General features: G+C 31.6%; 23 protein-coding genes, 1 long non-coding RNA gene and 1 other non-coding gene across 39 annotated transcripts; 5 read left to right on the forward strand and 20 right to left on the reverse strand.

Annotated features, from left to right (window-relative positions):
* Nucleotides 1-9186: 9186 nt before the first annotated feature.
* On the forward strand, nt 9187-14726 carry LOC109797787 (uncharacterized). 2 transcript variants are annotated; one of them, XR_002239737.3, is made up of 3 exons: nt 9187-11005; nt 11091-11189; nt 12483-14726. It is a non-coding gene; the product is annotated as an uncharacterized LOC109797787 (long non-coding RNA). The 2 variants fall into 2 exon arrangements; XR_002239736.3 differs by having other exon boundaries at nt 9194-10958.
* A 6872-nt stretch (nt 14727-21598) lies between these two features.
* LOC109795806 (large ribosomal subunit protein eL22z) lies at nt 21599-23197 on the reverse strand. 2 transcript variants are annotated; one of them, XM_083059111.1, is made up of 3 exons: nt 23038-23197; nt 22609-22862; nt 21599-21975 (listed from the first exon to the last, which is right to left on the reverse strand). In XM_083059111.1, exons 2-3 carry the CDS (start codon nt 22836-22838, stop codon nt 21831-21833), a joined length of 375 nt encoding a protein of 124 aa, XP_082915237.1. In that variant the 5' UTR covers nt 22839-22862; nt 23038-23197; the 3' UTR covers nt 21599-21830. The 2 variants fall into 2 exon arrangements, with proteins under 2 accessions (XP_082915237.1, XP_082915238.1); XM_083059112.1 differs by having other exon boundaries at nt 22609-22881; nt 23038-23157.
* A 1396-nt stretch (nt 23198-24593) lies between these two features.
* On the reverse strand, nt 24594-30829 carry LOC109796597 (E3 ubiquitin-protein ligase RFI2). The gene is made up of 6 exons (XM_020356292.3): nt 30448-30829; nt 28557-28726; nt 27296-27354; nt 26125-26150; nt 25651-26035; nt 24594-25416 (listed from the first exon to the last, which is right to left on the reverse strand). Exons 1-6 carry the CDS (start codon nt 30587-30589, stop codon nt 24945-24947), a joined length of 1254 nt encoding a protein of 417 aa, XP_020211881.1. The 5' UTR covers nt 30590-30829; the 3' UTR covers nt 24594-24944.
* A 3561-nt stretch (nt 30830-34390) lies between these two features.
* On the reverse strand, nt 34391-39316 carry LOC109797830 (26S proteasome regulatory subunit 6A homolog). The gene is made up of 10 exons (XM_020357976.3): nt 39104-39316; nt 38905-39021; nt 37246-37353; nt 36832-37023; nt 36534-36725; nt 35972-36090; nt 35733-35820; nt 35091-35210; nt 34866-35006; nt 34391-34578 (listed from the first exon to the last, which is right to left on the reverse strand). Exons 1-10 carry the CDS (start codon nt 39221-39223, stop codon nt 34501-34503), a joined length of 1275 nt encoding a protein of 424 aa, XP_020213565.1. The 5' UTR covers nt 39224-39316; the 3' UTR covers nt 34391-34500.
* An 815-nt stretch (nt 39317-40131) lies between these two features.
* LOC109796590 (heparan-alpha-glucosaminide N-acetyltransferase-like protein (DUF1624)) lies at nt 40132-45783 on the reverse strand. Of its 3 annotated transcripts, none has more exons than XM_020356268.3 (13): nt 45535-45775; nt 43892-44029; nt 43688-43769; nt 43246-43322; nt 43031-43146; nt 42836-42953; nt 42032-42148; nt 41836-41927; nt 41445-41511; nt 41280-41361; nt 41081-41172; nt 40849-40992; nt 40132-40523 (listed from the first exon to the last, which is right to left on the reverse strand). In XM_020356268.3, exons 1-13 carry the CDS (start codon nt 45652-45654, stop codon nt 40377-40379), a joined length of 1392 nt encoding a protein of 463 aa, XP_020211857.1. In that variant the 5' UTR covers nt 45655-45775; the 3' UTR covers nt 40132-40376. The 3 variants fall into 3 exon arrangements, 2 of the variants coding, with proteins under 2 accessions (XP_020211857.1, XP_020211859.1); XM_020356270.3 differs by lacking the exon at nt 45535-45775 and adding an exon at nt 44180-44352; XR_003804022.2 differs by having other exon boundaries at nt 40352-40523; nt 41067-41172; nt 45535-45783.
* A 1167-nt stretch (nt 45784-46950) lies between these two features.
* On the reverse strand, nt 46951-52997 carry LOC109797302 (uncharacterized). 4 transcript variants are annotated; one of them, XM_083059114.1, is made up of 7 exons: nt 52829-52992; nt 48410-48553; nt 48140-48265; nt 47888-48026; nt 47696-47809; nt 47507-47600; nt 46951-47352 (listed from the first exon to the last, which is right to left on the reverse strand). In XM_083059114.1, exons 3-7 carry the CDS (start codon nt 48202-48204, stop codon nt 47186-47188), a joined length of 579 nt encoding a protein of 192 aa, XP_082915240.1. In that variant the 5' UTR covers nt 48205-48265; nt 48410-48553; nt 52829-52992; the 3' UTR covers nt 46951-47185. The 4 variants fall into 4 exon arrangements, with proteins under 4 accessions (XP_082915240.1, XP_082915241.1, XP_082915239.1 ...); XM_083059115.1 differs by lacking the exon at nt 48410-48553 and having other exon boundaries at nt 47507-47588; nt 52829-52997; XM_083059113.1 differs by lacking the exon at nt 48410-48553 and having other exon boundaries at nt 52829-52991.
* LOC114915895 (small nucleolar RNA snoR127) lies at nt 51397-51582 on the reverse strand. The gene has a single exon (XR_003804084.1). It is a non-coding gene; the product is annotated as a small nucleolar RNA snoR127 (small nucleolar RNA).
* Nucleotides 52998-53976: 979 nt separating the features above from the next.
* Nucleotides 53977-57431, reverse strand: CPA (Subunits of heterodimeric actin filament capping protein Capz superfamily). Its single transcript, XM_020358395.3, has 10 exons — nt 57179-57431; nt 56984-57099; nt 56787-56876; nt 56337-56401; nt 55710-55871; nt 55499-55577; nt 55332-55409; nt 54986-55060; nt 54860-54895; nt 53977-54392 (listed from the first exon to the last, which is right to left on the reverse strand). Exons 1-10 carry the CDS (start codon nt 57285-57287, stop codon nt 54285-54287), a joined length of 918 nt encoding a protein of 305 aa, XP_020213984.1. The 5' UTR covers nt 57288-57431; the 3' UTR covers nt 53977-54284.
* Nucleotides 57432-58341: 910 nt separating this feature from the next.
* LOC109797775 (Phospholipid/glycerol acyltransferase family protein) lies at nt 58342-62668 on the reverse strand. The gene is made up of 7 exons (XM_020357905.3): nt 62285-62668; nt 62043-62161; nt 61884-61949; nt 61592-61789; nt 61053-61171; nt 59562-59667; nt 58342-59234 (listed from the first exon to the last, which is right to left on the reverse strand). Exons 1-7 carry the CDS (start codon nt 62523-62525, stop codon nt 58680-58682), a joined length of 1404 nt encoding a protein of 467 aa, XP_020213494.1. The 5' UTR covers nt 62526-62668; the 3' UTR covers nt 58342-58679.
* A 2632-nt stretch (nt 62669-65300) lies between these two features.
* LOC109796950 (T-box protein) lies at nt 65301-81078 on the reverse strand. 3 transcript variants are annotated; one of them, XM_020356814.3, is made up of 7 exons: nt 80491-81078; nt 80326-80403; nt 80101-80243; nt 68703-68773; nt 68284-68379; nt 65823-65915; nt 65301-65723 (listed from the first exon to the last, which is right to left on the reverse strand). In XM_020356814.3, exons 1-7 carry the CDS (start codon nt 80896-80898, stop codon nt 65641-65643), a joined length of 972 nt encoding a protein of 323 aa, XP_020212403.1. In that variant the 5' UTR covers nt 80899-81078; the 3' UTR covers nt 65301-65640. The 3 variants fall into 3 exon arrangements, with proteins under 3 accessions (XP_020212403.1, XP_020212404.1, XP_082915243.1); XM_020356815.3 differs by lacking the exon at nt 80101-80243 and having other exon boundaries at nt 80326-80408; XM_083059117.1 differs by lacking the exons at nt 65301-65723; nt 65823-65915; nt 80101-80243; nt 80326-80403; nt 80491-81078 and adding an exon at nt 68945-72611 and having other exon boundaries at nt 68296-68379.
* Nucleotides 81079-81649: 571 nt separating this feature from the next.
* LOC109798132 (ATP-dependent caseinolytic (Clp) protease/crotonase family protein) lies at nt 81650-85669 on the reverse strand. 3 transcript variants are annotated; one of them, XR_014427560.1, is made up of 11 exons: nt 85300-85669; nt 85104-85205; nt 84562-84684; nt 84396-84455; nt 83961-84057; nt 83797-83870; nt 83118-83171; nt 82931-83014; nt 82709-82835; nt 82582-82602; nt 81650-81969 (listed from the first exon to the last, which is right to left on the reverse strand). XR_014427560.1 is itself a non-coding variant. In XM_020358361.3 (10 exons), exons 1-9 carry the CDS (start codon nt 85597-85599, stop codon nt 82740-82742), a joined length of 990 nt encoding a protein of 329 aa, XP_020213950.1. In that variant the 5' UTR covers nt 85600-85669; the 3' UTR covers nt 81650-81969; nt 82709-82739. The 3 variants fall into 3 exon arrangements, 2 of the variants coding, with proteins under 2 accessions (XP_020213950.1, XP_020213952.1); XM_020358361.3 differs by lacking the exon at nt 82582-82602; XM_020358363.3 differs by lacking the exon at nt 82582-82602 and having other exon boundaries at nt 81650-82010.
* Nucleotides 85670-91109: 5440 nt separating this feature from the next.
* LOC109797622 (rapid alkalinization factor) lies at nt 91110-91436 on the reverse strand. The gene has a single exon (XM_020357723.3). It carries the CDS (start codon nt 91434-91436, stop codon nt 91110-91112), a length of 327 nt encoding a protein of 108 aa, XP_020213312.1.
* An 8191-nt stretch (nt 91437-99627) lies between these two features.
* RAD9 (cell cycle checkpoint control protein family) lies at nt 99628-103814 on the reverse strand. Its single transcript, XM_020357977.3, has 10 exons — nt 103655-103814; nt 103357-103476; nt 103171-103279; nt 101865-102116; nt 101683-101795; nt 101420-101484; nt 100825-101075; nt 100600-100756; nt 100276-100316; nt 99628-100190 (listed from the first exon to the last, which is right to left on the reverse strand). Exons 1-10 carry the CDS (start codon nt 103757-103759, stop codon nt 100051-100053), a joined length of 1353 nt encoding a protein of 450 aa, XP_020213566.1. The 5' UTR covers nt 103760-103814; the 3' UTR covers nt 99628-100050.
* A 1928-nt stretch (nt 103815-105742) lies between these two features.
* LOC109797730 (heavy metal-associated isoprenylated plant protein 35) lies at nt 105743-107338 on the reverse strand. Its single transcript, XM_020357853.3, has 3 exons — nt 107042-107338; nt 106879-106954; nt 105743-106773 (listed from the first exon to the last, which is right to left on the reverse strand). The coding sequence occupies exons 1-3, from the start codon at nt 107111-107113 to the stop codon at nt 105899-105901; spliced, it is 1023 nt and encodes a 340-aa protein (XP_020213442.1). The 5' UTR covers nt 107114-107338; the 3' UTR covers nt 105743-105898.
* A 1320-nt stretch (nt 107339-108658) lies between these two features.
* On the reverse strand, nt 108659-114965 carry LOC109796787 (respiratory burst oxidase homolog protein B). Its single transcript, XM_020356580.3, has 12 exons — nt 114393-114965; nt 113640-113799; nt 112365-112413; nt 111838-111951; nt 111218-111646; nt 110639-111025; nt 110438-110533; nt 110221-110336; nt 110015-110117; nt 109829-109902; nt 109085-109596; nt 108659-108989 (listed from the first exon to the last, which is right to left on the reverse strand). The coding sequence occupies exons 1-12, from the start codon at nt 114895-114897 to the stop codon at nt 108880-108882; spliced, it is 2655 nt and encodes an 884-aa protein (XP_020212169.1). The 5' UTR covers nt 114898-114965; the 3' UTR covers nt 108659-108879.
* Nucleotides 114966-128688: 13723 nt separating this feature from the next.
* Nucleotides 128689-133439, forward strand: LOC109795940 (formin-like protein 11). The gene is made up of 4 exons (XM_020355505.3): nt 128689-130840; nt 130913-131103; nt 131341-131570; nt 132134-133439. Exons 1-4 carry the CDS (start codon nt 129660-129662, stop codon nt 132842-132844), a joined length of 2313 nt encoding a protein of 770 aa, XP_020211094.2. The 5' UTR covers nt 128689-129659; the 3' UTR covers nt 132845-133439.
* A 3415-nt stretch (nt 133440-136854) lies between these two features.
* Nucleotides 136855-137698, forward strand: HTA7 (histone H2A 7). Its single transcript, XM_020357252.3, has 2 exons — nt 136855-137182; nt 137271-137698. The coding sequence occupies exons 1-2, from the start codon at nt 136988-136990 to the stop codon at nt 137496-137498; spliced, it is 423 nt and encodes a 140-aa protein (XP_020212841.1). The 5' UTR covers nt 136855-136987; the 3' UTR covers nt 137499-137698.
* Nucleotides 137699-137910: 212 nt separating this feature from the next.
* DEG14 (Trypsin family protein with PDZ domain-containing protein) lies at nt 137911-143095 on the forward strand. Of its 2 annotated transcripts, none has more exons than XR_014427561.1 (12): nt 137911-138068; nt 138155-138236; nt 138871-138981; nt 139075-139254; nt 139340-139467; nt 140032-140243; nt 140471-140552; nt 140688-140830; nt 141116-141236; nt 142056-142138; nt 142403-142522; nt 142796-143095. XR_014427561.1 is itself a non-coding variant. In XM_083059118.1 (12 exons), exons 1-11 carry the CDS (start codon nt 138054-138056, stop codon nt 142517-142519), a joined length of 1284 nt encoding a protein of 427 aa, XP_082915244.1. In that variant the 5' UTR covers nt 137912-138053; the 3' UTR covers nt 142520-142522; nt 142796-143095. The 2 variants fall into 2 exon arrangements, 1 of the variants encoding a protein (XP_082915244.1); XM_083059118.1 differs by having other exon boundaries at nt 137912-138068; nt 142046-142138.
* A 1597-nt stretch (nt 143096-144692) lies between these two features.
* Nucleotides 144693-151701, reverse strand: LOC109796175 (PWWP domain-containing protein 1). The gene is made up of 2 exons (XM_020355840.3): nt 150677-151701; nt 144693-147162 (listed from the first exon to the last, which is right to left on the reverse strand). The coding sequence occupies exons 1-2, from the start codon at nt 151593-151595 to the stop codon at nt 144872-144874; spliced, it is 3210 nt and encodes a 1069-aa protein (XP_020211429.1). The 5' UTR covers nt 151596-151701; the 3' UTR covers nt 144693-144871.
* A 1756-nt stretch (nt 151702-153457) lies between these two features.
* Nucleotides 153458-163553, reverse strand: ACBP4 (acyl-CoA binding protein 4). Its single transcript, XM_083059119.1, has 18 exons — nt 163204-163553; nt 162578-162648; nt 162283-162346; nt 162118-162189; nt 160893-161087; nt 160692-160769; nt 160391-160486; nt 160202-160268; nt 159527-159588; nt 159136-159275; nt 158670-158796; nt 158479-158593; nt 156593-156681; nt 156374-156457; nt 156111-156293; nt 155016-155156; nt 154257-154316; nt 153458-153909 (listed from the first exon to the last, which is right to left on the reverse strand). The coding sequence occupies exons 1-18, from the start codon at nt 163360-163362 to the stop codon at nt 153733-153735; spliced, it is 1980 nt and encodes a 659-aa protein (XP_082915245.1). The 5' UTR covers nt 163363-163553; the 3' UTR covers nt 153458-153732.
* A 4966-nt stretch (nt 163554-168519) lies between these two features.
* On the reverse strand, nt 168520-172592 carry LOC109797944 (zinc finger protein GAI-ASSOCIATED FACTOR 1). Its single transcript, XM_020358119.3, has 3 exons — nt 172186-172592; nt 170679-171075; nt 168520-169690 (listed from the first exon to the last, which is right to left on the reverse strand). Exons 1-3 carry the CDS (start codon nt 172403-172405, stop codon nt 168820-168822), a joined length of 1488 nt encoding a protein of 495 aa, XP_020213708.1. The 5' UTR covers nt 172406-172592; the 3' UTR covers nt 168520-168819.
* Nucleotides 172593-190178: 17586 nt separating this feature from the next.
* On the reverse strand, nt 190179-200372 carry LOC109796111 (PWWP domain-containing protein 1). Its single transcript, XM_020355749.3, has 2 exons — nt 199191-200372; nt 190179-192943 (listed from the first exon to the last, which is right to left on the reverse strand). Exons 1-2 carry the CDS (start codon nt 200131-200133, stop codon nt 190596-190598), a joined length of 3291 nt encoding a protein of 1096 aa, XP_020211338.1. The 5' UTR covers nt 200134-200372; the 3' UTR covers nt 190179-190595.
* On the forward strand, nt 193681-196505 carry LOC109810257 (uncharacterized). The gene is made up of 4 exons (XM_020373680.3): nt 193681-195451; nt 195535-195722; nt 195818-196204; nt 196296-196505. The coding sequence occupies exons 1-4, from the start codon at nt 194049-194051 to the stop codon at nt 196445-196447; spliced, it is 2130 nt and encodes a 709-aa protein (XP_020229269.2). The 5' UTR covers nt 193681-194048; the 3' UTR covers nt 196448-196505.
* Nucleotides 200373-207704: 7332 nt separating the features above from the next.
* Nucleotides 207705-211608, reverse strand: LOC109797478 (DEAD-box ATP-dependent RNA helicase 35). Of its 3 annotated transcripts, XR_003804024.2 has the most exons (4): nt 211429-211608; nt 209334-211179; nt 209009-209064; nt 207705-208223 (listed from the first exon to the last, which is right to left on the reverse strand). XR_003804024.2 is itself a non-coding variant. In XM_020357528.3 (3 exons), the coding sequence occupies exon 2, from the start codon at nt 211136-211138 to the stop codon at nt 209375-209377; it is 1764 nt and encodes a 587-aa protein (XP_020213117.1). In that variant the 5' UTR covers nt 211139-211179; nt 211429-211608; the 3' UTR covers nt 208845-209064; nt 209334-209374. The 3 variants fall into 3 exon arrangements, 2 of the variants coding, with proteins under 2 accessions (XP_020213117.1, XP_020213118.1); XM_020357528.3 differs by lacking the exon at nt 207705-208223 and having other exon boundaries at nt 208845-209064; XM_020357529.3 differs by lacking the exons at nt 207705-208223; nt 209009-209064 and having other exon boundaries at nt 209232-211142.
* Nucleotides 211609-222640: 11032 nt separating this feature from the next.
* Nucleotides 222641-228901, reverse strand: LOC109796434 (uncharacterized). Its single transcript, XM_020356110.3, has 3 exons — nt 227996-228901; nt 225891-226592; nt 222641-225284 (listed from the first exon to the last, which is right to left on the reverse strand). The coding sequence occupies exons 2-3, from the start codon at nt 226590-226592 to the stop codon at nt 223584-223586; spliced, it is 2403 nt and encodes an 800-aa protein (XP_020211699.1). The 5' UTR covers nt 227996-228901; the 3' UTR covers nt 222641-223583.
* Between the last annotated feature and the right edge of the window lie 15367 nt (nt 228902-244268).

Consider the following 244268-nt stretch of genomic DNA (forward strand, 5'->3'; position numbering starts at 1 on the left):
AAATTGTAAACTTGCCAAAAATCCTATGACAACTACTACAGATGCATAAGTGGGACAAGGAGTGAAAGATGTGAGTCCAAAACTCTTTATTGCTCGAAATTTGAATAAATTTCATTACGAGTGATTCATAATTTGTCATCTTTGTAATCAGGAAGATTTTCTATTCTACTTTCTACAGACCATAGGCAAAGGAAACATCACAAATGGCTGGCTACCTTATGGTCTACACCAGTACAGGGTTAAATCAAATGAAAATTGGAGTATGCAGTTAAATTGCTTTAAGGGTCTATTTTATTTATTTGTTTGAATTTCTTATTTATTTCAGTGTGTGAAATGTATATTAACATATGATTCATGAAATTGCAGATAAGTCACATGGTTGCTATTGCAAAAACCATGAAAGCCAGGTATATATTTTCATCTGCTTTAGTTTCATCACATGTACCTCTCTAATTTTGTATGCTTTAATTTTATTATCTCATATATTTTAACCATCAATCAAATGACATTGACATTCTCAACAAAAATTAAAAATATCGAAAGAACTTTGCTGAAAATTTAATCAGATAATATAAGCATATATTTTATTTTCACCCATACTATAATCTCATGATATCATTTTTAAAATTATCTAGGTAGATTCACCATCTATTTTACGAAGATATTAAATTATCCCTATATTGAATGTAATAATAATATATAATATGATAAAGGCACTTGTTCTTATGAGTTCAGTCATTCACTCCTTTGTGGGGGACCAGGGCTCAAATTGTGAAGGGGCCTATATAAGTTGTGGCTGATTTCTTTTTAGTTTTTTGTTGTTGGAAAGTTGTGGTTGATTTTAAACTATAAATTAAATATCATAAAAACTTTATTTCCCTGTCATCTTTTTAATTGTGTTTCCTAAGTAACATCTTTTTTACAGTTTCAAATTTATATTAGTTGTCATTTAGCGATTCACTTTTCTTAACAAAATTTTTATAAAAATTAATATACAATTAACTAAATTAATAACAATATACTAGGTTATTAATATATATCCTAATAGTTAGATGGAAAGGGATTGAAATAATTAAAAATATGAAAACTTAGGTTCAATTATCATTACAACTATCTTTATAATTTTTTTTTAAAAAAAAAATAATAAATTAAGGGCTACAATAATATTTTACATTCATTCTAATTTTGATTAGTAAGGATGAAAGGTCATGATGGATTATTTCTTTAAACCATTTTTTTGGTTCGTTCCTGAAGTATCCACCGCCGCCGGCAGTGACTAATCTCCTCGCTACGTTGGAGGCACCTCAAAGGGACCCCTGACCTTGCTTAAGCGTAAATCAACCGCTGAACCACACGCTTGGAGTTATTTCTTTAAACCATTTAATAACTACTATAATATTATTTATAAAAAGTTGTGAAAAAGTTGTGAAATAATTTTAAAAAATAAGGTTAATGCATTGAATAAAGACAAAATAATCTGATATAATGAATTTTAAAATTAAACGAACTAGATTGTAACGTATGTTAACCTTTCATCTTATGAGAATGGTGTGTAATTTTAAAAATTCTTTAAAAAAAAACTAGTTTTAAATATATTTTTAGTTCTTGTAATATATATATATATATATATATATATATATATATATATATATTGTTCTTTAAAATTATTTTTTAAAATAATCCTTGTAAAATTTATTTTTTACATTTTGATATTTTATTGTTTTATTTTGGTACTTATAATATTTTTTGTCTTGTAATTTGTAAAAAATTTATTTTTAAAAGGACTAACCCAAAATAAAATAAAATATTATAGGCCTAAGATAAAAAAAATGATATATTATAAGGATTAAAATAAAATAAAATACCAGGAAAAATATTAAAATATATATATACAGACCATTTGAAAAAATAATTTTACAAGAACTAAATAAAAAATAATATATTATAAAGGTTAAAAATATAAAATTTAAAAATCTGATAAAATGAGTGTAATTTACTCTACCTTTTACCTACTACTATTATTGTATTTAGTATAAATCTAATTGAATGCCTTTATTGAATTTATAAAGCAATCCCAAAAATATCGATTTTGTTACATAGAGTAATATACTCGTCAAGTTGAATGTCTTAAATTTCAAATGCTGATTCTGTTGAAGAACAGCTTGCAAGTTACTATTAGCCTTAGCTGTAGATAAAACATCACGGTCGATATTTTCTAAAGCCAGTTAAAAATAAAATCATTACACTTATCATTTTATTCATTTAAATAATACTAATATATTTATGATATAATTAAAATTTTATAATAAATTATACATAGAAGTTGATTTAAATACCCAAGTTAATGCATGTTTGAATTATAATTAGAAAATAAAATTGAATTGAACTTAATTTTTTAAAAAAATATTTTTTAAAAGTTCTGATTCAACTAAAAATTACTTATATGCAGAATAAAAAAAATACTAAATATTTAGATAGTGTTTTCAAAATCAACTAATTAAGATGACTAGTTTAAAATGTATAACGAAACAAAGATGGCCTTGTTTCAGGGAAGAGCAGGGACCCTTTATTAAGCCGAATGACAATAATTATCGGAGGCAGTCGTTTTCATCAGAAACTCCATATTTTGTTGAGCTAAGCCTAATGGTGTGTAATACAGCAGTCTAAGTCTAGTTTACGTCAAATTTGGGCAACTGCTTAAGTCCTTTTCTTTATTTATAAAATATATTTTCTTCTTTATCGCTTCTCTTAGAAATTCACATCAGACAGAGACATTTACCAGTAGAGAAAGAGCCCACTCCCAATTTCCCTTTACTTTTGGATGCACCACTTTCAACTTATAATTACCAACTCTAAATGATTATCTTTTTTATTATTATTTATTCTGTTCCTCAACATTTAATGTAACACTTGTAGCTAATGCCTAATGCCTAATGCCTAATGGTCGGGTAATTTTCAACAGAAATTTCTGGTCACTAAACTTTTATCATCTCTCTCTTTTCTTTACGGAAATATCTACCTCCTGCGATAATATATAATGAGCCACGAAATAAGTCCACAAGCAAGAGACTCCTAAAAAAAGTAAAAATAAAAATGACCAAGGAATATTGAGGTCGTGCATTCTTTTACACGTTTTACAATTTATCAACTATTGACTACTTTCAATTTTCAAAGCCTTGTTGCTCTCTTTTTTCTTTATATTTTGGAGGGGTCAAAAGTATCTTAAAGATAGAAGTTCGAAAATGGAAGGTTACGGGTAATGAACGCCAATCACCACATCCATTTCTAAATGACTATTTTACCTACCGCAGATGACAAGTCCAAATCCACCATTCTATAAGGAGCTAAAAGCAGCCCAGTACTACACTCCCAACTTACACTATCTTTTACCATGTACTTTCTGCTTCTTAAAAGGTAACAAAAATTCATACATTTAATGTCTTTAAATTTTAGATTAAATAGTTAAATTCACTTATATGTTAGCTGGGGATTTTAAAATATTTTGTATTTTAATTTTTTATTTAATAAAAAAAATAACTTTTTTCGATCTTTATAAGAATAAAGTGATATCTCTACCTGTAAATTATGAGTTGAATCTTAATCTTTAATTAAAGAATAAGAATTTATTTTCAATCATCTTATGTTAACGACTTAGAGTGTGTTTAAGAAAAAGTTATGTTCAATGTAACTTGGGAGACAAAAGAGTTACTTTTCCGTTTAGTGTATTGGAATGTGGAAAAGTCATAGATTTCAAACCATAAATCAAACACACACTTTTTTTTCCCATATTTTATTCTTTTATACTTCCGACATATGTATCAACAAATCACATTTTATGTTATAATTGTGAATAAACTGTTAGACACCAATTTCTGCTAGGGAATCATTCGATGACAGCATTAACCTTGCTGGTCCAGTTGCTGAAGAGACAAGTTTTTCAATGAATTACAAGAATTTGGAGAAAGTAACTAAGAAGTAGCAATGGCCATTGGGAGAACATACATCACCTTATTGTTTCATGGATCAAACACAGATAAGTTGTACAATCATTTGACATAAGGAGAGTTTAAGGTTAGACCTTATACCACAAAATATCCACCGACAACTTTCTGACGTTTTCAAATTTTACTTTTCTCCATCCATCCATGAATAGAAAGATTAAAAAAAAAATTAAAAAGAAGGAAAAACATTACATTTTTAAATTAAAAATTGAAAATTTTATATGTCTTCTAACTTTTCCTCCAATTAATCAAATTAAGCCACTTATTTAGATAAATAAAAAATAAAAATAAAAATACGACGATTTGAAGAACTAAATCAATGTAAAAGGAGTGAATTGAACAGGATACAAATATAGGTACCGAGAAAAACAAAATGTAATAGTTGGTAAGGTTGAGAACGAACCCAGAATCAAAAAGAGAGTATGACCGAGGGAGTAGGCGTTACTGAAGAGAAAGCAACTAAGCCTAAATCCTAATCTTGACACTTAACAGGCCTGGGCCTAAGCTTGATTTTGCCAAGCCCGTTCCTCCAGCAGATCACCGAATGATTTTATTTCGGCTTTTCAGCTTCAAAACCAATATAAAAAAAAAATGTTTTGGGTTAGATTTTGAACGATGGGAAAAATTAAATTTTTTAAAATTCAAAATATATAATGTTTATAAAATAAACATAAGAATGGGATAATAAATTTATGTTAATATATTGTTTTATTTCTTTCATTCTAAAAAAATAAACTAGAAAGTGTACATTTAAAAAAAAAAAAACTCCTAAAAAAATAAGTTTTATAAAAATTTAATTATTTTATAATAAAAATACTACTTTATTCTCAAAATTACCGAATAGTGGTTATTTGAATATTTGATGTTATAAATGATGATCGTTTTAATCTTAAATATATAAAAATAAAAACTAAAATGATCATTGTCTAATGATGGTTTCAAACACTTATTTGTATTACTTTAAAGAAAATGACTGCCAAATTTTATGTTACAGCACAGCACAGGTTTGCCCACGCTTAGTGTTGACGTGAACAAACCACAGGATGCATTATTCATAACAATGTGACAATGCACATAATCGTTGACATGATAAGTAACGTGACAAAATAATTAAATTACATTTTTGTCTCTACTTTTAAAATTTAGCATAATTTAACAGTTAACTTTTTTCTTTTTCGCACACTTTCCTCCCTTTCATTTTATTTTAACTTTTTTTCTTCTAATTTCGACCCCTACATCATAATTAATCATTTTATATTCAACATAAAATAATAAATACTGAAATACAAAATACATAAAGTAACAACAATATCAAAATAAATATTTGATAAAAAGAATATATAAAAGAAAAGAAAATGATTTTACTTAAGGAAATATTTTAATTTTAAGTGATCCCGTATCTTCCATGGTTGTATTGTTGAAGCAAATTTTTTTCACATAACCCAAAAAGAAAATAAAACTCTACCCAAAAAAAACCACAAATAAAAAGGAATGGATGGATCAGCATATAGAAAGAAAAAAAAATAAAATAAATGAATTAGGAGGTTGTTCTAATTACCTTTGCTCATAATATAATATAACACTCGTGGTTAATACTCTAGAGCTATATTGGTTTGCCAGTTGCCACACATGCATAGGGTGTTGGTGCTAACACACTCACGTCATTTTACTTTTTGTCCTTATATGCACACATTACACATATGTATGCATATACAAAACAGAGAAAGATATATATACATAATAGACATTGATAAAATACGAAGATACATAATCATATGGAAAGAAACAAATGTGTACACCACGCAGAATAAACAAAGTTGCAATATGAATCATAGCTAGGTTCGTATCAAGATGTGTTTCTGTTGAATGTAACTTAAACTCGTGGTATTTTAATTCCTTCAATATTGTTGTTTACCCCTTTTGTGTTTTGAAAAGTGTACATGGACGTTTGTTATCTCTAAAACGACAATTTAAACACTCACTTAGAAGCAGAAACAGAAATAATAATTTAAGATGTTATTTATCAACTACAAAACATCCTCAAGACAATAGGGTACTTCAAAATTAAAAGAGACTAAAAGATAACAAGCAATCAAGCATAAAAAAGTAAATTACAAATTAAGAAATCAAGTGTAAAAAAATGAGTTGAAACACATAAAATTCATGCGCTACTCTCCTAATATACAGATAAATAGTATATTTGTTTTTTAATAGTGCCAAAACTAAGTAGTTTTTTTTTTCTCATTAAGGTGTTCTGTATATAAAGGAACATATGATGTATCAGAAAATAAAGTTTCACTTAACAAATTTTTGACCCAATCAAAAATCTAATTCATGTTTACAAAAGTACACACTCCCATGTTTGTCAACAACAAAAGATCGTAATTCCTAAAATATAGGTTATAAACTACTTAAAACTAAAAGAAAAAATAAATAAATTGAAGATGTGATATGTGAAAACAAGAGAAGAAATTATTAAAATGTTTAAAGATAATATTAAATCTCTTAGTCTTTTTTATTATTATTATAACATTGTGAGTTTTATATGTTCTAATTTTAAATATGTGATTAAATGTTACTTTGTTGTTAATGTTGTGGTTTAAGAACTATGAAGTCAAGGGACTATAAGAGAGTTAAGTTGGTCTCTGATGTAGTTGGGTTGAGTTAAGTTATCTCTGTGTTAGTTTTAATTAGAGTTTGATGGTTCAACTTCAGGAAGGGTATATAAGTTTTTTTTAAGACATAAATTTATGTTTTATAAATTCCTAAAAAAAGCTAAAGAGAGGTTCTCTAAAATTTGAGTGAATCTTCTCCACTTTCCTTTACTACAATCCAAATTTTTTTCTCACTCGTTGTAGCCGATAAATTTTACTGAGCTAGAGGTATTCACCTCAAGTTTTAGGTCGTGCCAGATTCACCTATTCCCTTCTCTTCGATTCAGATCATCAAGAAGGAAAGGAAGTTTGTGAATTGGATGTTATTTAATGAATGAGTGTTGTTTTATTGTTTAGATTCATAAGTTGCATGTTGATTTGGTGAAAATCTTGGATTTGAGATGCTTTTAAGAGGGGATCTTCAATGGTATTCTTAAGTGGTTTGGATGATTCTTGCTTTTGATGGTTGTATGTGTTGGTTTGAGTTGGATTGTTGCCTATGATGCCAAGGTGTAAAATTATATGTTGCATGTTGGTGTGTGTTGAGTTTCAAGTGATTTTGGAGCAAGTCAAGTTTCTACCAAGAACATAATTTGATATTACGTTGAGCACACTTTCAAGGCATTGGATGTGGTTTCAACTCGGGGGTTTCTATCTTGCTCACGTTGGGTGTAGGATTGGTATCACCGAGTGTGAGGAGAGATAATTCTATTGAGTTATAATCAATATTGGGTGTGGTTTGAATGAAACAAAACACGAGGAGAGAAAATCATCTTTACCTAGATCCACGTCGTCGCCGGGCACTAGTGAACTGACGTTGGGCGTGAGTCAGGAAGTGGTCTTTTCCTTGATTGGGGGTCAAGCGTGGGTTTTTGCCACATTAGGCATAACAGAGTAGGAGGTTCTCTATCTTAGTCATGTCGAGCACAAGTAGTTTGACACCAAACATGGGCTAGACAATAAATCCCCTACCTACACATTGTCAAGAGTCTAATGGATGGTGTCGGACGCCGAGTGCATGTTGATAAGTTAATGTTTTTAGTTGTTTATGATGGGAATATAATGATTAAGTTGTATGATGAAGATTTTATTAGGATTATTTATTATGATGAAATTTGACGTGTTGTATGATGATATTTATGTTGTAGAGTTGTTAATTGTTAAATGATGAAGTTGTATAAGTTGTATGATGTTATAGTTGATTTAAGTTGTTAAGTCGATGAGAATGTGATGTTGATACATGTCTTTGTTATGATACATACAAACTAGATGAAAGTAAAAAGATATTTTAAAAATTAAAATATCTTATTATGTTGATATGTTGCGGTGCTCTAAGAGTCTAGATTGACACCCTTCATTAAGTATGTTGCCTTTTGAAGGATAGTTATTTTAAGTTATATCCTCTAGATTTATGTGATATCCATATGAGAATAAAGTTGAAACATACATGTATAAAGTGAATAGTTGAGTAAAATACAAAGTTAAGGACTTAGTCTCAAACTAAGTATTGGAAAGGCATAATAGTATTTGAAAGGTAATAGGTAGACTAATTTTATAATTGACTTAATGTTACAAGCTAATGTTATGGTATGTTCATACCTAAGTTGTCTTACCATGATAATAATATTAAATTTTATAATTTAAGTGACAAAATCCAAAAATAAAAATTAAGTACTTAAATATGTTCTTTATGAGACTTGAAGTTGTTTATACTTGATCTGATTGTGATAGGTTTAACGTTTTGGTTCAGTAGGTCTAACTACTTAAATTGCTCAACCATGTTATAAAAAATCTCCCTAGTTGATAATGTGTGAGAACACATTAGTTGTTTAATATTGCTTATATATAATATGTTGCTATGTTGAGCTTGATAACTTGTAATATGTTGTAAGTCATTTGTGTTGTGCTTGATGATAAGTTGGAGTTGCAAGATGAAGTGATTGAAAGTTATTCCTTGGTTGATTTAAGTTGCCTTATAATATTATTGTTGTATGTTGATTTTTTTTCATAAATTTATTCCTTTTTTTTTTCTCGTGGTTGAAATTGCAATAATCATACTTGATTAAAAAAAAATAAACAATTAAAACTATGAAAACCAAAATTACTCACACAGTGAACTAAGAAATTAAAAGTACAATTAAGTCTAAAATTTTAAAGTCTTGTTAATATATGTCCTAATATTAACAATTAAAGAAATAATTAAAAAAATCATTAAAAACAATATCAGAAGTATCTCGATAACATTTTTTTTATTAACACTTTACATTATTGTCGAAATACATTATCAAAAAATCTAATTAAAAGTTCACATTTGCACTCCTTAATTAATACTGCATATATACTTGCTAACACTTTTCAAAATTTTATTTGTCAAAATAGCTTATTAAACATTTTAATTATACATTTAACAATTATTATACATTTTACACGCATAATATAATTCTTTAAGTATATTTGTTTTTAATTTGTATACCATGTTTTAAAATGAATAAATGAAGAGAGATCGCAGTTATAGTAGTTATTATTACTTATATGACTTATCATATTTGAAATTTAATTCTCACCCGTGGAGAAAGTTACCCAAATCGACAAAGAAGTGTGTTGAGGAGGCAACATCCCCTCAAGCCTTTAACCTTGCGAGTTACGAAAAGTGTGAATGAGTCAACCTTGTCCCCAAAATTGCGAGCAATTACGCATTCCCCAAAACTTGTACTTTCCGCCCCTTTTCAAAGGTTAGCTAATTCCTCAAAATATTACTAATGTATTTTATTCTAAATCTTAATGCGTTTATAAGTATTCTTTTTTATTAATTTGAATGAATAATGGATAAAAAAAGAATAAATTATGGTAATTATATTTATGTTCGAAATATTTGATCTTTTGAATTATTTTTTAAATTTATTGTATATTTTAAAATTTATTTATTACTAGTTTTCAAAAAAAAAAAAAATGAAAGAAGGCAATTGCTTTTAAACTATTTGTAATTAGAATAAAAGTTGAATTCGTCTTGAAAATTGATTTAATGAACACCAATAATAAACCCATCTTTAATTAAGGTTGAAATATAACATTCATGAATAAGGGGAGCATAACCACGTGCATTATATGGAATCCAACGTAGCAACAATGTAAAACAGACGTGCTACGTGTAGGATAATTATGTGTGTGAGTGAGTAGATATAAATTTAGTTAAGAGTTAATTGAATTGAAAATTAAAGATTCATAAATTATTGTCTTAACTAAGTGTAAATAATAATAATAATAATAATAGAAGAAAAAAGGGTTGATGTAGACTGTGTTGGGGTGGAAAGCAAACTTGTGGAGGTGTGTCTTTGTTTGGAAAAAGAAAATGGAGCGGCAAACACGCAATCTGAAACGGCAATTGATTCGTGTTTGTGCCATTTGAGTCTCTCTGCCTTGGGCGCTACCACTCTGCACTTCACCTTTTTACCACCACACCTACCATTCATTGTCTTTTTTCACCAACTTAATCTCCACGTTTTGTTTAACTTCTGACATGCCATGTAAAATTAACTGCTCTTCCATTTGCACACAATCGCAATGTTTCGCTAATACTATTAAATACGGTTGTTATTTCTAAACCAACACAACCTTTTGTACTTGACATTGCATTTTTCTTGTTAGACAAGCAGAAAACCACACAAGTTAATCCATTCTCTCCCATTTACTATTTACTTTTGGAAAGTGCCCCCACAAATACTGACACTTACATAAGCAAAGCAAGAATGATGTGAAGATAAAGATTGAGTGGGGCCGTGGTCAAATCTATAATAGCATGACTGTTGTCATCTCATCACTTGCAAATTGCAATGCAACCTCAAGTGTATACATTTATTAAAAATGATCTAATGAGAAGGGAGGGGCATAACATAACATAACTTAACTATAAGCATAGCATAGGGCATTCGAATTTCCACACTTGCCTGCCCCCACCCTATTTGTTATTGGAAGGTATACGCAAAGTACGTGAGGGGAAGTTCATATTGCTTCTTTAGCTCATAAGGGTCTTTAAAGAATGCCCACTTGGGTACTCAATGTCTTAATTTCTTTTCCTCTCTCACACATCTACTAATTACTCCTTTCTTCTTCACCATCGCTATATATAAAAACATCATTGCATAACCTTCTCAACCATTGCAAGCTGAGCTTCTCATCAATCATCATTGGTGGCTAGGTCTTGCTGGAGAAGCAGGGCACGTGCAACATCCCAAGCTCATTTTGCACGTGCTCTCCTTTTCCAGCTTGATTTTCCTACCATTTTTTTCACTTCAATTCAATTTTGGTAACATGATCAACCATCCAACGTTCTCCTTTCTCTCATATGTCAATGTATAGCAAAGGGGTGGGGTGTGGCATTTTTTATTCAAGATGACAATTGCTTGCATGTGAGTTTGTTGTGATTCGTGTTTTGCAGGGTCAATTGGAATGTACAGAAAACTTGTTAGAGAGCAATCTCCATCGCAGACTCTGCACTCAGAGTGCCCAACCTTCTTCACTGCAGATACTGATATTGGTATATTTCCATTTCTTAAACTGCACATTGTTCTCTACACCTCCCTTACAAATATATATACGTCAAAAACCTTTTTTGCTCAATCCATCTCTGTCACATGCTCAACTATCTATTTTAAACATGAATTTTAAGGTAAATAAACGATTTTTAGTTAGGAGTTTGGTATGTTTAAATTAAATTCTTAAATTTACATAATTCTATAACCCTGCTCCTTATGACATTAAGTGAAATATATAAAATTGATTACCTTATTTATAATTTTAGAGCCAATTCCTAGCTCTCTGTTCGTGATCAATTTTAAGAACAACTAAACTTTAAGGAAAAATAATTTTTTGAATTAGCAATTGCTAATTCATTTACACATTTGTTTTACTACTACAAAACCATTTCAACATTTATTGATTAAGTTTATTTTTTAAATGGTAACAAATTCCTTATAAGATACAAGTATATTTTTTTCCACTCCATCCTCCTCTCATATTCTTACTGATTTTGTATGGAGTTCGTATTTGCATACAAAATAGAAAAGAAACCCCATATAATAAGAAAAAAGGAAGTATATAGCACTAGATAATAAAATTTAAGATAATTAATAATATTTATAAATATTTTGTCCGAAATAAATGCACTATTATGACTCGTAGTGGTTCATAATTATTTGAAGTGTCTGTGAAATACAGTGCGGTGCAAGAATTGTCTAATTTTGTTAAGGGTAGGTATGGTTCTTATAGGCAACGACGAATGGTAATAATCAAATTAATTTAAAGCGATTGCTTTCTTGGCCAAATGAACAACCGGGCTTCAGTTAATTCATTCGGTAAATGTCAATAATGCATGGGGACTGTTTGAGCGAATCCTAATCTTACCATACTCCTCATTTATTAGATTCATGCCAGTTCATTTATTAACAAAATAAATTTCATACTGTCATTCAATTACAAATAAATATTTTTACATATAATTATTAAGTGCATTTATCAAGAGGTGTGTCAATGTAATGCTGAATTCTAATTTTAAGTAACAATTCTATTCGGTAGTTATGAAGGTTAAATAACTTTGTGTATGTAGTGATTTTCTTTAATAGATATATGTAATGCATGTAATATCTTAAAGTTAAGAAATAAAAATTAATACGTGTTTACGTAATTTTAAGAAAGGGTTTACAGTTTTCGGTGAGTAGGTATAAATGTATAATTGTATAGATCCAACATGCAATTTAAAATTAATAAAGTTGTAATTTATTTGAAGAATTGAATGCAAATAGTGGAAATGAAAAATGAGTAATTAATGCAGGAGACTAGGAGCCCCTTTGATTATTGAGTAAGCAATTGACCAAATGTGACGACTAAGATGAGGCAATGAAGTGGTACTTGGCATTTCCCTTTTTAAATTTCTCTACCTGCAACTGCAGAGTTACGGAGCAATTCTTTTGCAGAGAGACAGTGTTGAGTAAATAATAGATGGCGTGAGGATAATGGGTGTTATCAGACACCAAAACAAAATACTCTCTGTTGTGTTGGGTTCTGTAAGCACAAAACAAGAACCACTATAAGTGGAAATTTTCCTTACCATGTTGGGGGTCACTGGCTGTTGCTGGCTCATTTTAGTTCTGCATGTTTGTGTTGGAAATTGAACCGTAACATAAGAGGGAGACAAAGGATGACACTAACGTGGAACAACAATCTTAAAATGCAAGCAATGTAACACAACACATATTTTGATTTCATGCACACAAAATCTTACTACGTCACCATTATTCAATTTGGAGTATATTTTCGTTGATTAAAATGAACGAACAAAAATATGTAAGTCTTGTATTTTATTTAATGAATCGGGATGACTTTATAATTTTCAATAAATTTGGAATTAATGTTTTAAAGAGTACACTACTCCTACTACTAAGTACTAACACTTATCGGTTTTAATGCGATGTGTGATTTGAAGTCTTGAACACGCAATGCACAAATATCTAAGTTGTGAGTGAGAAAGAGAGGAGGACAAATGTGGGTGTGTCTTTATGGCTATCAGGTTTAACATTTTGTAGTTAGATTAGCTTTAGGTTTAGGGCACGCAACCAAGTGAGTGACCAAAGGATGAGATCCCTCCTACCCAACAAATTATGGGTTATTATATGATATGTATTTTAAAATTTTAATTTGTAAAAACTTTTAATTGTATATCATATAAAAAATAATAAAAAATTATGTGATTCAAAATTATTTAATAATTTCTTTAATTACTGCGTAAAAAAATCATTTATCAATATTTAGATCATTTGAACTAGTTGTTCATAGAGATCTCTTTAAAGACAAAACTTGTTAAAAATCGAGTATTTGAGAACAAATTCATTTTAGTAATAATAAAAAAAGTAAAATAAAGAGATGTTGAAAAAAATTAAACAAAAATTAATATTGATTAAATGTAAAAAATAAAAAAGTTATTTGTGGGTCATGTTTAGTTAAGTTTTAAAAGTTGGTAGGTAAGTCGGAGATTTGAATTTTTTTAAGTGATTGATGTAAAAAGGCCAAACCTTTTTAATGTATGAAAAAGTAACAAAAGTAGAGAGTGGAGACAACTTTTTAAGAGTTAATCGACATTTAGAAAGATAAAGAAAAAAAAATAATTATATTGAGTTAATGAAATGTTTAATATATATAAACACATAGTGTGTATTTAGGTCAATGGTTCACACACCTCAACTCTATGGCCGTGACTATAAATTTCGAGGGTTAAAACAAACTATATGTTTTGAATATTTCTCTAATATATCTAATGAAATTATATTTCATTTTTTAAATTAAAATTTATAATTAAGTAAGTTCAACATTTCACTATCTGATTATTTATTCAATCTCTATTTTGCAATATAGTTGAATATATACAATGTATGTATATTTTTAAACTATATAATCTTACTAATAAATTAAATATAAATAATATAATAAAATTATCTCTAAATAATTGAAATTAAAAATATTTTTAAAAGTATATTTAAACAATTAAAACATGGAAGATGCATGAGGCTGCTGCCTTTTTGGGCTTGCAACGAGCATGACCATGCTCAACTTGAGTTTAAAATAAATTAAACATCATTTTTTTTCGTTACCCATGATATTTGGTATTGTGTTGGAAACATAATTTCAAGTTTTAGAATCAAGTCTCCTTAAAGTTATTCGAAATAGTTTTTACATAAACACTAACTTGAGTCATGATATTCGTTTCAAGTGTACCTTTATTTATATTATTCGTGACACACTATGTTCCTAATTAGGCTCAAGTCATTTGGGTAATTATAAATTCAAAATCAATTTTAGTTGCAATTTTTTAAACAACATTGTATGTCAATAAAATATGAAAAATTATTTAAAATTTTAGTTATTTATAAAAAATATATAAATTACTATTATATGAAAACGTGGTGGTCCATTAAATTTCATGCAATTAATACAATTAAGTGAAATTAATCATTTTAATTAATCATAATTATTATTTAATTGCTAATTGAATGATCATTAAATCATTAATTAATCAATATTAATTATATATATATAATTAATCATTTTGGGTGCCAAAACGAATAAATGATATTTAATAAGTATAATAGTACAAAAGTTATATACTTATAAATATTTGCACATATCAATTTCATCACAAATATTTAGACTATAAGGATCTGTTTGTTTTTAAAAAAAATTCCTTAAACTTATTTTTAATAAAAAACACCTTTTATTGAAATCTGAAGCAGGGGAATTGAAATCTTAATAACAATTATTTGCCTTTGAATTTTGAGGTTTATATTATTTTATAAGCAACTTATAATCTTATTAATATTTCTAAATTTCCTTCAATGTAATATATATATAGTAAATTTAAGAATAAAAAAATTCATACAACAATTGAATATTAAACATTAGTATTAAAGTTATGTTGATAATTTTTAATAGTAATTATACCTGAATTCAAAAAGTTTAGCTTAAATTCTTATAATTTAAAATAGATATCTGACATAGTATTAATTTTTTCTCTCTCGCTCTCTCTCTCTTTTCCGTTACAAAGTTAAATAATTAATTTTGTCTATGTGACAATGCAACTTAAAATTAAATAGACTTTACTTAATATAAAATATAAATTTGTCATATGATTTAAATTTAAAAATATAAACTTCATTATGTTGAGAGTAATTATACAAAGTTTCATGTTTAAATTTTATTTTTACTATATATATATATATATATATATATATATATTATTGTGTACGTATGCATAATGCTGTAATATTCACATTTATAATATGTTGAATTTTTAGTTCAATAAGTGGCCCATTGTTTCACGGATTAAAACTCCTAACTTTTTTAACCTTTCGAAAGTCGTTCTTTATATTTTACTTCTTTCGATTTATTTATTTATTTATTATATGAACCGTATTAGAGGTTTTATTTGATCAATTTTATAAAAATTAATTTCAAATCTCTTCTACATTAACTTTTGTTAAACCAAAATATCTTTAATTATGAGTTATTTTCTGAATTCAATAAATAGCAAGTGAAATAGATTAATATTTCTTATTCTTAAAAGTTAACTTTATTCTGTATACAGAGCAGTTTGAGAATTTTAGTTTTACCTCTTTATATGGATAGTCACTAAAAATTAAAACAATACTTAAATTATTAATGAGAAAAATTAAAAATTAAAACCAACAAATAATGTGGTAATATCCAATAAAAAATAAAATAAAACTTCATTCAGTGCATGGAGAGAGAGAAAAAAAATGCGAAAAATAAAAATAAAAAAGTTATTTTATTTCACTTTTGCATTAGCTCGTGTTTTTCAGTGGGGGTGAAAGTTGTCATTTACTTTTGCTTTGTTATAATTTTATGTGCTTTAAATTCAAATAAAACCTATAATTCATGCTTACATACGGGTATAGTATAGCCAAGGCTTAGATCTACATATTGTCCTGTAAAAGCTCGCAAAATTGCACATCTGAATCATAAATTATTCATTTAATTGTGAGCTTCTATAATTTTTTTTATCCAAATAAATTAGAGGATTTACATAACCCTTTGAATTATGTTTTTAAAATAATAATACAAGGACAAAAATGTTTACAGCATCATTATTTTTATTTACATCATTACTAAATATAATAAAAGTATAAAATAATATTAAACAAGTTTTTATACAACTCATTACTCATGTACTTATCAAATTAAAAAATTATTAGGATATAGGGATGGATGTACATCCTATTGTGGGGGACAAATGTCCTCATATAATTTTTTCATATACATATTTTAATAAAGTATCTTAACTTATCATTTTAAAAAAAGTTAAGTGTCCCATTATTCTTCATATTTTTATTATGTAAAAAAAATTAAATTTAATATATTAGTATTTTAAAATATTTTCATAATAGTTATACTACTAATAAAGGAGATATCTCTTCTTAGTGTATATAAATTTTGAATTAATTTATTTTTATAATAATTTTTAAATAACATTTATTTCATCTTTTATTTATTTATTCTCTATTTTTTTCTACTTTAATAACATTTAATTTCTAAATCTCTTATCTTTTAAATAATTACCATTATTTTTTATTTTTAAATAAAAACACTATGTACCTCTTTTCCCCTTAATATAAGTAATATTAGTTAAATTATTAAGTTAATAAAGGAGTGATGGTTGGTCCAACCAAACTTATATATTATATTATTAATAAATAGTTAACTGATTATTTAATTATTTATATATATTTTTAAAATTTTAAAAATGAAAAAATTATTCAATATTTTTAAAATATAAAATTTCGTAAAGAGTAATTATATTGTATATTATATTTAAAAAAATAAAAATAAAAAATGTTAAATTATATATTAAATATTACAAGTTTATATATAAATATTATTTTTACTATTTAAAATTTTTGGATCCGTGAATGCTATAATACACAAAAATAAAGTTGTTCTAGAATAATTATATTTTTCTTATACCATTTATTATATATATATATATATATATATATATGTATTATTTGAAATAATTGTTATACATATATTATCAAATGTATGTTCGGAAACTAGTGAAATAGTTCATTTACACATACAATAATTTACAAGATATTATTATTTTTATTTGGATATGTTATGACATCATTTGTTATATTTTAAAATTATTTCTCCTTTCATTTTCTCTATCTTTGTTCTACATACGGTTGTTAACTTGTTATATGTCATTTCTCTTTACCGGTAGGCTTACATAAGATGACATGGGTGCGTGTCGGAGCAATCCATAATCATTTGTCAGTTCTTTTTTTCGTTGGCTTATATTAATTAATTTATTATCTATAGAGTTATGGGCTCATGAATGCATAATTATAGACTATCCGACAAATGTAGGGGACCAGGAATTTCATGACATTGCCTGATACCGAGGAGTGAGGACTAGCCATCTTCAATAACATTTCAATTCGCTCACACTAATATCATTTTGTGATAAAAAAAAAAAAATTGACTAGTAAAAGTAGGGGTGGGCAAAAAAAAACTGAACTGAACTGAACTGAACTGAACTGGTAGTGAATTGTACCATAAAAAACTGAACTGTTTGTAAAAAAACTGAACTGAATTGTTTAAAAAAAAACTGAACTGAACTGTTTAAAAAAAAACTGAACTGAACTGAACTGTTGTAAAGTTGAACTGTACTGAACTATAAAAACTGAACTGAATTATAAAAATTGAACTATTTTTATAAAAGAATAAAAATTAAATGTGTTTAACATGTTATGTCTTAATGGATTAGCTCGATAGTCTAATAACCAAAACTTTAAAAAAAAAGTGATCTGAAAAAAATTTGTACCAATTTTGTCGAACTTAACGGATTAATTGAGTTATGTTGAACTACTTATTTTTAGACTTAAAATTCATTGAGTTTGTTTGACTTAATTTTATATTTTTTTCCTTTGAAAAATTTAAATAAAATGGAAAATAAAGTAAAGTTGGCAAATGTGTCCTATTTTGATAGATCAATGAGTCAAAATTGTTCAATTCAAAATATCATAACAGTTTAGTGCAGTTTAAATTGTAATTCAGTTCAAGTTTTTATAGTATAGTTCAGTTCAGTTCAATGACACAAAAGAATAGTTCAGTTCAGTTCGTCTGAACTAATATTTATTTTAGTTCAGTTCATATGAACTACTTTTAAGTTCAGTATAGTTTTTATAAGTTCAGTTCAGTTCGTTTTGCCCACCCCTAAGTAAAAGTATAACTTGTGAGTTGTGACTCATGACAAAATTAACATGTATTCATTTCATTTACTTTACATTTAATTATATTTTACTTACTTTGCACGGCTCCTTGAGTTTTGATAGAGATTAATTGTCGCCAGTGACGGTAAATATTTCTTACTAATACTGTAATTAAAAAAAAAATACAATTTAAACATTTTATTTTTCTTCGGACAGATATATCACTTTTTTGCTTTTGATTTATATGATTATTATTATTTTTTAATTATGATCCCTATAATGTTCGACCTTTTTGTTTATACCACCATTCCATTACAAAAACGTTTGCATCATTCCATCAAACATTGTCACAAGATAACACTGTCACAAAAAATACTTATGTGACAATACTAGATTAAATCATATTATATAACAGAAATAGAAAAGAAAAAAATCATTAATTATTGGGAAATTATGTTTTTTACAATAATATAATTATAAAAATAATTTTTATAATTATAACTATGGTGCAATTATCCAAGAAAAGGACAACTAACGAAAATACTTATAGTGATGTTAGATCAAGAATGGTGCAATCGTGGTTACTTTTAGAAACTTCACATGTTATGTTCATATGTAATTGTAACATGTATTCATGTGCACCATGACTATAATGCGTACATACACCTGATTTATATGTTAGTTGTAACATGTATTCATGTGCACCATGACTATAATGCATACATACACCCAATCTATAGGTTAGAAAATGTCTCCGATGTATACGATGCACTCTTTAGATTGCTACAAAATAAAACATGTTATCCCAAGTATAATGGACCATGATTATATTACAATCCAAACATGAGAAGAGATTCAAAAGGTTGTTCATGCTTCACATAGATACATACCGAAATAGATCTTAGGGAAAAAAATCATCCTTAAAGATGTTTATCCTGTCACATTCTAAGGCATACAAAAAGTAAATCTCCCAACCAAAGATCATTAATAAAATAGTTATAATTTATATTTGAATTGTATGTTTTTCATTTAATCTAATATATTTCAATTAATGTCATCAATAATTTTTTTTTTCTCTTTTTCTTAAATATAATAATTAAATTCCATAAAAATTTTTTTTTATAACAAAATAACAATTTTAATCACTAATTATTATAGACTAAATTAATTTTTGTCAAAAACTTATTTTTAAATTTACAAATCAGATTATATATCTAAAATATATTACTTTATTTCTACAAAATAAAAAAAATTAATCATAAATTAATATTTTTATTCACCAATTATTTTACAAATAAAATTAATTAAATTAATTTTTAAAATTTAAATTTAAAACTGAAATTAAATAAATAAATAAAAAGTTGTTGTGAGAAATTCACCATCCGCACAAATTCTCTTTACAGAATCGGGATTGGGAAAGGATGTTCTTCTATTAGATTAGTAAATATTGTACAAATTGTACATATTTATTTATTTTAATAAAAAAAATAAAAGGTCGTAAATGAGATCGTATTGGCCACCCATAAAAGAAATTATACTAAGTCAGCTATTTCAATGACCTCGCTAGTCGCTAGTCAGTGTCAAAACTCGCAAGGGCAGAAGTCGTTCACATCAACTTACATACTACTCATTTATCTCACCCTCAAATTAAGGATGTGTTTGAAACAATGAATGTGCATTGAAAAGTGTGAGGCGGATAATACACCCTGAATTATCTCATAAATACATGTACAAGTTTCTTAACATACTAAGAATTAAATTTTCCCATAAATACAAGTCTTAACGTAGTCCTTCCATACCTCCATATTGACACGAGAAAGTGTGAAACTTTGCATGCAAGATTTCCTATTTCAAGCAAGGCAATTGCTACGATGCCAATTTGTTTGAGAGGATTTGGGTGTCCCTTTTGTCATTAGCAAATCAAATGTTAACACGTGTGTTAAACAAGCTAAGTCATGATTAACTCTCACATAATCGATCAATGAGCAATTTTGAAATTTCACTTGGGCAGTAACATTTCTTATTTCATTACTGCAACACTCCGCCAATGCTCCAAACCCTAACAATTTCTTCTTCTGACAGCCATCACCGTCGATGACAGTGTAAAATCCTCCACGAGTGATATGATATTATGACACATACCTTGCCTTCGGTGATCATGAGACAATGAAGCGAGGGAACTTGCTGCATTTTGATGCCCAAGGAGTTCCATGAATCGACTTGGAGCGTCAAGAGTGCGTTGTGGGAGACCTTCCACACGGAGACGAAGTTGTCGACAACGAGAAGGGCATGGTAGGCGACAGTGGTGGCACTAACGACTTGGTTGATTGCAAGTTTAGGAGCAATGTTTGATAGAGAATAATAGGGCACGGGTTGGTAGTATGCATTGTTGGGATTGGGATGCGACAGCGACAACAACTGTTGGAAGAAGAAGTTGTTAGGGTTTGGAGCATTGGCTAAGTCCTACCGCAATGAAATAAAAAATGTTATTGCCCCAAGTAAAATTTCAAAATTGTCCCTTCATCGGTTACGTGAGAGCTAACCATGACTCAACTTATTCATCATGCGTGTCAACATCTGATTTGCTAATGACAAAAGGGGCAACCAAACCCTCTCAAACAAACCGGCATTGTAGCAATTACCTTCAAGAAATTTTGGGACGAGAAAGCTAGTTTCTAAAGAGAGAGTAAAACTTGACAACATATTGACACATCACATATAATATTCTCACTCCCTAGTACCTTTTTCTAATCCAAGTAACTAGCCTGCACACTGCAAACTCCTTACTTTTTGCTGCCATGAAGGCATGAAGCAATTACAATCCCCCTTATTTTAGATTTTAATAGAAGTGATTTTGAAATATTCTTTTGTTTAGGTATGATAATTTATAAGAAAGCTACAAAAGTTTGTTCCCACATCACCAATCAATTCCATGCAACAGAAAAGGTTCAATTTCATTTTTTACAAAATTAATTATATCCACTGAATAATTACCCAAGCAACAAGCATGGGTACTATGCAAAATTAATTCCCCCACCAGGATGGCCATCGACCAAACAAAAGCAACAAGTGATAAACCTACTTCAAGTGCACCCAGTCTGGGAACAAAAAATAGGGCACAGAAGGAGGAATTTATGCTGATTTAGGCAAAGATAAAATTATGAGATTGTGGAAAGAAAGATAATGCAATTTAACCATATTAAATACTGAAACAACGCAGAATAATATGTAAACTCTGTTCCCAATTCAACATCAAAACTCTTAAATTATCAAAACCAATTAAATTGCAACAGATCAAAAAAAGCAGTGTTATCTCAACCAATACTTGCCAAAAAAGGAAGCTAGCTACAGGAAAAAGGGTAAAATTAAACCCTTATGCGAATTAGGTTATCAGATAACTAATCTTCTTCCTCACCCTCATTCTCAGCTATGTTGAAGTACCTCAGTTCATAAACACTTCTATCCTTGTTTGAAGCAATCACTCTGAGCCAGTCACGCACATTGTGTTTCTTCAAGTACTTCTTAGTCAAGTACTTCAAATACCTGGTATCATATGAGCAGTTACACACTTGCACCTTATCCCACAGAAATCAAAATAAATGGAAACAAGTCTGAAAACACAATATAACACTAAGCACTAATAAAATAAGAAAGTAAAAATATATCACGTTTCCCACAAGCTAAAATCAATTTATATATCTTGACTTTCGAAAAAGGTTAAATAAGAACTTAAACATGGCTCTATATCGCGGTTGTTGTCTCAATCCTTGGCATTGCGGAAAAATTTGACTGATGCGGCCGTAATTCCAATAATGATGGATCCAAAAACTTTAATGTTGAGGCCGCAATTGCAGTTGTGGACAGCAATTTAAAACCATGAACTTAAGTAAAGTACATGTTGATTCAAACTCATGGGAGAAACTAAATTCATCTAAGCCTCTCATTTTCTTCTCGTATAAGTTTTCTACGGTGGAGTTAATCTAAACAAGCTTAAATCCACGTCCTAAACAATGATAGGCCATTTTGAATTTAAAAAACTCGAATTATGATCACATCAGCCGCATTTATCCACAATTTTCAAGGAACGTCAACTTGCTATGGTATATAGTTTGCATATATAAGCAATCTACTGCCACACATTTTTCATACTACAGTAATATGCAAAAAGAAAAATACCGTTTGGAGAAGTTACTGTCGGAGGTGACGGTGATCTTGGTCTTCTCACGGGTAACGTTAACAGTGTCACCGAGAGCACCAGCTTTACCAGCAACCTTGATCCTCTCTTGAAGAAACTTCTCGAGAGAGGCAATGTCCATGATCTTGTCTTCCACTGGCTTTGCACAGTCAATGGTGAATGTTGCTCCCTTCTTCTTCCCCTTCGCTCCTGCTGCGCCTCCTCGACTCATTTTTCCTCTTCAATATATGGACCTCTGCAACCACGCCAAGATACTTTTACGTGATTCAACATGATGTTAATTGAAATTCAATGCAATCGAATAAAAAGTACCGAAAACTTCAATTGGAAAGCGAATAGAATACGGTGATTTGTTGCTAGGGAAATAGAAGAAGAAGAAGAAGAGTCGTAGAGGAGGGAAAGAGAAATACCGTTAGAGAGACGTGAAGAATAGCAGCGGAAGAGAGATGAGAACGGCGAGGGATATTTTAGGGTTTGGATTTGAGGGTTTTATACGGTGGAGGTGGGATTCCCGGTCTCGGGTTTTCTTCTAAACGCTCCGTTTTATTTTCGGACTTAATTGGATTGCCCGACCCGGCAAATATGGAGCACAATTCTTTGTTTACTTTTTTTTGGCCGCAACAAATCTTCCTACGATGTATGCTTTTGATTTTTCCTTCTCGGCTCTGGGTGAATATTTATAAACTAGTTATTATGCCTGTAATTTGAATGGGTTAATTATAAATAAAAATTAAAATATAATCTACAATATTTAATTATATTAATGGTCTTATAAAGAGGATTAGAATGAAAGAGAAAAAAAAACATGTTTTTCGAAAAAATAAAGCTCTATTGAAGAATCATTAGAGAATAAAGTTTAGGGATGATGTTGGGTTCAATGAAAATAGATATGGATTAAATATTAATTATCACTATTTAAATTTATAAATAAAATAAAATCTAATGAAATATAGGAGTATTTTATTTCATTTCATTCAATATGTTTATTTTTCTTTAACCAAATTCAAAAGGCATGATGTGAAAATAACTTATTTTTTTGATTAACTAATCATTTTATCCACTTTCTATAATAGTGTAAAACCTTAAATTCTTCATAAAATATCTAAATAGTCTGAAAATTTAATTTCATTTTATACCATTTCATTTTACCCGTTATTAAACAAATGCAACTTAATGATCAAATTTTAACAAATTTATTTACATTTATTTAAGAAAAATTTAGAATTTTCTCATTTTAGTTTATTCCAAAGTGATAAAAATAACAAATAGTTAATAGTTTTATCACTTTATGTTCAATCAAATCATCAAAATAATGATCACCATCATTTTATATATTGGTTAAGAAGTTATTACATTTGTTTTTGGTAAATGGCTATGTCACTATATTTCATCATAAAATATATTAATCACATTTTTTATTTATTGAAATTATAATAAAAAGACCTTACGTATATTAGCCACTTTTAAAGACAAATGGTTAATTCGTTAAACAAGCCATTTCTTTTTTCTTTTTTCTTTTTTCTTTTTGCCAATGCACCAGCCTTAAAAATAACCTAATTCACTATTTCCCAAGCAAATTCCAAATCCCTAGGCCAGCACTTGCACAATAGTTTATAATCACATTTGGCACTTAGATTATGCTTTAAAAAACTGTAAAAATTAGATTGTTTCAATAATTATTTATATATAAAATTAATTATAATCAGAATAAATCTTTATTTAGATAATTTTGTTAAAAAATAATTTTGAAATATTTAATTTCATTTAGATAAACAAAATAAATTTTATGTAAAATAAATTAACTTCAGAAGTAAAAAGTTAGTAAAATATTAATAAGCATAAATTTTAAACTTTCTGATTCAAAAAGTTTATTTTTTAGAAAAAAAAATTTATAGCTTATTTCACAAACAACTTTTTTTTAAAGCAACGGAAATAAACTTTTCCAAACACTATTGTAGCAATAAGATTAAGCGCATTCTCAATAGACAGCATTTGCCTGTAAAATAAATCCAACCACAAATGCTCTCATCCACTAATTTATCACTTGAGATGACAATGCCCCGGTATTTTTTACAAAACCTGATTATCCCAACTAGACAAGATCTTATTTTATGACCTCCAAGGCAAAGAAACTAGAGGAGACCAATGTCCATCACACTGCCACATGGCTGCCAGAAAGATGAATTCCAAGGCCAGCCAGAGTATAAAGTCTGTTATAACACGCCAGCCAGGCTAAAAGCATTATGCAACGTTTCTCAAGCATACATAAATTTTTGATTTTCCACAATTAACTGTAGTTTGACATAAAACAAGTATATCATCGATTTTGTGAAGGCATTCTTTCGGATTCGTGCCTTACTCGAAAGCTGCTGGATCTGACACTTGGGTCCGACACACTGGCAGTCTGGTGGTATGTTCTCCAACTTGATTCTCTACCAACATGGTTTAATGCCAAGGAAGGCAAGTGGTCTCTTTCCCAAGCATGGAAGCGACTTGGCAGATGTGTTTCTTCTTGAAAATTGCGTCCTGAAGAACCTGAAGGGATATAAACGAAGCCACCACTTTGGTCTGGTGACGAGGCCACTGGTGCTAATTGAACTGACCCACTATGACTACTGGCCCTTCGAGTGCTAGAAGCAACAGGTATCCGTATGGTGGTAGAATTATGAGGTTGCTGGGGTTGGTAGTATGCTTGAAGAGCCTGGACTCTATCGCGGGCACGAGCATTGCTACCTGGATAAGGAGGGATCATCGAAGATGCAACAGAGTTCCCAGCCCTAGCAGCAGAACTGCAGAAATACACACATCAGATGTTAACTTAATGACCTTACCAAATTTCCAACAGCCAGTAAAAGATGCCCAGTTCCACCGTTTTATAATCTATCAAGAATCGATTGAACTAAACCCGATTCCTTTATGTATTTGACAGCATACAAGCCTATTAATTTGAGGCTTGACCAAGATACTAACTTACGCAAATACTAAAACATCCTAGTAAAGTACACGAACTCTAAAAGAGGTACCTGTGACCAACGAGGAAGGGATGCATAAAAGATCCGGATCTAGGGACCTCTGAACCACCCCTGGTTGGCCTTTGACTACCAGGTGATACTGAGGTCTGATCTGCAGTGCCTAGACGGCTGCTGGCAGAAGAAAAGTGAGAGGAATTGTGTTCCCAACTGTGATAATGAAGATCCACTGCAGGAAATGTATAGGAGGTTGGCATGTCACCAGGTACAGGCGGACCATTCCAGTGGTTGAAATTAGAAGCTTCAGAAACAGATGCACCGGAGTTGGAGGTGGAGGGATGTATTGGTCCAAAGTAGGCAATATATGGGCAAGGATGACTGCCAGATGATACAGCCGTGTGTTCAGCAAATATAGCATGTTGTCCCACTATATCATGATCTGCATCTCAAAATTCAAGTCGAGATAACAAATTAGTCAAATGCAAGTTTGATGACAAGGAGGCTAGTGTGCATGAAAAAGGATCTTACATGCAGTGGATGAAAAATCCCCTTCCCTGGAAAAATAAAAGCAGAATATGAGCTACCGTTGCATTAAAAAATGTTTTCTTTTGGGGTGGGGGGGGGGGGGGGGGGGGTAAATGTATAACCAAAACAAGCATAACGCTGGCAAACACCATTATTACCAAAAAACTGCTTCCCCCAATTTTCCATAATAGTAACATACAAATACAACCACAACCAATCTTCCATTTCAATATGTCTGACAGAGACCATGATTTTGCTTCACAACAGTTACAGAACTGGAATCAGCTTTGAAAGCCCAAAGGAACATTCTAAACAAATCATTTGTTGGAAATGACAAGCAACGGTAAAAATACAAGGAAATATAACGAAAACGAGCATTATGTAGATAGACCATTTTTTTTCCTACTGAATAAAGATATATCTTCACAAGGAAAGAAAAATTAAATGCAAGGGCATGAGATATATCCTGAATCCTTTTTTAGGGTAGATGAGTATGCTTGAATACTAGAATTCCACTTGAAATATTTTTATCAAGAATTCCTATTTCTAATTTGTCCAAAAAGAATTATTATCTTTAACATATTAGAAGTATGACGTAACAATCTGTATTGATGAGATTAAATTCAATTACAAGAATCAATTGGAAATTTTGGCAGTTCAAAACAAAACTAGACTGGTCTATTCCCAAGTTGATATATGGCTTTATACAAGATAATATGGGAAGTTCTGTCCTGAATCAATTGGAAATTAAAGTCTTATTAAATACAAAGACTTTATGGAGCAACTTAGAAACTACTCAAATTCTACTGATGCTACTGCCTTCAAATTCTTAATAACCATTTGCGCTTCCCACATTTTGCTCTCTGGTTTTATTCTAAAATATAATCTGAATTCAAGATTTCAGGTGGTATTAATACTTCAACCACGCTTGATTTTATAAACCTAATCTAGCTCCAAGCTAAAAACACTAAATCATAAAATGTTGGTGACCTAAAAACAATTTCAGATGGTATCAATCACACTGAAAGCATCAATTGTATCTTAAAAACAGCCTTCACAAAATTCCATATGCATGTTTTCTCGGGCCAGGTACTTTAAAGAACAAAAGAATATCACAAATAGGAATTTGAACTGAGATTGACTAGCATGCATATTCATATTACTATAAGCTTACTCAAAAGATGAAGGAAGCCGGGTCAAGTTACCAAAAGGGCACCAGTGAACTCCAAAGGACTGCAGAAAGCATTTAGAAATCAGAGTTTAGTTAACAAGGCAAGTGGAATTTATCTATCCACATACAAATGGAAAAGAATGAGATAACTACAACTATTTATATTATATATAAAAAAAGGGACATCCACTAGAATTATGTGCTATAAATAATAATAGAGAAAAAGAATGCACCAATAGGGATTTTAGTAGTACATTTGGAAGATTGGAAAAGGTATAGGAATGAAGAAGGCAAATGAAAGACGGAGTTAAACTTCAAAGGAGGTCAAAGATATTGAGATATTATTGACTGGCTAAATGCATACAACATCCAGTTTTTCTTCAATCAAGAAAGTAGTTTTTCCTTCCCTCCTGATGTGTACTACTCTTACCATATGATATAAATAATACCGCTGGAGAAGGCATATAACATGCAGTTCTTTTTCAATCTAGAATTCCCCCCTGATGTGTCCTACTCTTACAATATGATATAAACAATACTGCTGGAGAGGGCATATAGCTAAACACTGTCCTAAACAACTTCAGGGTAAAACCTTTTTGAAAAAAATCAGTAGTTTTAAAATCAGTAGAAGATCAAATGTAGCCTGTACCGGATAGTATGATTTAAAATTAATGTCTCTCTAGGGGCATATATTTTGTCTGGACAACAGTATTTAATTGCATTAATTAATGGTTTAATGCTAACAACATTTAAGTCCGATACTTGTTATGTGCAGGTCAAGTTCAAACAGCTTTCTCCTCAGGGGTAAGAGGGCATGGGCAATACCAAATTTTGTAAGTTATATAAATGACCATATAAATTTCTTTTATGGCTCCTTATTTTATCATAAAGAATATGAAAAAAATCCATCTAATCTATTTCTTTTCTTATGTTATTTATATGCTATCTCTTATATTCAATATAATTATATATTTCTTTTACTTAATGATTAGTTATATTAATTTTTTTGCATATGCAATGTATGTGAAAATTCTAATTTTCATTAATAGGTCAATTTTTTTGGCTTGGCCCCCTTAATTCAGAATTCTAGCTCAGCCCCTGTCTCTCCTGATACTTGTTATGTGCATAAGTTCAGAAATAACAACCCACCTTTTTCCGCATTGTTAAACTTAAGGCTGATTGAAAAATAAGCCAAGGCAAACACATGCTATAATAGAGAAACAAAATGACAAACAATTATAAGGACACGTGCAGCATCTATTACCATTTCAGAGTAGCTAACATCGTATAGATCCTCATCATGTGTCCATTCATCCATGCTAAATTCTGGATATGATCGGCAACCATTAGAATAAAGCCACTGACCTTTTTCAATCTTCCGACAATTTGGGCACTGCATTGCCCCTTTTATATTGAAGGCCGAGCCAATGCAATCTGAATAGTATAAAGGAGGTAATAAGAAGCAAAACAATATGATGTCATGCCATACAGATGAAGCCAACACTTTGTTATAAATTGATTCTAGTAAAAAATGAAACCAAACAATATTGTGTTAAAACAACTAATTAAATACATGTGTTCACAGGACACGTGTTGTGAATTAATGTACTGGTATAAGATTGTGATTTTTCATTTACTTTTCTGCATGTCACTACTATATAGAACTGGTTGGGAGGTGGTATGCGAAAAGGCTATAGGCTCAAGTTACAGAAGACACTATGATGTACCAAAAGATTTTTCCCAGCTCATCAAAACCTAATCAATATTTTTGGCAGAGAATCAGCAGTGTTTTATGCAATAGATAACGGTATAAGCCAAGCACACGTGTATGATGTGATGCCATGCAGATGCAGCCAACAGCTTGTTATAAATTGATTCCAGTAAAAAATTAAACATGAAAACAAACAATATTGCATTAAAACAAAACTAAACAAGTATATGTGTTCATAAAGAAAAGTGTTATGAAACAAAGCACTGGTATAAGCCAGTAAATTTTCATTTTAAGTTTTTCCACATGTCACCACTACATATAACATGTTGGGAGGTGGTTTGCAAAACAGCTAAAGGCTCAAGTTGCAGAGAAGACATTATGATGTAACTAAAAGATTTTCCCAGATCACCATAACCACTCAATATTTTTGGCCGAGAATCAGAAGTGTTTTATATGATAGATATTAATAATAGTATCCGTATAAGCCAATGACATGTGTATGACGTGATGCCGAGCAGATGCAGCCAACAGCTTGTTATAAATTGATTCCAGTAAAACATGAAACCGAACAATATTGCATTAAAACAACTAAATAAGTACATGTGTTCACAAGACAAGTGTTGTTAATCAAAGTAATGGTACAAGCCAGTAATTTTTCAGTTTCAGTTTTCAACAAGTCACCACTACATAGAACATGTTGGGAGGTTGTTTGCAAAATGGCTATAGGCTCAAGTCACAGAGAAGATACTATGATGTAATTAAAAGATTTTCCAGCTCATCCAAACCAATCTATCAATATTTCCAGCCGAGAATCCGCAATGTTTTTAATAATGCTAGCGGATGACATGTAATTTTATTAGCCAATTTATACATGTCTTTGATCAAGTTGAGAAGTATTAAATGTCTTCCAGAAGAGTTAGCATCAATCAGTTTAACAAGAATAATGAAATTCGATGACTTACTATCCATAGAAATTCATAAAATCACTATTCGCTGCCATAATTCAATCAGAGGAACACGGTATTGAATGAAAAAAGTACGAGGAAAGATCTACCTAAGCTCTCCCTTTGTCCATTTCAAAATAATAATAATAATAAAACTCATAGCACTCTTCTTCCTCTCCCAACCTCTAATTCAACACAGTCAACAAGGAACATGTGTTCAAATATTGAATTCACCGTCAAGCAATTCCAAAACAAGCTCACCGAAAAATCCACCACTCCAGCAAAAACCACAACATCTTGTAAATCAAACATACAAAAGCAGTTTCATCCAGCAACATCGTTTTAACACAATCCTATCATGGCAAAACAACCGTTCCTCAATTGTGACGCTCGCCACAGAAACTCAGATCTCGAATGTTGAAAGTACAATCCAACAATTACAACAGCGTCAAATTGAAACGAAAAAAACAATAAACGGAGCAGAAGAATCTAATACACACCGAGATGAAATTGATGTCCGCATTGAAGCTTGGCCCAGGATCTATCACCGTTGTCGGTAACAGGCTCGAGGCAAATCGAGCACGGCACTGAAGAGAAGGAGTTGCGCGCGTCTCCGTCATCGTCATCGTTTCCAAGACCCATCGCAATTCAAAACCCTAAGATGATGGCATCACTATGAAGAGGATTAGGACAGAGAAGAGAATGTTACGATGCGATGAAGTAAAATAGGTGAGATCTAAATTCTAAACTCTCTCTTTTCTGTTTTTTTTTTTTTGTTTTTTTTTTTTCCTTTTGTTCAGTAGAGAGAGAGAGAGAGAAAAGGGAAGGGAAGAGAAGAAGAAGGTTTGGAGTTAGAGAAATGGGATTGGGATGGCAGCAAAATCTCTATCTCTTGCTTTTCTTTTTTGTCTTAATTTTGGACCGTTAGATATTCTGGTTGGACTCGTAAAAACTGTTGTCCAAACAAAACTACGTTTACGGATTTTTTTACCATTTAATTTTGGTTGAACCCGTCTTTCCTTTTCCTTTCTACGTGACTCACGCGTTTAATCACCCATTGCACCATTCTTACTATTTATTATTTTTCTAAAATATAATTTTAATTTCTCAAATTAAGATTAATTTATTTTTTAATTTTTAAATATAAAATTAATCTTTTTTAATGCTTGTAATTTTTAAAATTTTATTTTAATTATTATACACTAAAAAATTTATCAAATATTATTACATAAAATTTACTTATTAATATTTCGGTTAATAAAAATATTAAATTAAATCTAATTAATACTAAATTATTATTTTATCCTGTCACTTTTAATATATTATTGATAATTTAAAGGATTAAAATAAAATTTTTAAAAATTATATAGACTAAATAAATAATTTTAAATTTTAAAAAAATATATCTTAAATTTAAAGAATAAAAATATATTTAAACCTATTTTTTTAATGAATTTTATATATTATTTATTATATAATATATACCACATATGTAAATAGTGCATTTATAGAAAACTTAATAATATAGCTCTTTATTCATATTTATAGGTTTCAATGTATCATGATTATTTTAAAGAAAAATAAATATCGGTACAAGTTGATAGTTTGATTCTTTAGATATGTTCGTAATCATATATATTTTAATGAGAAGAGTAACGCCGACTTGGGTATGATATTTAATTATTTACACAACTAATATCAATAGTGACACTCTTTTCTTTAATTTCTCTTATTATTTCAAATCATTAAAATACTTTTTTTTTCCTCTTTCTTTCTATCTCTTTCAATAGGGGTGTGCAAAAAATCCAAATTGATCCGAACCGATCCATAACCGATCCGATCCATATTGAAAAATCCGATCCATTTTGAAAAAAATCCGAACCGAACCACTTTATAAAACCGGTTTATTTATCCGATCCATTTTTACAAAGTGGATCGGTTCGGTTCGGTTTGGTTTTATCCATATATGAGTAAAAAAATGGATAACTGCACCGCACCGAACCATCCAATTTCAAAAAAACCGATTCATATTTTAAAAAAACCAAACCGATCCACTTTATAAAAAATGGATCGGTTAACCGATCTATTTTTATAAAACGGTTCGGTTCGGTTTGGATCGGTTTTTTGAAAAAACCGATCCATGAACACCCCTATCTTTCAAGGTATCTATACCTATAGAAGGTTTAAATTCTTTTTCCTACCAAGTTTAGTCATTTTTGGCTGAGACATATCTTTATGACAAATTTAAAAGAAACTATTGTGAAAAACATGCAGGGAATATAGAGAAATAATTAAGTAATCTCGTTAGAATTGGTCCAGCGAAAAAAAAAAAAAAAAAAGGACAGTTCATTTGAAATGTTATGTTTAAATTTCATGGTCGTTATTGTTAAAAAAAATTAAATAGATTTTTTTGTAATCATAAAAATATAAATATCATGATTTTAATAATTTATTTAATAAAAATAACTTTATTTTATTAACTAATTCGAGTCTTCAATTAATTATAATTAAATAAAATATTTAATAAAAATTCCTACAAGTATTTGTAAAAAAATATAATTCATTATTGATAATAAAATAAGGAAATAATAACAATAACAATAATAATAATAATAATCCACAATCACATGTTTTATATTCATCAAAATTTAATAATAGAAAAAAAGTTTAAATATATTTTTAGTCCCTAAAATTTAAGACAAAATTTATTTTTGGTCCCTCAAATTTAAAATTGTTATTTTTAGTCCTTGTAATTTTCAAAAATCTTGTTTTAGTCCTTTAGGTCATCAATAACATATTTGAAAGTGACTAATTAAGACAGTTATGCAATATCAGGATTTAATGTGATATTTTTACTAATAGAGACACCAATAATAGATTTTATGCAATAATGTTTGATAAATTTTTTAACAAAATTTGAATACAAGGACTAAAATAAGATTTTTTGAAATTACATGAACTAAAAATAACAATTTTAAATTTAGAGAACCAAAAACATATTTATCCTAAATTTAAGGGGTTAAAAACATATTTAAACCAATAAAAAATTATCCAAAATTGCTCATACTAGTGATTTCATATATGTATTTTTTTAATTTATCAAATATTAGAGTTTTATTTTGCTTTAGACATGAAATCAAAATTGATGTATCACTTTACTTTTAAAATAGACCAACTTAGTAGCCAAGAGTTATACCGAAAGAATAATAATGAAAATAATTAATTTAATTTTTGAATGAAAAATACAAATTGTTAAAGCTGCATATAGTAGTAATAAAATGCATGTATAAAAGATAAATAAAGTGTTTAGTTTTACGTTTGGGATGAGATTTTCAAAAGCAGCTAGTAGTTATAACTTCTATACGTGTACCCAAAAAAAAAGTTACGACTTCTATATCTTATACGTGATTTCTTCATTTTCAGTTCACAATTAATTTCCAAACACTATGATTCGAGTTCTATATTAGTATTTCTTTAATATTGTTTTCATTCTTTATTTAGTTTAATTTATAATTTTAATATATTTGTATTTCGTTTGAGATGTATTTTCCATAAACCAACTTTTACAACAGTTTATACATCTAATGTCCGTATCATTCTTCTTCACATCATTTAATAGTTATTATATCATTTTTTTTCCTATGTCTTACTTTTAGTTGGGAAAAATTGTTGTACAATTTGTCACACAAATAACAATTTTTTTTTACTTTTATTTGCATTGGTGTGAATTCAGTGCATAATCCAAGTTAAATAAGTTAAAATCTAATTCTTAATACATAAAATTAATGTAATTTTTGCATACCATTCTAATACATCCCTTTAAATAAGTTTTTATAGGAATTTTAAATAATAACGTGACATAATTAAGAATAACTTTATAGCTAGTATATCTAATACACACTTTTTTTGCTCGTGTAGTCTTAGACAATTAAAATGGGAGGCCAATTGCTAGGGAGGCAAATAGAGAGTGGGTACCAACATAGTGTTACATAGTTGGTAAGATAATCTAACCTGATGGGAATTCAATCTTTAGACTATATGACAAATAAGAAGTTAATCCTTAAATACATCCAAGTACTTTTAACCGGAAATCACCCTTGGTTTAACAAAGAGAAAAGAAGGTAAAGGCTCATAAATGGTCATAAAATTAGTCCTCTCCAGCAACTCTCTTTTCATCTTCTCTCCTTGGAATATCCTAACCATACATTCATATTTAATGATCTAAATAAAATGAAGCTAGTAGATGATAAATGGTGAATCCAATTGTATTGGCTATTGAGCTGTATAATTTTGAGATTAGTCGATTTTTCAAATTGGTTTATAACGTTGGGATTAGTTAACCTGCTTGAAATAGTCAATTCTCGCAGCCAGACCTACACGATGAATTTAAAAACAGGAAGTATATAAAACATGTAAAGCTACTTCTAAGAATTTGAGACCAAATTACTGTTTTAAAAGATGATAGCAAGTTCTACGTTATATATGATTCAAGTGAGATCATAATAGCAAACAAAAGTCAAACATCAATGCTCATTTTTCATTGAGATGAGTGCCTATGCATAATAATTCAAGCTTGATTTCTTTTTTGCTTGGACTTGGATGATGCCTTCATTAAAGTCCTCATGGTTCACCTGCAATTGAACAAAAATCATATTTAATAATTTTTTCACACAGGCAGACAAATCCGTGTTACAAACTATAAAGGGTCCAAAGCTTCAGCATTGAACTGCAGCAGAAAATTACAGAAGCAATTTTGACAACATTTTTCTGATAAAAGTAGCATATTAGCAGAAAAAAGAAAGAAAGAAAAGAAAAAGAAAGATCCAAACACGAATGGCAATCCAGTAACTTCAAGATATAGATAAATCATATTTTTTTTCTAATTATTACGTTGTTGCATATCTAGAAGAAACCAAACCTCAGTTGCATCACGGCGAAGGGCCAACATGCCAGCCTCAACACAGACAGCTTTAAGTTGTGCTCCGTTGAAATCATCTGTGGACCGAGCTAGTTCTTCAAAGTTGACATCTGGGTGAACATTCATTTTCCGAGAATGGATCTATAATATTAACGTGACGGCATAAGCACATGTTTATCAGGGAAAAAAAAAAAAGTCAGCAGGAAAAAATTGAAGATACAAAACCTGCAGTATTCGGGCTCTTGCTTCTTCAGTTGGGTGTGGGAACTCAATTTTTCGATCCAATCGACCAGAACGCATAAGGGCAGGATCAAGAATGTCAGCACGGTTTGTTGCTGCAATCACCTGCAATTTACAAGTAAAAATGGCATCTCAATCACCTAAATCCTATCTGAATAAAAAAACCTAACACATTTTGTGCCAACATCAGGTGTGTTTGTTTTGAGCAATACTGCAGTGGATAAGCGTGTTCAACAAAAAACAAATTTCACTGTGAACAGAATTGTCTCAGGATGACAATTGTACTGATTGCAGTAGCAAAACCTTAAAAACAAACAAACTGCTTTAATTATAAATCTAATTACGTAAATAATCACTATTTGAGTTGTTATACATCAAATTACAAACCAGTTACGTGACTAACCCCAAAGATGGGTTTCAAGAAGATAGATATATTCTAACACGCTTCACCCAAAGACAGTAAACTTCTTTATAAGCTCATTATTCATCACACCATCAAAAACAACACAGCTTTATCCCACTACGTGAAGTTGGCTAGATGAATCATATAACACCGTTCGGCTGTTAACCAAATTACTGTTTATCACATCAATCATAAAAAGAGACAGACAACTATAAAAGGCAAACCTTAATCCGGTCATCACTACTAAAACCATCAAGCTGGTTGAGCAATTCAAGCATCGTTCGCTGTACCTCCCTGTCTCCACTTACTTCACTGCAATCAACAACCCAATAACATCACAAGGTTGCAAAATTGCTATCATTGAAACTAGAACCAGCCCTCACCTTATAAAATGAAAAGAAAAAAAAAAAAGAAAAAAAAGAAGGGCATGAATATGTAGATCTAAAATCCTGCCTGCTCATACCTATCAAATCGCTTTGTTCCAATTGCATCAATTTCATCTATAAATATAATGCATGGAGACTTCTCTTTTGCCAGCTGAAAGGCATCTCGGACAAGTTTTGCTCCATCTCCTATAAACATCTGTAAATTTCCAGGTTAGATCGTTCCTCCATTCCAAACACAGATGCAGTGCATAGATATGTATACAAACATCTAAAGCAAGTAGAACAATAGTTCAAATGTAATAGAGTAAACGAATGTGACTATTTAGATGGTTTGAAGCGATAGGGAATCATCAGATGCTAGAACCAAAGCATATTTATATCCTTAATATGAAAACATAATATAAGAATAACTAATCTCCATACAGTCAACAAGTTTCATCAACAAAAATCATAATAAAATTATTAGCTGAAAAAGATTGAATGAATAAAATATCAGCCCATTAAAAATCAGTAAAATTGAAAATACTAACGATTCAATTACTTAAGCAAAAGGCAAAAAAGGTAATAAATAAGACACAATCAAGTTATTGGTCATAAATAATAAGAAAGTTAAAAGGGTAAAAAAAGTAAGAGTCATACCTGGACCAGCTGGGGACCTGCCAACTTCAGAAAAGTGGCATTTGTTTGCGCTGCACAAGCACGGGCCATTAATGTTTTTCCAGTCCCTGGAGGTCCATATAAGAGCACTCCCTTTGGTGGACGAACTCCTAATTTCTGGAACCTCTCCTTGTGGGTCATTGGCAAAACAATGGCTTCAACTAATTCTTGGATCTGTTGGCAAAGACCAAGTTATTGATTACATCATCAGAGACCCTGCTACCTAAATGTAAATAAGAAAAAAGAGTGCATTGATAAATTGCAAGTAATTATAGTGTACCTGCTTCTCTAACCCACCAATGTCATTGTAGTCCTCCGTTGGCTTTTCATCAACTTCCATGGCCTTAACTCGTGAATCATACTCAGAAGGCAGTGTATCCAAGATTAAGTAACTGTCTTTGTTAACACCAACAAGATCACCAGGTTTTAACGTGTCAGGATCAACAAGCCCAACAACAGGAAGAAAAATTGTCTGCAGTCAAAAGAAAACATAACTTATTATTGCAGTAAGTTATATTTAGAGCTTTTCTTTGCCAATTTCCAAATCCATTATCTTTTTTCTGAGGATCCAAAAAGAAATGCAAAGATACTATTAAAGGTAAGAAACAATCTTAATGAAACAGTGACATTGGAAGTTGAAATAGGGAGACATGAAATTTCTGTCCGAAAGTTATGAAATTATCAGCTTTGTCACCTGTCGAGTAGATGTCTTTAGCACAACACATTTTCCTTTCCTTTGGGAGTCAAGATCAATGTTGGCCCCATCTTCTTCAGCTTCATCTTCTGGGTTCATTTCCAATATCTGCATACAAAAGTATATTGTCAGAATTTGGAACATTAGGTAATAAAAATCAAGTGAATCGCTGAGATGCTCCATGAAATTGCAGGAGGGGTTGGTCAATGTGATCCCTGACATTAACAAAATGGCAAAAATGGTACCTGAAATTGTAAATCATCAATAAATATAGTCTCACCATTAGCCGGTGTTATAAAAAGCCGAGTTGACACATTAAGTGCTTGTGTGGCATCAACTAGGCACATATGCCTGCCATGTAAGGGAGGCCAAATTGACAAAAAATTTGGATGGGCAATTTTAATAAACACTTCTACAGCCGTATGCAATGAAACAAGAAAGCTACAGCAGCCTGACTTGAAGTAAAACAAGAAAGCAATCACTTTCATATTAACCAAATCTGAAGCTCCAAGTGAATCTTCCGGGTTCACTCCTGAGAACAAATACCCTAATCCAGAATGGTATAGAATTCTTTGCTCAAGATTTTATTCTGCATCCTACCTTTTGGGGTTTCCCTTAATATTTCAATCCATTTCAGATTAGGGTTTATGTTCTATGGTGGTGTGAACCCAAAATATTTCATTTGAGCTTCGAGTTTGATTTATGCAATAATGATTTCTCACTCATTGATCCGCTTCTTCTTGCTCATAGGTCAGGCCGCTGTAATCCTTGCACTCCACTCCATCCCGCTGTATGTATTTTTTTTTTTTAAATTCCATAATAGATGCCTTCAGAAATGAAAACTTTGAAGAAACATTTTTTCTAAGCTCTCGTGTAGAGGAAGACAGGAATGGTGTGAATTGCAGACACAAACTTGAAAAATGGTTTTTAAATAGATGAAGCAAAGAGAAGGGGTCAGTTTCGTCAAAATGGTTCATCCAATTTTAAACCAATTTGGTCCCTTTAATGTGGCAGGCACGTGTGTGCCTAGTTGGATGCTACACTGGAGCCAACTCAGTCTTTCTAACGGTGTTAGATGATGGTATAACACCAACTAACAGGACCAAATTGATTAACCGTTACTAGTTTAGGAACCATTTTGCTATTTCGTTAATGTCAAGGATAAATTGGCCAACCGCTACAATTTAAGGGACCAAATTGATGATTTACTCTAGAAAAAACAAAGATAAACCACCAACAAGAAAAATCCCCCAATTCTGCTGATCATCCTCGCCTCAGAATTCAGTCATTCATTATTCTTTGCACATTAATAGGGTGATATAGAGGCAAATCAACTCAAATACAAGCTCAGTCCCGCAGTCAATTGCAGCAAATACTTCAAAATGAATCATCACACACCTCAAATTTCAAAAGGAAAAAACACCAAAGTTAACCATTTTTTGGCCGTTTGTAAAAGCGATATCAATGTTTATACATACAGTTTTACAAAGGTCCTGGAACTAAAAAAGGAAAATGGGAGGTTCAAATTTATAATCTGAAAAACTCCCATGGAATTCACTCTTAAAGTTTAAACAAATTTGATAATGGAATTGTTCTCCACGGCAGTAACTAAACAAAAAAAAAACACATACGGCAGAGGAAAAAGGAGCAGTGAATAACCTCAACAATGTTGCCAACGAGGTAGGGCAACTGCTTATTAAGTTTAATCTTCTCCTGATTCTCTTTTATCTTATCCTTGTACGATTCCAATTCCAGGTTGGTTCTCTGCAACTCTTCCTTCAAGCACAAAAACAACTCATCAAATAAAGAGCTATAATAAACGAATTAAAGGATGGCAAATAGAATTGAAGAGACTTACCTTGAGAATGCGAATCTCGTTTTCGAGGAGACGAGAAGCTCTGACGACGTCGTCGGTGCTCATAGACGCCAACTGATCATCTTCAAAGCTCGCAGTATCCTCTACCATGGCGCTCGCCATTGATTCAATTACCGAATCAGAGGGATTCAACTTTTTATGCGCACACACACAAAACTTGTAGGAGTGGCAATCTCACACCATTTTTTTTTCATTATTCCTCTGCTGTATAATATAACCAGTATTATGAAACAGAACTCCTGGGCCGGTCAAAGATGAAGTGACCTTTGACCCCAGCCCATTAAGAGAAATGGGCTATGGGCTATGGGCTATGAGCTATAGATATCAATATCAGATGGAGAGTGTTCAATGAGTTCATTCCCCACTTTTAACCAAAAACACATAAAATTACTTAATTATCACACATTTATATAGTAATTAATAATTAGTTTTACTATTGTTCAAACAAAGGGTAAATCGTATTATAATTATTGAAATTAATATTAAAAATAACAATTTTTATCCTAATTAATTTGATTACTAATATAAAGGGTATCTTGTGTTGTAATTATTTAGAATAATATTAAAAACATTTTTTTTTTAGTTTCACGATTCAATGGTAACATGTTTCTAACGAAAATAAGTTTTCATCGTATATCCAAAACCAGACACAAAAAATTATTTCCATTGTATATTGTATTTCTTCACCCCTTATAAATGGAAACATGTTTTCGTTTTGTGTTTTACATAACAGACATGTTTCCGTGAAATATTATTTTGGAAAAAAAAATTACAAACAAACAAGAATGAAGTGAATTCTTTCTTTCCTTCACACCCCTAAACCTTTCAATCTCACTAATTTTTAATAGATTTCATTTGTTAATAGTGTTAAAAGAAAATGTTTTAGAAAAATGGTTATGAAATATGACGGATTTAGTTTAATTTTCAAATATGACTGTGGAAGAAAGGACTAAAGTGTAATATTGTTTTTCATTCGAACAAAATTAGAAATAATAAAGCTTAGCCCTTACTGAAACAGAACTTCAAATTTAATAGAAAAAAAAAATATAAAAGGATCCTGATTCCTGAGAAACTGCACTTAACTTTGCAGTTTATCCTTTACATTATTTAGTGGTGTGAAACCGATAATAACCATTAACAACTAACTATTTTTGTTAGCGACATGGCTGTACAACCATTCACATTCGGCAACAGCATGGATACGCAGATAAAATAATAATAACAACAAAAAAATAAAAAGTGGTCTTTTGAAAATTCAAAGCTTCCAATATATGCCCAATCGGTGTAAAATGCCTGCAACGACAGCCCAGAATAGGATCTCCGCAAAGATCACATACAGTAGGATGCCAACTCTCCTTGAATGCCAAACTTTAATGAACACATGCTTTTGTATCCAATAGACCTGTTGACAAAATTACATCTTTTTTAAATTCAAACATAAAAAGGAAAAGGACAAGAAATATAATCCAAATAAATGGAAGTGAGTAGAGTATGCAACTTAGAAGTAGATACAAAGTTAGAGATTATGGTGCCCAATCTTAAGGATATTGAACCAAAATAGTTTCACCTCACTAATATATATAATTTTATATTAATGAGGTCTATATTAAATGTAAATATATATTATTAAGATAGAACTCTAATTTTGATCAAAGAACAGTACTAGGAGTATGTATGTTACTGTAACTAAGTTTTATTTGAAAGAAAGTTGGATGAGATGAATGTACCAGTGTATTATGAGGGTCATCATAATACCACCCATTTATAAATCCTGCAAAGATTCCCTCAGCTGCCATGACATAAACAAGCATGGCATTCATGCCAATCCATTTCAAAGGCAAGAACGGGATTGTCAAACTCCAAATATCAACCTGCGATGACAATTCTAAATCAATCCAGATGAGAGAAAACATGATCGATAGTAAGGAACAACTTCCACTGTTACCGAAAAAAAAAAACCATAATATAGAAGGCTGAAAAAAGTAATGCTGCTGCTCCAGATGTTACACAAACATAGCTCAGTGTGTACAATTGTTTGTTCAAAGGAATGGCTGCAAAAAACAGAAGAAAGGAAAGGGGAGGGGATACCATCAGAATAAATGAGGATAGACTATGGTTATAAAGCAAGTTCCAACCAACATGAGTTAAGAGTTCACACCATGAGTGAAGTGAAGAACAAGTCCTGAAGTAAGGAGAGCTATGCCCAGGAGAAGCCAATGCTTCAACCTAGAAGGGTGATCCTAAAATCTCAAAAGTGAACAAGTAAGCACAGGTTAGAGGGTTGTCAAGCACTGATTACTTTGATGTGAAGACTTTACTTCACCTGTAAATGTATGAGTACATGTCCAAAATGCAATCCAATGATTGTGGAGAGGATGGCAGATATTGAGCTGCCACAAGACATTGCTCTTAGGATCAGTGGAACAAGTCAAACATCTGGCTTGCCCAACAAAGGGGTGTATTCATAATCATAGCACACTCCGCAAAAGGTGTAAGCATTTCAAAATTGTGGCAAGCTCTAACCAAGCTTTTTTACAAAAGAATAATGAATATGGGAGGCCTCAACTCTTTTTAAATAATATATTCAATTATTTGATCACATATAATGATAGCATATATATAGTTGAAAGCAAACAAAGTCAGTGTAGTTAAGAACTGATTGAAATCTGTTAACTGCATGTTTGGGATTTTCAGCTGAACCAAGCATATATAACCTTAATATTCCTTCGGGCTCGAAAGGAGCATAACACCATGAAGGAGCATTTCTTTTAAAAGGCCCCTCATATGGGGATTTCTCGGTGCAAGCCTGCAGCACTAAAGGAAATAAGTGTTTGAAACTTTCAATAGCATTAGAGTAAGTGTTTCAAATTCGCAGTAGAAAATAATGTCAGGGAGAAAATAGCAACACACTTCAGATCTCCTCCATGCTGGACGTTTATACATGTGATTAATTCCAAGCACCTCTCGGTCAATATATCCCACAGCATTACAAGGGGGATCAAGTTTTCCTCTGACACCACAGGTCACCTGAATTTGACATAGAAAACACATTAGATATATTAGAAAAAGATAAAAGATCAGAGATGTGTTCATAGGTCGATTTATTCATAATTTCTAGCATAGAAATTCCTAAAGCAAAGAAAGAAATATTTAAAATATCAGGTTATGGATAACTGACACCAACGAAAAAAGAAAGAAAATTAGTTTAATTATCTTTTTAGTCACTATAGTTTCATAAATTTTACCTTTTAATTTATATATATATTTTTTATTTTAGTCCATAAACTTTTTTAATTCCTAAATAGTTGCATAAATTTTCCTTTTAGTTCCTACAAAATAAACGTTAGGACTAAAAGAGAACACAAATGGTATGTAGAAACGTTTTTAACTACAAGGACTAACAGAAAAAAAATATACAACTTTAGGAATAAAACCGTTATTAAACCAAGAAAATTTTAACTGTTGAAAACTGACACCACTGAAAAAAGAAAAAAAGAAATTTCATATAAAGCAAAAACTATATTATAGTCAATCAAAATATTTAAAATATGAACATAAGCGATATCACCAGGATTGGAAACCAAAGTCTACTCTATTCAAGTAGAGAAAAGTGTTAGGTGACATGTTCCCCACAAATCAAACACTATTGATATTTCAATTTCGTGTGTTCGTGTGAGTAGAGAGAGTATCAGAGGCAGACAACTGGAAGCTTACAATAAAAGTTGTGCCATTGTATATGCTGTCTGGGTTATGGACAGTGAATTGCCAGTCTGGAACATGAATTCCATAAAGTAAAGCTAAGTAAACAACAAGTATACAAGCCCCCAACAGCCTGAAATTTGCATGGATAAAATGTTTAAAAACATATCATACTGGAGATCAACCAGAATCATACTTTCAGAGACTAACCAATGCCAGTAGTACAACTTGAATATTGAGAGATGGGTGGGTTCCTGATCTCTAGATTGTGAACTTCTTGAAAATATCTCCACCAGTGCTACAACCAGGTATGCTAGAGCAATTCTCTAGAAGGGGTACAAACACAAGTATTATTGTTTTTATAGTCAGAATTATTAGATAAAATCTTCTCTATCAAAATGAGCAGGAAAAATGATAAAAATCACCTGGAGAATGCCACACCACCTTATGTGTTTCATGTCAACTCCATATGTTAAATTATCCGGAGCATGAGAGAAACCACCTTCATCATTGAGGTCATCCGTCATATTAAAATAAGCCATAATGTTTTGTCTTTCACCCCACAAATTTGTTTTAGACTCTTGGCATATGAAGAATTGCTAATACAAAATTTAGATTCAATTATTGTACCACATTTCACCAACATAACTTTTTCAAGGTTCAATATTCATGATCACTTCAGCTAAGTGTCCTGCTTAGCAATGGCTGCATAACATTGAATTAGTAGTTCATGTTTCCTCATTCCTCTTAAATAGGAGAACTCTAGGGTATTGGGAAATTAAGTCCTCTTCTACGGATAACATAAAATGCTTATTTATCACATTTTTGAAAAAGGAGTGCAAGAGGTAATGCATGGGAAAAACTAACCTTGCAAGAGCAAACCCCAGAAGAGGAGTTTGAGTGTTCTAACTATCACCTTTTTTACAGCTACAAGTTTATTTGGTATTCTCTGCACATCAAATAGAAGCATCAAGAAATAAAGGACTGGTTTGAACTAAAAAAGAAGAAAAACAAATAAAGGAACAGAGCAACCAATACATAAGCATTCTTAGACACTCATTTGCAGCTAACCTTGAGAGCAAGTGGAATGGCCATCCCCACAATGAACAGGAAGAAAGGCATAACAAAATCAGCAAGGTTGCAGCCATTCCATGGCGCATGACCAATCATTGGCCATTGCCCTCCAGCATCATCAACCAAGATCATTAACTGCGTGCATTGATCATCATTAAAGCATGTTAAAGCCAAATCATAATGATATTTACAATTCAAAAATAATAATGACTATATTTTTTCATTGGTGGTTTGAAAATGAGATTTTTGTAACAGAGAACTAAGGGTAAACAATGGTATACATACCTAATGAGACATAGTGCTGATGTAGCAGCTCATGAACACAATCAAATCGCAATACATAGTCCATAGATTCATACTTGTGGCACAAGAATGAATATTATAAAACCTTTCTAAGCTTTCTTCTTGGTAGACTGTTATTTGTGAGGTGGAGATGTGGTTTGGTCTTGAGCTTTTAATTTCTTTTGCTAGCTTTCACTATGCTTTATAGAACATATATTCTTTCAGAGTTTCAGAGGATTACTGAAGAGTTTTGAAACAGCACTAAACCGCAAAAAAAAATACGTTTGCTTTTAAGTAATAGGAGAGTAAACTGCAGAATCTGAGATTCACTTGTAGTTGCACATAGAGGCTCAAGAAAGTTGGTTACTTACTGATGAGAGGCTGAGGGTTTTTATTTATCTATTTTACCAAATAAAAGATAAGAGAGTAAAAAGATTATCATTTTCTTTTCTATATTTAAGTTTTGGCTGATAATTTCTGGCCAAATTATATATAAGGATTTAATTTTTTTTAAAATAAAAAAAAAGTACTTTTTTAATGTGTTTGTTTAAATTTTTTCTTTTGAATTTTTTTTTTAAAGAAGTATCTCTTATTTTTCTTAAAGAATTATTTTTTTAAAACACTTCTATGAAAAAAAAAAAAAGTTTAAAACTTAATCAAACGTACCTATAATATACTCATATTTACTTACAACATGACGAGTAAACAACACAAACGGTATAATAGTAAACAAGGACGAAATTGTCCCTCAAAAAAAAAAAAAAAGCAAGAAATTGAATGATTATTAAATAACCATAGACAGCCACGATCATACACCTTAATTGGGATTCCATAGATATATTTATCTCGCAAAAGTTAAAAAGTAAAATACTCTTTACAATCTTTATTGCTATTATTGACCGAAAATCTTTAAATTTTGTATTGTAGTCTTGTTGTAAAACCTACTTAAACATTTTCATGAGAAAACCGTTGGCAAAAAATAAATATACACCCGACATATTAGTCCATAGATTCATTTTATAACATAAATAGAATACCATCAGGCAATCCATATAAAGTTATGCTAAATATTGAAGCAATAAAATCAGAAGAAAATAATATATGCATTGATCGACAGTATAAAAGGGTTTTACACAAATTGCCATCGACATATTTTTTCCTCTAAAGAATAAATCCCTCAGATTCTTAACTTTTATAGCATTGTTGGTATAAACCCAAGCTTTCAATTATTACTATTTTTTGTTTGCAACATCAAAGATAAAGATAGAACTTAAAACTTAAGAGCTAATAGATTAATTGATTTTAATCATAATCTCCAAATGGTACTAAAAAAATGAAGTAGAAAAGTAGAGAGGTACCGCAACAGTGAGACCACGAAAGATGTCAAGCGACTCAACGCGCTTTGTTTTAGGGAGCTTTTTGTCTGAAACATTGAGGCTCTCTTCGTCCCTTTTCATTTCATTTATCTCTTTTCTCATTCTTTTGCTTTCACTGGAAAACCCCTCTCTCTGCTCTCAACTCAATACTCATCATTCAAATCATTTGACACAAAAGACAAATAGATTGATTCATATTCTTTGGATTATTTTGTCTATTATTTAATGACCAGTTTTATTTTATTTTATTCCTTCATTAGTGATGACTCTTCAACCTACAAATGTGTGAAATCAAAACACGGGCCACGGGAATCTTATCCAAATGCTTACAAATAATAACACGGTACTAAGTAAAATAGGATGGTTACGAAACATAAGAGTGAAATATATTATAAGTTGTCTCTAATAATGTCCAATATTTAACCAATACTTTTTATAACACTACCATCATGTATTGTGATTACTATTATTATTACCACCATTACCACTATTAATTGATATCATTACAATCATTTCACCCTTACTATTACGCGTAACACTATCATGATTATCACAATTGTTAAAATCACCTCAATTTCTCTGCCATTATCCCCTATCATCATTAAGTAAAAATCTTCTCCATTTCTTCTATTACTAAAACTTTGAAAGCATAAATGTCACTCTTAAATTGTGTATTATGTTCGTTTTATTTATTTTTTCAAAAGTTTAGAATATGAAAAAAAATGGACATAAAAGAAAATGGAAAACCCTTTATACACATCCGTCAATGTTATTAAAACCAAATCAATATTAATTATTAGATCGCTGGCTGGTTGAACTTATCAATTAATAATTGAAACTCATGAACAAATTTATATATTAAATATATGAAATTTTTATGTAACGTATTGCATATAAGTTAAATTCGTTGCGTATATATTAATAATATGCATTAGTTCAATTGTTTATAATGTTTGGCAACTGAGGGTATGGATTTAGTGGATAGGCCATGTCACCGGTTCTCACCAATTTAAGCCACAGAGTAATTGCATGTCCAATCTGAAAACATGATTTGACTGGGTCACGTGTCTGATTTTCAATTAAACCAATTCAACCTACGGGTCCGAGTTTTAAAAAATTGAAAACATAAAAATTAAAAGAAAAAAATCACAAAATTAAAAACCTAAAATAGATAATCATCCGAAGCAAGACATTAATTTATTAAATTTAAAGTGTCGGATAAAATGTTACTGGCTAGTGGCTATTCAATGTAAATTGATATTGAAGACATCACATGTTGAACTAATGTCCCAAAAGACCACTTAAGTTCATTGTCGGGAAGGACAAAAAGTTAATTATGTAGCAGGTTTCTAAGATAACAGTATAAATGAAGTTAAGAGCTTCATCACAAGTAAAATATGACGGAGACAACAAATCCTGAAGTTCTCTTGCATTTTAGACACATCAAATATGATGACTTGTGGAACATGGTTCATGGAAGTTTAAAAATTAGTAGCCACAAGGTGACATCCAAACAATCCTACAATGGAAGAAAAATTAGTAGCCACAAGCCATGTGCAGACGTGCCTCAGAGTCACAGCATTTGAGACAATCAATCAATTCCTACAATCACTCTCTCTTCCTTGAAGACTCATCAAGAAGTTTTCGAAACATGATCATTTGTCCTTGGGACTTGGTTCTTTGGTAACAAATATAATGGAAGAAAAGAAGGAACGATGAATGCAATTCCAAGACCGAGTAAAGCCAGTGCCACTACCCACCAAGCTTTGTGGGGTATGCCTAATAATAGTTCATCACATACTGCCGTATCAACAGAAGATTAAAAAAAATTAGCAAATAAAGGAATTGTAACACTGGAGTCTGTTCCAATAATCCAAAAAAATAGCAGAAAGTAAAAAGGGTATAAAACTAGTAATAATATCAAAATTATCAACAGACTGTGCACAAAAATTACCTATATTAAAGATGATAAATTGCCTCTCTGCTACATGCAGTTTTGCTGGAAACCCCTCTGGCTCGACGGTTACTAATATTAACTGGAATTCATCCTGAATTAAGTGATTGTTGTAAGATAAAACATAACAAAAGCACATATAGACTTTTCAGATGCTTTTAAGTACAGAGCTTCATACTAATATTGGACCTGATTGCTACTGGTCTTAAAAATTAGCTTTTCAGTGTTGAGCAATCTCCTGTTATTGTTCAGCACCCCATCCGACTTGTTTCTCTTCAGTTGTATGGAAAAGCTTGCAGGTATCTGATATTTTTTATTTAGTGTATGTCAGTTTCCAGAGGAAAGATCCCCTGCAAATGAAGGAAGACATAATATACATACAGAAGCTGGATATGATATCTTCACTTCATACCACGTATGGGGTTTCAGACCTTGTAATTGATAAAAGCGAGAGCCACCTTGTAATGGCATAGTTTCTCTCCACAGCTCTTCTCCAACTTTTAAAAATTTGTCCTCAACCCTACCACAGCAAACATTTGAGCACTATAACCAAGTTATTAATAAGGAGACTTCTGATATGCGGAGTCCGAACAATTAAGATAAATATAAAATTGAAGATTTCTGTACACTCACTTATTCCCAAAGCAAAGAGTTGGGCCATTCACGAGGACGTGGAGAATGCAAAGCAGGATAAGCATATTGCATATGCAAATGTGATAGATTGTTAATGAAGAACACACCCAAATCTTCAACACAAACCTGCAGAAGATCAGTATTTTAGTACACATTGAACCATTTCAATTGGGTAGAATTTAATATTGCAACCGACTCTTTATGAACTGCACTACTCGTTACCAGTTAAAAGGAGCATTTCAAAAGATAAAAAGACATAATTGAAAGTACTTGAAAACAGTTTGTTAATGGTGCATGGCAGTTCAAGGCGGGAAGCTGGAAAAACACCACACTGGTGGATGGTGTTGTGGGTTATGGCAGAAGCATGGTGGCTCCCTATACACACAGTCACACACAAGCACAGAGAGACGAGAACTAAAAGCCAAAAAAAACACAGTATCATAAAAAATGGAGGGGATAATGCAAAATAAAGGCAGTGTGCCAGAAAAAAACAGAGTAACAGAAAAAGAAAAAAAAAATGGAGCAGAACCAATAGAAAAAATAAAATAAGAGATGGAAGAGTAAAAGAAAAGAGAAGACAAAAAAAAAAGAGATAGTAGTCAAAAAACGAAGAAGAGAAAATGGAGAGAAAGATACTGAGGAAAGGGAAAAGGTGGGGAGCATCTCTAGAATACACAAGTCATCATCAGAGGTGAAGTCTTCACTGGCTGAGATGGAGAGAAAAGAAGAAAACAAAGATGGGGTTGCGCTGAAAATTGAAAGAGATGGATGGTGGTCTCCTCAAGATAGACTTTTTGTGTATTACAGTTTCACTAAAGGTAATGAGTCAAGGGTAAACCATGATGAAAATGGATAAAAAACGGGTCTGTCCAAAGTGACCCATCTCTTTAGATTTTTGTTTTGGCATTTTCTTCCATAGTTTTGGGATTTGTGGTGCCATGAGCATGATGGCAGTCATCACACCACAACCATACCACCATGACTGCTATTTGACAACACTGCTTGAAAAAGCTAAGGGATATAGTCATAAAACATCAAAATCAATTCCAAAAGAATATTCAAACACTGCTCAAGTGGAGAGCACAAAATGCAATGACAAACAGGATGAAAAATGTAGATTTATAATTTATACAGTTGGTGGGAAGAGTTGGCTTGTAAGCCAAGACAAGATCCTAAACGCATAAACAACACCAATGATAATGATAAGGAATGGCAGATTTTTTAGCTCTAGTGTCCAGAGGAACTCAGCTCCTTAACCAGACATAATAGCAGTGCATAAAGTCTATACAAATGATTTGATAAATCTACATTAAAACTCATGGTTATGAAAAATAAATAAAGGTTTAATCAGTAATAATGTAATATTGAATAAGTAAAAGATAATAACAAAAGAATTAGAATAGAATCTAAGAATCCGAAATGATAGCTTATAATATATTGAAAGCACAGCAGAAGCAATTGTATTGAACCAGAAATAGGATAGGATGAACAGATGGATTTTATTGCAGAAACTTCCTTGATCAATATCAATGCGACACACAACCAGAGGTCAAAATGATACAATGGAATGGAACACCCCATCTAGCTCTCTAATTCCTAGCTATTTGAGAGATCCAGTTCTTTCCCTCTCCAAATTCCTATTCGAAGTCTAAAACCTCCCTTATATTATTCCCCTCATTCTTTATATACACTATCCACTGTTCTAACATACCGTTGATGTATTTGAGTTTGCTCAAACTAACAAACTATCTGCTGACATTCATGCCAAGTATCTGTGAGAACACTGACAATCTATAGTAAACAGAAGCTAAAAATGGTAACATTAAGACAGTCTTTTTGGGTATATTAGTTTGGGAGATATATGATGAGTAGGACCTTCCCTTCCAAAACCAATATCTCCCTAAACATCTTATTCTCTGATGAAAAAATATTTTATTCTAGATCCCAAAGGCACCAAAAAAATATTTTATTCTAAACCCTAAACCACAATAATAGCCTAACACATTATGATAACATATAATGATGGCTATGGTTAGGCTTAAGAATTGATAACTCTGATTGGCATTGAATTGAAATGATCACAAGAACCAACAGAAGAAAATTTAACAAATGTAAACCCATTTTCTCAAATATCTTATATCAAACATCCATTCTCTTCAGTCTTCACTTTTTCTTTTCTTTCTTTTTTTTGCAATGATTACAAACAGCACAACACTGGCCACACCAACCAAAACCAATATTTAACTCTTATTTCAATCCTAAGCACTTCTCAATTATCAAGCCTAACACTAAAAGTTCATTTGTGCTTTTCATTCCCACTTCCAACACATTTCATTTAGTTTAGATAGCTTTGTTGTATGACATGAAAGTAGTGTGCATGTGTGAAAACCATACATCAACCATAAGTTGTCATTGAAGCATACCTTCAATGTAAAACTTAGTCCAATAGCATAAACAAATCATATTATAAAATTTTCTTGAATGTCTTCCATCCCATTTTGAACTTTAGTAATTACCAAATGATTGCTATTGAATTTATTCTTTTAAAAGTTCACATCATAAACAATAAAATTAACCAGGTGAGATCAATAAAGAAAGGCACCAGAATACAAGTTAGCAACCCTAGGTCAAAAATTCAAAGCAATCACTTGATGTCATAATGAAATCCATTAAAAAACTTGAAATTATATGGAGCTTTAACCATGGCCTAAGAAGGATGGACACAAAGACAATAAATTTTAAGTGCCCATTCAAGATTATATAGCATTGTTTAGGGTATGGACAGAATGAAATATCATCTTCTGTTTCCTTTTCCTTGGTTAGAATAAAATTCATGTTACATTCCATCCCATTATAACATGTCTACCAAACACTACCTAAAGTCAATGTTCGGTCCACTACGTTATACATTTCTAACACAGGCATAGCTCCACCTCCTTTTAATGAGTTGCATTATGCATATACAAAATGTAAAAAACAAGAAACTGTTACAGGAGGCAGTTCAATACAATCTAATTACCCTACAGGATCCGAAATACTCTTCCCAATATGAAATGCCCTCTTCATAACCCAGGGTATTATCAAAGGACACATAAGCATATACACTTGGATTCCCTTTTTTCCCATTTATTGTGTTTGCATGTGTAACAAAGATGCTACCCAACACAAAACAAAGACATAAGACTAAGAGAAACTTATATGGTAATCCAAATTGACCACTGCTTTTCCCTGCTCTGGAGAAACAAAATTATTGTGGTTCTGGTCAGGAAACAACCAATCCCCTTGTTTATCATCAAGGAAATGCGCTTCAACATGTGGGACAAAACATCAACCAAAGCTTGTCGGCATGCTTTATTTTTACAACGGGAGCAAGCTTTAAAAGTGATGTTTGTTGCCACATGGAGCACATGAATATCTGATTTGGCTAAGTAACATCATTCCAGAGCCAGAGAGGAAAGGCAGCACATAGATTTAATTACAATGGTCACAGATGGTTAGAGATATGAAATAAACCATCATTCACTGTTCATTTTGATTTTCAACCTTTGCAGAATCAACTACATCTCTGGCAGGCAAGCTGGCTCAAAAGAAAAAGATAAAAAGAGAGATGAAACACCAAACAATGAAATAGCCCTGTAATCTCAAAATATAATAGCTCTAGTTCGAGTTTTAATGAAAGATACCTTTTACTTTGTGGAAACAGATTCAAAGCTTCATCTAAAGAAAAACCCAGAAAAGTCGCTTGAGATACCAAGATGCATTAAATTCTTTATATATGAAAATGGCCTAGATTCAATAATCGATTGTTTTATGTCTATTATCTAGTATCTACACGTCACAACAGTATAAATTGAGTTACTTAATTGTCAAAATCATCACACACCCATTTTCGGTCATGGAAGAAAATAGATATCCGTTTTGAAATTTAGTAAATGAGGCAGGCCCACATTTCTGCTATATTTTACAATATCAGTGGACAGACATATATATTACTTATTAATCGATTGGGGATTGCTATATCTCTTTATATAAATCTTGAATAGTTTCTGTTTATTTTTGTTTCTTTATATTTCCCTTTCTTGACAAGATTGCATATCAGAATATCTAGTTTCAAATCCTTGATATTATTATTTTTTATTAGGATAATTATTAGTTATGATTATATTATTTTATTAGGAATTTTCTGAACAAGAGATTCATTACTAATATGATTGATTTGGATTTGTAACTCAGGAAGCCGAAGGTGTTCAGGAATAACAGCTTTCCTATGGACTATATAATGGTTTCAAAGCATGAAGCATCCTATTGGGTAACCCTAACTATGAAGGATGGTATAATCTAATCAGCTATTGAAGGAAAAGAATCAAGGATAAATGTTGAAAAAGTGATCATTTGTTGGCACTGTAACAATTCATATCTTAATTATTTGGCAAAGGAAGTAATATTCCTCCTCCCCGCTACTTTTTCCTCGAAACGAGCATGTTGCTGTGAACTTGCATTGCTACAAAATTTTATATACGTGATACACCATAATGCCAGGAAAGATGAACAAATTTATAGAATAACAACAAAGCTAGATCTAGTTGAGGTTTAAGGATGTTATAAAACGGTTGAATAGCAAGTAATTTATGAAAAGCAAAACAGTTAGCGAAATAACAAAAATGGAATGGGAGAGAGAAAGGGACTGACCTCAATGGCTACTTGATTTGGCGGCGACCTATGAGGCTGCTGCTCGTTTCGCACCAATTGCAAGAACGACAAAGGAAGAATAGCGATTTGCCTTTCGTGTAATACTAATGTCAAGTCTCAGAGTTCATGTTTTAAAACAAAATGTCTGCCCTGTATATTAAACACAACAACATTGGGAGTTTTTAAGGATTTTGGGGTTTTTTACCCCCTCATGTTTTTTAGTTCACTCATATTTTTTTGTGGTAATAGAAAAATGATTTAAATTAATATATCACTGGTCCTCAACTTATTTTTAGAATGTTTAATTTGGTTGTAAATTTATAGATTTTTTTATTTTTCAATTAGTCCCAAGAGTTAATTTACGACAATTTAAAACTATCACACAAATATTAGTTAAACATTAAACCTAGAAAAATGTATATCTTTTCTTTTAAATATCTCTAATATTGTATAAAAAAAAACTATTAAAAGTAATGAGATAAACCTCTGATAGTGATAAAAAAAAAAGTTAATCACTTATACACGGCCAGTATAAATTTTTTTTACATTGACAACTAATTATATCTTTTAATTGTGTCATGTCATTATTAAAAATAAATGTGTTTATAATAACATGACACAATTAAAAAATATAATTAGTTGCCAGTGTAAAAAAATTTTATACTGACAGTGTATAGGTGATTAACTCTAAAAAAAAATATTTTTTTAATAGTCTTTAGTTTTGTAATTGTTTTTGGCCCTTATTTTTTTAAGACTATTTTACCCCTATGTATAAAAAATTAATAGTTTTCACTTTGTTATTTTTTTTTCTTCTCTTTTAGGAACTTTTATCGAGTTATTTCTACCTGAAACTATTATGCCTCAATTATAAACCACCTATTATTACTTAATCTCAATTATTTTATTTTATTTTTTAAATATAATATATTAGGACAAAAATTACTTGTTTTACATTAGTATTATAATATATCAATTTAACAAGTGTCAGTATTTTTAAAAGTCGGAAGAATGTTCGGTCTTCAACTAGACAACTTTTTGCAATATTTCTAATTGCAGTCACGAAATTTTTTTTATAATAAAATCAATAACAAAACTCTCAAATAGACAAGACTATCTCTAAATAATAATAACAACACGCACAATCATAATGCGAGTAAGAAACCAGCTTCTGGCAATATTTCTAATTGCAGTCACGAAACTTCGAAGGTATAATGGCTAGAAACAACAGGAACTCTTTTCTGCTATACAAATAATGTCAAAAAAGAATTACAGTACACTAAAGTACATCAGCGGAGGATACTCAGACAAAGGAGGTTGCTTCATGAAGCAAATCAGTGAATATAAAGAACGTCAACCCTAAGAATGATTGACTTGATCAAATAACATATATGAGAACTTGTCGCCACCCAGCTCGAGTAAACACAAACTTTTATTTGTTCTATGTGAATGTGTGTATTTACTTTCCAATGCCAAGTTCTTTTGAGATGTCTCTTGTCAAGCTGAATTGCAACGTATTGTGCCATGGAAATAAGGTGCGGGTGACAGGAAGCTTTCTCCGAAGATCCTGCAAATAATAATTGTAATAAATTGGCTTCAAATTCAACATATTATGCTATAGATATACCTAAGAAAAGCATGAGAATAGCTAGCCCCTTTTATTACCTACCCGTGTACAGTCAGGCTTCATTCAGATTAAACTCAAATTATACAAATTAGACATCACTTCAATAATATAAATTGAACATTTTGGACATAACTTCAATAATCACATTGTTGCAAGCGCTATCAATTCATACTCGATCATAGATGTCACATAACAGAGCAATAAAATGAATTGATCCAGTCAGTAGAAGGATCAAAGAAAAACATCCTACAGGTGTTTGATCTAAGCCATGACAAGGATGCTTAACGAGAGAAGATTAGGTACATGAGATTGCTTTAATGGGACTCATCAATAACCATAGATCACGCAGAAATGCCACTTCTAAATCTTAGGGGTGGGGGATTCCTGGATAATATAACAATGGTTACCTTGAAAGTAGAATCAGGAAGTTTTAGATATGATGCCTGTCAAGTTATGGTCATCAGTAAATCATGTGCACATTATTAAAATAGAAAGAAAGAAAGACCCTAGCTAAAAGAAAACAAGTTCTGAACCTCAAGAGAAGCAAGGTACTCTGTTTCATGGTGGCGAATAATGCTTGTTATGGCAACTGCACAATCTTCGGGGGCCTGAAATAAAATCAAATGATAACATATGAATAGAGAAGCTTTGACGGAAACATAAGTATTGTCTTTCTATAAATGTTCCATTTATATCCCCACCTTATCATTTTTATATCACAGACATTTACTAAAATATTCTCGGGCTTGCAAGATACAACAAGTACATTAAATTGCAAAAAATATATGGAAGGAAGGACATTACATATAACTTAAGCGATACATTCCCACCAAATAAAAGTAAAAGTAAAATTGCAACGTAATGGTGATTTATGGTAACCTGAAAAAGAGTTGCATCTTTGCATTCATGTTTCGCATCTAACTGCACATTTCCTTCCTCAAAGTAATGGGCCCCCACCTGAAGATGTGTTAAAAGTAATTGTTTAACATTTAAGAGCCTTGCATTGTATCATTCAAATCAATGCATCAAAACCTACACAATATTACCTGCAATTTACCCTTTACTTCCACAGTTTGTTGATCATCTCTGAACTCAATATTCCATATTGAACACCAACTCCCATTGCTATAAACAAAAGCCAAAGAAAAATAATATATTGACATTATTAATACATCAATGTTTTATTGTGTAGCTAGAGAAGTAGAAAGTCACCATCAAAAAGAATAGTTGAAATTTCAATCAACTAATTTCACAAACCAGAAATTCTGCGGGCTATGCCTAGCAGCAGAAATCACCACAGCAAGCTCAAAATCAGAACCTGGGCCCTCTACATCCTTCCCACTTGTGCAGTAGACAGAGCAGACACCTTTTGGATAAGCTTCTTCAACATATTTAAGTATTTCAGCATCCAGATTGCATCTGCAGTAAACAAGTCCTATTATGCAAGCTACATATTACGAGAAAGATATAGAAGTTTGGTATTCAGGTTACTTTATTTAAGGGGTGAAACTTTAATTCAGGTCCTCAAATGTCGACCAAGATATTAACTAACACCCGTATGAGTCCACTTCCTAACTAAAATACAGAACATATTCACAATAAAACACTTACATGGAACCACAAATCTAGTACAGTAGAACAATTAAAAGGATTATGAATTAAAATTGAAGACATTTCCGCAGTCAATCTACTGTAAACAATTAACACTCACAGAGTTCAGACAGACAGTTAAAAATTGAGGAATAATAAATTCCTGAAGCAACATGGATAAATTTATTTGAAGCAATATGTTCTGCCTCTGAATAGATTGTGAAGCTCACCTTAGCAAAGGAACATCAGATTATCAGACATAAAATAATTCAAACAGAAAATTCAGAGAATTACCGAAATTCTTCAGTATATGGAGACGGAAGTTCTTCGTCTGTGGCAGGTCTCACCTCTGTACAAGCCTGAGACATTGAGCACATCATCATACGACAATAAGCGATACAAATTAGAACTACAAAAGTCATGGTTGCAATAACAAAACTCTCATGATTTGCTTAATCCCCTTAATGTCAACGAAGTTTTCTTGTAATTTCGATGTATTCGCCGGAAATTCATGTTCCAAATCACTACTAATGTTGAGATGAATGCATGAAGATCCAGATTACAATCATCATTACCTTTAATTTGTTCCACCTTCATTACAACTAAGACTAAGAGTGTATAATAAATGTCTAATTTGCTTATCCCCTTCCTTAGAAAGAAACGAAAAGTTAAGCAGAAATATGGATATTCAAAGGAAAAAATTAGCTTCTGATACAATATTTAAGAAATTGAGAGAGGAGTTACTTGTTTAACATGGTCAACAATTGCTACTTGCGCAGTCCTAGGTTCAAGAAATGCATTACCCTCAAGCTCACCAAACGAATTAACCAGTACCTGTTAAGTAGCATAAGAAATTGCTAAAGATCCAACGATTTCGAAAATAAAAAAAGAATTGGCTCGTAAACCCTAGGAAAATAAGTTGTCGAGTGAGAGAGAGTTACGTCTCCGCTTCGGTTGGACATTGGAAGGGAAATCAAGTGGAATTTGTTGTAAACGGGAAAAGCCTCGGAAGCGGCCTCATTGTACAAATCGTCGTTGTTCAGAATGGATTTCACATCTGCGGAAACGATTCGAGAATTGATTGAATTACAGAGTAATAGATGGCGAATAAGAAAATGCGAGAAAGGAAGAGGAACCTTTGGCAACGTATTGGATTTCTCCGGGAGGAGAGTTGAGGAGGAACCATTTGGCGATTTCTACTTTCTGCTTATCGCTGAGCTCTGATTCTTCTTCTTCTTCGGCCATGTCAGAGTACAGAGGAGAAGACGCGATTTTAAAATGTAATGAAGAAAAGGAGAGTGAAGATCTCACATTGTCTCGTCTGAACTCTGAATGATAGAGAAGAGAACGCTTCCTCGCCAATCAGGCCCGTGGGCTCCATAATGAAAAACATTATGGGCCCAACTGCGTCTAATAATCATACTTAATACTTCGTTCTGTAGTGTGTGGCGTTAGTGTGTGATCTGTAAAGTACTACTACAGGCCATGGCGCAAGGTTTCAGCTCGACAATCACGCTCAACATTATAGATTACATTGCCGCTTCAATTAATTGCCAAAAAAGGTCCAATGCACAACAACACTCCTGCTCCCAATTTTCCAACTCTACCATGAGAGAATACATTTTGAATAATGTTGGTAACTTTTAAAAAGCTTTCGTTGTGTAGTGCATCAATTTTTTTTAATTAATGTTATTTACTGATCACTAATCTTCATCAAAAACCTGATTTCTACATTTAATGAAATCTTTCTTCCTAATAACAGTACATTTTTTCCATTTAATGCATCAATTATAAAATATCAAACACTAGATATACTAATTTTACACATTATAATAGCAACTCCTTCAAGATACTAAATATTTTGTTCTTGGTAAAAGATAACATTTCTCTTTCATAAAATTAAACAACCTAAATATAAATACAAAATTGCATGTATGGTAGTTAATTCCTTTCATAGAGCTGAGAGATCTAAAACAAAATCTGTTTAGATACAGATAATACAAATTACAAATTAAAAGTACTCTTAAAAATTTCTCTACTAAAAAAAATCAGTAAAAAAACTCAAGAATTTGTAATTTTGTATTCAAACAAGTTTAATATATATCAAGAGATTGATGGATAACAAATGTAACTAAAACAATCTAAAGCCCGTATATATGATTATATAATCAAAATTAATTAACTCCACCTCTGACTAAATTTGCACCTAATATGTCTGTCGACGGTAAAGGAGAAACCGAGAGAGACATTTGCTATCATATACTCATTTTTTTTTTAACTCGAGTATATTTTTAAAAAATCAAAAGTAAAAACTTACTAAAATATCTTTTCTTAAAAATTAGAGTATACATTAGTAAATATCTATGCATATATTACATGAATTTTATTTGCCCTCCTAGGTGCCTTCATAGTTTCTGCAGAGAAAAAATGGAAGGGCTTTTACAGTTCTACCCTTATAGGACCGTATGCCACAATATAATTTCACCCTGAAACAACTAAACGAATAAGTTAGCTATTTGATTTGCCAACGCTCAGCAGCAATTCTACTGCGTTTAACTGCTGGTCTAACAAAATCTCAAAATTATTTTAATCGAAAGCCGAAGATTAAAATTTACACCCTCTATAACTATGTTTTCATTAATTGACGTAATTCCACTGCCGTAATAGATTAGCTTCCACAAACTGTTTCCATGCCTTTAAGGGGCCTATCTCTCTACTACAGCCAGCAGAGTTCTTCGTTTCATTATTCATAAAAATGCCTCTAGCAGCAAAAGACACAAGCTCCATCTGATCTATATAACCACGCATCCTGTATGAGAACCCAGCTCTCCAACTCTGATCACTATGAGACTGCTGAGGCTGAGAAACACTTATATTTGGGAGGGCAACTGTTTCTTGTCTCCGCCTGGAATCATCTTCTGCAGGCATGAAGCTATCCATTCCAAATAATTCCCAATCCACCTGCTGCAATATTTCAGATGTTCGTTCAATGCTGCGCAAGGAGTGATCTTGTAGTTGCATTTCTTGTTCAATTGCTACAGTGTCAACCTGGACCTTCAACTCATGCAGCCGATCACCAATTCTAGATGCTACTGCATCATATAGTCGCCTCCTTGGCACATCCGAGCCTTTCTCCATCTCAAGTTCAAGTATATCATCAAAATTGATTGGATCACCTATAAGCACAGTAACCTAGAGAATCCATGCATGTCATATTAATCAGAATAAGAGGTTTAAACTGAAAAATACAAGCAACTAAAAGAAATCACATCACTAAAAATATGTGATGCCATGCCATGCAGAATCTAAATTCTGTAATTGAACATCTTGATCTGAGGGAGTGAGAAACAGATCCAAAGTTAAGGAGCAATGAGTGCAGCATTTTCCCTAAAGCCAAGCAGTCTAACACCATGCAGCAATTAAAACTTTGGAAGTTTCATAGATTGACTAAAGCTGGATTAATTTCATTAGTTCCTCATGCTGGTGAAATATCCTCAGAAATGAATAAAGAATACGTACCATCTTGCCTATTCTGGGAAAGTTAGCACCTATAGGCATAATCTCCTGCATCCCTGTATGTACAAATGGGATAACAAGGGGCATGCTATCTCCATCCAGGACCAACCTGATAGGGAAAATTTAAATCAGGAAACACGATTTACTCTATACTAAATCAAATACAGTATTGACCCCATCCTCATGAACAAAGTTACTAAAAGTAAAAGATATGATAGAGTGCGAATCTGAAACATACGTCCCAGATGTAACAAGATATTTTAGAAATTAATCATTCTTAAGTTATTGTGTGCCATGGAAAAAAATTATCAGCGGTAAATTACCATCACCTTATGACTAAAGCACACATACATAAATAAATAATATATTTACCCAATTTGAAATCAACACATGCTATAAAACCAGTGACAAATATTCCTGAACTGAAGGGAAGGAAATAAGAATAGAGTAAGGCCTTCTCTGAAGTATTATATACGCACACACATCCACATACACATACACATGAGCACCTACACACACATGTGCACCCAGGCATGTGGGCACAATAAAATGGTACAAGCACGCATATATGTGTAGATGGGTGCACAGAAATGGTAGTGATTGTAACAAGGCCTGACAACAGCTGCAAGGTTGATCCTCAAGCAGAGTTGAAGCAAAGAGATTCAAAGACAAATAAAATCATACATACATAACCTTAAAATTTATATTATATATGAATAATATCAACACATCCAAATTTAAATGATCATGCTTTTGAAAATAAATATATAAATCACAAGTCTGAATAGCGACATTAAAATTTTAAGAGAGAAAACTAACAAACTGTACATATCCTTATCAGTTTCAATTCAACTTCATTATGTCCAATGTGATTTGAGCAAATAACTATTTTTTGCGAGTAATGGTAAATGGTAATAGTTGTCTACTTCATTTTCAGAACTTATCAGCATAGTAACCATAGAAGTTATGTTCCTAACTCCCCATTTAAATACACAGTAAAAAAATTTAGAGAGATTGTATTTTTTTTTTTTGGTCCATGGACATAATCTATGCAATGTCTCAAAACTGACAACCAAAGAATAATAAATTTTGAGAATAATTACAGAAATTCTATTATCTGAATTTTAATCTTATTAAAAAAAAAGGGATGACATTATTTTTACCAAAGGGTTAATTGACTAATATCAAAGTTTAAGGAAAAAACTAAACAACAGGAACAAATATTGTAATTTTGATAAAAGCCCAGCCAGAACCACACGTGCAAGCTTCCCTACATGTGGCTCGTCCGTAACAACTTATTCAGATTTGTGTGAACTAGCGGACCGATCACTAAGTGGGGATGCTCCCTCCAGCATGAGGGAACCACTCTAAACAGTCAGAAAATAATCTTGCAATGAAACATGTAAAACTTTAAGTGAGAACTGGCTTGCACAACAAGAAACAAGCAAAATTTTCAGCTAGCATTTAACCCAGACTACTATGGAAGATTGTTACCTCCCAACACCTCTCTTGGAAGAGCCCATGGTTTTTCCACCATCCCTGGAGCGACTACCTTCTGGAAATATGTGGACCCAACCACCATGATTCAATTTTGAAAGGGCCATGTCCATTCCCTACAGAAGAGGAAGTAGATGGAATTACAGTCATCCCTAACCAGAGAAATTCCGGTGGAAAGCAAGACACAAATGGAACAATAAGAAAAGATCAATACGATACAAAATGACTGAGTCAGAGATACTTAATTGATATAACTACAAAAACAAACACCCCCTAAATAGGAATGAGACAACATAAATTGCCAACAAGACAGAAAACAATAACATAAATTGAATCATTCAAGACACAGCAGAGTAAAAAAAAGTAAAAGACAAAGAACAATGAGATATTCACCAAGAGTCATAAGTTTCACCAGAGTTTAGCTATTATGACAAACTCCAAAACCTCAAATTACATGACAAAAGTTAATGAGAACCATTCACCATATATTACAAACATTGTTAAAGACTCTTAGCTACTGTCTGTTGGAATCATACCTCCTGATAAATCCCATCACCCCGAGAAACTGGTAAAACTTTGACAGAGCGAAAGAATGCAGAAGTGACGGGGTTTTTAAAGCACCTATCAGTTGCACAAAGCGTCCATCTGAGATTCCTAGCATCCATAAGAACACTCGGAGGAAGCAACGAAGCAATAACAAGCGGATCATCCATGGAAGCAACATGATTGCTAACCTAAAAAAAATTCAAAAAAATCCCCCGTCAATGAATTAAATCCACACACAGAGATTCGTTCCTTTTGCATTGCATAGCTAGAAAGAACACGTACCGTAAGAAGAGGTTTACCCTTAGGTCTTTGCAGCAACGCGGAGTGCAGTTTCTCTAAACCATACACCTGTTCTTCCATACATACACGGAGTGTGTAACATGAAATATAAGAATGCAGGACATGATAAACCGAACCAGATATTTGGCATATATATCATACCTGCACACGGTTTAATCCGTTCATGAACACGTGACAGACGTTTCCGAGAACAGGAACGGCAACAGCTTGCATCATACGAACAAGAGCTGAATCTTCTTCGGAACTGAAATCCCTAGTCACTGTAGATTTATATATATAGGTCAAGCGAAAATTAAAAAACCTAGCCAATAATGCCTATTGCGTATTTCATTCGTTGGAGAAAATATACGTGGATTTGCGGAATAGAGAATTAATCGAGTTACCTCGTTTGCGGTAGAAAGAGGTGGAAGAAGGCAAGGAGTCTCGGCGGAAATCGCGAAATCGTGCGAGCCAGCGCTGGATGGTGGAGGAGAAGTAGCCTTCGGCGGCGGGAATGAGGGCTTGATGGTGGTGGTGGCGGCGGCGCCAGTGGCGGTGGACGGCGACTCTGAAACGGTCCCTGAGCTGGAGCTGGAGGGATCGAGCCTTGCTCTTCCAAACATCGGCGCCATCGAGTCGTGGCATCGGTGAACAAAACGGAAAGAGAAGAACGGAGTTTGCGACGAAAGTGGCACAGCACAAGTGGCGAAGCGAAGCGCGAGTGTAGAACCAGACAATAAAAACAACGGTTTGGGAATGGGATAGACTTAATTCTGACCCGATTATTCACTATTCACTAAGTACGCTTAACCCAACATTGAACCAAGTGCAATTTTTATTTTTATTTTTATATTAATTCATTAATTTAGAGAGGGATGACGCCAACTACCGCTTCGTTTGGTATGTAAGAAACAATAATGTGAGAGAAAGAAGAAATAAGTCAAAATTTAAAATTAAAAAAAAAAAAAAGTGTTTGGTACAGAAAAAATAAGGAAAGGAAGAAACAAAAATAATAAAAGCTGCGGATAATAATTTTTGGTGAAAAAAAATGTGAGAGAAGCTGAGAAAAATATGAAACTAAAATTGTATGTTTAATAGAGAAAAAATAAAGATCAAGAGAAATAGAAGGGGAGACTCACAAATTATAATTTTCAAAATGTGATAAAATGATCGAAAGTTGCCAATTTTAATTCAATAAATAATGTATGAAATAATTAAATACACCTTTTATTACATCTTATATTTAATTGATTAAATAAAAAACGATAGAATGTTTTTAATTTAATTTAATTGATTAAATAAAAATATATTTAAATAATAATAATTTTTTTTCATAAAGTAAGCATGTTTAATTTTATCTTATTTATTAATTATTTTGTTATTTTATTTTTCTTTCCACTATTTTATGTAATTTATTTTTCACTATCTGATGGATAAAAAAACACACTGTACATAACATGTCGCAGTCACACTTGGATGGGATGGGACCACCACCGAGAGATATTTATTGCAACTTATTCCTATCCATTCCAGATTCAAGAATGCAACTTTTTGAAGAATCTCTTATTACTATTTCAGTATTTCACATATTAATATAAATATAAATTATAATCTTCTGCTTGGGCCTGGACTAATTTTGGGCTTGAAACTAAGTGTGCACGTTTTAAATTGTGAAGTTGTGTGGGCTCGAAGAAAGACATTCATTTCCTTCTTATGTTTGGAGTATGCATGTTCTTATTATTATATCCTTCCATAATTAATTATTATCATGTGGTCATTAGTTCATTTTGTATAATATTGTTGTCATTTGGTTTCTTTTTTTTTTTAAAGAGTTTCTTTTACAATATACAAGATTTTATATTGTTATTTAATTAAAAAAATTATTATATATATATATATATATATATATATATATATATCAATTACTTTTAAAATAGTTATATTGTGTGAGAATGTTTTTAGAAACTATTTTTAAACAAAATATTTGTAAGAGTTTTTCTCAAATTAAAGTTTTTAGAAGTTATTGGTACTTTTATATATTTTGTTTTATTAACTACTTAAACCATTTAACTTGTCCTTTTTTATATTTATTCCTAAATCAAATTTTAATATTTTTATAAGAAAATATAAAATAATTAAAATTTGTTTTTTTTGTCACACTATAAATTATTTATTATAAATTTAAAATATAATTTAAATAATTAAAATATTTATTTATTATAAAAATTAATTATAACATAATTATATATTTAATAACATTTATTTATTATAAATTTTAGTTATATAAAAATAAATATTTATCATATGCATTATATAAACTAGACAACTAATTAATCAGTCTCTTGATATAATGGTTGTAAGACCTACTCTAAGACATAAAATTGACTTGATATTTTCACGATTGATTCCTATAGTGTTAAAATAATGTATCTTGTAATGCAAACTAATTATTGATTAGCTTTGCCATTTCCATGAAAAAAAAAGACTCAACAATTAATTTTTTTTTACCCCTCTATAATATTAAATTCGTAATTTTGGTCTTTCAATTTTTAATTTCACAATTTTAGTCCTTTAATTTTTAAAAATTTATAATTTGTGTCCCCTTATATCATATTTATCCCTTATTAGTTAAAATTATAACATTTATCATGATCTAACATTAAATAGAATAGATGACACAAAAACTAATATTTGATAATATTCAAGCTAAATTATACTTTTGTTTCTTACTTTCATCTTATTTTACTGTTTCTAAGAGATAAAAATGAGAATTAAAAAGTAAATTTTAACCCAAATATTATTAATTATTAATTAGTATGTCATTTATTTAATGTTAAATCATGACTAACATTACAATTTTAATAATCAATGGATTAACATTCAACAAAAGGACCAAAATAATGGATTTGATACTCCAAGAAGATTAAAAATACAATTTAACCTATTATAAAAGTCAACAAATTTACTATATAACACAAAATTTATATTTTATAATTGAATGTCAGAAAAAACCCATTATATTATCATTGCATATATTATGTACTCTTTTCAAGAACGGCTAGATAGTGAGAAAAGAAATATTGAATGAGGTAGAAAAATCCCATGGAAGAAATCACCCCTACTCCTTACCAAACCACCTCCAACAGTAGTATAAGGTTGAGTACAAAGGAGTGTTTAGACTTCAGACTTTAGAATGAACTCTATATTTTTTCTCCATCACTATATAACTCGTATAGAGTGGCAGAACACTTAAATTGTCAAATGTCATTTTGAACCGTTAAATATATCCAACGATTAAATTTATGGGGCATTCATGCGCCCAATTTCAAATGGAGCATTGTAGAATCAGGCTCCAAAAAAATAATATAATATATATTATTTTATTTTTTTACTCTGTTTTTGTCACTTTCCTAAAAGAACTTTTGAAAAATAAATAATTATTGCTTTAAATTTAAGCGTTATTATACATATACTTCTGCTGACTAAAAATACACAAAATAAGTTCACATTCGTGACACCGGTGGATGTTAGGAAGGCATAGAATTGCATAAAGTTAAACAGCCAATAAAAAATTTCAGGAGCATATACAGCACCTGACATGGTTTATCAAGTGACCTATTATATTAGAAGATATGCTATGCAATCTTCAATAAATTGAAATTGACATATACATTCTCCGTTTAACCTTCGGCAATCCTCATTTAAATAAGCTGGTGTTGTTGGGAAGTGAAAGTACGTCATAGTTATATCAAATACAGCATCAGCATATGAATAGTTGATAATTTCTGGTTTTGGATCCAACATTCAAGTAGTTCACATCAACAGCAACATCCCCAAAATCATCTAACAGGGGTGAAAACACAATATATTCAACCTTTCAGAAATGAAATTTAAGGTTAAAAAATGTCACAGCAGTATTCAAAAGGATACAGAAACCCGAACCTTCATATATAGTCCTTGCAAAATTTACATAATCAGGTATTAGATCTCTGTATATAATTCCATCAGGACGAGCATCCAGCACTACCAGAACACCTGTGCAATTAATATTATTAAGCCATAGATTAATTACCAAAGCGTAGAACAGTTGGTCAACGGTAGAAATGGATCAGAATTTGAGTGAAGAGAATGTATTATTAATGAAGATTCCTAATCTTGATCTTGCCCCAATATGGTGCAACACCATGAATCGAAAGAATATACAGAAATCAATCTTTTACCTTAAAAAATGGATCGGTAAACAAATTGTTGATGTGATGTCAATGTAGTGTATGGAAACAAAATGAGAGACATGTTAAACATCCAATTTATGCAGAAGTGTAGACGTCCACCTTCGTGTGATGTATGAAGGACACAAACAAGAAGGAAAAAGAATAGAAGGTGATTGTTTGAATTCAAAACCATTTGTGCATGACACATGCTAAAGGGAAAAAAAATAATTAAAAAAAGAACTACTACAGAAATGAATACAGAACACGTCCACCATCAGACGAATCCAGAGCTCTTAAAGAGTCATTCCACAAATCCAAAGCAAGAAGTATGACATTGGGTCCATATTTTGCAAGAAAGCAGCACAATGGTTTTGCTTCATCTAATATATAGACAACCGTGACAAATCATCTCCAGAGAAGAGTGCGACTGAAATGTATCACAGGTGCATGCCATTAAAAGGCAATGCACGCATTTTCTATTATATGCACGGCTTTGAGTCTGAGTGTCAGACATATTTGATTACGAGAGCACACAAAACATGCTCCCAAGCAACCAAAATAAGATCCTTCTTGATAGCTATATCCCTGCTTGAATTTGGAAGCATGATCAATGAACCAGGAAAAACCTACCATCTAAATGCAGCTGCCAAAACATGCCCTTGCCCTTGGTGTGCTATGTACAAAATGAGCTACATCACATGGACAAGGGAAGAACCTGCTGAGAACACGCAAAAGGTAGTGCCAAGGTTGTCAAACTCGAGAGTTTACACAAACTCGTGGAGCTCTCGTAGACTCGACTCGTAGACTCGTAAGAGTCTACCTAATATTAAAATATATTAATAAACATAAACACACACAATATGATATCACTATTTCAACATTCTAAGTCTGAAATAAGTCAAATAACAACAATAAAATGTCATAATACAAATCTTAACCATACATAAACAACCAAAAGTCGAAAACACATAAGTCCACAAATCAAAAACATAAAACAAGATCTAAATTAATCAATCAAAGTCCAATCCTCCAACAAATGCATGTGCATCATCATCATCTTCATTTTCTTCAAGCTCATCCTCTTCATTAACACTAAGAGACCAAAAAATAAAAAAATGTTAGAGTGACTCACGAAGACAGACGCGGTCGTATGCGGCAGAGATGCGGCGGAGGGAGAGAAAACAGACTCGCGTCCTTCCCAGAAAGAGGACGCGATTTCGTATGCAGGGGCGTTTGATAGCGACGGCATTCGTATGCAAGGGGCGTTTGATAGCGGCGGCGTTCGTATGCAGGGGGCGTTTGATTGCAGCGGCGTTCGTATGCAGGGGCGTTTGATTGCGGCGGCGTTCGTAGCGGCGGAGATGCGCGTTCGTAGCGGCGGAGATGCGCGTTCGTAGCGGCGGAGATGAGCGTTCGTAGCGGCGGAGATCAGAGTTCGAACATTGCGGAGGGAGAAAAACCAGATCAGAAACGTGAGAATGGTGGAGGCATGTCGCGCGAAGGGAAAAATGCTTTCTCACTTACTAACCCTAGGCAAAACGACGTCGTTTTGGGCTATTTAGGGGTGAAAAAAAAAAAAAACTAACCAGACTCGTGGACTCGGTCTCAGACTCGCGATTCTGACCGAGTCAGACCGAGTCTACCCGAGTCTACCAAAAAACGAGTCTATGAGCGAGTTAACCCGTTTTACTACCCTAGACTCGTAGACTCGTACGAGTTTACGAGTTGACTCGCGAGTTTGACAACCATGGGTAGTGCTGTACCCAAAAACACAATGTTTTATTTACTCTTGCATCTATGTACCAGACTCAGGTAGTTATTGTCTCACTGAAAGCTTGAATTTTATTTGCTACAGGTTTAAAGATCAATTAGTCTAAATTTTGTGCTATTTTCCCTCAAAATACATCTTAGAACCTGTTACTAATGGAATAAAGTTATTCATGAGCTTTCACCTAACAATTTAAGCTTTTGGGATAGTTAATTATTGACCTAGCATCAGAGACTCCTCCACTGAGTGATCGTGAGTTTGATCCATATCAAACTCATTCTTCAAAACAACATTTGAATTTCAGCATAAGGTTGATGAATGTGTGCATCGTTCATGCTTTAAGCCCAATGTCCCAAATCACAACAATCAATATGAAAAAAAAAAATCAAACTTAATACAGATATGGTAATTTTAGTGAAGATACCCGGTGCCACCCAAGATTCATCAGAATCACCAGGCATTGGAGCCAACCAGAGAATATTTCTCAGATTCATTGAATCGTCATATGTCACATTGGACCCTGAAAGAAGATCAAAAAATTGAAAAATGTCTTTTTAGAAGTTGACTATCAAAAGAAAAGACAACCCAAATATTTATATACATGCCATTCACAAGGAGATCTTAAACTTCGCAGTTAGCAGCATTATTAAGTCATCAAGGTTCTCCCTCTCTTGCCATCTCATTACTTCTCACTCACGCACAAGCATGCACAAATAAAAAATTATGAACTCACACAAGATTTCTTCCTTCTTTCTAGTAACATACAACAAACTGGAAGATTAACAGATAGGAAGGTAAGTTGAAATATACATAACATTTAAGGATGTAGTGGTAGTAGTGTACCTCTCTGACAAAAACCCATATTGTATGGGAACACTTGTTTATCATATGCTGGGTACTCCTTCGCATGGAATCTGCCAAATGTGAAATTGTTGCATTCTTAACAGTAACAAACTTAAAAAGTCCTAAAAAGTGAATTATATATAATCAATCTAACACAATACATGGATTCGGAACAAGTAACAAAGAACTAATATAAAATTAGAAAACCACCGAAAGGTGGTGGCAGCTGTACGCAGCTGTACCTAACATTTCTCCCACTTGAAGATTATGATTAAGTTAATCATATCTTCACACCATTTCTTCTTTATTGATACTTCATGTTGCTTATGTTTCCAATAGGCTAAATAAGGATCGACACCATGTAAACTTGTCAGTGTTGACAGGCTTTGTCATTACGTCTGCTATGTTGTCTTTTGTATGGATCTTCTGCATATCCACTTTTCCTTCTTCTACTACTTCACGAACAAAGTGATATTGAATTCCTATGTGCTTTGTCCTGGAATGAAAGGCTGGATTCCTTGCAATGTGCAAGGCACTCTGCTTGTGCCCGAGTTCTTCCAGTAACCTTTGAATCCAAATTGCTTCCTTGCATGCTTGCGTAGCTGCCATGTATTCAGCTTCTGTAGTAGATAGAGCTACAACAGTCTGTAACTTAGACAACCAGCTCACTGCTCCTCCAGCAAGTGTAAACACATAACCAGTAGTAGAGATCTCCTGCAAAGTCTGAATCAACATAGCCTCTGACAACAAACTCCGATCCTTCAAAACATAATGCAACATCTGAGGTTCCTTTGATATATCTAAGGATCCTCTTTACAATACTCCAATGCTCTCTACCAGGATCTGCCATAAACCTACTGACCGCTCCCACTGCTTGTGCAATATCTGGTCTCGTACAAATCATGGCATACATAAGGCTTCCCACCGCTGATGCATATGGCACTCGAGACATTTCCATCCTCTCTGCTTCATTGCTAGGACTCATACTTGAGGATAATTTGTAATTGACAGGAAGTGGGGTAGAAATTGGCTTACAGTCTTGCATGTTGAAGCGCCGCAAGACTTTCAGTAAATAATTCCTCTGAGAAAGCCAAATCTTCCTATCCTTTTTATCTCGGTGAATTTGCATCCCTAAAATCTTGTTTGCCGGTCCCAAGTCCTTCATATCAAACTCCCTAGCCAATTGTGCCTTCAATTCTTGGATCTGATCTTTGTTGGGGCCTACCACCAACATGTCATCCACATACAACAGCAAAATGATGAAATCATTGTCATCAAACCTATTGTAGTACGTACAATGGTCTGAACTCAGTCTGTTGTAACCAAGGCTAATTATGAAGGAATCAAATCTCTTGTACCAGCATCTTGGCGCCTGTTTTAGACCATACAGAGATTTGGTCAACCTACAAACCAAGTTTTCTTTTCTTTTTTCTTTAAAGCCTTCTGGTTGGAGCATATATATTTCTTCTTGGAGTTTCCCATAAAGAAAAGCAGTCTTTACATCAAGTTGCTCAAGATGTAAATTAAATGCAGCACACATAGCTAGAACAACTCTGATTGTGGTTAATCGAACAACTGGCGAGAATATCTCGTTAAAATCAATGCCCTCTTTCTGAGCATATCCCTTAACCACCAATCTTGCACGATATCTCTCCACTTGATCATTGCCATCACGTTTGATCTTATAGACCCATTTGCAACCAATGGTTTTTCGACCTTTTGGAAGATCAACAAGTTCCCATGTTTTATTTCTATGTAAGGCCTCCATTTCTTCATGCATTGCTGCCATCCACTGAGAAACATCAGAACTCCTCAACGCCTCTTGAAAGGTTGATGGTTCTCCTTCTTCAGTTAAGAGACAGTACGCATCATGACTTGCCATAACATAGTCTGAATGCCAAGATGGTTTCTTCGTCTGACGTGTTGTTCGTCGAACATCTCCATCATTGTCCTCATTTGGTTCTTGTTCATCGTGCTCTTGTTCTGCTTCAGAGGTGTCATCTTCTTTAGATTTTCCTCCTATCTCCACTATACTGGTGTCTTTGATAGTGCTGTCATTTTCCTGCTCCTTTTGCAGTTCAGTTTCTGCAAACACTACATCCCTGCTAACAACAACCTTGCGGGCAGTGGGATCCCACAAGCGATACCCCTTAACATTGTCAGCATAACCCAAGAATATACATTTCCTGGATTTTGGGTCCAGCTTTGTTCTTTCTTGGGAGTTGTACATCACGTACACAGGACATCCAAACACATGTAATGAAGAATAATTAGATGGTTTTCCACTCCACATCTCCATTGGTGCCTTTAAACCAATTGCTGTTGATGGTGAGCGATTGATCAAATAACAAGCAGTTTTGACTGCTTCTGCCCAGAAAGACTTGGCTAATCCTGCAGTTCTCAACATAGCTCTTGTCCTTTCTAGAAGAGTTCGATTCATCCGCTCTGCTACCCCATTCTGCTGAGGTGTATGAGCAACTGTAAATTGCCTTTTAATACCCTCTTGCTTGCAGAATGCCAGAAAATCACCATCTGTATATTCTCCTCCATTGTCTGTCCTTAAGCACTTAATCCTTTTTCCAGTATCAAGTTCTACTTGTGCTTTAAATTCCTTGAATACTGGGAACACATCTGACTTCTTTTTGATTGGGTACACCCACAATCTCCGGGAATAATCATCAATGAATGATACAAAATATTTTGCTCCTCCCATGGAAATTTCTGGTGATTCCCAGACATCAGAATGAATCAAGTCTAGAATGTGTTTGCTCCTTGTAGTTACTTTGGCAAATTGTAATCTATGTTGCTTGCTTGTCACACAGTGCTCACAAAATGGTAAGGTTACCATTTTAAGCCCTGACAAGAGATTACGTTCCGCAAGAATTTTCAGGCCTCGCTCTGACATATGTCCTAGTCTACGATGCCACATCATCGTTGCCTCTTCTTGACTTATTGCTGCAACTGATGCATCTGCTTCTTGCAACGTTTCTCCCAAAAGCAAGTATAGATTTGATGTGATCTTCTCAGCTTTCATCACCACCAAATTGCCTTTAACTACCTTCAAGATTCCACCTTCAACGTGGATCTTGCACTTGAGATCATCTAGTTGCCCAATGGACAATAGATTCTTTTTCAAGCCCTTCACATGTCGTACCCCTTGAATTGTACGAACAGTACCATCATACATTTTTAATTTGATAGTACCAACTCCAGCAATTTCCAAAGCATGATCATTTCCCATAAATACGGATCCTCCTGAGATTGATTCATAAGTGCAAAACCAATCTCTATTTGGAGTCATGTGCCAGGTTGCACCTGAATCCAATATCCAACATTCATGGAGTTGTTTTTCGCCTCTGGAACTTATTGCTTCACTGTACAAGATTTCTCCATCTTCTTGGGTACTAGCAACACAACCTTGAGAGGTTGACGCTTCAGAATTCTTTCCTCCTCCACTCTTCTTGTGCCAACAATCTTTCTTCATGTGCCCTCTCATGCCACAATTATAGCATTTGAGGTTTTTCCTTCCTCGAGATTTTGATCTACCATGATTTTGACTCCCACTGGAGCCACGTTCCATTGATCTTCCTCTCATCATCGTCAATGCTTCTGCTTGTTTAGAAGTCTCTAGTCTATCTTCCTTATTCTTTCGCCTGGACTCTTCTTCAAGAATAGCTCCGGCAACATCCTCAAAGGATAGACGACCAACAACATTATTGTTTGTTATGTTGATGATGAGTTGATCATATGAATCTGGTAAACTCTGAAGTAGAAGCTCCGCACGTTCATTTTCCACTATGTTGAAATCAGCTGTTGTAAGCTGAGCAAATAGCGTATTCAGATTGTTGATGTGGTCTGTCACTGCTGTGGACTCACTCATCCGAAGAGTGTAGAGTTTCCTCATTAAGAATATTCTGGTGTGAAGTGACTTGACCTCGTATAATTTTACGAGAGTGTCCCAAATCTCCTTTGCAGTTGTCTTCTCTGCAATACTAGACAAAACTGCTGTGAACGGTGAATAGTGACCAGGCCAGAAAAAAAAAAAATAAAAAAAAAAAAAAAAAAAAAAACAGAATTTCTATTTTGCTTGTATTTTCTATTTCTTAGCCTCTTTTTAACAAATTTTATTCCTATAGCCTAATTTTCTCAATTATCATGTCAAATTTGGATATCATTCACCCTATTCCTATTATACTTGATGGCACCAATTATAATCATTGGGTTGAAGCTATGCGTGGTTTTCTTAAGGGACGTCGACTTTGGCGTTATGTGACTGGTGATATTACTTGTCCTACCTCTGCATCAGTTGATCAATTGGATGCTGATGCTCGTGCCAAATATATTGATCAGTTGGAAGAATGGGATAGTAAAAATCATCAGATTATTACTTGGTTTCGCAATACCTCTATTGCTGGGATTCACTTACAATTTGGGAAATTTGACACTGCCAAAGAAGTATGGGATCACTTGGCACATCGTTATACTAGTCGTGGTCTTGCTCGCAGGTATCAACTTGAGAAGGATCTTCATGTTCTTAAGCAAGCTCCGGGTCAAGGTGTCTTTGATTTTTTGGCTAAAATGGAAGCTATATGGGATCAATTAGCGGTATGCGAACCCAAGTTACATAACAAGGATGACATTAAGAGCTATGCTGAATATCGAGATGGTACTAAACTCATTCAGTTCCTTATGGCCTTGACTAATGATTATGAGCCTGTTCGTGCTTCACTGTTACATCAGGAACCTCTCCCTACTCTTGAAGATGCTCTTCCTCGCCTTCAGTCCGAAGAAACTCGTCTAGGCGTTCTTTGTGCCAAACCTGATCTGGCCTTTGCTGTTTCTACTTCTAAGGGCAACTACTGTGGCAATTGTCGACAATCTGGTCATGTCTACATTGAGTGTCCCATTATTGAGTGTCATCATTGCAGAAAGAAGGGTCACATTGCTCCTAATTGTCCTACTCGCGATCCTAATCGCAGCTCTACTCTCTTCTGTCGATACTGTAAACTTTCTGGACACATAATTGATCATTGTCCTACTCGCCCGCCTCACACTCGATCCCAACGTCGTTCTGCTGGCTCTTCTTCTTCTAGGCCTGTTCTTGCCACTCCTCCAACCAATGAAGGGCAATCTTCTGATGCACAAGCACTTGTTTCTGTTGGTGATCTCGAGTCTATTCTCAAGCAAGTTCTCTCCATTTCCTCCGGTAACCCTCCTACTGCTTTAGCCACCACACCAGGTAACACACGTTGGTATTTTGATTCTGCCTGTTGCAACCATATGACTTCCTCATCAAATGTTTTCTCTGACTTGTCCTCTAGAGATCGTATTAGTCATATTCACACTGCAGATGGCTCTCTAATGGAAGTGAGCCATAAGGGACCTATTTCTACACCTTCTCTTAGTATGCCTGATGCGTATCTAATTCCCAAATTGAACTTTAACCTTGTTTCCGTTGGTCAACTTTGTGATCTTGGTTATATTCTCACATTTTCTTCCACTGGTTGTTCTGTACAGGATCCGCGGACGGGGAAGATCATTGGGAATGGGCGTAAGATCGGAAGGATGTTTGAACTTACCACACTTCATGTTCCCTCATCTAATAATCTATGTGCTGCTTTGACGCCATCTTCCATCCATCTTTGGCACCAACGTCTTGGTCACACCTCTCTTAGTAAATTGCGTCCTCTTATTTCCATGGGTAGTTTAGGCTCCATTAAAGCAGATAAACTTGATTGTACTGCTTGTCAAATTGCTAAACAAGCTGCTTTACCTTTTAATGACAGTATTTCTTCTTCTGTTTCTCCTTTTGATCTTGTGCATTCTGATGTTTGGGGACCGGCTCCAACCCCCACAATGGGTGGTTGTCGATACTTTGTTATTCTCATTGATGATTTTTCTCGTTTTACATGGATATATTTGATGAAATCTAGATCAGAAATTCCTCAAATTTATATTAACTTTGCCACTATGATTAGAACTCAATTTTCAAAGTGTATCAAAACCTTTCGTCGCGACAATGCCTCTGAATATCGTGATTCTAAGCTTTTGCATTTTCTTGCTGAACAGGGCACTACATCTGAGTTTTCTTGTCCAGGTACATCTCAACAGAATGGGCGTGCTGAACGAAAGCATCGTCACATTCTTGATTCCATCCGTGCCATGCTTATTTCCTCCTCTTGTCCAGAACGCACTTGGGGTGAAGCTGCCCTTACTGCTGTTTATGTCATTAATCGTCTTCCCTCCTCTGTTTTGGGTAATAAGACTCCTTTCGAGTGTCTTTTTGGGACTCCTCCAAGTTATGAGTCTCTTAGAGTCTTTGGTTGTGCATGTTTTGTTCTTCTTCAGCCTCATGAATATACCAAACTTCAGCCTCGCGCTCGTCTTTGTTGTTTTCTTGGCTATGGCACCGAACACAAAGGTTATCGTGTTTGGGATCCCATATCTCAACGTATTCGTATCTCACGTCATGTTGTTTTTTGGGAACACAAAATGTTCTCCTCTCTCTCCACGTTCAAGTCTATTCCATCCACCTCTACTCCATTGTTCACTAATCCTTCTATAGATCTTTTTCCTCATGACTTTGGTACAGGTTCTTCTGATGAACTTCCAGGGGCTTCCGATCTTCCCATAATTCCGAATGAGCTCGCCCCTGCCGTTGATCCTGTGGTTCAAGATCCAGGGAGATGAAAATATGTGTATTGTTATTGTGTGTGTTACAAAGAAGGGGAGAAGGGGTATATATATACATATTGTAACATCCCCCCTCAAACTCAAGTAGGTAAGGAAGATACCAACTTGAGTTTGGAAACTAATGTGCGAAAACGACCAGGATGATGTGCTTTAGTAAGCAAGTCAGCTGGTTGATCAACAGTGCTAATCGGAATGAGATTAAGAGTACCACGAACAACGTGTTGTCTAGTAATATGACAATCAATCTCAATGTGCTTGGTGCGCTCATGAAAAACATCATTGTGAGCAATCTGAAGAGCACTACGATTGTCGCAAAAAAGATCAGTAGGAGAAGATTGGGGAAACCCAAGATCACCTAAAAGCCAACGAATCCAGACAATCTCAGAAGTGGTATCAGCCATAGCACGATATTCGGCCTCAGTGCTAGAACGTGCAACAAGTTGTTGCTTCTTGCTACGCCAAGAAATAAGGGAGTCACCAAGAAAAATGCAAAAACCAGTAACAGAACGGCGGTCAGTGGGATCACCACCCCAATCAGCATCGGAGTAAGCACGAAGGATCAATGGGGAATCAACTGAGTAATGGAGACCGTGAAAGATAGTGCCCTTGACATATCTGATGATACGAAGAACAGCAGCAAAGTGTGTGGATCGTGGGGCACACATGAACTGACTAACCAAATGAACAGCATATGCAATATCTGGTCTAGTGACTGTGAGATAAATCAAGCTCCCAACCAACTGTCGATAAAGTGTCGGGTCTTCAAGCGGAGTACCATCAAGGGGAGTGAAGTGAGCACGAGTTTCGAGAGGAGTAGACTCAGAGGAATAAACCATCATCACAAGAGAGAATCTGGATGCCCAAGAAGTAGCTGAGTGAACCAAGATCCTTCATCTCAAAGTGCAGATTTAAGAATTGCTTAAGCTCAGAGATACCATTAGAGTCATCACCCGTGATAATCATATCATCAACATACAAAAGAAGTATAACAGTACCATGATCATTGCGACGGATAAAAAGTGCATTGTCATAAGTGCTAGAAGTGAACCCAAGTTGAGCAATGGTGTCATGAAATTTAGCAAACCAGGAACGAGGAGCCTGTTTAAGACCATAGAGAGCCTTACGAAGGAGGCATACCTTATGCGGAGGACAAGAGTAACCTGGTGGAGGACAAAAGTCTCTTCATAATCAATGCCATATTCTTGAGTAAAACCCCTTGCAACCAAACGCGCCTTATAGCGCTCAATGGAACCATCAGAATAAGTCTTTACCTTGAAAACCCATTTGCAGCTCATAAGATTCTTGTCAGGAGGATGATCGACAAGATCCCATGTGTTGGTATTTTCTAAAGCCTGTAGTTCAGCTTGCATGGCCTCTCGCCACTTAGGATCTGCAGAAGCCTCTCGATATGTCTGGGGTTCATAGTGAGACATTATGGTAGAAAAACAATGGTAATCACGAAGATAAGAAGGGGGTTTTCTTACCCTAGGAGGAAGATCAGAAGGCGGTGGAAGAACTGGATCTTGAACCACAGGATCAACGGCAGGGGCGAGCTCATTCGGAATTATGGGAAGATCGGAAGCCCCTGGAAGTTCATCAGAAGAACCTGTACCAAAGTCATGAGGAAAAAGATCTATAGAAGGATTAGTGAACAATGGAGTAGAGGTGGATGGAATAGACTTGAACGTGGAGAGAGAGGAGAACATTTTGTGTTCCCAAAAAACAACATGACGTGAGATACGAATACGTTGAGATATGGGATCCCAAACACGATAACCTTTGTGTTCGGTGCCATAGCCAAGAAAACAACAAAGACGAGCGCGAGGCTGAAGTTTGGTATATTCATGAGGCTGAAGAAGAACAAAACATGCACAACCAAAGACTCTAAGAGACTCATAACTTGGAGGAGTCCCAAAAAGACACTCGAAAGGAGTCTTATTACCCAAAACAGAGGAGGGAAGACGATTAATGACATAAACAGCAGTAAGGGCAGCTTCACCCCAAGTGCGTTCTGGACAAGAGGAGGAAATAAGCATGGCACGGATGGAATCAAGAATGTGACGATGCTTTCGTTCAGCACGCCCATTCTGTTGAGATGTACCTGGACAAGAAAACTCAGATGTAGTGCCCTGTTCAGCAAGAAAATGCAAAAGCTTAGAATCACGATATTCAGAGGCATTGTCGCGACGAAAGGTTTTGATACACTTTGAAAATTGAGTTCTAATCATAGTGGCAAAGTTAATATAAATTTGAGGAATTTCTGATCTAGATTTCATCAAATATATCCATGTAAAACGAGAAAAATCATCAATGAGAATAACAAAGTATCGACAACCACCCATTGTGGGGGTTGGAGCCGGTCCCCAAACATCAGAATGCACAAGATCAAAAGGAGAAACAGAAGAAGAAATACTGTCATTAAAAGGTAAAGCAGCTTGTTTAGCAATTTGACAAGCAGTACAATCAAGTTTATCTGCTTTAATGGAGCCTAAACTACCCATGGAAATAAGAGGACGCAATTTACTAAGAGAGGTGTGACCAAGACGTTGGTGCCAAAGATGGATGGAAGATGGCGTCAAAGCAGCACATAGATTATTAGATGAGGGAACATGAAGTGTGGTAAGTTCAAACATCCTTCCGATCTTACGCCCATTCCCAATGATCTTCCCCGTCCGCGGATCCTGTACAGAACAACCAGTGGAAGAAAATGTGAGAATATAACCAAGATCACAAAGTTGACCAACGGAAACAAGGTTAAAGTTCAATTTGGGAATTAGATACGCATCAGGCATACTAAGAGAAGGTGTAGAAATAGGTCCCTTATGGCTCACTTCCATTAGAGAGCCATCTGCAGTGTGAATATGACTAATACGATCTCTAGAGGACAAGTCAGAGAAAACATTTGATGAGGAAGTCATATGGTTGCAACAGGCAGAATCAAAATACCAACGTGTGTTACCTGGTGTGGTGGCTAAAGCAGTAGGAGGGTTACCGGAGGAAATGGAGAGAACTTGCTTGAGAATAGACTCGAGATCACCAACAGAAACAAGTGCTTGTGCATCAGAAGATTGCCCTTCATTGGTTGGAGGAGTGGCAAGAACAGGCCTAGAAGAAGAAGAGCCAGCAGAACGACGTTGGGATCGAGTGTGAGGCGGGCGAGTAGGACAATGATCAATTATGTGTCCAGAAAGTTTACAGTATCGACAGAAGAGAGTAGAGCTGCGATTAGGATCGCGAGTAGGACAATTAGGAGCAATGTGACCCTTCTTTCTGCAATGATGACACTCAATAATGGGACACTCAATGTAGACATGACCAGATTGTCGACAATTGCCACAGTAGTTGCCCTTAGAAGTAGAAACAGCAAAGGCCAGATCAGGTTTGGCACAAAGAACGCCTAGACGAGTTTCTTCGGACTGAAGGCGAGGAAGAGCATCTTCAAGAGTAGGGAGAGGTTCCTGATGTAACAGTGAAGCACGAACAGGCTCATAATCATCAGTCAAGGCCATAAGGAACTGAATGAGTTTAGTACCATCTCGATATTCAGCATAGCTCTTAATGTCATCCTTGTTATGTAACTTGGGTTCGCATACCGCTAATTGATCCCATATAGCTTCCATTTTAGCCAAAAAATCAAAGACACCTTGACCCGGAGCTTGCTTAAGAACATGAAGATCCTTCTCAAGTTGATACCTGCGAGCAAGACCACGACTAGTATAACGATGTGCCAAGTGATCCCATACTTCTTTGGCAGTGTCAAATTTCCCAAATTGTAAGTGAATCCCAGCAATAGAGGTATTGCGAAACCAAGTAATAATCTGATGATTTTTACTATCTCATTCTTCCAACTGATCAATATATTTGGCACGAGCATCAGCATCCAATTGATCAACTGATGCAGAGGTAGGACAAGTAATATCACCAGTCACATAACGCCAAAGTCGACGTCCCTTAAGAAAACCACGCATAGCTTCAACCCAATGATTATAATTGGTGCCATCAAGTATAATAGGAATAGGGTGAATGATATCCAAATTTGACATGATAATTGAGAAAATTAGGCTATAGGAATAAAATTTGTTAAAAAGAGGCTAAGAAATAGAAAATACAAGCAAAATAGAAATTCTGTTTTTTTTTTTTTTTTTTTTTTTTTGGCCTGATCACTATTCACCGTTCACCCGCGCCTGGAGGCGCGTGGAGGCCGCGGATGAGGACTGGACTTCATGATTCACTAGTTCACCGGCGCGTGGCGGCGCGTGGAGGCGCGTCCGGCGGCGAATGGAGACGGGACTTCAGGGTCGGGCCGATCTGGGGAAGGCGAGACCAGTGATGGTGTCCGTTTGAGCTGGTGGTGGCTGTAAAGCTGCAGATCGAAGAAAAGGAATCCAAGAATAAAATGGAAAAATAAAGGAGAACCGGTTGCGTTGGGAAGGAGAACCAGCTGCGTTGGGAACGAATCGTGGCGGCTCGCCGGAAGGCTGGGGGACGAACCGTCAGCGGCTCGCCGGAAGGCAGCGGCAGTGAAAGTGGTGGTGGAGGATTAAGCTCTTGATACCATGTGAAGAAGAGAGAAAGAGGGAGATGAAAATATGTGTATTGTTATTGTGTGTGTTACAAAGAAGGGGAGAAGGGGTATATATATACATATTGTAACAGAACGCAAAAGAGATAAGAAGGTATTTATACTATTAACAATCAAACATACAAGATACCAAGTCTTCCAGAGTCTACCGCTAAGAAAAGGTGACCATGGAACAGATCAAAGCGGTTCAACTTAACATCCAACCCAACAGATGGACCTCGATCAACAATGAGTTGAAACAAAAATTGCAGATAGAGGTTGAGTTCCTGCAATTTGAGATTGAGAGAGAAATGCAAGATAAGTACTCTATCAATCTATATATCTCTTTCTCTCTATTGTTGAGCGAACCTCACAAATGAAGCGTCTGCCATAGGGAGTTCTGGTGAGCTCACAGCGTTCTTCTGTTGATCCTTCAACATCAGGTACCTATGCTATCACAATTCACAACATCACGGTGAACGCATTGGTAAGTGTGAGTAACAGTAACTGAAGAGAAAGGGGTAAGAAACTGACCGGGATAATGGTGGGATCAAGAAGGCGATGAATAGCGGCGGGGTCGCCGCCGGAATCGACGGAGAGACGCGCCAGCTCCAAGACGGGCTCCGGCGGCCACCAAATGAGGTCGTTGTCCTTGCTCCGACTAGGGCCCAGGCCCAGGCCCAGGCCCAACTTCCGGTGATGAGGGTCCGTTGGAGAGAAAGGAACGAGGAATTTGAAGCATGATTTGAGGTGGCGTGCTACGACGGGATTGACGGCTAAGGACTGAGTTTTGGAACCCAACAAAGACAACAAGTCGGAGGGAGTGGCTTTAGGGGTAGACGAAGATGACGGAGTGTAACGCTTCGAAAAGACCGGTAATGACGCCGTTAGAGAAAATGAGAGGAATAGTGCGAAGCGGAATGAGATTGAAGGATAACTCATTGTAATTCCAGTTAACCCCAATAACACTGCACAAATAATACCGTTTTGGCCTTACAATTTCCGTACCTACTCCACAGTGCTGCATGGGTTTTGCATTATTCAAAATTTTCGCCTATTCATGGAGGATTCTGGTGTTCCACGGAGGATTCCTTCTCGAAGAAAAAAAATACATTGTATTTGCAGTTACAAAAATTAACCTAAAACTGTTTAGAACTCTCCCACTTCAAAATAAATTAATATATTTCAAGTGTAATAATTACGACACAAATCATTAAATGTTAGGGTAACAATTTTTAGACAAAATGAACTATAAAATATTTAAATACTTAAATTGTGTAATTTAAATGAATTTGAAACACGCAAGTTTTTGTAAATTAAATATCTTTCAAGGTTAATGATTTCAACTACAGTAAAGAGTTAATTAAAAGTAAATAAATTATTTTTTTCAAGGTTAATAATTTCAAATACAGTAAAGAATAAAAAAAAATTAACTCAGTTAATTAAAAGCAATATTTAAGTGTTAAAGAATCAAGAGGATGTAACTCAGTTAATTAAAAATAGATAAATGTTATAAATTCCTTAGTACCATATTCAATTCCTATGAATAAAATAAAACACGGTAAAGAAATGTCACACTATATTTTTATTATTTTCAATGTCGACGCAAACTAAATTTAAAGGTTAAGACTCGTGATTTGCAAAGATGTTTCTTTTGGTTCATCTATGATCGAATGATATAGAAACAAAAATATTTCAAAATTGCATGTACTCTATTCGATTGTGTAAATAGTAAATGTCAATCCCAGTACCATGTGAAATGTGGTAGGAAATCATTTCAATGACTAATAACTTATGATCAGAACCAATCACTGTATATGGCCACATGGATGAAAGACTTTTTCTTTTCTTTTCTTTTTTCGGTCATTACAAGTAAAATGTCTATCAATTCCTCTGTCTTCTGGACACATCGGCTCACAATAACCACAGGTCAGTTTGCTGTGAATAGCTGTGGAATTTCTAGGATCCGTAGATAGACAATGGAAACAAGTCCTGCCCGTATAACAGGGTAACCTGCAAGGAAGTAGCATCATAAAACTTCAAATCACAGCATCCTACATCACAAAAACAAGTAACAAGTTGCTCTTAACATTTTTGAAGAAACAAACATGCCACAGCAAACTAAATTAGAGAACCATTTATCATGTAGACAGGAATATCACGTTGTGGCTTTGAATCTTTGATGTTCCAGGAAAAAGTGTATGTTAGTAAATGCGCATCACATTGTGGTCAAACTGTTCCGTCTAGAGGTGTTAAAAAGGGTTTATCTTAAACTAGTCAACGCATTTAAAACAGAAGAGTTCTAGAAAAATTCAATAGAGTTGCCTGTGAACTAACTAGTTTCCTATTTGAAGCAAAGCTGTTTAATTTTTTTCCAATCCCTCTTTTTCACTTCATTTACACTTTTAAAGAAAGATTCACGAAGATAAACTAAACATAATTAGTTAAAATGCTTCAAAAACAAACTTTAGGCAAAATAAATGTTTAGAAACTAGTCCAAATTCATATTGATTTCTTAATTTAAACAACTCAGAGTTGGTTTTCTATTTTTCCCAACTCCACCATATATGCTGCAATGTCACAGAGGAGCTTCAGCCAGGAACACATCATCAACTTAGTTCTTACCCCCGAATCTCAAGCAGACTCCTTTATATTCCACCGCACAACAGAGGAAGCATCACCACAAAAAACAATTAATAGATTCCACATTTTACAAAAGCAAAATGAGTGAGAAAAAATATGGTTGACTTACGTTGACAAGATATGTATCCACAAAAGAGGAACTAGAATCCATCTACAACTTTAATACCAGCACCCTTGTCCCAGTCTTCTGGAGCAGCAACATCTGCCATAACTTTTTCCTGGCCACGCCATAGAATCTAGGAACAGTGTTCAAGCATTGGTTTGGTCAGCAATACATGTTCAAGAGCATAGACTGAAGACAACACATGACACCATGTAAATAAGCACTTACTTTGTCAATGACCCCAAATTCCTTAGCTTTTGTTGAATCCATATAATAAGGTCTCTTCATCACACTAGCAACTGTTTCCTCTGACTAGTAATTTAAATTTAGAAAAGAAACAAATAACAGAAATATGAGATTTCACCTCACTTTTCCCGAATAAATATGACATCAGATACCTGTATATGATACTCACATTTCCCGTGTGTTTGGCTAGTAGTTTAACCAGAATGTCCCTGTTAATTATCACCTGAGAAAAAAATGCAAGGAAACAGATTTTAATGACATAATTGGATATTGTTTAGGGTTAAAATAAAAAACAAAAAGAGGAGATAAGAGGGACAGGGAAAAAAAAAAAAAGATATTCAAGTTCGCATTTAATCTAACAATAAAGTAGGCCACAAAAGTTAGAATGAATGATTGCTCCCAAGGGTATGGATGAATCTGTGACTGGGAATTCCATTGAGAGTTTGCATTTAAAATTTGTGACTGAAGATAAAATACTAGATCTTAAACTAGAAAAGGCACTCAAAATCACGTTTAGAAGCTAATTATGGAACCAGTTTAGAAAGAAAGAAAATTTGCTAAAATGCTTGGGGGAATATCTGCAACCAAGGAATTCCATCAAGACATTACATTTAAAGTATGAAAGTCAAAAGGATATATGAGACTCTTGAACTCTAATTGGAAGTTATTATAAAAGCTTCAGCATTAATAAAATGTTATTGTGAAACTTTGATCGACAAGAAATATAGTTAGGCAGCAGTATTACATGCCAATTGCCAGACAACCATAACATTTGAGGGAAGGGGGACCAAAATTGTGCTGTTCCTAATGATGAAAAAAGTAATGCAGCAAAAACAAAGTAGACTAACCTCCTTTGCGCGTATAAGAACATCACTTGCAGGCATCAACCCAGAGGATGGGACACGAGGCTGCTGAATCATGGCTGAAACAAAAATCAATGGCAAGCTATTAGTCTATTACAATATATACAGAATTATAGGAACTAAGCCACAAAGTTAAATCCAAACTGTACCTTTAGCATGTGGCATCATAAAGCGTCTACCCGGAGTCCCTGCTGAAAGTAGCAAACAGGCTTGACCTATAGCAGCTCCAACAGCCACTGTGTGTATCTGCTCAGGACACCAAAGTCAAATACATGACAAGAGATATATTCAAGTGTAAGTGAAGAGCTAAACACAACTCAGAAACAACAATCATGCATAATTCTTAAAAGATAGAAAATTAGCCTGCTGCCCATCAGAAATGTTTTTATATAAGTTTTTCAGATTAAGCCTTAACATAAATGCCAGATCATATGCAAATAAAGCTTAAACTGTGGTACAGCAAGTAAACTCAACTTATACAAACAATTACAAACAGAAAGAATGACAACCATCATCAACAGTGGTCAACAATGGATACAAATAAATAATCATTCGAAGTGTATCCTTCATGAAAAGAAACAAACCTCATTTTTTAACTGCATCATTGCATCATAAATAGCAAAACCTTCTGTCTCCATGCCAACCTGAACGCAAGAATTCAAAATGCATGAAGGTAACCAGGGAGGGAGGCACAGAGGCAACTCTACAGACATTTCATTCAAACAGCACACCACGCCGAAAGTAAATTACCGTTTCACCATCATCTCGCGTAGTCCCAGTGGAATTAATATAAATATAGATTGGTTCTTTAGGATCCATATACTGCAAGTACATCAATTCCGCAACCACAAGCTCCGTGACAGCTGGCACCAACTGAGACATAAAAACACAGTCACACCAGGTTATACAAATTACAAGAGCAAAGTATTAACTAAGGGCAACAATAGGAAGCGCCATTGCTCTAGTGCACCGCAGCATAAGCCATTAAAGGCTTATTTGGTTAAACTTGTTGAAAAATTCTTCTGGAGAGAAAAATAGAAAAATAAAATAAGTTTCTCCATAAGCCGCTTAAGCTAATTTGCCAAAATCCTATCCTATTGGTTTGTCCAAAATCTTGTTTTTAAGTTGTGCATAAACTAGTTTTAGCCTACCCGAAAGCTTATTTCTATTTTTCTTCCTTCCAGAAATGCTTGTAGAGAAATTTATCCAATTGGGCACCGCGGTAAAAGGCAGAAGAATGACACCAAATACAAGAAAACAGAAAGCAAAGCATAATTGAAGAAAACAGTTACAGGCATGCCAATGTAAATAATTCTCCCATGGAGAAGCAGCGAAGGCAGGTCAGGTGGTGGTCTTCTGGGGCGGTGTTCATTGTAAGAAACAGACCTTTCAACCTAATTCAACAAGAACAACAATTGATTGAATAGATAAGCATATAAGTGAAGGAAATAAAAATTGCAAAGAGTATATAAAAAGTGAAAGATATACTTGAGCGGGGGTAGCCATGAGGTTGGGGGAGTCGAAAATGTCGAGATAAGGAGGCATGTCTTTGTTGGAGGAAGGGTTAAGCAGCGTTTGGGGGGAAGAAGCAGCGACGGAAGCGAGTTTGGAGAGAAAAGGGTCATTAGGGTTGAGAGGGGGCATGGGAATTTTGGGTTTGTAGGTGGCGGCATTAAAGGAGCATGAAGTTCTGAGATTTCTGCATCCCCTTCTGGTTGATGAAGGGGATGGTGAAGAAAGGAGCATGGGTACACGCACATTCGCAGCCATCATGGTTCCAACTATCATCTTTCAACAGCAAAATGAATGAGCTTGCGTGAGTGTCCTGCTATGCTCTGGTTTGGTTGTTTTGTTCTATTGTATTAGTCTTCTATTGGTATTTATATTTATCTTCTTTGATATATTATTTTCATTTATTATTTTTTATACCAAAGATGTCATTTTTCATTTCTTATTTATAATTTCATTTTTATATTTTTCATAAACTATTAATAGTTAAAAATAACTTTGTGTCACAACGTAACTTATTTATCATAATTTTTTATAAATTATATATGATAAAGAAATATTTATATTAAAAAAATTTAATAAATATAATGCATATTAAAATTATTTTATTTGTTATAAATTTTAGTTATATAAAACTAAGTGGAAACGAGACATCTCTTCGTCTACATATTTATTTTTTAAAAAGTAGCATATAAAAAAATAATAAAAAATGAGTTACTTTATTTAATGGAAAGTTTAGAAATAACAAAAAGATAAAACTAAAAAATAGTTGAAACAAATATAAATAATTTAGTTAAAGAATACACATTCTTAAGAAAAGTGAAAAATTAAAAAATAGTATTATCTTTAATTATAAACATGTTTATTATGTCCATTACATAAATTAAAATATTAGTAAATAAATATCTTTAAATATATAAATTATAATTTTATTTTTTAATGAATAATCTAAATTTTGTTGTAAGGCTATGAGTATCAATTTATGTTAAAAAATAAATTTAATTTAAAGATATATAAATAAGAAATAATGATCAAGAGGCATTAACGATTAAAATTGTATAAAGATAAAAATAAAAATAAAAATAAAAACTAATTTAAGCTGATGGAGAGAAATAAATTGATTGTTTAGGATAAAAACATTGTGTGATTATCCCAATATTTTTATCTAATTGGTTTGATTATATTCTAAATTTTGAATTATTTCAAAATATTCAATCTAATTAAGTTTAGAAACGCATGGTGACATAAGTGTAGTGAGTGTGGAATAAGTGATTTTGCTTTGAGAAAATTTATGAATATGATATTTACATGGTGGTTGAAGGTCGAGAATGGTGTGGCACGTTGTTCATTGGAAGGAAAATAGTAACTTTGAAAAATGCAAGAGGAGAAAATTTGAATGGAGGAAAATAGAGTATGAGTGAGTTTTTTTATATTTTTAAAAAAATGATAAATTATTGTAATATCCCTTCCTAAGTTTATTGAAGTAAAAAAGGTTGATTAGGTTTTAAGCTTATAAATTTTGGTATAGATTAGTAATGTGTTGTAATTAAAATTAAGATAAGACTATGTAAAAAAATTTATAAAGAGGAAATTACTCAAAAAGTAAGATTTAAGTTTACAACTTTTTTATAAAAAAAATATATTCCATTTTGTTAATTTAAATTAATATAAAATATTTTTATTATTATTCGTCAATTTAACTCAATGAAATGAAATATTAAATAATTATTAATTTTTAAAAAGTTTTACAAACTTAATACATTCATCAAAAATATTTTATTTAATGTTTTGATGGTTAAAATTTAATTTGAACATTAATTATTAAATAGAATAAAATATAGATAGACTTATTATTAAAGTAAGTGAATCCCTTTTTTCATATATAAGATGATCAAATTACTTGAAGAGTAACTATTGATAACTTTATTTTTCTAATAACAAGTATGTTAACTTTAAAAAATAGATTTTGACAATTCTTTATCTTATTTCAAATTTCCTATGTTAGCACTCATTCCATCAACATGAAAACGTTGACATAAAAAAAAAAAAAAAAAAAAAAAAAAAAAAAAAAAAAAACATTTTCTTAGCAACGGTTAATGTCATTAGCATAAAAGAATAGTTTTCGTTAGCAATAACAAATGTTTTAACTTAAGAAAACACTTTTTTTTATTATAATTATTAATATCGTTTGCATAATAGAATACTTTTCTTAATAACAATAAATGCATTAACATTAAAAAAAAAATCCTAACAATTATCAATATTGTTGCTAAAGTTATTTTTTTGCTAACAATTGATTTATTGTTGTGAAAAAGTTGATGCAAATAATCTATTATCTTACAATCTCAATTTAATGACATCTCAAAATGAAAAAGAAATTGCAAAGTTGAGTATCGCATTGAAACTAACCTCATTTTTAGTTTTTTTCACACTTTAACTGACTAAATCAATTTGTGTTAATTCAGATTTATGGTTACATTTCTACTTTTTTCACTCTCCTTGTATTCTCATCGACTTGAACGCCAAACTTCTTACGAGTAGCTACCACCAAACTTCTCTATTCGTCGTAATAGTTTGATTTCTACCAACTAAAATCACCCTCAACTTTTCTTGTATTCTCATGCGATTCTCTGAACGATCAATAACATGTCTAGATATTATTAATAAATATATGTGCACCAATAGTTAAAATAATTATATGGACACTAATAAGACAAGTTTTTATTTATAATAAAACAGTTTTATACTTTTCTATTCAATATATTATTCATAATATTTTTTATTATAACACTGTACAATATATAATTATATATGTCACGCCATATTCTTACGGAATAACTATTTTACACGTCTTTGTAAAGGTGACCGATGACTTTCTTCGATATGGTGAGTGGTTATTTTTATATCAACAACCTTTGTATATAAACTTCGCATCTATCTTTTGTTTTAAAAGTTTGAAGAATATCATTAAAAAGAAAAACTCCAAGCGTAGATTTAGACTATCTAGACATTGAGTTATGATCAATGAAGTTTAAGTCAGTTATTTGAATAAAATCCGTAAATATAATCAACTCTTTTAATTTTGATTTCCATGAATAATAAAAATAGATGTCTGGTTAGGAATATTTATTAACCATTATTGTGAAGTTAAACTTAGAATTGTGGTGCGTAATTTAAAGAAAGTTGCATCCATTATGCATAAAACATAAAATGGAGAAGAGTGCCTTAGAATGGCACGATTCTGGTTGGAGAAGTTCCTGGACTGCTTTTTGTTAGTTCTCGCATTTACGAAATTGCAATATAATTAAGACAACCCGCAGAAGTACTTCCCATCAAAAGTGGTCTCTTTAATTAATTATTATTGATGAAAATGAAGAAAGAATTAAATAATTTCAACTTTTGAATATAATCAATCAATTTACCTTTTATTTTAACATTCAGAATTGAAAGGACCACTAACAAGGCAATTTATAAGTATATGACAGCTTATTTTAGGTAGAATGATCCAACATATCCTAACCGCTCCTTTAATAAGAACAATAATCTTAACTACTGAATAAAGAAAATATTAGATATTTTATATATGTTTTAAAAATGACTAAAGAAAAAAGAGACATTTTGTTTCTCTCTATTTTTTTTTAAAATAAATTAAAATAAAAAGGATAGTTACTTATATGAAGTATGTGATATAAGATGAAAATTACCTTAAAAGATAAATAGTAAAAAGGATACTTTTTTTATATAATGGTATAAAATATAAAATACATTTATATTTGAGTTTCTTTTATTAAAGAAACAAAGAAGTTGAAGTTGTGACCTAGTTCCTAGAAGTCTACATTTAAGCTTTCAGCTTTCCAACGCGTGAGTACCAGAAAATGACTACCATGTGTCGGTTGAGAGAATATGACGAACAAAGGCAAATTACATTGTCTTAAAGCTAATTAAAATTATTTATGATAGAGTATTTTTAACCATTACATACAAAGACAATGCTGTACTAAGTTTTGTGAAAAATCTATATATATTATAAAAAAAAATATCAAGATATATAATTATTCTTTATTTCTATTTTTAATAGACTATTATACATTCTAAATATTTAAAAAAAAAAAAAGATAAATTCTCATATATTTTTAATAATTATTTACAACCATCTAATATTTTATCTATATAACTGTTAAAAGTAAGAAATGTCTTAACCTCTCTAATATATAATAAAACTAATATATCACACATTATATATTAAAACTTGTGATGTTACCAAAAGTAGATTATCTATAATTTATAAACAATAATAAAGAAAATAATAATTTTTTGATGAACACAATTTTTGTCCAATCTTATCTTTATAATTACTTTTAATAGATTACAAATTTTATATTTTATAAAATTTACCCTATAATCATCTGTATTTTAAATAATTGTCCATTTTTATACCTAATTAATAAATCAGACGAGACTTTAGTAGGGTCAGTGTCCCCGGCCGGTCATCGAGTTCGGATACGTATCCTGTGGTTCAAGATTCAAGAAAAAGAAAGGTAGCAGAAAACATTTTAAAATTTAAATTAAAGAGGAGGTGGAAGAATTTTAAATTTCTACTTTTAGATGTCAATTTTTTTTTTCTTTTTTACTTTCTTCAGAAAAAAAAACAATTTTTAAACAAAAAACAAGAGTAATATTATTAATATATAAAACATAAATCAATATATTTTAATTTTTTTTTTTTTTAAATAGTGGACAATTTGAAATACAGAGCAGAAGAAATGTTCACTCTCCTCATGTTATTTGTAGCGGTCATGATCACGTATTCACTACGGAGCACATGTTAGGTTGGTTTGGTTAGTTTCTGGGAAATTTATGCGAACAATGAATAACGAAAAACACCAAATTATTGACCTTCCACATTAACAATGTCAGAACTTCACTAATAACCGTGGTCCCCTAATCTCCATGGAGATGGAATCTCACGGCTCAATGATTCATAAAAGCAACTAACTACATGGAAAGACAATAAAAAAATCTAACTGCATACTTGGTTTTTTTTTATTTTTTTTGGTAAAAAATAATTTGTGGGTCCTAGGTGTATAAACCTATGGGTTTTGGCAAAGGGACCACTCTTACCTTCAATTTAGACAGTGTTAGAACATAGAATGTGATGGTACCCATGTTAACAACCCAACCATAAAAAAAATATGTAAATGGTGAGAAATTATATATACATTATACAAAAACAGAAAAACTCTTCTGCCGGCAACTTGGCCTTTTGCCATGAATCTATAGATTATACAAAAAATTGTATCTTTGGTGTTTGTTTTGGCATCACTCTTAAGAAAGACCTGACGTGTGTGGTGTGTAATAAAATAAAAAAGCACCAAATAACGATAAGCAATAATTCCATCAGAGATGATGAGGACTAGAACTTCATCGCAATAAATTGAATTGTAATGAAATTTGCAAGCATAGAGATTTCATGAAACACATGTCCTGGTAAAATTAAATTTGGAACGTCAATTTACAACAACTCTACATAGGCAAGCGTGGAAAGTAATTAAAGCATCATGCTTAGAGTAGCGCCAATAGCCATTAAATAAAAAAGCAAAGCAGAAAAGGAAGATGAATGAGTGACATTGAATAATTATTTATGGGCAACAGGGCAATAATACGTAAAAACATTCAATCATGATGATGTATACAATGAAACACAAATATGAAAAGAAAATAGAAAAAAGAAAAGAAAAAGGATACTACTAATAATAATATAATAATATAATAATAATAATAATAATAATTTAGCTTCTGCACCTGGTAATGGCAGTGCAGCCACGAGAGTAAGGGTTGGCCTGAGCGCCAGGTTGGCAATTGTAGTAGGAGGCACCGCGGCGAGAACATGGGACAGTGTTCCTCTGCAGCGCACCGTAGCTTATGTACTTTGTGGTGGCTAAGATGCGGCGGTTGATCTCGCTGTCCAACTGGAACTCATCTTCCATGGAGGGCATCCATGTCATTTCCATCCCCACTGCTCCTGCGTCCGCTGTCGCCGACCAAGACACAAGCAACAGCGTCGCACAAATCGCCAGGAACAGCCACCCACACGAGTTTCTCTTTGTCTTTGCCATTGATGTTTCTTTGAGGTTGTTTTTCTTTTCTTCTCTTCTCTTCTCTTTCTTTCTTCAACGTGGAACCTCTCGCAATCGCAATGCCTTTCTCGCTTTCGTTTTGCAGAGTAACGGCACCGTTATCAGCGACCAGTTTAAAACACCCTCGCTTTCCACAATGACACCCCTTTCCCCTTTATTTACATTCATGCCACTCCTATAACAAAATCATTTTTTAAATCTTAAATATTCTACAAATTTAAATTAATTCACCATTAAATATTTTAGATTTTTAATAAATAATATATATTATAACAAAATATATTTTTTTTTATTTTAAATTTTAATATCAGGGTTAAAGCATAACTTTTCCTAAAAAAGTATTGGGGTATTTATATAACCATTAGCGGAATATTTGTTGTTTCGTAATTGCTAATCATTACATTTTGTAATCCATCATGAACTTCTTGGGATTTTTTATTTGATTAAAAACATTTCATTAACAACTTAGTAACAAAAAACAGTAACTATAAATGATAATTTTTTCTCCATTGAAACTATTTACAGAATACTAGTAGAAGACAGAAAATATGATCCAATTTCACAAATTTATTCTTAATGGATGCATGATACCTTTCATAAAATGTTTGATGAAAGACATGGCCGGAGTGGGAGGAAGGTAAAGAATATACGTGTGGTGCATTAATAATATTTTTTTTTTCAAATGACAGTATAAATCACAAACAGACAACATAAATAATAATTATTCATTGTACAATACATTTGTTGGTTTTATAGCAATTATTTTAAAATTTATATAAATAATAACTTTTAATTAGCTAATAGTGTTTTACATTAACAATGTACACGTATATATTAAACTCTAGTTTTATCAAATCATGATTATCTTTATCTAAAAGTAAATCCAACAAATATATTTGTAAAAACATATGATAAAAAGAAAAGTTCCACTTACATGTAGTAGTTAAGCATCATATGCACATATAAAACAGGTATTTCTAACCGCAACCATGTTGTGTATATGATGTATGTATTAGTTTTATATTCACCTGCTACTCCTACTTTCAAATCAATGTTATGAATTATTCTCCTTTACATCCGATTTTTAAGAATGTCTATTTTTATTTTTCTTTAATGAATTACACGTAAGATTTTTCCTTGATAGAGATCAAGTATTGAAAACTTGTTCCCCATAGTTCAATGATGGATAACAGCTAAGTTTCTAACGTAAGGATTTAGATATATAAAAGACGGAAAGCGAAGAGAATAACTAATTAATAATTGAATAATACAAGTGTAGCGATGAGGAGAGGGTGGGAACAGAGTCAAGTCAAAAAATTGTTTCCATTTGAGATGTGCAATAAAGATAGTTCAATTTATTGGTTAACCTGTGGATACTAATTCATCATAAAAAAATATTGTATTAACTCTGGCAATAAAAAATTCTCAAAACATTCTGAAAAATAAATGATAACACAATTCATACAATCATTACTATATTTCTTAAAAATATGTTTTTATTGTTTGTAGACAAAATGTAACTCATGTTTAACAAATCGACTTTAGCAAGGAAAGGGGGATTTCAAGTCCACTCTCAAGTTTGGTCCAATGTTCCAATAATCAAAGCACGCAATCTTTTCATACATTCACGCATCTATAAATTAGAATTCTTAGAATAATATTGGACTATTTACATTTCAAAAACATATTTTAAGTTAGATTTATTGAGATAAAAACATGAATTGGCATGTCTGGTTTCGTCTCTTGCAATTCTCATAATGTTTATGCTATTTATCTTTTATGCTCTATGTCCCTGTACCTCATTTTCTGTATACAGTGTCATTAAAGATGAATAATGCATTCATTACATGTATAACAAAATTTAGAAAAAAGAAACTCATTCAAACAGACTTCTAATTAATTATAATTATATTAACATTAATTGATAGAAGTGATAATGGTTAGCATAGAATGTCTTAGACTTTTAATTATCTTAGGCTGTCTTTTGCTTTTGATAAAGTTACAAATATTATATAGTTAGCATAGAATGGAAAAATATGTAATGGATTTCAATATCTTTTCCCTTTTCGGTGCCAACTTGGTAAGTATTTAATTAAGATTTGGTTCATATCAAACCTTTTACTTTTGTTATTATTTTTTTTATTATACTTGTCCTTGTCTTTTGCTTGTTTGGGGAATTTCCAGGCAGAGGAAAATGGTTCCTGATGGAGGAAAATAGGCTTGGAAGTTTTATCTATCTATTTTATATAACAAATAACCTCATATTTAAATGTAAGTTGTAAGCATAACGTTTGGTTGAAAGCGTTTATGTGGTTGAAGTGGAGATGAAGAGAGAAGTTAAGCATGAAAGAAGAAAGTTGTATAGGTATAATGTGGATTGATTGCAAGTGGCACCAAAAACCAGGCCATTGTTGTCCTATGGTGGCTCCACAGTGGTGCACTTATGAATCAGAAAGTTTACCAGAAAAAACGACCACATACCACTCTGACCTACTTTTCCCTCTCTAGTAGTACGGTGGTATCTGAAATTCAGTCACAGGTATAATAACATCACTCAGAAATGTAAAGCATACCATAATTGTGCACAGTACAAAAATTGAGTAATTGACTAGTTTGTTGAGTTTCTCAGCGGCAAAAAGTGTTGAAAATCAATATAAATAGAGAACAATATCTATTTTACAAGCTAATTTTACTAAAATAATAACTTTTTTTTTAAGATATGTGGTTTCATATAACTTCCTAATGCATTTGAGTAGAAGAATTTGGCATCAGTACAACCCACGCTGTAGATCCACTATAAAATAGCTTTATCCTTTGGTGATCCATGCCAAGGATTGGAAGCTTCATGCTAAATTCCATTGATTTGTATTTCTCTAATATTTCGGTGACACACAAGAATGTCTGTAATTTAGACATTTGTTAATATATGAGCGGAAAGAATTTGAATTCTTGGAAAGATATTATTTGTCACAGCATGGATAATTCATTGGTGATATAGAAAATGAAGTATGGTAATTACGTATAGATTTATCTGTCAATACTTACTCACAGATATTATCGTTAGAAAATATATAGTGTGTTTTATTGAAAGATTAATTCGTTAGTAATATTAATTTTTGACAGATTATCTATCAGATGTTTTCTATCTTATTCATCTTAATCGTTTTTTTTTTGTTATTCTTTCTAATTGAATTGAATTTTTTTGGTGATTCAACTCATTACAGAAATGAACCCAATTTTTATTTATTTAATATTTAAATTAGGTTGGGGTAAGTCGAATTCAAAACTTTAAAAATAATTCCTATATGTCAATTGTGTCACCCAAGGCCAAGTGTTTACCCCACATGCATTTTGAAAATAAAGACCGTTTAATTGAATAATGTCTTTGGTCTAGTCAACTATACATAAGGAGATATACATAAAACTTGTTTCGTTTTATTTAGAAACAATATTACAAAAAAAAAAGTAAATATCACCACCTTGTATATGAGCAATATCTTATATATGTATTGATTTTTGAAATATCCTTAAAAATTACCTAATCCCATCTTTCATTCTTGCTGTTATTATTGACTAATATGAAGCTCTCTAACCCCAAAACCATTGCCTTGTGATTGTATGAATTGAGAGAAAAATAAAATACAAGTTAGAAAGAGATAAAATATTTTGTCTTTACTATTTTTTAACTAAATAAAATATTATTAATATTTATTTTCCTCCTTAATTAAACACAATGCATGTAATAAAAATAGTAGGAATGGTTTTGAAGAAAAAAAGAAAAAGAAAAATGAGAGGTGCAACAAGACAAAGAGGAGGGTCGTTGGGACCGCGATACCCTCTCTCGGCTGACGGTGTTTACGCGTTCCAGAGCTTCCAGGCTCCAGCTGCCATATCATGAAATCAATAAAATAAGTAATGTTTTTTTTGTTTGGTCAATAATCAATGGTTTTTATATTTCAGTGAAACATCCAACCAACTAAGAAAGGACGCAAATCTCTTCATCTTTATGTTTTTTAATCACTACGCTTTCATTCGTTCACTGAACATGGACGCCACTTTCAGACGCTCTCCTATGTCACCATCAATCTTATATTTTTGTTCCTTTTCGATTACATTCAAACTATGGTTGTTATCATACAAATGCTAACTGATCATTTTATTCAAGTGATTTAATCCAACAAATTACCATTTTATTTCTTGAGATTGTAAGCATTATTAATCTAATCTTTCAATTTATTAAATTATAGAAAAATTTCCAAAACTATAAGGACTGACATTTAAGTTGCTCCATATATGTGTTAATAAAACGCTATGTTTTTGTTGATGACATTAATTTATACTACCATTGTTATATAATAAATGCCGTCTTAATTTTTTTTATACATATAAAATTAATAATAAATAAATAAATATTTTATAAATTAATCTTATTATTGATTTTATTTGTTGGAAACAACACAACTTTTAATAAATACTATTAATTAGAGTATATATAAGCGAGAGATATAATTAATATTATATTAAAAATTAAAATACTATTTATTAATAGCTTTTTATTTTATACATCACTTGTTATAAAATACAAGGAGTAAATAACGAATCAATCACAAAACCTCAACGGGTCACTTGCAACTTAAGAAGGAAAACAAAACATGTTATTTATTGAATGATAGGTAAGATTTCCTATGATGTAAATGTAATGTATTTTGATAGGCAAATAATTAAAAGGTTTTAATCAACATTTGAAATTAAGCAAATTTGCTAATATTCCCTCAAGTTTTTTTTATAACAATTTTATAGCAACCCTACTTATAGGACTACATGATATAAATGTATAATGTATTTCTAAAATAATAGCGAGCGTCAATGTAATGTATAAAAAATATTAATGTAATGTACCTCAGACAATTAAAAATTAATTGTTAGTGTAGAAGTAAAAAAGAAAGCAACATAAAAAAAAAATTGACAATTTTTTTGAGATATTTTTTGACAAAAAAATTAAGAAGCTTTAATTTAATTTACTTTTTGAAATATAGCAATTATATCTTTACTCAATGGTGATATATCAGAATTAATTTGCTAAATGTGAGTTTAGAGAAAGAAAAATCAGATAACTTATAAGATATTTTAAATTCAAATGTATTATATCAAAAATTAAGAAGATCTAGTTCAATATTGAATGAACACTTTATAAGTGAATTACTATAAATCTTATAGTATATTAATAAAAAAATCAAATTTATTATACAAAGCAAAAAAAATAAGTGATTAACAAAAAAATTATGCATATACGTAACTGGAAATTAAATCTTGATCACATGTTTATTTATCAATTATGTCATATCATATTATATAGTAATTCAATTTCTTCAATTCTTGCAAGTCTTTCAGTTTTTCAGAAACAAGAAAAAAAAACTAAAGTTTAATAGTGATACACTTTCAATCAATCAAAAATCACTGTTGATATAATTTTTAAGATATTCATTATAAAAGTCAACAAACCTATATAAATAATAATTTATAATTAGATGATAGTAAAATTGTTTTACATTATCATTAAACCCAAAAAGTAATATGTAGTAGTAAAGGTAATAAAAACATCAAATATTCATCTTTTTCAAACCATGTTCGAGTTTTTCTTCTAGTTACCAAAAAGTATTCAACAAAGATACTTCAAACACTATCGAACAGAAACCTAACCATAATGACACATTAAAACTATCAAGTACCAATAGATACAAATTAAAAAAAAATACTACAAAGAAGTAATCTGAACAATTTTACAGCTACCCTTTTAGACATCACGAGATTTCCATGAAAATATTTCCCTATGAAACAAAATTTTAGTGACTTCAAGAATAACTATTAAGTCAACATAAGATTATAATGATGAGAATTCATTCCAAATCCTTGACTACTTTTTATCAACCGGCCTTGGCTATTGTTTCTTATTACTAACTAAAATAAGCTAATTAATAATTGTTAACAAGTCAATATAAGATTAAAAATAAAGAAAGAAAAAGTTGTAATTTTTCTTTTTAATTAACTGTGTTTTATTCAATATGATTATATGAGACATAAAAAGTCAAAGGAATATTTGAATCCAAAAGACGAAATCAAATCAGCGATTTGCAGGAATTTGGTATAAACCGTTGAACGAGTCCGATTAGTCGAAAATTCCCCAACTAAACTTGCAGGAAATCTCTTAATATTCAAATATAATATAACATACCAACTGCTACTACCTTCTGGATAAGTTTAAAGGTTCTGTTGAGTGGTCTAAACCCTCTCGCCTTCAAATAGTCAACCAAACTAGCTGGGAAAGATGAGACATGACAATTGAAAAAATATTTTTCGAATTATAGAATGCCAGTATTATATTCCAGTTCCGTTCTTTTCGTTTATCCGTTTTTTTTTTCTCCCCTCTGAAAGCTAAACTCAACGCATGAATTTCTCGTGGGCCGTGTTGCATAAAATTTAGTTCCTTTTATTCAGCCGTGTTACCACGTATGCTTCTTTGATTGAAGACTAAATCATTAGTACTGTTATCCCGCCTGTATACACTTCCAAATCTAATAGGGCATAATATATGATTAGAGCCGGCATATTATTATCTAATTGCTATTTGTATTAAAATTACTAGTAGTGGGCCACAAAGCGTTACTTTGACATTATTGCCAGTATTTTTATCTTTCTCAGTCCGTTCTATTTCTCGGACTTAAAGGAAGCTCTACATGTACCCCATTTTTGCCAAAAATCAAACAAATTTTTATTTGTTTTTTGTTTAACGAAATCAGAATTAAGAGAGAAGTTAAAAAATTAGTTTTTCCGGCTGCAGCTACATACAAACGAATCATAACAGATCAGGTTATTAGTCTAACCCCGTGTTTAGTAGACGTGCTTTGCATTTTGAGGGCTAAGGCTGTGTATTTCACTCTGACCACTGCGGTTAACAGGTTAAATAAATTTTCTTGACCCGAACATAAGCCCAAATCAGACTCCACTCTTAGCAACTAGATCAATTGGCCATAGATTAACTTCAAACTGGTTTATAGAGGAACAATGCTTCGGAGCTCCTTTTAATTCAATGAGGCACCCACTACCCGGCACCAGCAATCATGATGGTTATAAAAATTATAAAGGTTTATCTAGTATCTACACATCCGATTAAGACTTTAATAATCAACATACACATACCAGATCACGTACGCAGCATGTACCATATACATAAAGCATCATGGGGGGAGGTGGTCGAGAAAAACAATGCCGAAATATACGCATAAATACTTTTCAGTTGGACTAATAATCCCAATCTTGCAACCAAATAAGTGTTGTTGAAATATGCTATACATCTTCAAAAAATATATACAAATAAGGACGTCAAGTCACATAGTTGAAATGAATTTCTAAATCCAAGGACTAGAACAGTACGTGGATATCTAAATTCAAGTAAAATTTAAAAATATAAGTAAAAAGGAATATAAAAATATCATTGTTAAACAATGATGAAATTCAATGAATATAGATCTCATTTTACTAGATAAAAATAAATTAAACAGAAAACACTTTAAATCGAGGAAGAAATCATTGACATAAATTATTTGAACCAAGACACATCATTTCTATGCCATTGATTTGATATGATGTATTGAAATTCAAAATCTAAAATTTAAATTCAAAGATTGACTAATTTTAAGCAATAATATTTTTATTGCTAAAAAAAATGTAGAGCAATAACATTTGATACAAATAAAATTTGAGATAAATGATATAAGAGAAGATACTACTATTGAGAAGAAAGTAGATCCTAAATTTCAACGGTGAGTACTTTGATGTTCTAGATGTTAAGCACCTGGTATGAATAGTAGATTTATACAGTTAATCAGTCTGTCCATGATGAAAGGAACTCATACCATTGGTTTTGTCCATTTAATAGCAAGTTAAAATTAGACATCAGATTCATCTAATTTCCCGACAGTGTCGTCATTGTCGGATCACAATATTTACCTTTTCTGAATCATATCATGTTTCTTTAAATTGCTTTATACATCATCAGGTGTTATACAACGGTCAATGACTTGGATCAATGAGCCCTTTACCATGCAATCATCATCGTCCATAGATTAGTGCAAGAGTTCCGGGGTACATAGGGGACTCAAGAACAAACAAATAGGAGAACAGATGCATCATCATGCATGTAACTGATGTAAGAACATACTCTGTATCCCTATGTCCTAAGGGGAGCTAACAAGGTAGACTAATTATAAGTTACAAATTATACCTTTCGAGTACAAATCAAGTGATTGTACTTTGTCATCAATGGTGATTAAATACGGGAAGGTGTATATGATACAAGGACACCAAATTTTGTATTTATATGCATAAAGAAATGGCTGCAGAAGATAAGAATCGGTGTTTCTAACTGGCAGATTTAATAATATAATACGTACAAGAAAAACAGCAATATTGGGATATTCAATCATTTTAAATGATGGGTTACTGGATCAATTAGAAAAAACTTTAAGAGACAAAGCAACTTCAGAGAATCGCCATACCAAGATAAAGGAGAACCATTTCAGTAAATTTCTCTGAACTAATGTTCTTCATAGTATGGTGGTGTTGACTGAATGCACTGTTCATTTTCATCTTGTTCGTCTTCATCATCCTCTTCAGCATCTACCCAATTACTGCGGTGATGTTGTGAAATTGCTTGATCATTATCTCGTAGCACATCTGGATAAATGTACTAATGATATTAGTTGCTGACAAAACTACAACTGAATTTGGTAAGCTCGTTAACAAAACCAAATTAACCAACCTTGAGGCTCTTGTTGAAGACCCTTTTCAGTTGGTTGGAAGCTTAAATACCAGTCAAGGTAGAAACTAACAGTTTAGTGAGAAGAATGCAGATAATACTTGCTTTAAATGAAAGGGATTCAAACATGCAAATAAGTCTAAAATCCAAATAAAAGGCTTCATTCCTAGAGCCTGGTTTGAGCATCCCATACTTTGTAACTGCTCTCTGAGAATTCAACCAGGTAACAGTAAACAATTATAATATTTACAGCCACAGCATCGTTGGGGACAGTAAATCGTGATAGAAATGCTAACACATTGGGGCAAACAATAGCACCAAGGATACAAATTGGAATCAATGGGATTATTTCCTGCAACCGGTGTTACTCTTGAAATTTGCATTGTGCTAATCCTTTGAATTTCTCTTTGCCCATTATCATTCAAAATTGTTTCTCCTTGTGCCTGGCGTTCTTCCAAAGCACTAGCACTTTTAAATGCACTTGCTGCAAAACGGAAAAGCTAGTGAGAATTTTGATGAATACAAAATTATCCAACTCAATATTAAAATTACCCGAGAGGTCTGACCAAATACGGGTGTGGTCAGATGGAAGCTCTGACACATTTGTTCTGCAGTTATCTTGCTGCACGTGAGATGCATTTCTTTCTTCATTATGAGTGTGTGTGTTGGTGGCCCCCACTGGAGGTTCTGAGGGAGCACCTTCATGAAGCTGAGATATTAACATTGTTGCCAGTACAAGAGTGGCGTCAAAATTTGAGTGAGATCCATCTTCCAAACCAAATTTGGGTGCCATAAGAATAGGTCTGCTTGCCAAACACAGTATCATACAACAATTAAGGTAAATAACAAATAATAACCATGAAATGCTAACATAAAATCCAGAATGCAAGAAAAATAGGTCTTTTATTTCGGTGTGAGTGTGTATGTGCATAGCATGTTTCTCCACAGTAAAATCCAAGGCAAGTGTGTCTTTGCAACTTTTCACATTTGCTCAGTTCTATTTGGAGTTTAATAGACTGTGACATGTACACTGAGTCACTGACCTATAAGAAATATGCATATCCTAAAATAGAAGGCATGAAGTCATATTCATAGAACAATCTATGCCATTGAGGATAATTTGTATCAGATACTAAATGCATCTTACTCGCCAGCTTTCTCAAAATGAAAATGAATATCAACTTCACAGCCCTCACAAAATGAAAGAAATGCCTGCAATTTGATGAGAAAAATACCAAAGTGCATTTCAACAAGTTAATTAGCCTTAGAATGGAAGAAAGAATAACAAAAATTCTGAATGATAATAATTATTAAAAAAAACCTGATATTAGGTGACTGCAATCTCTAAAAACAGTTGCTGAACTTACCTGTCAACCAAAAAGTCAAAAACAAAAGGCTTGGTTACTATACCTTCAGTTCTTTTACACTGAACGTCACATCTATTGGATCTCCAGTGTGAACATACTGCAAAAATTCTTCTTTAGGATCTATCCAGAGTTGGGTGTGCAGCAACGTATCATTGTCTGCCATGAAATCTTAATGCATAAATATACACTTTGCAATAAAGCTACCTACAAAAGCATCCTCTTTACCTTTGGTTGGGTCCATATAACTCCGAAGTTCAACTGCTTTTCCACCAACTTCATTTGCAGCATCAGGAGGTAGAGAAGAAGGTTCTGTTGCAATGATAGTGATCTCCTGAAGAGATGACTGAAAATTAGCAAGTAACCTGTTCAGATCTCGAGGCCTCACAACAAAGTTGCTGGGAAATTTTTGCCTATCAAGGGACAAGTGTTGTATGTCAGGTTCTACATTGCAAGTAATCCAATAAGCTTTTCTCATGCCTGCAGTTAATGAATAACATATCCCTTTTAATCCACAATAAATAGCATGTACGTGCACACACACACACATTGTTAAATGGTGAGAAAATAGCAGCATAAATGAGATGCCAAACACCATGTACATAGTACATCCAATTATTGATAGATATTCAAGTCCAGAGAAGGATTAGAGTTACAAAAATGCACTTGAGTTCATTTCAGAAAAGTTTGCTACTATAGAATTTTAGAACTTTCCTCTACAACAAACTTCAAAATCTCCAGAAGGAGTTACATCCAAGCCCTATTTGGATAAACTTCTACAAGAAAGTAAAATGAAATAAATTTCTCTCATACACTAAAATTAACTTATACATAAGGTTAAATAAGCTTTTCTTATAAACTAAAATTAGCTAATTAGTGAAGCTTCTTTTATTTTTCCATATTATTTTCTTTTTCCATAAGTGTTTATGAAGAAGCTTATCTAAATACGATCTTAGTCATGGGCTGTAACAAACTCCTAAGTGCTTATGACAAGGCTTAGCTAACATTAAATGTTACTCTGAGCCCACTTAAAAAAGAGGGGATATCATCAGTATAGCATGCCTAATGACATGGTAACAACTACGGTACCAAGTATAAAATGTAGCTAACTTTTAGGAGACATCACCCCCATAACTCGGGTTTACCCTCGCAGAAGGAAAACCTATAAAATAGGGATATGTTAATTATCATTTAATTTATTCTAGTTTTTCCGAGAATAATTGGGAAAGGAAGTCTCCATTGTGTCTGCATAGGAACACCATTGAAAGTCTTCGCTTTGTAAATTTTATCCATTCATTTCAGAGAATAAATAAAGGTTCCCTGTTCTTACTAAGCGTTAATTGATAGACACTGAATGTCCATCACTAACTTTAATTCAGAAGCCAACTACATCATCAAGCTTGTTACAAAGACAACTAAATGATCAGTCCCCAATGTTAACCAAAATTAAATCCAATAGAAATCTCTGGTACTATAACTTTCCCCTTGTTGACCAACCACCAGATATTGAGTATATATTAAATAAGAAATTTACCATTATAGCAATCCAAAATCCACTGCACTTTGGGAGCATCTGGATCAGGCAGTCTCACAGTCAAGTGATCGATATTTGCAATAGGTGTCCTGAGAACAGCACAAACAGCCTAACCAAAGTACGCGAGTGAGAATTCTTCATTTGCAAACCTCGTTCAAATTAAAGCGAGAAAAGACCATTCCGCACCTTCAGAAGCACACTACATTGCACGAGATTACCAGAAACCGTGTACGCATCAAAGAAGCCAGGCTTGAAAGCGATGCATTGATACGCAGAACGCGACGAATTAATCGTATGGAAAAGAAGCTGTAACGAATCAATGAACCAAAAAAATAGTCATTACAACTAAACAGTAAACAATCAATAATCAACATTCCCTATTTCGCCTGAGAGTACTAATTATGTCTGCAAAACCCTAACTAAAATGTTTGGATAGAGATATTGTGAAACGAGAGAGTTGCAGAGGCGCGTTATGGTTTGCTACCTGAGAGGAAGAGGCTTGAATTGCGAGCTCGTTTCCGATGCGTGCGAGACAAGTGATGCATCGAGCAAAGGTTTTGAGAGCGTTGTCGCTCAACGTCAACTCCATATTTTGACACTAATGCACCAATGCTCGTCAAAGTATTTCAACCGTCAGATTTAATCAGTACAAAAATAACTAAATTGTAGATAACTTTAATTAATGTCTTGGACTCTTGGTACGTGTAATTAGAACCTAGGATACGACTAAGCTAATTACATCCTAAATTTATGATATTCTAACGAAATTGGAGTAAATAACTATTTAAATTATGAATATTTCTATAATTATTTTGATTTATGTGCTTAAAATTATACAAATCTAGCAACTATATTACGTTTTAAAAAATGTTTGAAAGAACTCAAATTCTGAGTTTTGTGTTTGAGTGGCTCAAAGTGATAAAAGAAAGTATTTCAATAAAGAAAAATAAAAGATAGCTATAACAAAATCAAGAGGTCTCCTTAAGAATTGTTGAGTTATTTATTTATTTATTTTCATTCCACCCCGCCTATTTCTTTATCAGTAAGAAGGTCATCTTATGTTTATTTGTTGAACATCTATTTTAATCGATTGAATTTCGTAAATAATGGAATAAACAACATGAGGCTGTGCTCATGTTCCTTGGTCTATCATTTTATTTGATTGAAATCCATAATTAATCAATTGAAACATAGACTTGTGTATTCGTGTTCCATAATTTGTCATTCTAAACAATTGAAACTCCTAAATAATTCATGAATCATTTTGACGCATGTGTTTATGCTCTCAAACTTTATCAGTTTAATTGATTGAACCAAATTGGAGTTTTCTTGTATCACATTTTTAATTTATTGCCTTAAAAGTTAAATGTAATATCTCTATTCGTAATTAATTTATTTTGTCTCATTTCATTAAAACCAAATAATTTCACAATATTATCTTTCTTTCTTTTTTATTTTTCCAAAATCAAACAACTTAAAATTCTGTTATTTTTTTTCTCCATATTCTTGTCTTCACTATTTCTCTCTTACTTTTATTTCACGGCAATCAAACAAAGTGTTAGTGTAAAATCAATTCTATAAAAAAAATAAATAAATAATAGTGTACAATCTTTAATCCGCGAGAAAGCTAGTTCGATAGTGATGCTTAAGTTAAAGTAGGTGAGCTTGGATGTTACGATTCTTGGTGAATCTTTTCATCTATAAGACTGTCTAGACTATTCCATCTGCTTCTCTCTTTTCTAATCGGATTGACAAAAGATAGGAATCGGATAGATCAAAAGGCAGAAAGAGGTTAAAGCTAAAACCAATGACATCAACCTTGCTTTTGTCTCTATAATCAAACATACGATAGTGCCTCATATGGGAATGGGACCCCTTCTTTTCTTCCCTTTAGTTAATTTCACAATCCCTTCCCCCTAAATGATTCTGATGTTAATCAAGTTTATCTTGAGAAATTAGCAAATAATCAAACTACTCAAGTTAATTTCGTTAAACATGTATATATGTGATCTCATATATAGCAGCAAGTTAATTCGCAAAAAAAAAAACAAACCGTATAACGTAAGCGAATTATCACAAAACTTAAAATTTCCACCATGACTGCATTATGAAAGAATAAGAATAAATTCGCGCAAATTCTCTTTGGCTAAAAGATAATACGTGAATGTCCCAAAAGCATCAAGTTGACATGGGAATCAAAGCTAAAAAGAGTTTTTCTCAGATTTAAAGAAGGCATTCGTGTGGTTTGAATAATTTCAATCCATTTCTGATTTTTTTATAGCTGAATCTTATTCCGATTTAAAAAATTCCCCAAAAAGTTTGATCCACCCACTGTTTTCGTCCCCAACAAGCAATCGAGGGACGTGGCTGAATATAACAGTATAAATGCATAACATAATCACTCCTCGAATATACATATATTCCCGCCATAATAATAAGCAAATGGGAACGTTGACTCGTTGAGTAGCCAATCAAATTATAAAATTAAAATCAGCATTTTTTTTTTTATCCCCTCTTGCCCCTAATAATTTGTATTTTCATAAAGTTCTAAACGAGATTCGACACTTGGGGAGAGAAAAAAGAAAAAGAAATTCTTCAGTAAGAATATTTGAAACGGACAAAGCCAGTGTTCATGCTTGAAGCTAATGCAATAAATAATAATAATAGTAATCAACTAACCAGAAAAAGAAAGTTAGTTAGGGTGGTTGAAATTCCGTGACAATCCCTCTCACATGACAAAGCATGCATTAGGATTTTCATCGCTGAATAATTCGAACGAATACGAGGGTGGTGAAGGCGTTGTGTGAGTTTCCGAGTCAGACTCGGAGCCAACGCATCGATACACGTGCGCATACGAATACGGTTGAGGGGAGGTATAATACGCTGCACCGTAGCGGGTGACAGTGGGATACGGTGCGTGGTAGACCGGAGATGCCGGTGCATGGTAGTGCGGTGGGTACTGATGGCGTGGGGAACTCTCATTAGGTGGGCCCACAATCGTAACCGAAGCTGGACCCGGCCCATTACCGGGCATCTGGTTCTGGTTCCAATCACCACCACCAGAGTGTTCCGCAACAGTGACACCCTCGTTGCCGTTGATCATCACATTCCCTTTTTGCCCCTTGCTTTTGGACTTTTTCCCACCGTCGATTGCTCCTCCGTTCTCATCCATGCCTGGGAGGGCTATAGTAACCCTTTTCTCGCCCATGGATGAGGGGTAACCGGGTGGTAACGTCACGGTTTGCCTCACCTCCATCCTGGGGTCTTGGAATTGAACACCGGCTAAGCCGGTTGCGCTTCCTTCGGCGTTTTTGGGCGTGTCTTGAACGACAACCTTAATAGCTTCCTTTTCGTTGTTGTCGTCGCCACCGCTTTGGTTGCTTTCTTCACTGCTATCTTGGTCGCTTTGTTTCTCTTTGTTTTCTGGTTTCTTCTTCTTCTTCTTTTTCTTTTTCTTCTTCTTCTTCTTCAGTTCGGGTTGGTCTGGCCACAACTCAGCGCGCTTCCCTGTCTCTGATAATTTCTTAATCAAAGTGTCGCTGTCCACGTTTCCCTTTACCACGACCTTTTGTTGCCTCAAATCAATTGACGTGCAATAAACACCTGGTTTAACGAGGAAAATGCATAATATGAGAATAGTTAAGAAAGTTTTAATATGGAGTTGTGAAATGAAAGATGTTAGCTTTTGGACATGGTTACTATACATACCGTCTATGCTTTGTAGGACTTTTTTGACTTTTTTTGTGCAGCCTTGGCAATGAATGGAGACTTTCAACACGCAGCTCTGATGAACAGAGGCGTATTAGGATTAGTAATTAGAATATGGTGGAGCGAATACATAAATGAGAGAATAATTGATGGCTTACTTTACCTTGCACATGAGAGGTTCTAAGAGTTCTTGATCTGGTTCTTTAGCTTCGACTTTTACTTCGGTTGCGGCCATTAGGAAGAAGGAAACCAAGGATGGTTGAGTTGTGTAGCAGAGTGGTTTGAAGCGGGTGGGAATGCTTAAAAAGCTAAGGAACGAATGATGCTCTAAGATTTTGACATTAAAGTAAGAATGAGGATTTTACCAAAGAAAGAACCACACGAAAGATGAAGGAAATATCGCGGGGACAGAAGGGTTATTGACAAATTCTTGGATATCAAGAGGGTAGGGAAATTTATTCACTAAACTATTCTACTCTATTTTAAAAAGTTTTTATTTTATACCCATATCTTAAAACTTCGTTTTAAATTAATCTAATACTAAGTAAAGTAAAATTTCTTTAAAAATTGCTTCAATATTTAAAATCATAACAAGTTAAAGTAATATATATAAATACTCCTTCAAGCATTAAAAATCACAATAAGTATTCTTTCGTGTCCATCAAATTGATCCCTTAATGAAATATATTACTACGTAACTCACAAGATTAAGAGATAATCATTAAATACTTGAGAGATTACTCTTTTAATTTGAATATTTGTAGGAACTAAATAGAAGAGAGTGATACTTGACTTGAGAGACTAAGGTAATGGTTTAATAAATTCAAAAGCAAAATTGATCCCATTTTGGTAAAGAAAATAAAGGCATTAAATGACGATCATAGTTACTACTGTACTGCTACATTTTTATTAAATTCTTAATTACATATATCTGTCACGTTTATGAAAGTTCATACCCATATAGGTATTGTTTAATAATATAAACATGACGTAACAGAAGGGTCTTCTAAGTTCTATCAAACACAATTTCTTCTCGGTTCAGTGTCATTCAAAATTTAATATGAATTCTGGGTACTTATCGATAAAGCATTTGATGCCTTTTCACCTTCTCTCTCTTTCTTATCTTTTTGAGGTGAAATAATATATAAAAATCCAGCTTTAGAATTGTAGATTGGGCTTGCCTTTATTCCCAAAGGCCACCTGGTGAATTATAGAGCTTCTGCCCATTGTGATTAACTAGAATTGGTCCATTAATATTATGTAGAATGTATTTAAAGAATTAAAATGACAATTTCATAAAAATTAATATGCATACTTTTATAATGAGCTTTCCAAAAATTCTGTATTGGGTTTTCAATTTTCCAAGTATTCTAGTTCTAGATGATAATGTAAATGCCTAATTAATTAAATTTCATCTTTCACTTGTTGATAATATATAATGTGCTCACTGTTCACCTTTCTTTTTGGTGAAGTATGTTGTGAAGTTTCTCTTTGGATATTTTTTTTTCTTAATAAATACTTATAAGAGAAGAAATAATATGCTAAATGAATTGTACCGTTCTCATAACTAAAATTTTAAATACTTAATTCTTATATCTGTCATCTAACTTTTTTAAAAGTTGAAATATTTAAGTTGATTTTTTTAGCTTCTTATTTCTTTTCTTACACGTACTTGTATTTTTTTTTTTTATATATTCAAAACAGAATTTAGCTTGTCTAATAAAACTGTTTGTTATGTGTTACAATAAATATTTTACTGATTTCTTTGATGGTATGAATGTTATCGAAGTTATCATTTATATTTCAAATTGAATACAATTTTTTTATACATGTATACAACTCCAATATATCGAATGCAGCTATCTGCTTAATTATCTACCTAGGTCTAATACAAAAAGAACCCAACAAACTATAACCAACAAATTTCCCTTAACTACATACGTTACAGGTTAAAAAAAAAATTAAAAAAAGAAGAAAAAAAAGGAACTATGATCAAAGAATTTAAAAATTCTCTTTATGGAAATCAAACTTAGTGTTGGTCTTTCTAGAAAAGTCGAGAGAAAGCCTTTTAAGTTCTCCAACCAGTGCGTGCGCCCCACAGTAGAAAACACCTGGAAATGATTGAAGCATTGTGAGCTTAAGCAAGACATGATGACATGAATTCAACAATTAAATTAACTAAGAGAAAATCAGTACTAGTTCTTACCAACTCTTTTGCCAGGGTGTTTAAGTGCAGTATGTTTAAAAACACTGCGCCAATTTGGTCTAGCAAAATGTGTCTTCACCCTTGTCCCCGAAACTATATCCACACCACTTTTTGCATGGTGCAGCGATTGAAGCATTGTGATCAAAGCCGATCGAGCATCTCCTTCCTCATACACACTTGTGCAATAATTATGAAGCTCGATTATTCCATCCTTGTCATACTCCGCAACATCATCCATCACACCCTTGAACCATTCAAAGGAACCTTGCTCACGAGTCACCCAATAGAAATAGGCCCGGTTGGTGGCAAAGGGTTTCCTCTTGTTCTTAACTCCACTCTCTACCATCCCTTCTTCTATGTCCTTCTGTTGCTTCATGTTGTTTAGCACATCTTTCAGTATACTAATCAAAGGGGTGGCACCAATTCCTAGACCCACCAGAAGGATTACTTCATAGTTTTTGTAGTCTTGTGCTGGGGCTCCATAAGGACCATCAATCAAAATGTTTGGCATCCTACAATTAATTTAAATTTCACTAGAATTAGTAAAGAATCAATTTGGTGTTTTAAGTACTAAAACCATAGATGAAACTTTGATTCAGTATCATAAGTATTGTTGGTATCGTTTTTCAATCAGAATTACACACATTATTGAGATCAAATTTCAACTTTAATCTCTGATTGAAAAACATCACCAATGACACCTAAATTTTGTCCAAAAATCGTTGTCTCTAGTTCATAACTTACCTTGGAATGTTGTTGCCTTGTAACATATCAGCCCTTAGAAGACCACTCTGGTCACCACTTGCTGGTTGACATGCCTGTATCAATAAACATGGCAAATTTTTTAGGCCATGAACATATTTGAGGAGAAGGTTCAACTAACACTACATATTATAACATCATTAGCATAATGAAGAAAAGTGTTTGTACCCTGGCGAAAACAGCCTTCAGTTGTGATGTCCAATCACCCAAAGTCCGTATGTGAACGCTTACATAGTCATCTCCCGGGGCTGAAGTAATAGAGAAAGGATGCCTACAGATACCACAACAAAATTGTGAGCATTGTTAACTTCACTCTCCTCATTTTAATATTAATGTGTGTAATAAAAACAATAAGAAAAGGAATGTTCACTTACCATTGAAATGGGGAGACATCTGAACAGTTAACGAAAATATACTGTCCACTAGAGTACTTAAACCCTTGTGGTTTAGACATGTGCAAGGCCAAGACATTTCCTGGGTACACTGCAACCTGAATTTAAAAAAAAGCATAAAAAAAAATTAGTATTCTCATATCTTCATTAGTAGCAAAATGCAAAATTGAAATTAATTAAATCTTTTCAATTAGTGTACCTTCAAAATCTTGACACTTTTGTAGCCAGACCTAAAAGCACGAAGTAATCGTTCGCATGCGTATAGTATCATGGGAATTGCAAGATACATCCAAGTCTGTGGCAATAAAATGTGTGACCAAATTCAGAACATAAGAACAAAATTTCATGTGAAGAAAAATAAAAGGAAAACGAGGATATAATATAGTGAGAGCATGCATACCGTTTTCTTGTACCATTTCTTGGAAAGGTACAAGTAGTATCCGTGAACGATGAAAAGTCCATAGACGATGACAAAAAGGTGGTGAGAGTACCAAAACGCGTTGAACCCGGTTAGCTTTTTGAGAGGTTTAGGGAGGTTGAGCCTGCCTCGTCTGAACCATGGCTGAGCCAAAGTGTAGGCTATAGCCATAAGCACCACTATGGTTATCCCGGTCCATCCCTCTGTCCCTTTCACGAACCACCAATAATTATTGGGCCTCTCTTCTCCAAAAAATGGCTTCATGGGCTCATATTCCTCGTCCGTTGCGTGCAACAATCTTGGGAAGTCACACGTTAAATGGGCAATAGCATGTATCCCAACCCCAATTGCAATGCCAAAAGCTATCACCTAAACCAAAGTGACACCATCAATGTCATTAATTATTAGCTAACTAGGAGTAATTAAAAAAATTTATTAAATATAAATACTAATTATATACTTTGATAAAACTCTGATTTTAAACAAGGAACAATACTTATGAAGAACATCAGCAACGATATTTACAGAACTATATGTAAGTTTTATTATAAGTAAGTGTACCTTGTGAAAGTTAATGTTGTCATCAAAGGGAACGGCCATGCCTAACTTGGTCTTACTTCTGAGCCAAGTGATGGTGTTTCTGCATACAGGTAAAAGGATTAAGGCCATGTTGAACTTGAGGGTCTCAGCAGCACCTTTGGCTGATGTGACACAATAGCCCATGACATGGAACACGGCACGGTGCTTGTATTCGATGAACTTCCAAGTGAAAAGGGCAGCACAAATTGCAAGCCAGAGGGCAATGATCCAAATCCGTTTCCAATTGTCCTCCACGAAGTATGCCAGTGCCCTTAAGCCACGCTTGATGGGGTTGTGCTCTTTGGTTGGGACTAGTTTTTGGCTCAGCATTTGACTCATAATACGGCTATCCGTGGTTATGTGGGTTGATTGTGCTGGGGCTTGCAAAAGTAGCATTTCCAAGTTGTATATCTGCATGCAAAAATAGAATATAAGTGACATGTTTGAAGGGAAAATTAAATTAAATTAAATTAAATAATATTCCCCCCCTTAAAGGCCAGTTTTAAAGCAAGCCTTGGGCTCATTTCATTGGACTTTTTTTATTAGACTATTGTTATGATTGTTGTACAATGAAAACAGGCTCAATTGGATAGAATATAAACCTCAATGTATCCAAGGTTATCTGGATCCAACTCCTCCATGATAAGGGCTGCATATTCCTCCGCTCTTTCTTGTATTTTTGATAGCTTATTAGCGGAAGCACTTAAGGCGATAATCTGTAAAATGAATCACACAATAATGTTCACATCTCCACAAGCTTCTTGTAAAATGATAAATAATGTATTGTTGTGGTAAAAAAAGTTTTACACTAATATCGAATGACATGTTACATGTTACCACCTCAATTAATAAATTTAATATCTTATAAAATTACTTCTGTAATTAAAATCATTAAATAAAGTATTGAAACAATAATATATATACGACTTCTAGATTAAGGAATATATAGCTTATTTTTTACTCTCTAATGTATAAGAGAGATAAGAAAAATAAAGATAAAAACAAATACAATATTTTTTTTTGTGCAGGATTTTTCAATACAAATTTTTCATTTTTCCCTCTCTCAAGTACGAGAATAAAAAATAAAGAGAGAATATTTTTTTATCTTCTTATCACAGTAAACCCTCACCTCTTTAACTTCTTCTTCGGCGATTCTTCCGTCGGCATTCTTGTCCACCCTGACATGAATTAAAATTATTTAGGGACAAGTCATAGCAAATGGGTGAAGATCCAATCAAAATTCAATAATGTTGACATTTAACTCATTATTGTTTTTCTTTTTTGACTTAGATATACGTACATGTAATGTTTCTCAATTAGCTGCTAGCTTATTTCACATGCATTTTTCAAAGGTCAACCCAACCATCCGTTGATTCGTTCTTTTTCTTAAATGGCCAAAGCTTTGATTCTTTCCTTCTTTTTTCCTCCCTTAAAGGGGCCAACCGTTGATTCATTCATTTTTTTTTCTTTATGTATTCAATTTGTTGTTTAATATTCATGATGATTTCTTCGTACTCTCTAGCTACACCCCCGATTATTCCACACCTAATCTTAAAATATGTTAAGGATTGACCGATTAATGAATAAAATAACTCACATCCTTAAAGAATAAGCAAAACAATTTGTAGAAGTGTTTTAAATAAATACATAGACCAACTCATTATTTTAACCTGGAGGTGTAGCTCATTTAGCGAATTGACATTGACGTAGAATCTAGTTATAATATAGGGTTCCAAAATTCAACATAAATACAATGTGTTTAGACTAATTAATTAAGTTTACCCCAGAGTGAAAATTATAATCTCATACTAAAGAAAACGTAGAAACACCTAGCCCTGAAAGAGTTTTATTTTAGATCATTTTTCAATTAAACATATAATTCAAATAAGTATTTAATTATAATTGAAAATTCGTATCTATATTAATCTTCTTTACATATACTACTTTTATATTTTGAAACAAAAGAAGTCGATAATTAAGGCATCAGGCATAACATTAACCTTAAAATGACTGATAGTGAAACTCTTATGACATAAATAAAATACTGTTAACAAGAACTACACTCAAAACCTCTTCATTTGAAGATGTTACAAAAAAAACGCGTCACTTAAGTACCTTAAAAAAAAGTCTCACGCTGCTTCCGGTGCCTTTCGTTGTATTTAATGATCATAGATTTATAATATTAGAAAGTCAATAATTGTATTATGACGCATGCATGTTTCACATGCAAATGCACGAAATGCGGCGTTGTTTTTTTCTCTGTTTGACAGCGAAAAATAATCGCTAAGCAATGTCCCACTATCTCTGATGATATTCTATATATATAAGGGTCATTTTTAATTAAGGAATTTTTTTTATAAAAAAAAAAAAAAAAAGGAAATGAAATTGAAGTATAAAAGCTTACATATCAAAGAAGGTCTGAAGCCTTGAATCAAAACTCTGATCCGTAATTTGTTCCCAGAATTCGCGCAACTCATCCTTGGTTATGGAACCTGATGTTATGCCCCGACGACGAGATAATGCATCAAATAATTCGCCAGCAAACTCCTTCGACTCGTGCATGCCTATACATCATTCCGTCCAAAATTCACCGATATTTGTTAGACATTTGTAATTAATTTACAGAGCTTCAAAAATTATTAAATTGGTTAATAATATTAAATTTATAAAAATATCCAGTTTTTAAAATTACTTTTATTTAAAAGAATAAAATATGATACTATATTGACCAATCCCAGTGAAGAAACTGTAGGAGTAGTAGTGCATTCTTTTATTTAACATATTTTAAACACATTCTTAATTATTTAATCTCACTAAAGGACAATAACTCTCACACTTTTTATTATTATTATTATAATGTATTCTAGTCTGCCTACACCAAGCTTAATAGGTAAATAATAAGATAGATTAAAATAATTAATATTTTAATGACACACTTGATGCAAAAAAGTAAATAAATAAATAAAGACAGATTCAAAGTAAATTAAGTATAAGAAAATAAATATTAAAAAAAAATACTGTCCCATCCTCAAATAGGTTAAGTACGTATATATATGTTTCATTTGATAATAATACGTATAACAAAAGCATAAAATGAGTAAGTTTGACACGTGCATGGTTTGAAAAAGCAGAATAAAGTATTATACATTATACATACCAATGCACAGACTGAAGCGCGTTTTGGGCAATTTGGATTCAACGGCCAACTCATCGAAACGCTTCTCCACCTGTGACCAGCCTTCAGTTCCGACGTTTTTGGTGATGAACTTGAGGCCTCGGAGGGCGCGAGCAGCGCCAGATTTGGTCCTGTCGACCCTGTCGAACTTCTTGGATGACGTCATGCGCTTGAGCTCCTGCGAGACCTGGCGGAGGCGCAGGGAGAGCGAGGAGGGGCGCTTCTCGAGGCGGGTGGCGAGGAGCGCGGTCTCGGGGTCGCCGCCCTTGATGTTCTGGAGGGAGACGCCGTCATCGCGCACGTCCAGCGTGATCTCGACGAAGTCCTGGTCGTCCTTGAACCTGGCGCTCTTCTTGGTGCTCTTCTTGTTGGACACCACCAGTGGGCCGCTCATGGGCCCACTGAAGCCCACTCGCGTGCTCCTGCTCCCCGTGCTCTCCGTCTCCGACCACGCGTACTCCTGCTCATGGCTCTCTTCAATCTCCATACTGATTAATTACGCTTGTGTTTTTGGAGGGAAGGGAATTGCGTTGAGAAAGAAAATTAGTGGAGTTTGGAAATATATAGGGAGTGGTGAGTGGTGAAATAAAAAAAATATATATATAACGCGTGAGAAGTCAAAAAAGGGAGGGGGAGGAGGGGAGTATTACTAATGACTATGCTCAAAAATCAAAAGGAGCATCATGTGGACAAATTCGGGGTTGGGCGCGTTGGTTGACGAAGAACCAGAGTTGTTGGGATTCATAGCCTCCTCGTTGCTTCTTCAGACGGAACCACTACACCCTCTCTTTTTTTTTTTTTTATTCTTTCTTAATCGACCAACCAACAGGTTCTTTTGACCCTCATAATTCACAACACACAAACACCTATTTTTTATTTCTAAAACACTCTTGCCGACGTACTACACCCATAACGACTTAATAAGTTGAAAGTTCTCATTCAAAGTTTAAATTAAATTACACTACATAATGAATAGATATATTTTTCACTAAAAAAGAATGGTAAAAATTCACTTTTCCTTCTTTATATTATTTATTAGTGTCAATTTAGTCTTACTTTAATTAATTGAATCAATTTAGTCTCACATTTTTAAAATGTATCTCAATGTTTGATTTTTTATTTCTTTCGTTTAAATACTTAACAGATCTGACACAACACGTGGCATGATGACATGACTAGGGATGGCAACGAGGCGGGTTGGGTACAGGTTTTATGATACCTGTCCCCGTCCCCGCAACACAAACTCATCCACGTACCTGTACCTGCCGAGTATGTGATTTTCATCCTCATCCACGTCCCCGTCGGATATCGGGTATACCCTTACTCGTACCCGTACTCGTAAAATTATTATTTTTTTTTGCAAAAAAATATATAATATTTTTTAAATATTTTTTTATTATATTATAATTATAATTAGATTATTTCTTTATCTCATACTTTAATCAAGAGATTTCTTAATAATTATACAACTATAAATATTTAACATTATAATAAATAATTACACATAATCAAATATTAAAAAAATTTAATAAATTAAATCGGGTACAGGTACATGTACGGGTACGAGGCGGGTATGTATATACCCATACCCGTACCCATACCCGGTTTAATTTATCAGGTTTTACCTGTACCCGGTCAAATTGGGTATTCCTCGTCAAAGTCGGGACGGGTTCAAAGTCGGGACGGGTTCAGGTATTACCCACGAGTACGGGTTTATTTGTCATCCCTAGACATGACACATGTCATGCTCTCATGCAATGTGTCATGTCATTATGCCACGTGGCATGATAACATGACACGTGTCACATCTGTTAAGTATTTAAATGGAGAAAACGGAAGATCAAACATTGTTGAGATACATTTTAAAGATGTGCAGACTAAATTAATTTAATTAATTAAAGTGGGACTAAATTGACACTAATAAATAATATATGGGACGAAAAATATATTTTTGCCAAAAAAAATTTAATTTTAATTTTTTAACTAATGCACTAATAAGAATGCTATATAACAATTTTTTATTATAAATATCAAAAGCATTAGTATAGATAAGAATAAGTTTTTCCTAACAAAAATTTATGACTTGATTGATTTAAAGTCTGATATAACCTATTTAATAAAAAGAAGAATAAATTTAATTTTTTTTAAATATATTTAAAAAAAATTAAATTTATAAAAAAAACATGTTAGATTTAATAAATTAATCTATATATCAATGATATAATAAAATGAATAAATAATATACATATAACATTATTAACAATATAATTAAATAAATAAATTTGTAATAAATAAAGTCAAATTATTAATATTATTTTTAAATATTATATATTTTGTGATTTAAAAAATATATCAACTTCAATTATAAAAGAAAAATTGACTTTTAAGTATTTAATTTTGTTTGGATATAAAAAAAATAACTTTTATATAGTAAATTAGTTGTAAAAGAAAAATGTTATTGAAAAATAATTAAAAAAAATTAGTTTTTTCAATTAAAAAATTGATTATAAATTTAAATTGTTATTGTAAACAAATTTTTTTTCCTTTTCAAACAATGATTTTCATTCAAAACAACTGAAATGATTGAAAAAAATATTTCCTACAAACATGCTATTAGTATTAAATATCATGATAAAGACCCACTAGTAATCTATTTATAGAACATGAGGATTATTAACTTCATGTCATCCACCTCATGGCGATATGCTATTTAGAGAGCTTTCAAAGTCTCAATCCACAACTATATAGAATTTAGCCCATTTGCATTTAGATTGATGCTGATCGATCACTCATGGCCAATTGACCTATTATCAGGAGGAGAAGCCACTGTACCTTCTACATCTGATTCTGATTTTGAATAAATTGATTATTTAGCACATCTTTATCCTAACATTTAAAAATATGATTGGTCATTAACAATTTATGGTTGATGGAAGAAACAGGAACCAATACATTAAGCCTTTGTCAAAGTTCACAGAAGAACAAAAAAGAAAAAGGAAAAGAGACAAATATTAAAAGCAAACCAACACTAAATCACTTTACATTATAAAACAACCTTATAAATCGGTTGTAGAGTAACCAAAGTGTGTAGAGTATAAATCAACCTTATATAAAGATTGAGATACTTTTAAGAGTTATATTTGTGCAAATCATAAATGACCATAGATTAACTAAACACACAATCCACTAAGGGAAAAAAAAAAAACACAAACTCGTGACCCATGAACTCCGTGACAAAGGTTCTAGATCCTTCCAACTAGCTGGTGTAGGGCACAATAAACACCACCCTATTAATTTATATATTTAAGTGCGTCATATATGTCACCCTTTAAAGGCGATAACAATTAAAAAGTCACTAGGAAACGTATTGCATGAATAGGTGTATTATTACATCTAACCATGTGTAATAGAGTTTATTTTGATTTCGTAATTCTCTTGATAAGATTTCTTGGAATGTGCTCTTTAACATGCACAATATTTATATTTCAAATTTTAAAATTAGAAATCTATATTTTAAATGTACTAAATTATAGAGAGTAGTTGTAGATATCGAACCTATAAAACAGTTAAGTAATTAGTTTGACGGTATAGTCTGCAAATTTGACCATAAGTACGTAACATTATTAGTAGTTATATAACAAGTGGCCAGTGGGTGTGATTTACCAACGTGTGTGAATGATACATGGAATTTAGTTATTGTTTTATCATTTGAACTTATAATCTCAATCTCAACTGAATTGATGATTAGACTAAATTTAACAACATTGATTTGTGATTATTTAAAAATACTAGAGGATATGTGTATTGTCTCTGGTCCAACTGTTCAAGCATCGGATTAGGGAATAATAAAATACGTCATTTTCATTTTTCTACCACGTGCTTTTATTTGTGAAATATAGGATGCGTTTGAGAGAGAATTTTTTATAAAATAATAATGAACATATTTCTTATTTTCAAATTAAAAAATATATAGTATTTATATAAATATACAAAAAAAATCAATTTATATTAATTTAATTTCCATTTTAAAAATTATTAATTAAAAAAAGTAGTATTTGTTTAAAATGTGTTTTTCTTTTCAAATTCAACTCTTTTACGTATTCTAGATGAGTTAATAAATAATGATCCATTCAGCTGCTATGACCCAAATTCATAATATATGTTTATCCTTTAACGGCCACATGACAAATACCGATCCATATTTATCCCAAATAATGTAAGACATGCAACTACTAGTCTATATCAAAATGTATAAATATATAAAACTATTATACGCTCATCATGTAGCTAAACGAATTGCAGAGTGTTATCGTACGTAGTGATCATCTACTATACAAATTACAAACACGATAGTATACAATGCATGATGCTGCTCAGTTAGTAATCTTCCTCTTTTTTTTTTTATAAGTGCAAATTACATCCATTTTTTTATATAAAGTAATTTAATTTGTTTAAGATTACTGCACTCAAATTCGAAACTATTGATTAATTTAAACAATTTATATCGTTTTTTTTTTCATGCTCAATGGTGCTCAATTAATAACTTGAAACTTATTGATATGTGTCTCAACAATTATAATTAAAAATCTTAACTAAACTTAATTTATTTAAAGTTTTTAATTACTTAAAATATATATTAATTTGTTTATATTTGATTTGTTATTAATAATTTATTTTTTTTAATTTCTCAAATAACATCCTGAAGACATTAATGCCATAACTACGTACGATTAATGTCACGTGATTCACGTGTACAAGTTTTATTTCTACATACTATCACACAATATTTATTTATGACTAACAGGGTGATGGTATTATTTAAATAATTAATCTTATATTAAAAAATGACAATTTGGGGGTGTTATGACTCGTGTTCGGGATCAGGATAAAGTTGTTCTTGACAGACAAATGGATTTTTTTTCCCAGTGCTTGGCAAATGGATATTTTACAATTAGCAATATGCGATGACACAGTTGAAGAAAGTAATTATCAAAATTACAAATAGACTAAATTAATTTAGGTCTGGTGAAATTAACTATATCTATTTGAAACTGTCAAATTAGGTTGGCCATTTTGCTGAATTTTCTATTTTTGTAAAAAATATTTTAAATGTGAATGCTATAAACATCATACGTCCCTTAAAAATAAATTAAAACATGGTGCGTAAATAAAATTTTGGTTTCTATGCATTCTCCATATAAAAGACTTTTTATATTCTCAAACAACAAAAAAAAGCTTGGTATATATAACTTTTAAACTAATTTGTGTAAAAGTTTAAAAAAAAATCATATATAACATTTTGTGGTCATGATGTACAATATAAAAACAAAACAGAGACTATTTCTCAAATAAATATGAAGGAGTTTAATATATCCATTTATATAAACCTAAACGAGCTAATTTTTGGTTATATAGTGCAACCTGAATGAGTTTTTTTTTTCTATAAAAATAAAGACAAAATATGTGTGTTTGGTCCTTATCCTTTAGGTCAAATTTGATTTTTGTTCCAATATTCTTAAATTGATGAACTTGCTCAGACACCATCATATAATTTAAGCACAACATTGAATTAGGTATCCACACAAACTTGGACACCATCTTGAATAGGGCATCACATATGTAAGACACCAAACCCACTTAGACATCTCATTATATAGGGCATCCCAAACCACTAGTTTAGGCATGACACTAAGGTGTCATCATCATGTGTGCGAGAGTAAAGGGAACTACAAAATATTATAAAATTTAACTAAGGTTTAGTATGAAAAAAACTGGAAAATATTATAACTGTCATAATTAAAATTGGCGAGGCAAGCTAACTGGGAGATGGGTGTTGTACTAAGAAGAAAAAGAAATGGTTCAATTGAAAAATTAATTTAGCTTTTTATAAGTAAACAAATTTCTATAATCTTCTAGCTATTTTATGTATATGAATTTTAATACCCATTATATCAGTATATATAATAATATAAATATTTATTAACTAATAAAAAAAAAACGTAAGCACCACAACATCGATAATCAAAATTACTTAGAGCGTCACATTTAACAGGGCATTCACATAAGACACGTACACCAAATCACTAATTTCCTAGCATGACGTGATGTGAATGTTGGAACCCGAAACTCCAACATAGATCCATTGAAGTAAAATTATGACATCAAACAAAAACATTTCACAAAGTTGAATCAGGATCGAGAAAATATTCAAATTGAAAAGAAATAGATTTTTTCATTCAGAAGAATACTTTTGAAAACATTCTTATCCAAGATGGTGATTTATTTTAGAATACAAGAGTAAATTTAAATCAATTTTATTTTATATTTATTTTATCAATATGAGTTCTTTTCATGTTAATGATATTGTTTGAGTAATAATTTAAACTTATGTTCATGATATTGTAATTTTTTTATTGTAAGGAAAAATATTTTTAATTTGATGCGATATATTAAATAAACAAAATAAATTAAATTAAACGTTTAATACTTTTAAATAAACAAAATATTAAATAAATTAAATTAGACGTTTAATACTTTGGATAAAATAAATAATAATAATAATAATGAAAAGTGAAATAACTCTTAAAAACGTTCATGTTCAGTTCAATGATAATTTTTAAAAATACTTTCATCCAATATGATGATTAAGATTTACAATATAAGAATAAATATAATTAAAATTTATTATTTATAACTATTTTTTAATACACAAACTATATTATACTTAATTTCATAATAAATAAAATATATTTTAAATATACAAATATTCACAGTTTATTTTTATTCACATCCACATTAATTTTTAAAAAAAATATATTTTTTAATAATTTTAAAATATATGTGTCATATTAAATTAAAATATACGTAAATATTATTTATAAAATTATATACTTATTAAACAAAATTAATCCATCAAACTCCTAAAATTTTATTCATACTATTAAACTCTCTGGTAATAAATCCATCATCCTAATGATTCTATACTTCTATATTTTAATAAATATGATACTTATAGAATTTTTTAGTATAATATATAAGTTTAAATTAAGGTAAAACACAATAAAGTGAAAGTCAACTTTTAAAAAAAAATTTATAAAATTACGAATCATCTATTTTATCTTCGTCGTAGATCTACGTAAAAAGATATATAATATAAAAAAATTAGATTTAATTTTAAACCTTAACTAACAAGAAAAAAAAAAACTTAATCAATTATGTGATCATCGCGAGATATTTAATATTTATAGATAATATTACATAATGTAACTATTAAATTTATGAAATTTACACTCTTTAAAACATTATTAATTAATAATTAAAATAAGGATCCAAGATTTAATCCTCGTATAGATATATGTACGTCCGCGTACATGTAAGTTCCATTATGTGATGGAAATAAATGTAGCATCATGTAAGGTTCCAACTTTCACATTGTTATAAAATTAATCTATTAATATAGCTAGCTAGGTACTTTTGTGGTCCATGGATATACATATATTGGTTTGAGTCAAGGTTTCAACCGTGACAATTTCTATGCTTACTTTTATAAAAGTGAAAAAAAAATGCTTAGACAGTTGATCGTCAACACGTCCAACAATGAACTATACTACGTATTAAACTGAGATAGATAAACCTATCTAAAATATTTAAGTAAAAAACAAAAACTTATACATCCCAAGTTAAACAACTCCATATAAAAATAATTTGTATAATTTATTAACATGATAGTGAGTAAATTCCATCGAGATTGTTAGATTTCATTTTTATTTAAGTTAGATAACTCCAAATTAAACTAGATACATCTTAGTTACTCGTGAACAAAAAGGAGATTTAGATATATATAATTTTTTTTTATCTATCAAAATTAAATAATAATAATTTAAAACTATGTATTTATTACTCGTATCTGCGGGCTAACTGCTATCGAGAAAAGTCAGCTATTGCTTTGACTTTTCTGTGTGTGTGCTTGGGAATTAATTTCAATTCTGAAAAATTCTTGATGGCCTAGTTTGCAAAAGTACGTATTACCAAAAACTCTACAGCAGGAACATACGTATACCTCGAATATGAACTTTAGGTCTCAGTTTTAGTTTCAATAAATAATTCATAAAGTTGATATTTTATGCATGCATTTTTTTGTTTGTTTGTATGTGTAACAAATTTTATATCATTAAATTCGTTTATTAATTATCTGAGGAAGAGGCTCAATTTACGTAGAACTATCATAAATTTAACCCTTTAAAAGAGTATCCTCTCCCAATACAAGAGTTTAAAACTGAAAGGAAGATGTCAAAGTGGATGAAAGATGAGAGTCACGTAACCAACTCAAATTATATAAAAATAAAATAAAATATGTTATTGTACTTGACAGGTATTGTCTAAATGCAATGGAAGGAAGACGATGGAAAATAAATAGAGAAGGAACAGGTGTTGGGTACAAAAGAGAAACACAAATTGTAAATGTGTTTATCCACAACCACAACTAATTAATTAATTAATTAACATGTCTCATTGGGAAAGAGACAAAAACTAGGTTTCCACAAATCACTGACTCATAAGCAAAGTTTTAAATTCACTAAACAAAATTGGAAAATTGTGATGCAACGGAAAATAACATTCACATTTAGAAACCTTGGCTAGTGATGAATCTGATGATTTAAGTTTTTAACGCTGAGCCGCACTATTGGTGTCTAAATGAGTCTCATATTAATTAAAATTAAATTTATTATATAGTATATAAATAAAAGAGGTTTATTTATCTAATATTTTAAAATTTTAAATTATATTTAAATATCAAATTTATTTTTATGATTTACTTACTACTCATAAAAATACTTTCGATGTTTAACTCTTGGATGCAACAGCTGCATCAATGCAACACAAGTTGTGTTGCGACGTTACATCAATATACGAGTTTGGTATGCTAGCACTAACTAATATCTATGCAAGAAAATTTCATGTTAAACTTTTCTTGTGCATCATGAGGACATGAGTTGTACGCGTTACATGAAATATAAATGCGTTTGACGAGAGTAATCATATGTTTCTAGAAAAAATGTTAGTACTGTTATAGCCAACAATATTATGAATTGGGTCAAAGTTGACCTAAATAACTTACAACGACAAATAATGATTAAATCCACATCCGAACAAAAAATACAATAATAATTATACGGTAAAAAGGTATAGATCTTCCTAATAATATTCATAAAATGTTCTTATTTATATTCCAGATTTTTCCTACTGTTTAATTAATATCTGGCTCATAATTAATTCGAAGCACAGTATTTTTTTTCCTAGTATAAAAAAAAAAAACCTAAATAGTCATGTCTACATTCCATAATCTACCATTTAATTTGGCACAAAAGTCGAATTATCGGAGCGCATGATGTTTTCTTGGTTTATAAAAAAATAAAACCTAACACCTTATTGAATAATAATATAATACACGTTTTTGTGACGAAAGGCATACATCCCTACCCCGCCACATTTATGACATACAACTATTCGTAATAATTCTAAATCAAAATAATCAATAATTATAAGCATAATTTAAATTAGTCATATTATATATGTCGACAAATGGCATTATGTGTGTGTAGATTATTATGATAAAAGACAGAATTCTTCATAATGAATTTGATGATATATAGTTAGAATGCAGTTAAAGAAAAACTTCTAATGGAATAAAGTTAAAATATTATTTAAAAATTTGAGTTGGAATCATAATTTTAATCACCCCTCAAGGAGAGGTAAGTATAATGGTTAAAGAAATTTATAATTTAGAGGTTTTACGTGCAGCGTTCAAATATTTTGTCTCTAACTCATCACTTATATACGAACTCTATAAATATAACATGGGAAGCAATGAGTTTTGAAACAAAACATTAAAAGTTTGTCTAAATAGATCAAATATGAATAAGAAATTCATTAAATTATATAATGTGTGTTAAGGTGCAAGTAATTCACGATATTCTTTATTGCTGTCCTTCAATGATATGTTATTGGAATGTTCACTACATTATAGGTCCAGAAACACTTTTTAATCCTTGAGGTCCCTCTCTGCCACAATAAGTATGAGCGTGCAAGCAAGGCTTGTAAAATTTGCATGAAAGGAAACTTGGGTTCAATTAAATCCAAAAGTTTTGAAAGACTATCCATATTAAATTATAAGAGTTAATTACCTATATATTATTAGTATAAAGTTTTTTTATATTGATAATTAATTAAAATTTTTAATTATGTCATCTCACTATAAATATATTTATTTTTAACAATAACATGACATAATTAAAATATTTAATTAATTGTTAGTGTAAAAAAAATATACACTAGATTAACTCAAATTATAATAGCAATCGTTTTGGATAAATTATAATTCAAGGAATTTATGAAATCAGATCTTTCAGAAACCTTGTTCCCACATCTACTCCCAATAAAGTATAGAATTCAATCTTCTCCCTCACTTTTCTCAATTGACAGCATTTTCCCTCTTATTTATTTGTTGTTTTTCTTAGACCTCCTCCCAATATTGACAACACTAGTTCTCTTATTTATTAGTTGCTTTGATGATTTTTTTAGCAGGTATTTAATTAGAGAAAGGAGGAGAAGGAAGGGAAAGAAGATTTGAATTCAATCTGAAGTTTTATTTATTTATTTATTTTTCTTTACAAAATTGATTAGTTAATGTTACAAAGATTAATAAGATTTAAATTTAATTTATACTAACATGATTTTTCTTTTTACGTTATCTCAAAGCCGAATCAAAAATAACATTATAACATTATAATTTTTCTGGTTAAATATAATTTTTGTTCTTGTAATTTATTATTTTTTAATTTTTAGCCTTTATAATTTTTTTTCTTATTTCATTCCTAAAATTTTATAACATTCAAAAATAGTTTTTATTGTTAATTCTCATTAAAAAAATGATACATACTAGACAAAATATATATTATATTTATTGTATTTGATTTTATTATTATTACGTAGTTAAATTGATTTTAAATTTTTTAGATAAAATTTTAAAATATACTTCACCGCATCAAACTCTCCACCCTCACCCTTGTGATTGCACTTTCCCTCTATGATCCAAATTCAACACTAACTCTAAAACTCTTAATCCAAACCTCAATCATTTGACTAGGAGCAACTTCTTACAATTTGTAATTTCGACAATAACATTGAGTTTGTCCTCAACAACCCCCACTTTTGTAAGGTTGCTATTAACTATCACCTCACTATGAAGGAGTTCAACCTCGTGCTTAGCTACTTTCCCATCATGGGAAAGTTCATGTACCATAAAAGCATCCACCACTTTATTGGTGTCATCACCAATGTCACCTCCTCTACGATTAGGGATGTCAACGGGGCGGGTACTAACCTTTCCCCATCCTCCTCATTGGATAAATACTCGTCTCATACCCATCCTCATGTTCGTGCATCTATCTATTAAGTAGATTCCCACATTTTTTTACAATATTTTTGGGTACCTGTGAGTATTTACTAAAAAATATATATCTTTAAAATATTTTAAGAAATATTTTAATCATACACTCTAGTTATTTGTAATAGTTTTTTTTTTCTTTTAAAAGTTATAAAAATTTGCATAAAAAAGTTTAAAAATTATAAGTAAAATTCAAATAAAATCTTCATAAAATAAGTTTGAAGATTATAAAATTCAAATTCAAATGTTCTTCACAAGTATACTAATAACAATAAGTGGATTTTAGAACCTAAATTTTAAATGTTCAATCACATAAATTTAAAGTTCAAACATAATTGTTAAAACAAAAATATTTCGATTTCACATAAATCAAAGTAGAAGATAATAAAATGTAATACTTAACTATTACATGGCTAAACAAAGTCCAAATAAAGTCAAATTCATATAAGTTTAAATAAAATTACCAAAAAAATAAACACATTCAACAAAATCTTGAACGCATTTTAAGAATTAAAATATTAACATGTTCAATACAATAAAGTCAATATATATAATGGTATTTATGTAAATTAAATATTAGCGGATACACAAATTTGTAGGTATAGATACTATGATTCTTGTATACATCTCGTTAGCATGCAAGTATGAAAAATACTCGGATCTATTACTTGCAAGCAGTGTTTAAAAAACCGGACCGAACCGGCCGGTCGGACCGGTTGGACCGGGAACCGGTGGTCCAGCCGGTCCGAACCTTAAGTTGGATCGGTTATGCAGTCGACCCGTTTCAAACCGGATTGAACCGGTCAATTTTCCGGTTCAACCGGTGGGTCAAACCGGTTCAACCACTTTTTTTTTTTACTTTTTTTATTAAGAGACCATAAACCACAAAAATAATAATGAAAATTGAATCTTTTAATAGAAGAACAAAGATTCTTATATAACAATAACTACTTGTTCTAATGTATTTGTTTATATAATATACAACTTAAATAACTTTTATAGTATATTATTAATTTTATATTATATATTTAATAATATAATATATATGTAAATATTACATATATTATTTTGTGATATCAATTGCAAGCATATTATATATGTACATATTATTTATATTTGTAATTTGTATTAATATACAGTTTAATATGTAATTTTTTATATATTTTTTACAAAATAAAAATAAAAATAATTTTAAATAAGATAGAAAAATTGAAATTTAAAATAAGATAAATTTATTAAAATTTATAAGTATAAAATATATTTAATATGAATATTTTTTTAATAAAAATAAATAAAAATCGAGTCATGCGGTTCAACTAGTGACCCACCGGTTCAACCTTTGACTCACTGACCCAGTACCTTAACCGGTTCGATGACCGGTCCGGTTTTTAAAACTATGCTTGCAAGTACCATTTACAATATCCATTTTTTTACCAATTGTGAATTTTATCCGCGGATACCTGTATGTACGGGTTTTTTGACATCCCTATCAATGACCAAGAAGAATTGTGTCAGTTGACTCAAGACCATAAAGACTGTTGCCACTTAGAATGACCGCTACAATAATGACGAGTGAGGCACCTTATCGGAGAAAGGAAGCCAATGATCTAACTTCATCATTGACGACAATCAAGACATGACATTCCACATTCCAAAGAGAATGTACGTGAAGAATATGATGAAGTGATGACAATAATGAAGTGCATTTTAAAATTGTCTAAAAAATTTAAAATAAATTTACCTATGTAAAAATTGAGAAGTGAAATATAACGAATATAATATATATTTTATTTGTTATATAATATTTTTTAATAAAAATTGACGATAAATAACATTTTTAAAACATTAATTATAAAAAGTTAAGGATGAACAATAATACATTTTTTTTATTGAGACTAAAAGTGAAAAATAATAAAATACAGAGACAAAATTATATTTAAGATTTTTTTATTTATTGAGAGAAGTTTTAGTTGTTTTAAAGAAATAAAATTAAATGTAAAGCAAGTTTATTTACACGTAAATCCTTATATGTTAGTAATATAAAGGTCTACAGTAATGTCATAAACAATGCATCATAATTACACAATTGGAGGTGCTTTTATTAATGAATTAAAGTTACTGTATTAGGTCTTTACCACCTTGGGTCGAAACATCTATAATTGAATTAGACCCCAAATGTTGGCCCAGAAGAATTAAATTATTGTAACACGTTAATTTTTGGGAGATCTATTCTTACTTTTATTTTCTTTAACTATCATTAATGAGTAATAACTACGAGAGACATTTTAAAATCGCAACAAAACTACTATCACTAACGTTATGTCAAGAGTAATGAGCTGATAGGTTTAGCACATACTATTAACAAGAAAAAAAAATAACTTGGGCTTCAGTGTGACACAATTGAATTGCCTTTCCTCTTGAATGCAATTGTAACACAGATGGGGAATGCGACATACATAAGGTTTAGGTAGCAGGCAAGCAGCTTTCAGAATCAGATCATTATCAATAGGTGGTGTGCATGCTATTGTTAACCTGACACTTTCAATCACTTTGCCTGTCCTTTCTAGATCTTAATGGTTGTGATCACCCTGAATTGATTAGTAAGGACAACAGAGTCTAATGCCATTCCTCTAATGGTCAAAAAAATCGACATCCTTCTTAACAAATCGTAGATAGCATACTTGGAACCAAGAAAACAACAAGAAATTAACGTCTGATAGTGAAATCATAAATAAAATATTGGGAAGAAATCTTTAATAACTATAGGCGTTTGATATATGCAATAGTATATGTCCAAAATAACGGTGAGATGTTATTTCAATTTAATTAATGATCTCAATTTCGATCTTAAATATGTAATTATATGAAATATTAAAAAAAAAACTTTATTGTCTCTAATAATTTTATTCAATTCAAATACGATTGATTCTAATAAAAAATATTTGTGGTCTAAACCAAACAAGTTTCTCTGGAAAACACTGTCACGTTCGCATGATAAGTTTAGGATAATTGGTCCCCACGTAGCCTATCTCTTTTCTTTAATTGGGTTGGATGGAGAAATGTTGTAGAATCACCCGTAAAGAGTTAGCCAAGCCCAACAAACGGGACCCACTGCAACGATCGTAGCTACTAAAAATCTTTATCCAACTGCAACGATCGTGACTGAGATTATCAGATACTGTACTTTTTGATCCTCAATTTAACACTAAAAGAGGAGGGTAGTAGGCTAGGTGTTTGATCATGACGAGCCAGAGAATTAGTGAATAACTTCCATTTACTTTGTGATAAAATAGCTTTAGAAAACACAAGACAAGAGCATTAAGTCAAGGTAAAGGGAATGATTTTCCTATTGTCATGCATTAACAGTGTCATAATGGATAGAATCTTATCTTATGTTTAGCATGTGGTTAGAGTCTAAGAGATTCGCTTTTAAGTTGATGTATATGAAAAAATATTTATTAGAAGAGGTCGATCCCTTAGAAAAATCTTAGTATTTGAAGAGATTAGTTCTTAGTTTTGCTTAAAATCAATTATGATGAGAACTAAGAAAAGTTTGAGTCCCCTAAGAAGGAAGTAAAGAAGGAGCAAATGACCAATATAATGCAACAACTGCTGCCATGCTCAGGGATTCCTTGGAGTAGCATGAAAGACATTGTTGTTCTGGATCTTCTTCACTCATTACGCAAATAACAAGTCTCTCTTTTTCCTCCTTAAAAAGTAAATGGAACAAAAAGAGAAGCAGATTTTAAAGAGGGAAAAGGTGCATTGATGTTTTGAGAACTTTGTGTTGGCAGAATAAAAAAATGGGTCTTGGTTCTGAGGCTCACAGCATGATTTTCATCATTACCATAATGATGTTCCCATCATTGCAAAGAGCCAACATTTTGACCGTGGATGCTACGTTGAATGCAGCAGGAAATGAAAACCATGTCAAGAAAATCTCAGGAATGGAAGAGAATGAAAACAAGCATACTCCTATAGTGGAAAACTTTAAAGCTTTGTTTGGACTCGACAGGTTCAACACAAGAAGACCATACTCTAGCGTCTCTGACTCTGACTTTGTGTCCCTCTCACATTCTGAGTCTCCCAACACCAAAACTGAGGCTCCAAGTCCAAGATATCACTCACATAGGAACATGCCACTTAACAATATTCAACAACAAGATAGAGGCGTGGCAAAAAGAACAACACTAGTGGCTGTTTTAGTACCTGGTGGAGTTGCTGCATTGATTTGTGCACTTGCGTGTGTATGCGTTTGCAGGAAATTCAGAACTCAGAAGAAGAAACCCAATAGGACAATACCACTCTCTAGCAACAACGGGAGAACAAAAGGTACTTGCCAAAATTCATCAAGCAATGTGAGTTTCAACCCTGACCCTGATCTGTTTTACCTCACTTGTTTGAAACAAACTTGTGACACACAAAATAGCACTTCAAGCCATGGTTCCCTAAATCGTACAATTTATGAGAAGCAAGTGGCACGTCAATGTGACTATGCTAGCTCTACCAGTTCTTCCACTAATGAAATTCTCTCTGTTCATGAGGATTTGGAATATGATGGTGGCTGCAAAGCTTCCTATGTAGAAAAAACTGTCACCGGAGAATACCGTTCATCAGATAACGAAAGTTTTCATTCATGTGTTGACTCACATTCATCAATAAGTGAAACAGAAACTCTCTCTCTTTCTCCCAGAAACTTAATTTCTTCAACAAATCAATTTCCTTGCTCCCCTCAGAATTCAACTTCAAAGTTAAAATCTAACCAATCACCTTGCGGTCCAAAACATGAAGAGCAAAAGAAGACTGAAATTTCTCATCCTAGCAATAGCATTCCTCCACCTCCATGCCCACCTTCATTTTTAAAAGGAAACATTAACAGTGTCAAATCTCCTCTGCCAAAACTCAAACCACTTCATTGGGACAAAGTAAGAGCCACGCCAGATCGAACAATGGTTTGGGATAAGCTACGAACAAGCTCGTTCAAGTAAGTTTTTTCTCCAAATTAGCAACTATCTGCTTTTAATTTCGGTTTAAGCATGTGATGAATTTTAATTAGGTTGGATGAGGAAATGATTGAATCACTTTTCGCCTACAATTTACAAAGTTCAATGAAGAACGATGAAACGAAAAGCAAAAGCCCGTCTCATGGCATGCACGTACTTGAGCCAAAACGGTTGCAAAACATAGCAATATTGTCAAAAGCTCTAAATACCACAGCTGAACAAGCATGCGATACCCTGGCACTAGGTAATGGTCCTATATTATAGACATTTGCCTACGTTAAAAAATAAAACTTCAGGAAAAAAAATCTTGTGTTAGAAATGATAAGAATAAAGTATACAATTATAATTTATGCTTTGACCACTAAGGTTTCGGCCAACAAATCATGCATGAGCGTATACACCATATGCTAAATATAAAATCAATGATTGAATTAACGTAGCTACGTTGAATATCTTATTAAATAGTTTTAAGAAAATTCAGGGAAGGGCTTGTCTTTGCAACAACTGGAGGCACTGGTGAAAATGGCACCCACGAAGGAAGAAGAAGCTAAGCTCTTAACTTATAAAGTTAACGAACTGGGGTCGGCGGAAAAGTTTGTGAGAACAATGCTTAGCATACCATTTGCCTTTCAACGAGTGGAAGCCATGCTTTACAGAGAGACTTTCGAAGATGAAGTAGTTCACCTCTGTAACTCTTTTTCAACGCTAGAGGTAGCCAAGTAACAATTTAATGCAGCTTGTTGCATTTGTTGTTTGAAATAAACCACCATATATCTAACACACTTTATCATATTCACTAAAATTTATTAGAAATCTAGGGAAGAAATTGTAGTAGGATCATGTATTCCTAGCCAATCACGTTATGAATATTTTTCTAATAAAATTGAAAACTATGGTTAATACTCAAGTGGAGATTAGTTCAAATTACTGATCATTCCCATCTTGTATTGTTAGTAAGAATAGAAATAAGTCTGATTCACGCTTAGTAATTTTGTTGTAACCTGGTCAGATCAATTTCTACCTTTAGCTGCTAGATCAGACTCAAACTTAGTTTAAACTTAGTAATTTTGTTGTAGGTGTCCCTCAAAACCTGATTTGATCTGACTAGACCAGACCAATTTCTTCGCCTGGTGGTTAGACCACACTCAGACTTAATAATTTTGTTGTATGTGCCTCTCAAAGCCTGGTTTGACACGGCTAGACCAATTTCCACCCCTAGTTGCTAGTACTTTTGTTCTTATAAAATTGTGGTTTACTGGTTATTTTGACACCAGGAAGCATGCAAGGAACTAAGGTCAAGCAAGTTCTTCTTGAAATTATTAGAAGCAGTGCTGAAAACAGGGAACCGCATGAACGTTGGAACAATCAGGGGAGGTGCCAGAGCCTTCAAACTCGATGCACTTCTCAAGCTTGCTGATGTTAAAGGAACTGATGGTAAAACCACTTTGCTTCATTTCTTTGTTCAAGAGATTGTTCGCTCAGAAGGAATGAAAGCTTCAGAGAGCATCATGGGGCAGAAAAGTGAAAACAGAACTGAGGAAGAGAAGGAAGAAGTTTACAGAAGAATGGGAATAAAATTTGTTTCTGGTCTGAGTGCCGAGTTATGCAATGTTAAGAAGGCAGCCACAATTGACGTGGATGTTCTTGCATGTTCTATATCGAACCTATCAAGTGGAATGGCTAACATGCAGAAAATGGTAAAGGCTTTGTTGTGTGAGGATGAAAAGAGTGAGAGGTTTGTCGTTTCTATGAAATGTTTTCTGAGTTATGCAGAAAGGAAGGTGCAGGATTTGCAAGGAGATGAAGGTAGAGTCATGGGTCGAGTCAGGGAAATAACTGAGTATTTTCATGGGGATGTGAGTAAAGATGAGCCGAATCCACTTCGAATCTTTGTGATCGTGAGGGACTTCTTGGAGATGGTAGATAATGTGTGTAATGAACTTAGAAGGTCTATCAAATCCCCTCGCACCATTTGGATACAGTAGAGAGCCTCGACTGTTTATGTGTTTTGGAATCATGGTTAAGTTTGATTATTTGAACGTAAACATCATGTGTGGGATTGTATATATGTTTTGGAAAAGGAAAAAATATAATATTTCTACAGCCCGGATATTATGTAACACACTAAGATAAAGATAAACCATAGAAAAATAAAGTAAGATAGATAAAATGATATGATATATATTATTGTGCATAGGTACCTCGTATATATACATGTTTTCATATTGATAACAGTTTAAGAGAATCTACAATGAACTCTCAACTACTTTAAATGGGTCTCATTATGCTACGTCACTCATAAGTAACTCATACTATATTTTTACAATTTTTGCTCCAATAAAAATGTTTATAAGCATTTATACTTTTTTACAACTCATACTACATTTTTTGACACCTCACACTATATTTTATGATAAATTTTATAAAATTAATTATTATGAATAATATATAAATATGAATAACTAACAAAATAAATTACATAATTAAAAATTACAATAATAAAAAGAAATTACATAATAATAAAAAATACTAAAAATTATAATAATAAAAAAAATTACATAATAAAAATAAATACAAAAAATTATAATAAAAAAATTACATAATAAAAATAAATACCAAAAATTACAAAAATAAAAAAATTACAAGTCTCACGTCTCTTTCTCTTTTGCTTTTCTCTCACATCTCTAGCTTCTCATTCTCTTTCTCTTTCTCTTCGCTCTCTCTTTCTCTCAAAGCAATGTCTCTCTTTCTCCTCTCAAAGCAACATCTCTCTTGGGAGTTGCTACGGTACCCTCAAATATTAGAGGGTTTTAATACATTCTTTTATTTATAATATAGAAAAGCAAAAATTTAAGACAAAAAGACAAAAATATACTTAAAAAATAATTCAAATTAAAATAGAGAAATTCAAATATGTTAAGTGAAAAGACAAAAATATACTTAAAAAATTATTAAAAATAAACTATTTAAATATATAATAATATTATTACAAATAAAATTAGAATATATAAAATAAAAATAAAATGACTAAATAATTTAAAAATTAAAAGAATAAAATATTATAAATATTATTTAAATTAATTATTAAAAATATAAAATATAAAATAAAATTATAATTACAACTGTACTGGTACTCTCTTAAACAATGTGGGTATCATAGAATTTCTCTTTTTTATTTTCAAAACCTCTGTACATATTCCACGTGGATCCAATTCAACCAATCATACTTTTCTTTTTCAAATTTCTCTCATACTTCTCTTTTTCAAATTTCTCAGCGTTAAGCACTGTTGCTCCTACAAGCAACAGAGAAAAAAATTTAAGCAACTGGGTTGCCGTGTATGATCACTCCAATGAGAGTTTTTAGTAAGTACCATTGCTTATTCTTAAGGATCACGATTTAATCCGTGTTGTGGAAACTATTGACTCATAGAAGCCAATTATCATACTTGTCAAATTGGTTACATGATCAACGATTTTGATATCACTTGTTGTCTCTCTATCAATTAAGACAATTGTGTGTATATAAATCATTGTCCATATTCTTATTTGAATGATGTGTGACTTTACTTGTATCCCAATAATTAATAATTTTGCTCAAATATTATTTACTCACCTTATATCTTAATAAAAGCCTAAGATTCACTTGTCATAAAAATTTATGATGATTCTGCCAATTTCAATTAAGCTTGAGTAGCTTAAGTAGCTACCATTCACATATAAAAAGATTTGATCCTTATGGTAAGGTGTTTAGAATATTGAAATATTTAAGAATGATTTTTTGGTGCATTGACATAATAGAAAAAATTATAGGTACGATAATTGATATAATGTGATAGATATAGAAAGGAATGGATAGATAAAAATATTAAATATTAATACAATGTTAATTAATATATAAAAGTACAAACATTAGTTGACATAAATGTAATAATTTGTGTCTCTTAATTAAGATGTTTAGGGTTCAAATATTGAATTTGGATAGGAATAGACTATGTCGGGAGGGAAATTCACCTTGTACGCGCTTATGATCTTTGGTGAATATTACTCATTGTGTTTAATGACAGATACTTTATATCAATACTATGGTTAAAAAAATTAATATATAAATGTGTACATGTTTTACTATTCATAATTTTTTGACTATCAATAGATACTTAAACACTAAATGACAAAAAAATATAAAAATATGGATAACACACACATCAAATTCTTTTAGTTCAATAAGTTAATTTTATCATATAATTTATTAATTAATCTTATCAATCTCTTTTAGTTCAATAAGTTTGTTTATAAACTTATATACTTTCAACTAACTTATAACTTAATTCCATGAAACAACTTCTAAAAAATTCCATAACAAAATCATTAAAAAAATATTTATAAAAATGCTTTTACTTCAAGATAGTGATTTTTATTTATGTATAGATAGAATTAGTCATGTCGTTTTCTATTTATTAAAATTTAGTAGTTGATTATACAAATACTCAAATAATTAAATTATTAAATTTATTGATTTTGAGCAGGAATATACAAAGGAATTTGTATAAGAATTTTCTACTTAGATTTTTATTATTATTATAATTTATATATAAAAAGAAAATTGTTCGTATATTCTAAATTCTAAATTTATTACAATTTGACGGTTGACCATAGAAATACTTTTGTTTGCCTAAATATTTGGATTATTAAATTATCTTTATTTCGAGTAAGAATGTAAGAATTGAATTGTATAAAAGTTTTTTACCTATATTTTTTTATGAAAAATATAAATTAAAATAAAAACTAACAGCAATATTTTGGTAAACAAAAATTAATGTGATGTTATGAGGTACCTATATGTCAAAATTTGATTTTATAATATAATATTATTAATTTTGCTTAAATTAAATATTTATTATATGTAACTAAAATCTATATAAATTATATAAACGAATATTATGTTTAAATATTTAAAATTTATATTAATAAATATTTTTAAATATATAAATTATATTTTAAATTTATGATAAATAATTTATATTGTAGCATAATATTTTTTTTAATTTTTAAAATATTAAAATTCAATTAATAAATAATTATGATAAAAATTTAAATTAAATAAAAAATAAACAAATTATAAAACTTTTTTTATAAAAAAAATAAAAATGCTTCGTGGATGGTAAACGTTTATGTTTAATATATAGAACATAAACATAGGAATTGATAGAAAAAGTAATCATATATATATATATATAAATGTGAATAATTATCGTGTATGTAAAAATAATATTATATTATAATATAAATTATTTATTATAAATCTAAAATATAATTTATATATTTTAATTTTTATATATATAAATTTTAAATATAATATAATTTATATTTAAATACCATTTTAAATATGATATTTATTTATATTTATTCTTTATTGTAATTTAGTTATTATATATATATATATATTTGTAAAATACTAATAAAAATAAATTGTTACATGACTCATTCATGGATAGTCTTTTAAAGTAATTTTCATTGACAATGATAGAACTATTTTAACAAGTTAAAAATAATTAAATAAACATTTTAAGTTTTTTTTTTATAACAATTTTCTCTTAAATCAAAATATTTAACCTTTAAATATTATTAGTTTATATTTTTAAAATTATCCAAGGCCCAAACACACCTACAACCTGAACATAGAGCAGTTCGCAACTTAGCATTATCCAAAATATGCATCAATCTTAATATTTATTTATTAACCATCCTATATACACTCCATGCACGCAACGCAATCCCGTGATTAGGCACTAACGAGGAAGCAAGATCGTAACCGCACGGATCGCCAGCGTGTCAAAAAATCCAGCCGTCAGATGACGCACCCCACAATACCACAACGAAATCAGCCTCGAAGGGCACGGATCGCCAGCGTGGCAAGATCGAGACCGTACAATGCGCCCCTAGAGACAAACGGGATCTCCAGCATTTGTCATTTACGCGCAGTATTAATACCTCGTTTCTCTCACTACTCACAAACACCACCATTCCAAATTCAAAGAAAAAACGTAACTCCTCCGTCGTTCCCACTCCCTCCAAACGAACCGTTTCGCACCTTTCTCGGATCGCATCGCATCGCATCGCATCGCGCATCAATGGAAGCTCCCAAAGGCGCTGGTGGAAGACGCGGCGGTGATAGGAAGAAAGCCGTTTCCAAATCCATCAAAGCCGGTCTCCAATTCCCCGTCGGCCGCGTCGCACGCTACTTGAAGAAAGGCCGCTACGCCCTCCGCGTCGGCACCGGTGCTCCCATCTACCTCGCCGCCGTCCTCGAGTATCTCGCCGCTGAGGTATTCCTCCAACTAAACACACACAACACCGTCATTGTTCATTGTTTTTACTGAGTTAATGTCATTCTTACGGATTATCACAATGCAGGTGCTGGAGTTGGCCGGTAACGCCGCACGTGACAACAAGAAGAACAGGATCAACCCTAGGCACGTGTTGCTCGCGGTAAGAAATGACGACGAATTGGGGAAACTGCTTCAAGGTGTGACTATCGCTAGTGGCGGAGTGTTGCCGAATATTAACCCCGTTTTGTTGCCGAAGAAGGCCGCCAGCGCCGCTGCTGAAAAATCCTCCACCCCTAAGTCTCCTAAGAAATAGATGTTGCATGCATTTTGTAAAACCTTGCTGTTAGTTTTTTTTTTCGAATTTGTTTTTTTTTTCTTCGAAAGGTTACATATATAGTTTTTAGGTTAGTTGGAGTATGATGCTGTAACCTAGCTCCTGGTCTTTCATGTATGCACAAATGTAATAGGTTGCGAATTCATATATGGAAGAAGCCTTTTTTATTTTTTATTTAATTACTTGACCCTTTCTATAACTTGTTGCGTTTTCAACCGCTAATTAACGCATCGGAGTTCTCGGCTATAGTTTACGTGTTCAACTTAAGATATCGAAATAAGAAAACGATGGAAGAATTATACGATAGACTGTTTCTGTTGTTGGGCCGTTGGCCTTTTGGGCCTAATAATTGTTCGGTATTTCGTTTAGTACTGTACTACAGTTTTTTTTATTATTTTTATTTTTATTTTTACGTTAACCTTCTCTCTCTCTCTCTCTCTCTCTCTCTCTCCGTTCCCTTTTTAATTAAGTATTAAGCCGATACTTGTGGTTTCATTTTAGGCTAATGGTATAATATAGACGCTGTCGCCTGTCATGAACTTTTTACCGGTATGTTTACTACACTTAATGCATTCTTTTGTTTATCCAAATGAAACTTGTTTGGAATCTCAAAATGGAGATGGTATGTTTGGCAGAGACGATTTGGGCGTTTCGGAGGTGCGGCATTCGCGGCTTTTGGTTCTGCTGTCTTTTGCTCGAGTTATAATGATCGATTTAGTGAGCGCATAAACTTTTATTATTTAGACGATATATTTCTAATGTGTGCATCAGTGTAATTTTTAGAGTTTGATTATTTACTTTTATCATTAGTTGTTTGTAAATCAACGTATTTAATGTGTCTTCTCTCCTGTTTTACACATTTCATTAATGATATTACTTCATTATAATTCATTTATTTAAATGTAGGTTTTAGGATTTTAAAGTGAATATGATTTTGTTGTTTTTTTAATCTAATCTACACGTAGTTTTATTTTTATTTGTTTCAGTTTATGATTAGGTTTTTTCCACTTCCTACTATTTTCCACTCTTGGAGCATGATAGATGTCAATGGCTAACTAGTAATGGAAGGATAGAAGATATAGGGGATTTGAGATAATGTGTTAAACTAGTTGAGTTTTACATGATTAAGTTCCTTATATTAAGAATGTATGATTGGGCTTTATGCTATGAACATAATCTTTCATGGAGTGCGATTTATTGGGCTTCACGATAATGCTGTCTCCCTGAACCATAAAACAAGCATCCACATTTGCTTTTGTGGGTTGCTTATTTCAAAATTGAAAAATTACCATTACATTTAATTAGATTGTGACGTAATATTGATTTTCTGCTAATGTGGCTGCACATTTAGGAGCTTCAGTTGCAGTGCGGATCCGGGAGCCATTACAGGATTCCCAGTGGCTGACATGTCCAGTGCTGCATGATTTGTGTCCTCAACATTTCCCTCTTTCAGACCAATCTGGTCTGTCTTTACTTTGTTTTGAACTTGGCTTATATACTTATATTATCTATGTCTATGTGTATATCTGTTACTTATAGATCTGAAAATGTGTAGGAATGCTTGCGCTGTATTCTTATAAAGTTAGTGCTGCTCCTTCTTCGTCTGACATATATAAGGAAGCTTCTGGGGCTGTTTCTGATGGGTCTAAGCCTCATGATTGTTTTGGCAAAGATACTATTGCAAATGCAGCTGCCAAAGTTGGGCCTGCTGTTGTTAACATTGCAGTTCCAGAAGGTATCTGCTTCGGTATCTGTTAACCCTGAAACTTATTTTCATGTCCCTTTGAGTTGATTCTGAGGATTAATCATCCACCACGCAGATTTATTTGGTATTACTAGGGGAAAGAGTATAGGTTCGGGAACAATCATCAACAACGATGGAACAATCTTGACAGCTGCGCATGTTGTAGTTCATTTTCATGGCAGCAGAGGTTCGTCCAAAGGGAAGGTTTGTCTACATGCCAAGGCAGATCTCTCAAATATATAGTTGTAGCAATCTGTTGGTAGATTTTTGTTACACGTTTCTATGAATGCAAATGTGAGATCATTCTCAAACATATCCCAAGTGTATTGACTTGAAACCGTCTTTCAAGCTAGAATAGTAGGAATGTGGAATTTAAGGTTGAATTATGTTGAAGGTGTTACACGTGTTGCTTGGTCTATTGTTTTTGGATGACACAGCTGTAGTTCACTTAGTTTTGATTGCCTACACAACTGAATGGCAATGATTCCTATTTGCAATACCAAATCATTGCACAATAGGTCATTACATGCATATATATGATGATTTATTACTTAAATATTAAATATAATGCATTTAGTTGTATGCGTCTTGCTGTAGTCTCTTGGCTGACTGACTGGTTCTTGATATTCTTAATATGAATGTGTATATCTCTTGTTTTTGGCTCCATGAGCACATCAGACATGTATCTAATTATGGCTCTGGAGTCTGGACACTCATTTCTGGGTCTAACAACTAATGGTTGATCTTTACATATCAACTACACTACAGATTGAAGTCACTTTGCAAGATGGAAGAACATTTGAGGGGAAAGTGGTAAATGCTGACCAGCATTCAGATATTGCTATTGTGAAAATCAATTCTGAAACCCCACTACCAGAAGCTAAACTTGGTTCGTCAAGTAAGCTACGTCCTGGGGATTGGGTAATAGCCATGGGTTGTCCGCTTTCTCTTCAGAATACTGTCACTGCAGGAATTGTAAGGTGTGATGAAAAAATTCAGGCGACAACAGTTTGTCCCTATCTAAGTGATTAAGCTATTATTTTTGTTTCAAGTTATGTTATTGTACATGATAGATTCTGGAAGCTAAAGCTATGGTTGTTTAGGGCAGTATTCATTTATTTGACTAAGCTTGTGGTGTTTTAAAGTAAGAGATTCTTGATTGTCTTTTGAACTAATGAAATTCATTTCTTATATATTTTTTGCCTAGTTGTGTTGACCGCAAAAGTAGTGACTTGGGATTTAGTGGTTTGCCGAGAGAATACTTACAAACTGATTGTGCAATTAATATGGTATGTCTTCCTCTTTTTTTCTCCCCTTGATTTACCCACCTACCCAGCTAGATTTGCATGTGGAGTAATGACTAAATTTTAGCAAGAATATCTGTTCAGTTTACTTGTATAATTTTTTATGCTTCTGTGGTGTAGGGAAATTCTGGAGGGCCTCTTGTCAACATGGATGGAGAAGTTATTGGGGTGAACATCATGAAAGTGGCTGCTGCTGATGGGTTGAGTTTTTCTGTGCCAATTGATTCTGTGTGTAAAATTTTAAAGCAGTTCAAGAAAAGTGGGTATGTAATTGGTTTTATCTGTACTATTTTATTGTATATGCATTGGAAAGAAGGATGTTATTTGTTGGTAAATATTGATAGCTTTCCATTTGTTTTATGTGACATTCAGAAAGAATGTTTTACTATCTGAAAAGTTTAAATTACTTAGAAATCATTAACTTTTTAAATATTAATATTCCATAAGCAATTATGGATTTATTTATATTTTTGTTAAATTCATACTTGTGTAGTTGGGCTCTGCCATATTATTTATTAAATCGATAAGCATTATTTAATGTTGTTCAGGAGAGTAATACGGCCTTGGCTTGGTCTAAAGATGCTTGATCTTAACGAGATGATTATTGCACAGCTTAAAAAAAGAGATGCTTCATTCCCTAATGTTAGTAACGGCATTCTTGTACCAATGGTATGTCGCTAATTGATCCTTTCCATATATCCTACTTTTGTGGTCCTTCGGATTCTTGTGTAATTTTTCAAAGGGGTGGATGCCGTAAGGTTAAGGGGAATCATAATGCTTTGTTTTGAGACAAATTGTTTGCAGAGCTCTTGGGCACTTGGCAGAGTTGGTTAGTGATAAACAATAAAAGGATTTTAGTTTGAAATCTCCTCTGCTCTCTTGGAGGCTATTGTTTTGGTGTATGACTAGTATCTCTTGTTGGGATGACAGCTTTACTAAGAGACTCATAATGTTATCATAGTTCACACTGCAAGAAGCTTGTTATTTGTATCAGGATGCATGTTTGAGCGATGACTCATATGTATTTTAGGCTTCGAACTAGGGATGATGTTGATAGAATGGTTGGATGAAATTTGTTTATTTTGAATGCGATGAAATAGTAAAATATGAAACTAGAAAATTGTAAACTAGAAAAGTGAGAGAATAAAACCACAGGACCGTCAGGATCTTTCAATGTTTTATTACTGATTAATGATGGAGAAAGTTTACACAGGTTTGGGGATGAGATTTTTGTTAATACAGTAGTAAATGAATGGAGAAACTACAACAAAATTTATCTTGCACTTTCTGATGAGGCAATAATATGTGACAAATATACAATTCCTCATGTGAATTAATTTTCTCTAAATTTGTATTATCTGTTGTATTTTTTTTGTAGTATGTAATCGTTTCTCTTATAGGATTATATGCTTTGCATTCATAATTAGATTATTTGAAATTACCTAATTGTCACAAGGAACTTCAATGTTTTTGGTTAGGTAACTCCAGGATCCCCTGGAGAGCGTGCTGGTTTCTGTCCTGGGGATGTTGTCATTAAATTTGATGGAAAGCCTGTCGAAAGATTGGAAGAGGTAGTGTCATAGTGATGTATTTTATATATTGTTATTTTACTTTTTATTCTGATTTTGTTATCGAGGTAAAGATGATTTTGGTGACCTAAACTTTGTTCTTAAAATTAAAAGTCATGATTTAAATGAATATGTGGGAGAAACTTGAGTTGTTTATAATGAAAAAGTCTATATGCACTTGGGTTTACTGTGATCTCCACTGCCTGTTGAATTTATTCTTCATTATGGTTTATTATCTGTTCTGACAAAAATATAAAATGATGGCAGGTTATAGAAATATTGGGGGACAAAGTTGGGGTGCCCATTAAGGTGCTAGTTAAAAGAGCCGGTGATAAATTGGTGACTTTAACTGTCATCCCGGAGGAAGCCAATCTTGATGTGTGAGAGGTAATCTGGTGATGTGATTGTTTCTGGCTTTCTGATTTGATTAATTTCATATTATTTTTGCTATTTTATTTTAGGTTCAATTCGGAATATTGGATTTTTTTTCTTCTTTAAAGCAATTTTAATTGTCATTAATTGACCATGCATTTCCCATATCTAGTTAAAAACATCGATATGGATTTCTCATTTCTCTTTAAAGTTTTTTCTCAGATTTGGCTTGGTAGTGGCGATGTGGCAATTTACTTGAGACTAATTTTAATTTTATATGCCAATTAGATTGGAGGTGAAGAGCATGTTCGATGGTAAGGATTTAGAGAACGTTATTTAAAGCAAAATCAGTTGGTGTTCTGGAAGAAAGCAATGTATCTAATGGCTGGGGATGTCCCAAGTAGTGAAAGTTAAAGTCATACAACTAATAGGGGGAAGGCACGAACACTAAATCTAAGTAGAGTTCAAAGTAAGATTTTTTACTCTTTTTTTTATATATTGGTGGAACTTTTGGATATCCGAAGTGGCTATTCATTAAACTTGATAACATGAGGAAATATGATATTTGCAAACCATTCCTTACACCAACTTATGAATTGTGGCTGATTAAATGGTTTTACATAATTGACTTCTATCATGACATCAATTTGTCTCAAAAAATGAAAAGAAAAAAAAAAGACAACTCGAGGAAAGAAGATAATTCAAAATCATCGCAAACAAATTTCAATACGCGTACATTGTCTCGATACTTCGTCTCCAACAATTATACTATTTCGGTTACAGCAATCAATTTGTCCAGAATATTATGAGACTCGGTTATAAAATCATCTACTATTGCCGTTGCCTATGGTCAATATAGCCAATGACAACTTTGAAATAGAAATGTGTTTATCGTAGTCTGTACAATAAAATAACACTTCTTATTTTTATAGCAAAATTCAAGTGTACCAAAAAAAAAGTAATTTGCTGAGTGATTTCATTCATGTAGTTTAGTAAGTTGCTTTTAATGGAATTCAGTTTGTATAATTGAATGCGATTGATTTCCTTACTTCTAAACAAAAAAGGTTATCAGGCTAGCCATATTTTGCGGGATTATTCTCACTATTTAGAGCAACATGGGAGGATAAAGAATTTTAACAATTAAAAGAGGAGAATGCTGGCAGTATAATATACAACATATCATTATTGGTTGAGATTTATTTGCATCTGTTAAATACGAGACTCGATAAAGAGAATAAATTTACATGATTATATAGGAAGAATGTATTATTAGACTCTCTTTTTCACACATTGGTATAAATCATGTTCTTATGCATCACCAACGAATGGTCCATGAATACATCGACGGTGAACAATGACCTAAACATTCCTATAAAATATAAATAGAATGGCCATGCAACGCAATGATTGACATTTAAGAAGTTATGTACATCGTGAATTTTGCTTCATATCATTCAAAAGACTAAGAAAACATCTATTGGGTCGACAATCCAATAGAATAAAACTAATGATTATTTTACTGTATCCCGTATTTATTTTTAAAACAATTATAACGATAACACAAATCTCCAATAAGATTAATGAAAACGCTTAATTTGATTTACGAATAAGATGTAATCACTGGCAAGCTTGGCACAAACATCTCTATCATTTACGTAGAGAAAAAAAAAAAAAAAAAACGGGTATCGCATAGCAAAGTCACGTTTAAATCAAATTTTGTATTTTTTTTGAAGTTACGTGATGCAAGTTGCTAAAGAAATGTGCTTATAATTATAGATCTTCAAACCATTCAATTCTATTTGAGATTACAATGTCAGTTGACTAGGGAATATATTTTTTCATAAATATTGTTTATACAAAATCCAAAAAAATGACACTTAGACTAACAAGCCTTACAACTATTAGACTGAGAGATACTGAGTTGACTTGAAAATAGTTTAATAAACTCTATGCTCACCCTATCAGTCTACCACATAAATATCGTTCTCATTCTTAATTCTTACAACAAAACATATTAGCGGTTACTAGGTCCAATAATAATACTGCAAAGCCTCATGTACAGGGTCAGATAGTCCAGAAGTACAAGTAAACATCCATGTGCCATTATCGTTGATACATCAAACGAGTAACTCCTATCCCACCCCTGAAAGTGATGTATATTAATAGAAGTGAAAAAGCTATAAGGTGCCACTGACAATACGATTGCATTTATATTATGTAACCAAAAAATCACATACAACCACTCGCATACATGACCCCGCCCCTTTCACAATCGTATTTTTTGCATTTCTGGGGGCAAGCCCATCCACAATATCCAACTAAATGATTTTTCTTATATATATGATTTAATGTCGAATATTTTTGTCATAGTGGATGGTAAGGCACATATCCTAATAAACCCGTCAGGTTAGTTACAACATCGCTGCACCTCGTCAAAAGGTGTATCATCTGCTGTGATATATCAACTGTGGGCGGAGTAGCTGATGCATTGGTGTTAATAAAATTGGGACTGTTTCGGGGTGCCATTGCCAATTCAGAATTACGCAAATTATGTTGTGGGATTTTTGTAAACTGAGTAGCAAGGGGAGGAATAGGCAACGAAGGTTGTAAAGTGACCTTTTGAACACTCTTACTATTAAAATCCGTTGCAACAGGAGGTGCACCAGCATCAGCAAAACTATCATTGTTGTAGTTGTTTCTACTACCCACCATTAATTGGTCTCCCCTACTACTTTCTTCCCCACCTAACAAGAATTTTACACGAGGGTTTCCTTTACTACTACTTCCATTACCCGTGACCTGACCTGACTCATCACCAGTAGATTTCTTCAGGCAGGACTTGAGCTGGATGGGCTGTGGAAGAGGTTGATGTAATGATACTGATGTCTGGCGATGAACCACGGCAGGATCTTTGACCCGAGGCATTTCATTGGCACCATCATCTGCCTTAGCCTTGGCAACTTCAGAGACTTCAGGTGCAGAATCCCCAAATTCCCGAAGGGAACACCTCACACCCACACTGCCAAATAAGGATTGATTTGCAAGAGAATATTTATATGCAGCCTGTGCATCAGCCTTATGCAAGAAAACAACCCGACAAGTTGACGAGTTCCAAAATACACGGAAACCTGATTGATCCATAGGCCCAAAGCGAGCAAACCTTGCCTTCAGCTCTGCAATAGATGGAAGAGATGTTTCGGGAGGAAATTTGATCATCAATATAGTGGGCTCAACTGCCTTAGTCGCAGAATCTACTTTCTTGGTTGTGTCTAGTTTCATCAACTTGGATGGAGCCTGGGGAACGGATTCCTTTCCATCTTCTCGTCGGGCTTCAGAAATTTTCTGACTGGTCGCTGCTTTTTCTGAAGCAAGTGCCTTTAAATCCTTGATTTTCTTCAACCTCTTTGCAGCAATTTCCTCTTGCCGATCAGAGGGGGCCCTTTTACGCCCAGCTTTTGTAGGATCGTCAGTCCGAACAATATGTTTCACAGATTTTACAACTGGGGATGATCTGACATACTCATCAGGATTGTCGGATATCCTGACACTAGGAGATTTAGTGACACGAACTTCAGGAGCTTCATTATCAGTTGGAGGAGATACAACCAAGCTTTTTTGGTAAACAAGTGACCTGAATCGCAAAAAGAACTGCTGAACAGCTACAGGGATCTTTCTTTCAATGCCATGATACGGATTCAGAGCCAGGGCTTGCAAATCACCCAAAAGTTGTGGTAATTCAAAATTGGCATTTTCTATGGTGTCCGTAGCCAGCAAATTATGGGCATTAGCATCCGCTTCCACTTGTCCTACAGGAGCCAACCCACTTGAGAGAACTTTTCCTGTTGATTTTCCAAAAGTAGAATGCTTCTCAAGTGAGCCTAAAGTAGGTTGTGAATTTAAATCCCTTTTCTTTTTCTTCTTTCCCTGCCCAACAGCAGAAGTCTTTGAGTTCAACGCATCTGCAGGTCTCTTGTGACTTTTTATCTTCTTCATTGCACTAATTTTGTGATGCTTTGCTTCAACTGGAAAACCATATATATTGTTTTCGTTCTTAACTTGATGCATGTCATTTGCTCCATCAGCAATAACCAGAGGTCCCTGTTCCATCTGCTTAGAATCTTCACATGGTCCTGAGACTTTTGCATTCTCATCATGTTTAGCATCAAAAGAAACTTGGTTCTCCAGATGTGATGGTTGAGACATCTCATTAACCATGCTTTTACTTGAAGCATCATCCCGTTCAAATCTATGGGTCACTTCTTCTGAAGATTCCTTTCCCTTGTCAAGACAAGGCTTCGCATCTGAGATGGCATGAGATGTAAGACCACAGTCATCTGCTTGAACCTGACCTATTGAAGCTTCTTTAGCATCTGAAATTGAAGCTGCACCTTCATGAATAGTAAATCCTGTGTCTGCTTCCTTTTCTAAATTATGAAGGGTCAAAGGCACAGTTGGAGCCCTCTTCTGAAATACATAATGAGCTGCTGCATCAGATTTGTCCTCCTTGTATGCTAATTGGACGGAGTTATTTGGATAATCTCTCCGCTTGAGAAGGTACCTATCCTTTTTCAAAGCCTCCTTGACTTTAACAGATTTAGTAGTGCTCTTCCCACCACCCGAAGTGTCTGCAATCACCAGTGGCCCACTCAAAGGAGCTGAAAACAAAAAAATAAAGTTAAAAACAAAAATAAAGAAGGTAGCATTAACATTAGAAGTGGCTCTGAATAGCTTGAGAAACCAATAAACTAGATATTCATTCCACATAAATTATTGTCCTTATATTGAGGGGATAAATTACAAGGGCTCACAATGACTTAAATTAATGATCAAATTAAAAGGCTTGTAAAATGCATACACAGAAAATTTAATCATAATAACAAGGTTCTTTGAATTCAACGTTTGTATTAAGTTAATTAAGAATAATTACAATAATAACAACCAAGGTAACCCCACACCGTGAGTTGGTTACAAGGTTCAAAAGATGCCATTGGATCATAAAGCAATATTTTACCAAAACCTTTTGGGGAGTTCATTAGAGTTTTTATTTTTTTTTTATTTTTTTAAGTTCCCCAATAATCTTAAGTTAGAAATGTTAGATTCTCATGTTAGGTATTATTTTGAAAAATAAAACTTTTGCAATATTTTATTTTAACTATGATATGTTTCCCAACAAAACATTCAAAAGGGGACGGGTTGAAATCCAAGATTCCCACAAAGGCAGTTTAGTTTTAAGACAGTGGCCAAGGTGGGGGATCTTTACATGTCTGCCAAAGTGGGAAACATGTAGGAATTGTAAGATTTATTTATTTTCTAATAAATGGTTCGGATTTTTTTGTTTATTTTATTTTATTTATTTTTTTCTTACTTTCCTAATTTACCCTTTTCATTTCTCTGTTACTAAACCCTTAGCGCCACATGCCAGAGACCCATCTTCTCCCTTCCTTCTGCGTTTGCCATCTTCTTGCAGCAACCCATCTCAAATCCTTACTATATCCCATACCTGATAATGAGCATTAAGAGGTTCAAAGCTGAGATCGAAACATCAATATTCGTTCTTCTACTTCTTGAGGAAGGGAGACTCGTCCTCCCGTATTTCTTTGAGGAATCGTGGTTCCAGAATCAAAAGATTTCGAGGAAGGTGGTGATGGTTGCAATGTGTTTCGTGTTGTGGTGGATTTTGTTGCAATGGGTGCTGATCCCAATTTTGTTGGTGGGTGGGAGGGCTTCTTGTGGTTCACGAGAGTTTCCTGTTTGTCATGCAGTTTGGATGCTCTGGTGTATTCGTGGTGGTTCCCGGTAGGTGTTAGTTGTGATTTTGATTTGCGGTGGGAATGGGATTCCTTTTGGCTAATGTTGGTTTGGCAGTGACTGGTTTTCCTTTGATTGGCAAATATTTGGGATGCTCCAATGTATACACGGTGGTTGGTGGTGGGTTTTGTTTTTGCTTTTGGTGGTTTTGCTGTGAAAATCATAGTATGTTGGAGGCGGCAAAGAGAGAGAGACATTCAGAGGAAGACAGTGAGAGAGGAGACAACGGGGGCAAATCATTTAAGAAACACCAAAAAATAAGAGAAAATTCTTGGCCTTTGAATTAATAATTATTATATCCAGTGGTTCCGATATATTTCCCACGATGGGAGACACGTGAAGGCCTCCCACCCTAGCCAATGTCTTAGTTTTAGGTATATTCATGAAACATTGTCTGAGATTCCTAGGAATCTTTTAAGCATCACACCAAATGCATTAACAACATTCCCAAAAGCCATGATTCCGAGGAAACATAATTCTTGGGGATGAAAAAGATACCTCAGTACAGCAAGGTATTGTATAGAGGTTTCTCCAAAACATTCCTTTGGTCTTCCTCTACCACTTTTAAGCTAATTATCTTCCATTTGATCCATTTATCCGATAGGAATGGACCCATAAATAGAGAAAAGAGTACCGACATTGTAAGAACATTTGTTTAAAATACTGCAGAGTTCATACACAAGGAAAATGATGCACTACTCCTTACAGTAGAATCCCTGAAAACAGAAAATAGAAAGCTAACTCTAGAGAGGAGGACCAACTCTTACTCTTGTAACCACCCCAAAACCAATATGGCCAAAAAACTCCATTTCCTACCACCCCTCTCTCCTATAATACTCAGTCTCATGATTGCCACATATTCCTCACATTCTCTGCTTCTCACTCACCCTTCTTCATGTATCCCACTTTGCTATACTCTCTCTCTCCCTTCCCACTCTTTTTTGTCTTTAATCATTCATCCCTCTCATCAACCCCAAGGCCCTGATTTGGAGGCCCATTCTCCATTTCTTTGCCTTCCTCTCCCTACTCCCTCCTTTCTATTCCTTCTATATTTATTTACAATGGGCCTATTATTCTCCCATCCCATTAGAACCTAAAGTAGTCTACTCGTGCTCTGTCACCAAATCCACCTCTATCCTTAGGCATGTTTCTGCCATAACCTTGTCAAGAGGAGCTAATCTAACTGTGTCCCAAGACAATTCTTATTAAACATGCTTTCTACATACATGCCCACACATGCACCTTACTTTTCTTCCTAACCTAAACTAATCATACTTTTTACGATGATACCTATCAAGAACCATTAAACAGACATTTTTAGTTTGTAAGCTATCTAAATGATTCTCAAAGACTCAAAAACACAAACATCATAAAGATTCTAACCTCTATCTTATTATAATGTTGACCAACAATCTCCCGAACATCAACCAGAAAATTCTTTACCAAAACACAGTACATGGAACAAAGATCAGAAAACTCATATTTTCACTTCGGAGTCTAGTGCTTAAACATCTTAGAGTAGGTATTAAGTTCCAAGACCTGTATATTCTTAACCACAAAAATCTACAAAGATCTAGTCATCAATTTCATTAGGGGTGTAAGCGGGTACAGGTAACCCACGAACCCAAACTGACCCAAACCAACCCAATGAGTTTGGATCAAATTTTTTCGGTGTTTGAGTTAAACCCAACCTAACCTGATCAAAACCCAGTACTGTACGGGTCAGGTAACGAGTTTAGGGGTTTCAACACGTTACCAACCCGACCCAATCCGATAATAATAGTGTTTGAATGATCATTTGCTCAGGACAATACTTACTGTGATTCTTACTTAGTAACAAGTTTTGTGTTTTAAATTGATAGTATTATAACAATATAATATATTTATTTTAAATTTTATTTTGTATTAATTAATGTTAGTTTTTTGAGCTGATAATAATGTAACTAATTAATAGATTTATTTTAGAATTTAATTTGTATCATTGTTTGCTTTATAGGTTGATAATATTGAATTTACAACAATGAATCAAATGATTCACATTTACTTTGAAATATTTAAATTTTTACCAAAAAAAAATAAATATAATTATGTTGATCCGATTAACCCAACCCGTTTGACGTTTGTGATTGGGTTGGGTTGGATTGGATTTTTAAAAACAGTTACACAATTCAAACCCAACCTAATCCGATAAATTTTGATTGGGTCGGATAACGGATTTATCCAAATCCGACCCAACCCAACTCGCTTACACCCCTAAATTTCATTGTCAACAGCCACACAAAACAATGCATAGCCGAAGATACTGAACGTCACAGATTTCCAATATCAAATAAACATGAAAAGGAAGCACTTTATGTATACCTCTAGGAGGGTGCCTCACATTCCCAGGCTGACCGAGTGGCTTACTCTGAGGATGAGTAGGGCGCATTGGCTGCACCCCAAAAGCCTGAGCATAAGTCTCATCAAACTGCTCAAACACCGCCTTCCGATAAGCCGAAAGAGTGGCCTTATTGTTACTGAATTCAATGCTTCCACCGCGACTATCATGTGGAGCAACGGCCAATTGCTTCACAAAAGCAAGAGCCTCACTCGGTTTAAAACTATCCCTGGCCTTCCTAATCTGAAGATCAGAATACAACCCTCCAGGCTCATAATCCTCCACATCAACACAAAAGTACCCTTCAACATTTGTGGGCCTAAAATTAGCAGCATTTCTACACTTGCAAGCCAACCCTAGACCGCGCCTCCTACATGCCTCATCAACCGCCTCCTCCACAGCCCTCAAAAACGTCCTGGAATTCGTCTGCTGCGACTTCTCGGCGAAATTCGCGTCGAACGGAATAAGCTCCGCCGGCTCAAACCAACCGTAGCTGCTGTCGCCGAAGAATGCCACCAAGAAATGGCCCTCGCGCTTGGAACGACGCACCGAAGGAGACGCAAAAGCTTCGTTGTATATATGACCGGGCCACCACGGGTGAGATTTCACCTTCCCCCACACCATGTCACCCACCTCGAAACCAAACCCTAGATCCCTCGACACGTGTCTCTCCGCAGCCACGTACTCGTCGAATTCCGATAACAGAGACTTACTATCGGAGCCGGTAAATTTGTCGGAGTCATTTTCCTGTGCGTTACCGTCGGAGCAAACCCTAACCCTAAACTCTTCCGTCGAAGCGTCCTCGGGGTTGTTGTTCGGCGAAACCCTAGGAGAATCGGCAGCGACTCGGTCGTCGGCTTTTGGCGCAACCGCGGCATTGTCTTGAGAATGCAGTTCGGTCATTACTGGGGCGTTGTTGAAGGAAATGAGAATTTCCCGAAACGAAACCCTACGAACGCGAGAGATAGTGCAGAGAGCGTCACATTTCTTAGAAGAGAGAGAGAGAGAGCGAATTTAACTAATTAGAGCATGCCAAGTGTATTTTATTTTATTAAATCCTACGTCATATTCATCCTATATAAAACCCCAATGATTTTTATTCTTTTTATAACATCGAATGATTATTTTTTTTAGTGCATTTATAGTAATATTTTAACTTTTTTATTTGTTTTATTTTTTATTTATCATATTCATAAATTAAAATTTAATATTTTTAAAATAAGTTATCAATAATTAAAAATATGTATTATAATATAAATTTTAAATATAATTTATACATTCAAATGTAATATTTATATACATATATAATTTATTATAGATTTTAGTTATATATAATAAACATTAAATATGTATGTTACACAAATTAAAATACTATATTTTAAACAATTCATTAACAATTGAGTATATTTTCATTCAAAATAAAATTTTAATCTAGTATATTCATATTTTATAATTAATTTTATTTGTATTTAATTTTGCATAGTTGATGCTTTGAAAATAATATTGTAAACAATTGTATCTTACATTAAATATGTTGCTTAATTAATAATTTAGAGTTTAGATTTAAGATTTAAAAACTATAAATAACTCGTACAATTAAATAGAACATCTCTAATGCTACAAGAATAAAAGATATAATTAATTAATCTTAAATAAATCTTAAGAGGTAACCATGATTGTTTATAGTCAAGAAAAAATATAGTTATTTTTCTATTATTAAATTATATATACACATAACTAAATCATACTTTTTGATTATTTATCTTAATTTTAAAATTTATTTTGATCATTTATTTTCTTAAAAAATCATTTTTGTTCGTTATTTTTTATATTTAAATTAATTCAATCATTTTGAAATAGTGTTTGCTTTGACATAATTTTGAATTATTTTGAATAATTTAAAATTTGTTTTATTAGATTTAAATATATAAAAATTATTAAACTCAAAAAATAAAAAATAAAAAATATTATAAAAAAGGCGTGAAAATGAATCCTCAACTAAAAACATAAAAATTATTATCACATTATTTTCCAATTCATGTAATTTATTTTTTACTATCCTAATAACTACCTTTTATGTAAGTGAATACATTGAAACAAATTTCACACATTAAATTGGTAAAGAAAATAATTTAAGATTACTTTACAAAATTGAAAGCAATAATAATTTAAAAAAGATAAAAATTAACCAAAATTTAAAAGATAAATAACTCAAATAAATCTAAAAATAAGACAAAATTAAAGATTTTAAAATTGTAACTCATAAAAATTGGTTAAAACATTGATTCAACTTTCAATTCAATCATGATTGAATTGTAGTCGAACTTATATTAATAAGAATAATAATAAAAAATTTGTGAAGATCAAACATACATATATTTTTTTCCTACATCCTAAAAAAATCTAACCATCTAGACTTTATTTATAGAAAGAAGCATGATACAAAAGATACGGGCTGAAGAAATTATTTTATTTTATATTTTACTTTATCGTCCGTTATATAATATTAGGAAAAGAAATTTATACCATAGAAATAAAACTCCTCAATAAAATGCAAAAAGAAAAATATTGAAAGTGTAACTTTCGGGAATCATTAAAAATATAATCTTGAAGTAAATTAAATAAAATTATAACGCTAGATAGATTGGTCACAAAAAAGAAAGTCATCTCTTTCTCTATTGGCCATTGTGTAGCTTTTGGCTAAACAAGAATTCAGGAAACATCGGTTGAAATAGTCATCTCACGTAATATGGAAGACGTAGAAGTTCTCAGAAAAGAAAAGAATTTCTATATTTTCAATCAATAATGTATTCACTTTGAATACAATCATGAGCAAAAATGGAGGCAAAAGTAACATGCACTATATAGTACTATACCATACTATCATCCTCATCCTCAAGGTGCGAAAAATCCTTCGGCCAAATAGAAGCTAAATCTTACATCGCTAACAAAGAACTGAATTAATACACAATAAGTATTGGGAATAAAAATGGTTAAATGAAACCAAACGTAATGTAGCATTGCTATTCAGTTAAGAGGTTCACGCATCATCAGGGGGAGCACCGGCAAGCCAACCCCACACACCACCTGAACTCTGCCTCTGTTTTGCATTCATGGCAGCTTGCTCTGATGCAGCCTTCTGTCGCTGGAGGAGCTCCAGCTCCTTCTGTAATGTCCCAATCGTTTGGAGCTTCTGACCTAATTCAGCCACCTCCACCTGCGTTCTCAAATATTTTAGTTAAATAATAATAATAACAATAATAATAATAATAAATCCAACTTCGTTCATGCATAATAAAACAAGAAAAATGCCAAAATTTTAAAGCAAAGTAAAATAGACCACTCTTTCACTACAAAGAGGGATTTTCCCATCATGAGATATTAAACACTTGAAACGGGCAACCACTTGAAATTGTTACTTTACGAATGGGTTTTTGATCGGATGAATGGTGCATCGAGTTTGACAAATAACTTCTATTCAATTATCTACCTAAACACCAAATCCAATTCAAAAACACCCAAAGATCAAGAGTGGAGGAAGACTCAGAAGCATTAGTAACATACCTCAAGTTTGAAACACCTTGACTGCTCAGAAGCAAGTTGACCACGAACTGATTGGAGCTCCTGCAATATCAGCACAACAAATGTAAGGATTTTTTATACAATTAAGAACAATGTTCTGGTTCAGAGTTCAGACCTCATCAATATAAATACAACAACCACCAAGCATCTTCCCATTGTAGGGTTCAATTACATGGAACAAGCAACGGAATAATATTCTGTCATAAATAATGGATCAAACCTTATCAATAAAAGTTTTGCTTAAACACTGATAGGTTAATAGCCTTGATTAGTTGTAAGTCAGGTGTAGACAGAATGATGTGTCTAACTGTCTACTGTTACAATTAGTAAATGTGGGAGAGGCCTGGATCTCTCAAACATCCAGGGATGTCATTATTTGTTCTACACATTACCCCATGTTTTATTATTTATACTATTCTACAATGAATCAGGAATTGGGAAAGTATAGATTCCTTAATAAAGTTCACGCTTTCCTCTTCTATTCTGAACCAGTTTGATTCGGCCTGGGTCTCAGACCCAATTAATCCAAGAGACTTAGAGAAAACATAAAGCAGTCTGCTAAACAGATAACAGAGGGAGTGTTGCCACGTAACTCAAAGCTCTAGAAGGAGAAGGAGCAATTAATTGTTATTAATCATTAAAAAAAAAAAAATCTTCTTCCACTTCAATGCTTGATTCCTGAATCCATTTTTGAGACTGATTCCAAAATGAAAAAGGAACTTCAACTATTAAAAAAGTTACCTTGTAAAGTTCCGAGTTACGTGATTCAGCCTCTGCCAGCTCTTGCTTTAGTTGAAGAGCATGCAGCTTCTCCTTGCTGAGTGATGATTCCAACTCTTCTTTCTCTGCCTTCAGGACTGATATAAGATCACCTTTGGATTTCTGTTTGACGGCCAAAATATGAAAGCAGTGACTGCAGTGATTATATAAACGAAATGGCACAAATGCAGAATATGATCTGTTTTTATGGGTACAAATAGGGTCATAGGCATGAGTTAGACAGGAATAACATGCTGGAGGCTTAGTTCGTTAAATCATGACAAAAAAGGGTACCACAGATTGAAGGAGGGTCGTCTAAAAAAATGCAACTTAAAATCAGAGAATGAGCATAATTTTCAAGCCAATCAGCTAGGTGAGGAGTGAAATAGGATATTTATAATTGCATTTACTAATGTATCAGTGTGGTTTGGACCTTGGAATTTTTTATGATCTCCTGACTGATTTTTCATTATTATTTTTCCACATTCACCACGTTGGCAATAAGAGAAAGCACAATGGAATGGGCGTATGTGTTGTTATTCTATGATATCTAAAGTGAGAGAAACTAATGGACTAATAATTTAGGGATCAGGTTTTTACAACAAATTCAAGGCTAAGAAACTGCCCAGTGAGATAAGGCTTTTGTTGTTGTCAAGGCTAAGAAACTGCATGGGTCTTGTCGGGTTAAAGGTTTATTTGGGGTAAGTTAGGGAAGTGATTGGTTGCAAGCTCTAGGATGATGATAAATGTCCATAAAGGGAGAAGTTATGGTGCGTGAAAAACAATTGAAAGGTACATTTAAATTGTATTTGGCTAATAAACAGTCAGATTCTTAAAAAGAAAACCTTGAATAGACTCTAGATTCTCTGCAGAATTATAAATAGAAGAGAATGGAAACTGAAGTAGAAGAACAAGCCAACTTTTTAGATCTTGGATTGTGAGCCAAAGATATGCAACTAGAATTTTTTTTTTATAAAATAAACCACCACAGTAAGAAAATTTTCTGACAAAATCGAATGCAGAAACAAGAGTTAAAACCAGAAAGAAACAATGTAAATTCTTTGCAGTGATACATACTGCTGGATCAGCATTGTCCAAGGCAGCTTCCCAATTTTTCCCTTCATGGCCTGCTTCAAATTCAGATTCTAAATCTCGGGTAGCATTTGTGGCATTTGGAACAGCTGAAACACTATCTGGTATGGAATTTCCAGTTATTTTGGATTGCAAGGTTGATTTGTGGCTTGGTTTAAGAACATAGACCTAAATACAGCAAACCAAATCAGAAGAGGGAGAAACATAAAACAAAGGTAAAGGAGGCAAACTTTTGAAATAATCTTTACATCATTGTTGTAACGTCCATTGTAACCTCCAAAAGATACAAGTACATCTTCACCATCATAGGAGCTTACAACCAAACTCAATCCCTGCAATGCATTATTTTAATCAGATGGCACTATAAACATAACCTTGTTACAAAAGAGCATGCAGTTAACAAGAATCAGTACTCTAGTTAGATTTCAAATCGCAAGCAACCTTGTTAAAATACATTGATGAAGTACCTCACTAGCAACAGGAACTCGTCCTTGAACAGAAGTTACAACTGACCAAGCCAGTGTAGACATATTCAGTACAACCGTTTCTGAGACTCCTGCAAAATAACATGTAATATATAATTGGTTAAAGGGATATATTGTAAAAACAAGAAAGCACCAAAAGTGTCCCGAAACCTAAAATAATCAGTAAATTTACAACCCAGGTAACCAATCAAGCCATATAGATATATAGTAACCATCCCAAAAGTTATTAATCTTCACAGTGATCCCAATAAAATGGCAATGCTTTCCTATGTAGCTTTCTTTAACAATGGAACAATATGGATAAAAAATTCCCATAAATAAGCACTTATGCCATCGCATCAATGCATGATAAATCAAGCCATTATAATTTACACCATTCACTGTCCTTTCAGTGCTGTAAATTTATATGTTACCCTAACTTAAAATATGTTATAAGGAGCAAGAGAGCAAAAAAATGTTAATTAAAACTAACCTCCATCTATGTAGATTGCAGGAAATATCCGAAACCAAAGAGAAACCAAAGAATTGGAGGAATGAAAACCATAAGCAAATCATCCCATAGAGTAAGTGTTTGTTTGATTTATTTACTCTATTTTCCAGAAAACATTCTGGAGGGTCCTCAAGAAACCACTTTGGAGAATTGGTAGTGGGCTTGTGGCATTTGGCTGAGGCAATTTTTTTAATACCATAATGCATTTTGGGTGTAATTGACATATTTGTCCTTATTAAAAATGTATTCACATAGAAATACATGTAATATATTTTAGAGAAATGCTAGCAACACACTCTCAAAAACACTTTCTAACGCGGTATTTACCATTGGTTGAAATTTGTTGAAAAACACAATTGTTTGGGTGTCCCTCCTTATTTAATGCACCCCACTTATAATTTTGTGGTTTTCAATAAATATTGACCGAAAAGAGATGGGGTATTAGAAAGAGTGTGTTAGAGAATTTGTTACTAGTACTCGTCTATATATTATTTTAACAATTCACACTCAAGCAATATTACTTGATTTAACCAAACAGAACCCAATCTAAAATACTCAGTGAAATAAATATTCCAAAATCAAGTGTTTCAAACTATATTATGCTAAAATGTAATTCTCCATCTATTAACAGACAGGAACTTATTTTGTACATCAAATTGTTGGCATCAATGATCTTTCCTAATTCATCTTTTGATTCAAGTTTTAAGTTTATAGCCCCTAATAGGTCCTGGGTCTTTTTCAATATGAAGGAAGACATTGCAGTGCCACTTTCATTCCCTTGTAAGGCAGGTTACAGACAGAAGAAGAAACACACAAGACAATAGATCAATTTGGAGTATTATTCAACATATTAAGAACTCAAACGGGTTTTGAAGAATATTATATATCAATTAACTTTCTCTTGACATGAATGGTGCAAGTCCAATAATCTTTATTCTAGAAAAGGCATTTCCCTGAACACAAGTGCCACTTGCAATCAATATAATGCCGCCTACTATGAACTTGAAACTAGATCTACACTGAACCATTAATGGTAAGTTAGTTTTTCTCCCATTTTAGAAAATTGGACTATGGGTGAATAATACTTCTGTATGGACATACACAGGTATGCATAATATAAGTTTTTTTTTAATATTTTGAAAACTGAAGTAAACCAATATAATATTGTAATTATAATATAATTGAAAGTAGAATAAACCAATTAACTTTGCAGCAGTGTCAAAATATAATTTCTTTGGTGATCCACACCATAGACTTGTACACAATACACTAGAAGAGTTCAAACAGTGATTGTTCAAGATATCAAGCAATATTTTGTACAGAGAAAAATCATTCCTCGATGCAGAAAGTATGATTCTGACTGACAGAAAAGGCATACCACTCTTATTGTCACCACCACCAACAATAAACCAGTTCTCCCCTACTGTCACACCCGCATGTCCAGCACGTGGTGTTGGTATTTCACCCAGTTGTGTGGGGCGAGACCATTCCATCTGCAGAGTTCACACAAATGATTAGATGGAGATGATTTTGCAGTCCACCACCTAACAGAAGAAGCAATGACCTTACAGTTTGCAAATCAAGAACATGTAAATCATTGTAGCAAGTTGCATGTGAACCCCCACCAAAAATAAGCAAGTATCGCTCCACATGTACAGCAGCAGTATGATCAGACCTTGGAGATGGCGGCACCCCACTGCCAGTTGAGACTTAGTTAGCACCAAACCTAGATGGTTTTTTTTCATTTTCATTTTCTCTTTAGATTGGCATGGGAAAACCATGCATAATCACCACTATTAAGAATGAGTAACATAATTTATCATGTATCATAAATAGACCATGACATAAACAAAGACATGACATAAACAAAGACGACAACTGAATAAAGTTTTTATGACAATTTCTCTTTTTTTTTACAACACAAGACCATCGAGATTACCTTGCCCCCATATAGCCCCCTTCCCCCCCAAAAAAAAAAATTGGTAAAATAAGATATCAAGGAGATAGAAAGGACTGCTTCAGAAAAACTACTTACACAGCGTCAATTTCGTCCCATGTCATGGTTTCCAAGTCAAGAATATGCAGATCGTTCAAGAGTGTCCTCTTTGCATCTTGTCCACCAAAAATTACTAAATTTTCCCCTACGAGGGTCACTGATTGGCCTCCACGTGATACCTAGAAAGTATGCATGATTGAAGGGAATTTAACATGCCTTTAATGCATATCTATTTCAAAAAAATAAAAGGAACTGAAGAAAGAAAGAAAAAGAGAGGGGAACTACTGTTGTGTGATTAAAAACCATAAAACATTCGTATCTCTTGCTAAGAAAAATGCAAATGTGACATGTCACAAACCCCTAAAGTGATATTATAAAACTTCCAAGAGATTTTTGGGTTAATAAACATAAAAGAGCAACAGATACATACCGGAGCTTTCCCAAAAGTCTTTAGAGCTGACCATGTAGCCGTTTGAAGATCAAACACTTTCACTGTCATAATATTTAATAATAATACAGATACTTAGTTGCAATCACAATAGAAAATACAACAAACACAGGAATAGGACACATATCAAATCAATGAAGTGAGGGAAAAAAAGATTTTATGTTCAACTAAAGAAATATTTTAAGGCCAAAAAATGATAACTACTTAGCTAAATAAGTAGCCTAAATGTTTAGTTATAAATATGCACAGATAATTTATCACCACCACCAATCTTGATTGGTTTTTTCCCTTAAAGCAAATGAAGTATATCATGTTCTTTAGATTACTGAAATGAATAGAGAACACAAAACTTGAAGAAGAATATCTTATTTAGGTCTATCACTCTCACCTAAATTTGAGTAAATGAAACTTCTCGCCTATAAAAAAAAACTAAATGGAACTTCTGAATATTTCCCATTTCTTCTTCTACTATTTGTGCACAGATATGATTCCAAGCCCTAAAAGAATGATAACATGTTGAGATCCCGCACGACTATAGATATGGTCAAAGTAGAGCTTATAAAGGCTTGGACAATCCCCACTTCATGAGCTGGTTTTTGGGATTGAGTTAAACCCAGCCCAAATTCAAGATAACACATTATGATATTATTATTATACCTTGTAAACTTTCAGAAGGATCTTTTGAATGCCCTGCAATTGACAGAAGCTTATTCCCCCATGAAATCTGTTGTGAAAAAAATAATCCATCACCAAAACCCAAAAAATTCCAGAATTAGTACTAGCAGCCAACTACAAGCATATTGAACACAGCAATAGATTGTGTAGATTTTTATGCTCAATACAAACCAAAGAATGGCCGGCACAAGGGACTAAAGTAGTTGGAGACTCAGCTCCACTGTTAGCCTCAATCTTTGACCATGTCCAACTTCTCAAATCCAAAACCTGTATTTGTTTCCATTTAATTCAAAGTAAACAAAACGTAACTTAGTCAACTTGAGAGGCAGATAACAAAAAAACTTATCCATCAAAACACAAGACATATATCTACTTGGCCAAAATTGGTAGTTTCAATCAACCTCACAAGATAAACTATAACATAGCCAAAATGTATAGCTTCATGGAACATATATATTGAACATGAGCTTACATGAAGATCATTAAGGTAACGACCATTGTGATTTCCACCATATATGTACAATTTATCTTGCACAACTGCAGCTCCATGCTGAACATACAAACAAACTAGACTTAGGGCAGGAAAAACTAACAGAGAATAAACTCAAAGCAGAAAATAAAAAACAAGTGAAAGATGGAATTTATAATAGTTATATTTCACAAGAGCAAATACCTCATATCGGGCTTTTGGACGTTGTCCAGATACTGGAGGTGTAATCCATTGATCATATACTCCAACTGGTCCAAAGCCTTCCACAACAATATCTTTATCCTGTGTTCCAACTTCACTTCCATTTAGAGTGGAAATGGTCTTTGTCTCTGGATAAGAGTTTCCATTCTCAATTACTGGTTCAACTTTGGAATTATGCTGTCAAACCAGCAAGATGGAATTGGAAAGCAGGGAAAAGGAAAAAAAAATTACAACTTCGACAGAGACAACAAAAGTGGACAAGAGTATTGGGGAAGATGTTCTCATTACAATTCCATTGACATGACTTTAAGTTGACATGCCTCTTACATTAATCTACCTAAAGATGAAGTCCTAAATGCCATATCATGGAATCCTGTATATGAATTGCAACAAAATCATTGAGTAAAATAGTTATGTTCACGCCTAGTGGGAGTGATAGGGACATGAATACTAACTCCAATGACCAATTGTCTTCTGGACTCAATATGGAAAGTTTATAGCTGGAGGCTCAAAGCTGGTGCAATGTGTCCTGTAGTTTTACATGTTGAGTAAGAGGAATGATGAGATGGTAGAAGAGATTTTTTGAGTGCGGAGTTAGTTACATGGGTGGGGTCCATGGTTGTGAGAGGTACAAGTTAGCGATAGTGAGTGGGTATCATGGCAAGGAGATGTCATTGTGGTGGTTTGGTTTTGGGACTGGAATCATTGTAGAGAGAGACTTCTCCTTTGTAAAGAGATATGCTTCTGGCATCTCAGCTGAGATTGTTCTTCCTTTATTTTCCTTATTAATAAGACCTATCCTGCTTATCTCTATTGTCTTTGCTATTTTGGACCCTACCAGGGTGAAAGGTAGTATGAAGTCACAATGTGGCAATTATAAAATTACCCAGATTTTATTACCAAAATATCAGATTTTTTAAAATTATTTGACCACTATAACAACCATGTTCTGTACTATGAAAAGGGATCTTATGGTGAATATAATATCTCTAAAGATTTGGTGTTTAACTGAGCCGATTTGGCATCATTCGATCCATGTAGCTGACCTCACATAGTGAGATAAGGCTTTTCTTGCAGTTGTTGTTGAATACAGACCATTTTCTGATCACTCAAGACTTACTCTATAAAGATAATTTGAATATAATACATGAATATAACAAGTAAGGCTCACTGCAAGCCAACGGGGCTCAGTATTAATAACACTCACATTCATTTGCACATCTATGACAGGTTCTACAACAGAATTAGATGCTCTTGAATACCAACCAGGATCTTCTTCCTGCACAATAAAATAAATTAAAACAACAAAGTAATCAGCTAACATTCTGCATTATACCAAGGAAGAATGGTTATAAAAAATTATTGGCATGACCTCCAATATTTTTACAAAAAGACGCATGGCTTCGGTGGAAGACATGTTTCCAAGCTGGTTCCAACTGCATCAACAATCACAACTTTTAATATTATTCTCGAGAAAACGAGAGTAGGAATGCAATAATGCATATTACAAGTATAATATTAATATAAAAAAAATAAATAACACTGATAAAAGACAGTGCATTATTCATGACAAATGCATACATATAGAACAGAAATATCATGGAGAGTATGCATGGCAAACAGTATACAAAATGTGGAAAACAGCAAGTGTGTCCAAGCAAACAAACCTGGCCCATTTGCTATGCTCCACAATTTTCCATGTACTGGGTTCTGGGATGTTACAAGGTCCTACACTAGCCTGAAATAGCAAATTTTACAATAAAATTAGTATGAACATTGCTATTTCATTTCATAAATATCAGCACATGCCGCACATCTCTAGCTTTTGTCAATCAGGTCCTCTACCTCTAGTATGCACAGCGCATGCAAGCAAAACAATGATCGTACACATCTCATCCAAACATAGGTTTATCCAATAGAAACCCCAACAGCAGCAACAACCAAGCCTTATCAAACTATGTAGCCATAAATTCCATTGAGTAATATCATAAAACCAAAATTCCAGAAAAACCACATAGATCAACAGCAAATGTTCCCATGGACGATGCTAGGCAATTGGCAAACGACACAATCACTATGAAATCATTAATAACACGGATCACCTAACACAACATTTGCCGATTGCCATCAATCTAAACCACTACTCAATACTCACAGGTCATAACATAAACCAAATTGCCAAAAGAACAATCAGCAAGAACATTTCCATCCACCATTAACCATTGAGTGAATGACGCGCACAAAAACCAGATCTAGCGATAATGAATTAGAATTAGGTGAGGGAATGCGGTACCTGCTGGTATAAGCTGTAGAGAAGAAGAGCGGTGGACTTGGCGAATTTGGATGTGAGGGCTTTGGTCGGAGAGGTGGATCCATCAAACCCTACGTAAGAGGCCGCAGCGTAGAACCGCTCTGGGTATTGCAGGCCAGAACTCGCTCTCGCCATCGCCATCTGCTTCAGATCCACCAATTCGGTTCACACAAGAGAAACTCTTATAGCATAGATAGATTTATTCAACACAATTGCATAGAACGGATTAAGATTAAGGATGCGAATGCAATGCGAAGCTGTCTTAAATATTTTTTTTTTTTCTTCTGCGGACGCACTCTTAGTCCTTGCAGATCCACTCTGACTCTGTAATTTAAGATTAGTATAATATACCCCTCGCTTTTCATAATTTCTCTTTCTGCACTTGGGATTTTAATTAAAACTTTTTCCGTTAACAAAATGTTTTTAATTCTGCATGCCAATACTTTGCTTAATTTAAAAAAGAAAATGTTAGATTTACTGCGTTAAAATGGATGAGAAAAAGAAAGATAGCCAGATAAATCTAACTATTCCGTGTCGGTCGATTTTGTGAAAGAAATTAAATTTATTTATTTATTTATTTTATTTTAAGTTCTTGAATCATTAAATGCCAATCGTTACTAGTATTTGAAGTGGTATGGAACAAAATACACGTTACTATCTAAATGAATATTTTAAATCTTTACTAATAATACTTTTAGGGCATCATAATCAACATGTCGTACACATGGAGGTTTATAGAATAGTGTAGATCGATGAATTTGACTATGATGAGAACTTTATATTTTACCACTTGTACTAAATTTGGACTGTGGTGTATATATTTCATACTCAATGTATCGTCAAGAACATTACTACATAAGGTTGTAAGATGAAATAAAATAAAGATATGAAAATAGCTTGGTTATTATTTTAGTCTATGAAAAGGTGCTATTATTAATTTGCAAAAAAAAAATCTCTTTGAAAATCTTGAAAGCAAAAAACTTGTATGTTTGTTTAGAAAAATAGATAAATCCAAAAAAAAAAATTGTTTAAGAAATTTGTTTATATAAAAATATATGTAATATATATTTATTATTTAGAGAAAACATGTACAATTTTTTTTAATATTAGAGGAAATTGTAGTATATTTAAGCATATTTTTAAAAAAGGGAATTATACTTTACTTTTAACATTTTTTAAGTTGAATAAAACATTTTTATTAAGAAAAAGTATTATTTTCATGATCGATTAACAAATGTATTATTATCGTGATTTTTTACAGAAGTTGTTGTTGAAAAATACAACATATGTAGTTAATTTAATATAATTTTTTTAGCATTTTTTATAATATTATATTTTTATTTCTCTCCATCATATTAATTATATCATCTCATACTTTCCTATCTGAAAAAAAATGTATATAAATACATTTTTTTTGTTAGGTACTTAACAAAATATAAAATTTATTTTTTCCTTCTGTATTTTACCTCCTAACAAGCCCATTTTAAGGCACCATCATAACAGGGCTGATGATAAACACACCTTCACTCTCGTATAAACACACCTTCTTTTTAAAAAAAATATATAAAATGTCTAAATTACCCTTTTAAAAAAAATAAAATTCCTAAATTTACACCTCCCTTCCCCGCACCCCACACTACACTCCCCTCTTCTTCCCAAAGCCTCTTTCCGCTCAATGTCATTAAGTAATATATTTTTACAGTCATTCTGAATAGAAAAAAAAGATTAGTCCCACCATAACCAGCATAAACAAGGCTCTTTTACAATCATTAGCATTCCGGAAAGTACTTTTACAGTCATTAGCATTCCGGAAAGTACTTTCCGGAATAGTAAAATTATTGTTCATATAATTCCGGAAAGAACTTTCCATAATAGTAACTTTAATATTATGGAAAGTACTTTCCGGAATTATGTAACAAAACATTTCCGGAAAATACTTTATGGAATAAGAATTTAATATTATGGAAAGTATTTTCCGGAACATTTTTATATAATTCCGGAAAAAACTTTCTGTAACAGTAAGAAGAAGAAGAAGAGGAGTGCCAGAAAGAGAAAGAAGAAGGGTGTGCGAGGTGCGGGAAAAAAAAGAAAAGAAAAGGAGTGCCACAAAGAGAAAGAAGAGGGGTGCGCAATGTCAGCAGGTGGTCTTGTAAGAGAAAGACTCTTACTTGTTCTATGAAAAGAAACACTAGTACAAAAATGACTTTTAAAATCGGAGTTTTAAAATCAGTCATAAGGTAGTCATTTTAAAAGTGACGCGGTGGCCTGTACTACAACAGAACGGCCCCAGAACGGCCTGTACTGCAAGCAGAACGGCCTGTACTGCTTGCAGAACGGGCCGTACTGATATCAGAACGGACCGTTCTGAAAGCAGAACGGGCCGTTCTTCTTGCAGAACGGCCCGTTCTAGTGCCGTTCCAGACTAAAGTTTACATGCAGATACAGGATAAGGGAGGTGCGGGGAAGGGAGGTGTAAATTTAGGAATTTCATTTTTTTAAGGGTAATTTAGACATTTTATATATATTTTTTAAAAATGGGGGTGTGTTTATACGAGAGTAGAGGTATGTTTATCATCTGCCTCATAACAGACTAATATTGGATCCAATGTCTCAACCAAAACTGGATAAGACTTGGACCCAAAAAAACAACACAAAAAAGAGAGGGCTCATGATATATACACCTCCTTTTTTTTTATAAGTACACCTCCTTCTTTTAAAAAAAAATTATAAAATATTATAATTTTTTAAAAAAATTTAATTTTACACTTTCAACTTTCAATTTGCTACTTTCTTCTTCTTATTCACACATTTTTTTTTCTCTTTCAATTTTCACATGCTACCAAAATAGGTGGGTGAAGAAAAAATAAGAGAGTGCATGTAAAAATTGAAAAAAAGGAGGAAAGATATGTGAAAAAAAAGTACTAAATTAAATGTTGTGGATGTAAAATTAAAAAATTTAAAACAAAAAATTAAAAATATTTTAAAATTTTAATTATTTTTTTTAAAAGGATGTGTAATTATAGAAAAAAGGAGGTGTATATATCATGAACCAAAAGAGAGTCGTAAGACTGTTTCAAACCCAAACTTTTTAAGCTATGTCCAACATATGTAGTGTCCAATTAATAGTCCATCTCTGGATAAGCAAAACCAATTCATTATCATTAATGTACAAATGACACTTTGTATCTATGTGAATTATCTTTAAAAAATAATAAATAATAAAAATATATAATAACTGATAATTATTAAAAATATAGATGATTATAAAGTAAATTTTACAGAAAAAATAAAAATGGAATTTATAAAAGGATGGTTATACAGATAAAATTGTCTAAAAATATAGACACATTAATGTCTATTGTTAATAGTATAGATTTAAAAGCATATGAATAAATTCCCTTCGGAAAGTTGCCCTTTAACAAATGAAAGTCAATAATTGTAGCACAATAGTGCATATCTTGGAGAATATTGTGGACTTATCGTAGCTGTTGATGATGCCATAACAGTGAATTTAAAGAAAATGAATCTTCTCTGCTTAATGGACCTCTCTTTGATAAAATTTGCAACGATATATCACATTGAATATTAACAATAACTGTTCAATTTATTTCACAATTGGTTAATAAATTAATCGTCAGTTTGGTCGATATCAATGACAGAATGTTAATGTTTTTACTGATGAAGTTTAATAACAATACACTCTCTAGCAACACACTCTCTAGCAACACAATCGTGAAACAAATTAACAACCAAGAAAGACTATAAAAATAAAAATAAATAAAAATTAGCTAATAATTAATTATTTAATGTAAAAAGGTAAAATATGTATTTAGGTACAAGGACTCATCAAATAAGAAAGGATAAACTATATTCCAGCAGAAGCACTAAAATCGGTAGTGGCAAATTTTAACTTTGCTCATGCCAAGTATTTTTGTGTGTATGAACTATACTCATGTGATGGTTCTATTAATTTTTTATTTATTTATAGAAATTATAATAGCATTGTTTGAAAAAAAAATAACCATAATAGTGACAAAAGACTTTTAACTTAGAATCATACGTATATTATTTAAAAAATTTCATTATTAGACTATTGATTATAATTATACTTATTATACTTATTACAAGAAAATTAAAATAGACAAAAATTATCACTAAATATTAAAAATTTGTAAGTGAATGAGACTCTCCTCATATGCATAGTCTTTTGATGGCCTACTCTTTGGAGGTTTCTAAGAATTCAATTCTTGTTTGTCTCTTTTTCTTTTGATTTCTATTTTTATCTCGTATATAAAAAAATATAAATAAATATCTATTTTACATTAACTCACATGTAATCTATCTATTCATTATATGAGTTGTATAAACATAATTTTTTAGATTTTACTTATGACAAACAATTATAAGTACAAGTATTTAAATTTTATTAACACTAAATATTTATATGTAAAAGTGATTTTGAATTATTTTTTACAATCATCATATCTTTAAAAATAAAACATCCGCAAATATAAATCATTTTCATTTGAGTGACTATTTATATAAAATCGTAGTGACTATTTAATCATTTGTATAAAATGTATAGTTTTGTATCGATCCAATGATTGGATTTTAATTATATATTACTTTCATTATTTGCTTCAAAATTGATATAGTTAATTATAGGTATGTATTAAAGATTTATATATATATATATATATATATATATATATATCAATACAAATTCTTAAATAATTTTAGATTAATACATTAATTTACAGATACAATTCATTAATTTTAAGATAAATTCATTAAAGGTTTTTTTTTTTAAATAACTCATTAAAGTATTGTAATTTGATATGGATTATGATGTTGATATTATGGTGTCATATTAATGAAATGATATTTTTAATATTTTTTTATAAAATGTAAATTCAACTAATCTAACTATTATATTAGGAGATATTATATTCGCGATCATGCATGTCACATTTTAAATGGATTAAACTTTTCTTAATTTGACAATAGATATTTATGTGTATTTGAATATCATACGTTAAAATAAAGTGATGTGATAAACTATCAAATAATTTTAAAATTATAAACAATTTTGCATGTTTGATCTAATTATTAATATTATTAAATATAATGGATGAATTCATTAAATTATTTGAAAAATTATTGTAGGTACCATTTTCTTAATTTAACACTATAATGTCAACGAATCTTTATATATATATATATATATATATATATAAAAGAGAGAACTTACTATTAAGTGATTTTTGCACCACAGATTCCCATATTAGGGAGAATAGCTTCTGCTTAAAGGTAAAGGCTGAAATTGAAATGCTGTAAATTAAGCGGAAATGTACATACTGAACTAACTTCATATGGGCAATTATTCTGACTGACTCGTCATTTAAAGACACGTACTGAAAGAGCCCACACCATGATTTGTCATTGGAAAGCCGATCAATGTTAACTTGTACACGATTTCTGTACTACTACTCATACGTGGGCCAAAAGGAACCACATCACAGAACCAAATGAAAATTCCACCTTCCCAAAATAGAAGAGACATGCAAATTATTCTATTCGGCAAGGTCACTTTATCATTCATATGTTGCTGTTTGTCGCTGAAAATGGTTCAAGCCCTGCATTCTTATTCGACCAATTTCTCCAAATTTCATCTCTAGCAGCCATTTCTGATTGTTGTAATTGGTCACCACCATAGAAATTGCCATCACCACCACCTCCTCCTCCTCCTATCCCCAACAAGTCCAAAGTCATCACATCCTCACTCCCTTTAGTTCCACCAACATCAATGGAACCACTTGACCTAGTACCATTACCATTATTCATTGCATGCAAAACCCCATTACTGCTTCGAATATTGTTCTGCTCGATCATCTTCGACAAGGCCTTACTTTGATCCAATATAACATTAAACATGTCTAACCCACTCATTATTCCCATCTCATTCGCATTGAAATTATAGTGAGACAAGTCTTGTTGACCATTTTGCATGGTATGGTTCATGATCCCATATGATGGTGGTGCCATGCTCGTGCTAAAGCTTTTCTGATCACTCATCATGTTGCTATTCACTGTTGCTCCCATTTGTGCAGCTTTTTGGAGCAATGCTGTGGCGGACATGTGTGGTGAATGGAGACCATTATTATTTTCCTCGAACATGTTGTTTGGTGAGTTTGAGGTTAGTTGAGAGGGAGATGAAAGGTTTCTCGTGAATGCTGCCATGTTGTTGAAGGGTTTTGTGGGCATTGTGATGTTCATGAGATCGTGAGGGAGTGGTAATGGGTGTTTGTTGTGATTGTTGGTATTGATTGGTAATGATGCAACTATGTTTGGGATTATCGGTGGTTGCAAGTTTGAGCCATGCATATTTGGTAATTGTCCCTCGTTGAATTTGTCGTTCTCCTCATTCAGAGCATCGCAGAAAGCTCTGTGGGTGATGAAGCTGTCTCTTCTGCAGGTCATAATAAATAAAGGATATGCAGCGAGTTATTTTTCTGCACTAATATCAGTTAAATAAATAGAAACTAACATAATTTAAAGAATAAAGACCATGCATATGAACATTAATATTATGGAATAGAACGTGCTAAATTATAGGAAAAATTGTTGCACGAAATTGGGTCACTCAATCTTCACTCTAATTACTCTTACTCATGTATGGTTTGGGCAAGTCACTGGTTCTTGCTTGGTCAACTTTTCTTCCTAACAAATAGCATCACTGCGTGGAATAAAAGACCTCACTTTAAATCTTTGACTGGAAATACGAGTACTGGCTAGTGACTTATCAGTGCCGTGGGGTAGAAATATAGTGAGAGATAGAGACCAATTTATTATGAAAATGAATTTAACTAAAGAGATGACTAAACTATATGTACATATCACAAAGTTTCGATTACAAGTAATCATATAAATCTCTAAAAGTTTGTGTGGTCAAAGTCGAATTAAATGTACACTTTATTTAATTAGTGGAGGACCTAGCTATTGCATGCAACTTGGGCACAGATTAAGAATTAATATTCATGAATCCAATAAAACATACGCATATAGTATATGATAACGGGTGAGAGGTGAGGATGAACTTATTTGAAGAATAACTCTATAATTAATTTAATAACTCTCTATATATTTTAAATTTTAATAATCTAACGATTAAATTAAAAAAAATATTGAATAGACTAATCTTATAAATTTTAAAAATTATTTAATATTTTATTAAATAAATTTAAATTAATATAATATATTTTTAAGTAAATTATTAGTACATACATTAACTATAAGACTAACTACCTATAAATATTTTATTTATCAAAAATTTAGTATATATGATTATTAAAATATTATCATTAAAATTTATTATATAAAAAAGTAATTCTACCAACAAAAAAAAAAAGTTATTGTTAGGGTAAATGGATAATTGGATATTGTGTAGTTGGATGAACCTGGAAAAGATGGTGCCACAGTCACATTTGTATTCCTTTGTTCCACATATTTTGGAATGTGCTTTCCAATCAGACTGAACAGCATATTTCTTTGAGCACTTATCACATTTCCACTTCTTCTCGCCGTGCTTTCTGCTGAAGTGCTTTTTAATGCCAGTGAGATCGCCTAGTGCTCGAGCAGGGTTGTGGTGGACACAAGAGGGTTCTGGACAAACATAAACCCGTTTTCGAACTTCTGTGGTGGTTCTCAGTTTCAGCTTCCACGGCAGGTTATGGCCTCGCCGGTGTAGTTGAAGGTTTTGGTCCCTTTGAAACCCTTTGTTGCATATTTCACATACGAACCGGTTTGTGGCCACTAGGGTGTTTGGTGATAGAGCTATGACTTCAGCACTTGGATCTGCACACGTGCCACACATATTAATTAATTTAACTATATATGCACGCACGCATGTTTTTCCTTGTCCAAGTGTATGTATATGTAGTACCTTCACCATTAATTATTATTTGACATGCACCGAAAGCAGACCCAAAACCTTTATTTTAAATTTGTTCAAATTATGTAAGAAAGTGAAAAAAAGAAAGTGAAGATAATGCAATTCAAAATAACGAAGGAAAATGTGGGATAGTGGATTGTTTGTTTCATCAAAAAGAAAGAAAGAGAGAGAAAGAGATTAAATAGAATTGAAAACTTTTGCACTCTTTTTATGTTGATACGCACCCACACAAGGAAACAAAACAAACACGTCAAATGAACACTGATGAGTAGGAGGCATGGCAGGGATATATATGTAAAGGTGTATGGTCCTTTATACTTGAAACAGTCGTGAAACAAAAATAAAGGAAAAAGTAAGAGATCGAGCCAGCAGTGAAGAAAAGTCAACAGTGAACAGCAATGATTGTGAAACCCTGCAGGCAATAATTGAGGTTCTTCGACGACTACTTCATCACGCACCAATAATTCAACCATTTTTGCTATTCAATTTTGAATTAAAACATCCCAGGTCCTCGTTTTCCCCGCTTATCAAGAAAATAAAATTCAGCTAATTAAAATCTTCCACATATAATAACATACTTTCTGCTGCCAGATCAATTATCATACTAGTTTATCCTCCACTTTTACTTGATTATTTAAGCATGCCATTATCCAGAAATTTGGAGAAGCTAGCCTATCATGATGAGAGATTATTTTAATTAAGCCCATCTTGGGTAATCTAATATAAAAGTAAACTCTACATCATTTCATTTTAGAATTAATGAGAAGGGTGGAAGAAGTAAACATACCAGAAATTTTAGTATAGGAACACTCAATTACTAATAAAGAATATGCAATATTCATATCAGTATTTCCCACTTTAATTTTATGTATCCATTAATTAGTAATTTAGATTCAAGGGCAAAAAAACAACAGAAAAACAGTAACCAGAGAATACTGTCTAGTAATCAATATTTAAATGTCAAAAGTTAATAAGGAACTGAGGAGATAGTTATTGTTAGAAAAGATCTATACCTGGATTTCCTGGTAGGTTCCTTTTCTTCTTAACAGTAACAGGTGGTTGTGAATTTGTGTTTGATCCGTTGCTATTATTTGTTGTAGTTGAAGTGTTGGAATTTGGACTATGGAGCTGGCCAAGCATCTCTAATTGCTGTTTAACAGCTGCATGATCTCCAGTGGTATTCTCAGTAGAGAAACTCCAACTATCACAACTTGTGATGTTTGAGTTTGACATGTTGAATTGTTGGACAAAGATATGGGATATTTGTTCTTACTATAGGAAAATGAGAGGAAAGTGAAGGAAAGAAGATGGGATTTGTGAGTATATAGACAAAACCCACGAAACTCGATCTCCTTCGTATGGTGTGGACTGTGTGGAGAGGAGTGCGAGCATATATAAGAAGAATACGGCAATGGACTTGGGATTAATTTGCACTGTAATAAAATATATACTTGTTTATATAACGCACTGTTGATTGTTGCTATTACGCATATGCCCCTGACACTCCTTCGTCCTTCACTTATTTTTCTAAGCATATGTAATTAGCCACTCAGCATTATCCTCAGTAGAATTAATTTAATTAATTAACTATGCTTAGATAGAAAATTTAACTGCCATTTTATGCTTATTTAAACAGAGTATATATAGAAAGATTGGTCTGCGATTTATGACTCAGGATTGAAAATATGCAAGCTTGATTTACTGATTTAATTTACTTTCCTAAAATTTGATTTACTGATATAGTATCCTTGGGAATAATTAAAGCCGCTCATCATATGTCACTACTTTTACAAATTTTCCTGTAAAAAAATAATTTATAGATATTTCTTACAAATTTTGTTACAATTTTAATAATCATAGAATTTTTTTTTCGTGGTAAAAATTTGCAGAAAATATTGTAAGAATTTTATTTTGTTTCTTGCAGATTTTCTTGCAAAAATAAATTCGCAAGTAATGTTTACTAAATGGTAGAAAAAATTTGCAAGTAACTTTTCCTATAAATTTTCCTGCAAATTTTAATCTGAAGGAAAAATAAAAAAAATATTTAAATTTATAAGTTTAATATTTTAAAAAAACTTCAAGTCCCACATTGATTGAAAATAAAACAATTAAAGACTATATAAGTTGGGGCAACACTTACTTTACAAGTTGATTTATATAGTTGAATATTAGGCTTATAATCTACAATCATAGAATTTAAAAGATTATGTATCACATGTTGGAGGCATGGAAACAAATATTTTGGATGAATTCATTGTGAGCATTTAAAAGTTGAAAAATTATTGATAGAATTTATAGTAATTTCTTTAATTTTTTTCGTAAAAAATATTCCTGCAAAATTTTTTGCGAAAAAATTCGCAGGAAACTTTTCTGCGAATTTTTTTTGCAGGAAATTTTCCTGCAAATTTTAAAATTCTCAAAAAAATATTATCCACGAAGGTATTACCTGCAGATAAAATTTCACAGGAAAATTTGCAGGAACAACGTTTCTTGCGAACTTTTATGAAAAATTCGCAGGAAAAGTCGCATGTAATAAGAGAAATTTTAGTAGTGTGTATTGAAAAATTAAATATAGTTGTTGGAATTTTTAAGGTTAGTCTCAAGATTCACTCACTTTATTTATTTTATAAAAAAAAATTAAGTTGCTCAAGAATTATTTCACTCAACTCAACTTGAATTAATCAAATAAGGGGTAATTTTACTTATGTTAAATTAATTTTAGTATAATGCAGTGTTTAAAAAATCGGACCGAATCGCCCGGTCGGACCGGTTGGACCGGGAACCGGTGGTCCAGCTGGTCCGAACCTTAAGTTGGATCGGTTATGCAGTCGACCCGTTTCAAACCGGATTGAACTGGTCAATTTTCCGGTTCAACCGGTGAACCGGTGGGTCAAACCAGTTCAACCACTTTTTTTTTTTTTTTAAGGGACCATAAACCACAAAAATAATAATGAAAATTGAATCTTTTAATAGAAGAACAAAGATTCTTATATAACAATAACTACTTGTTCTAATGTATTTGTTTATATAATATACAACTTAAATAACTTTTATAGTATATTATTAATTTTATATTATATATTTAATAATATAATATATATGTAAATATTACATATATTATTTTATGATATCAATTGCAAGCATATTATATATGTACATATTATTTATATTTTTTTTTAGGGACATATTATTTATATTTTTAATTTGTATTAATATACAGTTTAATATGTAATTTTTTATATATTTTTTACAAAATAAAAATAAAAATAATTTTAAATAAGATAGAAAAATTGAAATTTAAAATAAGATAAATTTATTAAAATTTATAAGTATAAAATATATTTAATATGAATATTTTTTTAATAAAAATAAATAAAAATCGAGTCATGCGGTTCAACTAGTGACCCACCGGTTCAACCTTTGACCCACTGACCCAGTACCTTAACCGGTTCGATGACCGGTCCGATTTTTAAAACTATGGTATAATGTAATATGGTGTATTTTATAAGAAAAATACTTATTATTATTATTATATATATTTAAATTCTTAATAAATAAGTAATTTTTAATATAACATATAAATTACCTTTTACAGTAAAAAAATTATATTATGATATTGGACTATAACATATGCAATATAATGGATGAGTATTTATTTTATAAAAGTAAAATTTATAATAAATAAATAATTTTAAATATACAACTTATATTTAAAATTAATATATATATATATATATATATATATATGAATATTTTTAAACATATAAATTATATTTTAGATTTATGATAAATAATTTGTATTGTAAAAAAAATATTTTTATTTATTTATTATAAAAATAATAAATAAATAACTTATGTCTTGGTTGACTTACTCCAAGAGTAAGTATTGTTGAATTATTTCATTCAATAACTTATATTTTATATCAAATTTTAATAATTCAATTATTGAATTAAAAAATTTTAATGTATAGATCAAACATGCAAAATTAAAAAAAATTAAAATTATTTGATACTCGGATTCATCAATTTAAATTAATAGATAGTCATAAAAATATTTTATATATTAATTTTAATTAATGAAACAAAGTATCAAATGAATTTTAATTTTTTTTTTAAATACAAACTTGATTTATGCCTTAAAAGCCTTTTAATATAATCATTGTATCATTAAAATTTGATGTAGAATATAAATTATTGAGTGAAATAAATTTAGGTATGGGAGGAGAGATCCATTTATTATGAAAATTTTGAAAATTATATATTTGATACCTTATTTCATTAATTCAAATTGATGGCTAATCATAAAAATATTTTATATGTTGACTTAAATTAACGAAATAAAGTAATAAATAATTTTTTATTTTTTTTAAATTTACATACTTGATCTATGCATTAAAAACCTTATATTCAATGGTTAAATAATTAAAATTTGACATAAAATTTAAGTTATTTAATGAAATAAATCTACTCCTAAAATAAGTAAATTTTTTCTCAAATACATAAATACATATATATACACACAAATATATATATATGTGTGTATGTGTAACAATAGAGACATATGTATTTAGAAGAGAGTGGGGTAGTTGTCCCCACTAATTTTTTTAATCATTTATAAATATAATATATTTATAATTATAAAATATTTGAAATGTGATAAAAAAAATTATATTATAAATATTCTTCCCACTAATTAATTTATTTTAATTTTTTTATTTATTCTCTTAATTAAGTATTCTTAATATTATTTATCCTTTTTTTACTATGAATTTTACACTTATCTTTATAGCTAAAAAAAAAAATTCTCTCAAGTATGTCAAATTTTCTCTCAATTATGTCAAATCATTATTTTTTTTAATGTTTTATTCTTTTATTTTATTCCAAAACTTTTGATACTTCACTCTTCAAGCGAAATTAATTATTTTTTTCACACATACTCTTAATTGAAAAATTATATTTTTACTTTATAGTCATGATTGTTTTTACTATACATATTTGAAGATATTAAATAAAATTTTTTATAATTTTATTATTTTATCTTTTAATCTCTATAATTTAAAATATATTTTTTGTTTTATACTTATTTTTTTTTAAATTGTTATAGTTTAACATCAATATTTTTAGTCTTTATAATTATAATTTTTTAATTTTTTATAATCGTTATTGTTAAATTTCTTTTATAACGTTGCTTATTTTATATTGACATAATAGATGTTTTAATTTTGTAAGAATATTTTTTTTTGAATCATCAATAATTAAAAAAATATATCAAAAAATTATCTTATATTATATATAGTTTATATATAAAATATTACTTATTATTTAAAATTTTTGAATTTGCATGTCCCTATTATATATATATATATATATATATATATTATCTGCATTATATATTCTACATGCTTAGAACTCAAAAATAGGTATATTTTAAACAAAATTTGTTATTTATTTTTTAATTTAAGTTTGGTCATTTAATTTTTTAATGATTTAATCTTTAATCTACTCTTCTAATTATTCTATTCAATTTAGCTTGTAAATTACTTCTTCAAATCAACATTTTCCGCTAACTTCCCTTGAACCATGCACCGAGAGCTCCTAAATTTACTGCTGTATAAAAGATTAAATCACATATTTAAGTCTCTTTAAATTTTTAATTCACAATTTTGATTATATATTTTTAACTGCACAAATTTTGATATCTCAATTTTTAAAATACGCAATTTTGACCTAACCGTCTAATATGTTAAATTTGTAAACAAAATAAAATTTGCATGATTCTTTACATTTAGAAAAATTGTTCATGCAAAAAGAGAGAACTAAATTGTATTCTATAATCTATATTGTCATGATATTGCATGCACTACAACAAAATTTATTTTTAATGACAATTATTTAATGGTAATAATTTAATTGCCACCATATGTAAAAAATATTAATGGCTAATATATAATAGCCACTAAAAATATATTTATATTACACTAAAGTTTACTATTAGCGACAATTATTTAGAAAAAACTTAAGTCCCACATTGATTAGAGATAAGATAATTAAATAGTATATAAGTGAGTAATAACTATCACCTTACAGGTTCATTTTATAAGGTTGACTCCTAATTCACTATTCTAAATTGGTATCAAATCACTCATTGTTACCAACTTCAATAGTGCTATAAAACAATTAGAGACCAACTTTGACCTTATAAATCTCACATCGCTTAAAAGACAACATAATTAAAAAATAAATTAAAAAATATATAAATAAAAGACAACTCTCATCTTACAAATCTCATATCGAGTAGAGATAAAAAAGTATATAAGTTATGAATTTAGAAAATGAAATTATAGGAATATATAAATTATTTAAAGTAAAGGAGACAATTGAAAAAAATAACTTTTAATAGCCTTTAAAATGGCTACTAGAATTGCCACTAAAAAAAATAAGTTTTTCCGACAATTTAGTAGATCTTTACCGGCATTTTATATAAATGCCGGTAATAGTATTAGCGACACTGGATACACCAGCCATTAATTAAATGCTGGTAAAAAAATTATGGTCATTTATATGGCCGCTAAATAATAAGTTAATTGCCACAAAAAACTAGTTTTGGTGTAGTGATGCATGCTGCATAATCAGTCGATCACCACCTTCAAAATTATATATTGATGCATTACAGGTGTACGAAATTGTTAGTTGGATAAAATTACGAAAAGTGGGTTAAAATTGTGTAACTAAAAATATAGGAGCCAAATTTATAGGTTAAGAATTAAAGAAATACTAAAATTAAGTGTAATTTATTCTACATAACAACAGAAAAAAAATTGAAACAAAAAGGTAACTTAAAGATTTAAATAGAATAAAAAATTAAAAGGTGTTAATATATAAATAACTTAGATTAAATAAAAATATAAATCATTAAACTGAATTTAAATTATACTTATAGAGTAAATATTAATTTTACCTATATTCTTTTATATTTTATTGATAGAGAATGCGGTCGACATTTTCAGCATTGAACTACTTAGCTAGACCTAAATCCAAACTGGGTATGGCGTAGTCATAATTTGTTTAGTCACTGCAGTCATCAAATGTTAGATGAAGATTATATTATTTGAATTTGAAGTTAATATTTTGACTGATGAAGGGACTGAATGAATCTGAACCGTCGAAATTTTATTTGATTAACATTTAAGATTTGATGATTACACTAATTGTCTTTTTTGGTAAAAATTGATCCTATAATTATCAATAGTTTGAGTGTTTGGTAATTAAATTACAAGATATAATTTCATATATATTAAGTGAAAATTGACTAAGTCTTTGCACCACATAATAATTTCAACAAGTTAAAGACCTTGAGAACCAAGGCACAACAAGTTTTTCAAAATGTAGTGGGGTCCGTCCGTGCTAGGCTGCTAGCTATGGCCAAACTCCCACAATATAATATTGACCATCTTTGTGCAATAAAATTATACAAGATCGTTGGGATGACTTGTGACTATAAAAAAGTAATGATAATTATCTTCCTTTAAAGAAAAAAAAATTGCATGAATACAACATTCTAAAGTCATGGTTTTAGAAAATCAGTAGAAGAAAAAAGTATTTTCTTCCCTTGACAATTGTTCCAATGATATTTTTTTTTTGTTATATATATATACACCCAAGAGAGTGAAGGAAATAAAGAAAGAAAGTGAGTTGAATATATAATGACAATGGTTTCATTTTGTCAACATATATCATGGGGTAGAAAATAGCCCTTAAACTTTTGATAGATAGATTTGACATTATCAACTCTTATCTTATATATGAAAGTTATTGTATTAACTCTAATTTAAAAATAGCTTAAATATATTTTTTGTTTTTATTATTTAAACTTTTTACCCATCAAATAATTATTTAAGTTATTTTACTCTTTAAAACATATATTCTTGTTTTTTTTTTAATTATTAAAATTTTTTATTAAATGATAACATAAAAAATAGAGTGTAAGTCACATATCACATAAATAAAAATAATTTTGTACTATAATATAAATTATTTATCATAATTAAAAATATTAATTTATACAAATTTTTAATATAATTTATATATTTAAATATAATATATATATATATATATATATATAATTTATTATAAATTTTAATTATATACAATAAATATTTAATATGTATAATGCCCATATTAGTTAATTTTATGAAATAAATCACATCATACGTAAGTAACAAATGATTTATGAAAATCGGAACCTCAGGTAGTCCCCTTTCTGTGCTGGATGAGCTATTTTGAACACGTTTAATTGCTCATGCCTTTTTCTTTTCTCTACCTGCACCACTCTTGTCTTTTTCGGATGAGTAGTGTGTTAGTTTTATAGTTGGTTTACGTTCACCATTTTTTATTAATAGTTAGCTGCATTTGATATTTATAATTATTAGAAAAAATTCAAACCCACATAAACTAAAAATAAAGATAATTAAAAAATATTTAAATAAGATACAACTTTCAATTTAATTTTATAAAATTAAATTTACTTTTCTAAAAATAATAATAATAATTACATATTTTTTTTATGAGATTTTAGATTAAACTTTTTTTCTTATATGTATATATAATTATTTTTAATCTTTCACTTTTAAAATATATATCGACTTTTGATCTTTGTTAAAAATGTATGAAATTTTATTCCTATCATTATTAATCCAATTTAATTAAGTCAACATCACTATTTTTGAGTTTTTAAATTAGCTTATGTGTATGCATGTTTGGTAATTGGACGACACATTGGACTAACAAAAATTGTGATAAAGATAAAATTTGATACATTTTAATTAAAAAAAAAGACTAAAATTAAGTTGACATTTTGAAATGTGAAGACTAAAAATCAACTTCTACAAATTTATGAAAATGAAAAAGATGTTTATCTCTAAACTTTTTTTTGTCTCCCTCCCTCCTAACAAAATACAATCACGTGGTCAGTGAGTTCAACGAAGAAGGAGAGTTTGTGGTGGCTTCGTTGGAGAAGGAGAGGTTGTTGGGTTGAGAGGGTCAGCACAGAAGGTCACAGTTGCTGCCATTGGAGGACCCAGTAGAAAGGATAATGATGACGACAAGGATTCGAGTGACGAAGTCAAGACTAGTACTAGGCGCAACGTAACGAAAGGTGGTGGATGAAGTGGTGACCAACATCAGAAGAGGTGCCAAATTTATTCAAACAACAAACAAAACATCTAAATTTAAATCATCAAAAATTTTGTTGACATGAAATTTTTTTTTATTGTAAAATACTAATTATTTTAGGATAAATTTAAGATTTAGGGTAAAAAGTAATTTTACACTTAAAACTTTTCATTACTCTCTCTCAAATCTAAATATAGAGGTTTCAAAAGTACTCTATTTATTTTTTTCTTCTCTATTTTGCTTTCACCTTCAATGAAGGAAGTCAAAAATCTCTCATTTCTAAAAGACGGAATCTTGAAGCTTGAAAAGTGAGAAAAAATAGTATTGTTTAAAGTAATTAGTGTGTTAAAAATTTTAAAAGTCGCTTAATTAAGATAAAATAAGGTCATTGAAAATTGAGAATTTAAAACTTAAAGAATTGCCAACAAAAGCATAAAATTGAACATTTATACACACTGTGGAGAAAAAATAAACAAAAAAAATTATTAGAATTTGGTGGAAGACTCCTTATTTAAGAAAAAATGAATTACTAAAATCTCCATATTTGCATCTAAAGGTAAATAATGAAAAATTTTAAGTGTAAAATTAATTTTTTATCCTAAATCTTAACTTAACCCTAAAATAATTAATATTTTAAATTAAAAAAGTTTCCTGTCAATAAAACTAATAATGATTTATTAGGTGTTAAGGTGACTTATTTTAATATCAAAAGTTAACCATGTTAAAAAAAATATTAAAAATCGGTATTATCTAAATTTAGAGAACTAAAATGAAAAAAATTATTTTTGAGAGATTGAAACCAAATAGAGTCAATTTTTTAAAGATAAAAAATATATTTAACCTTTAAATTTAAATATCATCCGTAAATTGATTTGAAAATAAAAAATTGACATAAGGAGAATTAACTTTTTTTAACATTCCTCCTTTACATTTTTTTTTCTTTTATGATCATGATATTTATATAAAATATTCATCATCAAAAGTAATAATTAATCTCTTCAAGCGGACACTAAAATAATATTCCTTCTTAACACAATTCATTTCATATACCTAAAGTCAAAATTCCTTACTAACTAGCTTTTATTTTTATTTTCAAATAAACTTCTAACGTAATACTATGTATTATTATTTTAGCATCGAATTTAATAAAGTAAAAAAGTAGTTTTGAATGTGTAATCAGTTATTTAAATTAATTCATTTATCGATATTTTTCAATTAATTCTAACAAAACGCTTAACATGACACGTTAAATAATTACATGATACGCATGATATAATTGTATATTCTATGTGGCACATCCATGTAATTTACAAGTGCAAAGATTATATTGGGAACAGTTTAAGTCTGAATGCGAAAAATTGTAAAATTAGGAATTATGTGCATAGAAAAATCAATTATTTGTTGCAATATAAGGTGCATCGCTCCGATGTTACTGTCTGCTTGCACATGATACGTTTTGTTGCAATAAACTATTTGCTATGCACAGTTATTGTTTTGGCAATTTATAGGATAAAGGAAAGTATACAAATGATACAACAAAACGATCTATGGAGCGATGAAGTTGAGGTCAAGCACAAGCTCCCTCTAATATACCCTAAACCCTATACACCGAATACCAACACCATTTTTGTAGTTTCTTAATTTGCTCTCGCACTTCGTCATTACTTACAAATCGTGACAATGGGCATCATCGACAGTTATTGACTCGTGAGAAAGAAACTGACACAGTCAGAGGAACAAGTGAAAAAAAGTCAGGTATTATAAGTGAAAAAAAGAAGAAAAAAAGAAGAAAAAAATAAGAAAAGAGTTCTTACGAGCATATTATGGGGAAAAAAAATACATGAATCACATCATCGTGGCTTACAGCCGTTTTATAATTATTACGTTGAACATCATTTTCTTCCTTTAAAGTTATAAATCAAACACGCAAGATGACTAGAAAAACTGAAATAGTGACATGATTTTCTCATTTAAATGGTGTATTTTGCCGACAAGAGCTAACAAATTTCCTAACCCTAATAAGGTCCTTAGGTCCACGCCATTTATGAGGGTGCAACCCTAACATAGGTTTTAATCTTTCGGAGATTCTTTTCTATTCAGTTATGGGACCTAGTCGAAGCAAAGTGATATGAACCTACCTAATGGTTTGCTACGTCTTTGTTTTTACTTTGAATTTCCGGAAGTAATATATTCAATCAAAACTCTTTTCTTTTTTCTTTTATATATTTGGTAATAGTAATTACTTTTTTCTTTATCATCTGGCATATAAAAGGGGATCCAGGAAAGAGATGAAGATGATCATTTTCTTTTCTTTTCTTTTGCATATATAATCTAACCTATGGCATGGTTAGATCCTCCTAAAGATTACGATTTACTTTTGTGGGCGTTTGGTAGATAATGATAAAAAGAAAAACCAGATGGGTGAGTTGATGTACAATGATAGTTAAGTTTTTACCCTTTCTTTTTGTTCCACTTTCATTTCAAATTTTGAAAACCTTTTTTCTTTCCTGTCCCTCTCCTTAGACACTTTAATCATAAATTGGGATAAAAGTAAAATGAATGACCATGAAAAGGGCTTATACTTTTGGATTGAACTTTATATTGTATTATATTATTAATTATTAACTCATATATAGAATGATTTGCGAAAATTGAGTGGCTTTAAAAGGTTGCTACAATAATTGGTAACTTTTGGCAAGCGATCTCTTTCTTGTATGTGATAAATCAAAGTAATTTTTTCTCAAGAAATTTGATTTTTTTATTAGTAAGAAAGAATACATTTGTAACAATGCAGATTAAAATAAATTTTCATACATCTATTTTAACACTTACTCCTACACCAATTTTGTGATTCAAAAATTTGCTACGTTTAGAAGAATAAATAAATCAAAACTTGTTGAGATTCTTTAATTGATGGATGTACCATAAAATAAGAAAGTGATAATTAATGTGGATCAAAATTATGTTAAAAAATACTGTGTGTATCAAAAATATAGTTTTAGAAGATAGAAGGTGGTGAATGAATTTGGATGGTGGACAATTAATATTTACTCAAGTGTTACATTCACGAGCGGAGTCATATTCCTTCTCTATATAAAATCAAGGACGCTTGTGAAGATTAGATCATCCCATCCCAAAAGAAATTGTGAGTGTGTGATACCTCTATCATTAATATTGTTGAGAGTTAAGGGAAGAGTAGGAAATCGTGTATATCATCCAATAAAAAGAAATCCATTTAGTATATCATCATATTGAGAAAGAGAAACAAGTTTTCTAATCTTAATTTTATGATTAAGTAATTACTTATTCGTCCATACATACGGGTTACATTGATCTCTATACGTATATGTTTTTAAATTATTTATATATATAATTCTAGTTTCTTTTGAATTGCATCACCCAAGTATATTTGAAATCAGGTATAATAGTTAAATGCTACATTAATAATATTCATTTTTAATATAAGATCAAACAACAATGTTATTATCAATAGTCTAATTAAAAATTTGATCAATAATAAAAAATTATATATATTTAAATATAATTTGATTAATAATAATAATATTATTATTATTAACAATTTAGAATATAATATGCTGGTACTATTTTTTGTGATGAACGATAACATTTTTGTCTTTAATTTTAAAATGTAGGAAAAATTAAGATAATAGAGAAAATAATTTTCTTAAAATTCTTATATTATTAAATTTGGAACCTCTTATCTGACAGTATATCAATTTATAAATTTGTTATAAAAAAATAATAAATTCTATGCAATGTAACTTATACACTACAAAAAATGTTACATATAGTGACATACAAAAAGTGTCACTATAGGTACAATATATATATGTAAGTATATGTCTATTTGACATATAGTTACACACAATTTTAGTGTTAATTTTGAATGGGATTTAACAATATATTTTGTGTGTTACTATAATCTATACTTACACTTTTTAATAATATACCAACATATATTATAACTATTGTGTAGGTAAAAGTAATTTTTACTGACATATATAATGTCACTATAGGGTGTGTATCACTGTATGACAATTTTGTTATAGTGATAGTACAATAAGTTTAAAAATATATTAATTTTGTTCATTAGATGACTTAAACAATAATTAATTAATAAACACATTTTCTTAGATAAATAAACTACCTCAATTTTTCATAGATTACATCATAATTGTAGTAGTACTTAAACTTAAGTCCATACATAGCATTCATGCTTTTATCCAATATGATATGTTTACCAATATCATATATACAAACATTCAAACACAAAAAAAGGTATCAAATTTTTAATATTAAAAATATGTAATACCATATATCATAATAAAAACGTTTAATTAATAACAAAAAAAATTACACTTACTGATAAATTATTTAAATTAGTTATACAATATTAACATGGAAAAACTAGCAGAAATATGGCAATCGTTAAACTGTCAGAAAATTTAAAATGTTCATTATTTATGGTAATTTTACACAAATTTTGTTGGTTTCATTGACGAGTTTACACCATCAAATATAATTTATTGTCATTTTTTACACCACCATAAAATCACCTTACTCTCCTTTTTTTTTTTTTAAAAAAAAGGCTTAAAGTGAATGTTAATTTACACTTTCAAAATTTTATTTGATATTTTAATAGTTTTATAAATTAATATAATAATATTTTTCAAATTCATAACCAAAATTGACTTTTCTCATTTGAAGAGAAAACATTATTTTTAAATTAATTTTGTAAGATTGAATTAGGTATAATTTTTCAAATTCACGTTTTAAAGTATATCTAAATGAGTGTTGTTAGTTTTATCAGATCAATTATGAATATTAAGTCCGGCAAATTTTACCTTAAGATATCTTATTTTTAAAGTGTGAAAATGTGTTGGAAACCACATATTATATATATATATATATATATAGTAGTAATATAACTAAAATGTAATATATTTAAGAAAATATCTTATACAGAGTAGAGTAGAATTAAATAGAAAGGAAAGGACACGACCTAAAAAGCAAATGGGTATAACAGATAGTATGATACTGATGTATTTGGGTGCATTGACAGGCGTAGTGGGTTTCCTGTGTTGGTTCCTTGAAAAAGTGTGAAACTCACTTTCTGCGAAAACAACAAAGGAATGAGTCCGTAGAGTAGGACATGATGGGGCCCTACGAAATTGCATTGCAGTTGCATCTCATAACTTCACTTCCACTCCAAACTCAGACTCAAATCCGCAAAATGTGGGGAGGCTACACAAACTTTTTCCCACATAAGAAATTTCCTCGAAATTTTTTAGTTTGTTCTTTCTATTTATTATGTTTGTATGAAATTGCGTCTACCTGCGCCAACCCAAAGCCCACTCACGGATCACGAATTAGTTTATGGTCACAACAAGATCCATATATCAAATAATATATTAACATTGTGGGCCAAATCAAATAAATTAATGGTACAACACACTTTATTGTTTATACACGTGTATTATTTAAGATACTCGTTGTGTACTGTTATGAAATCTATGATAATATATAGGAATATTTTCTATTGGTCTTCCTTTTTCTTTTATCACTTCCTTTCTATTATATTTTAATTATCTTCATATTCTTTACATAATCAATGAGTTAGATATAAGTAGTTAATATGTTGAACTCAAAATTGAATTATTTAGATAATTTTTAAGTTCAATCTTTAGTAAAAATAATTATTGGTAAAATTTTACTTACATTTTAACTAAGTATAACTAGTTTAAGGTAGAATCTCATGATACTTATGTGAAATATAAAAAAAAATATATATATCAATCACTCTTTACATAATCATGTTTTACTTTCGTATATCTTTATTATCACTCATAAATTTTTATTATCATTATTATTTTTTAAATATTATTATTTTGATTATAAATATTAAAAAAATATATATAATGTAGTTTATTTCATAATTATGTTTAATTTAATGATGAGTCTAGTTCTTGTAGATATAAATAAATAATTATTTTATTTTAATTTGAATATATTCATATTCTTTATCATTATTGTTCATCTCTTTTTTTATTTATTATCAATAAGTATTTTTCGTCAAATACGAAAATAATCTTTCTCAAGGAGGTAAGGGATGAGCATGGGTTGAGTTGGACCGAGTTCTTCCTTATTTATATTCAATTCAAATTTTTGATCGAGTTATTTTCTAAAACTCAAATCTAACACAATCAAGACTTAAAAAAATATATAAAACTAGGTTGGATTGACCCAACTTTGATATACTAAATTAATTTTAACATCGTTAGATTATAAATTAAAAGAAGCACAAAATTTAATGTTGTTATCAAAATTTGCAGGTGCTCCAACAGGAGGACAATGTTCTTCATACTCCAATTGTTGATGGTAGGGGAGCACCAACAAAGACATTCTTGCATTCAAGTTAGAGAAAAACATAGGTTAAAAATGAATTTAAGGTTAAAATGATACTTAGGATCCATAAATAAGTGTTTGGTCTTATCTTTAAGTCAAAGATATAGTAACATGATTTTCATAGATATATCATGGTGGTTAGATGAAAATAATATACTTTGATAATGTGATCTGAGTTTTAGGGGATATTCAACGTGAAGATGTTCCTAACTATTTGAAGATAAACCTCTTAGGACTTTTCTTTGTGATGCTAATGGTGGTCCAGTAGGGATTAGCAAAGGCGCTTGGTCAAGTCAAATTGGGTGTAAGGTCAACTTGGTTGCACCAATCTAGTCAAATTCAATACACTTAAATTAAGCTATATTTTATAATATACAATTAAAAATAAATAATTTCATTATAAATATAATATAATGTAATAAAAAAATAGTAATAACTAAATAAATTTTATTATAAATGCACAATAATTCAATAAAACATATATTTTTTAAGATAATATTATATATTAATGGGTTGAGCGGCCTAAAATGTAATTTGAATCCATCTTAAAAATGTACAAAGATTGTGGTAATGGCAAGGTGAGTGAGATCACTGCCTTGAGTCCCTTCAAAAAAAATTATATGTTATTTAAAATATTTAATTTAATTTAATTTATTAAATGATACTTTTCATATATTAAATTTATTTATTTATTTTCTCATGCTTAACCTATTTGAAAAAATATTAAAACTTATGTTTAGTATTAAAGTATATATAATTAATTAACTACACACTAATACTGATTAACACAAGTGATAACCGTTTATATCATTTAACTAAATTGTTTAAGATTCGAATATTATCCTTAAATATGAAATAAATTATGTTGGAGGGTACTTATCGTGTGTGCACTTATAATCCCTGACAAAGATTAATCTTTTTTTTTTACAATAAATATTTCATACTAATACCATGATTACAAAAAAATAAGGTATATAAAATATATACATGCACATTAACTAAATGTAAATAATTCTATTAATTATTTTTGTGAATTTTTATTTCAATAATAATATAAGATTAAGTTAATTTATTTAATTTTTAATAAATATTATATTGAGGGAAAATATAAAAAAAAAAATCTTTTTAATTATTAAGCGGGTTCACCCGTGAGAAGAACGGTTGGATTTTTTAACCCACTAAAGGATGAAGGATTGAAGGTCCCATGGGCCAAACCTTAGCAGTTTTTGGTTGACAGTGTGGTTTTCAAAAGGAAAAATGCGACGTCTTATTTTTAGTATTGGACGGTTGTTATATGTAAAATAATTTGTACGTGTAGTCTTAAGCTAATAGATAAGAACAAGACTTGAATCCAAATGGCAGTGGGCTATATCATTGGTCCATTGCAAATAAAATTGGATTTTCCCTACTAAAAGATGAGTTTGTCTGGATGTTTGAAAATGTACTTGCAGGAGTAGAAAGTTAGTTCATGAATAATAGTTTGTTTGGTTTGACGTAGAAAATTATCGTAGTTCATCTCAAAAGTAACTATTTATGGCTTCCAAAAATTATGATGAGTTTAACTTACCATTAATCCAAACATACATTAAGTGGAAGTTTACTTTCATATCAGATTTTCAGAATCATGTTAAATACCAATTTTAAATAAATTTTCATGTGTTTTGTTTCACGTTGAGAAATTGATTCTAAATTAAAACAACTTTAGATAATTACTGTGTGAGATAAAAACATTGAAACATGAATCCAACATTTATAAAAAATAGTCAAATCTTCCCTCCCATCTTTTTTATAAGGCAAGCCGAGTGAAGAAAGGTGGTTTCATATCCTAGCCTATCTAGTAAAATGCCTTTCTTATTTTATATCGGACACTTTACTAGTCACGGATGATCCATCAAAACAGAGCCTTGGCCCTCCCGTTCCCCTTAAGAGTCCTATCAAGTTCTTTAGCCTATGTTTGGTGGAGATGATTTAATAATTAGAAGGATGAATTAGAGTGGACTAGAGTGAATTTGAAAGAAAAAAAATTACTGTCTAATATAGTGTATTTAAGAAAAAATTATGAGGAATTAGAAGCAGATTCTGTATCATTTTTTTATACACTCCCCATTAAGAAGATTCTTGTGAATTTTGAAAAATGTGTAAAATTACATAAAACAAAATATTAATTCTAACTATATTATAAAATGAGGGTAACATAGTAATTATAAATATTAAATTAACTCTATTTCTCATTTAATTTCACTTTATTAAACAACTATAAATTTTATTCTATTTCACTTAATTTCTTATCTAATTCTTATAAAATCAATTCTCACATATTCTATCTCTCTCCCCGAATAAAGGATTAATTAACTTAATTCTATATCCGTACTTCATAAGATTAGAATTGGTGTATAGAATGCTTCTAATAGGGGAGTACTTTAAATCAAGAAACTAAGGATTGTCCCTATTAGATAGGGATACTGAATATTTGCATTGAAATCTGTACTCTTTTATTAAAAAGTGCAAGAAATGATTTTCTAACTTCAAAACAAATAAGGTAATCAGGCTTGACCATATTTTGTGAGATTAGTCTCACTTATCAGAGTTGTAAGGGAGAATAAGGAATTTTAACAATTAAGAGAGGAAAGCTAGCAATATATTATATACCATACTATTATTGATCGAGATTTACTTGTATTTGTAAAATACAAGACTCATTAAAAATGGAATAAACTTTGCATTATTATATAGAGAGGATGTGTTGTTAGCTTTTTCTTTTCTCACATATATATTGGTATAAATTATATGCTTAGAACTTATTTAAGCAAACCTCTTCATAACTACTTATAAGGGAGAAAAATAAGAAAGAAAAATAAAATAATTTTTTTTACAAGTTAAAATTAACTTATGCATAAGTTAATTTGTAGAAGTTATCTTTTACTAGCTTCTCCAAAATATTATGTTTAACTCTTACATAAATTAATTTTAACTTTTATTTTAAATTTTCTTATTATTTTTCTCTTCTAAAAATGCTTCTAGAAAAAATTATCTCAACAAACTCTTATACATAAAAGGTAAACTACAGCGTAAAACATCCCTATAAATTTAAATGGAATTAGCAAGCAACGCTATAGAGAGAATTTCGCTCCATACAATTCAAAAGACAAAGAAAACAAATAATTACTTTACTATATCCCATATACTTTTTACAATTATAACGACAACAAAAAAAGAAACTCCCAATAAGATTAATGAAAACTCTTAATTTGATTTACGAATTAGATGTTTTAATCACTGGCATACTTTCATGCACAAACATCATTATTATTTACACATAAAAATAGGACCAGTATCCACATGCATAACAAAATAATTATAAAATTTAAAACAAATCCTATTTTTTTAAAATAAGGTCACGTAACGCGACTGACTATAAATATTTGTTTATTTATGACTATACTTCAGCCAACCATTCAATTTTAATACTGCAAAGCCTCAGGTAAACAAAGTCAGGGAGTACAGAAATACAGTGAACATCCATGTGCCGTTAACATTGATATATCAAACCATGTACCCCCACCCCACCCATGAAATGAAAGTGATCTATATTAATAGGAAAACAAAAAAGAAAAGATTGCTAATAAGGTGCCACTGACAATACGAGTGCATTTACATTATGTAGCCCAAAAATCTCATAAACCACTTTTCAGAACGATTTCGGCCCATACATGACCCTGCCCCTTTTTGCACAACCGTAATTCTTACATTTCTGGGAGCAAGTCATCCACTATCCAACTCGTTAAATTTTCTTGCGAACGATATGGTTTAAAGTCAAGTATTTTTGTCAAAGTGGATGGTAAGGCACATAGCCTAATAAACCCGTCAGGTTAGTCACAACATCGCTGCACCTCGTCAAAAGGTGTATCATCTGATGTGATATATCAACGGTGGTGGCAGTAGCTGATGCATTGGCGTTAATAAAATTGGGACTGTTTCGGGGTGCCATTGCCAATTTAGAATTACGCAAATTATGTTGTGGGGTTTTTGTAAACTGAGTAGCAGGGAGAGGAATAGGCAACGAAGGTTGTAAAGTGACCTTTTGAACATTCTTACTATTAAATTCCGTTGCAATAGGAGGTGCACCGGCATCGGCAAAACTATCATTGTTGAAGTTGTTTCTACTACTCACCATTAATTGGTCTCCCCTACTACTTTCTTCCCCACCTAACAAGAATTTTACACGAGTGTTCCCTTTACTACTACTTCCATTACCCGTGACCTGACCCGACTCGTCACCTGTGGATTTCTTCAGGCAGGACTTGAGCTGGATGGGCTGCGAAAGAGGTTGATGTAATGATACTGATGTCCGATGAACCACTGCAGGATCCTTGACCCGAGGCATTTCAGTGGCACCATCATCTGCCCTACCCTTGGCAACTTCAGAAACTTCAGGTGCAGAATCCCCAAATTCACGAAGGGAACACCTCACACCCACACTGCCAAATAAGGTTTGATTTGCAAGAGAATGTTTATATGCAGCCTGTGCATCAGCCTTGTGCAAGAAAACCACCCGACAAGTTGATGAGTTCCAAAATACGCGGAAACCTGATTGATCCATTGGGCCAAAGCGTACAAACCTTGCCTTCAGCTCTGCAATAGATGGAAGAGATGTTTCGGGAGGAAATTTGATCATCAACATGGTGGGCTCAACTGTCTTAGTCGCACAATCTACTTTCTTGGTTGAGTCTAGTTTCACCAACTTGGATGGAGCCTGGGGAATGGATTCTTTCCCATCTTCTCGCCGGGCTTCAGAAGTTTTCTGACTGGTCACAGCTTTTTCTGAAGCTAGTGCCTTCAAATCCTTGGGTTTCTTCAACCTCTTTGCAGAAATTTCCTCTTGCCGATCAGAGGGGGCCCTTTTCCGACCAGCTTTTGTAGGACCATCAGGCCGAACAATATGTTTCACAGGTTTTACAACTGGTGAAGCTCTGATATAGTCATCAGGATTGTCAGACACCCTGACATTGGAAGGAGACTTAGTGACACGAACTTCAGGAACTTCATTCTCAGTTGGTGGAGATACAACCAAGCTTTTAACGTACACAAGAGACCTGAATCTCAAAAAGAACTGTTGAACAGCTGCAGGGATCTTTCTTTCAATGCCATGAAAAGGATTCAAAGCAAGGGCTTGCAAATCAACCAAAAGTTGTGGCAATTCAAAATTAGCATTCCCCACAGTATCCATCTGCAGCAGATTATGGGCATTAGCATCCACGTCCACTTGTTCTGCAGGAAAATCCTCTCTTGGAGCCAAAGCACTTGAGACAACTTTTCCAATCGATTTTACAAAAGCAGAATGCTTCTCCACAGAGCCTAAGGTAGGTTGTAAATTTAAATCCTTTCTCTTTTTCTTCTTCCCTTCCCTAACAACAGAAGTCTTAGAGTTCAACACATCTGCAGGTCTCTTATGACTTTTCATCTTCTTCAACGCACTAACTTTGTGATGCTTTGCTTCAACTGGAGAATCATATACATTATTTTCGCTCTTAACTGGATGCATGTCATTAACTCCATCAACAATAGTTAGAGGTCCCTGCTCTATTTGCTTCAAATCTTCACATGGTCCTGACAATTTTGAATTCCCATCATCTATAACATCATTAGAAACTCGGTTCTCCAGATGTGATGGTTGAGACATCTCATCAACATTGCTTATTAATGCCAACTCCCCAGACAAATCAGACCTAACCATGCTTTTACTTGAAGCATCATTCCTATCAAAGCTGTGGGTCACCTCAGAAGATCCCTTCACCCTGTCAAGATGAGGCTTTGCATCTGGGGAGATGGCATGAGACGTAAGACCACCATCATCTGCTTGAACCTGACCTATTAATGTTTCTTTAGCATCTGAAATTGAAGCTGCACTGTCATGACTAATAAATCCTGTATCTGCTTGCTTTTCTAAATTATGCGAAACCACAGGCACAGCCGGAGCCCTCTTCTGAAATACATAACGAGCTGCTGCATCGGATTTTTCCTCATTGTATGCTAGTTGGACAGAGTTATTTGGATCATCTCTCCGCTTAAGAAGGTACTTATCCTTTTTCAAAGACTCCTTAACTTTAACAGATTTGGTAGTGCTCTTCCCACCACCCCAAGCTTCTGAAGTCACTAGTGGACCACTCAAAGGGGCTGAAAACAAATAAAAAACAAAAGGTAGCATTAACATTTGTAGTGGCTCTGAATAGCTTGAGAAGCAACAATAAACTTGATATTCATTCCACGTAGGTCACTGTCCTTATATAAGCAAGGGGATAAATTACAAGGGCTCACAATGTAGAATTAAATGAATGGTCAAATTAAAAGGCTTGTAAAATGCAGACAATCCAGTTACCCTAATGTTATATTTCACCTTTCACGCAACCTTTTATAAAAAGATAAACAGAAAACTTAATCATAATAACAAGGTTCTTTGAACTCAAAGATACACCGAAATTACTTTTTTGAACTAATTCCAGAAAGACCCTCTAACAGTGCAAGAAAATTTGTATAAAATACTGCAGAATTCATAAACAAGAAAAATGGAGCACTGTTCCCTACAATGGAATCCCTGAAAACAAAAAAGGGAAGCTAACTAGAGAGAAAAACCACATCCTTATTCTTGTAACCATGGTAGTAAGAATCGCACGATTCGCGATTCGTATCGTACGATACGATTCAGAGCCGCCGCGATTCGAATCGCATGAAGACTCGTTTTTGATTACGAATCGTATGCGAATCGCTTGTATCGTGTTCGGAATCGGAAAATCGCGATTCTAAGGAAAAATCGCACGATTCTGAACATTGCGGGTCACCCCCGAAACCGGGTCGGGTCATGCATGACCCGGTTCTAAAAACCCTAAAAAAATGATTTTAAAAAAAAAAAAAACGAAATGAGACAGAAACTCCCGCTTATACTCCCTGTACATGACCCACTTAGTGGGTTTCACTTTTTGTGGTCCATTTGCGTGGTTCAACTTGTCTGCTTCGTTTGTTTGGGTTGCTGTTCGTGGTCCAAGGTAAGGGCTTCCTTCTTGTTGCTGTTCGTGGTCCAAAGTAAGGGCTTCCTTCTTGTTGCTGCTTGGGTTGCTGTTCGTGGTCCAAGGTAAGGGCTTCCTTCTTGTTGCTGTTTGGGTTGTTGTTTGTGGTCCATTCCTTCACTTGTTCTCTATTTTTTTCTTTCTTATTCCCTCTACAACTTCCCTCTCTTGCTGCTGTCTAAGTTTCTATTTATTGGTACTTGGTAGGCCATTAAAAAATGGGTCATTCAAAAAGAGAGCCCGATATCACTTGGAATTATTGTGATAGTATCCCTCCAAATAGACTCAAAGTAAAATGTAAGTTTTGTTCTCATGTTTGTTGGGGTGGTATTTCAAGGATGAAACATCATCTTGCTGGAACAAAGGAAAATGTGATTGCTTGCACAAGTGTTCCGGATGATGTGAAGGAAATATTTGTCAAGCTCTTGGAAACTAAAGATAAAAAGAAAGAGGATTGCTTGAATATAGAGAATGGGACAGTAAAAGGAAAAGAGGGAACATCTAAAATTTTCCAACAAAAGACAATGAATGAAGTTTGTAAAGATAGGGAATTTGTGATTCAAGAAATTTGTAAATGCATTTATGGTAATGCATTACCATTTAATTTGGTAAGGAGTCCTCTTTTTATTCAAATGTTGAAGGTTGTTGGAGAATATGGGAGAGGTTTGAAGCCACCAACTTATCATGAGGTGAGGGTTTCTTTTTTGAAGAAAGCTGTTGACAACATCCAAAAAAGCTTAGAGAAATATAGAAGTGATTGGGAGAAATGGGGATGCACCTTGATGTGTGATGGTTGGACGGATGGGAAAGGAAGATCACTCACTAATTTTCTTGTTAACAGTCCAAGTGGGACTGTTTTTTTGAAATCTATTGATACTAGTGATGTGATAAAGGATGGGAAAAAAATGTTTGAATTGTTAGACAACATTGTTGAAGAAATTGGGGAGGAGCATGTAGTCCAAGTTGTGACGGATGGGGCTTCTAATCTTGTGGCTGCTGGACAAATGTTAATGGAGAAGAGAACCAAACTATTTTGGTCCCCATGTGCAGCCCATTGCCTTGATCTAATCCTTGAGGACATTGGAGAGCTTCCGGTATTCTATAATACCATTGCTAATGCAAAGAAGATTACTACCTACATATATAGGCATACATGGGTCCTTAATTTGTATAGACAATATTCCAATGGAGGGGAATTAGCAAGACCAGCTGTGACAAGATTTGCAACTTCTTATCTTACACTAAATTGCATTAAACAACAAAAGAATGCTCTTAGATCAATGTTTGCATCGGAGGAATGGGCTACTAGTCCACATGCTAGTAAAAGTGAGGCTAAGCAAGTCATGAACCTAGTGTTGAGTGATGATAGATTTTGGAGATCAATTACATATTGTCTAAAGTGCGTGATTCCACTTGTGAAAGTGTTAAGGCTTGTAGATGGTGATTCAAAGCCAGCCTCACCATATATTTATGAAGCAATGGATAGGGCTAAAGAGAAAATTGCTCAAAACTTTCAAATGAAAGAGTCAAGGTATAAAAAAGTGTGGAAGATTATTGACACTAGGTGGAATCTGCAGCTTCATAGGCCTCTTCATGCAGCTGCCTATTATCTCAATCCTAGGTAAATTATTTAAAAATAATTATCATTTTAAGAACTACTATTTTCTTTGTGCCTAGTAGCTAAGTTATTTTTTATTTGGTTAGGTATCATTATGACAAGAACTTCAATCCGGATAGTGAAGTGTTAATTGGTTTATATGAAACCTTTCAAAGAATGGTTCCGGATATAAGGACAAGAGTTATAATAGATCAACAACTTGAAAAGTTTAAGGGAGCTAAGGAGATCTTTGGAATGGACATGGCAATAGCTACTAGAGATAAGAAACAACCGGGTGTCCCTTTAATTTTTACTCTTTATTAATATCATAAACATAATACATAATAATTAATAACTACATTTGTAAAATAAATACATTTTTTTTTGTAGCTCTTTGGTGGGAGAGTTACGGTGGAAGAGGTAAAGAGTTACAAAAGGTGGCCATGAGAATTTTGAGTCTTACATGTAGTGCCACGGGATGTGAGAGAAATTGGAGTACATTTGACCAAGTGCATACTAAGAGAAGAAATCGATTGGAGCAACAAAGATTAAATGCACTTGTATATGTCAAATATAATCTTCAACTTGAGATGAGGCAAAATAGTAGAGAAGAGAATGGAGATACCTATGATCCCATATGTTTGTCAGATATTGAATCCGATGATGAATGGATCACCGAAAAGGAGAATCCTTGCTTGCCTATTGATGCCTCATGGATGGATGTACATGAGTGCTTTGGTGTTGATGAGGGAGCTCCAAAGAAGAAAAGAAAGAGAGGTAATTATTTACATTTAAAAGTTAGTTTAGAACATGGAAGTTGGAATTAGAACTAGACCTTATTATTTTCTTATTTCTTTTGATTACATAGGTCCAAGAAACTTGAATGCCAAGATTGGTAAGGGAAAATCAATAATAGAAGATGAGGATGAAATTGAAGATAATGAAGAAGAAGAACTTTTGATATTAGAAGATGAAGATGACTTGAGTGATGTAGATCTTGGGGTTGGGGATGATGAATGATCTTGGATAGGGGCATTTTGTATAGATTTTTTGAGGCTATATGACTGAATTTGTGTGGCACTAGCACCACTTGTTGCTGAGTTTATGCTGCAACAACACTAATATTTTTTTTGGGTAGCTATATTGCTGAATTAGAGTAGCAAACAGTCCCTGGTATATGCATATATTTAGCAACAACAATGGTTTTTGTTGTAGGCTTTGTTGTTGAACTGTGCAGTCATTTCTTTTGGCTTTGAGACTGTTTTTATTTGTATAGTTGTATCTTTGTTTGTATTGAAGTTTATATGTTACTAATTACTATATATTTATGTATGACTTCATTTTTATATGTCTTGTATGCATATATATACACTATGTTTTTATTGATCATGAATCTTACGATTCACGATACGATTCGATTCACGATTCAAAAAATAAGTCTTCCGATGCATTATTTGTATCTCAATTCAACTACCATGCTTGTAACCACCCCAAACCAATATGGCCAAAAAACTCCTTTTCCTACCCTGTCTCTCCTCTAACTCTCATGATTACCGGACATAGATCCCCACATTCTCTCCTCCCCACTCGCACTTCTCCACATGTACCACTCCGTTATTCTCTCTCTTTCTCTCATCCCTTACTACTCTTTTTTGTGTCTTCTGTCATTCATCCTTCTCATCAACCCCAAGGCCCTGACTTGGAGACCCATTCTCCTTTTCTTTGCCTTCCTCTCCCTCCTTTGTATTCCTCATAGTAGTCAATAGCGGCCGGAGCGGCCGCTATCGCGGCGCTCCGGAGCGGAGCGGCCTCACCCCGCAATCTCGCTGCTGTCGCGTGGCGGATTTGTGTAGCGGCCGGAGCGGCCGCGTCGGAGGCGGAGCAGAGCGGCACAAATCGCGGAATCGCGGGCGCGATTTCGACTTACCCTTCATTAAGGGTAAGTCAGTCTTTTCAATGGGGCTTTTTTTGCCCTAAGTCTCCCTTTCCCTCTCGCGATTTCAATTGTCGCAGCCCTCTCTCGTCTCTCCCTCTCAGATTGTTTCTTCTTCTCTGGCGATCGTGCGTGCAGCTCCGACGAACTCCGGCTCCGACGCGCCTTCAGCTCCGACGCACCTCCAACTCCGACGCGCCTCCAGCTCCGACGTGGCCGCAAGCTCCGACGCGCCTCGCTTAGTTCGTCTTCTCCTTCGAGTATTCTCTCCTTTATGTACATTGCAACATAATTTGTTTTTTAATTTTTTATTAAATTATTATTATTTTTTTAAATTCCGATTAAATTTAATTCAACAAATTTTATTTTTAAATTCTGATTAAATTTAATTCAAAAAAATTTATTTTTAGTTTCTGATTAAATTTAATTCAGCAAATTTTATTTTTAATTTCTAATTAAATTTAATTCAGTAAATTTTATTTTTAATTTCTGATTAAATTTAATTCAGCTGATTTTATTTTTAATTTCTGATTAAATTTAATTCAGAAAATTTTATTTTTAATTTCAGAAAATTGTATTTTTAATTTTTGATTAAATTTAATTTATCAGATTTGTTTTCTGATTAAATATAATTCAACAATTTTTTAAAATTTCTTTTCTACTTTGTTTTGGAGACATTTTATATTATGTATTGTTTGAGTACTATGAACTTTTAATTATTAAAAAGGTTTAATGTATGAATTTAGAGTTATTTTTTTGTTTTTTTAGCTTTTATATATATATTATTAATTATTTAATATATATAAATTAATATTAAAATAGCGGTTATCCCGCTCCGCGTCATCCCGCTATCCCAGTTTTAGGGTCGACCGCTCCGCGCCGCTATCCGGGATTGACTACTATGGTATTCCTTCTTCTATACTTATTTACAATGGCCCTATTATTCTCCCATACCATTAGAGCCTCTAGTAGTCTACCCAGTCACCAAATCCACCTCTATCCTTAGACAAGTTTGTCATTATCTTGTCAACAGGAGCTACTCTAACATTGTCCCAGATACATTCTTATTAAATCTGTTTTCTTCATACATGCCACTCATTCACCTCAATTTTCTTCCTAACCAAAACTAATTTCTTATGATATAATAATACCTATCAAGAACCATTACACAGACATATTTTTAGGGGGCGTTTATTTCAAGGTATAATATTGTACCCAGGACCAGGAATGTTAATCCCATAAACACATGTTTAATTAAAAAATGACAATGAATGAAGAAACATGGAATAATAAGTGGAAAGGGGTAGTTACTAGAAAAGTAACTTCCATTCCCTTGGAATATAAGATACCCATCTTCCACCAATAGATTGAGAAGTATGCACATATGAATGTTTTACATTCCTGTTTTCTGGGGAATAAAATATACCCAAGAATATCTTAATATAATCTTGTAACAAACATGAGAATAAATATTCCCACCTTCATATTCCCAGGAGTAGAAAAGTATTACTTAAAACAAATGCCTCCTTAGATTGCAAGCTATCTAAATGTTTCTAAGAAACTCAAACACAAACAAACATCTCAGCTACCAAGTACAAAAATCATAATGATTCAAACCTCTATCTTATTAGAATGTTGACAAACAATCTCCTCAACATCAACCAGAAAATCTACAAAGATCTAGTCATCAATTTCATTGTCAACAGAAACACAAAACAATGCATTGACAAAGATACTGAAATATAATGTCACTAGATATCAAATAAACATGAAAGGAATCACTGAATATTATACAGACACACACACACACACACATATATATTTATATACCTCTAGTAGGGTGCCTGACATTCCCAGGCTGACCGAGTGGCTTACTCTGAGGATGAGTAGGGCGCATTGGCTGCACCCCAAAAGCCTGAGCATAAGTCTCATCAAACTGCTCAAACACCGCCTTCCGATAAGCTGAAAGAGTAGCCTTATTGTTACTGAATTCAATGCTTCCATGGCCACTATCATGTGGAGCAACCGCCAATTGCTTCACAAAAGCAAGAGCCTCACTCGGTTTAAACCCATTCCTTGCCTTCCTAATCTGAAGATCGGAATACAATCCCCCAGGCTCATGATCCTCCACATCAACACAAAAGTACCCTTCAACATTTGTGGGCCTAAAATTAGCACCGTTTCTACACTTGCAAGCCAACCCAAGACCACGCCTCCTGCAGGCCTCATCAACTGCCTCCTCCACGGCCCTCAAAAACGTCCTGGAATTCGTCTGCTGCGACTTCTCGGCGAAATTTGCGTCGAACGGAATAAGCTCAGCCGGCTCAAACCAGCCGTAGCTGCTGTCGCCGAAGAATGCCACCAAGAAATGGCCCTCGCGCTTGGAGCGACGCACCGAAGGAGACGCAAAAGCTTCGTTGTATATGTGACCGGGCCACCACGGGTGAGATTTCACCTTCCCCCACACCATGTCACCCACCTCCAAACCAAACCCTAGATCTCTCGCCACGTGCCTCTCGGCAGCCACGTACTCATCGAATTCCGATAACAGAGATTTGCTATCGGAGCCGGGAAATTTGTCGGAGTCATTTCCCGGCGCGAATCGCTCAACGGTGGATGGTGTGTTACTGTCGGAGCACACCCTAAACCTAAACTCTTTCGTCGAAGCGTCCTCGAGTTTGTAGTTTGGCGAAACCCTAGGAGAATTGGTAGCGGCACGGTCGTCGGTTTTTGGTGCAACAGCGGCATAGTCCTGAGAGTGCAATTCGGTCATTACTGGAGTTGATGGAGGTAATGAGAAATTCCCGAAACGAAACCCTAGGAACGTGAGAGCTAGTGCAGAGAGCGTGCCATTCTGAGAACTGGTGTGTGTGTGTGTGTGAGAGAGAGAGAGAGAGATGGGAATTTTGGGTGGCAAAATGAGATTTGAAACCCTAATAAACACACAAGAAATGCGTTTGGACTGCAACAAACGTCGGGATCGTGCTTACGTTTCTGTCTATTTCTTTGATCTTTTTTTTATGGGCAATAATTTGAAATTAAATTTATTAGAACGTCATGCGTTATAATTTATCAGTTGAAGGAAAAAAAATTCTTTCATCGTGTTGTGTTCTTCTCAGGTATGAACAAAAAATCACGAAACTCCTGTTGAAATTGAAATTTTTTTATAAATAAAAAAATAGATAAAAAATATATTATGTCTATTCAACTGGAAGTTAATGAAATATTAAAAATTCTTCTATCAAATATTACTATATATTTAATAATTAATCAAAATTTAATAATATTTAATTTAATTCAAGATCTTATTTATTGAACTAAAGATTATTAATAGGATTATTTCCAACACCAAAAAAATCTTTTTAAATAGATATGCTAGTAAGGTAAGATTTTATCTTTTGATATTGTAACCACTTCTCTCTCCTATACGTTTACAAATAAAATAAATATGTTATTGTTATGTTTGCTAGAAGACTAGAAGTCTAGAAGTGTAAAAGAAAAAAAAAAACAAAACTTCTTAATAAATTTAAAAAATATAAAGATAAATATTGTTATAAGTTTAAAAAACTTCCTGTAAAAAAAAGTTCAAAAAAACTTCTTAATATATTGCATTTGATGATTAAAAAATTCTCAACAAAATTAACATGGTTAAATTATTTAACTACAGACATTAACAACATTCAAATTTTATGAAACATATAAGTTTAGCCAAAATAAAAACATATAAAAACTTGACAACGAATAATGATAAGATTATTCATTATTAAAATAATGATAAAAACATATAAAATTTTACGAGTCGTCAATCTTAAAATGCTTTTTTCATCTCATTCTAAAGAGTTTAATGGTGATCAAATATATTGTATACCATTAAATATCTCTAAATTATATAATTAATTATTAACTTAAATAACAACCCTAAAGCTATAAAAAAAAAAAAAACTAGTTTTAGAACTTCTTTTACAAAAATTAAAATTGAAATCAAGATTAAAAAAAATTGTTCTTTTTTACATTTATTGCATAATCTTAAAAGCACAAATTAAAGTTGATTAATTATTTATAGGTAATCTAAAAAATTATGAAAAGAACCTGCAAAATAAGGAGAAGAAAAAAAAGTTCATTCCCCAATTTAATAGTAATAATAATTAACATTGATATTTTGTATTTTATGTATTAGTCTTATACTTAACTAGTGAAAAAAAAATACTTTATATTTCTGTATTTTTTTAAAAAAATTAATGATAAAAATAATTGAAATTTAAAAAAAAAAAATTTATGAATTTTTTTTGAAAATAAATACTAAATAAAGAGAGTTTTGAAAGTTTAGGGACAAAACATGTTTAAAAAAAAGTTAATATTATAGATTTCATGATATAAAAGCTAAAAAAATATAAAAGTTGAATAATAGGGGGAAATAAAAAATTTGAGTTCAGCTCATTTGAAGGATGTTTTTGTTCTTAAACACTTGAGTATTTGAATCAAGTAGTTTACATACATGTGTTGACTAGGAATGTGCAAAAAATTCAAATTAATCCGAACCGATCCATAACCAATCCGATTCACATTGAAAAATCCGATCTATTTTGAAAAAAAAATTCAGATCGATCCACTTTATGAAACCAGTTCAAATATCCGATCCATTTTTACAAAATGGATTGGTTCAATTCGGTTCGATGTTTTTTAAAAAAACGATCCATATATGAATAAAAAATGGATGGCCGCACCGCACTGAACCGATCCAATTTCAAAAAAACCGATCCATATTTAAAAAAAAATCAAACCGATCCACTTTATAAAAAATAGATTGGTTAACCAATCCACTTTTATAAAACGGTTCGGTTCAGTTCGGTTCGAATTTTTCAAAAAAAACCATTGACAAGTGTTACGGTGGACCAGCTTTGTACATAGTCTATCATGCATAAATATTTTAATTTATTAGATTTATCTTGTATATGATACTATCATGTACTTTTGCACTAAATTGTTATTACATAGTGTGTAACATCCCAAAATTTTATGTATTGAGATTCTTAGTAGATATATCATATTTTTATATACATATTTTACTATTTATATACGTATTTTACTATTCATGTATACGTATTTTACTATTTATATATACGTATTTTATTAATTACATATACGTATGTATGAATAGTATTTTACTATGCAATTGCACAGTGAAGGGGCGGCTGAAACGTGGGCTGCGGATTCTTTCCGTTTCAAAATTTTAACTAAGCCTCCTATTAATTAATAAATATGTAATTGATGTTAAAAAAAAGAATAAGTTTTAGAATAAAAATACCTATGCTAACTTATGAAGATCTTATTATGACTTGAGTATATGAAGTATATATGAGACCTATGCGGACCTATAAGGATATGACTGTATGAAATATGTACTCATGACTTGTGACCTACGATCCATGAATGGACCGTTGAACTGTTGAACTATTGGACCGTTGGACTATTGGACTGATTGGACTATTGGACTGTTGGACTATTGGACTATTAAAGTTGGATTAATAAAATAAATCATAATTATGAAATATGAATCTTATATGTGTAATATGCTAAATGTTGAGTCTATGAATGTATGACATGCATCATATGCACATATTATTCCAGGTGTGTCGCTGAGGCCGCATACCAGTGATGCTAACAAGGTGTATGATCACCAGTGATAGGTGTGCCTTCGGGACACCAGTGATGTAATATGCTAACGAGGTGTATGAACACCAGTGATAGGTGTACCTTTGGGTCACCAGTGATAAATTCTGAAACTTCCGTATGGCGCCACATGCATACATTAGTGAGTCAAGTCAAGAAAATCATTATACATAAGCATATATGTGAGATTGATTATATATGTGAATTATATTGCGTGTGTGTGTGCTATTTAACTTTTATTTCTATACCTGCAACTAAGTGAGAAGTTTCTCACTCCTCTTGTTATTCTTGTATATGTTTAAATTTATGTTGCAGGTAATCTTAATCATGAGGATGTTGGTAATGAAGTCTAGAGGCTTAAGTGGGCATGCTCTGATAGGATGTGACATCGGGCTTAGCTAGGCTTCTTTCTGGGATAATAATGTTTTATTTTCTTTCTTTTGAAATTTAAATATATTTGTATGATATACAAAAATTATAAATTGATTCCTAACTAGGAGGCACTGCCACCTTTACTGGGATTAATTTATAATCTTTGTTTTATTATGACTTCTTGAGTTTGGTATAAATGTTAATTACGAATGTGCGTCTTCTACCTTATGATATTTATTATTTTATATCACTCTAATATACTTTTTAAATATAGTTAATGTTTATTAAGTAATTATGTTAGGGTAGAGGGTGTCACATAGTGGAAAAGAGAGAGAGGGAAGAGGAGATTTGAAACTAACCTATTAATTCACTTGAATTCACTCTCAAATTTGATTCATATTCGTTACAAGCATCTGTTGCCTTTTTATTGGCAAAGAAAAGCTAATAAAATATTAATAAAATCTAAATTTAAAGTCTAAAAAAAATGACATTGTGTTACAATGTTTGTCATAACATTAGGAAGTGTTTGGTTTGATACCATGCATCGCGGTAGTTCTAAAGACACCCTCAATGTCCAAAAGATAAAATGTTTGTCATAACATTAAGAACTGTTTGGTTTGATAAAGTGTTTTAATTTTCTAAAACCGTTTTTCACTCAGATTTTCAAGATTTTCAAAATGTATTTGTTTTGACTTCCTATTTTCTATTTTTTTAAAAACAAAAAACAATGAAAATGTTTTTCCAATAATTGCTCAATCAATGTTGTATTTAATCATCTCTAAGTTCCTGTACAATTATTCCATTCACATTTTTTTCATCCCTTGACCATATTTAACCTCTTTTGTACTAGTTCAACTTCTATACAAATAAAAATAGCACGTTTGTCATCAATAGCACATCAGCCCTCGGAATGTCTTATCTTAGCAATGCTGCATCCACACAAATTCTTGTCCAAAACTTGTTTTCTTTGGACACCAATTTTCAAGAAATCAACCACTACTTCCCATTGTAAAACCGGCTGCATGTATAAGCTATGTGACCGTTGGCAAACCAGCACTCGACCCACCAAACGAGAAATAGGTAGCAGTGAAAATTATATTTAAATATTTAAAAATGATGACGATGATGTAACTGGGCTTTTCACGAGTTTAAGAATATATTGCATGGTTGTTCAATTGGTTGGCGTTTTAAAGCAATATTAAAATATAATATAAATTTATTGCATACTTCATACGGTTTTTTTTTTTTTTTAGTATGAAAACTAAAAACAACCGAAAGGAAAAAAGAAAACCACTGTCTAACAAACGTGTCCATATAGCATCAGCTAGAACCAAAGAGAAAATAGACTCTGAGACTCAAAAACTAAAATAAAAGGTACAAGAGACTTAGCACCTTCATTTGCCAAATAATCTACAACTGAGCTGTCTTCCCTGAGAGTATGTTTGAAGGAAAGATCCCATGGAAATAACATTAATGAACATATAGCTAAGATTATGCTTGCATGAGGGTGATAATTCGTGACTGTTGGATATAAGGTGAAGAACAAGAGTGGAAGAATCTAACTTAGATAATACGACTATGATGAACATTTTGAAGCCATAAAAAATAGTAAACAATTCAACAGTGATATCGATGGTGAAACCACAGCTGCCAGCCATAGTAACCCATACTAACCGCTGAGCCAATTTCCCAAATTAGATGCTCCAAGCCTACAAAAGCCAATGCTATTTTGAAGGTGCAATAGAAATAGATGTGTCTATTCGTTGATGCTGCATAGCTAATAATTATCCACCGCAACAAGCAAAACTGATTGTTGTGCATTGAGGGAGGTTACCACACATATATACATGTCTCCACATTAGTGAGATATTGTTTGCTTTGGGTCCAAGTCCTCACGAATTTACTTTTGGACATCACCCAAAAGGTCTCTCAATCAATGGAGACAAGTGTGTGTATATAAACTCATGTCCATCTTCTTATTTGAATGATGTGGGACTTTGCTTGCATCCCAACAATCCTCCCCTCAAACAAAGGACCACGGTTTACCCTCCCTTGCAGCGAAAACTACGAGTATTATCCAATGGTAGCCCCATAGAACTCACTTACGCTCAGAGTGTTTGCACCACCGCTCTATCATGACCTCCCTCATGACAGCAGGACACGCCTCCTAACCCTCCATGTTACTAGGAAGTCTGTCTTCCACATGGACCTACCGTTAAGAAGATTTTCAACACAAGGGATCCCAAACTTGAGCCAACAGAACTCGAATAGTCTTATGTTTTACCACAGGCGAGAACATTTCATGGTAGTCAATTCCCTCTTTCTGTGAAAAACTTTTTGCCACAAGTCTTGCCTTGAACCTGGATCGTTCAACACTAGGAATCCCTTCTTTCCTTTTTAACACCCATTTGCACCCCACTAGCTTCACACCTCTAGGTAATGGTAATAACTCCCAGGTTTGATTTTTCTTAAGTGACTGTATCTCCTCATCCATGGCAATTAGTCATTTCGATGCTTCTTTACTTTGAATTGCCTCCTTATAAGATTTAGGCTCATCAGAATCAAGATTTTCACCAATTACCAAGGCATATGCAACAGAGTTAGTATCAACAACATTAGTAACATCTGCATACCTCGTAAATTTTCTGATTTCCCTCCTTGTTCTTCTTGTTGCTATGCTTTGAGGCTCTTTTTGAACATTACTGGATTGTTCCACAAGATTCAAATTTTCTTTATTTGAATCTTCAACCTTAAGCTCTACCTTCTGATGAACTCCCTTGTTTGTACTTTTATTTCTTGCAAGATTTTCAACCTCCTCTTTCTGGTCAAACGTACTTTTATTTCTTGCAAGATTTTCAACCTCCTCTTTCTGGCCAAACATAACAGACTCATTAAAAGTAATATCTCTGCTAATAACAAATTTTTTTGTTCTGTTATTTTCAGTACACCATAATCTATATCCTTTGACACCCGTAGGATACCCAAGAAATATACATTTCATTGCCCTAGGCTCTAATTTACCATCATTAACATGAGCATAAGCAAGACAACCAAATATACGTAAGCCAGAATAATCAGAAGGTTTACTAAACCATACCTCTTGAGGAGTCTTTAAGTCAATTGCAGTAGATGAAGACCTGTTCAGCAAATAGGCAGCAGTATTAACTGCTTCAGCCAGAATCCTTTTGAGAGACCAGCATTTAAATGCATGCACCGAGCACGCTGAAGTAGTGTTTGATTCATTCGTTCAGCAATGTCATTCTGTTGTGGTGTATGACTCAGTGGGAAGTGCCTGACTATACCTGTTTCTTTACCGTAATCATCAAATAATACATTGCAGAACTCCAGTCCATTATCTGTTCTTAGAGTCTTGACTAATTTCCCGGTTCGTTTCTCAACCATAGTCTTCCACTCCTTGAAACGCCCAAACACTTCATCCTTGGACTTCAAAAAATACACCCAAAACTTTCTAGAGTAGTCATCAATAAACGTCACAAAATACCTGCTCCTTCCATAGGAAGGAACTGGGGAAGGACCCCATAAATCAGAATGAACATATTGCAATATTTCGGTTGAAGTGTGCTTATCGTGACTGAATTTCAGCCTGCGTTGCTTATGGTTCTAATGATATTGGGTGTGGTCTTATTGACTATGCAGATTCCGACTATGGTGGAGACATCGTGAGGAGAAGATCTTTGACATGTTATATCTTCACTCTTTATGGTTGTGTTGTTAGTTGAAAAGCAACACTTCAACCTACTGTTGTTTTGTCTACCACTGAAGCGGAATACATGTCCTTGACAGAAGGGGTTAAAGAAGGTATATGGTTGCAAGGTCTTATTGATAGTTTGGGTTTGAATGTACAGACGTATACTTTATTGTGATAGTCAAAGTGCTTTTATTTGGCAAAAAATCCAGTCTATCGTGAAATATCAAAGCATATTGATGTTAGATTAAATTTCATACGAGATGTAATTGAAGACAAATTGTTCTCCATAGAAAAGATAGCTACCATAGACAAAGTAGACAATCCACCAGATATGTTGACTAAACCTTTGTCTTTTGAAAAGTTTAAGCATAGCTTGGACTTGGTGACTGTTCGCATCGCTTGAGACCTTTCGGGGAGAATAGGCAGGAGAGTTGTTCTTGGTTACTGATGACTTGAAAAAATTTAAGTCAAGGTGAAAAATTGTTGAGATGCCTTGAATTTATATTTTGTCTGTTACTATTTCTATCTTTATTTGAGTTGTAACGAGCCTGTTATATTTATCCTTGTTATAAGGTTAAAAGCCATAATCTCTATTCATTCATAAATAAAAAACTCTTGAACTGACCGTGGACGTAGGTCACACTGACTGAACCACGTAATTTGTGTGTCGTCTTCTTTCTCTTGACCTCTTTCTTTTACATATTGTCATAACACTAACAAATTTCAATCCAAATAATCAGAGGAGAAAAGACCTTTCCCAACAGAAATTCTTCGCAGCAGAGCAACTCATCCTAATTGCACTTACCAATATTTAAACCACTAATTTAGCATGGCACTTTGTTAGCTGTGGCTCGCTGGATTCTAGGATTCTTCAGGACAAAGTTTAGGATGTCTGGTACGCTAGCGGCTAGCCTAATACACAACCTGTATTCAGATCAGATCACTTGTCTCTTTTGAGTGGTCAGTTTCCTTCAAACATACCCTTCCTGAGGGCAATGTGTGTGCTGATTGACTTGCAAAATATGGGCCATCACAAGATACTGACTTTGTTGCTTGTCATAACTGCCCTTCTCAGTTGTAAGGTTCCAAGAATTTAGCATAAGTTCAGGTTCCTAGACATCATCCAATGTATATTTCAACTTTAAACAAGTGAACATTATAAGGAAGTTTGAGATCCAGAAACTATAGCCCGAGTGCATACTCCCAACTCCCAATCTCACACACCAAATATAGCTAAAATACAGAGTACTGAATTACTCTTTATTCCCACCCAAAGCTTATCATCACAGATAAAGGAGCTAAGAAATAAACATCAAAAAGGTATGGCAACCTTGAAAATTCTAATCAAAGGACTGTTTGACACCCGTGACATTCTAACCCAATTTCAGGTCCCATGAAAGTATAAAAATAGGTCCATTGTCTAGCAGAAAAAGGACGCAAAAAGAAAAAAGGATGGAAGTTTTATGTATTCAATATGTCAATTTTAGGAGGGGACACAATGTGAACTCTGAAGAATCTATTCACTACACTTAAACCAATATGCGTAACTTGGTTGTATTTAACCAGACAAACTTGGCATACATTTGTAAAAGCAGTTCAAAAGGCTAGGAATGATAGCATCTATGCGCCTAATGAATGCAGATGCAGAATCGGTAGCCTTGCAGTGTGCTGAAAAAGAAAACTGTTTAGCGGAGGGAATTAGAATTTGCTATTATGGTGTTTCAAAACCCAAGTTTAAATTTAAAATAGATAGATGTATATCTATTTGTGCTCTTTACAGTGTTCTCCAAACAAATAGATGTACAATCATCGTGAAAGATTTATTGCATCCGCAAGACGTAAATATTATTTACACTCATCACAAACATGATGATAAATTTTCTAGGAAAATAATTACCAGAGCAGAAGGCATCCGCTCCTGACTATGCATGCTACTCCAATGTGAATCCTATACTGCATAAATGGGTGAAATCCACAATTCAGTCGACATAATCTATAATTCATCCCATAATTCAACAATGTCAATAGCAATGGTACAAATGCAATGAAATCATTGAAATGCATTAGATTTCATGGAACGTAATTTGTAAGTTGCATATATAATACGTAACCCAGTGGCGTTCAAAGAAAAATGGTACATATCTAAAGCACCAGTACAAGAGTAATAAAAGTCATCAGATTTCATGGTACAAAATTTAAAAGTTACAGATATAAAATATAACCTAGCAGTGTTCAAAGAAAATTGGTACACAAAAGATGTCATTCAAATTTCCCCTCTGTAACCTCCAGATCCAAAATAATCCTTTCTATTATTTGCAATTGCCATGCTCTTCTGATGTTCTAATTTGGGACAATCACGGATTCGATGACCAAGCCCACCACAATATGCACATCCCTTGACCCCACTTATGTCCGTGATTTCTTCATTATCTTCCATTGGATCATTCAACTCAGCCAAAACTGGGGGAATCCTTTGTTTTGCTTCTTGCAAGAGATGTTTCAAATCAAGTAATGTTGTCTCACTTTGATTCTTGTTTATAAATGTTGTTGCTATACCAGTCTTGCCACATCTTCCAGTCCGTCCAATCCTATGGACATAATTTTCAATTTCAGCTGGCATGTCATAGTTAATGACATGCTGAATATCAGGAAAATCCAAACCTTTGGATGCAACATCAGTTGCTACCAACACATCTTTCTTTCCGGCCTTAAAAGCTGCAATGGCATACTCTCTCTCTTCCTGATCCTTGCCTCCATGAATAGCCACTGCTTCCACTCCTTTCAACAGAAGGTATTCATGGATATCATCCACGTCAGCCTTGTTCTCACAGAATATCAGAACAGGAGGTGGGGTTTTCTGAAGGCACTCAAGGAGGTAAACTATCTTTGCCTCTTGCTTAACATACTCTACCTCCTGAATTACATCAAGATTTGCTGCCCCTGCACGTCCTACATTGACAATAATAGGTTTCACCAAAGCACTTCTGGCAAAGTTCTGAATTTTGGTTGGCATAGTGGCAGAAAATAGAAGAGTCTGCCTTTGAGCTTTGAAATGATCAAAAACTTCTCTTATGTCATCTTCAAATCCCAAATCAACCAATCGATCAGCCTCGTCAAGTGTTAAATACCTGCAATTATCAAGATTCATTTTCTTCTTGGCCAACATATCCTTCAATCTTCCAGGAGTGGCAACAACAATATGAACACCCCTCTTCACAATCTCAAGCTGTGATCTCATATCCACTCCACCAATGCAAAGCAAAGGCCTGAGCTCTGGATATCCAGCTTCCTTTAAAGGTATCAAGAATTGTTCAACCACTTCGTAAGTCTGCCTAGCCAGTTCCCTTGATGGACAAATAATCAAACCAAATGGACCTTCTCCAGGAACAATAGGCATCATAATCTCCTCTTGCATTGCCACCATGATCATAGGAAGCACAAATACCAAAGTTTTTCCGGAGCCCGTGAAAGCAATCCCAATCATATCCCGCCCAGATAAGATAACAGGAAGGCCCTGCACCTGAATGGGCGTTGGTTGTACAATCCCCTTAGCTTTCAGCTTCTTCAAAACTGGCTCTGGAAACCTCATATCCTTAAAATTCTTAATTGGGGGTGGGATATCCACACCATCAACTATTATATGCCACTGCTTGCGGATCAAATCACATTCCTTCTTAGACATCCTTCTCACATGCAAAGGTGGCTTCCACCCTGTAAGCAAAGGTTCTGTATAAGTGATCCCCTTGGCCAATTCGCGGACAGACATGAGGGTTTTTCTATCTGACAAGTTTTCAATCATCTCTTTCTCCTGCTGAACAATCTGCTCCGTCACACTGATCTCAGGCTGTTCTCGTTTCAACTGCGACGCTTTAACCAGAAGACTGGGCTTAGTTTCAGCCACTCTCATTTTCTCCAAATCATCATCAGCGGCAGCAGAGGCCTTCCCTTTGCGTTGGAGAATCTTCTGAGCTTCCATGGCCCGACGCTTGGCCACAGGCACGTACTCCTCATAATCATCTTCTTCCATTTTGCTGCCAATTTGACCTCAAAATAACGTTACTTCTGGTCCTAATTTCATTTCAAATAAAAACAAAAACAAAAAATAAGCAACGAAATTACAACAAATTGATTCGAAAGCATAGCCGCTAAACCTAATATAGCCGCATCAAAGTAAACAACTAAATCTCACGTAAGTAACGAAAATTAATAGGCACTCCTACAATAAGTTGACACAGCAAATAAAAAAGAAGAGAGATGCATCTTCAGGGTTTATAAACACCGAGATATGAAAGTAAAGAAAATGCGAAGAGTAGATACCTGCAAGGTGTTGCGGTTCTACGCACCGATCAGAAAAAGAAATTGAAAAGCCACTGCGAACTGCGAAACTCGGAGTTGGGAGCTTATTATAGGGTTCGGTTTCGGTGAACAAAACCCTCTGAAGATAAAATCGTATAAGTTCGCCAACTCTGTTCTTGCGTCCGCTCTTCATTTTTGTATTAGCGTATTGCTTTGTTATATAATTCAAATAAAATAGATTAAATATGTTTAAATTACATATAATTAGTTTAATTTTTAGATTACTATTTTTTATAAAAAAAATTATTAAAATTACTTGATAAATTTTTTTTTCAATTTAGTATATGATGTTTGTCTCTTTTGTTAAATGATAACGTAACAAACAGATTATCATGTCATCACTTAATTGTCACGTTATCCAAGAGACCGCCACGTAGATATGATGACGACGTGGTAAACACTATTAGGTGATGATGTGGCAGTCCGTCTGTCACGTCATCACTTGACAAAGGGGATCAACGTTAAGTACTAAATTGAAGAGAGAAAAATTCGTCAGATATTTAAAACAAAAATAATAAATTAATAGATAATAATCTGAAAATCGACCTAATTGAAAGTAGTAATCTGAAAAATCGACCTAATTGAAGGTAGTAATCTGAAAATTGTCACTGAAGGACAACCTATTTTGAGGCCACCATATTCCGATTACATAAATTACACTGAGTGAAAAGAGCGTATGCGAATATTCATACAATCCATCGACTTCAAACTTTGGTTTGTCATAAAAAATGGACCAAAAATTCCAACAAAGATAGTGGACAATGAAGAAGTGGAAAAAAAGTGAAGATTAATTAGATGAAGAAGACATAAAACACCTGTAACTAGAAACAAAAGCAACAAATGTTTTATATTGTGCCATAAATTAAGATACTTTCAAAAAAATTTCAAGAACAAAGATAGTGGACAATGAAGAAGTGGAGAAAAGTGAAGATTAATAAGATGAAGAAGACATAAAACACCTGTAATTAGAAACAAAAGCAACAAATGTTTTATATTGTGCCATGAATTAAGATACTTTTGAAAAAAATTTCAAGTGCGGCTTAAATATGTTCAAACTACCTTCAATTAGGTCAATTTTCAGATTATTACCTTCAATTAGGTCGGTTCTCAGATTACTACCTATTAATTTATTATTTTTTGTTTTAAATACCTGACTAATTTTTTTTCTCTTCAATTTGGTACTTGACGTTGGTCCCCCTCTGTCAAGTGATGACGTAGCAGACAGACTGTCACGCCATCATCCAACAGTGTTTGTCACGTCATCACTATGTCCACGTGCTAGTCCCTTGGATGATGTGGCAGACACTGTTAGGTGATGATGTGGCCGTCTGTCTACCACGTCATCACTTAACGGAGGACGACTAACGTCAGGTACTAAATTGGAAAAAAAAATTGTTAGGTAATTTAAACAATTTTTTTTAAAGTAGTAATCTGAAAATCGACCTAATTGGAGATAGTTTGAACGTATATAAGCCAATAAAATAACAGTATGAAATTTAATCATTTTAAATTTATGTTGGTATTATAGTATATATAATTATATTTTTTTTTAGAGATAGTATATATAATTATAGGTTAAATTGTGTTTTAGTTATTTTTAAAAGTAATTTAGTTTTATTATTTTTAAAAGATTATTTTATTTTAAATTTTTTTAAATATGTTTAATATTATCATTCTGTTTAAATGGATACTACATATATCACTAGAGTTAACTTAGTAATTGGGTGAGGAAGGGTTGGGGTAGTTAGAAGCAAGAGGACCTAAGTTCAATCTTCATTACGACCATTTTTATAATTTTTCTTATCTTTACCAAAAAAAAATATGAAACACATTTTAAAAATTAGAGCATTTAAATTGAATATTTTAAAAATAATAAGATCAAATTGAATAAAAAAATTATCTAATATTTTTTTGTCAAAAATAAATTTAAATTTTCTTTTACCTATTTTAACAAATTTATCAATGCAACAAATTGAATAAGTATACTTAAAAAATGACCACAAAATGATTGAATTAACTAATAAAATAAATGATTAAATATATAAAATAAAATTTAAATTTATCTAAAAAAATATTAAATAAAATTTTGTTCAACTTAATCCTTTTACTTATAGAATGTTTAATATGATCTTATTATTTTTAAATGATTTAATTTAGTTATCTAATTTTTAAATGATATTCAATATTTCTTTTCTCTGATTTCATTAAAATTAATTAGAGAATTTAAAAATATAATTTTGTAATAATTATATATACATGTTAACTAAATGTAAATATTCACATTGATTTTTTTTTATGATTTTATTTATTTATTTTTCTGCATTTAAATAAATTATTATTTTTAAAATTAAGTTAATATATTTTATTTTTTTTAATAAATATTATATATTGAAATAAAGTAAAAATCATTTTTAATTATTAAACAAGTTGACCAATCTACCAACTCACTAATAAATGTGATATGTTATAATTTTTAACGTATATTTCTATATAGAGCGAATTGGTTTATTTCGTCACTCTTACTTAAAAACAATATTATATAAGATAATTATTCTAATTTATATATGAAGAAATATTTTAACTTCTCAAATTTTAAATTTATATAAAGTTAGTTATCTAATAATGTAGTGACCAATAAAATATTATCAAGTTAGTGTGATATTGATATGAATCGGTCATATGATACTAATGTGGAAAAAATATAAAAAGTAAGCTTATCTCAAATTACTTTATCTTATTTTTTAAAAAATATATGGGTAGAAAATATTTTTTTCCTATATTTGTCATAAGATTAAAAAATTTATTCGTAGACATAGAAGTTTCTCAAGAAAACTTTCATACTCTTATACTTTTAATTTTTGAAAAAAAAACGTGAATAAGTTGATTCCATTATGTGATAATTAATTTTTTATTTTTATCTTTTTAATTTGCTTAAAACCCTATTCTCATAAATATTCATGAATGTAATTCTGTCATTGTATTACTGCAAATATTATTTCCAATATATAATAAAAGTTGATAACTTTAAATAAATAAAAAGTCTCATAGATTTAGAAGATGATAAAATTAGCGTTTCAATATTAAATCACACATGATGTTCACCATCAAATTGGCTAATTAAATAACTAAATCGTTTATCTTCTTTTTTAATGTTAAATTTTATTTTAAATTTAGTAGATTATAAATTTATATAATAAGATTAAAGGTAAAAAAAATTATATGATATAATTTACAATAAATATTAAATATTTTTGTCTTTTATTTTTCTTAAATACATTTTTTCCTCATTTTTTAATAGATCACTGATATTGTATTATTTATTTTAGTATTATTTAATTTATATTAATTATTGTATGAAAATCATTATTAAATAATAAACATACCAATATTATACTATACTGTTTGTTTCATATTTTTATCCATTTACTATTATTTATTATAATTTTCATATAATAAATAAAAGGATACAAAATATAAAATAAAAAATTGTCAGCCCATTTGAAAATTAGTTATGAAAAAATAAGTGTATCTTATAAGCTGACAAAAGGCCAAGCACTATCCATAACTTCTTAAAAGCTGTATCTCATTGCTGTACTCCTGGAAATAAGTATATTTATTATTAGTATGTTTTCATTTTATAAAATATAAATTTTATGATATTAAAATAAAGAATATAATACTAATGATGTAACAAATATGAGATGAAAATATATTTAAAACATAAAAGATAAAAATGATTGTATGTCTGTATTTATTGTATGAAAAAAAAAAAAAGATAATAAATTATATAATTTATTTAATAATTTTTTTTTAAACTATTATAATTGATATAGTGGAGGAGTATCGATATAGCATACTCATTTTGTAATATTTCTTATTAATAAAAAAATTGTTTTCATTCTTATTATATAAATTTATTATTTATTAGATTTAAACTAAATGTAATTAACATTAAATCAGAATTAAAAAAAGTATACATTATATATGACCTCATGCTTTAAATATAAATTTTGATCACACAATCAAAATTTCTATTCCTCGTGAAAATGCTTTTATCATTTTCTAGAGGCTTAAATAATTTTTTCAGATTAGAGTTTGATTTTTATATTTTGCTTAAATATAAAGTTCCAATCAAAATTATTACTTTATCCTACAAGAAGAGTTTATCCGATGAATAATGTCATGTCTCCTCTTAAAATATATAGTTTTTTTTATATACTTTTAGTCTCTTTTAAATTGTTTTTTTCAATCTCATCCCTTTCATTTCATTTTTGTTTCTGTCAAATTTTGTAGAATGAATAGTTTTTAGTTTTAGTCTCTTCTAATTTTTGTTTTCAATTTTCTTGGTATAAACTTTTTTATTTCAATTTTGTCTTTATCGTCAAATTAACTATTAAGACTAATGTAAAAAAAATAAAAAAAAATTATGAAGACAAAATTTTAAGAAAAATGAAAAAAACTAAGATTTTGGCAAAAACAAAAACTACTAAATTTTGAAAGAATAAAATAAATAACGAAAATTTTATAAGCTAAATTTATAAAATTTCAAATTTTAATTTGTACCAATAGTCAAAGTTATATATTCTAGTGACCATCTATTTTCTTAAAAAATAAAGTCTTAGACATACAACATCATATAAGTTGTGTATGATACAATCACCTTGAAGTTATGAGAGAAATATAACAAATAGAAGTAACAAAAACAAAATATAAAATAAGACAAAGATGAATATGACGGAATATATTATTCTACACATTTATAAAATTGTGGTTATTAGTCACTAACGGGATGTTTTCACTCCATATTAGTGTTTTTATTGTATTTTAGAGTTTAAATTTTATAAATATAACTAGATAGATTTTAGTCTGTCATCATGAATTGATACAAATGCTATAAGATCAAATTCAAATTTGCATTTTTTTTACGAGGTGAGTTCGACACCCCCTATCATCATGAAATTATACTTTGGTAGGTATAACTATTTAAGGAAGGCCTTTAACATTTAAAGTTAAAACTCTTTTGATGGACTTCTACTAACTTTCAATTCAACAAGTAAAATTGATCCAAACTAAACACTATTGTCTTTTGGCTAACTAATAGATGAACAATAGTATTCGATTTAAAGATATTTAATATATAAACGATAATTATGAAAAGTCATTCTTTACCCACCATTTTACTTGTTAAAAAAATAGTCCTTATAAAATAAATATATTTTTGTTTTAATCTTAATTTTAATTATTTTCTTTTTAATCCTCTAAAAAAAATATTTTGATTCTCTTAAATTTTATTCTTTTGACCTTTTTATATATATATATATATATATTTTAAGAGATTGACCTTTCTATGTTAGTTCCTATAATTTTGTTTTTTTATTAGACTTAATAGTCAATTATAGATTAAAGTAAAAAAAAAAATCAAAAACAAATTTAAAAATAATTTAAAAAGGACTAAAAGCAAAACTTCCCTATCTTACATTGATGGAAAAGTTATTTAAACGTTTTCTAAATCATGCATATATTTTTTTGTCGCGTTGTGCTTTATTTAAAGAAAATTTAAAAACTATTATTACAATTTTAAATAATTAAAACTACTGTTTGAAAAAACAAATTTTAACCGTAACTATCCTCATTTTCAAGAAAATATTTATATTACTTTTAAAAATCAAGTAAACGTTTTCAAGGACACATTAATGACATATTTTAAAATTCAAAATGTCAAAAAGGTATTTATGACAGTTTAAAATATTTTTAGTGAATAATTTGAATTTAATTATTTAATCTCAATTTCAGTAAATCATTATGACATTTTTCTAAAAGTTTAAAATAAATCCTTATATATTAAATATGAACATCTATTTTGTATGAAAATATTTTTATGAACTTTCTTTCAAAAATTGTATGAATTTTTTTTTACTTCTTATCTAATTTAATTTTTATTTATATAATTATTCATAAATTAAATATTAATATTTTAAAATAAATTATAAGTAACTAATTTTTTTTGTTAAAATATAAATTATTTATTATAATCCTAAAATATAATTTACATGTTTAAAAATATTTATTTATACTAATTTTGAATACTATATATATATATATTTATTTAAATAAGTATTTATTTTTATATAATTTATTATAAATTTTAATTATATCACATATAATGAACATGTTAATATATTGCACATACTAAAATGCTAGCTTGAAGAAAACATTGATAACATCTTTAAAATATTTTTAATTAATATATTTGAAGTTATTATTTTGCGAAAAAAGTATTTAACTTCCTTAAACTTCAATAAACATCACAAACTTTAAATTTATTTCAATTGATTCCTGAACTTGTTTTGTTAACAATTAGACACCACAAAATTTAATTTTATTATAATTTATTCTTAAATTTTACCAATTTTACAAATAAACACCTTGATTACAATTTTATCTTAATTATTTTTTGTTTGTAAGTCTCTTATATTACATTGAAATTAAATTACTAAGATAAAAAAATATCAATCATTTATTTATTTTAATTCGCACTTATTTATTATTTTTTTAGTACATATGTATTAGTTTGATTTTCATGTATATTAAAATTCTATATATTTTAGAAGAGGAAAAATCAAATAAAGACTTCTTTTCATTATTTTTATCATTCTCTCTCTTTTTTTCTTTTTAAACTCATATTTTTATTATATTTAAAAAAAAATTGTAACATAAAAAAAAAGCGATCAGTGGATGAATGATATTTAAGATAAATAATTTAAAAATAATAAATTATTAAATATCAAAATTAATAAGAATGAAATTAAAATTGATGATATTTATGTTTTGAGTTTATAATAAATAACTTATATGGTGATGCAAAATTATTTTAGTTATTCAAGTTTATTTTAAAATTATTAGAATTTAATTTAGAAATAATATCAAAAATATAAATTGAAAAAGATAAAGAGATAAAAAAAAAATTCTTAAAAGCTTCCTTAATGAAAAATCATTAAAAGCACTTTCATGTAAAATAGACGATCTCATTTATATATAGAGTGATTAAATTTTAAGTTAAATTTATTTTTAATTTTTGTATTATTTTTAATATTTTATTTTATTTTTTATCTTTAGAAAAAAATATTTTAGTCTTTTATCTTTTAAATTGAATCAATTTAATTCTTCCAAAATAAAGATTATTATTTTAATATAATTTATTTATTTATTTGACTAATTCAAGTTGTGAAATTTTTTTCATTAAATTCACCTATGTGAAATTAAAACAACTAATGTTTAAATAAAAAAAAATCACAAATATTAAACATTGCATGAAAATGAGGCAAACGAATAAAAAAAATCTATTATCATTTTTTACTAATTGCTCAGAATTTATTATTTATGCAATTTTTACTATATTTATAATTTTATAATTTAAATAAAGTTCCAAAATTAAAATCAATATCAATCTTAAAAAATATTGGAATGACTAAAATTTATGAAAAGATAGAAATTATCAACTTAATTATTAACATCTAACAAAATAGAATAATGGGGTTTATCTTTTTCTTTTTTTTTAGATCTTACTTTTGATTTTTTTTAATATATATATATTTTTTTATGTTTTCTATTTTTAAAATTTTAATTTTTATCCTTTTTCTCATTTTACAAGCTGATATTTGTTTAGTTTTATTTTATTAACAGTAAAATTCTCATTGATTGTGTGCTTAAGAGTGACTTGATAGGTTTGTACTAGCACAAGAATTTTTCATAAAGAATAAAGATGTAACTACAAAAAATGTAATGTAACGCATTTTTATTCTTTTTTTTTTAATGGAGGCAAGTTTTTTTCCCTACTTCTATAATAATATATAAATAAATATCTCCTATTTTGATTTCTACTTTTTAAAGACGATTGTACTTTTAATTATTATAAAAAAAATAAGGATATAACTCATTTATTTTATTTTTCAATAAAGATACAAAATGTTTCTTCTTACTATTATTATGTATAAGGATAATCTTTTGTTTTTTTTGTACATTATTTTTTTTTTGTTAATAGAGAATACTTTTGTTTGCAATAACATTTTGTCTCCATTTTATAAGGTCATTTTGTTCATAAATATAGTAATTATGTTTATTTCTTCTCTTTTATGAAGATTATATCACCAAAAGTTACTTTTATTTTCACAAAACGCATAAATTTTCTATCGATAATTCTCAAATAATCTAATTGTTAACTACATACTATTAATTAATTTTAATTATTTTGACTATTTATTTTACTTTCTACATAAAATATACAAAGACAAAAAATTATCTCTTTTTTATTAGTTTATATTACGACATAAGTTAAATAGATTAGTCGTATAGAAGGTGAAATATTGCAATCAATTGAATTATGAAAGATTGATAAATACTTTGCAACTTAAAAAATAAGCATAATAATTGGTTAAATCAATAAATTGGTCTATGAATTATTTGGTTTTATTTAAATTTGAAACTAAATAAAATAAAATTATAATTGATTCTCACAATGTGACACCCTCTACCCCAACACTTATACATAATAAATGTAAACAAATTTTTTTTTGAGTAAATAAAATCTTTCATAATTGACAAATATCTAAAGGTAGAATATTCACATTCATAACTCATAAATCATAACTCCAATATAAAAATTACAAAAGAAAAGAAGTTAAGATTTTCAATACAATTTAGTGAAAACAAGAAATCACATATATATATATATATATATATATAAATAATAATACAGGAAATATAAATTAACTCCAGTAAAGATGGCAGTGCCTTCTGGTTAGGAATTAATTTATATTTTCCAAATTATGTAATAAAAATATAACAAAAATGTACATTTTGGTCTTTTATCAAGAACGTTCAAATTACAATTCTTAACATACATTTTCCTTGAATTATAAATTTTATCTACGTTATCTCTTCGTTAGAAATTACAAAAGAAGAGAAACTAAAGTTATTAAAACAATAACATATTAAACTAAGCTAGCTATGCCCCGATGTCACATCCTATCAGAGCATACCCAACTGAAGCCTTAAGCCTCATCAACCACATCCTCATGATGTTGATCGCCTGCAACATAATTTAGCACACACACGCACAACATATATAAGTCACAATACACATAAATAATCAATATCACATATATACTCATTTATCATGCTATGCTGTCATGAACTCGACTCAAATGCATGCATGTGGTGCCATAAGGAATTTTCACAATTCATCACTGGTGACCCTAAGGCACACCTGGTTACAACTGTCGGTGACCCTAAGATACACCTTGTTAGCATATCACAACTGTCGGTGACCCTAAGGTACACCTGGTTAGCATATCACAACTGTCGATGACCCTAAAGTACACCTGGTTAGCATATCACAACTGTTGGTGACCCTAAGGTACACCTGGTTAGCATATCACAACTGTTGGTGACCCTAAGGTACACCTGGTTAGTATATCATCAACTGTCGGTGACCCTAAGGTACACCTTATTAGCATGTTACATCGTGGGTATGCGGCCTCAGCGGCACACCTGGAGTAATATATGCATATGATGCATGTCATACAATCATAATCTCATTGACTCAATATTTAACTTATTACAGAATTTCATTTAGTACATCATGTCATCATTTTTCATGTTCTCATAATCATATCTTGTCTCAATAGTCCATTTTTAGGTCTCATGTCATTTGTTCATATTTCACATGGTCATGTCATAAATACTCCTCATAAGGTCCGCATAGGAATTCACAGAGAACATTTTTTTTCATATTAAAACTTATTTATTTTTAACGTTAATGACATAATCATTTATTATTTTCAACAAGGAATAAAGTAGAGAAAATAGAAAATCAAACAGAACAACGGCAAGGGATTGAGATTACATATTCATTTATTATTTCCAACAAGAAATAAAGTAGAGTAAACAAAAAATAAGACAGAACAACGGCAAGGGATTGAGGGCCAATTCGACAAACAAACTATCCAACAATTATCCTCACACCCCTGAGCGAGGTTTCTCACTCCCCCCTTACCTGGATAAGCGGAGCTAGAACTTGGGCAGGACCTCCTCCTCTGGATTCCCTCTTTCCTTCCCTCTCTTTCTTTCTTTCTTTCTTTCTTTCTCTCTCTCTCTCTCTCCTCTTTCTCTCTCTAAGATTTCACCTTCTCACTCAGTATAAATATTTTCACCCCTCAGCCTCCTATTTATAGGCAAACTGGTGTACCCGGAACGACCCGTATTGAATTCAGAACGACCCGTTCCGGATCCTTCGAATCTGTGCAAAATTTTCAACTGGAACGGCCAGTTTCAAAAAGCAGAACGGCCCGTTTCAAAAAGTAGAACGGCCCGTTCTGAAGTTCACGTTAACACTGATTGACCATAATTGGAACGGCCCATTCCCAACTAAGGTCTTTAGGCAATTTTAGAATTTCGGAACGGCCTGTTTCCCTTTGGGAACGGTCCGTTATGGAAAAACCCACAGAGGCATTTTTTCTTCTTTGGAACGGCCCGTTCCACTTTTTGGAACAGCCCGTTCCAGGGTAAAAAAATAGAATTTTTATAAAAATTTTCGTAAATAATTTTAAATTAATACAAACCTCTATAAAACCCCTTTAATTAACAAAAATATCTATATAAAAATAATTAATAATCAAGTAGCAAATTCGGGGTGTTACACACAAAAATTTTGTAATTGATCCCTAAAATTTTTAAAACAATCACAAATGGTCTTTCTGCGACTGTTTCAAGAATCCTGATTATATAAGTTTAAAATCAAATTAAAAATTCTACATTTTTCTGGGGCTTATTAATTAATTTAACTTAATATTAATATATAAGTATCCCTAAAAAAAATCTTAGCCCAAAAATTTCTAGACATGTCTTGGAGACTGCCACAACATGACTTTCAGATGGTGTAAAATTTGTGAAAATCAATAAAAAGTCAATAAGATATACTGAAACTTAATTATAAGACTACAACCATATAAGGTTTGTGTTGAGATTTTCTCCTTAACTTAAGACCTTAACATCATTAACTACTTGGATATCCTGGCCTTTGCATTACTTTATGATAATGTCATGACATGACATAGGGAGGTAGCCAGAACTTCATACATATTGAATCCAACCATGTCCAAATCTAAGTAGTTGTTGAACATGCAGGAAAGAAAGACGTAGGTTTGTTATATACTAATTCAGAATTATGCTCAACAAAAAGGTAACTACTACATCAAGGTCTATGTTTTTACTGAAAAAAGAAATTACTGGTTCAAACAATCTAATTCGCCAAAATTGATATTCATAATCATTCATCAGAATAGGACATATCTACGGTCTGACCCATTTCTTGTTTGACAAGAATACGCAAACTAAAGTCAGTTTGCAATTGTCAAAGCACACTCAAATTTCTTCACAATATATATTATCATCAGCTAAAATATTTGATTATAATTTCTGTTGGATACTCAATATTAGTTTTTTTTTATTAAATTAAGAATTATTATTATTATGAGTTAGCTAGTACAAGATGTACAACTACAACAACCACAAAAACAAAGCTAGTGCAAAGTGCACACACAAAACAAATCATTCAAAAGGAATGAATACTCATGGTACGTGATGCAAAACCTATTACAATAATCATGAAAAAAACACTTTCACAAACTTCTAAAATGCACCAAATCCACAACACTAAACATGTGCCCCACACCAAACACATTCATTTCGCCTATTAAGCTATTGCTGCCATTCATTGTACAAAAACATAACATCTTCCTAGTTTAAGAATATTAGTGAATGTTACTTGCAAACTGGGGCCAAGAATGAGGTTGGGATCTTTCTATTTAAAAGCATAAAACTGATCTCATCAACATTCTTTAAAGTATGGAAAAAATCTTTACAGTATGTTGAATCACTCCGACAAATTTAGAACATAATTTGCAAGTCAGACAGGAGAAGTATCAGTACTTATCAAAATAAATTTGTTTGTAAAAGCCAAAACTTCAGGATGAGGTAACCTCAAAGAAACAAAGTTTAATGAACTAAAACTCTTTAACTTAATATAATGGTTCCCAAAAGTATAATGCAATCTCCATTCAATGCTTTTTTTCTACCAAAATTGCAGGTCCATGATCTAAATTATGACAGTCCAAGGTTGTTTCGCCGCTTGTACGCGCCCTGCGGCAAGCACTAAATGCATCTTTGTGTGTTTGAATGTGTTTCCTTTTCTGTCTCTTTGGCCCATTCAAGAATTCATTTGTCATAGATTCCATTGCTTTAAGTGTCATCCATCGGTTCCTCGTGCTCTGTCTCTTAGAATTTACATTAGGCTGCTGTTCATCAGAACTGGTGTCAGAGGAGGTTTTCGGCTCCTCAACTACTGCCTGATTATCAGATGATAAACATGGATCATTTACCTTTAGGCACTGTCCATCTTCCCCCATCATTTCCACCATTTCAATGATCTCACCAATTTTAGACTTGGATGGAACCTGAGGTGTGTTGAAGGTGACTGATGATTGTGATTCACATTTCTGAACTTTATCGTGTGAAACACTTGTGCATTGATAAATTTCATTGAGAATGCTTTCTTTGTTATTCTCCTCCACACTTTTTTCAGGTAAAGAAGAAATTAAACCTCCATTCTTCTGATAAGTAACTGGATCACCAACAACATTTTCATGAGAGAATGTCATTTTTTCTGATTCCAAGCCTCCTGAAAAATTCTTAATGATGTGGCTTGTTTCTGTCTTGGCACAGGTAGTCGATGTACCTTTGATGGGAAGAACTGCATGATTGGAAGGACCTGATCTTGGTTTCTGAATGAATTGAAGCTTCATAGTCTTCTTTAGTTGATTATCAATAGACACAAAGGTCTTTTGATTTTTCAGACTTCCTACCATTTTCTTTTTGTCATGAATCAGCTTATTAGTTTCCACCACACTTGGTGAATCATCATAAGAGCTATCCTTACTTTCTCTCAAAAGAATACTTGTATCAGTCAACTTTTGATCAATGTTTTCAGTCATCTCCTCCTTATGGTTTACCTTCCTCATATTTTTTGTCACTTTATGTGTTATATCACCAGCATTTACGTCTACTTTATTCACTGAACTAACAGGCAAATGTTTTAATTCTCTTAATTCAGATGAATTCTCTCCATGCCCCAGACTGGTATCTACAACCATGAATTTTGTATCATCTGCATTGTAAGTAGAAGCTCGGGGCTTAAGATAACATTGATTATGATAATCATCGGATTGGTCATCTTCATCCGATCCACTTTCTGTCACTTCATCATTACTGTCATCAACTTTGGCTTCTTCTTCAACATCAAGAAGATTTGGTTCAGCTACCACTTTGCTCAAGACATCACTGATAGAATCAAAAAAATGATCACCTTTCACAAGTTTTCCCCTTGAATACTTCTTAACACCAGGAATAAGAAAAACCATGTAATCTTTGGAGCTGACATAGCCTTGATTCCTTGGTTGCTCAGAGTGCCAACCTCTTGCCAGTAAGCGGGGCCAAACAGCTTCCCAGAAGAGATCATTACTCTTGGCCTTGCTCATTCGCAATCCAGTTAAAGACTTTATTATATCACTTGGTCCAAGATAAGACCAAATTGAAAACACCCGATTGTTTTTGCCAGCTTCCAAGGCAAGACGTGTAAGGTCATCTTCCTTCTCCTTACCAATGCCTACTGCTTCCACAAGAACACCAAGTCCAACAACAGACTTTAAAGAAGATACGTATTCTTCTAGAGAAACTCTTCTCTCCGAATATAACTTGGAAACCTGATTATAGACAAAAACAAAGTGAAATTAAAACATATAAATATATAAATGGAAAGATAAACAAAGAAAAGTCCATTGGCTATACAAGTTCAAATAATCATCATTGAATATTAGTCACCATTGTATCTAATGTACAAATACATATGTCATATTAAAGAAATACCATAATTTGTATATTATCAAATATTTACCGGAAAAAAAATGAAAAAGTATTAAGTATTGTTTAAAGTTTATAAATAGAATAAATTAGGTATTTCCAAAAGAAACGAAATCTTTTATTGCTCATAGCTTCTCTTCTACATGATTAGCATACGGTTAGCATACCCATAAAAATGGACAGACAAGATCATAATCATAATAAATATTATTGTCTTTGGAAAAAATCACGGCACTTCATGAAGTTAAAGACGTTATTTTTAAAATTACAGGAAAGAAAAATAAACATTACAATTTACAAAGGACTGTATCAGAGAAGTGACACAGGTAAATAAAAGTAGTTTCAAAATCATAGAATGCAGTGAAACAGACTAAGCTGCTCATTAGGCAAATGAAATACACATGTTGTAGTTCAATAACAACACTAAAGATGAGATGAAATGTTGATACCTTTAGTAAAGTATGTTTAGATTCTACTGAGACATGAGGAATCAAGCGAGACAATAGTTCATGTTGCCTCCGTCCAGTGAAAAGTTTCTCTCCTATCACAGATTTTATTCCTTTCATTTTCCTGCACTTTGACCATCTGCAATATTCGTCAGATTTGTAAAACTTTCCATGGTAAAATGCCAGTATTTCCCCCATCCCTTTGTTCTCTAAGAATCTTTTTATTTGGATAAAATTCTTTCCAAAAATATACAAACCAAGGAGAAAAGTTTTTCCATCACTGTCACTCCAGGATTTAGTTGATGTGTCAGGGACCAATGCATATTTTTTGTTTTTATCCAGTTGGCTTGAATTGTTGTCTCCTGTCATCACAGATTGAAATGTGATTGGTTTCAATTTTTTGCCATTGTCGCCTTCATGTCTACTATTCTCCACTTCATTAAGTATCCATGTGACAGGGATGGGTAAACCAATTGCAAAGGAAAGTGTGTTGTCATTCCCAACTTCTGACTCAGCAGGATTCATTAGAAGCTGAAGTTGTTCTGATCGAGTTATTATGGAAGGAACTTCCACCTGGTATTCATGACCAACTCGAGGATTCAGTTGTGGGGCTCTATCTGTATTGTTTATACAAGGAGAACTTGGAAGACTACTAGATGAATGCTCCTCGAAATCATCCTTGTAATTTTGCTGAATTAAATCCATCTACCAAGAAACATAGTATAATAAATCAAATAACTATAAACTCAAATCTTAAGAAGAAATATTATAAAGGACGTGTAGATTAGATAACATTATCAAAGAGCACACTTCAAACATGACTTTCAACTAGATATAAAAGTTATGACCAGACTTGCTCATCAATATCATCCATTCATTTACCTGTTCATTGGTTTTACAAAGCATGACACTTATAAAAGGAATCAGGATTTTATGGCCATTAACTTTTTAACCATTCGCATATTAGCTAATAACTATACATAAATAACAACAACAAAAATTTTATTCTGTTAGTTAATGTTGATTACATAGATTACATGACATCATTTGACTTGAATAAAGATCAAATCTTATATTAGATAATAGCAATGTAACAAAATGTTAGGTCTCTAGTGATTTTTACTTTCAATTATTTCACCACTATCAAATTCCTAAAACAACCAACTACTCACAAACTCAGGATTAGATTACAAGTAACAAGAACAATTGATAAGGAATTCTTCATTGGTCAGTAACTGCAAAAGAATTACAATAGTAAAACAATATATTTAAGGAACACAGAAGAAGCTACAACAATGGCTAATATAATCAGCATCAAATCCTCAACATGGATACCTAAATCACCCTGTAAAATTCGGTTAATTTTCTCTGCCAGAAAAAAATAATTGTAAACTTCTCAAAGAACACATTCCTCGATGGCTGATACAGCTTCAAAACAAAATACACCATTATACACACGATCTAAGGAGGGGTGAGAATAAAACAAAATTCTTGTGGGAAAAATCATATGATGGCAAAGAATTTTAATTCTCGAAGAAAAAGATAATAACCAACCCCAGATCCACTTGTATGCATGTTCACAATCAAAGTACCAGCAGATTTACACAAAACAAATTGATTCACACGTGCAACCTAGGAAGAGTAAAACAAACACACAAAAAAACAGCGACACCAGAACATAACAAGTACACTCACTGATATGAAGATTCAACACCCCCACATTACAAGCACGGATTCCGACAATTAATCGAAATACCGCCGATCCAAAAATATTTACAAATATCTTTCTTTGTATCCTATGTTATTATGTATTATAAACATACAAACTGTATAATCCAAAGAAGAAGAAGCACGGATACACTCATTGGAGGAGTCAAAGTTTGATGACAAAGAAAGATGAATAATTCTCAACCTTTGAGCAAGTGGTGGTAACGTCAAATGCCAAGGCTTCAAAGGGGTGGCAATAGCATCAAGCAAGCACACACAAGCAACAAGAATAATAATAAATGGTTGGTGATAATATTTAGAGTTGATTTGCATATATGTGTTATCAAAGTAAACAAAGCATAAAAGATATTAACATAGAGAGAGAAGGGAGAGAGAGAAACCTGGTGCTTAACGGCTCAAGTGAACAAAACACGAAAGTGAATTTGCGGAGCATGAAACGAAGTAATGAACTACTACTACTTGGTCCTCACTTTTAAACATTCTGAGTCATCCTTCACCAACTCGCCCGAGTTTAGTTGAGTTGACCACGTGGTTTAAAAGCAAGTCCTTGTGTTGTGTTATGACGTTGAATGATAATTGAAACTTACAAAGAGATAACTAGTTGGATTTATTTTTGTAATTGTAATTATAAATAATTAAATATCTTTATGTTATCAATAAATTAACTGACTGTATTTTGATGTGTTAGTAAAAAGAAGTATATATATCTACATATATTATTTTAAGGTTGTATAAAAAATTATAATTTTTTTTAATATTTTATCTTTATTAAACAGCAATTAAGTAAAAATATAATCCTGTTTAAATAAAATTAAAAAATATAATTATGTTTAAATACATTAACATTGTAAAAATGATTAATAATGCCATCTGATCATAAATTATTATATGTGATAAGATTTATAATTTAACATTTAATAACTATATTTTATTAATTTTTTTACACATGTATACAAATATATAAAAATGGTTCTTCCCTTATAATAATATTCAAATATATAAAGATACAAATGTACGAAGATAATTTTTCTTTTATAATGACACATACAAACGTACGCACACATATATACACATAACTAGTTTTATTAAATTTTTCGAAACTCTATACAAATACTTAGAATTTCTTATAATTACACATTATGGTGTGAACTGTTGGGATTCATCCCAAGTCCCACATCGGTAAAATGAAGGAACATTGGCTACTTTATAAGTGTCCACCATTCCACATAGTATGAGGCCTTTTGGGAAGGAGCCCAAAAACAAAACCGTGCGGGCTTAGGCCCAAAGCGGACAATATCATACTATGGTGGTGCAAAAGGTGGACAATCGGGCCCAACAAGTGGTATCAGAGCCAACGGTTCGTCTGGGTTTGATGCGGGAAGACCCTCAGTGTTGTGCCTCGCGATGGAGATTCGAACTTGGTGCCTTGTGTCGAAAGTCTTCCTGATATTGTGGTGTTCAGGCGGCGTGTAAACCCTAAACCCTAAACCCTAAACCCTAAACGGCGGTACAAGATGGTGACGGATTATCGCTTGAGGGGAGGAGATCACGAGACATGTGGTCCTTGGTCTGAGGGGAGGTTTGTTGGGATTCATCCCAAGTCCCACATCGGTAAAATGAAGGAACATTGGCTACTTTATAAGTGTCCACCATTCCACATAGTATGAGGCCTTTTGGGAAGGAGCCCAAAAACAAAACCGTGCGGGCTTAGGCCCAAAGCGGACAATATCATACTATGGTGGTGCAAAAGGTGGACAATCGGGCCCAACATGAACTTGGTTTTTTGAATTGAATCTACACTATTATGATGATAGCATTTTGATGACTTTACCTTGAGAAATTGGAAAGACCATAAAAGGTTGATAGAAATACTTTATATGCCTAATAATAAAGTTGTTTTTACTTTGGTAATGTTGAAATTGATTTCAACAAACTTGTTGTGAGTAAAGTATATGGTTAACAGATTATTGGTATTGAGTTGAGTATTAAAGTCTTAATTGAATTTACACAAATTATGAATGTTATTATGATCATATAGTCAGAGATAGCAAACAATTTTATAAGTTGTTGTAATAGCCTATATTAGTACAAATTATTGATGTTAATGTTACGAAGTAGTAACATATTCAATCACTGACAAAATTATTACCTAATAATAGTGGAAAGGTTACAATGTTGAACTAGAATTTTGTAACATAAGAACTAATAATTGAAAAACTAAAAATCAAAATAAATCCAAACATGACATTACTAATGAAAAAGGAAAGATAGTTATGAATTATTATTGTAAGAGACATGTAACTAGTTGTATTGTTCAATTGTGTATGTTTCTCCTGTTTATTTTGTTACTTGTGATTTATAAGGACACCTAATTAATTTGTGAAGTAGAATTATAGGATCATAGATTTGATAAGTGATCTAAAAAAAGTTTGAAGAACTTACATGTCTCAGGTGGTACTTCACTTTATCTCGAGCCAACATTCTTGCATACATGATGACAAGATATGACTTTATTGTTCCCCCTTTGGTGGGTGACCTATTTAATATACTAAAATGCTTTACATATTGGGCATGTTAAAAAAAATGGATGCATGCATGGTCGATGTGAGTTGGAGGCTCATTTTATCTAATTTATTAGTTGAGATTTTGCCACAGCATGATTTTGACCAATACTCAAAGTCAAAAAGTCAGGAATTTTCTTTTTTAAGTTGTTTGGAATACACATAACTATGAGAGTTTGGTAGATAACACTTAGCAACATTCAGGCGGTAATGCCATGAACAAATTAGGGAAGGTTTAAAAGCATTTTGTTACCTTCGACAAGAACATTTTTTACAATATATTTTAATGAAGAAGAAAACGTGCACATCAAAAGAGTTCATTTCCAACTAGATAGTTTTCCTTATTATAATCTTATTCAATTGGGAAAAAACAACCTTCAATTCTAGTATAGTCAAAAATTAACTTAAGAGGATATTATTTGGTATTAAAAGTTCAGAGAATTTAGCTTACATTTAATAATAATACCAAATTCTTTCATGTGTGGGTTACTGTGGAAGATTTTTAAACTATTAGATCTTTTCAGTTTTGAATCAATGACAATCGAAGCTTTGACATCCATTCTTCCTCACACATATCATAGAACTGATCCTCTTACCCTTCGTTATCTCATCATCTTCCAATCTTGCAAGTAGGTTTCTTTTTTTTGTAACACAAAAATGAATAACCAATTTTGAACTTAAGGAATAACTTTTACTTCAATTTGGGGAAAAAGGTGTATGAAATCACTCAAATCAAGAACAATATTTTGATGAATCCATGAGACACGAAAGATGGGGGCAAAAAAAATGAATTTGAAAGATGAAACGTGGAAAAGCAAGTAAGGAAAGAAAAGAGATGGAGAACATGCGATGTCAATTGACCAAAGTTGAGATGATAAAGTTATCAAAGGGTTTGATACAACAGAATAGGATGATGATAACGATAAACTTGCATACCAACAATAAATTATGGCTTTAAAAATTGTTTTTCAATCTAATAATGTACGTGACTCCCATGATTTGAATTTGAGTTAAGTTCCATAAGTTGAACATGCTTTAATTGGGGGAGAAGGGGAAGCTTAGGAGAAAAATGGTTTTATCAAAGGGTCAAGTTGGTTGTATATATATATTATACACATAAATACACATCTCTAATAGTATATTTTAACTTTGTCGTGGTGTGGTAATGTCCACCTCCCTTGCCCTAACTTTCACCATTTTTTTATACCCAAATTATGATATGTAGAACAAGGAACAAATTATTGCTCCATTTATTAACAACCTTTGGTGTTTCAAAGAAAATACTTTACAAATGAAAGTCTTGTCCTTCTTTAAGAACTGTTTTTCAATCTAACGATGTATGCGACCCCCATGGTTTGAATTTGAGTTAAGATCCACAAGTTGAATATGTTTTGATTGGAGATTTTGCTAAACATGTTATTATAGAGGAGGTTAAAGAAACTTGGTTCTCCATGAGTCTTTATACGTATAAAATGTTTTTATAATTATCTATTAATTTGAATTAATGAAAAAAGTATTAAATAGTTTTTAATTTTTTTAAAATTTTGTATACCTGGAGGATATTTCGGTAATTCTATTGTTTCTCCTATATTTTCATCTTCCTTGTGCCTATCTTAGGAGAAAGTGGGGTACCTGTAAAAAGGCACTTTAATGCTCAAGTTAGTCATCGGGATCAAAGAGAATAATACTAATCAAATCTTGTAATTATGAAAACGTACATGTTTCATCACTAATTATTCTTATTTATACTAACCTTAATGGGCCCATACCCATATATAGGCCCATACCAAGGTTCATTAATCTTAATGAAGGGTCAAGTTATGCAAACCATTGCAATGAGTTTAAGAGTCTTCGACTTACTTCTTATGCTTGTCGTCATGCTGAGGGGTCTTTGATTTTCTACCTATACCCATCTGGTATATTTTGTAAATTTGATCTGTATATTAAGAATTTTTAATTCAACGATTAGATTGTTAAAATTTGATGTAAAATATGAATCATGAGTGAAGTAAATCTTGGTAAACTTATTCCTATAATTAGTGGATCCCTCCTCTCTCTCTCTCTCTCACTCTCTCTCTCTCTCTCTCTCTCTCTCTCTCTCTCTCACACACACACACACACACACATATATATTATATATATATATATGAGAATGGATTAAATGACTTAAAGAGTAACTTTTAGTAGAATTACTTCACTAAATAACTCATAGTATATGTTCAATTTCGACGATCAAACTATTAAATTCAAAGTTTTTAATGTATAAATTAATTTTATAATTTTTTTTTTTTTTTTGAAAATCATATAATACTTCACTATATATATTTAAATGTAAAACAATTTTATAATTATCTATTAATTTAAATTAATTAAACAAAGTATCAAATAATTTTTAAAATTTTTAAAAACTTAATCTATATATTAAAAACTTTAAATTTTATAGTTTAATCATTAAAATTCAATATGAATCATAAATTATTGAATAAAATAATTTTATCAATAATTATTCTTTGAATTATTTGATCTATATATATAAAAGTGATAATCTCTTATTATACATTTTTATACTTGAATTAAGTCCAAATCTTTTTTTTTTTTTGAAAAATGTATGGTTGTTCAGTAATATGTTAATATTATTTAATGTTATTTTTATAAATAAATTAAAATAATTATCTCCTATTATATCTCAATTTTTATGTCTAAATTAAAAAATGATCATAAAGTATTACTATTATTATATATATAATATATAATGCCAACTAAAAGTCTAAAACTCATTATTAAAACACTTCATATGGTTCGTCATGATTAATAGCTTATTAGCTTTCCGAGTTCCAACTAGCTATTTTTGTTTTTGTGTCGTGTTTATTTATTTATTTTTTTGTTATTCTTATTGCCACACGTCGGGAGCGAAAGAAACAATATTGCACACTTTAATGAATGTTATATACCATAATTGAGTCTTTTTTACTTCTTTTTTTTTTTGAATTATCCTTATGTGCCTTTATTTATGTTTATTTCTTTCATACATCTAAATGATAGTAATAAATCTGAACATATAACTTTATTTATATCAAATAAAAAAAAATTATAATGGTCATGACGTAATTTGGTTGATAGAAATTTGAATAACATGTCTTATAAATAAACACTGTTTTTGTTAATTTGATAACAAATATTAAACTTAAGTAAACAAAATATTTTATCTATAAAAATATTGAATTTAAATATGATAATAAGATAAATATAAAACTTAGGTGTTATTCTTTATGTATCCTTATTATTATTTTTTAATTATCGAAATTTCATCTCGATATAATAAAGTTTTGCATTAATCTACAATATCAACCTTTTTTCTCTACTCTTAATTGAAGAAGAATGCCAAAAAAACTTAAGAAGTTTACTATCTAAAGTTTTTTTTTCCACAAAATAATTGTCAAAAAGTATATGATGATAAAATAAATAAATAAATATTAAAAGTTGTATTCTATCAAATTATGATTATTTGTAAATTTGACTCATCAATTTAGAAAATACCCCTGAAAAAAACATTTTTTAGTAACGTAATTAAAAAGGTTGACTAATTTGTTCAAACATTGAAAACTAAGAGTTTAGAAAATAAGACACTTATTTGAAATAAAAAAAACAATTATCATTTCGTTTTGTTACCAAATATTCACATGAAAATGTGAAAATAAATCTTTTATTAATGGTGAGGACTAGAAGCAATTCTTCGTGACATATTTGTTCTCTTTACAACAATACTTGCAAAATTGTTTTAAAATAAAATAATAAAAATACATATAGGCATTTAAGGATGTAAGAATGACGAGCCTAGATTAGTTGATGGTGCTCATGACTCTTTATTTATGCACTTAGTTTTATGAAGAAGAAAAAATGAAATCAAAGTCCATTCCATAAACAAATATTGTATTGAGGGGTTTCTTTTTTAAGTGAAAAGACAAATTTTAGAATAAAAAATACATATCCATAATTATTAATAAAATAGTAATAACTAATATTTAAGATAAAATCAAATATTTTTTTGAAAATTAATTATAATTTCAAATATTATTTTTATTAATAATTATTACTTTTTACTCTCCAAAATATCATATCCTCATTTTGAATAAGTGAAATGTGATGGAATTATCTAATGGTATTTGATTGAGGGATATAACTTTGACGATTTTATTTTTGGTTCACCTAAAAGACTTCTTAATCATTGAAGTATGAATTTATTATATAAGTTATTATTTTTCTTATTATTTTATCAATATAGAACTTTGTTTATATCTTAACAAAATGTTCTATTTTTTTAAAAATCTGAAAATTAATTTTAAAAATCAAATTTTTAAGGAGTAAATAAAAATTATTTCTAAAAAATAGAATTATTTCTACCAGACAATTTACACAAATACGTAAAAATAATAAATTTGTTAAAAATATTTTTTTATGAAATGTTTAATATTCGTAATCTAATTATCAAATGTGTTGACTAATTAGAGTCAAATAAAAGGTTGATACAAGATTTTATACTAAAATATTAGTACGATCATTATAGTATTTGATATATATATATATATATATATATATATATATATATATATATATATATATATATATATATATATATATATATATATATATATATGAGGAGAATTCCTTTTATTCTAGGAGTAAGTCTAATCCGTTCAATAATTCATGTTTTATATCAAATTTCAACGATTTAACCGTTCAATTTAAAGTTCTTAATGCATAGATCAAATCTACAAATTTTTATAAAATTTGAAAATTATTTGATACTTCGTTTTATTAATTCGAATCAATGTATAAAATAATTTTATGATTATCCGTCAATTTGAATTAATGAAATAAAGTATCAAATAATTTTTAAATTTTTCAAAAATTTACAGATTTGATCTATGCATTAAGAAATTTAAATTGAACGGTTAGATCGTTGAAATTTAATGTAGAACATGAGTTATTGAACAGAATAAGTTTAGGTAGACTTACTCCTAGAGTAAAAGAATCTCTCCTCTCTCTCTATATATATATATATAATAAAAAATAAAAAATAAAACGGCCAGGTTGACTAATCCGTTCAAACATCGAAAATTGAAGACTTATTCAATTAAGCACTTGCTTGCTGAATAAATACATTATTCCTTCATAACTTTGCACTAGTGATTTTTTCAATAGTAATTAATGAATATTAATTACTTTTTACTTGACAGAACACTTTTGAAACTTAAACCATTATTTTTATTTTTATTAAATCTGAAAGTCTTATTGTCAAACAATAAATTCTATGACCTTGAGATGTTCTCCCTCCTATATTTTGTTTTGTTTAAACATGTTTTTTGTACAGAAAAAAAAATAGCAAATTTATTTAAACATATTTTAAGTATATTTAAATATAAATTTTTCTTATTTTAGTTCTTACAAATTTTGAAATTGTTTTTAGACTCTTCACATTTCTTTAGTATTTTTTTTACTCTTTATTATTAATTATAGTTAGCATAGAATTGATGTACGTGTAACTAACAAAAGGAATAATATTAATTAAAATAAGATTAAAATAATTTTTTATTCTCTATTGTTTGACTTATCTTATTTTTTACTTTTTATAGTTTAAAATAAGCTTTTTTATTTATTATGTTTATTTTTTTCTATCCTTTTTAGTCTATATAATTTAAGATAATTTTTTAAATTTTTATACTTGTAATTTTTAATTATTTTAATCTTTGTCATTAATTTTTTTTTGTAATATTTTTTCTTTTATATTGATGTGACTAGGATATTAATTTAATTTTGTATATTTGATATTAAATTTATTTTGTTGGAGTTACTCAAAATTAAGTTTATTGATATTTCAGGACTCTTTTGTAATCTCACCTGTTATGTATATTGCTGAGACACCATTTTTTTACTCTTGTAAAATTAAAAACTTATATAGCATCAACACAAAATAGGCACGTTATAAAAAATTAATGATAGCGCCAAATATTCCTACCATTAAGATGAAAGCATCCGAGGTATTGTTCACTTTGCTACTCGTTAGGCCATCATAATTTTGTCCTTGAAAAGGCACATCGATAGGTAAAGGAGGAAGGGTGTTTATAAATTACCCTTAACCTCGACTCCTAAGCAATGTGGGACTTTTAGGCATACCGGAACAGAAACTAAAAAAAAATCTTTAACTATAAAGATTAAATTTTTTAAAAAAATATATAAATATAAAGATGAAAGAAGATTGTTTTAAATTATATGGACTAAAAGGTAAAAATAAGTAAAATTATAGCTACTAAAAAATATTCTAACTTTAAAATAATTAAAATAATAGATTATATTTTAAATTAAGATAATAATTTTTTAGATATATAATTTAATTAAGTGTTGTATTTATTGTGTAAATAAGGTAATTACATATAATTAATTTTAATTTTTCAAAATATTATGAACAATGGTTTTTATTGTTTTTAATATTGTTCTTGGTTTTAATTTATTAATTTTATTTTAACATTAACTGTTTTTTAAAATAATTTACATAAACACTTGTAATTTACTTTTAACATATTACTTTTTCCCTTGATAGACAAAATTACTAGTTGCGTTACATTAAAAATAATTACAATCAATCAAAACTAATGAATTAAAATGTAAAATTAACATTAAAAGAAATATATTAAAAGTACATTAAAACTTAAAACTGCTTAAGAAAAATATAATACTTAAGAAACATAATGTTAAAAGTAAATTAATGAATTAAATAGGAAGATCAATATTAAAAATAATTAAAAAAATCATTGTTCATATTATATATATCGAATATTATAAATAAATTTTAAAGGTAAATTATATGTAATTATTTTATTTATATAAAATAATAAATATATTACTTAATTGAATTATATACCTATAAATAATATAATTATCTTAATTTAAAATATTATTTGTTACATTAATTATTTTAATTAATATTTTTTAATCATATTAGTACTAAACTAACTAAAATTAATGGTAAAGATTAAAAAAAAACATTAAGAATTTGTTATGAGTCCAAAAAATAACAAAAAATAAATTGCAATGACTAACACAAGATAATTATATTTGCATGAATTTAAAACATATATAAGTCTTCCTTTCATGCATTACAATTATCAATATTGATTAATCATTTGGTTCTTATAGTTGCACAAATTTTATTTTTTAACCCTTATATTTAAAAATCATATATTTTTGTCCCTTCTTCGGTGTCTACAGTTAAAAAAATTAATGTCATTAATAATTATATATATATAGAGATAGAGAAAGATATATATATATATATATATATAATATTTAACATTTTCATCTCACTATACTAGCATGATCTGTTTTTTTTTTTTTTTAAAAGGACTAAAGTTTAAACAACTTAAACACAACTCCTACAAGGCAAAAATAACTCCATTACATCTTGCCTAAGAGAATAAAAACACTTATTTGGTGGTCTATCCAATAAATGTAACCCAAATTAACTATTTTGAACAATTTTAACTTGCCAATGTTTAGTCATGTATGTATACTAACTACTAGCGATCAAAAAGGATGGTACACCTCCGCACAATTCTTAATCGAGTCCACAACCATTCTTGAATTACTTTCCAACTAAATCTTTCGATGACCAGACTCCTAAGCAACTTAGAGAACAAATGAAAATTTTCATAACTCAACCATCAGGACATTAGAGTCCCTAAGTCCATCAAGAAGCCCTAAATCCATATACTCTTTCTGCATTTTGTAACACCCTTGCGCCGCTCGATCGGATACACACTTCCATGCACAATAGATGCATCATTGTTAACTTTTAGCCAGCCTTGGGGAGGAGCCCTCCAAGCAATATCACGGTTATAATACCTCATAGGACCTCTTAAGAATCTCATTTTCACCTACTCCATGCGCACAGTTAAGGGTTGTTTGCCATATCAACCTAAAAACCTCGGGAGCATCAAGCTACTCACCCATAAATAAGATTCTATTCATGGTTTGCTAGATTAAGTGAATCCCTACAACAAATGGATCAGTGTTCGACAGCATGTGTCCTTGAGATTTTTATACAACCACTCATAAAAATCTCCTACAAGAAAATGCTCAAGAAGACTGGGTAAAACATTATTCCACTATAGATTAGCAAATTGATAGTCTCTCAACATATGTGGTGCAGTTTCAAGTGCTTACTGACACAAGGCACAAGTATTATCTTCACTTAGCCCCCTAGAAGCTCCGAATGCATTTGTCATGATGCCATCTTGTGCCACTTTCCAAAGGAAGCAACTCTTGTTAGGGTGAAGATCATTCTTCCAAACTAATTTCTATTTGTTGGACATATTCTCCTTCCCTCTTAATAACTCCTAAGTTGTCTTAGTAGAAAAATCAAGATCTGAGTTAAGGACCAAATGAGTCGATCTTTGTCCAAAAATTTGGTTGTGGTACTTAAAAATTAATCATTTTGATTGCTATACTAACAATAAATCTGTATACTTTAGCTTTTATCAATATATTTTATCTTTCTTCTTCCTCTTTTTGTTTTGCAAGTTTAGTTTTTTTTTAAATCATTTTACATCAAGCAATTTTCATTTATCTTAAATATGATAATCTCGAGACTTTAAAGTTTAAATGGGCTTATCAGTCAAGACAATGTAACTTGCGAGAAACAATTTGTGTTACCATTTCTTATAACAATGAAAACTTTTGCATTATTTTAATCATGCTACAAAAGATGCTTAGATATATGATACATGAAATTCTTACTACATAATTTTTTAATCATTTTAATCTAGCTACATTAAAAGATAAGAGTATTTATACCATTAATCAATTTTTTTTTGCGTGTTTTAATCTTTCTCGTCAATTAAATAACTCTGTTACGACTCTATATTCTTGTTTGATTTCGCACAATTTTATAAACTAGGCAAATGACCATTTTGCACCGCTCATAGTGATGTTTGGTGTGAAAAATAGTAGAAATATAAATAATTAAAAAAATGATAAATAAGATTAAGATCTTATAACCATGAAAAACTATTTTTTTTTATCAATCTTGGACTGAAAAATTATATTTAATACCTCGTGAAAGTCATGAAAAATATAAATATTACTTTTTTAGGTAAAGATGAGAAAATTAATATGCTTGTAAACTATTATTACTATTGTCATCTCTAATATCATCATTGTTGCTGTCATTAATAATAATGGTGATGATAGTGACAATAGTAATTGTAATTGATGGATTATTGGATATATATATATATATATATATATATATATATATATATATTTATTTATTTATTTATTTGTAAAAATATATTTTTTTTAAGAGGAGCGTAATATTTTATTGTGTATTGGATATTCACATACATATTTTTATATTAATATAGTATTATTTTTATAATTTATTTGAGGGATATATATTTTTCAAGAAGAACATTATATTTTATATTCTGACCATTGACTTTATATTATTATTGAGTTATTTTTGTAATTTATTTGAGGGATATATTTTCAAGAGGAGTTTTTATATCTTATTTTTGGCACTAAAATTTCACATACACATCCATATTCTTATAACTAACATAAATTTATTTTTCATCATCATCCAAAAATAAAAAAGTTTACTCTGATATTATATATATTTATAATTTATAAATCTTTATTTCATTTTTCATTTTGATGATGGTGAACTTTATTTATATTTTAACAATACTAATAGTAGAAATAAAAATAATGATAATAATAGTAATGATATAAGTGATGAGAATGACCATGTTGATAACATCAATAATAACGGTAGTAATTAATTGTGTTTCTTAGTCTTAAATAAGTCTTAGAATCACTTTGAGACGCTGTTTAACAGTGAGATATATATGTGCTAGCAATCATGCTTTGTCATTACTCTTTCTGTTATGACCCAGCGAACAATAAATCGCAGTGGGGGAGACTATCCGAGAATCACGTTCAGTTGTAGGCCATTGGCGCAGCTCGTAAATGGGCGTTGATCCAATCCCATGTTCTCACTCAACAAGCACTTCATCACCGTCAATTCAACACACCATCACCTATCAAATCACACACCACTCAACAAAAATTAAAGCCCATAAATCTAATTAGGCTACTAATGTTTGGGACCCCCATTATGCCATTTAGTTTGTATTTCCCTTTCCTTGGCAACAACGGAAAAACTAAAAAACAGATTCTTGGGTCCGTTTGGTTGGCAGTAAAATCAATGCCCCCTATGATAACATATAGCTTGCTTTGTGAACCAATCTCATAACCTAGATTCCATGGATAACCCATACCACATTGTTTCTTTATGTGATGACAAAAATGCTAGTTAACAATTGGAAACATGGGTAATATAACAGTAGGAGGATTTCTCATGAAAAATGTAAATAAGAATTTGATCACGACTGTGTTAGTTATATACTTTATTACTTGAAACATGTTTAAAGTTTTAAAACACCCTCTATTAGTTTTAGAACAATCTTAGCGAAATATATATATACTCTCTAATATTATTTTTAATATTGGCTAAAATTTATTAAAAATTATAAATTTTGTGGGTTTAATATTTCATTTAATGGATCATTCCGGATTTAGCAGTAAAATTTATTAAGATTTGTAATATTTAATTAATAATAAAAAATATTAACAACAAAGTGTTAAAAAGTGTGTGAGTAGCATTTTTCTTAATTTTAATGTGTGGGATTCATAGTAGTTGTTTATTAGTTAGAATATTAATAAACTATTGAAAGGGGAACAACAACAAAATAATCAAGAGTACTTAAGTACGCAATGAAAATAATTCCCCCAACTCGTAAAAAATCAACGGGGAGCAACAAAATAAATAAATGGCAAAAAATAATCACAAAGAGACACAAATATTTTTAACGTGGGAAAATCCTCTAAATGTGAAAAGTAGAAATCCACGGGTACAAGCCAGTCAATCAAGCTCCACTATGATCAAATTAGAGTACATGAGAGTCTAATCAAATGCATAAACAAATACTTACAACCAACCGATATATTAAAGCAACAAGTCTTTCCAATTGAAGAATAAAGAAGAAAAAACCTCAAATTAGAGTAACTGTACGAAATTGATTTCTCTAACTACAGAACTCCAATCCATGATCCCAACGGTCAAAACGAAGATTACCGTGTTAAGAACCTGTTATCAAATTTCCAGCCCGATCCAACGGTAAACGAAGTGGGGATCGCAATTTTACTAAAATTGCTCTGTGTGTGGGAACCAAATTTTGCTCTCTTTATCTCTTCTTGGCTGTATAATTTTCTTTCTCTCTTGTTTCCCTAAGAGACCCCTCTCCACTTGGTTTTTAAGTGGGACAAAATTTGGGCTTCTCAATTTTGGGCATTTTCTCTACATAGAAAGGGAGTCCAATACCCAACAATTATATGTACAAATAAAAAAAAAAATCTTATATTAAAAAACAATAAAAAAAATATAAATTAACATAATAATAAAAATAATAATTTGAATTTAAATATGAACTAACTATTTTATTTTGTTCCTCGACTTAAACTATATGGCAAGCAAATATATATTAATATAAAGTGTGGAATAACCTGAAATAGATGTTATTATATAATATATTGGACTATGAATCAGTCGTGTTTTTAACTCAATTAATTTTTAATGTGTTATGTAATTTGGTACTCATTAATAAAATAAATTTTAATTAGCTTCATAAATTAAATATTTATTTAGTAAAAAAATCAATTAAATCGTTTGAGCTATGATATGTGAATTTCACAAGTTTTTTTTAAAAATATTATTTTCAAGCACTATTGCAAAAAAAAATATATTTTAAATATCAAATTGATTATTAATCCAATACAAATACTAGTTCAAAGTTTAATAATTTAATCATGATTAAATCATAGTCAAACAAGTATATTAATAATAATAATAATATTATTATTATTAAATATATAATATCATAATTTTAAAATATTAAAACTTTAAAATAAATTACTTATAGATTCTTAACATTCAATATATACATTAAGGTCCAAACTAAATATAATTTAGACTTAATTATGTTTTTATTCATCTGAATTTGAAAATTTTATTATTTTAGTTTTTTAAATTTAAAACTTGTATTTTTAGTTCTTGCAATTTTAAAAATTATTATTTTAGTCATTATATATATTTTTTAGTTCCTCAAATTTAAAACATGTATTTGTAGTCCTCAAAATATAAAAAATATTATTTTAATCTTTCAAGTTATTTAAAACTTATATTTTTAATTTTTGTAATTTCAAAAAATATTAATTTAGTTTCTCATAATAATTAATAAAATAATTGATAATGATAGCTTAAAATAATTTTTTAGTGTCAATTGGAACTGTAACGACCCGCGTAGCCGTCGCAAAACAAATCTCACCACACAAAATATAGTATGCATATAAAAGAGTAATTATATATACATAAGTCTAGCATGGGGCTCAACAAGTTAGTATCCAAAACTACAAAATAGCTACACCAAGTAGCCCATAAACAAAAAGTTAGCTCCTGCTATCACCTGTAGCCCTGCTACTACACTATAGTCTATCTTTGCTCTGCTCTCATATATAGTATGATCATTGCAGTTCAACCCACATGGAAACAGGTAAAGGTAAGCTAGTGAAAAGAATCAACATATAATTAAATTATAAACAGCTTTCAACTTAATAGCAAGTCATCAATCTCAATAGATTTAACATACAATACATAACAGCATACAACTACATCGCAGTTACACGTATACAACTCATATCAATCAGCAAATCAACATCACAACAGCTTATGCGTCGTCACACATTTCAATTAGGAGATTTCCTACAACATGGGTGAGCAGTTTAAGTGGATAGATCCTACCGAACCGACAACAAATAACCTTTTTAGGCTTGCTAGGTAAACAACAAATTTGGATGCCAATCCACAACACGATAACAATTTCTCAGACTTTGCCACTTAAACAATGAAGTATAGTACTATGTCAGGATACGTTGGGTTTAGGCCTACCACGGCATTAGCTAGCTTAACTAAGCCACCTATGGGATTAGCCTACTGACTATCCTCCAAATACTACAACCCTCCAATACTCAGTTAGGAACTAAGTTCCCGACTTCGTACTTTACTCAAATTGACTGTTTGTAATCGGTATAGCTCGACCTAGCCCCTATACCGTGGTCGCTTTGTACATGTGTGCCTCGACCTTGCCCACACACGGGACCAACTAAGTACTAGAGGAGAACAACACAATGATCACTCTAAGGGACAACTTCCCAAGGAGGGTTTTTAACAAATTGGACTCTAAGAGCACCACAGCTTCCTCAATCCACACAATAGGATGAGTAACTTCGAAAACATCCCCTATAGTCCTAGTGATCAACAACTCATCATTTAACAACACAACTCAGCTCAACAGCTTAAACAACACATTCAACATACAACACAACTCAACTTAACATCATTAATCAGCATAAACATCATACAGCACAACTCAACTTAACATCATTAATCAGCATAAACATTATACAACATTTTCAGAGTTATAGAATAAAACACCTTCGCGCCCGGCACAATAGGAGGCAGAGACTCCCAAGAGTCTCCCAAGCCCAGCGTACCAAACTCACGCTCGACGCAAGTAAGGCAGAGACCTCTCCAAGGTCTCACGCCCGGCGCGCTCATTATGCGCCCGACGCCACCCTAGGCAGAGACCCTCATGGAGTCTCAACGCCCGACGAGATTGAATCACGCCCGGTGCCATGCTAGTAACTCAACTCTTTGAGTCCCTATCTGATATCATGCCCAGCGCGGTTCTCCCCACACCCGACATGAGCCATCCAGGGGCTTCCATTCCCAACCTCGCCCAGTGCAACCAACCTTGCGCCCGACATGCTTGAACAATGAAGCTCTCTTATGGACACACGCCCGACATCAAGAATTACGCCCGACGCAATTTCAAACAGCACCCTTCACAACTTCGAAAATTTTACCAAAAACCTGCAAATCAGTCAGCTCAAACACATGCAATCCATAAAATGAACT

Source organism: Cajanus cajan, chromosome 6 (genome assembly GCF_000230855.2).
Source record: "Cajanus cajan strain Asha chromosome 6, NIPB_CcT2T_4, whole genome shotgun sequence".
NCBI lineage: Eukaryota > Viridiplantae > Streptophyta > Magnoliopsida > Fabales > Fabaceae > Cajanus > Cajanus cajan.

What these genes read in the sequence shown, in the direction of transcription:
- ACBP4 (XM_083059119.1), bottom strand. Translation starts at nt 163,362, where the DNA reads ATGGCGATGGCGAGAGCGAGTTCTGGCCTGCAATACCCAGAGCGGTTC. An exon ending in TCATAGATGTGCAAATGAAT is followed by an intron (nt 161,088 to 162,117) that starts GTGAGTGTTATT and finishes CTGGTTTGACAG; the next exon opens with CATAATTCCAAAGTTGAACC. An exon ending in ATGTTCTTGATTTGCAAACT is followed by an intron (nt 158,594 to 158,669) that starts GTAAGGTCATTG and finishes TGAACTCTGCAG; the next exon opens with ATGGAATGGTCTCGCCCCAC.
- LOC109796597 (XM_020356292.3), bottom strand. Translation starts at nt 30,589, where the DNA reads ATGGGTCTTGGAAACGATGACGATGACGGAGACGCGCGCAACTCCTTC. An exon ending in CGGCTTCCTTCATCTTTTGA is followed by an intron (nt 26,151 to 27,295) that starts GTAAGCTTATAG and finishes TTATTTTTCCAG; the next exon opens with GGAAGGGGATTTTTCATCCA. An exon ending in CCCTTCCTCGTTGGTCACAG is followed by an intron (nt 25,417 to 25,650) that starts GTACCTCTTTTA and finishes GTATTTCTGCAG; the next exon opens with TTCTGCTGCTAGGGCTGGGA.
- LOC109796111 (XM_020355749.3), bottom strand. Translation starts at nt 200,133, where the DNA reads ATGACCGAATTGCACTCTCAGGACTATGCCGCTGTTGCACCAAAAACC. An exon ending in TGTCAGGCACCCTACTAGAG is followed by an intron (nt 192,944 to 199,190) that starts GTATATAAATAT and finishes ATTTGTTTTCAG; the next exon opens with CCCCTTTGAGTGGTCCACTA.
- LOC109796590 (XM_020356268.3), bottom strand. Translation starts at nt 45,654, where the DNA reads ATGAGAAAAGAGATAAATGAAATGAAAAGGGACGAAGAGAGCCTCAAT. An exon ending in GAGCCCGAAGGAATATTAAG is followed by an intron (nt 41,512 to 41,835) that starts GTTATATATGCT and finishes GTCTTGTGGCAG; the next exon opens with CTCAATATCTGCCATCCTCT. An exon ending in ATGACCCTCATAATACACTG is followed by an intron (nt 40,524 to 40,848) that starts GTACATTCATCT and finishes TTTTGTCAACAG; the next exon opens with GTCTATTGGATACAAAAGCA.
- LOC109797478 (XM_020357528.3), bottom strand. Translation starts at nt 211,138, where the DNA reads ATGGAAGAAGATGATTATGAGGAGTACGTGCCTGTGGCCAAGCGTCGG.
- LOC109797302 (XM_083059114.1), bottom strand. Translation starts at nt 48,204, where the DNA reads ATGCTTATCCTGCTTTGCATTCTCCACGTCCTCGTGAATGGCCCAACT. An exon ending in TTAAGACCAGTAGCAATCAG is followed by an intron (nt 47,601 to 47,695) that starts GTCCAATATTAG and finishes CACTTAATTCAG; the next exon opens with GATGAATTCCAGTTAATATT. An exon ending in ATTTATCATCTTTAATATAG is followed by an intron (nt 47,353 to 47,506) that starts GTAATTTTTGTG and finishes TTGATACGGCAG; the next exon opens with TATGTGATGAACTATTATTA.
- LOC109795940 (XM_020355505.3), top strand. Translation starts at nt 129,660, where the DNA reads ATGGGTCTTGGTTCTGAGGCTCACAGCATGATTTTCATCATTACCATA. An exon ending in CTACGAACAAGCTCGTTCAA is followed by an intron (nt 130,841 to 130,912) that starts GTAAGTTTTTTC and finishes AATTTTAATTAG; the next exon opens with GTTGGATGAGGAAATGATTG. An exon ending in ATGCGATACCCTGGCACTAG is followed by an intron (nt 131,104 to 131,340) that starts GTAATGGTCCTA and finishes AAGAAAATTCAG; the next exon opens with GGAAGGGCTTGTCTTTGCAA.
- LOC109795806 (XM_083059111.1), bottom strand. Translation starts at nt 22,838, where the DNA reads ATGAGTCGAGGAGGCGCAGCAGGAGCGAAGGGGAAGAAGAAGGGAGCA. An exon ending in GACAGTAACTTCTCCAAACG is followed by an intron (nt 21,976 to 22,608) that starts GTATTTTTCTTT and finishes ATATGATACCAG; the next exon opens with GTATTTGAAGTACTTGACTA.
- LOC109796950 (XM_083059117.1), bottom strand. Translation starts at nt 72,606, where the DNA reads ATGAGGAAACTCTACACTCTTCGGATGAGTGAGTCCACAGCAGTGACA.
- RAD9 (XM_020357977.3), bottom strand. Translation starts at nt 103,759, where the DNA reads ATGGAGTTGACGTTGAGCGACAACGCTCTCAAAACCTTTGCTCGATGC. An exon ending in AATGTAGTGTGCTTCTGAAG is followed by an intron (nt 103,280 to 103,356) that starts GTGCGGAATGGT and finishes TACTTTGGTTAG; the next exon opens with GCTGTTTGTGCTGTTCTCAG. An exon ending in CATTTTGAGAAAGCTGGCGA is followed by an intron (nt 101,076 to 101,419) that starts GTAAGATGCATT and finishes TTTGGCAAGCAG; the next exon opens with ACCTATTCTTATGGCACCCA.
- LOC109797730 (XM_020357853.3), bottom strand. Translation starts at nt 107,113, where the DNA reads ATGGCCGCAACCGAAGTAAAAGTCGAAGCTAAAGAACCAGATCAAGAA. An exon ending in TAGAACCTCTCATGTGCAAG is followed by an intron (nt 106,955 to 107,041) that starts GTAAAGTAAGCC and finishes TCTGTTCATCAG; the next exon opens with AGCTGCGTGTTGAAAGTCTC. An exon ending in AGTCCTACAAAGCATAGACG is followed by an intron (nt 106,774 to 106,878) that starts GTATGTATAGTA and finishes TCGTTAAACCAG; the next exon opens with GTGTTTATTGCACGTCAATT.
- HTA7 (XM_020357252.3), top strand. Translation starts at nt 136,988, where the DNA reads ATGGAAGCTCCCAAAGGCGCTGGTGGAAGACGCGGCGGTGATAGGAAG. An exon ending in TCGAGTATCTCGCCGCTGAG is followed by an intron (nt 137,183 to 137,270) that starts GTATTCCTCCAA and finishes ATCACAATGCAG; the next exon opens with GTGCTGGAGTTGGCCGGTAA.
- CPA (XM_020358395.3), bottom strand. Translation starts at nt 57,287, where the DNA reads ATGGCCGAAGAAGAAGAAGAATCAGAGCTCAGCGATAAGCAGAAAGTA. An exon ending in TGTCCAACCGAAGCGGAGAC is followed by an intron (nt 56,877 to 56,983) that starts GTAACTCTCTCT and finishes GCTACTTAACAG; the next exon opens with GTACTGGTTAATTCGTTTGG. An exon ending in CATAGCCCGCAGAATTTCTG is followed by an intron (nt 55,578 to 55,709) that starts GTTTGTGAAATT and finishes TTTTGTTTATAG; the next exon opens with CAATGGGAGTTGGTGTTCAA.
- LOC109796787 (XM_020356580.3), bottom strand. Translation starts at nt 114,897, where the DNA reads ATGGAGATTGAAGAGAGCCATGAGCAGGAGTACGCGTGGTCGGAGACG. An exon ending in CCGAAGAAGAAGTTAAAGAG is followed by an intron (nt 111,952 to 112,364) that starts GTGAGGGTTTAC and finishes TTCATTTTACAG; the next exon opens with ATTATCGCCTTAAGTGCTTC. An exon ending in ACAACATTAACTTTCACAAG is followed by an intron (nt 111,026 to 111,217) that starts GTACACTTACTT and finishes ACTTTGGTTTAG; the next exon opens with GTGATAGCTTTTGGCATTGC.
- LOC109797830 (XM_020357976.3), bottom strand. Translation starts at nt 39,223, where the DNA reads ATGGCGAGCGCCATGGTAGAGGATACTGCGAGCTTTGAAGATGATCAG. An exon ending in TCGTTGGCAACATTGTTGAG is followed by an intron (nt 37,354 to 38,904) that starts GTTATTCACTGC and finishes TTTTGTATGCAG; the next exon opens with ATATTGGAAATGAACCCAGA. An exon ending in GGAACAAAGCGATTTGATAG is followed by an intron (nt 35,821 to 35,971) that starts GTATGAGCAGGC and finishes TGTTGATTGCAG; the next exon opens with TGAAGTAAGTGGAGACAGGG.
- LOC109796434 (XM_020356110.3), bottom strand. Translation starts at nt 226,592, where the DNA reads ATGGATTTAATTCAGCAAAATTACAAGGATGATTTCGAGGAGCATTCA. An exon ending in CTAAACATACTTTACTAAAG is followed by an intron (nt 225,285 to 225,890) that starts GTATCAACATTT and finishes GTCTATAATCAG; the next exon opens with GTTTCCAAGTTATATTCGGA.
- LOC109797944 (XM_020358119.3), bottom strand. Translation starts at nt 172,405, where the DNA reads ATGTCAAACTCAAACATCACAAGTTGTGATAGTTGGAGTTTCTCTACT. An exon ending in GAACCTACCAGGAAATCCAG is followed by an intron (nt 171,076 to 172,185) that starts GTATAGATCTTT and finishes GCACGTGTGCAG; the next exon opens with ATCCAAGTGCTGAAGTCATA. An exon ending in TGTGGCACCATCTTTTCCAG is followed by an intron (nt 169,691 to 170,678) that starts GTTCATCCAACT and finishes TATGACCTGCAG; the next exon opens with AAGAGACAGCTTCATCACCC.
- LOC109797622 (XM_020357723.3), bottom strand. Translation starts at nt 91,436, where the DNA reads ATGGCAAAGACAAAGAGAAACTCGTGTGGGTGGCTGTTCCTGGCGATT.
- LOC109810257 (XM_020373680.3), top strand. Translation starts at nt 194,049, where the DNA reads ATGGGTCATTCAAAAAGAGAGCCCGATATCACTTGGAATTATTGTGAT. An exon ending in GCCTATTATCTCAATCCTAG is followed by an intron (nt 195,452 to 195,534) that starts GTAAATTATTTA and finishes TTATTTGGTTAG; the next exon opens with GTATCATTATGACAAGAACT. An exon ending in AAAGAAGAAAAGAAAGAGAG is followed by an intron (nt 196,205 to 196,295) that starts GTAATTATTTAC and finishes TTGATTACATAG; the next exon opens with GTCCAAGAAACTTGAATGCC.
- LOC109796175 (XM_020355840.3), bottom strand. Translation starts at nt 151,595, where the DNA reads ATGACCGAACTGCATTCTCAAGACAATGCCGCGGTTGCGCCAAAAGCC. An exon ending in TGTGAGGCACCCTCCTAGAG is followed by an intron (nt 147,163 to 150,676) that starts GTATACATAAAG and finishes TTTTGTTTTCAG; the next exon opens with CTCCTTTGAGTGGGCCACTG.
- DEG14 (XM_083059118.1), top strand. An exon ending in GAGGTTCGTCCAAAGGGAAG is followed by an intron (nt 139,468 to 140,031) that starts GTTTGTCTACAT and finishes ACTACACTACAG; the next exon opens with ATTGAAGTCACTTTGCAAGA. An exon ending in ACGGCATTCTTGTACCAATG is followed by an intron (nt 141,237 to 142,045) that starts GTATGTCGCTAA and finishes GTTTTTGGTTAG; the next exon opens with GTAACTCCAGGATCCCCTGG.
- LOC109797775 (XM_020357905.3), bottom strand. Translation starts at nt 62,525, where the DNA reads ATGCCACGACTCGATGGCGCCGATGTTTGGAAGAGCAAGGCTCGATCC. An exon ending in ACGGATTAAACCGTGTGCAG is followed by an intron (nt 61,950 to 62,042) that starts GTATGATATATA and finishes ATGGAAGAACAG; the next exon opens with GTGTATGGTTTAGAGAAACT. An exon ending in GTGATGGGATTTATCAGGAG is followed by an intron (nt 61,172 to 61,591) that starts GTATGATTCCAA and finishes CCTCTTCTGTAG; the next exon opens with GGAATGGACATGGCCCTTTC.
- LOC109798132 (XM_020358361.3), bottom strand. Translation starts at nt 85,599, where the DNA reads ATGATAGTTGGAACCATGATGGCTGCGAATGTGCGTGTACCCATGCTC. An exon ending in TATGATGCCACATGCTAAAG is followed by an intron (nt 83,871 to 83,960) that starts GTACAGTTTGGA and finishes TTTTTGTTTCAG; the next exon opens with CCATGATTCAGCAGCCTCGT. An exon ending in TTCTTATACGCGCAAAGGAG is followed by an intron (nt 83,172 to 83,796) that starts GTTAGTCTACTT and finishes TTTTTTTCTCAG; the next exon opens with GTGATAATTAACAGGGACAT.